The 288,358-nt window shown below is 40.1% G+C and overlaps 2 protein-coding genes across 2 annotated transcripts in view; both read left to right on the top strand.

Annotated features, from left to right (window-relative positions):
* LOC129712662 (uncharacterized) overlaps positions 1–35,885 on the top strand; it is an 83,044-nt gene extending 47,159 nt beyond the window's left edge. Inside the window, exons 5-6 of the mRNA XM_055661268.1 lie at positions 20,119–20,182; positions 32,196–35,885. Of these exons, the coding sequence (XP_055517243.1) occupies positions 20,119–20,182; positions 32,196–32,204 (73 nt within the window). The 3' untranslated portion in view covers positions 32,205–35,885. The remainder of the gene's footprint in view (positions 1–20,118; positions 20,183–32,195) is intronic.
* A 14,758-nt stretch (positions 35,886–50,643) lies between these two features.
* Positions 50,644–271,761, top strand: LOC129712661 (protein unc-13 homolog C-like). The gene is made up of 33 exons (XM_055661267.1): positions 50,644–55,912; positions 63,616–66,949; positions 90,054–90,076; positions 90,415–90,479; positions 114,035–114,113; positions 117,749–117,820; positions 123,009–123,228; positions 124,748–124,975; positions 127,621–127,762; positions 139,168–139,337; positions 148,218–148,333; positions 149,840–150,003; positions 162,155–162,305; positions 166,282–166,350; positions 172,069–172,158; positions 174,874–175,002; positions 182,077–182,210; positions 194,089–194,174; positions 204,343–204,469; positions 205,271–205,367; positions 205,548–205,691; positions 206,207–206,284; positions 210,602–210,679; positions 211,021–211,047; positions 226,194–226,282; positions 230,421–230,570; positions 230,874–230,997; positions 241,092–241,148; positions 242,649–242,729; positions 252,211–252,358; positions 268,574–268,666; positions 268,774–268,933; positions 270,457–271,761. Exons 2-33 carry the CDS (start codon positions 63,871–63,873, stop codon positions 270,740–270,742), a joined length of 6,756 nt encoding a protein of 2,251 aa, XP_055517242.1. The 5' UTR covers positions 50,644–55,912; positions 63,616–63,870; the 3' UTR covers positions 270,743–271,761.
* The last annotated feature ends 16,597 nt before the right edge of the window (positions 271,762–288,358 follow it).

Genomic DNA, 288,358 nt, shown 5'->3' with positions numbered 1-288,358 from the left:
AAATGTTCTTTGAGGAGAAGGATGCTTTTGTCATTACTGACAAAAATAATGTGTATTCTGGGGCAGTTATTATTTATTTTCAAATTCCAGATTTTTTCTGTTGCAGTGGGAAAACAAATGGTATTGAAATGTTATTGAGTGATTTAATTGAATTTCAGCTTGGCAGAATCCATGGGTTTTTATAGTTATAAATGGCTTGTTTATTAAATTTTCACCTAATAAAAGGAATGAGATTCAAAATACAACACAGGAAGAGTTGCACACATTAAATATTCATTATTACACTATTGTTGATATATAAGTGCGCTTTAAAAATAAGTTTAGTGAAGTTTCCGAAGAACGGCATTAAAATTAAGGGCCTGTCCCATTTACGCGACCGTTACAGGCGACTGCTGGCACACGTCATAGGTCGCCGAAATTTTCAACATGTTGAAAATTCAGCGGCAACCAGAAACATGCTACGACTCTTTGGAGACCTCACACGACCATAGGTTGTATGGTCATGAGATGTCTCCTATGGTCGTGAGAGGTCACCCGCAACATGTCGCTAGGGGTCGCCTGTATGGTCGAGAGATCTCCTATGGTCATGTTGCCTGCCCTGGAGGACTTTAGTTATGGGGTCACAAGGGTCTCCAGCAACTTGCAATGTATTGTCACACCTGCCATTTACCAAAGTACCCAAATCCCTGCATATTCACAGTTCTGCCAGTGAAGGGGCTGCACCAGACCTTAACTTAGAAACGAAACTAAACAGGTGGTGGAAGTGTCAATTTGGGAACACTTTGGAAGCAGAGACAATAATTCTTTAAGGTTCTAGTTATTTCTGGAAAATGGTAAGGCTAGTCCTCAACTTAAAGTACTAAATTGGGGGAAGGCTGATCTCAATAACATAGGAAGGACTTAGCAAAAGTAGACTGGGAGCATCTGGCAAGTGGGAGTCTTTTTAAAACAAAAGTTAGCAAGAGTTCAAAGACAGCATATTCTGGTCATGGCAAAAATGGTAAGATTAGAGATGATAAAGGTTATTGAAGATTTGATCAGGAAAGAAAAGGAAGATGAGACTGGTATTGGCAACTACAATCAACTAGGTGCCTTGAGGAATACAGAGGATGGCGGATGGTACTTATGAATTTGGATGCCAAAATGGTGTCCTAAAATATCCTTGACAGCTAAGGAGAATCCCAAGTCATTTCTAAGTATATTAGAAGCAAGTGGGTATGCAAGGAAAGAATGGGAACCCCCCAGGGGCCAAATGAATTATCTATGTGTGGAGCCAAGGATGTGGGAATGGGAGAGGTATGTGAAGGATAGTGAGCACAAGGAGGGATATGTTGATTGACTGGGCCATGCAGGTATTAACAAGGTGGAGGTGTTAGATACCTTGGATCACAAGGATGGATACATTCCCAAGGTTGGGTGAGATCTATCCCAGACATATGGCTTTATGAAGGGGGAACTCATGAATCACAAACTTAATTGCTATGTTGTGGAGATAAAGATCGAGATTGGTGAAAGCAGGGGGTAGCTGTTGTCTCTGGACTTTGATAGTAAGGTATTTGATATGATATCACATGGTTGAGGCAGAAGGTTGTGGTGAAAGATGTTTTTTTCTGTGTCTTGTGAGATACCACAGGGATTGGTGCTGAGACCTTTGCTGTTTGTGATATGTTAGTGATTTCGATGTGAATGCAGGAGGAGTGATCAGTAACTTGATGTGAAAATGTGGTGTTGTGCATAGTGAGAAAGGTTGTCTAAGGCTAAAGCGGGGTATAGATCACTGGAAATCTGGGCGTATTATTAACAGATGAAATTTAATCCAAATAAGTATGAGGTGATGTATTTTGGGAAGTCAAGTACGAGTAGAACATATACAGTAAATGGCACGGTACTAAGAAATGTTGATGAACGGAGACGCCTTGGGGTTCAAGTCTATAGTCGCCTGAAAGTGTTATCAATGGTGGATCGGGAGGTCCATGGCTTGAAGGTGCATGGCTTGCTACCCTTCATAAATTGGGACATAGGATCTAGGAGTTGGAATTTTTATGATACGACTTTGCTAAACACTGGTTAGGTTGCACTGGAATATTGTACACAATTCAGTTGCTATCAATTAGTAATGAGTGGTTGCACCGGATAAAGTGCAGAGAAGATTCACCAGCATGTTGCCTGCACTGGAGGACTTTAGTTATGGGGAGGGATTGGATACGTTGGGATTATTTTTCTTTAAGCAAAGGATACTGAGGGGAGACAATTATGAGAGGTACCAATAATCAAAATATTTTTTGCCATGGTAAGGGTAACAAAAACAAAATGCACATGGTTTTAAGGTGAGAGTTATGAGATTTCAAGGAGATTTTTTTATAGAAAAGTTAATATCTGGAACATGCTGCCAGGGCTGCTGGTGGAGTTGGTTTAAATTATTGTGTTTAAAAGGCATTTAGACAAATACATAAAAAGGCAAGGCATAGAAGGATAAGGTCCTAACTCACTCAAGTGGGGTTAGTGTCAATTGTCAAAAAATCATCACAGACATGGTGGGCTGAATTGCCTTTGTCTGTGTGTACAATTCTATGACTAAGGTGTAAACCTTGGACAGAAAATAGAAATGTCTCAGTGTAAATAATTAGAGTTTCCATTTTGATTCCCGGTGTGTTTTGTATTGATTGAAATTGGCTTTCATAATTGGAGGACTGATACATTTAATCCCAGGTTGCTATATAGGAATATCTGTTGTAGATCTGAATTCATGAGGTCCTTCTGTAAGGGCAAAGGATGACATTGCACCAAGCACTATGTACTTTCAAAGGCTCGAAAGCTTGATGCAGTAATGAGACATTTTGACATCTGTTTGAAAGAAGTGCCTGAAGCCTTAATTAAAAGCGACATATTGGAGCATCCAATGAAATCTTTAATAAGGAAAACCATGTTTTTTTTAAAATGTTCCTGTACAGGACTAAAGGGCGTGATTCATTTACTTTAGTAACTTGTTTTAACATTAGATCAATTTGATGGCATTAAACTATGCAATATATTAGCTAGTGGAAATCAAAAGTAAAGACAAATCACTTAGCAGAAAGGGCTGGAATGGTGAATCATTTCAATGGCATTTAATCACTCTCAGTCTGCAGCATGCCACTGTGCCTCCTTGGTTTGTTCCTGATCCAATATTCCTTGGCTGCTGGTGCTTGATAAATTGCTGTTTGTTTCCAACATCTTGTTTTGATGAAGGTTTGTGTGATAGTTATGTTCCTTCTACTTTGGATGATGTTGGACTAGTTGGATATTTCCAGCACTTTCTGCTTTTATATTCAGATCAAGTAATATTTTTTTTCAGCCAGGGATCCTATGTGAATTGATTTTCTCTGTGACAAAGTAGTAATTTATTAAGTGTGTGCAAGTATCATCAAGTGCTCCTAATCTATGCTGGAAGGGCATACTGTAGTAACTTTGAGAATCCATAATGATGACTGATGGGAAAATTCACAATATAAGGTTCAGTATAATGCCCCTGTCCCACTTGGGAAACCTGAAAGGAAACCTCTGGAGACTTTGCGCCCCACCCAAGGTTTCCGTGCGGTTCCCGGAGGTTCCCGGAGGTTTTTGTCAGTCTCCCTACCTGCTTCCATTACCTGCAACCTCCGGCAACCACCTGCAACCTCCGGGAATTGCACGGAAACCTTGGGTGGGGCGCAAAATCTCCAGAGGTTTCCGTTCAGGTTTCCCAAGTGGGACGGGCATAAGACATTTAGTTGACATAGATAAGATAGCAGTTTGCAGCCCCTCCAACTCCAACAGCACCTAACTTAAATGTATGTATAATTATTCAGCACTAATACATGCCTTTTGGGCCACCATGTCCATCAGGTAGCCGTCTGTCTAATCCTATTTACCAGAACTTGGTCTGTAGTCTTCTATGCTCAGCTCAATCAAGAGTTAGCCTAAATGTTGGCCTGTATTACTTAAATATGTGAGAGTACCTGCCTCCAGCATCCATCCATGCAGTATATTCCAGATTGAAACTATTCTCTGGGTGAAAATTATGCTTCCTCAGATACCTCTTATTCATTATCTTAAATCTATGGCCTCTGGTCTTAAACACCTCTGCCAAAGGGAAAGTTTATTTTGATTGTCTTCAATTTGTACACCTCCAATAGGTGCCCCCCCCCCTCCCCAATCTACTCTGTTCAAAGGAAAATAAACCAGCCTATCCATTCTCTCCTCATAACCAAAATTATCCTTCCCAAGGATAATTCTGAAAATGGATCTCGACCTGAAATGGCACCCATTCCTTCTCTCCAGGGATGCTGCTTGTCCTGCTGAGTTACTTCAGCATTTTATGTCTATCTTCAGTTTAAACCAGCATCTGCAGTTCCTTCCTACACATCCTGGTGTATTTTCTCTGCATCTCTGGTAGAATCACATCTTTCCCATAGTGTGTCAAACAGAACCGCACATTGTTGATCTCCCAAAATACATCACCTCAAGCTTATGGGGATTAAATTCCATCTACCCAACATTCCATTCTGTAGCAAAAGATAACGCTCAATATCCACAGCCCTACTGATTTATGTGCGCTTGGTATTGCTGTAGAGCGAAGATGCGGAAATTTAACTTGTATGTCCAAGGATTTAAAGCAAATTAACAAAACTATTGCTTATAGATTGCAGCTTGGTGTTATGGCTGTAATATGAATTTATGTCACACAACATCATGGCAAACATCAGCAGCATCTGAGGCATGACATACCATACATCCCTGAGCTGCAATGCACCTGACACTGAGCCTGGGTCCAGCAGGTGAATCGGAGAGAGGGCTTATCCTATTTCTGTTATTTCCATAGGCCATTGAAGGAGTCTATTCTGTCTATCGCGTCTCTAGTGGCTTGCAAAAACATTCTTACCTCTCTCTTATGCCAATAAATGTTCTTTGATTATACTGATACTATGACTTTTTTTTAGCCAGCTGACATATCAGCACATCTTTGCTGTAAAATGAATCCAGATGACCAAGGAATGCACATAATTACAGGCAAAAGTTGCAAACTCTATACAGAGAGGAGCAGAGGTCAGGATTGACATTGGTTGTTGGAGATGTTCAGCAGCAGCTCCACCTGCTGCATCATCATGTTGCTCTTTCAAATTATCTGGGGAGTACACAGGACAATTGTTGTTGAGAGGGTTAGGACTGATCGGGAATGGGAATATGGTACTGAAGAACTGAACATTTGACACTGCACTATGAAATATTTGGTAAATGTAAATGGCATATACAGTAAATTACACCAACCTCAGGAGTGTTGATATACAAAGGGATCCTGGGGTGCAACTCCATAGCTCCCTGAAAAGTGTGGTACTTGTGGATTGATTAATGGTTAAAACATGCTGACCATAGGTCCAAGCACTGAGTACAAGAATCGGGATGTCATGTTTGCAACTGTACAAAACACTGGTCAGATCAGATTGAGTAATACTGTTTGCACCAATACTGTTATACCAATATAAATTACACCAATACTGTTATGTCTGGCGGCTTTTTTCTGTTGTCTTTTGTTTCTTTCATTTCTTTCTCGTTTTTGTTTTGTTGTGTTAAACATTGAAAAAAAAAGATCAGATTGAGTATTATGCATATTTCTAGTCATATAGGGAGAGTGCAGAAGAGAATCACTGTTGCGTGGACTGGAAGGCTTGAGTATCAGGAGAGATTTGACAGGCTGGATTTATTCTCAATGGAACATAGTAAGGTGAGGGGAGACCTCAAAGATAAGTAGTAATAATAATAATAATAATAATATAATAATAATAATAACTTTATTTATAAAGCGCTTTTAGACAACATCAGTTACCACAAAGTGCTGTACATGGGAAGTCAACAAAAAGTTATTACAAACTACTAAAACCATTAAGACGACAGGACTATAAAAACAGTAAAAATTAAAAGACATTAAAAGCACTAAAACAGGAACAATGTCTCAGCCAGTGTCGAAAGCCAGTGAATAAAAGTGAGTTTTTAGGGAGGATTTAAAGATGGACAGTGAAGGGGCCTGTCTGATCTGCAGTGGCAAGGTGTTCCAGAGTGCTGGGGCAGCAACAGAAAAGGCTCTAAGTAAAGAGCAGTTTACAACCCAACAGTATGATCATTGAATTCGCCAATTTTAGGAAACTTACCAAAACGTTCCCCACTTCTAATCCCCCCAGGGGCTCTAACATCAAGGTGAGCTGCAGGCCAACTTCTTGAGCGCGGTGGTGGAATAAAGAACTGAGACCCGGGAAGAGATAAGACTTTTGCTCCAGGCACTGTGGACAGGTGTTCGGAGATTCTCGCGGGTCCCTGGTGGTATGGAATTGTTTCGAAGCTCCCGCAACATAAAATTAGGTGCAGGAGTAGGCCATTCGGCCCTTCGTCCCGGAGCACCGCCATTCATTATGATCGTGGCTTAAACATCGGGACTTACCATCGCCCCCCAGGGGCTCAAAGCCTAAATCAGCTTGCAGCAGTTTGACTGCTTGACTGCGGGAGAAGAATAAAGAACAGAGAACAGGGAAGAGATAAGACTTTTGTCTTCCATCACAGTGAGCAGGTGTTTGGAGATTCACTGTGATGGATGTTTGTATGGAATTGTATTAATTGTGTGTCTTGGTATTTTGCTGTTATGACTACAGGAACGTAATTTCGTTTGAACCTTGTCTTTAAATGACAATAAATGGCATTCTGATTCTGAATCTGAAGTTTCTATTTCATGTGTGGTTGGCATTTTCTGTTTTTTTGATTCTTAGTTATGTGATGTACATTACAAAAAATTGCAGATGCTAGAAATTTGTTTAGTGTAGTTTAGATGAACAGCAAGTGGAAACAGGCCCTTTCTTCATAAGACCGACCCATGATCATCCCAGGAGTTCAGTCTGGTACACCGGATCTTTTTGGCAGAAACTGTCCTTCAAACCAGATTTGGGACCAAACCTGGACGCAAACTCCAGGTGCGGTCACACCAAGACCCTGTTCACATTAACGAACCTCCCTGGCTCCTATACTCTAGCTTCAGGTTTGCAATGAAACTAACATCTCCATTCGCTCTCTTGGACCCCTGATGCACCTGCATGCCTACCTTCAATGAAGAAGACTCATTGCGTCTCTTCTTCCTGAGGAGACTGAAGAAGGTCCATCTGTCTCCTCAGATCCTGGTGAACTTCTACCGCTGTCATCGAGAGCATCCTTACAATGCATCACAGTATGGTATGGCAACTGCTCTGTCTCTGAATCTGAAGTTGCTAGGGTGGTGAAAATTGTGTGGTTGGCATTTCCTCGCTTTTTTTGATTCTGTAGCAAGTGCTGTCTGTACAGGGCGCTCAAATTGCAGATGCTCTCACCCAAATTTGTTTAGTGTCCTACCAGGTGAACAGCGTGCTACAGGCCCTCCATTGCCCACCATGTCCGTCGAGGACCCTTTGGCGGCTGTCACTCTACTCAACAACGTACACTAGTTGCCTATCCACACCCCCCCGGACACTGGGGATTATTTTTATTCAGAAACGTTAGCTAACCTCCACAAACTAAAGCATTTCGTTGTCTCTGTACTGTACACTGACAATGACACTCATTGAATCTGAATCACATCAGAATGTCCAAACTCCATACAGACAGCACCCGTAGTCAGGATTGAACCCAGGTCTCTGGCGCTGTAAAGCAACTGCTCTACTGCTGCTCTACTGTGCCACCCTAATGTAAAATCTGAAATAAAAGCAGAAAATGCTATATCACTTGTTTAAAAAAAATTAAAGATAAAATTATTCTTGGCTGCTTTAGCTGCTGTAGTGAATATAAATCATGAATGCATTTGGAGTTTACGAAGATTTTGTATTGTCATTTGTTATTTACAATAATTTGAACGTCTTATCTATGGGCTACATTATAAAATATGAACCCACTGTCATATGTAGAGTAGATGTTTTGATTTTCTACCAAAGCTTTAAAGTAATTACAGACTGAGGACTTTGTACAAATGTGTTCAATTGTTGTTTAATTATGTCACAAAGTTACATCCACATATAAAATGTAATATATTGTTAGGTCTTGTTAATCTGTTGTAAATGAGGAAATTATTATCTAACTTTCAGAGTTCAGTTGAAAAATTTGTTTCTTAAATAAAAGTTAATCACCAGTTCCATTTCTTCCATGGGATTCTTGGATGTCAAAGAAAGAGAAAACCCTTGCATTTATTTTGCATGCTTTATTCTCAGGAGATGCTCAAAATCACTTAATAGTAATTGAATTGCTAACTGAAAGGTAATCTGTACTTTGCCAGAGGAACTATGGTATTCTCTTCATGTAGAATAAGATCCCACAGCAGGAGTTAGACCAGATGGGAAGATATTGCCGCATATGCTGGTAATCTGAAATAAAGCAGAACATGTTAGATTTGCTACTCGGGTCTTGCAGCTAATGTGGAGAGATGAGCAGAGTTAACGCTTGATCTTATCAGTATGGAGTACTATGATAATGAACCGATAAGATCAAGTTTTGTTTAAGAGACAAAACCTGGACAGAATTGCAAAGTACGAAGCACTTTTCTGGCCATTGGAGAGAATGGACGTGACCTCATTTTGACGTCACATTTGAAAGTGAGTCTGGGGGCTCCACAGTAGCTCACTGGAGAAGCAGCACAATGGGGCTAGATCAAAGGGAAGTGTTGGTTTTAGTTTATTCCACTCGAGTCATTTCTGGTCAGATTTTGGTGCTTCTGCCACTTTGATCCATCGCCAAATTCCATGTGGGAAATTTACGTCTTGGTTTCTACATCAGTGAGACCTGGTGTCTACAATAGAAACCCATTTATTTGAACATGGATTCCTGTTCTAAAGATTAGGTGGAAAAAAGGCATTATTTTTTTTATTTAACAAGAAATATATTTTTGCTTTTAAAAATTGTTATCTTTATGTACAGCAATTTCATGGCTTTTAAATTACTTTTTTCTCAGCCTTACCTGTATTTAATGGTTGTGAGGGAGTGATGAGGTGGGTCAACATATTCCCGGATGTAAAGGGCCAGAACAGTGGCTCTCCTGTAGTAGACTGAGGTAAGTGCAGATGGTGGACAAATCTGAAAATTGGACCTAACTCAGCATAGTCCACAATTTTCCGACTCTGTGATAAGAGCTGACTCTTCTGTATCATCCCTCAGAGGACAATTCCACACTGACTAGGACTGATCTAGCTGTATATTTCTTGTGATTGTAGCCACAGAAATTGCACTGGAAAATGTAATCTACAGTTTTACTTGTAGAAAAGAGACTGTTGAAGGTGATCAGCACTTCTCTCTCTGCTTTGGTAAGTCATATTATGGTCTTCCTCAAAGCAAGTAAAGTGCCTGGAGCTGTGATGTCGGATGGAAATACAATGCATGATGGACATTTCTGTTGCAACGTTATATTGGATGTATACACAGAGGAATGTGAAGGCCTATTCAAGTAATTCTTATCTAAGCCGCTGTTAGCACTTTGTCAGTGAAGCCAACAGTGAAATCTTCACAGACGGTCAAGATATCTTCTGTGAAACTTGTGACAGTGTGGCAACCAATCAGTCCTAGTCCCATCATTCACTGGGGATGGGTGGCACTCTGATTTTCAACACCCCCACCCCCCACTCAAAAGAAAACCGCAATTCAGGAGGTCATGCTTTAAAGTTTGAGAATCTCTGAATTAAAAGTTTGAAGGTTTAAGTTTTTTAAAGGGCATAAAACAAAAGGAAATAGGTCCCATGACTCCCAAGACAGGAACTGGCTGTTCCTGTCTTAACACCATGTTTTCTAAACCATTAACACTTTAAGTTTATTTTGAATATATATCTGTCCACCATTATCAGAAAGAATTGTAGTATAATTGTACATTAAACCTCAACTTTGTTTCAACTGATCCCTGTTTATTCAGTGTTACAGTTTTCAGCATTCATTGATGATAACTTCTAAACTTACATTAAGTTGGATATTGTTGTGTATTTGTTACTTGGAATGGTCTTTAAATAATACTCGGACACGGGAGTAAACTAACAAGCTTCTTTATTCTCAATGCCACCTTGAGTCTCTCCTGCGCATGCGTACCATTGCGCCAGGCATCAAATATGTTAATTATATTACACACCTAACACTCCTCCCCCTTTAACTTGAAGGCAGGTAACACCATTTCTATTACATACACAACACTCCTCCCCTTTTAACTCAATTTCATCTTCACGGTATATGCTATTTACCTAACATATAATTGATTAATACACTGTTGCAAAATTGTATTATTAAAGTAATCTCACAATACATCCTCATAACTGTAATAATCATATCTAAACCTAGCACTTAATTCCATCCATCTTCCTTAAACCAAATACATTACCCCTTGCTTTATGTGTTATCATTTTCCGTTCCCTTATGTGTATTGCGCACTCTTTCTAATCGCTCTAGCTATGCCTGTATCTCTGCCTCTTCCTTTTTAAATGTCCTTATCTTAATTTGAAAATTTCCTGTTCCTGATATTCTGCTAAAGTTAGCATTTCATTTTCTGCTTCATATATTCGCTTTGTTTTTCTCTGTTTCTGTTTATTATTTGTAGGTGGCACTTGAAATATTTAAAGTATTGAGTACGTATGTTGCGATGTTAAGTTACAGTTGTACAAGATATTTGTGAGGCTGCATTTGGAGTATTGTGTTCAGTTTTGGTCATTATAGGGAAGATGTTGCTAAGCTGGAAAGTATGTAGAGAAGATTTATGAGGATTTTGCCAGGACTTGAGGGCGTGTGCTAGACCGAAAGGCTGGGCAGTCTAGGACTTTATTCCTTGTTGAAGCACAAGAAGCTGAGGAGTTATCTTATGGTGCATCAGATCATGAGGGGAGTAGATGGGGTAAATGCGTAGGGTCTTTTACCCAGCGTAGGTAAATCAAGAACCAGAAGTCATAGGTAAGGTGAGAGGGGAAATATTTAATAAGAACTTGAGGGACAACATTTTCACAGAGGGTGGTGGGTATACAGAATGAGCTGCCAGAGGAGGTAGTTGAGGCAGGTACTGTACAGTAACAACATTTAAAAGACATTTGGACTGGTACATGGATGGGAAGAGCTTAGAGGAATATATGGGCCAAATGCATGTAGGTAGGACTAACGTAGATGGGGCATTTTGGTCAGTGTGGGCCGAATGGCCTGTTTCTGTGCTGCATGACACTAAATATACTAAATTATATAAAAGTAAATTAGTAACCTTCAGTTTGCTTTATTCAAAAACACTTGTGCAAAAGGCACTCTCTTTTCATGGAAAGTTGATTTAGCCAGATGGTAACTGAAAAAACTACTTGCTTCTGTGTAAAAGGCTGGTGTGCATTCCAAGCATTTACATTGTGGATGAACAACATCACAATAACTATTGTAGAGATCCAACTTTTTTAATAATATGAACTCGGCATTGTTTCAATAAAATATTTCAACAATTTTTGTCCATGCTTTGGAAATCACCTTGTCTTGTTTTCAATGCGGCTACGACCATTGTGGTTGAGGTCTTGCCTGCCCTTGGTTGGAGACCTGTTGCTAACATGCAGATGAGTGTCCGTTGTCAATTGTAGCATGCCAGTGCATTCTTGACACACCAGTAGGGGTTTCTGTTTGTGGAAGGATAGGATATTGTATTGGTTTTTTTTAATGTGTTGATAAATTGGATTATTTTAGGTAAATATTGGGTTGATTGTTTTTCTGTGTATTTTTACAAGCATAACCTTAATGCTGTTCCAATTAATGTTGTGAAGATGGGCAGTTCATGATTTTTTATTAGAATGCTAACCTAAAATTCTTTGCTAGTTGGTTGTACATCTCAGTATCAGGGTATTGTTCCTAGAACAATACCTCTCTCTTTCTGTGATACACACTGTTTAGATTAATATTTACTTGAAGTGTCAATGTGTTTGAAGTCTGTGAAATATATAGTGAATACAAATATTTTTCTGTCCTTTATTGGTTTATCATTGCTTGTATAATCCAAATACGCATTCAATAATTTTGCCATTTGATGTTTATGGTGGTAATTTTGCTTGAGTTCATTTTAAGAGGTCAATATAGGTGCCATGAGATCATTTTAATGTGTGCACTTCATCTCCCAACCACTACCACACTGTCATCCCAGCTATTTTTGAATAATGCTGGCACTCATTGATTATTAATAATCATAGGATCATATATATATTCAAAGAAACTAGCTGGAGTCAGCATAATACGTGAGTAGAATTGATGTCAAACATTTAATATTCTTGTAGCAGTATGCATATGCAGTTCCTTTGGAGGTTGAGCAAGTGTAGATATTTTCTTCTGCTTTCACAGGAGATTTCATGCACTGGAAAATTGTATTGAAGATTGAACATGTAAATTCTTCGGTTGATTATGACATGTTTATGGTTTGCATTCTGCTTCACTCTGTAATGATAAAATCTTGCCAAAGTCTTGGAAAACTCCACACATTTCTGCCATCAGCCCCACAACCTCTTCAGAAAATCAGCTAACCAAGGCAAAATAATTGTAACTTCTGCTGGAATAGGAGAGTGAGATTTACAGAAATCCTCTTTCAATCTGAACCAGTTAGAATCCAGTTTAGTTGATGTGATTCATGGCGCTGAAACTATTGGAAACCTTCTCAGAAAAAATTATTGTCTACCGTATGAAAAAGCATTCACCTTACTGCAATCAGTCTGGTATGGTGTTGATGTTACAACTCTGAAGCTAGGCAAGGGTGCTTGACTAATCTTTAGGAATTTTTTGAGCATGTAACTAGGAAAATGGACAAGGGAGAACCAGTGGATGTAGTGTACCTAGACTTTCAGAAAGCATTTGACAAGATCCCACATAGGAGATTAGTGGGAAAAATTAAGGCACATGGTATTGGGGATAGAGTGCTGACATGGATAGAAAATTGATTGGCAGACAGGAAACAAAGAGTAGGGATAAACGGGTCCCTTTCGGAATGGCAGGCAGAGACTTGTGGGGTACCTCAAGGCTCGGTGCTGAGACCGCAGCTATTTACAATATATATTAATGATTTAGATGAAGGGATTAGGTAACATTAGCAAATTTGCAGATGACACAAAGCTGGGTGGCAGTGTGAACTGTGAGAAGGATGCTATGAGAATGCAGGGTGACTTGGACAGGTTTGGTGAATGGGCAGATGCGTGGCAGATGCAGTTTAATGTGGATAAATGGGAGTTTATCCTCTTTGGTAGCAAAAACAGGAAGGCAGATTATTATCTACATGGTGTCAAGTTGGGAAAAGGGGAAGTACAATGGGATCTGGGGGTCCTTATTCATCAGTCAATGAAAGTAAGCATGCAGGTACAGCAGGCAGTGAAGAAAGCGAATGGTATGTTGGCCTTCATAACAAGAGGAGTTGAGAATAGGAGCAAAGAGGTCCTTCTGCAGTTGTACAGAGCCCTCGTGAGCCCACACCTGGAATATTGTGTGCAGTTTTTGTCTCCGAGTTTGAGGAAGGACATTCTTGCTATTGAGGGAGTGCTGCTTAGCCAATGGGGACAAGGGTAATTCCCAGGATGGCGGGACTGTTAATTGCTGAGAGAATGGAGCGGCTGGACTTGTATACTCGGGAATTTAGAAGGATGAGAGGGCATCTTATTATCTAAATGGTGGCCGATTGGGAAAGGGGGAGATGCAGCGAGACCTGGGTGTCATGGTACACCAGTCATTGAAGGTAGGCATGTAGGTGCAGCAGGCAGTAAAGAAAGCGAATGGTATGTTAGCTTTCATTGCAAAAGGATTTGAGTATAGGAGCAGGGAGGTTCTACTGCAGTTGTACAGGGTCTTGGTGAGACCACACCTGGAGTATTGCGTACAGTTTTGGTCTCCAAATCTGAGGAAGGACATTATTGCCATAGAGGGAGTGCAGAGACGGTTCACCAGACTGATTCCTGGGATGTCAGGACTGTCTTATGAAGAAAGACTGGATAGACTGGGGTTTATACTCTCTAGAATTTAGGAGATTGAGAGGGGATCTTATAGAAACTTACAAAATTCTTAAGGGGTTGGACAGGCTAGATGCAGGAAGATTGTTCCCGATGTTAGGGAAGTCCAGGACAAGGGGTCACAGCTTAAGGATAAGGGGGAAATCCTTTAAAACCGAGATGAGAAGAACTTTTTTCACACAGAGAGTGGTGAATCTCTGGAACTCTCTGCCACAGAGGGTATCGAGGCCAGTTCATTGGCTATATTTAAGAGGGAGTTAGATGTGGCCCTTGTGGCTAAGGGGATCAGGGGGTATGGAGAGAAGGCAGGTACGGGATACTGAGTTGGATGATCAGCCATGATCATATTGAATGGCGGTGCAGGCTCGAAGGGCCGAATGGCCTACTCCTGCACCTAATTTCTATGTTTTCTATGTTTCTATGTTATTGAAACATATAGGATTATTAAGTGTTTGGACACGCTAGAGAGGGGAAACATGTTCCCGATGTTGGGGGAGTCCAGAACCAGGGGCCACAGTTTAAGAATAAGGGGTAAGCCATTTAGAACGGAGACGAGGAAACACTGTTTCACACAGAGAGTTGTGAGTCTGAAATTCTCTGCCTCAGAGGGCGGTGGAGGCCAGTTCTCTGGATACTTTCAAGGGAGAGCTAGATAGGGCTCTTAAGGATAGCGGAGTCAGGGGATATGGGGAGAAGGCAGGACCAGGGTACTGATTGTGGATGATCAGCCATGATTACATTGAATGGTGGTGCTGGCTCAAAGGGCCGCACCTATTGTCTATAAGGGTATGTTCTCAGCCCCTTACTGTACCTTATACACTCATGACTCTCGCCAAACTTTGCAGTAACTTAATTTACAAGTTTGTAGATGTCACCACTGTAGTTGGCCGGATCACGAACAATGACAGGACACTGAATACAGGAAGAAGATAGAGCTCTTAATAACATAGTGTCAAGCCAACAACCTCTCCCTCAGCAAGATGAAGGAGCTTGTTATTAACTTGAGGAATCATGATGGTGTACACAATTCAGTGAACATCAATGGTTCTGAAGTGGGGATGCTTCTAGGCATAAATATCACCAATCATTTGATCTTGATGAAGCACATTGAAGCTACAGAGAACAAAGCACACCAAGGTCTCTATTTCCTCAGTCTCCTGCATGTCCCAAATGATGTTTACCAACCTCTAAAGATACACTGTGCTCCATCGGGATGCATCTGCTCTGCCCAAGAACCTAAGAAAGTACAAAGAGTTGTGGAATTATGGGCAAAAACTTGAAAGCACATGCCACCAGTTCCAGGAAGAGCTTCTTCTATTCTCTCATCAGCCTACTGAATGGACCTTTTACAATCTAAGGGTGTACATCATAACACTATATTTAAGAGGGAGTTAGATGTGGCCCTTGTGGCTAAGGGGATCAGGGGGTATGGAGAGAAGGCAGGTACGGGATACTGAGTTGGATGATCAGCCATGATCATATTGAATGGCGGTGCAGGCTCGAAGGGCCGAATGGCCTACTCCTGCACCTAATTTCTATGTTTCTATGTAACATATTTTGCAGTCTGGTATTTTTCTCTTTGAATTACCTTCTGAATTTGTATGTGGCTGCATTGTACTTGTGTACATACGGTTTGACTGGATCGCATGCACACCAAGATTTCCACTGTATACTGGTACACATGACAAAATAAACCAGAACCAAATAAGTGAACCAGTCAATCATACCATCAACAACATTTGTGAAATTGCACCAATATCATGACATAGGCATTGATCCACACCTTCAGCTCATTCATCTTTCCTGTGAGACCCCTTACATTGTTGTAAATACCATTAAACTGACACTCATGCTTTCCTTCGTGTCTCTGTTTTCTCATTGGCCTGCCTGTAAATTGTTCTACATATAGTCAGCCTGAGAGTCATAAAGTCATGGAGTTGTATATTATAGAAGTGGACAATTTGGTCCAACTTTTAATACTGTCCAAGTTGCCCACTTGAGTTTGTCCCATTTGCCTGCATTTAGCCCATATTCCATAAAACCTTTTCTCTCCCAGTACCTGTCAAAAGGTCTTTGAATTGATGTAATTGTATGCACCACTTCCTTTGGCAGCTTCTGCTTAACCACTATCTTCTATGTGAAAAAACCTAGCCCAAGGTTTCCTTTAAATCCTTGTCCTCTCCTTTTCAACCTATACACCCACATTTCAAGTTCCCCATCCTACTGTGACCATATCTATGACCCTCATAATGAGATCTACTTTATAAACTTACTTTTCAGCCTTCTATTCTCCGGTGGAAAAGTCCTAGCTTATCCAGACTCTTGAAAACTCAAATCCCCGTTTGAATCTTTTGTTCATGTTCTCCAACTTCATGTCATCCTTCTTAAAGCTGGGTGACCAAGCTGCACACGGTACTCATTCATGGTGTTACCAATGCCTTGTACAATTGTAACACAACATCTCACCCCTTATACTCAATGCCCTAACCCATGGAGGTCAGTCTGCCAAGATCCTTATTCTGCACTCTGTGTACCTGTGTCAGCACTGCTAGGGAATTATTTACTTGTACCTCCAGGTTTCTCTGTTCTATAGTACACTGTAGGGGCCTGCATCCACCTGCCCTGGTTTAACTTCCCAAAACGTAATACTTTGCGCTGATCCAAGTTAAAATCTATCTGTCAATCTTTGGGCCACTTTCCCAGTTGATCTGGATCATGTTGTAATCTTAGATGGCCTTCTTTTATTGACCACTATACCATCAATTTTGGTGTCTTGACATTCTGCTCCCCCATCTTATTTGTTTAAACCTTCCTGGGGAGTACCAGCAAACCTTCCTGCAAAGGTATAGGTCCCCCTCTAGTTCAGGTACAACCAGCTATTCTTGTACAGGCCTACCTCAGAAGAGATGCCATCTGACCTATCTTCCTATTTCTATTTCTATAACCTATCTATTACACGTGGCATAAATTTATCCTGAGATAACATCACCACTATATAACTTTTGTCTAACATCCTAAATTCCCTTTGCTGGCCTGCATCTCTGTTCTTACCTATGTTGTTAGGACTAAATGTACTATGACCTCTTGTGGAATGTTTTGTATCAGCTCTCAGATGTTAGGGTCAATAATATTCTTGACCCTGGGACCTAAGAAGCAATACAGCATCTTGGCGTCTCACTCACGGCCACAGATACACCTGTCAGTTCCCTTGTTTATTGAGCCCCTTATCACTGCTGTATTTTGGACTTCGTTCTTCCCTGCTGTACAGCAGAGCCAGTCGTAGGGCCACCTATTGGCTGCAGCTGCTTTCCCCTGAAAGGTTATTCTCACCAACCGTATCCAAAATAATATACCAGGTAGGGAGAGGAACTGCTGCACCTCCTGCCTGCCCTCCTGGTGGTCACCCATCTACTATCCAGATAATACTGCAGTGTAACCCAAGCTCTTATTTATCTGTAACACTTTCTGTCTCCAATGTGCTCCTCAATATGTCCAACTGCTGCTCCAAACAATCTGTGGGATCTGAAAAGAGCTGCAGCTGGACATGGTTGTCGAGGAAACTTTCCCCCACATCTCACAGAAGGAGCATTCCACTGCTGACTGTACTTTGATCTCAGCAAAAACACTTTGATCTCAGAAGCAGCATTCTCAAAAAGACTGCTCAATATGTGGTATTTTTCACCCTAGAAAGGTATTGATTCATTTAAACGGTCATGTCTTTTCAATCATCTAGATAATAATTTGAGTGCTGGGACAGCTATCTCTGTTTACTTGGGCATGCTCCACTTCCTTGAACATCTTTCCATTTTAAGAAAAATAGCCGTAAAAGAAAGAACAAAAATCATGTGCTCTTTAGATACTGAATGGAGAAGTGAAGTGCTTTCTGCAACAGATTCTAATGTCAAGCATGATGCAGTATGTTCCCTAGTTTGTGATTTGTGGTCGTAACAGCCCTTTCAGTCACTGAGCATTCTACCTTTTGGGAGCAGCTACCCGCATTGTTCACAGCCTGATTAGCCTTTGCACCTTTGTTCCAAATAGCTTTCCTGTGGTATCTGTGATGTATTACCTGCATCATTGCGTTCTCATTATATTTTAGTGGCACATTTTCACTGTTGACCAAAGGTGGGAAATGTGTTTTGTTGATAAATAAATAATTGGAGTAGTACTTATTTGATCTGTAATATGTCAATCAATGGTAGGAGAGTACAGACAGTGCCCTGATAAGAAGGGAATAATATACCGGCACTCCCTGACTTATGCAACAGGCAACCTATGTAAACTCGCACTTACATTAGCAATTCTTTAAGCTAACTGCTTTACTTCAGAGTTGCATGTCTCAGTAGCAGTCCGCTACTGCCGTTGCATGTGGCCATTCTCGCAAGCTAGTCAGCTGTTGTGGGAGTTCCTATGTGGTCTCTGCGTCGAATAGTAAATTTACAGGTATGTAGTAGCACTTCCGTTTCTGACTTGCGTAACATCTGATTGATGTGAGGGTCCACGGGATGTGACCCTTATGTAAGTCGGGGAGCATCTGTAATATGGGAGATGTTAGTACCTAATGGTTCTGTTTTTTTATTGGGAAAATAATAATCATGGGTTAATATTACTCATACTTGCCTCGATTTTAACTTGCTCCCAGATGTATATATGCTTTGAACAAAACTCAATTTTATTATTCTGATTTAAACTGCGTAGAAATAGATGAAATTTACAGCATTTCCCATCCAGACAGCATCAATGTTTTCTCTCAGTGCTACAAAGAGTGTAAATCTGATTCTCACAGCTCACACACCCCTTCATCTTTATATTTCCTTCAACAAGCAATCCAATATTGAATGTTGAAGTAATTCCATCCTCTGCCCTTTCTGCTTAAGATTTACAAGCCTCTGTGAAATTATTTCTCCCCTTCTAAATCTCTTCATTTAATTTTGTTTCATTCTGGATCTGGTGACTATCAGACAGAAATTACTGCTACATATCAGTCCCATCATCTTATAGGTTTGGGTATGTAGATCATGCATATCACTTATTCATTCTATCAATTGGAAAGAGTGCAGAGAAGATTTATGAGGATGTTGCCAGGACTCAAGGGATCTATAGGGAAAGGTTGGGCAGGCGAGGAGTTCATGCCTCAATGCAAGAGGCTGAGGAGGGGATTTTAAAGAGGTGTATAAAATCATGAGGGAAACAGATGGGGTGAAAGCACAGTCGTTTTCCTAAGTTTGGTGAATCAAGAACTAGAGGCATAGGTTTAAGGTAAGAGGAGCAAGATTTAATTAGGAACTCATATTTTGGGTATATGGAATCAGCTGCCGGAGGAGGTAGTTGAGGTATGTACTATTACAGCATGTAAAAGACACTTGGACAGGCACATGATAGGAAAGGCATAGAGTGTAATAGGCCAAATGGGCAAATAGGTTGAGCTAAGCTGAGACATATTGGTTGGGGTGCACAAACTGGGCTGACGGGCCTGTTTTCGTCTGTCAGACTCAATTACTTAGTTTTGTACTATTCAGATGGGAGGGAAAAAGTTGATGTATTTGAGCTTCTCAAATTAAAAAAAATATATATATTTTACCATTTTTGAAAGTTTTTAATGTGTTTTTTATAGATGTTTTCAACTTTAGCAATTTTATCACCAGAACATTGCAAGATCTTGTTATTTTATTTTATAACATTAAAGGAATCCATGCAGCCCAACGAACAATTTAGAACAATGCTAACTGTTCAAACAATACCCACAAACCTATCCCAGAAGCCTATTCTCTCACACATTCCCATTTACTCCTTGACTCTCCTTCCACCTACCTATACCTGGGATAATTTACACTACCCAATAAGCCTATAAACCAGGATCCAAGAGGCCTTGGGGGTAATCTATGCTGTCACAGGGAGAACCTGTAAACTCTATACTGACAGCAATGAAGAGCATGTAAGGTGACCTGTGAAGCAGAATCATTACCTGCTGAGTCACCATGTCATCCTTAATAAGGTGATTAATTTGTTTACTAACCCATTTATATATTGAATGCTCATTGTCGGAGTCTTGAATGTCAAAGGTTCAAACATGTTCCTCAAACTCTTGTGAATAATTCTTGTAACAGAAAAACATGTAAATTTCTTTCAGGGATGAAGAGGCAGTTTGTACCAGAAGTATTTCAAGGTCGAGATGGAGAAGAGTCGTTGAAAAAGTAAGACTGAATCTTTTGAAATCTTTTAAATGCAGAATATTTTATATTTTGGGACCTTTGAGCCGTATTAAGTTTATAGTTCACTATAATATTAATAATATACTATAAACATAATATTAATATTATAGTTGACAAACTAAACAATAATCATTGAAAATAAAATTGCAGAGTTTCTTTGATTAAGAGTGGGAATTTTCAGCATGCATTGAGAGGAAAAATTGAGGTTCATTTTTGGTCAAAACATTAAAGCAGTAAGGGAAACTTTAATGGAAAATTAAAACAAAATTGGGGCGCTTTATTAAGTGTTTGGGGTTAGGCTAGGATGGTTTTGAAATGCAAAGTTTAAATTTGCATCAGTTTCAGCAGAATGAAGTTGTGAATATTTTGTCTCAATCAACTGCTGGTCCATTAAACGGGTGATTATGATCACATCATCATTATTGGAGCTGCCCAGGACTTTATATCCATTAAAAAAGAACATTGAGTGGATTCAGTAGCAGGTGCCCAACTGTTAGCATTGATTTTGCATTATGGTAAATTCAAAATTTAATCCGTAATAATCGTAAGTACGAAAGTGCGGTAAAGCAGATGGCAACATTATTAGAAATGAGCAACTGCAGTTTTTTTGGATGTTAAGCATATCATCTTAGTGGACAAACTGGGATTGTTTTCTTTGGGCTATTGGAGGTTCAGGGAAGAATGAAAGTAGTATATAAAATTAGCAGAAGCGTAGATAGGGTTAAAGGTCAGAACCTTTTTCCCAAGGGCGAAATGTCAGAGAGGGAAAGCTTTAACGTTAGAGAAGGAAAGACTAAAGGAAATGTGCGGGGCAACTTTCTTACACAGAGAGTGGTGAGGCCAGGGATAAACCATAAAAGTCTCTTAAACGCCATTATCATATATGATAATGGCATTTGTGTAAGACTTTTATGGTTATGTTTAACCATATGGTTATGACTTTTATGTTTAGGGGGCACATGGTTATGGAAGAATATCAATCACGTGCAGGCAGAGGACATTAGTTTCACCTGGCATCATGTTTGGCACAGATATTGTGGGTTGAAGGGCTGTTGCTGTTGCTGTCCTGCTCTAGGTTCAGCCAGCAGGAATTTTTTGTTGTGAACATTAATCAATGGCTTCACGAATAATGAGGCTAATGGTCAAATCGTTTTCAGATACATTCTGAATCCAAAGATTTTATTACATAAATTGCTATCTGACATATGTTTTGGCAACTATACAGTTAAGTAATAAAAATAGAATGTATTCTTGATTGCCATATTATTTCCTTTCAAGACGTTATGAATGCTTTAGTTGGCCAAATGCTGAAATGGAAGATGTTAAAGCACAGACTTCTCATACGGTGAAATTTGCTGGGTAATGTCTGCAGTATTGTGGTGATATCCTACCATTTAACAATACAATACAATACAAATTTATTGTCATTTGAACCTCAAAAGAAGTTCAAACGAAATTTGGTTTCTGCAGTCATCCAAGAAGAAAAGAACCAAGACACACAAACAATACAATTTACACAAACATCCATCACAGTGAATCTCCTTCTCACTGTGATGGAAGGCAAAGTCTTGTCTCTCCCCTGTGTTGCATTCTTCTCCCTATGTTAAAGCCCACGGCGGGCGATGGCAAGTCCCGCGGTCGTTAAGGCCGCGCGGGGCGATGTAAGGCCCCGCTCTGGGTCTTAATGTTGGAGCCCCCGCCGGGCGATGGCAAGTCCCATGGCCATTAAAGCCGCGCGGGGCAATGCTGTTAACCATGTGAATGCCAACAGATTAGGCACTACTGGCAGATTCCAGCCAGCAAGGATGATGGTACTTTCTGCTAGGGATATAGGATTCACTGGTGGTGGGCAAACCTCTTCAGCATTTGCAGTGGAATATCTGCTCATGGGTCCTGCAGAAGGTTAGATCATTCATTTCAGTGGATGTTTTTGAATTGAGTTTTCAAAACACGATGCCAATCCAAGTCTATATTTATCGAGCTGACTCTTTAAAAACCTTCCTCCTTGCTAAGCTGAGCCTAACATTGTTCAATACCTTCCCTATAACAGAGAAATTACAGGGATGTATCGTTGCTGGAAAATTATTTGGCATACGACATTTGAACTTCAATTCGCTGTGTAAACATACAGCCATCACTTTTTAAAATTTATATTGTCTGATTGAACCACTATGTTTATTTGATCTTTAAAACATTCCAAATGCATGTTCTTGGGGCAATTTGTCCCACTGAAGAGTTCTAAATATGATTGCCTGGTCTTCCATGAGCCCTCTCTCAATGTTAATTTTATGAAAAAATGGTGAAAGTGATCACAGTGAATGGCGGTGCTGGCTCGAAGGGCCGAATAGCCTACTCCTGCACCTATTGTCTATTGAAATTAGACAGCATTATACTCAATATTATGAGTAACTGTTATTTATTTTCTAAATGCACAGTCTGCTTGTCTATAGCATTATTACTTATTGGTTAAATTACATGGTAGTTTGTGAAAAAACATTGAACATTTCTTTTGAACATTATTATTTATGAGAGTAAATGTTTAAAAAAGTGCAGAGATGAAGGTAGTATTTATATTAAAAGAATAATGCAGTTGAGTTTACTGGTAGGGGTTTTAATTATGACATTTGAAAAGTTTATTTGCTTCTCTTGTCTGATGATGAACTCATCTGACTAATTTTACTGAGTCATTTTACTGAAGAAATTAATTTTACCAATCAGCATTAACAATATCCCATTTTTCAGAATACTGCAACACTTGTAAAATTATTTTTGCATGAAAGGTCTTTCTAATTAACAACTCTTGCCTATTAGTGATGATTTATGTTGTGTACAGATACTAAACAGTGTGAAGTACATTGCGAATAGATGTTGCTTGTATTTTTACATAAGTATATTAAACTGGACCAGGCCTCAAGATAAATAACAGGCCTCCCGAGCCCTCCACAGTCGAAGCTGCTGTTGCTGGAGTTCGCAGTCGGTCACCAACCAGGTCAGCTTCCGATGTTATCGTCCAAAGGGCCCACGGCCGAAACTTCGCGTCTGTGCATGCACGCATGCGGCTGCCAAGAAATTGTGTCCCTCCCCCCATGTTTTAATAGCGATTTCCGTGCCTGTTGGATATGAACGTAGGAGATCTGATTGGTTAATTTGTGACCATCACAAGCTCACGCTTAATGTGTATTGATCCCTGTCCTTATGGCTCCTAATGATATTTTAAACGCCATTGCTGGCTCCCTTACACCAGATAGTGCTGAGCTGAGTGTCTGAATTGCATGGTTCGCCCACCGAGCCACCAAAATGGAATTGGGTCATTTGGGTAATTTATAAGGAATATGAAGTTTCCTGGTGTGGTTTATGGGGGGTTTTTGTGTATTGCTGTCCATGATTATGACTTCTTTCTAGTAATATTTGGCTTTAAAACAAATTTTACTGGAGCTCAGAATGAATCAAAATTGTGTAATGTTTTTCTTTGGACTTACCCCAAATTCAGTCCTAGTAATTAAGTATGACATCAGCATAATGATGTTGAATCAAAAACTAAATACTGTAAATGCAGCATATCGGAGTTAAACATAGAAAATGTAGGAAATAATCAACAAGAGAATACTGCAGACATGTTTTCAGGTTCATTAACATGTTGATTTTTCCCATGAATAGGTTTCAAATCAAATAATCTAATCTCACCCACTTAGGTGTGATATGTCCTTTAGAATGGATCTGAATATTTTTTTAAACTTTGATTATGTTTCAATTGAAAATGTTCACCCTGTGTTTACATCAATTTCCCCTTAAAACAGAAGTGAGGTTACAACGATAATTTAGAATTGAAGTTTAACCTGGAAGGAAGCAATATTAACACTTTGAAGGTGGGCTTTTAGGAGCTGACGTGGTCCTTTCAAACCCAAGCACAAAAATTGCACTGAGATTTTGATGACAAGAAAGGTATTGGTCCTGAGGATTCCTGTTCTCATTGCTTGGACAAAGATCTCACTGCTTGTCAGTGATCCTGGGATTTACTTCATATAATCCACCCACATTAATAGTTGGCAATGAATAGTCAAAAATGTAAGTACTTCAGAATAACACATTGCGTTTGAAAAGCTACTGCTTGATTATAATTAAAATATTATAAAATAAGTTAGGAAAACCAATTCTTTATTAAACTTCCTTTAAAGATAAAGCTCTTAGTCAAACAGTCACATTAACTTTCCAGACATCCAGCTGAAACTGCAGGAGTAACTTCAAAGCACAAGCACTATGCAAAATAGACTGCTTTATCTATCTGAGAAAAGAGGTTTACTTGTCCTTTCTCAAGCCTGTAACCACACATGGGACATAATCAAAGTTAGGGATGATCTAATGCCTAACTGTTTGATTATGCAAATGATGGGGAAAATATTCTGTTAGTAACTATAATGACTAATGAGGATAGATCTAGAAATACAGTCACCTTTGGCTTTTCCCTCCAGAGTTAGGCGATTGGAAATTGAATTCAGCAGAAAGTTCAATCTAATAATGACCATTGCTGGGTGGTTCAATATATTTCTGGAAACTTAACTAGGCACTTCACAAAGTATTTTATCCTTTCATGCCTGATACAATTTCCTGCCAGGTGTGGCTGGGTTAACACTGCTGTGTATGGATGTTGCGGGGAAAGGCAATCGGTGAGACTAAGCGAAAGTTGGGCGATCTTTTCGCTGAACACCTCCGCTCGGTCCGCAAGAACCTACCTGACCTCCCGGTGGCTCAGCACTTCAACTCCCCCTCCCACTCATCGCCCGACCTCTCTGTCCTGGGTCTCCTTCACGGCCAGAGTGAGCAACACCGGAAATTGGAGGAAGAGCACCTCATATTCCGCTTGGGGAGTCTGCATCCTGCGGGCATGAACATTGAATTCTCCCAATTTTGTTAGCCCTTGCTGTCTCCTCCCCTTCCTCAGCCCTCGGGCTGTCTCCTCCCATCCCTCAGCCCCCGGGCTCCTTCTCCTTTTTCCTTCATTCTCCCCGCCACCCCCTATCAGTCTGAAGAAGGGTTTCGGCCCGAAACGTTGCCTATTTCCTTTGCTCCATAGATGCTGCTGCACCCGCTGAGTTTCTCCAGCATTTTTGTGTACCATCAGGTTTTCTTTGTTGGTCAGTCCTATCAACCCAAGAATCAAACTAATGAGCCTTTGTTATGCAGAACTGTGCTCAGTTTTCCTAGCGCTATCACACCAAAATCTACATAATTACAGTAAGATTTATTTCATGCTTCAAAACCCTTGTAATGAAACCATAGATACCATTTACCTTGCTAATTGCTTGTTCTATCTGCATTTTAACTTGCTGTGATTTGTGTACATCTAAATTCCTCCTGATTAGCAGCATTTACCACCCTGTCATCATTTAACATTAAGGTTGCTTTTCAATTCTTCCTATCAAATTCCACCTGCCCCTCATCTCCCACCTTCTTTGCAATTATCTATCCTGGCCGTTCTTTGCATAGGACATGTGTGCCCCATATTCCTTTCCTATAAATTCTGCATAAGAAGATATGGAAATACTGCAGATTTCCTCACCAAATCATTGTTACAGATTGTAAACAGTTTAAGCCCAAATTGTCACATTACACTATGCCTCTTTACCTGTTAACCAAAACTCACTTCACGTTGATGTACATAATTCCTTAATTGCCGAATTCCTAATTTTATGCAATAACCTTTTGTACTACATGGAAAGCTTTTTTTTAAATATACTACTTAACTGTCTGGTTACTTGCACTTTCTTAAATAAAAATAGATTGGCAAGCTTGGTTTTCCTTGCATTCATCTAGTTCTGTTTGAATCCATTCTTTCATTTGCTACCTTTTCATTTGTTGGAACAGTTCTTGAAACCAGCAAATTCTATTTCTGTTCCTCCTCTTTTTAAAACTAGCATTTAGGCTATCCGGTCTGTTCAGAGCTTTTAATCTAATTAATATTTCCTACATAAAGTTGTCATAAAGTGCTTCAAGAAACTTGTCATGTCATACATTAACTTCCAGAACCTACCAGAAAGCCTGATCCACTGCGATAACACTAGTTCCACTTCAAATGTAATTTCCCTAGTTCTATACTCATTGCTGGAACATCTGGATAACAAGGACTACCTTTGTTACATTCCTGTTTATTAACTATAGCTCCACCTTCAACACCATAATCTTAACCAAACTCTTGGACCTATGAGTCAGCATCCATATTTGCCACTGAATCATCGACTAGCTGTCCGACAGACCACAAGCAGTGAGGATGGGTTCCAAAATATCTTCCACAACGGTGCATCGCAAGAATGTATTCTCAGATCCGTATTATATTTCCTCTACACTTATGACTGTACAGGCAAATTTATATCTAACTGGCATTTCTAAGTCTGCAGATGGCACCACAGTAGTAGGCCGGATCTCGAACAATGACGAGACAAAGTACAGGAAGGAGATCAAGCTCATAATAACATGGTGTCAATACAACAATCTTTCCCTCAATGTCAGCAAGTTGAAGGAGCTTGTTATTCATAAGTTCTTAAGTCATTTGGCCCACTGAGTCTACTTCACCATTCATTCATGGCTGATCGATATTTCCCTCTCAATCCTATCCTCCTGCCTTTTCCCCATAACCCTTGACACCCTTACCAATCAAGTATCTGTTAATCTCCACCTTAAAAATACGCAATGATTTGGCCTCAACAGCCATCTGTGGCAATGAATCCAACAGATTCACCACCTTCCAACTGAAGAAATTCCTCATCATATCCTTGCTAAAGATTTGTCCTTTTATTCTGAGGTTATGCCTTCTGGTAGTAGTCTCTCCCACTAGTGGAAACATCCTCTCCACATCCATTCTAGTCAGGCCTTTCATTATTTCGGTAAGTTTCAATGAGGTTCCCCCTCATCCTTTTAAACTCCAGCAAATACAGGCTCAGTGCCGTCGAACACTTATCATACACAATCATCCCTTGGACCATTCTTATAATCCACCACTGGAGCCTCTCAAATGCCAGCACATCCTTCCTCACATACATGGCCCAAAATTGCTCATAATATTCTAAATGCAGACCGACCAGTGTCTTATAAACCCTCAGCATTACATCCCTTTTTTGATTTTCTAGTCCTCTTGAAATAAATACTAACATTACATTTGCTTTCCTTGCTTTCGGAAACTTCTCCCAATTTACAAAATAATATATGCCTTTATTCCTACTATTCTCACTGTATCTCGATAAATGTAACAAAAAAAAACAGATTCCAATGGAATCTCTTCGTTTCGGGTCAAAACGCCACCCATTCCTTCTCTCCATAGTTGCTGCAAATCCCACTGAGCATTTTGTGCCTCCCTTTGATTTAAACCAATAGAATTATGATCACTGGTCCTAAAATGCTCCCCAACTAAGACCTCAGTCGGATATATTTTGGTATTTCCTTATTTCCCTGCAATATTTTCTCCGGACTTTCCCAGTTTTCTTTGCAGGTTTGTGGTTTACCCTCCCTCAAATAAAATATGGAATGGGACAGTTATTCAAAAGGTCAGGCAGCATTTATGAATGAAATTTTCAATGAATACTTGATCATCTTTTACTTGTTTTTAAAATCCTCCCATTGGTCCATTTTGCAGGCTTTTATTGAAATACTTTGCTTAATTTCTCTGTCAAAACATTTTTTACAGGGTAGTTTTTATTTGTTGCATCGATTAATTAATTTTCTCATCTAAGCCACTAAGCAAAATCTTAACTACTTGCAAATAAAACTTGCGCATTTGGCTATGCGTGATTTATTCTCTGTACGCTATACCATTCCTGGCTGGCTGAAAATAAGTATTTTACAGAATTAATGATGCAAATATACATTTTTATTTCATCCATTGATCCTTGCAAACGAATGCTTTTTTTTTTTTGGCAAAATGCAAGCTTTTGTTAAAAAAAATCTCAGGGCAAGATTTAAATTCAGTAATGCCTAAAATGATTCCTCTTTTGTTTTCTTCATAAAACAAGTTGTAGATTGGAGTAGATGAGTTATGTTGTCTTGATATGTACAAGAACACCTTTTTTCCCCATTATTTACCAAAGTTTCTGCATTCAGGAACTGTTCCAGTGGATTGGAAGGTTGAAAATGCAACCACACAATTTATGGAGTGGAATAATAGAGGGGAAATATAAACGAGCAGTAAACAAGTAATGGTGTAAATGCACAGCAAACATGGTGCAATACATCAGATGCAAGAATAATGAAGGAATTAGTGTCATAGAGCATGGAAACTGGCCTAAATCCATCCATGCCAACCAAGCTGCTCACCTAAGGGAGTCCCATTGCCCACATTTGGAATGTATAAACCTTTTCTGTACATGTACCCTCACAAATGTCTTTTAAATGTTGTTATTGTATCTGCCTCAACTACTTCCTCTGGCAGCTCGTTCCATAAATCCTCCACATTTGTATGGAAAAGTGTCCCCCCCCCAGGTTCCTATAAAATCTTGCCTTTTCACCTCTAGTTCTTGATTCCCATACCTCAAGGGAAAATATTTTGTGCATTCACCCTTTCACTTTCTCTCATTATTTTATACCTCTCTGTAAAATCATCCTCAGCCTCCTGTGCACAAAGGAATAAGGGCTACCTGCCCAACCTCTCCATGTGGCTCAGACCTCAAGTCATGTATTGCACCACTTTTTGTGGATATTTTAGTTTACACAGTGAAGAGATTTTGGTTTGGTTAAAAAATTATCATAGTTTTTGGGTTCTGCTGAGTACATTTGGGTAACAATTCCATTTATTGAAAACACATTTGTGTGGATAAATATTTAGTATTGTATAATTTATACTTTTGCCTGCAGTTAAATCTTATCCATTGGAAAGGTCAATTGTGCCATTCTTAAAATTATGCTTTCAATGTATGTGCAGCAGAACCTGGTCTTAGTTGCCTTGACTCCCTTGTCACAGGATCAAGACCTTGCCCTGTGAAACTTGTATGAAAGCTGGAATATAACCTCTTCTCCACATTGAAAGAAATGACACATAGGCAACATCTACTCTACAACATGGCAGAGAAAATGTTGCACAGAAGGCTATAACTCCATAAATAGGTGCTAGTACAGCAATTAAAATTATGTTGTTTTATGGGGTGCACTGCCATTGGTAATTATTTGTTATGTTAATAATGTAGTGCGTTTATATACATTGTCATTTTCTGTACTTCCTAGTGCTATGAAATAATCATGTACATGTGTACATTTTTATAAGAGTGGTGTGAATCTCTGGAACTCTCTGCCACAGAGGGTAGTGTTCATTGGCTATATTTAAGAGGGAGTTAGATGTGGCCCTTGTGCTAAGGGGATCATGGGGGTATACATCCCAAGTATAAGGACCTGAGTTATGATCACCATGATCATTGAATGGCTGCCTCCCGAATGGCCACTCCTGCACCTAATTATGTTTCTATAAGGACTTATCTACCTCATGTGCTCCTCCATGTATACAATGCATAACTAGTTTCCCATAAATATGTTTACAGACTTTGTTGTTGAGTTAATTTTCAATGCAAAGTACTATGGATTCCTTTCCTTGAGGAATATAGATCCCATTATCTTGGAAAATACATATGTGTTATCTAAGGGCAATCTATTAATGGAGGTTGTCGCTATTGTTTCAAATAGATGTGAGTTGTCCTGGAAGCAATTTATAAAAAATAGTAGTAAATCTAGACTCTTAGAATTGCACCTGTTTTACAGAGAATGAACAGAACAATCTCATTATACGCAGGACACCGACAGATTTTGGAGATGATTAAGTAATCCAATAAGCCAGCAAAGACAAACTTATTGAAGAGGCAGGATGAGATGTACAATTGAAGTGTTGCTTCGAGCCATCCATTTTATAAGACTTTTGACTAGTTTAGTGCAGAGATTTTCCGTGTCCCATTTCTTGATCCTTTATTTCAGTAATAAGTGGTGGGAGAGATGGCTGGGAGGTGAGTTGCACAGCCCATCAGTTTAAGAGTTAAGACAAGATCTATACTCCCCTATTATAGCTGAACACCATTGTGATGTCTTCGTTTCCAACTGCTTATACTTAGTTCTCTCACTGTTTGATCAGTTTACCAAATGGATTACTTAAGAGTTACTTTGTCAATTTTTAATCAAAGTAAATGGGTTGGAATAAAAATTGCTGAGGTTAATATCATATCCTTAAAACATTTTAAAGAAACAAAACTTTCTTTTCACCAAATTCAAAAGTGCTCTAGACAGGTTATGCTTTTCAAAATATGACTACATGAGATGAATCAAATGTTTAGTTTCACAATACCTGCAAAAGAGTTTTAATGGCTTAATATTTCATCGAACACCATTCTAAAATATAATGTCTAAACCTGAATGCACTTTTATATAAACCTTCACATTTACCAGGGTAATGAAAGCTGGTTTTGTTTCGCTGTGTCAAGTTATACCTCAGCTGTTCAGTCTTGATGACCCCCTCCTTTGTGCTGTCTTTGTGCTTGCCCAAACTCCACTTTTAGATAGATGTTAACCATGTGCAGCTAAACGTTGGAAATGCTGAACAATGTATTTTGACCCTCACTGTAAATTTTCCCTTAAGCTACTGATTCCTATACCAACTCCATTTTTTTCCTTTTCTTGCACCCTTTATTTTCTGCAATGAGCATCTGACACAATGTTCTGTGTAAAGCTGTGACAGATTTTGCAACATCACCAACCTCTTCCCTTACACCCATCAAGTGCTAAAACGTATGCATGATGTGGAGGCTGAGTCATTGGGTATTTTTAAGGCGGAGATGAATAGGTTCTTGATTGGAAATGGTGTCAAAGGTTACCTTGATAAGGCAGGAGAATGCGGTTGAAAGGGAAAAGTAGATCAGCCATAATCTCATGTTGGAGCAGACTCGATGGGTTGAATGCGTAATTCTGTTCCTATGTCTTATGTTTATGATCTGCATTAAACTCCAACACTTTGCACTTATCTGCACTAAGTTTCTCAAACTAAAACAGTAAATACCTGGAAACTCTCGACAGGTCAGGCAATATTGAATATCTGGCAAAGTGTCTTCCACCTAGAACATTAACCCTTTCATCTTCTTTTGATGCCATTTTTTTTACAACAGTGTGAAGGTATGGTATACCCTATCCAGTGATTTTGTGCATTTTCCCACATGGACAAAATCGACTTAAGGACTTCTGTAAAAATTGAATTGTTCGTTACCTGAGGATGGCCTCTAACATAAAGGAATTTGATTGGGAACTGATGCTAGAATCAGATCTGAAAATGTGCATTTTTGCACACTTACTTTTTCCATCCCTCCATTTCCCAAATCACAGCTGAACTATCCCTTCTCCGTGTAGATAAAAGGTATTTCCCTTACTCAGCTCCCCCACTGTGCAATCCCTTATTCCCTTCGCCTTCGCTAAGGCTTTTCTTTCAGCTGCTATGCACCATTCTGAACTTCTTGCCCATCACCTGCCTGCCTTGCCACCTCTGGCCCAAGGCATTCCATTTTTGTTGTCTATCCACCACAGCGAGCTTCATCGATTATTAATCAGGACAATGCATGAACATTTTTTTGGTAAGTTACATACTTTTTCAAAAGGCCAATCTGCAGTTTGGATCGATGGAAAAAGATTTCAGATAGATTTTTTAAATTAAGTTGCTTATTGGATTGCAAACACATGGTTTTTTAAAAAATACTCAGGACATTATGATTGTGCGTATATATTATCGATGTGTAGACATTCTCTAACAATGGTAGTGGCCCAACAGTTTCTTGGATATTTATGCTGCTAACTAGCTTCCCACCGTGGTTCCAGAATGTTAAAAATAAACTCTATTGTGCGGATGCTGGCCACATGTTGATCACACTAGGTAGGGACGGCAGGCTCATTCCCTGAAGAACGTTGATGAACAAGTTAGGTTTTTATGGTTTTGTTATATCCTGACTGCATGTTTCCTGGTTACTTATTTCATGCTTAATCTTGTTTCCAGGTATATTGATGTCACAAGCTGCTGTGGGGATAAGCACCAGTCAAGTGGCCAACTCTGCTTCAGTCTCAGTAACTTCAGTTATTGTTATCTCGAGCAAAACTATGAAACTGTAGGAAACTAGATGGTTAAATACTGGTAGTAAACAAATCCCATACCATAATGCTGGTAGTCTCGCATATTGTGGAATTAAGGCAGGGTGATAAATGAGACAAAGGAGTACTATATTTGAAATGTTCCTGCAGGCACCAGATGGACATAATATTGGCCAATTTATAGTAAAAATAAAGTTCAATTAGTCTTTGGGTCAGAACCGGAGACTATGCAAATCTGCCAAAGATTGCTACCCAGATCCATCTATTCACCGGAGAGCATCTTTTCCTCATAATTCTTAATTTAAACTACACTTTAAACATTGTCTTCCACCTATATAGGAGGAACATGAAGACACCAGTCAGGGGATATCCTGTACAAGTGTTTAATGCTGCAATGCATTGAAATGACTAAACTTACCGGAATTACAGACGGCAAACCTATTTTTTTTGCCATTAATGAAATACTAATACTACATTATATGAAAAGTTTGCTATCATTTTTGATAGGAATATCATTTAAAAATATCTATGAAATGAAACTAAAATCGAAACGCAAAATAAAGCAAGCGCTAATAATTCTCTCGAAGGAGAGAAAAACACCCCTCATTTGCAGAACATCTTTTGCAGAGTATCAGGGACAACGAGTTATGAGATTTGAGGTTTTAAGCTTGTCTCAAAGGAAAACATACCGCTGGAAGTGTCTTTCAGTATTAGCAGTGCTGTATTTCATAGTATTTCATGATCATGTTAAATTGTCGGACAAAATCTCAAAGGAAGTAAAATTCAAATCATCAGGTGGAAATTATCTGCCTATAACATGAATAGGTTTATATAAGTGAAACAAATAAATATGCTTGATGCCAATGTAATTTTCAGGTAAGATCACAACAAAGTAACATATAATGTTAAGGAATGACAGGATTAATTAAAATTATCTTCTGGTATAGGTAATGGTATCCTTCATTGCGAATATGATAGAAACACAAGTCCAGGAGCAGACCTCACATTGTCAGATCCATTCCATCATTAATTCAATTATGGCCCTATCTTAACTCCAACTACCAGGCTTGTTACTTTCATCCAACAAAATCATATTTTCAATTACAATATTTTGTAGCATACTCATAAAATTAATCTTTTGGATCTTTTAGGTAACAGTGTTGCTGATTATTAAGGAGAAAATATATTTAATCTATTGAATAAGATCTGTTTCAAGATCTGAAATCTTCATTTTAGTCATAGTTTCCAAACACTTTTTCAAGCTAGCACCAAAGAACTGGTTAATGTATTAGAGATGGGAAAATTACCTTGTATCACCATCATTTATGCATTGTATATAATAAATTACCAAAATAAAAACATCTTTCTCCCAGTTATATACTCAAGATTTTCTGTGAATTGGAACACTTCATGTTTTGTTGAAATCCCAGAATGTAGGGAGGATTGGGAATTTTGTGCACATTAATGTTGGCTAGAGTTATGAGGGTGTTCGCATTGTCCCATTGGAGTGAGTTATTATGGCAATTGCCTTTAATGAGAGGTCTGAGTGACATCAAGCAGAATCTCACAGTGAACCACATGCAGAAACAGTAACATAGTGACAAAGCGTTTGGTCAAAGACTATATTTCAAGGGACATCTTAGAGTATGGAGAGGGAGCTATAGAGAGGTAGGGAGAGTCAATGAAGGAATTCTAGAATATCAGGGCCAGGGGAAAAAGACTTGAAAAATTGAGATAATTAATTTAGCAATGACTCAGCGACCAGATTAGGTGGAGTACAGTAACCTCAAAGTATTGTAGGGATAGTTGAGATATAGAGAGTGGTATGTAGTGCAGCAGGTGGAGCTGCTGCCTCACAGCACCAGAGACCTGGACTCGATGCTCACCCAAGGGTGCTGTCTCTGTGTGGAGTTTGCACGTTATCCCCTTGACTGCATGGGTTTCCTCTGGGTCTCCAGTTTCTTCCCACGTCCCAAAGACATGCAGGGTTGTAGTTCAATTGCCCTCTATAAATTGCCCTTAGTATATTGGGAGTTGAAAGATGTGAGATAACATAGAAATGGTGTGAGGGGGCAATCTATGGTTGGTGTGTTAATCAAAGGGACTTTATCTGTTAATCAATTCCATCAAAGTGAGGAGATTGCAGATGTTTGAAATCGAGGATGTTAATCTTAAAATCACCGTGTTGCTCCCTGTGAGCCAGTGGTTTAGTTTAGAGATACAGCACAGAAATAGGCCCTTTGGCCCACCGAGTCCGCACTGACCAGCGATCCTGAACATTAACACTATCCTAGACACACTAGGGACAATTTACACTTGTACCAAGTCAATAGCCTACTAACTTGTACATCTTTGGAGTGTGGGAGGAAATCCGAAGATCTCGGAGAAAATCCACGCGGTCACGGGAGAACGTTCAAACTCCATACAGACAAGCACCCGCAGCCAGATTGAACTCGCGTTTCTGTAAGTGCTGTAAGGCAGCAACTCTACTGCTGCACCACCGTGCCACCCATTAGGTTCATTAAGGCTGATGAATGATGAAAATTTGGTACTTCGCAATACAGCGAAGAGTTCTAGAGGTGTTCAACTGTTTGGAGTGTAGACACTGGTAATGGGATTTGTTTATTAGTGTCACGTGCACTGAGATACTGTGAAAATCTTTGTTTAGTGTGCTATACAGGCATATCATTCGATATACAAGTACCTGTACAATCATATTATACATGAGTACGATAGGCAGTGGAAAAGAGAAAGCAACCAGACTGCAGAATATAGTGCACAGCTATAGAGAAAGTCCAAATGAAAAATATGCAAGTGTTGGAATGAGATAGATTGTGAGATCGAGAATTCATCCTTGGCCCATAAGAGGTCTGTTCAAGAGCGTTTTGGGGCGCAAAGGATTGATATCTGTTGGTTACAAGGTCATGGATGAGGGTATCACTTGCAGATTAAACCCTCAACTGTGACCTTGCTACCTATAGACATCAATCTTTACTGAGACATGGAGATGGGAAGGAAGGGGGGTGGCTGAATGATTTAAATATTGGCTGTTTTGAAGATGGAAAGGGTATCGAGTTTGTTCTTGGAATGAGTTGCAGTCTGGTTTGGCAGACTTTGAGAAATACGCTTCATTACATGAGAATTTATGATGGAGATTGGGAATAATGAGCTAGAAATCACACCTGCCATGGAAAGGACACGATGAAATGGGGACTAAGGCCAGCATCCTCTCTGAGGCAACTTGCACCATAAAACAAGCTACGAGCAGTGGCACACAATGCCTTAACCAGGAGCCTGGGTTTGAGAGTTTGATAGCATGGGGATTGGTGTGCAAGTAGAGAGAATGTTTGGGAGAAAGTAGCAAAAGCATTAACGAAAAGACCTGAAATGATTTCCCATTCATTTAATAAGCATTTGGTAAAACTCGTTTAAACAGCACACAAACATTTTGCTGTGCATTTGAATTTTGAGGACGGTAGTTGTTGATGATACTCTGCGTTAATGTTTTGGCAGCAGTTTTTGGCACTGTATCAAATTAAGGGAATCAACATTTTTACTTATTTCCATTTCTATTGTTGTAAATTATTAATAAGTATTTTTGAATTGCGTGCAAACAGCACCAGTAATTTCAACCGAAGCTCTCAATTATATTCAGTCTAATAAGAGAGTTCGGTATTCTGACTGCGCATGCCCAGGTCATAGGTCACTCACTATAAACATTCTCAACAACTGTGGTGCTACATTGTGTGCAGGCTTGCGATTTGTCCATGGTTTATACAGTTATATAGCCAGCTTATACAGCCAGATTTTGTTCGCTTTTTCTTTATAGCGAGTGACCGTTGACAAATCCCATGATTCCTTGCTTTTTTCGGAATACCGAACTCGCTTATTGCAGCCATGCATTCAATGTTACATTTAATTGGAACATTGGACACGGATCTGTGATCCATGTCCAATATTCAGAGCTATTCTAAATACTCTGCATGATTGAGGGCTCCTCCAAGTTTCTGCAAAGTGACAACAATGAAATTAGAAGCAAAAGCCAATTCTTGGAATATTTTGAGGGGAAAATCTATTGCCGAGAATAGGTGAATTCATATCAGCAGGGTAACATTTCATCCTTCCACATGATATACTGACATGCAATTCTTCCAGTAGAAACTTATTCCCAGTAGTTTCTCATATATCTGCTTCATATTTTCCAGGGAGTACAACTCACAATTTGTTCTCAAATCATTTCATGTGCTTTTGAAATGCCTCAAATCAGAAATGACCAAGTCAAGAAGCAAAATAACAATTCTTTATTTTGGGAAGTTAGCTCTTTAATGATTGCAATAGGATTATTGAACAAGAAGATTGAAGATTGGATGACTTCAAGTGATCTGGGCATATTACCAGTTTGGTGTAGAAGGCTGTTTTGACTTACACTTGCTTTGTGCTGAAATATCATTAGCTTGTTTGAATGCTGCACAGTGGTGTTGATTCACTTGTTTCTTCGTGGGATGAGGTTGGCAGAGTTTAGTATTAATTTTTAATGTCAATAATGTTATCTCCTGCTGCCTGCTCAAACAGCAATTATGGTGGTCGTTTCCTTCACACACTGAGGGTTGTGTGGAACATCAGATCGGGAATTCCAACTTGTATTAGTGGGTATGAATTAGCAGCATTGTGTTTCCTATAATTTGGTACAAAGTATCGAATCATTCAATCTTGATCCTTGCCATTTAGGAAAATAATAATGGTGTGGAAAAGTTGGAGAGGGTAAGATTGCAAAGCAATCATTCTACAACAGTAGAGAGTCTTTTCAAGCTTTGGTTCGGGCAAATTATATCTATATTTTGCATATATTTCTTAGCAATAGTGAATATATATCATCTGGACTACATAGCAGTGGCAGGAAACAGAAAGTCACGATAATGGTGTATAATTTCTTCCTAGAACACAACAAAGAATTTGGACAGAAATGTGGTATTGTTACTGGCACATTGCTCATGTTATGTTCTCTCAAAAGATACTAGGGGAGCTCCTCTAGTATCTTTGGTTCTCTCTGCCCCTCACCATGCTTTTTTCACAGGATGTATGCAGATAATTTGTACTTGGATGTTGGTAAAATAATATTGAAATATAATGACAACGCAAGTACAGCAGTATTTGGTATGTAAACAGTGTTCAGAGTGGGCAGACATTAGGATATAATATATATTTTGGTGGTAAACATATTGTGCTCAAAAGGTAGATACTGGCGAGTTTGGATCCTCAGGAATATTGTGTTCCTCATAAGTATAAGCAGATAGAAAAAGAACTGTGACGTTTTGGATTTTACAAATCTTCACAAAAACCAAGAGCTAATAAGAAAGCTTAAAAGAACATTGAAAAGAGTGTAATCTTGGCAACCTGCTCAAGAATGAGTAGGGAAGGCAGGCAGCATTGATTAACCAGGATGATGTCAGAAATGAAAAACATAGTTACATGTGGAAGCTTGAGATTCTCTGTCTATTTTCCCTGGAACAGAGAAGGGTAATGAGAGATTTATAGTGTTTGTTTTAAATTGTGACGGATCTGATGAAGTGAATGGGGAAATGCAATTTCTTGTGGTAGTTGAGTCAGCGCCATGGGATCATCAATTTAAACTTGCGTAAGCAGATATTGTTGGAACCTGCATTCCTTTGTCACAACAAATGTTTCTGGCGTGGGCCATTGGATCTTGCAACAGTGATAACTTGTATGCGAACAATAGTTTTAAGGTCGCAAAGTAATAAATATAGAACTGGAAATCTTTTTTGACAAAAACAAGGCTTTTATCATCACAACCAGCAAGGGGGAGAACAGGAGATCAGTGGAAGTGATAAATCTGGATTTTCAATAAACAGACAGATTGGCATTTATGATGTTACCAGCTGCTATACCAGGCACTGCTGGGGTTATTATGCTGGCTGTCATAATGCTTGCATTTACTTCCATGCAATTGGGTTTTGTAACACTCCTTGTAAATGAAATAAAATCTAACTTGAATATATAATTATTTTATTAATAATATAATTAAGACATTAGAATGTTGTAATTTAATTAAAGTTATCAATAAAACAAAATAAATATATGCACAAAAATCACATATATTTCTCTAAGTAGCTATGTACTGATACACGACGTGCCAATTTATTTGGTTTCAACATTGAAGAGCTTCAGCTTACGGTAAGTATCTTTTGAATCTGGTATAAAACATTTTTTTTAATCTCTAACTTTGGAACATCCAGCATATAGTTGTCCATGGGAAATGTTCATGTTAATCCTCATGGCGAAACAAAGTCGAACAGAGATTTGAAGTCACTTGAATTGAAAAGGTTGATGAGAAAGGAAGAAGACATTTTCCCCAATGGTTTTACCAGTCATTGTTGCACCATCAATTACACGTGGTCATAAATTTTGAACTGATAATCTTGTGCTGTTGCATGGTATTCGTGGAAACAAATTCCACAGTAACATGAATGGAGCTCCTCCTTTTAGTTCAAGATCATATGATGGCACATCAGGGGTGACGAAGAGTTTATATATTCAACAGAAAAGTGTACATCCATCATCATCAATGTCTATCACAATGTCAATAGATTCATATTTTACAGGAAGCTTTCAAAGAAGGTCCTGCTTCACATCTCATGGGTTGCACTGCTTTCTTTTCTGATGTTAAAAATTGCTCTTTGCGGCAACCATTGGTAATTCAAATAGTGTTGGGTGACATTTGGAAAAACAGCTTGAATCAGATAATGAGGTGATGTAACAATTTGAGCCAAATTTTTCATTCAAAGCATTCCTGTTAGGTCTTTGAGTTTTTAATTCTCTATTTCCTAATTTCAGTAACTTTGACGCAAATTTTCGTGCAAACAGATCGTCTGTCAAATGTGCCCGTATGTTAGTTCGCAAGTGAAATGTTTGAGCACTTTCCCAAATGTATAATGCTTTAATACAGACATTTTACTCATCTAAGCACCCCGTGGAATTACATGGAGCATTTAATGAAAATCTCCAGACAGCACTAAATAACAGTTTCCTTTAATTGATTATTGTGTATAAGATCTTCCAATATTCGAGCTAATGTTTCAGTGGCTGTTTTGTGAGTCACATCGGCATTCATCTCAGATGATTAGTTTACAATCTTTTAAAATGTTTTCCTTTGCAATTCCCCAACTAATGTCATATTTTTTAGTCTTCACATTTGTCAAATTTAAAGAGAGTTTAAGAACCAAATGTACATTTTACTCCTTGTCAACAGTGTTGAAGTAATGCTTGATGATGCCATGGTCATATAGCAATCATGTTTTGTCTTTGAACTTCTTCCAAAAGTGGATTAAGAAGGAAAGTTTTTCACATTTCACAGAAGCATCTAAAAAAAAATAATATACAGGTATAAAAGCAAATGGAAAGCAAATAACATGTTCGCCGGTTAAACTACACCATTTTGCAATGGAACAAGGATGTGTATTCAAATTATTTAAAATTTTGCCCGAACCATTTATGAAACAATTTCTGGATTATCATCATACTAATGGAAAAAATACAGTTTGGATAGAAAAAGAAGTTGAGCTGGTGGTAAAGGTGAAGGAGAATGTTTCAGCTTTCAGGGCCTGTCCCACTATACGAGTTCTCCCGAGTTTAAAAAAAAATCAAACTCATGGGAAGTACGTAAACTGTGCGTAGCGGCCACGTCGGAGCTCGGGACGTCTCTTAGCGGCTCGTAACGCTAACGGTAGGTACTCGGGAAACGCGGTAAGCTCATGAAGTTTTTTCAACATGTTGAAAAATGTCCACGAGAGCCCCGAGTACCTACCAGCGGCTATTACCGTAATTCTCCGAGTTTGAATCAGGGGAAACTCGGGGGAACTCTTGAATTACCTCGTACAGTGGGACAGGCCCTTAAGGAATGTTTAACAGAAGTACCTTTGCCTCACACAAATCTGTCAGCAGGCATTACACGTTGGGAGGTTGAATGTAAGGGGATGTGTAGAGTGAATGGTAAGACCTTTAACAGCATTGATGACCTTGGATCCAAGTTTATAGCTCACTGAAAGTGGCAACACCATTAGATAGAGCGGTAAATAAAGCAAATGGTATGCTTGTTTTCATCATTCAGAGCACTGAGTATAAGAGTCAGGAAGTCATGTTGCAGCTTTATAGGAGTTTGGCTAGGCTGCATTTAGCGTATTGTGTGCATACGCCCATTTAGAGGAACAGTGTGGAGGCTTTGGAAAGGGTGCATAAGTGGTTTACCAGAATGCGGCCTGGATTTGAAGGCATCAGTTATAAGGAAAGGTTGGACAAACTTGTACTGTTTTTTTCTGCTATGTAGAGATTAAGGGGAAACCTGATAGAAGTATATAATATTATGAGAGGCAAAGATAGAGTAGCCAATCAGAACCTTGTTCCCAGCGTGGAAATGTCAAAAACATGAGGGCAAAACTTTAAGGTCAGAGGCGCAAAGATTAAAGGAGATGTGCAGGGCAAGTGTTTTACATAGAGAATGGTGGGTGCCAGGAATATGCTGCCAGGGGTGGTGGTAGAGGCAGATAAGGCATTTAACAGGCTTTTAGTTAGGCATATGTATATGCAGGAATATGGATCATGTGTAGATAGAGCAAATTATTTTAATCAGCATCATGTTTAAACAAGGACATGTAGTCTGAAGGGTTCTGTTCCTGTGCTCTACTGTTCTATGTTCTAAGATTGAGACCATAGAGTGTTGAGAGAGTTGGTATAAATATGGAATGTATGTGCAGACCTTTGGAAGCTAAATGACATGATGTAGGTGAAGCATATGGGACTCCTTGGAACAGAAAAAATAGTAATGGCATGCCCTCAAGACAGATCTGCCATTCAATTAATGATCATTATTGGCCTCAGCTCCACCTTTCCGTCTGACCCCAATAATTCTTCATTTACCTTCAACCCAAAATCTATCCTTGAATATATCCAAATGTTCACAATTCTCTGGATCTTTTTCCCATTAGACAGTGCTGTGTAGTTCCTGAATTCTCACCAGAGGAAATCCTTAGTAACTTGCATCTTTATTTTGTAATCTCCCATTCTTTTAATCACCAGAGAAAGTAAGTCCAATCTGTTGGTCCTACTTCATAAACCAATTCCTTAATTCCAGAAATAAATATAGTGCACAGTATCCAAGGCACGAATATCCTTCTTTAAATAAGAGAACAAAACTGTATGTAACATCTTGCAATGTTATGGCCTTTTTGTTTTCGTACTTAATTTCTCTTCAAATTTAGGATGATGATCCATTTGCTTCTGAGGTAATGATGCAGGAAAAGGAAGACGAATGATTGCTGGAAATAATTTGATTACAATTGAATATAAACAAGTGTAACAAAGTGAAGGCAACTAAATATCAAGTTTTGAAGCGAAAATTGGATATATATCAGATGAACATGGAGGGAGTATGACCTCCATTACCTCCAGCATAGAGCTGGCAGAGATATGATGGACTAGGTAATAAGCTGACATGGTTCAAGGTATACTGAGGCCAGGAGCTGCTGCTGGTATTTATCTTCCTAAACCCTTCAACAATTTGAATTATATTGGATTTTCTGATGGGAATATCCCCTAATGAAACCCGCCAGATTTTTTTGAAGATTGCTTTGATCATCAGCTAAACGTTCTTTTTTTCTCTGGTTATATTGTTACTTTTGTTAGTGCATAAAGGTATTTTATGTAGCAGTTCCCCTGGCATTATGCGCAGCCGTTGCTGGAAGCTGTGTCATTCAGTCTATGTTCGAGAGCTAGCCAGAGTTGGTCTTGTACTGATAAAAACTGATTACTCTGACTCATCTATTAATGGTACTTGAACTTATGGAGAATGGAGGAGCCCAGATATGACGCGAATAAGACTAAGGATCCTTGAAACTTGGAGGGTGCTAGGATTGGCGTGAGAGATTAAATTGACTGAATATTTGATCATATCTTTGTAGGTTATTGGGTATTGTAATCAGTGCCTACTCTAGCTAAGTTCTCAAAATAAGGATCTGAGCTGGAAGAAAGTTAGCTGGTCTATAGATTAAAACAGCGATAAATAGTCAAATTTGAGTGCAGATTCCTCTTCAGTTTGGATGTACATCTAAATGTAATCACTTGGGCTGGTAGGATTGTTAAAATTACTTGTGCTTCTGGTTGCCATGGTGTTGAATGTTCAACGAATAAATCAATATACATCATTAAAGAAGTCCTCTGACTATTCGCAGCATTTGAATTGAATGCACTTGAGCCTTCATGGATATAGCCATTTCATTGTAAAAGAGGAAATAATTATTGAGCTATACGGCATAAAATAGGTTCTTCGGCCTAACTCATTGTGCAGGAGGCCACAGACGGAAAGGCCAGAGTGGAGTGAGACAGAATAACTAGAAGTTCAGGGATGTTCCTGCAAACTCATTGCAGGTGCTCCTCAAAGCATTCACCCATTTATGTTTGATTTTTACATGGCTGAGGAGACTACTTCGTGAACACCGAATGCAGACCACTAGATGGGAAGAGATACAAGTGAATGACTGCTTCATCTGGAAAGACTGGGTCCCTGTCTTGTGGGGAAGGAGGAGGTGAAATAATGTGTTTTTCATTCTGTGGCTGTAAATGGGGATGGGTGGTGAGGTTGGTAAAGTAGAGTGCAGAACTATGATGGGAATAGACCAACTAAATACTTTGTGCACTCCTTTTGTAGCTGGTGGAAAATGTGAAGGATGATCTGTTGAATGTAAAGGTTGGTTGAGTGGAAAGTGAGGACCAGAGCAGAAGGGGTGAGAGCAGAGGTGTGGGAAACAGGTAAGAAAGGGCTCTGTCCCGAATGGTACAGCAGAATCCATAGTTCGCGAGGAAGGAAAATTAGCTTGAAGTATCTCAGGAGAAAATCGTATCACTAAAGAAAATGCAATAGAAGCAGAGAAACTAGGAGAATGAAAGTCCCTACATAAGGCAGGGTGGGATGAAGAGTAGTTATGATTGCTGTGAAAGTGATTGATGAGTAGAATGCACTGCATTATTATCTACTTTATTTAAGTGGAGCATTGGGAAGGATGCATGGTAAAGGCTGAGAAAAGCCAGACAACTTCTGCAATATAGGTTTATCATAAGTTCAGCGATGAGGTGGCTGGATATTTGCCCTGGCCCAAAGTAAGCCAGCGTGGGTGGAGAGTGTGTGGACTATATCTTCCAAAACTAATTTAACTTTCTGAAGGGAACAGTGGTGGTTGATGACTGTAACATGATGGTTACTGTTTCAATCTTTAGAAGGAAATTCTAAAAGTTTTCACAAGAGATCGCTTAAATAAAACACACAACCAGAGGTAATTTTGGCATGTGATTTTGGTTATTAGTTCAGTGATTGGAGTTATTCAGCTCCTTCTAATTCCTTCTCTTTCACCACAATCTTGCAAGTTTGTTTTTTTAATCTATATTTATAATCTATTAGTTTCAAAGTTCATGTTGAATGTTATCACCTTGTAGCATTTTAGATTCAGCCATTCTATTTCAGGTAATTTAGAATGTGTGTGTTTGGAATATATCAATGAAACAAAATATCGACACATAGCTGATCGAACAGAAAGAAACGCTGCTCACAATCCAGAATGGCCTGTTGATCTGTGCATTTACAATTGGAAAAGATTTGTCATTCAAACCTTTGATGTGCTGTTCATTTTCAGCTTAATATGGAATATATCAGAACCTTTGTTGTAATATTAGTTCACTCTTGCTCTTACATCTTCCCATCAATCTAGAAAATGCATTTTCCTAAAAAACAAATAATTTATAACTTTCAGCAGCATGTAAATTGGTATATTTGTTATCTTGAACAAGTCTATGAAATTTTGGATAACTTCCAGGAAAGACAAAAAGGACTGGCTGATGTTAGATTTTCCAATTAAGCACTATTACCTTTGAGACCAATCACCATCTGTTTTATGGACAGAGCCGTCAGTTGTCTCTTGAAATTATTTATTAATTTAACACTTTATGGAGGCCTATTTTACTTTTCATGGAATAATAATATATAATTTAGAAGGAAGCTATCCTATTGTATTGGTACTGACTCCATTGAACAGCAACTCAGAGAGCCCCAGTTACTCTTGTCGTTATCATATTCTGCTCTAACTCCATTTTCAAGTTTGCAAATGGCACCACTATAGCGGGCCAGATCTCGAACAATGAGGAGATGCAGTGCAGGAAGAGATAGAGAGCTTGGTAACACGGTGTCAAGACAACAATCTCCCTCAATGTCAGCAGCCAAAGGAGCTTGTTATTGACTTCAGGAAGTGAGGTGGTGTACATGCCCCAGTCAGCATCAATGGAGGTGAATTAGAGATTGTTGCAAGTTTCTGGATGTAAATATCACAAGAAATGTGTCATGGACCAATCACTTTGAAGCTACGGCTGAGAGAACATGTAAACATGCTGTGAATCTGACCAGCTTTTACAGATGCACTATAGAATGCATCCTATGAGGATGCACCACAACTTGGTTTGACAACAGCTCTGCCCAGGCCTACAAGAAATTGCAGGGTTATGGATGTACCCCAGTTCATCAGGGAAACTTACACATTGGGCGAAGATACAAAAGCTTGAAAGCGCAAACCACCAGAATCAACAAACAGCTGTTTTTCCATAGTTATTAAACTATTGAATGAAGCTCTCATAAGCAGGGTGTATCCTGATCTCCAAACATACCTTGTTGCGGCTTTTTGTTGAATGGGCAAGATAAAGAAATTGGATGGCCTCAATATTAATGAGAACAAAATACATGAGATACCGAATGTGCATGGATGGATAAGTTTAAAGAAGACGGAGGAAGCTACCAGTTTGTACCCTAGCACAACAGCTGGGAATGTAAATTCAAGTGATTAATAAATATAGAACAATTAGCTAGTCTCAGTAATGATGACTGAAGCCACTCAATTGCGGTAAAAACCCATTTGATTCTGCAATGTTCTAATGGGTATGAAATCTGCCATTCTTACCTGGCCTAATTCCACACCATGAAAAAAGCTGTCTCTTGTCTACCTTCTGAAATGGACTCTGAAGCCAGTCACTCAAGGGTAGTTATGGAGGGACAATAAATGTCAGCAGTCAATGCCTAACATTATTCTTCAATTTATTAGATTTTACTAGACTAAGTACAGACCCATTGGGTCTGCTCCCCCAATGTAATATTCCACCACTCACCCATTTCCCCAACGCAATCCATTCCCCCAACGCAATATTCCACCACTCAAGCATAGACCCCACCTGCGCAGGCGCAGCTCATTTCCCTTCATCCACTAGCACTTCCTCCCCCTCCTTTTCACCCTCCATCATCTTTTCCCTCAGCTCCTCCCCTCCCAAATCCCTCCCTCACGTTTCCCTCCTCCATTCCCCTACCCTCCATCACCCTCCCTCCCTCCCTCCCTCCCTCCCTCCCTCCCTCCCTCCCTCCCTCCTCCCCTCCCTCCCTCCCTCCATAACTACTACTCCCCTCATTACCCCCTTCCTATCCCTCTATCCCCCCCCCCCCCCACCTCCCCACTCCTCATCTTCCCCTATCCCCCTCACTGTCCATCCTCACCTTCCCCACTGCCCTCCTCTCCCTCTATTCCCCACTCCCAACCTCCCCCTCCTCCCTCTATTCACCCACTCTCCCCCCTCTGCCTCCCAACCCCCTCCTCTCCCTCAATCCCCCCCCCCCCACTCTCCCTCCTTACCTTGCAGGATTTTCCCCCTCTCCTTCTCCCATTCCAATCCCTCCCTAACCCCTCTTTTCTCCTATCCTTAGTCCCCCCTTCCCTCCCTCCATAACTCCTCTCCCTTCCCAACCCCCTCCTATCCCTCTATCCCCCACCTCCCCACTACTCACTCCCTCTAACCCCCCCCCCCCCCCCCCCCCACTATCCCTGCTCACATCCACTTCCCTCCTCTCCCTCTATTTCCCACTTCCTACCTCCCTCAATCCCCCCTCTCTCCCTGTATTCCCCCTCCTCCCCCACCAGACACGAAACAGGAAAAAAAAGAACAGATAGATTTCTCCGTGGATTTTGAAATTCGGCAAGGCCTCACAGCCGCGCTGCCCCATCGTTGCGAGGCCTCACCATTGTTGATGCCTCCTGGATAACCGCATAGAACTGCAGCCGGGGCCTCGTGGGTTGAAGCCTGGGTCGGATGAAGCAGCCTGACGTTGCCCGCGGCTCGACACCATGGAGGTGCCCGCAGACGCAGTTCCAGCCTACTCCGCTCCTTCAGCTTTATATTTTCAGCGCTGGGCAAGAGCGTTAGTGATGCTCACTCCGCTACAGCTTTATATTCTCCTTGCCGGGCCCCGCCTGTGATTAACAGCGGACCTGGCCAATCAGTGCGGCGATGGTACAGGACGGGGCATCGCCGTCCCGGCGACTGACAGGAGAGGAGACCAATCTGCGCGGTGGCGACTGACAGGAGAGACAAATCTGTGCATGAGCATTTTTATAAGATTTTTTAAACTTTAATAACTTTTAAAATATCATCGATCGGAATAAAACTTGTTGCTCTTGTAGCACAGGAGAATGGTGAGTAAGATGGCGAAAAATCGTAGCTATCTCCTACCGTTTTTGCACAAATAGAAAAAACACAAAACCTGAAGAGCACAAGATCAGAGTTTTATTTATGTATAGATAGAAGATAGATAGATCGAAGATTGCTGTGCTTGTCAGTAAGAAAAAAAAAACTGCTGTTATGCTAGATAAAGTAAGATCAACTTCAGTGAGATATGACAGACACTTTCTGATATAACCTGGGAAAATCTGTAAAATGGCAAAAGAGGTAATTTGGAAATGCAATTAATAGCAAAAAAGGCCTTATATCATTATTTAACAATCTTTTTTGACCAGCTTTGAAGGATATTTTTGTATTCGTGTTAGTTTTGTCAGAACCGTGATTTGAAATTATTCAAATTAGATTTGGCAAAGTGTCATAGTGCATATAATTAGGAGAACATTTTCCATTGTACATTGCAGTGATATATTCTTATTGTAAAATCGTTTGCCAAATGTAATGCAGTGTTACAGGAAAATCCACCTGAGAACACTATGCTGCCTTTCTTGAAAGAACAGCTGGGTATTGCTATAAATATATAATTTGTGGAACTTAGATTATAATGAAGAAGAAAATGCAATAGTGATTACTAAAAGTAAGTATTACATTCACAAGTTCAATTTGGTTCTGTATCATTTGATGCATTGGAGTTTCCAAATTTGCCGAAGTCCTTAGTGCTTAAATAGTTAACAATGAAGAACTATGAAAACATGGCCATTGAATCTAATTAGCAGTAACTGTATTCAAAGGTCAGAATTATTTTACAATTAAGTTAAATCACCATGAACAAAGAGGTCAAAGTAATTTTACTAATTTAAAATGTAAAGATATACAACCAAATCCTTCCACAATGAAAACTCGAATTCCATTTGTTAATTAGTACCAATTTAATATGAGTAGTCTATATCAATGTTATTGATCCTTATTAGCTCAAAGGACTTTTATTACATTCTAATTTCTGTTAAGATTACATTAAGAGTACAATGTACATTTTATGGTCACAACTGCATTTCTCTGTGCTCTTTACCATCTTCCAGAATTAAGCTAATTAATAAATTGTTTGCAGCTCATCTTTTGTTTCAAAAAATGGCGTACAACTATAAGTAGACTACAAAGGAAAATTTGTTTTTAAAATAATATACTATCACTATGCAGTTTGATCTTCTCGCCACTGGGGGGACACACCAGCTTTTCCTATGTTATGGTCAACAGTTTTATCGGCAAATAAGTAAATAATTTTCATTATTTGTTCTGGAGAAAGTGTGCCCTTCCATTCTAGCCTGGTTTCATCAACCATTAACTGTTAGACACTCCAGCCCTGCACATTGATCTACAATTGGAGAGCTCATGTGAACTCCCATTATTTCTCTTAGATATATGTGGAAAATTATTAATTTCAATTAAAAAATTTGGAGGATTAATTTAGGATATGCTGGAAATTCTGTCTGTAATGGAGGGTAATTATTGGTTTGGTTTCTTTTGTACAAAATCAAGAATTTTTTTTAAGAATCCATATTGTCTTGTCAAGGGAAGGTTGAAGGAATTGTCAAGTTCAGACTGACACATTACTTTTGATGTGAATAAATTATAAAACATAGGGTTAAGAATTGGCTATATGGCCCTTCTCATCTATTCTGATCTTAGGTGGGTGACCTCTCATTGTGAAACTAGCCTCTTAGTTCTAGATTCACTAGGAAGGAAAATGTCCTCTCAGCATTTGCCTTGCAAAGCCTTCTTTGCATCCTGTAGTTCAATAATATAACTTCTCATTCCTTAAAACTACAATGAGTAATTGTCTGACCTGCTCGACCTTTCCCCATCACAGGATTCAATCTGGTGACCTTTCTCTGAAGTACCCCCAATATAATGATATCTCTCCATAAACAAAGCCAAAGCTGTCCATATAATTCTGGGCTCACCATCAATTGTAATAATCGGGGCCACCTGGCTTCTCCCCATTTATCTAGTGTGTGTACTACTACGAGATTAGTAACAGCTTGAGAAATGACAAAGGTATTACGTTGTAGTTAAGTTAGTGACCAATTATTTTCCAAAGTATTCAAATAAACAGGTTATTAATTAAATGACTGTTCTAGAAATGGTGTACTAAATTCAGGTCATGGTTTAGGCAATAGACCCTATTTTTGACCCTATTTTTAGGTTATTTCTGCAGCAAAGATAATTATTATAAGTCACGAACACCCAACTTATGTACAACCTGTACATATGAACAAGCGTTTGGGAAAACAGCGGGATGGATTGCTGGCTGCTGCGGGGCTGCAAGCAACTTCTGCCCTGTGGGAACTCGCTTTGAATCAATATCTGTGTGGTCAAGTTAAACACTGGTTGGACTATGTTTTTATTTTCAATTATTGCTGGGTCACACATTTCCGATCTGTGAACTGTATCGGTTACCAACACCCCTCAAGAATGAAAATGTGTTGTCACCCCAGGAGGAGCTGGGGTGTTGACTATAACTATCCAACAGGATCTGAGAGAAAATATGCAAAGGTGTCTGATTTGACTACTCATGATATCCATAAAGCCCAATTGTTTAAATTGATATGTATCTTACCAGGAGTCTTCATGTGGAAATCATGGATTTGTTTCACAGCACTTACATTTTTTAAACTCAAAGTTACTAAAGGATAATTATTCATCTATTTGGATAACTGAATAAAGTTAATGCTTGACTGGCTGTGAAAAAAACTCACCTTTCTGTTAAAGTTTATGGCTAAACAGAAGGAATAACAATTCACCAATTTCTACTTCTCTTTTCGGATGCCACACATGCTGAAGCTCTTTAAATAATTCAAAACCAAGCTAAAGCGTTTGGGTCTATAGTGTAGGATAATGCCACGGCTGAAAAAGTGGAGGAGATGAAATAAATTGACATGGCAATGCGCCTGTCTCAATAAGCTAAAATGTGTGGAAGATCAAGAACCAAATGTGGTTCATTGCTTTGTATCTGAGATTTAGAATCAGAAACCATCAGCCTGTTATAAGGATACAAGGGTGAGAAACACCATGCAATATTAGATAGTTGAAAAGAGAAATGGGCTCAGAGGAATATTAATCTTCAACTATCAGTCTAAAGGGAAGTATGGATCAGTCATAGGATAAACTATTTTTCCTGTGTCTGGAGTTGATTGGCATGAACATTATTATCGTTCAGATCAGACGTTTGAGGTTCTTTAGTAAATCATGCTTTTTATTCAATTCCTTTTCCACTTCTAAAATAATATACAAGTTTCTCATTATGATATTCATATTGACAATGTGATTGAAATGTTTCAGTTAAAATACATATTTAATTGTATGCAATTATGGAATATGATATTTTGATCTGGCAGTGGATAGGGGGAATAGCCTTTGTTCTGGTTTCAGATCAGCTTTTTCTTCCTTGGATATTTTGGTTCAAGACGTCTAAATCTAACAAGTGTGTACAAAAGAAATGGCTTGCTGAGAATCTTATCAATGTTGCTTTCCCTGAGTTGCTCCTGCCTTGGATAATCCAGCTCCATGCTTCCTTGAATTCTTCTGTCAGAAGTGAAGTGCTTGTAAAGAATGTGTTTCAGGATAATGTGGAATGCCCTTTGATTTTGAAGATCAGATGCAGTGAGGAATTCTATGTGCACTGTTTCTTATTTGGTACTGAAAAAACAGCAAGGGAGGAAAGGGCAAACGATTATGGATTACTTTACACATGCTTCTACCTGCCTGGGCATGAAACATAGAATTGGTGAAACTCTCCTAACTGGTTATTTTCATCATCAAACCATCCAGAGGTGCTGCTCTTTTGCCTCCACCTCTCTCGCTGCTCCGCCTACTGGCTATCTCCTCTTTACACTCTCAGTCCTGAGGCATGGTTTTGACCTGAAGCATTGGCTGCCCGTTTGCCTTCACTATCCTGCCTGACCTGCTGTGTTTTTACAGCTGCATGTTTTTTGCTTCATATCTCGGCACCCGCAGTCTCTTGTATTTCTATTTTCATCCAGAGATACAGCCTGTCTAGGGTGAGAACCATCTTCAAAATGTACTGCAGAAACTTACCAACCCTTTTGCAACTATGCTACGCAAACCTCCCACATCATGATGTTCATGGGAAGAAAAGGCTAATGTATCCTGATTTACAAGTAAATTGCTATTTGAATAGATCCATTTACTGGAATCATCTGTTCAACAGCATTGTGGCACCATTTTTGCCTTAAAAAAAGGGAGATTCAGGGAGGTTTCTACCCAGCACCCTCTCAAGGGCAATTAGAAATGAGCAATAAAATAATCTCAGTTATGGAAATGGCTTGATAGGCAGATGGGCATAAGTGACAAAGGTTAGAGATGAAAATAATACAGAAGGATGTCAGATTAGGAACGAAGAGGAGGAGTGAAATGTTAAGCCAGAGGGAAGATATGAGTGGAAGGGGATGGAGGGTAGAGGAAAGAAGATGGATAAAAGTGAAATGTGGATTTGGGGATGGTTCATTTGGAGAAAGAGGGAAGGAGAAGGGTGACTGGGGGCATGGGACATGGGAAAAATATGTGTGAGTCTTTATTTTTGAGACATAGGAGACGGAAGGGTGTGCTTACAGAGGTGTATAAAATCATGATGGGCATATATAGGGTAAACACACAATTTTCTCTGATCTAGGGAGTCAAGAACTAGAGGACATATGTTTAAGGTGATAGAGGAAAGATTTAATAGGAACCTGAAGGGGAACATTTTCCCCACAGGGGGTAGTATGTATATGGACTGTGCTGCCAGAGAAATAGTTGAAGGAATTTACAATAACAATATTTAAAAGTCATCGGTATATGGATATGAATGGTTTAGAGGGATATGGTTCAAGAACAGGCAGATGGGGTAGTGTAAATTTGCATCTTGGTCGGCATGAAGGAGTTAGTCTGAAGGGCCTGTTCCTGTACTGTATGGTTCTCGGTAGTATTCCCATGTAGTTTTATACTAAATCCAAACCTTTGCTACATGCGCTGTTCGGATCAAATTCTTCGTTTTACTCAAATTCCTTCATCAGAACATTAATGATGCACAGGAGGAGCTTTACTCAGCTTGTGTCTGTTGTGGTGGCTTTGTGACCAACTGCCAGCATTCCCAAATATATGTACAGCAGTCAGGTGAGACTTTTGCGTCATTAACCTGTAATTTAGCATGATCATAATGTGATCTACATTTGGAATTTGGCTGGTAAACATTAATTCGTGTTGTATTGTTTTCACTTAAGAGATGCTTTTTGGTCGTGTTCAATACACTAGAATACAGGTGTATGTTCACTTGAACACATGCCAGTGAAATCAAGGCCTTTGATCCATTATATTTTAGGTTAGTCATTTAGAGTAAGGTCTTAATAACCCAAGCTCCAAATAGGTTAAAATGGTTCCAAATTCCTTTTATTTAAATTAGTTTGAAAACATGGATCACTATACACCTATTTTCATGTGGGATTTGGTGTCACTGGAAAGGTTTACAATTGTCACTCATCCCTAAATGCCTCAGACAAGGTGTTGGTGAATCATCTATTTTCACCATTGCAGTCCATGCGAAAGTGCAAAAATCTGTGTTGATATTTATAGTATTGAAGGGTCAATAATTGAAATAAAATGAAAAATAGATATTTATTAACACGTGACAAAGGGAAAAATAACATAACAGAGAAATGTAGGAAAAGATTATAAACAGTACACAGTGTGCAATGAATAAAAATATGCAAGAAAATATTTGTCACTGAGGTAGTTGCTCATTTCAGGCAGGCATAAAAAGCCGAGGTACCAAAATGAGGAAACAGAACAATTCCGCACTGAGATTGTTGCTGGTATTGTTTTGAGCAGTTCTAATTTTCTTCATCTTTATCAGTGTTTGACTGATTGTGCTCCTCACCTTGATAAGCAATAAAACCATTATGAAGAGAAGCTGGAACCAGTCTGCAGTCTTCTTGGTAAATCCAACTAAATAGCTTTTTTTTCTTTTTATGGTTGTCCTAGAAATGACGGTGTGCGATTTTGTTACTCAATTACTATGTACTCATTGTATAACATTCAAAATCCAGAACATGCAAAAGCCAGATATTTTGTAGTCCACAGAGAAGCTTATGTTAGAGTTGGCATTACCTCTTGGATTTGGGCTGTGATTATTTAGACAAAGTGCTTATTTTTCACCTTCAGTAATTGATGAGATTTATTCTGAGAGCAGACGTCAAGTTACACCTAAACAGATGTTATGTTGTTTTAGTTTGATAAATATCATCTAATAGTCTATTAACGTGTCCATGTGAGTAAAATAAATGTTTAAGTACACGTGCAGGAAGCATGACCAGGTAATGACTCTTATGGGAGAGCTGACTGTAGTCAATTAGAAGCTCAGTTTAACGTACTTAGTAATAGAAGTAATATAGCATTACAATATACCTGCTAATTTGGTACCTCAGCGGGATGTGTCTTCATTATTTTGGTTGAAGTCCATGGAATCTGATGTATTAACTTGTAACTAGCAGCTATAGTTCTTTCTATTGCAATCCAGAACATTTTAAGAGAGCCATACTTGTCTTGGAGCAAACAACTTCAAGGCAACTGAAGATTCATATCAATGGGCATAATGGAAGTCAATGGACATAAGAACAGATGGAAAAGTGAATTTGAGGTAAGCAATCAGCTCAAATTCTGGAATGGTGAAACAGGTTCAATGGTCTGCATGGCCAACACTTATATTTCTTGTGTTTGTGCAAGAGGTGTAGCCTAAGCAGTACCAAGGACACAGGGGAATGGATAGTATTGGCTAATCCAACACTAAACCTGAGCCTGCACCCAATCTCCCTGGAATGGGATAAATACGAAATTGTAATTCTTCACATCCCATAAAACACAACACACTTTACACTCAATGTTGTACTCTTGAAATGTTTCCAATGCTGAAATATATGCAAAATTAATTGCATTTGAGCATGGCCAGATTCCACAGATTGCAATAAGATAAATAATCTTTTTGTTGACCGTTGATTGTTGGTCAAGGTAAGTCGCTTGTTCTTTGAAAAAAGCCTTGGTTTAATTTGGTATCAAAAGACTGATTCTCCTTTGACGATTTCAACCCAGTTTCTGCAGCTCAGAAGAAGCTTTAACCAGCAACCTTCTGATTCGGATATGAGAATATTGCCACTGATGCTATAGTAGAATGGGAATTCCATGCATGCAGGCTGTGATTTCTCATTTGGAGATTTCTAAATGTAGTGAGGGCTTTCTTTATGTGGCTGGTTGACAAAAAGGAAGGTGGGGTATATGAAAAGAATCCTCTGCAGGGTCTTCTGGGTCCCAACGGTATTTTTCAAACATAGAATTACTTGTTTAGAATGGATAAATTATAGTTGTTTTTGATTTATAGAATCAATTCAAAGGAAGCAATTTTTGAAATGATGTTCCCCAGGTGTATCTGATGTCAAAAATTTAATAAAGCAAGTGTACTTCAAATTTCTTTATTGATTAACAACTTTCTGATATGGACAGTATGTGATTCTCAATACAGCCACAAAAAAAAACTACTGTAGATCATAGAATATTCCATTCCTCAAGAAGTAATGGGACAGTTGACATTGAGGTGAATGCTCTTATGACTGACATTTTTTCAAAATGGCATATTTTAAATTGCTGAGGTTATATCATGACCCAAAGAGTTAAATCTGGAAATTAGGTTTGTAATTAAGAAGTTTTTGTCATCACCAGTTTTGCTTAAAATTGCTTGTTTTCTTGTCACATCATATTAAAAGTATACATGGTAAAACTTCCATTGTTAGAAGATGGATTTTACTGATATTTGCGAAGCAAAATTCTTGATGATTCTTTGGCCACATTCCATGTTGAAACTTTATGGAAGTATACATTTCTCAAAGAAATAATGCATTGGATACTCATTTAAAAAACCCACTAATCTTGTGAACCTAATTATTATATAGTTATGTTCAAATGATTATGCGTAAATGGCTATTTCATTGTACATTTTCATTAATTCTTGTTGAATGGCTAATATCATTGGGGAAAAAATGAAACTATAATCTACTGTCAATTGATAACTTTAAATGTTTGTCTTTGGTGATTAATTAATACAGATACACTGGGAATAGAGTAGTTTTCAATTTAAGTGTTCTGATATTAAAGTAAAAAAAAAATTAAATTATTCAAACATTCATCCAATCCCTAAACTAAATGATAATTATCATAAACATTAGCCCATTATGGAAAATGGTTATGTAGTTGTCACAATAGGTCACGTTGAGCTGATAAATGAAAGGTCAGGTACAGCACAACCCTGACAAACAGATTTCCTTACCGAGCCTGAGGAGAGCTTCACACTGTTATCAGTATTGCAGCTAGCAATGCATCTGCTGTCGGCTGTGGGTCTCCTACAGCATTGCATGTGTAAAATCTGTGTGCGGGGTTTGTTTTTTCTTCTGTGGTGAGCTCATTTCACACCATCTCTAAGCAGGAAGACACGTTACTATAGGAGAGAAAGACTGCTGGCCGTACAATTCAGAATGTGGGCAGAAGAGTGCAAAGCAGTGGCACAAAGCAGGCTGCTATGTGAAGTTAAAGCTGATGCACGCGATGATAGGATTGTCAGTCCGTAGTGATTGTTGAAAGCTGTACCAATTCAATAGTTATCAGGGGCACTGACTTAATCCCATGCTAATGCTTCATCAAAGCAGCATGAAAGGAAGAGAAAAGGATTGTACTTCAGGTGATGCTTTGGAACAGTATCTATGTAGCAAGTTGTAAAGAATGCAGTTAAGAATGCTGCTTAGGGAAACCACTGGAATTTAGAGAAACAGATAACAGTGCAGGGCACCAGTCTGCCTGATTGCACTTGAGTTGAAGCACTGTGGATCGGCTGTGCTGTCTCCTGTAGCATTTCCCCTTTTGATTAAGCATGGGAGATCAAATGTGTGGTTTTTGCTCTGTGTTTCTGCACTGAAGGAAAATTCTCATGTGTCCCTTTGTTTGATGGGTAGTTTCTTTAATTGCAAATCTGGAAAAATACAGGTATGTTCTTGCCAATTTATTATGTCTCTGAAATGTGTAAGATATTTAATTTTGTATTTATTTTTTATAATTCATCTTAAATGCTTTAATTAATTTCCCTGACACTCAAGTTAATTCTATTATAGCTATTGTTTTGTCTTTTTGTTCCGCTTAAATCAACTGTTATGCAGAAATCATGGATTAATAATGTAAGTAAATCCAATTTGATACCTCAGTCTGTAAATTCCATGTATATTACAGTTTCACTGCCTGGGGTTTAAGAATGTAGTTCAATGCGTAGCTGAAGAATCTATTATTTCTTTAGTGCAACCATGTTGTTACATTTTTGCTGTGTAATACAGCAATTTTAAGTCATTTCACAAATAGGAATACAAATGTTTTACTCCATCTGTTTTGTACATCCCCGTATCCTGATTAATCTTTCAGCATGAACAGCTTGCAAAATTGCCACACAACCTGTATAAAATATATACATGTTTTTTCTTTCAGTAGTGCTATCAAGATAGCCAGCAATTGTTTTCACAGTTACTACCTGTTCTTTCAAATTGGTTCTGAAGGCTTCTTGGTTTTATATCTGAAATAATTTTAATTATCATTAACTCTGTCATTCTCAAGCAGTTCATTAAATGAGGTTTAACCAATGCAGTGTAAGCTTCACAGAGGAAATTGAATCATAACCCTTGTGACAACCTCAAATCTTTAGGCTAAATAATATATGCACTTCATATTTAAATATCCTGCTATGGAGTTTAGGAACTAAAACCAGAGTTTACATTTAGACTGTTAAATGTTGATTGCATGTGAAATAGTAAGATAATCTAACTTTTAACAAAATGCTAAATCTATCACATTACATCATTTCACAGGCACTTTTATCTGCTGATCTCAGAGGCTTCCCTCACTTCAGAGACGTTCCATTGTTTAAAGAGGCATTGTCAACTCAGTAAAGAAGTTTTCAGGCAGACACATGCTACTGTCAGACACAGAAAGGTGGAGTAACTCAGTGGGTCAGGCAGCATCTCTAGATAAATGGAATAGGTGACGTTTCGGGTCCAGACCGTCCTTCATACTTGAAATGTCACCTACTCCTTTATTGCTTCCATTGGGATAATGGCCACATATGAAGGAAGCATGGCAAAATGGCTCTTATTCAACCCTTTTAATGGCATTTAGTATATCCCATATGAATAAGAGAGAACTGAGAAAAGACACGATATAAATTAATACATTGGAACACTTGAATTTCAGTGGACCTTGAGATCCTAGCATTGATGCTGTGAATTGCACTGGTCTACTGCGTGTACCTAAAACAAAAACAGAAAATTTTGGAAATACAGCAGGTCCAGCTGAATCTGTGGGAAGAGAAGAAAAGCCAATTCTTCAGATCAGAGGTCCTGACTTGGGAAGGTGACAAAAAAACTCGCTTAGCTGCAGCAAGGGTGAACGAGGTGGATGTCTCTAAAAGCATAATTATTTACAGTAGATCCCCATGTACACAACAGTTTTGCCATTCCAGAGACATTGCCCACTCTCTCATCCTGTAGCCCAAATTGATTCTTTAGTCTCCAGTTCTGACACAGTCTCCGACCTGAAACTTTGACTGTGTTTCTCCTCCCACAGATACGGCCTGACCTGCTGAGTGTTTCCTGCATTTTACATTTTTGTTTTTAATTTACAGCATCTCCATTGAAATTATTTTTTTCATATATTGTGTTAGCCTGTTGCTTTACTTATGCTATGACATCCTGCCATGCTAATGTGCCTCAGAAGAGACAGTTTTTCCAGCTGTAATTTGATAAAGGCAATAATATGGTTGATGATTAAAGTAGGATTTGTTTTTATAAATTACATTACTTGCTAAAATTGTACAGAGCTGGTAACAAATAACATGCACATTTTCAATGGATAATAATAATTAAAAAATTGATAATAATGAAATAATTGGGGCATTGGTGTAGAAGTAGAGCTGCTGCCTCACAGCGCCAGAGACGCAGGTGCGTTCTTGACTACGAGTTCTTGTCTGTGCGGAGTTTGTACTTTCTCACCATGACCTGCATGGGTTTTCTCCCCGAGATTGGTTTCCTCCCACATTCCAAAGACGTACAGGTTTAGGTTAATTGGCTTGGTGTAATTGTAAGATTGTCCCTCGTGTGTGTAGGGTAGTGCTGATGTGTGGGGATCGCAGGTCGGTGCGGACTCAGTGCACCTAAGGGCCTGTTTCCGCGCTGTATAATTAAACTAAACTATACTAAACTAAATAATCAGTTTTTAACTAAACTATGCATGGGATTGAAAGTAAGAATCTTGGGCCATATCTTATAATCAGCACATGAAGATAAAAAAATCTGTAGATGCGAGAAATCTGAAATAAAAACGAAATGTGCTGGAAGATCTCGGCAGATTAGGATGTATCCTGGAAAGATAAACAGTTATTGTTTCAGATCTGGGATCCTTCATCAGAATGGCATAGCGCTTATAACTCATTTTTGTAATTATAAAGTTTAAATTTCCTTAGTGCCAGAAACGTTTATCGCTGGACCTTAAACAAGATTACATTGAGGCAGGTAAATCAAATGACAGCTTCATAACACAGAAGAAGTTTGTTTTTCATTTATATGCATTTATGTGTTTAACTCAATGATGGATTATGGCTTTCAACATCAGCCAAATCTTAGCACATACTAGTTTTGCTATAATATACTTTATAAAGTAGTTTAAATTCATTATATACAAAAACTGTCACAGTTGGTACAGTTTAGTTATTGCAATGGAGGTTATTTTTTTTGTATGCAGCTTTTATAGTGCATTAAAGTAATTGTAAAATGGAATTTACTTATCATAAAAGCAGTTTAATCGAATTGGGACTTTTGTTCAAGGCTCCACAGGTATTTTTAAGAAAGGCTGCAATTATTTAAAAAGTGCACGATATAGACATTTTTATATTAAGACAGTTTTTTTCTTTTGCAATTGTTTCCTGATTTTATTAAGAACAATGTGAACTGTCCAGTGTTGAAAGTTCTTTAAAAAAGTTTCAACTTTAATGGAATTACCTGATATCCAACCTTGAGTTATGTTCCTGGCTTTAGCCTATGCCTGCCTCATCAGTAAGACGCAGCACTATGCAGTAGAAGAATCTGTCGATACTGATTCTGTAGCAAAGATGCAGTCTTTAGCATTGGCTGATCATACAGCAGAATAAACTGCCTTCAAAGAATTCTCCAATTTAGGTATAACTGGCTTCTCGCTGAAGAAATCAGCATTGTTTTGGAAGTTAGAAGTGAGGGGCGTTTTCCTTATGGGTTTAATATAAGCATTTAACGGCACATGACCAATTGAATATTAACATCACAATAACAAATGCAATCATAGAAACATAGAAACATAGAAAATAGGTGCAGGAGTAGGCCATTCGGCCCTTCGAGCCTGCATCGCCATTCAATATGATCATGGAGGATCATCCAACTCAGTATCCTGTTCCTGCCTTCTCTCCATACCCCCTGATCCCTTTAGCCACAAGGGCCACATCTAACTCCCTCTTAAATATAGCCAATGAACTGGCCTCAACTACCTTCTGCGGCAGAGAATTCCAGAGATTCACCACTCTCTGTGTGAAAAAAGATTTCCTCATCTCGGTCCTAAAAGATTTCCCCCTTATCCTTAAACTATGACCCCTTGTTCTGGACTTCCCCAACATCGGGAACAATCTTCCTGCATCTAGCCTGTCCAACCCCTTAAGAATTTTGTAAGTTTCTATAAGATCCCCCCTCAATCTTCTAAATTCTAGCGAGTACAAACCGAGTCTATCCAGTCTTTCTTCATATGAAAGTCCTGACATCCCAGGAATCAGTCTGGTGAACCTTCTCTGTACTCCCTCTATGGCAAGAATGTCTTTCCTCAGATTAGGAGACCAAAACTGTACGCAATACTCCAGGTGCGGTCTCACCAAGACCCTGTACAACTGCAGTAGAACCTCCCTGCTCCTATACTCAAATCCTTTTGCTATGAATGCTAACATATCATTCGCCATCTTCACTGCCTGCTGCACCTGCATGCCTACTTTTAATGACTGGTGTACCATGACACCCAGGTCTCATTGCATCTCCATTTTCAACATGTCGATTGCACCAGGATCAAACAATTGACACATTTCCTAAACATAAGCATCTGACATTCATGTACCTGCACTCAATTGTCAATTGAACAGCTTACTGAAGTGCTACATTTATACAATAAAATCAGCCTATTAGCCTCATTTCCCCCGAATACAATTGCAAATAATGTCATATTCAAGCTCGCACTTTCAATGAAGGAAAATTATTTGTTATCTGTCTTCCAGTTGTTGCTGGTGTTATTATTCACTGTTATAATTAAAGCGCCAATGAACAGGTTCTATCTGTAATGGTTCATGAAGAGGAGCTGAATTATTTGCTAAAGTTGTGAATATTGAGCTTTTGGTTGTGAATTAACAATGGGTGGAGACTACTAGCTCGTCTGTCAAGGCTTTCTGAGGATTCACAATTAATTGTCATTACCATATCTACATTGAATATTTGACATAATTTGAACGGTTTTATAAAGCTAGTGGTAATATTTTGTTAAATATATTGCCACATTTTGCCAAATTCTAAATGTTAATAGGATTTCTGATAAAATACTATTATCAGATGAACACGCTATGCTTTATTTTAAGGGAAGCCATTCTCTTAATTTATCACAGTAAGAGATTCTAGGAACACTTTTTTACTTTTAGTATCAGTCAGTTTACCCTTCCAGTGTAGTGTCTAGCATTAAGAACTGAGGTCATTTAGTTATCGGTGGTGAACATGGTCTCATCTGGAAGTCTAATGTTTGGGTTTATTGGCCAAAACCTGTAACTCAAAGTTATTTATCAGCCACTAATATTCTTTCAGGAAGAATTTAAATCCCCAAAATTCAGATTGAGTGATCGAAAAAAGAAAAAATTAAATAAAATGGATTTCTATATTTTTTGTGGGGATTGTGTCTAGAAATGAGTCGCTGGTCAGTAGTGACTTAAGTGGAATGAAATTCAGAGGCAGAGAGCAACATGCTGATGTTAAAATGAGTTGTTTTTTACGTCACTGACTGGAGTTAAATAACTAGACAATCATGTTAAAAATAAATGTTGACATAAATGAGATAGGAGAAGTGACAATTACAAAATACACTTAATTAAATTATGGAATGTTTAGTTTTGCAATTTAAAATGTTCACCTTTATCATCTTGAACTTGATCATCAAATTGCCTTTTTACTGGGACATTACTGTCATTCAGACAAGGTTTGAATGAAATTTAATTCCTACAAGTCATGACATTACAAAAAAACCAAGACACGCACTTAACACAATTTACACAAACATCCATCACAGTGAACCTCCAACACCTCGTCATTGTGATGGAAGACAAAAGTCTTATCTCTTCCCTTTGTTCTTCTCCCGTGGTCCAGCAGTCCAACTGCAGCATCAAGGCGACTGGGGCTCACGATGTTAAAGCCCCCGGCAGGCGATGGTAAGTCCCGCGGTCGTTTAAGCCGCGCTGGGTGCTGTTAGGCCCCGCTCCGAGTCATTTAAACCCTGCGATTCTGGCTGGAGAAGTTGCCGTTGCAGGAGCTCTGAAAAGCACTCTCCCACCAGGGACAGTGAGCTCCTGATGTTCCTGTCCACCGGGCCTGTGGCCGGAGCCTCCGAAGCTCCGGTCGGGTTGCAGCCGCGCGCCACCACAGCTCTCCCCGCTCCGAAGTCGGCCAGCTCCGCGATGGCGAGTCCGCAGGCTCTGTGACTGGAGCCCTCAGGTTGGTTCTGGTTGGAGGCCGCCGCTGGCTCCAGGATGTTAGGCCCAATGACACTGGAGACCCGACAGGGAGAAAAACGGGTCCCCGTACAGGGAAGAGATTAAATGGTTTTCCCCACCCCACCCCCCCCCCCCCCCCCCACATATACACAGCTAAAAAATAATAAAAATTAGAACCAAAAACATACATCTAACGAGTCAAAAATTTAAAAAAAGACAGACTTACTGCAGTCAAGCCGCTACCGTTAGGCGCCGCCACTTCGCAAGAGTGAAAGAGGAAAACATTGAATTTCCATATGACTGAATACATGGCAATAACTCCACCAGCCAAAACATATTTATAATTTCCCTTCCCCCCCACTCCCACATTGCTGTGATTGTTCGAAACAGGATGCTGAATGACATACTTTTGTTAATAAATCATCACTTTTAAGGCTGACCATAACTTGAATATACTTTCAATCAAATTCAACTCTTTGACATTATATAATCAATATACAATCAATATCACTCATTAAAATGAAAATTATCTTGCATGATGAAGTACGAAAAATATACTCTTCATGCTGACATGAAATATTGACGCTCACTTAAACATAAAATGCAGAAACATACAGTTTCTCCAAATCATTGTTCATTGCATGGTTTGATTTTAATGAAAAGGAACCTTAACTAAATATTGGAGGCTTGCTGTGAATTGGATGAAATCCACAATATTTCTTCCAGTTTAGTAATTTGCTTGCCTGACTAATGCTGGAGGAATCCATATAAGCATTGCAGCATCCAGTGTGGTGCAGTGTGCAACTGGCTGGCAGTTTTATTTTATTTTTATTCACACCTCCAAGAACCTCCAAGTGCAAGGCCTGCTTGGATGTGCTTTAAAGTGGACCTGCATGAGCTGGTCCCACGCAGTTGAATTTTGCACAGCAAAACCATCTACAGTTGACTCCTTTGTCTATCTCTTCTAAGGTTTCCCAGTTCCTGGACAGGTGTTCAATGCTTAATCTGACCTCGCTCCTAACCTTATCTCTCCACCTCTCTACACGCCAGGCCCAATTCCAAACCCCCAAGCATGTTATTCATGCAAAACTCCAGGTTCAGCCCTGACAAGGCCTTGTGTTATGGTGTTGGGCATTAAGGGAAGGGCTTGGCACACACCACCTTGGACTACTAAATTTCCTCGTGCTATTGCCTGCAAACAAAACTATCATTGATTTGCTGTGCAATTGACTACCTGTGATCTCTGAACAGGTACCACGCCATAGAAACTTAAAGCATTTTACTGATTTTATTTTTGAGGAGAATATTGTTGTAACATTTTATGTAAGACTACAGTAATGGAGCGATCAGAGGAAATGCCCCATGTGTTGAAAATATGTAATTCTAAGTTAAAATACACAACTAAAATAATAAAAAACGCTGAATCGCCTTTTGTGTTATGATATAATTTGCAAGTAGCAATGGGAGTAAATAATTATTTTTGAATTTCATGTGAGAACTTAACATAATGAATTCCTAATTTCTGCAACAGTATTCTTACATTCAATGAGCCACAATGTTGGCAATAGTTTTAGTAAGTGCAGCCTGTGCATTTGATCTTATGTGGCAAAGGTGGGGAAGATCAATGAATGAAATACCAGTCTGTTCACAGATGATTTCCTAACGTAGAGAAAATTATTTTTTTGTACAAATTATATTTCACTTATTTCTGCAAGCTTTTGGAGTTTGTTATTGCAAGATATAGCTTGAAAAATTATTTTGTCAATCATATATATATTTATGTATTTGGCTTGTAATACATTGATGGTTTGCTGACATGATATATTGATGCTCACTTTAACAAAACAATTGATCACATGTAGTTCAATTCTAATGTCTTCTTTTTTTGTAACAGAGGCAGACATGGGATATCCAGCTGGTTCAGTGCTATTGCCCATCCCGCAGGACTTATAGATGCAAAAGCATTATGACTTATTTCTGGCAGTTATCTGCTTAAATATTTTATATCCTATAAATATCATCTACTTGCTGGGATATACGACATATGCTGTTCATGCCACGTGCAAAAATGTTATATGCAAATGTGTAATTCGCTTGATCAAAGTTCCACGGAACTGACTGGAATCGATAATACCTGTTGCCCCTCCCTATGGTTGCTTCCCTTTTGAAGAATCTGCTCCAAGCTTACATTGCAAAGTTTTACAAAGGAATGTTTGCTAGGAAACAAGCAAACACAACAAGAAAAAGGGAGAGTAATAGTGACCACAAATTACTAAGGCACTCGGAAGCAAATCAGGCTCAAAATCAAAAATTTTCCACAAATTTGAAGACCACTGTCAAACGATTAGCAAAATGCCAATCTGCTCGTAATTTGTCCGTGGATGAAGAGCAAGGAAGGGCAGAGTATTCGCTTTCTCCCACATTGAGTTACAGGGTGGCCATAGCTAATGGACTGGAAAGAAAACTAAATTCTACCAGTAATGATAAACAGGGTCCAGTGGTCTGGTCAGTTGGTAGTGCTGCCTCTGAATCATTGAATGAAGTCAGTATTTCTCAGAAGGTGAAGGAGCAGAAGTCTCACACTATGCCAGTCAGAAGGAATAGGAAAAGTGTCAGTAGCCTTGCTGCGTCAGATGGAAGCGCGGATACGGATCGTACAATACTACGACTAGGTGCGTTACGTAAACTTCGCAAATGGAAGAAAAGTCAAGAGTGTATTTCCTCAGAGACAGAAATGAGTACTTGGAAAAAGTCTCTTGGTTTCAGGAGCAAATCTTTGGACAGAACTGGGCGCTTGCAGCAGAAGAGTGGACTAGAACCAACATTCAGTTCAACTGGCTGCATCAGTCAGACTCACGATGTAATGGAAATGATCTTTAAGGAACTTCAAGGAATAAGTCAAATAGAAACTGAGCTGTGTGAGCTGCGTGGGCATGTGAATGCTCTGAAACAGTCCATTGATGAAATTTCCACAAGTGTGGAAGTGGTGCAAACCGAAATTGAGCAGTTACGCTCTGGATTTGTACAGTCCAGAAGAGAAACCAGAGATATCCATGACTATATTAGACAAATTAACTATCAAGGAAACTGTGTAAACCTAAGATTTATTAATGTACCAGAAGATGTGCACGAGAATACTGAAAATATAATTTATGCAATTATAGAAGACAAGTTAGGGCTTATGGATGCACGACAAACTGTTCAGATTGAACTTGCCCATAGACTGGGGCAGAGGCGAGACTGTGTCAGTGCTAAGCCCCGCCCTATTCTTGTGTATTTTGACAATCCACAGAATAGAGATTTAATTCTCAAAAAATGTTATAAATTGAAAGGTTCTGGCATTGGAATTTCCACAGAGATCATTCATGAGCCAAATGACAGAAAGGAATTTTCACTTCCACCAAAATCTCAGACCTATGAAAGTATGAATATGAAGTTAACGACGGCTGAAGAGGAGCCGAGAGGCAGTGAGTGGGCATCATCAGCATCCAGTGACAAAGACCTGGAGGAAGCCCTTCACAGCCATAGTTTTGAAGTTAGTTCAAAAGCAGTTTTTGAGAAAGTACTCCTCTCTTCAAAATTAGGTGCAGAATCTCACAATGTTGTTAACGTTGACAGAACTGTTGTTTGTAGCTCATATTCAAATTCAACGCAGTTATGTACTGCTGACAATTTTCATTCACCTCCACTTGAAGACGCCCAGAAACAGACAGAGCCTTACTACAATGAGCTCTCACCCACGTGGCTGCAGAGTGATTGCTGCACAACTAAGCTCAGTCACTCAGAGTCTGATTTTTCGAAGCTCTGTCAGTCAGTATCATACTCTGAAGATTTTTCAGACAATCAGTTCTTTCTCAGAGCAGATGGTGCCTCGGTTGTTTCATCTTCAGAAAAGGATATTTGGTTAAGAGGTAAAGAAGAAGGAGCATCCTCTTGGATTAATACCAGTAATCAACCATATGACTATGAAGACCAACATTACATGCGACAAACAGAAGCGGAAAAGACAGAAACTGCTGATAGTGGCATGAGCAATGGGTTAATATGTGCATCTGGTGAGAGAAGCCATTACAGTGATTCTCAGTTGTCCTTGCAATGTGACCTCTCACCATGGAAAGAATGGCAGCATCTGGAACAAGGCACAGACTCTGGTCTAGGCACTTCACAGCATGTCTTTGCTTCTGAAGTAAATAGCCCATCAGAGCAAAATGTCTTGAGCTACACAACAGATTTTGATGAAAATTACCAGGCTGCTGGCCAAGACTACGAGGAGGAAATATATGAGGCAGCATTTGAAACTTCTGAATGTATTGATTTTGATGGGGAACCTCAAAATCAGTGGGAAAATGCATATAACCCCTATCATGACTCGTATTCTACTGATTATTATCAGTATCAAAACAGATCTCCACTAAGATGTCACAGTCAGAGTGAGCTACCTAATGACAATGACCCAGCAGAGACACCTGCTAAATCCTGGCATAGTCACTTGAGTATTGATCTCTCAGATACTGGATTCAGTTTTCAGAAATTTGGATCATCACTTCAACGTGCTAAATCTGCCTTGGAAGTTGTTTGGAATAAAATGGACTCTAGAAGTACCCAGAGTTTGAGTGAAGAAGAGGTGAGAGGCAATTTTATGGATCGTTTGAGGACCTTTTCTCAATCTACAGCAGGCGAATCAAGCACTACTCTTGATTCTGATGTTTATTATGAGCCTTACTATTATAGAGCTGAGGAAGATGAGTCCAGTGAACAAGCAGGAGAACATGGAATGGATTATGTTGAGGTGATGGAGGAAGTTCTTGCAAAACTGGAAAATAAGACATTTCATAAAGAAAGTAATGAACAGACATTATCACCGGAGCCTTTGGAAGGGTTTACTGTCCCAGATGTAGCTGAAGACAGTGAAGAGGGCTCTTATGATGTCGGCAGTCTTAATGAAGAAAAAGAGCTTATAGCTGAAATCTTAGAAGAGGCAGAAGAGCCTATAGATGAAATCTTAGAAGAGGCAGAAGAGCCTATAGCTGAAATCTTAGAAAAGGCAGAAGAGCCTATAGCTGAAATCTTAGAAGAGGCAGAAAATGATGCTGTTCCAGAAAAATGTTCAGAAAGTCAAGAAAATCAGACTGCTCCAGAGGAACCTCCTCCTGAAGCTGCAAAGAAAGTTAGAATAAAACCTACCTTCAGGCAAGCTGCTTTCAAAGCGTATAGACAACAAGTGGCAGGTACGAACAACATATCTATAGAAATAATGTTCGGGTAATGTTTGCTAAACAATATGAGGAAATATATATAGTATCAGAAACTAAATACAATGTGCATGATATTGGCTATTGAATGTAATTCAGATTTGAACTCTCCTCTTGAGGTCTTAATTCAGGTATACTGTAATTTAACTTTAAGTGGGAATCTGACAATTAGGAGTGAAATCATGCATGTATTTATTGTAGCGTGGATTTGATTACAAACTTTTGCTTTTCCTGTAGGCTTTCTTTTCTTTTTATATTCATTTAGTGAAAGTTTTATGTTATTTCATGTCATTATCTTTGTGAAGGATGTAGGCGATAATTGTCACCCTGACTAAAACCAGCTCTTGGGTATGTTCACTTATGTTTGAGGTGACAGTTTCAAATATTTAATTACTCCAGAATGTTTGTTTTTTTTGCAAAAGGAAGTTCACATAAACAAGTGAAGATTCTTACTCATTTATGCATCTAATACTTAATTGTAATTAGGTTTTGAGCAATCAATGATTTGTGGTTGCGAATATTGTTAGTTTTATATACTATTGGATTTTATTTCAGTTTTGCAAATTAAATCTTAACTGATCAGAAATCCAAAGTAGACTGGATGATACTTGTCATTGTTTGAAAAATATCAAACATGTCATATTTATTTTACTTAGTTGACTCGAATGAAGCAAGTGATCCATTATTTGTCCCCGGACTATGTTATTTCTCTATAATGACAATGTCTCATTAGTTTCTTGTTTTGCTCGCTACCGATTTTCCATTTCCCCCCCACTGATTCCCAATTCTTTCCATGCAAGCTGGTAAAGTGCATCCGCAATTGGCTTTGTAATTGTGGACAGAAGCTGGTGGTGGAGGGATGTTTCTTTGACCAGTGCTGGGATCTATCATGTTTGTGATATGCATTAATAACTCTTATGTCAATCTAAAAGGTATTAATGGTATATCTGAAAATGAGTTGAAAATCTATTGTCATAGATGCTAGAGAGGGTATAGTTACAGTACAGCTAGAAAGCTGGGCGGAGTGATGGCAGACGGAATTGAATTGAATTGAACAGAAGGAGTGTTGACAAATAGAGGGACCTTGGTATAATAGTCCACAAACATTAGAAGTGGCAACACAAGTAGATAGGATTGTGAAGAAGGCATGTGGGATGATTGCCTTCATTAGCTGTGTCATAATACATAAGAGTGGGGGTGTAATCTTACAACTTCATAGAGCATTAATTAGACCACACCTGGAGTATTGTGTGCAGTTCTGCTCATCACACTGGAGAGAGGAGGTGATTGTGCTGGAGAGGATGCAGAAATATGTTTACGATATTGAGAATATTTTACCCATGGTGGAGGTATTGAAAGGAAGGCATAGCTTTACAGTGAGATGTAGGAGGTATAGAGTGGACCAAAGGGGTATTTTATTTCATATAGATTGTGGTTGGAATCTGCAATACACTGTCTAAGGGGTAGTGGAGGCAGACAGAACATACATAGAACAGAACAGGTCCTTCAGCCCACAATATCCATGCCAAATATGATGCCAGGTTAAATGAATCTCCTCTACCTGCATGTGCATCACATTCCTCCATTACCTGCATATATATTTGCCTGTCTAAAAGCCTCTTAAATGCCCCTATCTTACCTCCACCACTACCTCAGGCAGCATGTTCCAGGTACCCACCACTCTCTGTGTAAAAACCCATGACCTGCACATCCCCATTAAATTTAGAGACAGCGGTTGATTGGCCATATTTTCCCCCTCATTTCAAAACCGTACTGTTCCGATATTTCACACTTTTTTAACTTAATAATTGGAACAAATACAATAAAATCGGACTAGTTGGCAGGTATGTAACACCCTCCAATCCAGGGAGCATTCTGGTAAACCACTTCTGCACACTCTCCAAAACCTCCACATCCTTACTGTAATGGGGCAACCAGAACTGCACATAATGCTCCAAATGTGGCTTCATCAAATTCCATAAATCTGCAACATGACTTCCTGACTCTTATACTCAATGTACCAACCAATGAATGCAAGCACACCATATGTCTTCTTTATCATTATATCTACTTATGGTGCCAGTTCAGAGGGCTCTTGACTTAAACCCAAGATCCTTTCGTCCTTTAATGCTGTAAAGGGTTTTTCCATTAACTGTATACTTTCTCCTTACATTCGACCTTCTAAGGTGCAACTCCTCACATCTCACGCCTCATTAAGGTCCCTCTGTTTATCACACTCCTTCGGGTATGACCCTTCTTTGCTCTCTAGATGCATCACCTTGCATTTGTTGGATTTCAATTCCACCTGTCATTGCACCACCCAGCTGATCTATATTTATATGCTCTCAAGAAGCGTCCAGGCAAAGCACTTGAATCACAATGCCAGAGAAGACTTTAAACCTCATCTGGGTAAATGGAATTAGTCTTGAATGGTACAACAGTCATCATGGGCATGGTGATCCATAGGGCCTGTTTCTTTGCTGTAACACCTTATGACTAATTGTTGTCTCTGGTCCACTACTCTTAATGTTCTTTTCCTTTTACTGATCTTTGTTTTCCTGGCCTTATTAAAATTGATTATCATGATCTCACTTTTGCACTCTATGCAATATAACTTTCTTTGCTACTCCCAAAAGGAGTAGGTCATGCCGTTGAAGAGTCTTCAAGAGAGATGGGTTTATCCATTCAGTGTTAAGTTCAGCAGTCACAGGTCCAGCATACCATTGTTTACACCGGTTATTATTCTGATAATAATTATTATTCGTTATAATAATTATTATAACTGGTTTGCTGGTTTCCCATTCAATTAGGTGATGTTGAATTTATATCTTATTTTATTTTTTTTTTAATTTATTTTTTTTTAATTTTATTTTTATTAGAAGTACGGTAAATTACAATCCTACACAACACATATATCTTAATACATTTTTTGTACCGCTTCATTTTTTTTTGAGCTTTAAGAAAAAGGTAGAAGTAAGGAAAGTAAAGAAAGTGCAAGAGAGTCGTGCAGTGCAAGAGTGTTGGGAAAAGAAAGCCCCTTAGGAAAGAAGTTAGAGAAGGAAGTAAAGTGAGAAAATAGACCCTAGAAAAGAAAGAGAGAGAAAATAGAAACAATCGCTCTATTATAACATTAAACTCCGCAGAAAGGGGACTACCAACCAAGTCTGTTTTTGTTATTTTACCTCCCGTTACCAGGTCCTGATACCCTTATGACTGTTTTTTTTTTCTCTGGTACTATTACTCTTAATTGTTTTTCCTTGTAATTACTATTGCACCTCATACTTGTAATAGGTCCAGAAACATAGACTGACGTCTTTTGGAATTGGTTGCTTTACCTGCTAGGAGGAATCTCATCTCTTCCAGATGTAATGTTTCAAACATATTTGATATCCACATTTTTTTTGTTGGTGTCGGCGCATTTTTCCAGAATTTAAGTATAAGCTTTTTTCCCATTATTAGCCCGTAATTAAATAAATTCCTCTGAAACACGTTTAATTCAGGTTATCTTCCGATATTCCGAAGATAATCCATTCTGGTTTTGGTACCAGTTTTATTTTGATCAATTTTGAAAAAATATCAAATATTTCATACCAGAATTTTTTGGATTTTTGTACAAAAAAACAAAAGAGTGCGCTATGGTAGCTTCTTGACACGGGCATTTATCACAGATTTGTGAAACATTAGGGAAGATTTTATTTAATTTAGTTTTTGAATAATATAATCTATGTAATGTTTTAAATTGGATGAGCGTATGTCGTACGTTGATCGAACATTTATGCACCTGTAGTAAATGATTATCCCAGGTCTCTTTTGAGATTTTTATAGCTAATTCTTGTTCCCAATCTTTTCTAATTCCATCTGTTGTGGGTATTTCTATGTTTAAAATGATATTATATAGGTACGATATTAAATTAGCTGATTCCGCCTTGGTCTTCATTGCTTCATCCAATAAGTCGGAAGGCATATCATGATAGTCTTTTGTGTGTTTTTTCAGATAATCACAAATTTGAAGATATTTAAAATATATATGAATTTATATCTTAAACCTGTACTTTATTGTTCATTTTTTGGAATGGAGCTCTCGTGGCCAAGGTCAGCATTCATTGACCATCTCCAAATGCCTAGTGAAAGTGGTGATGAGCTTAATTTGACTGTGAACAACCACTATTGTGATCTTACATTGGAAGCAATGTCATTGATGAAGCAGCTAAATGTTGGTGCCCGAACATGCTCAGGCAGTGTTCCACTGCAGACCGAGTCCCTAAATATCCTGGACCTGGCACAATTGCCATTCAGCAACGTCAACCATCTTCCTCTTATGCGAGGTATGATTCTAACCAATAGTTCCCCTATCCAACCTTCCCCTTGACATATTTGGTCTATTTTCAGAAGACTCCTTGATGCTACACTTGGTGAAATGAACCAATATAAAGAGCAGTCGTTCTTGGCTCTCCAAACAAATTCATCTCTTAGGTCCATGTTTGGACTAATGCTGTGACTAGGTCTAGAAACTAGTGGTCCTGGTGAAACTCAAGATAAGTATCTGTGAGCAACAGCTCATTGAAAGTTCTGTCACTGACATCTTCTGTCATTTTCCTGATGATGAAGAGCAGACTGATTGATCATTAATTAGCTGGATTGGATTTGTCCTTTTTGTGGATGAGACATGCCTGGGTAATTCTCCACATTGTTGGACAGATGCCAGTGTTGTAACTGTGTGGATTGGCTTAGCTAGAGGTCACCTTTGATTACAATCTCTTTTTTTTAATGTCAGTTGTTGCAATATCCAGTGTCTTAGGAGAGACAATTAATAATTTCTTCTATCTTTTAAATGGAAAATGTGTTTTGTGATTTCAATTCAAGGTTATCGACTCAATGTACGATCCTTTTATGTAATCTTTTGGCCACGTTCCTGACTCCACGTTTCTTGGAGTTGGCAAGTTTCCGTACAGAAACTCCTTATTCTTAATGATTAGATGTGATTTTGAACACCACAGTTATCTTGCAAAAATGTTTGGCAATTCTATCATATGGGATGGTCTACTAATCATGATGTTTTAAAGGTGTCCTTTCATGTGAGCTCAAAACAGTCACGGTTCCTACTTACCATTTATGACAGCCAGTAATATTGCAATGTGAAATGGTGCAATTGTATAATGTATTCCGAAAGATGTTGTACACTGAGAGTACACTGTGCTTTCTATCCTCTGGCATAGAGAATACATCAGTTGCCCCATGGGGTGAATATAATCCAAGATAGAATTGTATAGTTTTCCTCATAGAGCAATTAGACATTCTTTTGGAACTTCAAGTAAATAATAATAATAATAATAATAACTTTATTTGTTAAGCACCTTAAAAAACAACCAAAGCTGACCAAAGTGCTGTATAGAAAAAAGAAAACAAGCAAGACATCATAAAACAGGCAGAACAACAGAACATACAACTAACACGAGGCGCATAAATTACATACGAACATCCAAACAATAAATTAAAATACATAAAACACGAGTACGAACCACGCAGCAAAACCAAGCAAATAAAGTTAATAAACAATTCAACACCTCACTGGTCTACAAAGGCCACGGAGAATAGATATGTCTTCAGGAGTGACTTAAAAACAGCTAGAGAAGGGGCCTGTTTAACGTGCAGAGGCAATTCATTCCACAATCTCGGAGCCGACACAGCAAAGGCACGGTTAAATATTAAACCGAAATGAATAAGATACTGAATATCAGTGATTTTAATAAAAATATAACAGTTGATAAGGTTTTGTCACAATACACAGTACAATAGAAGAATAAAAATATCACAAATATAGAGATGGCAATATATGTAAATATGTGTATTGTACAATAAACCCTAATTTCAACAGACCCCTTAATTACAGACGTTGGATATAGCGGACGGACCTGCTGACACATGGGACGGCCCGCACCATCTCTCCGGCTGCTTGGAGCCCCGGCCTTCAACGCCACCCCTGGCTCGCAAGGTGCACCAGCAAGCCCTTCTTCACCCACAGCACAGTCTGTTGACACGGCTGTTGGTGCGGCTCACATTGGTGCCTCTGGGGACAGTGCTTTCTGCGGGCCACAGAGAGGATATGCTCTGTCACTGTGGGACTCCCCCTCCCCCCCACCTGCTGCTGCTTCTTGCTGTCAGCGGTGGCTTTCTCTGTTCCCACTCAACCGTCTCCTCCTCCCGCCACTCTGTCCTCCCCCCCCCCCCCCCCCCCCCCTTACTTCTACCGCTGCCTCCTCCTCCTTCTCCCCCAGAGTCACCGACATAGTCTACCTTGGAAGCGGCAGCATGTGAGAGGGAAGGGAGCCCCATGGTGACCGAGCATGTCTTGCCGTTGGCAGCGGCCTGCAGAAAGCACTGTCCCAGGGGCATACAACGTGAGCCTCAACAGCTGGTGGAGAAGTGTTCGCTGGTGCAGACCAACGCCACCGGTGCCAGGTTTTAAAGTGAAACAACAAAAAGTGCTGAAGTAACTCAGCAGACTGAATCAGTCTGAAGAAGGGTCCCGACGTCACCTATCCATGTTCTCCAGCGATGCTGCAGGACGCCCTGGGTTAATCCAGCACTTTGTGTCCTTTTGTGTATATTAATCATCTTCTGCAGTTCTTTAATTCAAGTACATACAATGATAATATCTTACTTTGTTATAATGGACAATCGACAATAACGGACACCATTGGTCTGCAATAACAATGGTTTACTGGGTATAAATGTACATACTCATTATAATGGACTACATGATAACTTTTGGCAAGGATAATGTCTAATGATTGAAATACAAATAGGGTGATGCGCACTTTTATATGTGGGAATGATTTGGTTGACAATCGGAATCATTTCTGAGGACCATGCGCAAGTCCCGAACCTTCTGGCATGTTCATGCCCACAGTCTTTCTGACCAGCATAGTGGAGTAACTGCCTCAATCGGCATCAGTGGTGCTGATGTGCAAATGGTTGAGAGCTTCAAGTTACTTGGTATTAATATTGCCAATGATCTGTCGTGGACCAGCATCATTGATGTGACAGCCAAGAAGGCACACCACACCTCTGCTTCCTAAGGAGACTGTTCTACAGATGTACCGTAGAAAGCATATTGTCGAGTGGCATCAAGGTTTGGTTTGTGTCTACCCATGACTACAAGAAATTACAGAGAGTTGTAGATGTAGCCCAGCCCATCCCACAGACCATTATACTACTCCATCTATACATCACACTGCCTTGGAAAAGCAGCCAACATAATCAAAGACTTGTCCCAACTCAATAATTCCTCCTCCTCCCTGCTATGGTCCGGCAGGTGGTACAGAAGCTTGAAAGCGTGTACCACCACACTTGGTGCTTCTTTCCCTCCATTATCAAACTTCTGAATGGTTCTTCCATATGCTAGGGCACTGTTCAGTTCACCACAACTCCATTGAGCATATTGAATTTTGTCGAAGCAACTGATGGGATGCAATAACGTCCGACTTAGATTACATTAGATTTAAAGCAGTGTTCTCTTGCAGTTTTACACTTTCAGATTTCAGAAAGTAAAAGTCTGCTTCAGCACTGCTGGTGCCAGAAGCATGCCTCGTGAACCCTTGCTCACTCTATATGGGTCTCCATCCATTGAAATAATTGTGACAGCAGAGAACCACAAATTGTTAATTTTACAAGTGCCTGCTGGTTTTGTATAACTAAAGTGAAGCCAAACTGAATCTCCAAATCTCCAATTGTACATTGCTACTATGTTTAAACAGTGCAGCAAATTCATTATTCTTGCCAGAATCTGAAGAATCAATAGCAGTTCTTCCCTTGTTTGGCAATCTAACAGATGTAAACCGATGCAAAATCTTGATGATGTGAAATATTTGCAGAATTAGAAGTAAGGATTTAGTTTTTCCCCTGTTGGCATCTCCAGCAAGATGCAAGATGGCACAATGGGACAAATGGTGGATGTTTAAAAAATGTTTAGAAATTCAATTGTAATGAAATCATATGCAAACTTCAAAATGACAGTCTGGGCATAACAGTCTTATAGAAACAGGAACAGACCTGTCCACTAAACCCTTGAGTGAATTCTGCCATTCATGTGGTAATCTGTACTAGTCTTGATTTCACAGCCTTAACATTTGGTTTCACAGATAAATTCAAAGGCCTGGAACTTCATCCATCCCAGTAAATGGTTCTTAAAATGTTCCTGATTGAGGAGTGGTGCTGATAATTTGCAAAGCCCACTAGTGGCCAAATTCTGATAGAATAGACCTTACACAAATTTGATCCATCTGTGCTAAAATCAAGCAGACATGATCTAGGAATGGAGCTGAGTTGCAGAGAGGGGATAGGTGAGAAGGCAGGGTCTGGGTTTGGTAAGGCTGACTAAGCAATGGAAATGGAACACATCAGGTTGGGATTATGTGCCTTTGGATGTTGGGGACATAGTAGCAGAAATCTGTTGGCGATGGGCTGGAATTAATTCATAAGATTGGGGGATGGAAGGATCTGGCTCAACTGCTGCTTTGTGAATAGGGCAGATGGTGGCAAATGATTAAGCTGTTGGTGGGTAATTTTCTGCAGGATGCTTTGGTATTCTGTTAGATATCAAAGAGTCAAAGAAGGTGAAGCTTTTATTTGTGTTTCCGGCCAGTATTTCCTGCTTAATTGATTATATTGATCACTTCTGCAAAGTTTGCATTTTCACTGAAACATTACGTCGTTGTAAGTTTATTGTAGACAGTCTGATGAAAAGTATTGGATTTCTAATTTAGGGGAAAAAATAAAGATGCACTCTTCTATTTGTTCTTAGTATAGTGGCCATTTTAGTAAGTGCTTTTATTGCCAATCTCCAAATGTGATTATTTCTACAACATTGTAGCTTGCTTGTCAGAGGGCATTCGGATATAATAATAATAATAATAATAATAATAATAATAATAAAAACCAGGGTCTGGCACTGCACGTGGATCGTTGTATTTCAGGGGTGCATTTTTGGACAATCCAAAAGGTGTATTGATTGTTTTGTTGCAAATTTTCAATTGTCCACATTTATTTAATCATCTTTCACAAGTTTTGATGCTGAGATTTGACTTCATGGTTGATACCATGATGGGTGATGGGTACACATGAACCCCTGTCCCAAACATCAGTGTGTAGAACTGTTCAACACCAATCTACTTGATGAAAATGTGGAGGTGTACTCTGACATTGACTTATTTTTCATTATTTTCCTTCCTTTCTCAAATCTTACACTTGGTATTACATCATCTATTTTGTGCGATTAATGAGGCAAAAGTGTGCCCCTGTTCTGATTGTCGGCATTAGTTTATTATTGTCTTGTGTGGACCGAGATACAGCGAAAAACTTTGTTTGCATGCTATCCAGTCAAATCATACATCATGAGTGCAATCAAACCCAACACGCACAATGAGTAGTGCAAAGAACAAAATATCAGAGTGGAGAGTATAGTGTTATAGCTACAGAGAAAGTGCAGATAGATAAAAACATACCAGGAGGTAAATTGTGAAAGCAGAACTTCACCCTTAGCTTATGGAAGGACCGTTCAGTAGTCTGATAACAGGGAGCTGTTCCTGAATCTGGTGGTGCGTGCTTTCAAGTTGTTGTATGTGTTGCCAAATGGGACAAGGGGGAATGACTGAACTACAAATATGTGTAAATAGATCACATCGTCATCGTCTCAATGTCTTTTATTACTGGGATTGCATTGGAAGAATTTAAGTCTATAATATATCAAAACGTTTTTTTTGAATGTTATTTATGCCAAATCCAATAAGGGAGTTTGAAATGTTCTCTTTAAGAGTCAAGAGTCAAGAGTCAATTTAATTGTCATTTGGACCCCTGGAGGTCCAAATGAAATGCCGTTTCTGCAGCCATACATTACACACAAATAGACCCCAGACACAACATAATTACATTTTACATAAACATCCATCACATAGCTGTGATGGAAGGCCAAATAAACTTATCTCTCCACTGCACTCTCTCCCCCCCGATGTCAGAGTCAAAGTCAAAGCCCCCGGCTGGCGATGGCGATTGTCCCGCGGCCATTGAAGCCACGCCGGGTGGTGCGAGGTCGCACACCGGGTCTTGATGTTAGAGCCCCCGGTGTGCGCTCGCAAAGTCCCGCATTCCAAGCCGCGCGGGGCAGTGATGTAGGCCCCGCTCCAGGAGCTCTTCGACCCGCAACTCGGGCGAGAGAAGTCGCCGTTGCAGGAGCCCCGAAAAGCGGTCTCCCCCCAGGGAGCCGTGGCTCCCGGTGCCGCCGTCCACAGACCCGCAGCAGCCTCCGACTCAGCAGCAGCAGCAGCAGCGGCAGCGGCAACGCTCCTCCACCGCTCCACCCGCTCCGGTCTCGGCCAGCTTTAAGCAGCCCCTTAAAATTAAGGATGACTTGGTTGCACCCCAGGTAACTGATAATAAAACATGGGAATTGCAGACTCTGCCACAGTGGGGCAGGAGGGACTGCATAGTTTTTAGAGTTGTTTTGCTCCTGCTTTGTTCATGAGACTTCCGTGATGCATTACCTTGAGGTTCTCAATACCATTCTAAATTCTCCGATGCCATTTTGAGGAGCCATCAGCCAGAGATTCCCAGGAATGAATGGGGATGTTGCATTTCGTTCAAGGAAGGCTTTGAGCATATCCTTGAAGCTTTCCACTGTTAGCCTGGTAATCTCCCGTGACAGAGTTCAGAACGGTGCATTGGTTTTGAGGGCATGTGAACGATATGGCCTGCACAATGTAGCAGACTGGGTGTTGGCATGGGGAAGCACACTGATGTTGGTTTGCTTGTTCTTCCAGTGAGTTTGGAGGATTCACAGCAAAATAATTTTTTTCTGTGCTGAAATGCTTTACAATCTGATTTAGCAGGCAAATTAATGTTACATTTGCATTTAACATTTGACATTAATACATTACTATATTTTTGTTGGAGCAATGCCAGTTGTTCAGCATAATTTTGTAGATTATATCAGAATAGTGCATTTTGGTGTTCATGCCAGGGATTGACGGAGGGGTAATTTCATCCCTCTGGATTCATGCCCCTTAACATTCAATTAACAAAGTGTACTTCAGATAAAATTTTCTTCAGAACCATTTGAACTAATTGGATGTATTGGTGGATGGGAAAGATTTAAACGGGTATCGGATTTAAACGGGTCAGGTTATTATGGGCTCCGGTCGAACAGGTTTCCTGGCTGGCTTGCAGGTAAGTCCCTCATTCGGTCACTCACGTTATTTAGTGTTTTTTTCCATCTCTCTCTCTCCCCACCAAAGTTGGTTCTTCTGCTTGCCTTTATTTGTTTCAGTCCTCTGGTCCTTGATCCCCCCCGACTCTATGCATCTACCCGATCTATTCCTCTTATGATTTTATACACCTCTATAAGATCACTCCTCATCCTTCTGCGCTCCAAGGAATGGAGTCCCAGCCTACTCAACCTCTCCCTATAGCTCAGACATTCGAGTCCTGGCTACATCCTTGTAACTCGTCTCTGTACCCTTTCCAGCTTGACAACATCTTTCCTATAACATGGTGCCCAAAACTAAACACTATACTCGAAACCTACAGTACTGTATATCTTTTTGTCCTCTATTGGGAGCAGTTCACAGAAGGTTTACATCTGATTTATGGATTGAGCGAGTTGTCTTGTAAGGAAAGATCGATTAGGTGAGCCCTGTACTCATTGCAGTTCAGAAGAATGAGAGGTGAATTGAAACATCAAATTCAGAGCAGGCTTGGCAAGATGGATGTTGAGGGGATGTTTCTCCTTGGGAAGGACTCTAGAGTTAAGGAGCATAGTTTAAAATATGGAGTTACTCATTTACAACCAAGATGATGAGAAGCAGTTAATTTGAGTGCCAATGTTTTTGAAGCATGCTTGCCCAAATGCCATGGAGGCCAAGTTATTGAATATATTCAAGCCCTGCTTGTTTAGATGTCGTGGGGAATTGAGGGTTATGGTGGAGACCAGATGAGCATGATTTTAATGGATGACAGAGCAGGCCTGCGATGCATCATTGCTGATTCCTGCTCCTATTTTTGTGATTTTAACTCTTAAACTCTGCTTTGATCTTGGATTTTAACTAAATCAATTACGACCAGGATTATATTGTTTGTTTATTAATTAAATATGCACTAAAAAACTGTTATTTGTGCAGTTTATCTCAAAGAATCTTCAGTGAAGTTAAACAAATGCCAGGCATGTGGCCATTAACTGAAGAAGTGTTGTATTACTCCAACATGGAGACATGGAAGCTTTGGAGATTCTCTAAGGACAGATTGCACAAACTTGGATTGTTTTCTCAGGAGTGTCGAAATTTGAGGGCAGACCTGATAGCAATATATAAAATAAAGAGAGGTATAGATAGGGTAGACAGTCAAAACTTTTTCCTCAGGGTGGAAATGCCAAAGACTAGAGGTTATAGGTTTATGTCAAAGGGAGAAAATTCAAAGGAGATATTTAGGGCAAGTTTTTTACAGAAAGAGAGTGGTAGGTGCCTGGAACATGCTGCCAGGAGTAGTGGTGGAAATAGATACAATGCTGATGTTTAAGAGGCTTTTGAATAGGCGCATGAATATGCAGGAATGGAGGGATGTGGATGTGCAGGAAAAGATTAGTTTAATTTGGCATCATATTCAACAAAGACATTGTGGGCCGAAGGGCATGCCCGTGTGTTGTACTCTTCTACCTTTATGTTCTATGTCCAAACAAACTGGGGTAGCTCTTTCAGTTGTACATCTGTAGATCCATTTGAAGGACAGTGTATGCTATCTTTCTCTGTCATCCATGTATTAAATATGGTACATTGTGCAACCGACTTTGGCATGACAGAATGACAGTATTATTAAAGACAAGGGTAGCAATATTAATTAAGGGCAGGTGGCTAAACAACATTAGCGAGGTGAGGAAATTTCACTTGAGACCCTTCTTTCCAAAGTGGGCTGCATTAGTTAATCAAAATGGAAATGCCACTCTTGACATTCGGACCAGCAGCAGATTCTCTCCTCGTCCTGCATAATTCTTCCATCAGTTTAGATATTTTTACCCATTCTCTGATGATGAACTTTGGGTTCATAAATAGTAATGGCATTAAGATTCAGCAGGCATGAGGCAGGTAATGGATCATTCTTCATGAATGTTAAATCAATATCTTCTTTATTTTATGCCCTTTATCTGTGTTGCATCAAAATTTATTAAATTATGAGAGGCCTAGCTATGATGAGTAGGAAGGACCTTGAGCAGAGAAATAAACACCAATGTCAAGTTATGGTATTTGGCAGAAAGATTAAAATGATAAAGATATTTAGGTATTGTTTAAGAAGGAACTGCAGATGCTGGAAAATCTAAGGTTGACAAAAATGCTGGAGAAACTCAGCGGGTGCAGCAACATCTCTGGAGCGAACGGTTTCAGCCCGAAACGTTGCCTATTTCCTTCGCTCCATAGATGCTGCTGCACCCGCTGATTTTCTCCAGCATTTTTTGTCTCACTAAGATATATAGGTAACCAATTGGTAAGGGGTTGAATCTTTTTGAAAAGGTGAATCGGGGCAGAAATACTCAGCACATTTTAGAAGTAACCAGAACAATGTGTCACAACCTGTAAAGCTAAGGCCAAGAACTGGGAAGTGGTGTGAGTCTGGATAGTTATTTTTTAGCTAAAGAGGTCTTGGAGTGGATATCTTCCTCTTGTGCCATAAAACTTTGAGTGCCTTCAGTAATCATGACTTGCAAATTCATAGATAGTTATGCAATTAAAAAAAGGACCTTAGGCCTTTTTCTCCACCAGTCTTTCCCCAACCCATTTTAACTTGGCCACATTCCCATTAATAACCCCCCCCTCCAGATTATATCGTCCACCTGCTAGGGGCAACTTGCACCAGCCAAAATTAACCTAGCAACCCGACTGTCGTTAGAATGTGGGAGCAATTAGGAGCACTCGGAAGAAGCCATGTGGTTATGGAGTGTATAAGCAAAATCTGCACAGACAGAACAGAAGGTCAGGACTGAATCTGGACCACTGGAGCTGTGAGGCAGCGGCTCAACAAGCTGTACCACAACGTCCCCACACCTTGAATGGCATCACGCCTTCCCAATTTTAAGATATCTTTACATATATAAAACTTCTACTTGCATTGCATCTTTCACCCAGAGAGTTGTGAATTTGTGGAATTCCCTGCCTCAGAAGGCAGTGGAGGGCGATTCACCTGATGCATTCAAAAGAGAGTTAGATAGAGCTCTTAGGGCTAGCGGGGTCAGGGGATATGGGGAGAAGGCAGGAACGAGGTACTGATTGTGGATGATCAGCCATGATCACATTGAATGATGGTGCTGGCTCGAAGGGCTGAATGGCCTACTCCTGCACCTATTATCGATGTATCTATGTAATCTTGGTAAAATGGTTAGAAGGCAATTCATAGGGGGATTATAGAAAACAAAAGGAGAAATTAAATGTTTGAAGGAATGCCTGACAGAAAGGTGGACAACGGTAAATATTTAGGAAGAAAATTCCAGAGAGTAGGTACTTGATAGCCATGGCTATGACTACCAATAGTTGTAACTTTAGTTACTGCTTCTTTGGGTCTGGAGATAATTGAGGATTTGATGTAGCTTTCAGCATAGGAAATGTGTGACAGGGGAGGAGATGGCAGTGAGCTAGACTAGGGAATTTTCAGTATTGACGTGGGAATGAGATGATCTTTTGTCTGATGTTGCAGGAGAGTGATTACAAATGGGCTCAGAGAAGGACAGGTTCTTTGAAGAACCAGAGGTAATAATGGGAAGAGAAAGCCTTGTAAGTGATTGTCTGGCAATGGCTGGACTAATAAGAATGGAACTGGCAGTGTGTGCAGTCCTCACAACTGGACAGTGATGAAGAGGTGTTTTGGTGTGCAATGTGTTCAAAGGCTGCAGATGAGGATTGATAATGCACATTTATCAGTCATTTAACACATGACGAGGGGAGGTGGAAGAAAACACAAAAGGAAGGTGTGTGTTTCGTGTCAAGGCAGCTGAGATCCTTTTAATCTAACAGGAAGAGCAAGGGAGGAAAGTGCATAGGCATTTGATCTAATGTTATCACCATTAATGACAGAAAGGTCCTTGCATGTGGCATTCCAGTTGAGGAGAGAGAAAGGGGAATTAAATGGTTTGTGGGAGAGAAAAGAAGCCAAGCATCACCTGTAATAGTAGTGGGCAGGCCCTCGTATATGAGCGAGGCCAGGTTTCATGGTTCAAGTTTTCTGTTATTTGTTGATCTTTTCAACACTTGGGTGAAATTGCATGATGAGCACCAGTCATATGTCACTGAGGTCTGTTTGAGTTCATTGGATTCAAATGATTTGATGACGATTTCTGCTGGTACCGAAGCTCTTTGTCCTCATGCACAGCCTATCCTTGGACCTCAAGATGGATAGGATAAATATTGTTTCAGTCACATTTTCATTGCAGTGTGCTTAATTCTACTACATACAGTATACAAATATACAAGTATACAAGTATATGCTATAGTGACAATATCTATCTGCTGGAAAATGTAAGCATGACCTTTCTTCCTAACTCAGGTTGTCATTTATAAGCTGGCTGGGAATGTCATCTGTCGTGCAGTTTTAACATTGTAACACACACATAGAAGAGGCAGAGGCAGAAGACTGACTGATGATTTAAAATTTCAATCTTCTTCCCACCGTCAACAAACTCTAGTTCTACCCCTGAAAGAAACAGTGGCACCATCTTCTGAAATGCTGATTAGCATTTGGACACATACACACTGGGGCATTAGAATAATCATTTCCTTTCTTGAGCTATCCAGACGCAATTGCAGTGTCATACAGAGATCCAATATGTTCAATTAGTTAATCTTCACATCATGAAATGTTGCCTTTGAGTTCCTGTAGCTGCAGTGCAAGTTGCTCGTGGACCTTGAACATTATAATTGCATTTAAGTAGCTCATCTTATTTGTATGCATAAAGTGGGACTTCAAAGTTGTAAATTGCTAATATTTTAAAAGGAGATATTGACTTTTACAAGAGGACCACTCCAAGGAATGCAGTGAAGTTGTAAGAAAATTAGCAAAAGTGGAACCGTTTTGCATTGTATGTCAGAATGTTTTACGGCCGATTTCAATCTCCTATACCCTGCTATCTGCACGGTGGGTGCTCAGTTAGCAGCGCAAGTGAAATATTTACTGTTCTCACTCAGCCCCTGCATCTGGCATTTTAACTCCCATGCTTGGTAAAGTCTGACATAATTGGTGCATTGTTGTTACTGTCATGGTTAGCATTTTGTAAATTGATGAGATTTTAGCTGATGATCGTGCAAGGTTAGACTTGGCGAAACAAAGATAAGTAGAAATTAAATCAGAGAAAGCTGAAGATGATTTTCTTCAGTTCACCTTGGGAGACAGGAATTGACTGGTGACACGGGGTGTCGTTAGTAGAGCCACTGCCTCACAGCACGAGACCTGCGTTCAATCCTGATCTCGGGCATTGTCTGTGTGGAATTTGCACATTCTCTGGGTATTAGAGTTTCCTCCCACATCCCAAAGACATCTGGGTTGGTAGATTAATTAGCCACTGTAAATTACTGCTAATGTTTACATGAGTGATGGCATCAGGAGGGAGTTGATGAAAAATGGGGAGAATGGATGTATGGTCAGGACACACTCAGTGGGTCAAAGAATCACATTCCATGCATCTCTATGACTTTTTGGACCACTTTGACGTCATGGTCTCCTGCAGGTAACTTTGACCATTATGGTCCAGATTCTAAATATGTGTTGGACAGAAGAAGATTGGGCAACATCAAACAATTGGAAAGCAGTACAGATGCTGTTGGACCATTGAGTTCCTCCAGCAGTTTGGTTTCTGTTTGGGATACCAGCATCTACAGTTTCTTGTGCTTCCAACACATTCTTAGCTTTGTTGAATTCATTTTTGTTCCCGTGTAACTGCTTTCTTTATTTACTTTCCATTTTGCTCTCTTCTTTGGCCATGTGCTACTGATCTACATTAGCCTGGAGAATGACAAATGTACAAGCTTTACATTTTTCATTCTTGCTTTCGTACATCTTCATGGCTCCCACTTCCTCCAGCCTTCAAGTCTCTGAAGTCTGAGCATTCTGGCTTTCTCTATTAGTGTGTGCCTTTGATTTTCATCACAGCACTATATGCCATCATGTCTTCAGCTGCCTATAGCTTAAGTTCTGGAATTCTGCCTTGAAACTCCTCTCCTCTTCCCTCTGTCCACTCTCTCTTTCCTTCTAGCTCCTTTGGTTCCATCCTTAACACCTTGGTGTCACGTGTTCCATTAATGCCCGTGAAGTACCATGAACATCTATAACAGTGTCTGCAATACTGTCGTGAATGTGTCTCCATGGTTTTCCAGAATTTTGTAAATAGTTTAGAGAACTTTGAAGCTGGTCAGTGCTGCACATGCAATGAAAACTAGGTTGCCTCTATTGCCTAAATATTGTTAGCATTTACAAAAAATGTCATGCATGTTTAATTTTAGACAAAATTCCATATTTTTGAATACTGGGATTATATTAAAGACCTAGTGATTTTCTACGCAGTTTATCTATTTGTGGAAGTCATCAAAATACAAGTCAATCCTATTTCCTCACTCATTCCTGATAGAATCTGTAGAATGCCATCTGGTCCAGGTGCCCCGTAGCTATTTAATTCCTAAGATTCTTACTGACACATGGTTTCATGACTTCTACATATGTTACAATAAAGTAAGCCAAAAAAAAGGACCTATAATTAGTCCACTTCCTTCATTGGAAATAGCTCAAGATTTCTATTGTTTTTGATGTAAAACCTTGCTTCTTGATGTAACATGCTTTACAATGTTATGTTGATATTTGAGTTGCAGTCATTGTGATGATGAGGGCAGCAAGCTTGCACTTTGTGCATAATAAGATGCCACAGACAGCAGATGGGGTGGATGATGAATTGAGCTGTTTTTCTTGCCATTGGAAGGGTGGAAATATTCAAGCCATCCAACGATTTGCAACGGACAATATTGTCCTTAGTATTGCATCTCTCCTTCCATGCTTCACATATTGCTTTGACTTTTGGACTCTTTTTCATGACACACCTTCTGGCTGTTGACAAAATGACAGCAGGTTTTCCATTCTTTTAACTTTCCATGAACCTTTCTTCCTTCACTTGGTTGCCAAACACTATTTTCTTGCCCTTATTATTGTTAACTTGTGCAGCCTCCTTCTGCTGCCCGATCTATCCTCGACAGCTGTTATATCTTTCTGCAGCAGCTTAGACATGCTTGCTTGTTGCATGAACAGCTTAGTTTGGTATGAAGGATACAATTAAAGAAGCAATTACTGAATGTTTCTACATATGGAATTATCTGGCCAACAGTTTGATTCTGTTCTTATTTACAGCCAGCCTCTTAGCTTATTTTCTATCCTGTAGGTTCCTAATTTAAAGTTTACAACACCACTATCATTCTGAGGCTTGGAGACTGTTTGGAGTAGTTGTATACTCAAACTAATAAATACTATGACAGAAAATGTATGTTGCCACTCGAGCTATATCATTACCTGGGGTGTTCATCTAGACTGGCACTAAGAAATTATCATTTCAGCTATGATCTGTATTGACAGACGAATGGGTCATAAACACTCATAGTTGATTTGAAATAGCTTTTCCTATGCTGAACACTCCAGTTCTGTAACCATAAAGCTATTGCTGCCAGGTTCATTATTTTAGATTTCTGTTTTCTTAGACTGTATGTACTTGATTCTTTGTTTCAGGTGTTGTCATAAGGCTGCAGAATCCTTTACCAGATTATGTTACCAGGCCGATAATACCAGAGGCCTCGATTAATGATCAGATGGGTTGCTGGAGAATTTAAATTGACATATTTCAAAATATAGCCCAGCAAACCACTCAAATACAGCAGGGTAATAATTACGGGACTTGCCAGTAATGCCCACATTTCACGAATGAACAAAAATATAATGACCTCACAGAATCACCCAAATTTATGCCTTTCTTTCAACACCAAATACATTGACTCGAGTGTGGAAGCTGATGGGCTAAAACAAGAGTAATTTATTCAGAAACAGGTTGGCAATCAGTTCAACTTGACAAGCTGTTCCTTTATAAGATTCTGTAATGTTTAAGGATTCTGCTGAACACATGATTTATAACTGGGTCAGCAGTGGTTTGAGGGACAATTGTAAACTTTTGGAGTTTAGGATCAGAATGACCTTGAATATGAGCTGAGATACATTCCGTTCTTCTGACATTGAATTGTGTCTTTAAGCTGTGTTTAATATGTGGCCAAACACCCTCCTCACCATTGTTGGACTAAATAACAGAGTGGCAGGACCATATGTGCAGATATAGGACTGGAATGTTTTGTCATGAAGTCATTAGTTCATAGAGGAATCTCATTCATTTGGAACTGCTTTTCCTGAATATTTGAGTAATAAATAGGGAAAACAGAAGAGAGATTAAAAAGGCACTTTTTATTTGCTGTCAGGGAGATAACAGTATTGATGTCCTCTCAATGAATACAAAGGTTATAAGTATTAACTTGTTGAGTGCACTATGTAAATATGAACGGCGTTTGCCATTGTGAGGATAATTGCTCTGCAATGTGGGTGTCATTGCACCACTTATGTAAAACAAAGGTTACATTAAAATCATTGTAAAATCTAAAGTTTGTTTGGAAGTACAAATGCATGCTTCCTTGTGTAATAAACAGGATATTCAAAGTCCAATTTCCTAGAAAAGACAACGTTAATTGGACTCTAACCTCTCATCCCTGATCCTGCCCATTCCTCCTCCTTCTACAACATCCTTCCATTCACTGCTGTAAATCAAGAGCCCATTACATACTAATATTGTCTGGATTTACTCCTTGCCCATCACAATTAGCTTCACTTTATCTCCTGCAAATTTTATTTTTCTGTAATAAGGGTGATGCCGTGGTTGAACTGGCTGCCTTTAGAGATGCAGGTAGACAAAAATGCTGGTGAAACTCAGCGGGTGAGGCAGCTTCTATGGAGCGAAGGAAATAGGCGACTTTTCGGGTCGAGACACAGTACATCCTTGCAACTTTAGAGAGGGAAACTGAAATAATAACCTTCTGATTGTAAAACTGTTTTTTATGTCATTATATATAATGTTGACACATAAATAAATGAAAATCCTGTGAATATCTCAGAATGCACGCAGTATGCTAATTATATAAAAAAACATCATAAATCGTTTACAGAAGAGTAATATTTCAATGGTTGTGAAGTAACAAGTAATTTGGTTTATTTATTTTCATTACATGTAATGTTATGTTGAATTATTGAAGATTAATTGTGTCTTAATGTGATTTGTCACAAGTCCTGAGAGGTTTTGCAGACATTGTGAATATAAGGATCGAACAATTTAACAAAAATTAAATATTGGGCAACATACAAAGGATTTGAATATTTTTTCTTTGTATAGTTGTCATAAATATTAACATCAAAACTGTTGCATTGGAATATCATCTGCCACATAGAAATGTATAAAGAGATATGAAGTACTCAGTGAAATGATTGCACATATGCACAAATTTACACTTTGATTGCATGAGGTAACAATTGGCCGGGTTCATAATTAGACTCTAAACCTAACCATAAATATCTATGCACATCTTAAGGATTATGTTGTTCAGAAGATTATTTATGAATACCTTGCTTGATCTACTTCATTTCGAATTGGTTTTTGCTACCACAATATATTATAGAATATAAAATGACAAATAAAACCATTTTAAATAGATGCGAGATTAGGCTATTTGATTCCGGCTTTGCCATTTATGGTTGATCTATTACCACAAGTTTATTTTACTGCACTAATCCAATATCCCTCGAAATATTAAATTTACTCAGTCTTGAGTATACACAACAACTGGGCTTCCACAGCCCCATTGGGAAGTGACTTACAAAGATTCAAGAACCTCGTGGGTGAAGAAATGTCTTCTCATCTCAGTCATAAATAGCCAATTCTTTATTCAAAAACAGTGGTTTCTGGTTCGAGACACCACACCCAGGGGGCACATCAACTCCATATCAACCATGTTAAGCTCTAACAATTTTGTATATTTGTGAGAGATCACCTCTCATGCCAAATTGGAAAATTATCATGGATTTATATTCATCATAGGTAGACAAAAGTGCTGGAGAAACTCAGCGGGTGCAACAGCATTTATGGAGCGAAGGAATAGGCAACATTTTGGGCCGAAATTCTTCTTCAGACTTATGGAGGGTGGGGGGGGGAGAAGAAAGGAAAAAGGAGGAGGATGAGCCCGAGGGCTGAGGGCGAGCTAAGAAAGGGAGAAGACAGCAAGGGCTAACAGAATTGGGAGAATTCAATGTTTATACCACTAGGGTGCAGACTGCCCAAGGTGCCCTATGAGGTGCTGTTCCTCCAATTTCCGGTGGTCCCCACTCTGGCCATGGAGGAGGCCCACGGTAGAGAGGTAGGATACGGAATGGGAGGGGGAGTTGAAGAGCTGAGCCACCGGGAGGTCAGGTTGGTTAATGCGGACCGAGCGGAGGTGTTCGGCGAAACGATCGCCAAGCCTACGCTTGGTCTCACCGATGTAGATCAGCTGACATCTAGAGCAGCGGATGCAATAGATGAGGTTGGAGGAGATGCAGGTGAACCTCTGTCGCACCTAGAACGACTGCTTGGGTCCTTGAATGGAGTCGAGGGGGCCTCCCCAGGAACGATAGGATTCTGTTCCTGAGAACTTTTATAATCCCAAGCATGAATTTGTTCCATTTCACTATTTTTGAATCTGGAGTCAAAAATAGTGAAATGGAACAAATTCATTTTTAGCAAAAGGATCTGCTTTATTACATCAGATGTGGCATCTGTTCGTGAGTAGGATTGCACTTGCAACGTTTCTTGGTTTATCTTATAAAAAATTCAGTTTAAGCACCATGGCACATTTCAGTGCATGATCAGTGAAAATGTTCAATTTCTGAATATTTTTACCTTTGTGTCCCAAAGGAAAATCCAAGAGGCGGTTGTGCTGTAAGCTGCTAAATTCCAATTGTAATATAGGGGTACAGTATATAATGATCTCATCTTGCCACTGTTTAAGTTTCAACATGTGTATTGTCTGTTAATGTTCTGTTTTCTAAAGACTCTAATAAGCACATTGAATAAATAAGTTATATATATCAACATCTGGCATTGTACAATTAGTATTTCTAATTGACATTAAAATTGACATTGACTGGAGTAACTCAGCAGATCAGGCAGCATCCCTGGAGAACATGGATGGATAATAAATGGTGCCAGGACAGTCATTCTTTGGATGTTGTGTAGTCTTGAATGTAGACTGAACTACCCTCATATTATAATATATAACATATATCATATATAAGATGTTTATTGGCAGGGCACTGTAGTTCAGGCCACATTCTAAGCAGTGTACATTTGATTGCTGATGGCCATAGTGCGTACTGATGGTAATGCACAGCATAGTCTCTAGATCTTATTAATGCACACATCCAACATGTAGTTTCTGGAGCCTTTCCCTCCCTTGTGTAAAGATCATTTCTGAATGATTTCAATGATTGCACGCTCTCAGACCGAGATGAGTGTACCGAGATACAGATTCGACCCAGAGTTGTATGTCATGGTGACAAATATCGCACGGCTTTGTCATTAATAATGTGACAGAAAGTAACCAACTTCTAGATTTGTACGAAAACCTGGTTTAAATGGTATATTGTAACATGTTTTCTTTTAAATATAAAAAAATTATAATTATGATAGTCATTTCATGCCAATAGCAGCTATTTATGAAAGATATAATAGACGTATATTTTTTTCACCATTTTTAGAATATTTGCAGCTGTTTTCCATTGGTTTAAGTTTGATTAATTTAGCCTCCATTCAAAAAGTTAATAAACTAGGTTCATGATTCTGGTAACTGGGATATTTATTTATTCCATTTATTTTATATGAATGGACAAGCAAATTATATTAATTTAAAATATCTTATGTCTAATATATTATGTCCTCTTTTCCTTGGTTCTTTTTCAGATAACAATTCTGTGGATCAACAGGTTCTAACTTGATGTGTTTCATCTTCCATGAAATATCATTTGAATTTTGTTGCATTTTTATGTGGTTCTGTAGTAAAGATATTCATTTCACATCCTACTGTGTCGCATGGAACCCACCTTTACAAATTCAATTTCTCTTGTCTCCATATGTTCAATATACGATGCATTTGTAAACAGGGCATTTATTGCTGAAATTAAGTTTTCACAAACATATACTTCATTATGTGTTTCATGTTAAAGCAACAGGAAAGGATGTGTAATATCTCCTAAAATTGCTGTAATATTCATTGTTTAGAACATAATCATGCTTATAGTTACTTATTTGTTCTTTATTAAAGGCTCATCTCACAAGCAAAGATGTTTTTGATGCATCTAACCTTTCCAATCTGAAGACTCCAGGAGGGTGAGTAGAAACTACACTCAATGTGTTTGTAACATTGATCTCACATAAGAATCTTTGTTGTTGGTTAACAAAAAGTTATTTGTATCGACATCTTGAATCATTTACTTGGACAATACAATTATTAAACGCACAATAAATTACTGGTAAGATCAGACAACACTGGTGGAGAGTGAAAGCTAAATCTGTAAACAGAATTATATTGGAGGTGTTCTGGAAGTGGGAGTCGGCATCATGAAAAGGTTTCATGTAATTTAGTTCTATATTGATGCAAGTTGTTTTCATATTTTAGTTATCCCAGAATGAAGCATCCTTGCAGAGATTAATTTAATTAAAAAACCTGGACATATGATCCACAATTCTATGGGCTGGCAAGCCTTAAATCAGTAGGAGAAAATCTGTAGGAGAAGATTCTGAGGGGCAGCATTCATGTTCACTTGGAAAGATGGACTGATGAGAAGTCAGTGAGGTTTTTTTGCAGGGGGAGATTACGCCTCACAAAACTAGTTGTTTTTCGAGAAGATCCAGAAAGATCGACATGGTTCACATGGACTTCAGTAAAGCTTTTGACAAGATCCCGCATGGTTGGCTGGTCCTACAGATTAAGACACAGGGGATCCAAAAATGGCTTGGTGATAGGAGGCAGAGGGTAGTGGAGTGTTTTTCTGACTGGAAGTCTATAGCAGGTCGTGATCAGTGCTGGGACCTTTGTTGTTTGTAATATATATAAATGCCCGTGAAGAGACTGTAGGTGGTCTGTTTCACAAGTTTGCAGAAGACAGGAAATTTGTTGGAGGGATGAATAGCTTTGTCTAAAGATACTGTAGGATAGCTGAATATGGGGAAGAGTGGTGATAGATGAAATTTAATCCTGACAAATCTGAGGTAATCTACTTTGGGAAGTTAAATTCTGTTAGGACGTATAGACTGAATGGCAGGAACCCGAAGAGCATTGATGTACAATGAGATCTTGGCGTGCACATTGATAGCTGGCTGGAAATGAAAATGGAGACAGATAGATGGGGGTAGTAAAGAAGGCATTTGGCATACTTGTTTTCCTAGGCTAAACATTAAGGCATTGTCCTGAGTTCTCTTATCATTGGGATTTGTGAGGTCTTGGGACCATGTGGGATTCCTCCAAATGCTCTGGTCCCTCTCACAGCCCAAAGACATACAGGTTGGTACGTGAATTTGCCACTGAAAATTGCCTCCAGTGTAGAGTTGAATGGTAGAATCTTGGGATGTTGAAAAGATTGCAGGGAGAAAAATAGTGGGATTAATGTAAATAGGCACTTGACAGTCAGTGTGGACTCGAGGGCTGAAGGGCCTGTTTATGTACTACATCTCTCTATGACTCGATCTGCTTCAACCCACTCTTACCTAATATACATTGGTTCCCTGACAATCTGACATTTAAATGAATGGATCTTTCTTCTCCACACAAAGTTCCATCCTGATCTTCCCTGCTCCTAACCTCAGGTGAGTGCTGCCTTGAGTCCTCCCTAGCTACCACTAAAGGTTAGCTGCAGGGATTTTCTGTGGACAACTTTCTGAGCCCAGCTCCAAGTGCAGAGTGATGATGGCACATTTTCAAATAATGGGTACTTTTTTTATGCATTAGAGTGCACTGGAATTTCTAGGCATTAATATTTGAGTCCAACAATCCTTTTGGCAGAGTGAACTTAGACCTAGAACTATTCTCTAGAAATAGATCATTCAGAGATTAATTATAAACCTTAAGTGGTGGAATGCATTTGTTCCTTGTAGGCTTTAGGCCAGCTGGACAGGACATTTTTATAGTGTAGATATATTTTGTATATCATTTTCAAATATATAAATGAATTTGTTGATGCCAACTTATGTTAATTTCAAATTTACAATATTGGTTTGAGTTTTCTCTTATTCAAAGCTTCTCAGTCTCAGAGTTGTGATAATAGACTTTCAGGTCAGAAATGTCACCTGTGGGTGTGGTGCGAGGTTGAAAACCCCATTTCATATTGTGGCTGCCTTTGGAGAGTTTCCTGCCTGCAGGTAATCTGACTGACAGCAGAGGCCATTTATCTGGGTATTTCATTAGACAGAAGCCTGCAAGTGGGTGGTTGCATTGCAGAGGTGGCGGAAAGCATTGTTGGGGTAATGGAAGGTTAAAACAGCTGATGACCCCTTTCAGATTAAGGGCTGAATGATGCAATGGCTTTCCTGGTCAACCTTATCCAATGGGAAGGGTGACCAAGTGGTGGATGAAGGTTGTCCATATGGTGCTATAAGTCATGTGTGCCATTGATGGGCGTGAAGCATTTGTCAGCATTAGGCCTGTATCCCTTTATATATTTCCCATTCAAGTATCAATCAGAGCATTTTTTTTTAAAATTTGCTTCTACCACCTCCAGGTAACCATCACCTGTTTGAAAACCTTACCCCTCAGATCTCACAGAACATAGAACAATAAACTACAAGAACAGGCCCTTTGGCCCACTATGTCTGTGCTAAACATGATAATAAATTAAACTAATCTCCACCACCTGCATATGATCCATGTCCTTCCATTCCCTGCATACTCACGTGCTTGTCTAAAAGCCTCTTTAACACCACTATCGTATCTGCTTCCAACATTACCTCGGGAAACCCTTCCCAGGCATCAACCACTCTCTGTGTAAAAAAAATGCCTTTCCTCACACATCTTTAAACCTTCAAGGGGCTGTCCCACTGCGGCGACCTAATCTGTGAGTTCAGAAGAGTTTGCCCTCGACACATACTCGCAGCATGGTCGACACAAGGTCCTAGGAGGTCTTTGTAACTCTTCTTCATGCTCGAGAGTAGTACTCGAGCATGACGGTGTACTCGAGGCCTCAGGCAGGTCGCGGCGTATTTTTCAACATGCTGAGAAATGCCCGCGAGTAGAAAAAGGTCGCCGTGGAAAAAGTCGATTTTTTTTTACTCGTAGGTTTAGTCGAGGTAGGTCGTAATAGGTCGGCATGTTATTTGTAGGTAATCGAGGGTAGTCAAAGGTAATCAAAGGTAGTCGAAGATAGTCATAGATAGTCTTCAACATAGTCGAAGGAGATCAAAGGAGGTCGTCATCACTCTCCACTATTTGGTGTCCAATTTTCCCGAAGCTAGTTGAAGCTAGTCTTCAACATAGTCAAAGGAGGTCTGCAACATGACACTTTTGCAAACTCTCCTAAACTTGCCAATTAGGTTGCCGCGGTGGGACAGCCCCTTCACTCTCTCACCTAAAAGCTATGCCACCCAGACATTTCCACCCTGAGAAATAGGTTCTAACTATTTACCCTATCTCTGCCTCTCATAATTTTTAAAATTTCTATCAGGTCTCTCCTCAATTTCCAATGTTCCAGAGGAAACAATCCAAGTTTATCCAATGGCTAAGACTCTAGTTTTTTTTCCCGATATGTGAGTTTACTTGTCATTGGTATAACCATTAATTTAAATGGTTAGAAAATTAGACCTGGATACATCCAATCTGCTTGAATTTCCTCCATTCCAGCAACATAGGTAATAATTTATATCTGAACACAAAAGAAAAATATATCTGACCCCAGATCTATGCTTCAATCATTAACAATCCAGGTAATTTTTCAAATGTACTGCTTATGTGAATATTATTAACAGTTTTTCATCTTTTTATTTGATAAAAACCCATGTACCTTGTAGATAGGCTCTCAGCATCACTTTGATTTATTCAACATTTCATCCTATAATATGTTCTTCTCTTCCTCAAATTTGAAATCATTTATCTTGGTTTATACTTTGAACTTTCCACTTCCCTGCTTCTTCCCATGCTATTGCATACAGTCACTGCATTGTTTGGATGATTATTGCACTGATAAAATCAATGTCCTGGCCTGATTTGGACCATTTGCTTACCAGCTGGTGTGACACTGGTGAAACAGGTGATGTCAGCAAGTGGTTGGATTCAGCCCAGAATAAGTAAAAATAAAACTACCTGGCTTAGACTAGTGTTGGAGAATTAAATGAGGAATACAAAGCCAGAACAAGGAATAGGAATTTTGCATCAAAATTTATATTTAAATACATTTTCAATATGTTCAACACAGCATCAGTTCAGTACTAACTGTGCTTGTGCAGATGAATAGATAAATCCTGAAAGATTGAAACTACTCATGAGTGGAGGCATAATTGATATTTTGATGAAGATCCTTGATTGTCCATTTTCTTCTACAAATGCCGCCTAACCCAGAGTTCCTATAGCAATTGTTTAACCCACGAGGGACGTAATGATTTAATTCAAACAGTAATTATTTTTATTAATGAATGCTTGAATGCAAGTTTTTTTTTCAGTAGTTAACATTGATAAGAGAATTGTGACAGTATTGCATTAGAGTGTAACCCCAATCTGTAGGGAGCTTCACTTATCTGGTCCTGCGTTAAACATTCAGGTAAATTGAATTGGTTTGGATTATCAATCTCTGTCATACTTTGAATCTTTCTGTGTAAACAATTCAGGTAACAAGGGGTTTAAGAAGGAACTGCAGATGCTGAAAAATCGAAGGTACACAGAAAATGCTGGAGAAACTCAGCGGGTGCAGCAGCATCTATGGAGCGAAGGAAATAGGCAACGTTTCAGGCCAAAACGTTGCCTATTTCCTTCGCTCCATAGATGCTGCTGCACCCGCTGAGTTTTTCCAGCATTTTTGTGTACCGCAGGTAACAAGGGCACTAGAACTGACAACTTGGGAGAACCGGATTAATGATAGCGCAGGCAGAATTACTAATTCAAGTAGTCTGGCATCAATAGTGAACTTCAACTACTCGCTGCTTCAGGCTAATGAACCCGGCTAAAAAGATCCTTTTAATTATCCATAGATTAAGCCACTATTGTTATTGCTCTAAACAGTAAGATCTAATTCTGCTTTGGACAAAGGTGCAATGAAATGCAAAATTAACCTTCAACATTTTTACTATTCCATCCATGAATTTCACAATTATCATTATACAAATCTTCTGCATGTTCAGTGTCTAGCTGTCTTATGAAGAAATATGCTATCAATGTTATGTAATTGAATTTTAATATGCTCTGAGATAGGTTGCGGGTTTGTAATGGTGCTGAGAGATACAAAATACAATTAATCCAAAGATACTATTGTGAATCATACTTATTAATGTTTTAAATTTAATGTCTTCATATAAACATGACATTCAGTTAATGAAAAAACTGGGAGATGAAAATGCTCTTGCTATTTTGAGTAATTCAGTGGTTTCTCTTTTATTTGGTTTCTTAGTTATTTTATTAGGAGAAGTTATTGTTTGCTCATTTTCTATAGTTTCCATTGTTTTGTTTTAATTTTTAGCCAAGCTCTTTGCTCATAATTCAGATGTGTGAAAAGAAAGAGATTAGTTAAAACAAATGTAGGTCCCTTGCAGTCAGAAACAGGTGAGTTGATCATGGGGAACAAGGATATGGCAGACCAATTGAATAACTACTTTGGTTCCGTCTTCACTAAGGAAGACATAAATAATTTGCCGGAAATAGCAGGGGACCGCGGGTCAAAGGAGTTGGAGGAATTGAGTGAAATCCAGGTTAGCCGGGAAGTGGTGTTGGGTAAATTGAATGGATTAAAGGCCGATAAATCCCCAGGGCCAGATAGGCTGCATCCCAGAGTACTTAAGGAAGTAGCTCCAGAAATAGTGGATGCATTAGTAATAATCTTTCAAAACTCTTTAGATTCTGGAGTAGTTGCTGAAGATTGGCGGGTAGCAAACGTAACCCCACTTTTTAAGAAGGGAGGGAGAGAGAAAATGGGGAATTACAGACCAGTTAGTCTAACATCGGTAGTGGGGAAACTGCTAGAGTCAGTTATTAAAGATGGGATAGCAGCACATTTGGAAAGTGGTGAAATCATTGGACAAAGTCAGCATGGATTTACGAAAGGTAAATCATGACTGACGAATCTTATAGAATTTTTCGAGGATGTAACTAGTAGCGTGGATAGGGGAGAACCAGTGGATGTGGTGTATCTGGACTTCCAGAAGGCTTTCGACAAGGTCCCACATAAGAGATTAGTATACACACTTAAAGCACAAGGCATTGGGGGTTCAGTATTGATGTGGATAGAGAACTGGCTGGCAAACAGGAAGCAAAGAGTAGGAGTAAACGGGTCCTTTTCACAATGGCAGGCAGTGACTAGTGGGGTACCCCAAGGCTCAGTACTGGGACCCCAGCTATTTACAATATATATTAATGATCTGGATGAGGGAATTGAAGGCAATATCTCCAAGTTTGCGGATGACACTAAGCTGGGGGGCAGTGTTAGCTGTGAGGAGGATGCTAGGAGACTGCAGGGTGACTTGGATAGGCTGGGTGAGTGGGCAAATGTTTGGCAGATGCAGTATAATGTGGATAAATGTGAGGTTATCCATTTTGGTGGCAAAAACAGGAAAGCAGACTATTATCTAAATGGTGGCCGATTGGGAAAGGGGGAGATGCAGCGAGACCTGGGTGTCATGGTACACTAGTCATTGAAGGTAGGCATGCAGGTGCAGCAGGCAGTAAAGAAAGCGAATGGTATGTTAGCTTTCATTGCAAAAGGATTTGAGTATAGGAGCAGAGAGGTTCTACTGCAGTTGTACAGGGTCTTGGTGAGACCACACCTGGAGTATTGCGTACAGTTTTGGTCTCCAAATCTGAGGAAGGACATTATTGCCATAGAGGGAGTGCAGAGCCGGTTCACCAGACTGATTCCTGGGATGTCAGGACTGTCTTATGAAGAAAGACTGGATAGACTTGGTTTATACTCTCTAGAATTTAGAAGATTGAGAGGGGATCTTATAGAAACTTACAAAATTCTTAAGGGGTTGGACAGGCTAGATGCAGGAAGATTGTTCCCGATGTTAGGGAAGTCCAGGACAAGGGGTCACAGCTTAAGGATAAAGGGGAAATCCTTTAAAACCGAGATGAGAAGAACTTTTTTTTCACACAGAGAGTGGTGAATCTCTGGAACTCTCTGCCACAGAGGGTAGTTGAGGCCAGTTCATTGGCTATATTTAAGAGGGAGTTAGATGTGGCCCTTGTGGCTAAGGGGATCAGGGGGTATGGAGAGAAGGCAGGTACGGGATACTGAGTTGGATGATCAGCCATGATCATATTGAATGGCGGTGCAGGCTCGAAGGGCCGAATGGCCTACTCCTGCACCTAATTTCTATGTTTCTATGTTTCTATGTTCCTCAACCTTGTAGGTCTAAATTAATGCCATTTATTTTTAGATCAACAGGAGTATTTTTGCTGCCTAGTGAAATATCTAGGTTTCATTTTGCTAGGAGCATTCATTTCCAGACCTTGTCACAGCCTTAGAAAAAGGACTAACTACTAGTGGTGAGTTGAGAAGCCTTTCAACTATCTAGAGTCATTCACCATAGAAGCAGGCCCTGGAGTCCACTGTGCCCATGCTGACCGTCAAGCACCCATCCACATAATTCCCGTATATCAGCACTTGGTCTGTAGCCTTTGATGCATTTGCAACTCATGCTTTCCCAGCTCAATTTTAAACATAACGAGATTACTAGCTTCCCCCACCTTCTCAAGCAGTATGTTCCAAATTAAAACCACCCTCTGGATGAAAGAAAATCCTTTAACACTCTTACTCCTCACCTTAAACCAAGGTGCCTCTGGTTTTAGATGTCTCCAGTATCCTCATAATTTTATACACCTCTGTTAGGTTCCTCCCTCAAGGAAAACAGGCCTAGCCAATCTAGTCTCTCCTCGATGAATTAAATGTTCTCTCCAGATAACACTTGACGAATCCCCTCTGCACTCTGTCTGGTACAATCCTCTTAGCTGCTTTGATAATATTTTACAAATTTTGAGGTCCATGTGCCTTTAACAAGAAAGACTTAACATTGAATTTTATTCAGAGAATTTAGAAATAAATAATTAATCTTTTTGTTGAATGAAATAGCATTGCTTTTCACTAAGCATCAGTACCTATAGAGGTCAGAATGGTAGCAGATTCTGCACTGTGCTGAAATAGCTATGCTTATGTTTAGTAATAGCATAACTGGCCTGACATCACTTGGCTAGAAAGTGAACTATTATCCCAACTTCTCACAAATTGTTCCTGTTGCAAAGTTGGAAGGTGAAAAGGGCCAATGGAAGAATCACAAAAGCTAAACACTGCAGATGTTGCAAACCTGAAATAAATCCAGGGCAAGCTGGAAACACTCAGCAGGTTGGGCTGCATCTATGGGGATAGGATCAGAGTTATCCTTTCTGGTTAATGACCTTCCATTAAGTCATTTTCTGATGCCAAATCACTGATCTGTGCCATTAACTCTGTTTTGCTCTCCACCGATGCTGCTTGACCTGCTGAAGGAATCAAGGGATATGGGGAAAAAGCCGGAACGGGTTACTGACTTTGGATGATCAGTCATGATCATATTGAATGGCGGTGCTGGCCCAAAGGGCCAAATGGCCTACTCCTGCACCTGTTTTCTATGTTTCTATGTGTCTATGCTGAGTATTTGCTGCAATTGCTGGGACTTGGTTATCTTCCTTAGAACGCAGGTGTCAGGGGAAGCTGACCTTCTGTTTGCGTGGAAGGCTCTGGCTGCCAGGGGATGAAACTGAACATTCAGCATGCATGAACGTACACCTTGAGCCAACAACAGAATAATAGTCAGAGCAAGAAAAGAGCAAACATATTTCTAGCAGTTCTGTTATCACATAACATTTTCTATTGAAATGAAATGGTACCAGAAAAGAATTTACGTTCACGTTAACAGATTTCCAAATGTGTGGTGCAAACTTTTCTCCAGAAAGGGACTTTGATGCGTGGTTCCTGTTGTGGTATTTGATGCTGATGGCGTTACAATGAGTACTCATCCTTTCAGTTATTTATATACAACATTTTTAAGTATCCACATTAAGACCTATCCATCAAGTGGAGTGAAGCTGAATATTTTACTTGTACAATAATACCAGCGGCCAAGGTACATTATGTACCCTGTTTACCAGATTTATACGGTAAATATTGTTCTCATTCCTGTCAAATGCATATTACCTGTAGGCAGTCTCAGTACTCAAAGTTAAATGAACAGAACATCGAATACAAAAATATTACCATATGTGACATTTGTTACAGATGACATGATTGAACCAGAGAGGCAGAGATCTGTCCCTATAATCTTAAGATGTCACAGTGTGCTCTAGTGACTGCACTTACTTGGATGTTTGTTGATTGACTTCAGAGAAGTGCAATATGCGATAAAAAAAATTACTGCACTTTTTAATAGATTTTGTTTCATGAGTTGTAACAAAACAGTTTAATTCACAGTTTTGTTTTCTGTAGCTGCAACATGTGGTGAAAGAAAGGGATACATTGAGTTCGCACTAACCTACCTGATCTCCCAGTGGCTCAGCACTTCAACTCCCCCTCCCATTCTGAATATGACCTTTCTGTCCTGGGCCTCGTCCATTGTCAGAGTGAGGTTCAGCGCAAATTTGAGGAACAGCACCTCATATTTTGCTTGGGTAGTTTACACCCCAGTGGTATGAACATTGACTTCTCTAATTTCAGATAGTCCTTGCTTTCTCCCTCCTTCCCCTCCCCCTTCCCAGCTCTCTCACATGGCTACTATCTCCGCCTCGTCCTTTCTTTTTCCCGCCCCCTCCCGACACCAGTCTGAACAAGGGTCTCGACTTGAAACGTCGCCTATTCCTTCTTTCCATAGATGCTGCCTCACACTGAGTTTCTCCAGCATTTTTGTCCACCTTCGATTTTTCCAGCATCTGCAGTTCTTTCTTAAACAATACATTTATATAGCTTCCTTCGCCTTCCTTACAAGTAATTTTCAAAGGACTTTATAGCCAATGTTTCATATAATACAATACACTGCTGTGAAACAGATTTAAACTGTACGGTGGGGCTGTTACTATATAGTATTGCATTTTGGAAGTGGAATAGAAACTGCAGCCATTACTGTGCAGCATTTTGTAGCCACTAACTGGATTAATTCAGTCTTGAAATGTAGGAAGAACAGAATGTGGTCAGGAAAGGACTTCTGTGGACCACTGAAATATTATGTTATTTCTGTATGGTGTAGTGTAACTATTCTACTGTAATCTACTTTATTCTAAACTACTCATTTTTCACAATATGACTCCATAACAGGTTATTTCAAGCAGTAGTTCATTTGAGAACCTTCACCTGCTGGAATTCTTTCAGTTTAATTGGGTGAAATTAGATTTCAGTGAAAGCTTTCTTCAATAAATTCCACACCTCAGTATTAAAGTAAACCTTTAAAATTGAGAGTTTTATTAGAAAGACTGCAGTCAGCAGATGATAAAGAACTGATTTAAGTCAGGTTTTTAAGAAACTTCTGTAGGTGATGTTACAAAGGTTAGTTTTGAAACTGGCTGCTCTGCAACTGTTGAACAGGTCTAAATGGAAAATTTAATTAAAAGCTATTTGGTGATTTTAAGATGTCATTAACTTCTCACTAAAATCACTGCAGTCAAGGACATCTAACAGGCACATTATTCAGATGGACTGGTGAATATGTGACTAGCTGCCAGCGAAGGTGACAGAGGCAGATACAATTACAGTGGTTAAACTGCATTGGACAAATACTTCAACAATATCATGAGCATCGGGGGAGAATTAGGTCATTCAGCCCATCGAGTCTGCTCTGCCATTCGATCATGGCTGATCTATTTTTTGCTATTAACCTTATTATCCTGCCTTAACCCCATAACCTTTGACACCCTTACTAATCAAGAACTTATCAATCTTCGCTTTAAAAATACCCAATCACTTGCCCTCCACCGCAATGAATTCCACAGATTCACCACCGTCTGGCTAAAGAAGTTTCATGTCATCTCATCTCTATTATAAAGATACATCCTTTTATTCTGAGGTTGAGCCCTCTAGTCCTAGATTATCCCACTACGGGAAGCATGCTCTCCACATTCACTCTATCTAGGCTTTTCATTATTGGTAGGTTCCAATGAAATCCGCATTCATCCTTCTAAACGTCTTAGCGAGTACAGGCCCAGAGCCATCAAACGCTCCTCATACGTTAATGATTTATCCCTGGGATCATTCTTGTAAACCTCCTCTGGACCCTTTTCAATGACAGCACATCCTTCCTCAGATTTGGGACCCAAACTGCTCACAATATCTAAATGGGAGCTTGCCAGCTCCGTAAAAAGCCTCAGTATTACATATTTTCTTTTATTTTGTAGTCCTCTCAAAATGAATGCTTACATTTTGCATTTGCTTTGTTATGAAAGGTGTAGAGAGAGAGAAGCTGAATATGATCAAATAGGATTAGCATAGTTAGATATCATGGTTAGCATGGACAAGGTGGACCAAAAGCCCATTTCTGTGCTGTATGATTCCATAACTCGAGATGATCAGTAAGACTTTATGTTGTGTAAGCATGGTTCACCAATTCAATTTATGGGTGAAAGCAGCAATTAAAAAGAAAATGGGGGAGCAGTTATTCTCAGTTACTTTATGTGAATATGAACTATAGCAAAAGCAACACTTTGAACCCTACTTTCATTGACTTTGTTCTATAATTCACTTTGATCTGTTCAATTAATTTAATCAATCTTTGTAAAGCACTTTGGTTCAAATACTGGTTTTGTTGAAAAGTGCTATATAAATAAATATTATTATTATTATTATTATTATTATAAATGTGTCCAGAAAAGAAGTTAATTTGGTTCAATTCAGCACCAAAAAGTTGTAATTTCGGAGAAGAATGTTTGTGTTGGTTTGCCAACCAAGATACTGATTTTACGAGTCTGACCAATAGGTTTGTAAGGATATAAATGTAGAGAAGTGCAAACAAATTGGTCCTGGGCAGCAACTTTTCACTGGGCTACGGGAAAGCAAACGACATCAAGCTTGTTTAAATGTCATGCTGTTCTCAATGGTGAGACTCTCACAAAATACTCAACCAAGACATTACATGACATTAAATATGCTATAACATTTCCCTAAAAATGATTATAAAGCAAAGTTAAAGGCTTACTGTGAGGTATGTGAAGCCCAAGAATTCTCTTCCAGATACCCCTTGCATTTGATGTGTTATTGTGGAGAGGTGCATAGATATATACAGTGATATATGATAGGAATGGAATGCTTGACTTGGCAGGTCCTGTGTGATTTTTATCCAAGGTTCTGAGAAGTACGGGCCAATTACGTAGGAGTAAACCTGTCATGTTATTATTATAACACCAACTTCAAGTGGGTCCTCTTTAAATAACTTACTTGTCCCACATGGAAGTGATCCCTCAAGACCCACAACCCTGGCCAGGTGGAAACTCAACACCCTCCACCCCACTCCCTTGAGACTCTGAAACCACTCATTAATCTCAAACCTGTTCTTTCCCACCAACAACCTTTCCCCTCCTCCAGGATTATAGTTACGACGAAGGTTGTCCAAAGAGTCAGCAGGACATAGGTCAGCTAGAAACATGGGCAAAGTGACGGCATATGGAATTTAGTCTGGACTCATTGAGGCGTTGGGACATCATGTTGCAGCTGTACAAAAAATTGGTTCCACCACACTTAGGAATTGTGTACAGTTCTGGTCATCATACCATAGGAAGAAGGTAATGGTAATAGAGAGAGTGTAGAAGAAACACCCCAAAATGTTTAATGGAATGGAGGATTGACATTATAAATTCCCTCAGCCATCATTCTGACCCATCAACTTTGTTGCTAGGTTTATTCTCAGGCACCTGAAAACTGATTTAATAGAGGTTATATAACTATGAGGGAAATTGGAACGAATTATAGTCAGAATCTTTCTTCCACAGCAAGGGAATCTAGAACTAAAGGACCCAGGTTTAAGGTAAGAGGGGAAAAATTTAAAGAATATCTGAGGAGTAGGTTTCTCATACAGAAGGTGGTAGCAGTATGGACGAGTTGTCAGAGGTGGTGGTAGAGGCTGATACAAATACAATGTTTAAACGGCAAATACTTGGATAGGTAAAGCATAGAAGAATACAAGGCTAATGCAGGCAAATGGGATGATGAAGGTAGGTGGGCATCACGATTCATTTGTGCATTGTATATTTCTATGATAATTACAACTTTAGAAGCTTGAAATAATTTAAAATAAACTTAGCATCTCCTTTGCTCATATCCAGAATGGTACTATCTCCACTATCGCCACTACATTCACTGTGATCATGGGTTCTATATTAGATGGCATAACATTAGGAGTGAAGATACACCAGAGTTTACATAAGAATCAGAACTAGAATGAACGCAGTGATGAAACGTGTAATGGCAGCAAAGGCCAACAGTTTCCTAGATCCTTAAGAATTCTACCCCAGGGTTTTTAAGGTTAGTGAACATACTGCTGATGTTTGAGCCATAATCATATAATTTTCTTTCAATTCGTGAACACTTTTATATTGGAAAAGGTCTCGTCTGACAAATAATATTAGACCTTTGTAGAAATGGCTAAAAGTGTCTACAGGCATATGTCAATGCATGTTAAATCTACCTACATCCACAAAGCATTTCATCTAACCCCCCAAATATGACTTTTAATTGAAGGTGAAGGTCACGGACTTCAAGTCAAATTATTGACTTATTTTTGGAAAGATGTTGAGTGGCAAGAGTCAGAGAAAAAGGAAAATGAAAGTTACCTCGATGATACCTCATGGATCTGCAGTTGCACCTAATTTCCATCATTGTAAGCAGCTGGTAGGATAGAAAGCCACCTGGCCAAGTTTACCAATAACACAAAGGAAGATGGCATTGTCAGCAGTGAGGAACACATTAAACACGAGGTGATCGCAGCGTGACAAATGGATGTCAGTGGGCGTCAATGTGACGTTTAAAAATTTTGGATTGAAAAGAAAAAGAAATTTACTTCTAAATAAAGAAAATCTAAAACCAGTAATAAAACATCAAAATTGTCAAATCTAGTTAATAAACTATCCAGCGATGCTGCCCATCTCGCTGAGTTACTCCAACATTTTGTGTTTATCTCTAGTTAATAACATGCTGGCTTTTCTATCCAAAGTGTCTATGATGAAACAAGAATACAAAGCGCTAGATATGCACATACTGTGAATAATTCTAGGGTCTACCTTTTGAGCAATGTTTGTGCTTTGATGACGTTAAAATACATTTACCAGATTGGTTGCTGGACTTCAAACCTTAAATTATTAAAGAAGGATTACATGCACCATAGTTCCATTGTCATAATTTCAAAGACTATGAGGTGATTTTGTAAGCATTCCCCCTGTGGGAACTAATGTAGATGGTGAAGCTGGTGATGTTGTTGAAGAGTCTACTACTTGGAGCTGTGGTTTTAAAATGTAGTCAGGCCTTTTAATATTGGATTTTAGACATGGGTGCTGAGTTTCGAACTCTTTACTGCAAAATCATAACTATTGCGAAGTACATTTTTAATTGTGAAATTGAGTTTGTTAATCTTTTGTTACCCATGGATATCAACGAAAATGGGGCAAAGGCAAATATGCGTAGTTAGATCACATAATGCTTTTATGACTTTGTGAAAAGTTCAATTTACTTTCCTAATCTAGATCATGGAAACAAAAATGTATTGTTCTATACATTCTGGATTGTTCCGTCACCTTGGTCATGAGTTCAAGTCCTATTCCAAAAACATGATCGCAAAATCTCGGCTGACATTACAGTGCATCACAGATATAGTAACACAGATAGATGCTTATTTCAGCATCAAGCTATGGCCTTCTCTGCATTCTTGGTTATGAGGCTGTCCCACTGTACGAGTTAATTCAAGAGTTCTCCCATGTTTCCTCTGGTTCGAACTCGGAGAATTAAGGTAATAGTCGCTCGTAGGTACTCGGGGCTCTCGTGGACATTTTTCAACATGTTGCGTCTATCCTTGGGGTTCATTTTTCAACATGTTGAAAAATCTTTACGAGTCTTCCCAAGCTTACCACGTTTCCCCGAGTACCTGCCGTTAGCGTTATGAGCCGCTAAGAGACGTCCCGAGCTCCGATGTGCCTGCCACGTACATTCTACATGCTTTCACGAGTTTGAATTTTTTTTTAAACTCGGGAGAGCTCTTGCGTGAACTCGTACAGTGGGATGCCCATTAGAATCAAAAGAACCTAAGGCACTATTCCTAGACTAGTGAGTCTTTTTTGTTGTTCTAGATAATGTTTACTCCTATCTACCATGATATAAAGGGAATAGATTATTTCACCAAATTTATTTTGCTGCTTGCAGTGAGTTTTCTGTGAACAATTGGCTGCCATTTCAAAATGTATTCTATTGATTGGTTGTAAAGTACTTTACTGCATACATGATAGCTTTTGCTAATCCAAACAGCACGACTTCAATGTTATTCTTTGTTTTCATTTTTCCTCTTGGAGACAACCAAATTAATAGAGAGATCAAATTTGTCATATTTATTCTTGACGTGTATAATTATCAATTCCTCAATGGTCTGTCTCCCTTTGTCTGTCTGTCTTCTCTATACATGCGTAAGTGAGAAAACATGTTAATCATCCCGACCAATACATCATGCTCTAAGTGGGATATCTGGGATTGTGGTGGCTAAAGAGGTGAGGAATTTCAAGATGTTTAAAAATATGCTGGGGTTCATGTTTGTGTAGGAAGGAACTGTAGATGCTGGTTTACTTGACAAAAACTGCCAGAGTAGTTCAGTGGGTCAGACAGCATCTCTGGAGAAAAGGAATAGGTGACGTTTTGGGTCGAGATCCTATTTCAGACTTGAGTTTACATTTTGTGTCTCTCCTTGGGGTTCATGTTGGTTTGCTGAGTTCCAGCTTTGGTGCTTTCAGTAGCAGTTTCAAAAGACCTGCCAGCTAATTGTGTTAAAACTTGCAGGATCTCTGTTATTGCAATTAATTTTCTGCTGTGGAATCTTGGCCAACTCGGCCTTAACAATAAATGTCATTATGTCACAATTACCATAATGCCGTCATTTTATACGTTTTTTGTGAGATGATGGTCGTATAAAGTGGTCTAGAGTAAATAAATTCCTTGGCACACAGTTAGTATTTATGATCTATGCAAAATCATAAATAGCCCAGTTGACAGTGTTTACTACTTTTCAGATCAATGCATTTGGCTGCAGGACATATGCATTCAAAGAGAGAATTTAGTCTTTGGAATTATTAGAACTGTAAGTGTGTGCAACGTCTAAAATGATTTTTTTTTGGATTTTACAATGTTAATTTTCAGTCTAGGTCATTGAAATAAAATGCAATTTATAGTAAAATTAAATGAATATTGTCATGATGCTGTCATGTTATTTCATTTACTGCAAGTTTGTATAAAGAATTTGGATAGAAAATAAAAGCGTAGGATAGAAATAGGGCGCGGGTGATCGCTGATCAGTGCTTCGGAAGGGCCTGTTTCCACACTCTATTTTTGAAACTAAACTAAAATAATTCTTACAACAGGAGTGGGTGCTTAGATCAGTGGTATTTATTGCCGAACATTTCTACTATGAAATATAATGCAAATATACATAGATTAAAAGTCTCTTCAGAGGCTGTGAAATCATTTTCAATTTTGAAAACTCCAGGGTGATCCTGTAAGGAGGTTAAAGATCAACATTGCCCATGGGGAATGGTATGTTGCAAGGTAAGAGATTTGAGTAAATAATTTGAATTGAAATTATAACATCTGCGTAATGCTGCTAATTTTTGGGCAGTTTTGTCAATAAATGTTTAAACGGACAAACTTGTATTTGTTAGAGTTCAAGAAGGAACTGCAGATGCTGGAAGATCGAAGGTACACAAAAATGCTGGAGAAACTCAGCGGGTGCAGCAGCACCATAGATCCTGCTGCACCCGCTGAGTTTCTCCAGCATTTTTGTGTACCTTTGTTAGAGTTATTTCAGTTGCTTTGAGGAATTAGTTTAATTGCAGCATGATTCCAAATGGCATTAGCTTAAGGGACTGATGCAATGTAGTTGCATTTCTGGAGGGATATGTAATTGAGCGTAAACCATTGCTCAACAGCAGTAAATATTGTGTAAACTCGGCTAGTTACCACTTTGCATGGATCTTAAAACAATTTTGAGCAGTGTCTCTCTGAACCACATTACGTTAGCAATTGTTTCTAAAGCAGTGCTCATAACTTACAGAGTCATGGCATTCAATTTATTTTCTTTCACTTTCAGAGACTGGATGAATGATTTTTTGTTATCATTGCAGTCAATATTTCAAACTGATCATGGAAATTGCTGGTGTTGTTACGATGTTTTCAAAAAGTCTAGAGGCAGTGATGTTCCTATTCTAATTGGTATATAAATGTTTTTCCATTCATATTTGTTCTTGGTGTTCGATTCAAGGGGATTGCACATAGACCTTGACCTGAAATAATGCCGAACATCTTTTGGCTCCATAAATGCCGCTTGACTTGCTGAATTCTTCCAGCGTTCTGTTTTTGTTACTACAAGTAACATATTGATTCTTGTCATCCAAAGAGCTGGAATGCTGATCTCAAGGGAAGAACTAACCAGAGTGGCTGGGAAATATTAGATTTGGTCAATTTATAAACGTATAAAGCTAAAATGAGTAATGGTCACCATGATCATAAAATCTGATCCACTCATGTTATCCAGGGAAGGAAATCTGCCAGCCTTAACCAATCTATATGCATGTGGCTTCAAAGCCACAGCAATGTTGTTAACTCCTCACTGCTCTCTCAAATGGCCCAGCAAGACATTCATGGTCAATTAAGAAATTATAACCTTGCCAGTAAAGTATATGTGCTAAGAATTAAATAAACTGAGTAATCAAAACCCTGAAGAATGTAATTTAACAAGGAAATGTGAGATTATTCAATTTGGATCTGAGAAACATATCATAGGAACATTAACAACATTTAAAATAAATTTGGACTGGTACATGAAAGGAAAAGTTATAGAGATATGGGCAAACTGAGGAAAATGGAAAGGTCTGTTTCTTTGCTATATGACTGTAACTCTAATATTTTCTAAATAGTGGCAAACGAGGAGGTGCAGAGGAACAATTCTGTTTGCGTTAATATCCATAAATATTAACAGCAAATTAATCATAAAATGTTGGCCTTTATTTCAAGGAGGTTGCATTTTTAAATGTCAAGAAGTGTTGGTTAAATTGTACAGAGCAGCGCTCAAACCCCGTTTGAACTGATGCATTCAGGCACAGGATCTCAGGAAAGGTGCATTAGCTATGCAAGGAGTACAACAAGCATTCCACACAATGATGTCTGAGTCTGAAGATGTGAATTATAACAAAAGACTGAATAAACATGTTGCAATCTACATAGTTTAAAGATAATTGTGACCGAATAAAATTGTGCAAATAGATTGAGTAGAAACATATTTGTTTCCATAAAATGTGAAGGAAATTCAAATTCCGCTCCTCTAAAGTGGCATTAGATGGGGATTTGTACAGGTTGATGGGGAGAGGCTGTTTGCAGGTAAAGGGATGTTTGACAAGTGAGTGGATTTTAAAAGTAAGGTAGGGGGAGTTCAGGGACAGCTTAGAGTGAAGGGCAAGGTTGGCAGGATTAGGAAATGCTGGCTGACGAGGACTATTGAGGCTCAGGCCAGGAAAAATAAGCATGTATATGTCGGGTTGAGGCAGCTGGGATCAAGTGTGTCCCTTGAGGAGTATAAGGCATACAGGAGTACACTTAAAATATAGGAGTGCAAAAAAGGGGCCATGCGATACCCCTGACAGATAAGGCATAGGAGAATCCAAAACGACTCTGTAACTATATTAAGAAATGGTAAGAAAAGGATTTGGAGAGAATTGGTCTCCTGAGGGTTTGAGTGATAATCTATGTGTGGAACCACGGGAGATGAGTGGATCCATAAATTAATACTGCTCACCTGTGTTTACTGTGGCAAAGGATGTGTAAACTAGAGAGATCAGGGAAGAGAGCAGCGATCTCCTGAAGCCTAACGACATGCTAAAGAAGAAGATGCTGGAGATCCTGAAACACATAAAGGTGGATTGAAAGTCCAGTGCCTGACCGGGTGTATCCTGGGATTTTGGCTAAAGTGAAATTGCTGGTGTCCTGGCAAGAGATTTTTATATCATTGATTCCCACATTTGAGGTACTGAAGGATGGCTAATTGATAAGGGAAGGATAGCAGATGTTGGCTACATGGACTTTGAAGTTGCTCCGGAAGGTAATGGGCCTGTCAAGAACAGCGCTCCCCCCGCTTGCCCTGTCCCCCGCCTGCATAACGGGTTGGTGAAGGAAGCGATGTGTGTGTGTGTGTGTTCCACTGACAGTCGCCGTTCCAGTTGCCAATTTTTCAGGCGACTGCCGGCAACTTGACAGTCACCAGCAGTCGCCTGAAAAATCGCCCACGCCCATTAGAGTACATGAGATCCAATATGAGATAGCGAATTGGGTACAATATGGTAGGGGTCAAAGCATGGTAATGGGGGGTTGCTTTTCAGATTGCACAACTGTAACCAGTGTGTGCCGCAGGGATCTAAGGTTCCAACAGGACATAGAACAACTGAGAAAATGGACTAGAGAGTGGCAGATGAAATTTAACTTAAATAAGTGGGTTGATGGTAGGGTCTTTGGAGTGTTATTGAATACATGGAGTGCGAGTACACAATTCCCTGAAAATTATGACAGAAGTAAATTGAATGGTGAAGAATATATGTAGCATGTTTGCCTTCATAAGACGAGGAACTGAGTGTAGGAGTTGGGAATTCACGTTACAATTGTATAACTTGTTGGTTAGGTCATACTCGAGTAGTGTATGGTGTTCTAGTCAACACACAATGGGAACAAAGTTATAAGCCCATAGAGGATGTAGAAAGGATTCATGGGAATGCTGCCAGGCCTGGGGCTTAAGTTATTAGGATATTGGATCGGCTCGGACTGTTTCCCTGCAGTGATGGAGGCTGATTGGTGACCATGCAGATGTTACAAAATTATGAATGGCATTGATTGATAAATAGCCACATTCTTTTTCCAAAGATCGGGGAGCCCAAAACTGGAGGGCAGAGTTTTAAAGTATGAGGAAAACGTTTAAAGGGAACCCCAAGGGCAAGTTTTTCAAATGAATGAGTGTGTGGAATGAGTTGCCAGAGCAAGTAGATACATCATAATGTTTAAAAGACATTTGGACAGGTATGTGGATTGGAAAGGTTTTGAGATTTATGGGCCAATTGCAGGCATATGGGACTAGTGTGGATAGGCATTTTGGTTGGCATGGATGAGTTGGGCCAAGGGACCTGTTTCTGTGCTGTATATCTACGAATCTCTGAAAGGTTGGATGGTGCATGTATTAGAATTTCAATATATGTATGCAGTAGATGTTTTTGATTCAGGATGAGGTTCAGGGCACTTGAAGAGCAAAGCTGACAAGCTTTAGTCTAATGCCCTGCTGCTCTGTTCCTCTCCCTCTTTGGTTCTTCAAGGGTTTTAATAATGTGTAGAATTCTACTCAATGGTGTAAAGTAACTTTACATCATTGCTATCATCTCACATTAAGAAACATTAAAATATAAACATTGATTGTTTTTATTACCTTCTGCTGTATCACTCAATACAATGTGCTGGCATCAAGTCATCCAAATACTAGAAATTCTCTCTTAGTTGTCTGATTCCTGACTCTTTTATTTAGATATGAAACGTTTAAAAAAATTCTGAATGGGTTATTTACGTTAACTAGCTGGAGCCGTGAACCTGTCATATATCAAGTGCATTATTTGAATCTAATAATTTCCAACTATTGTGAAATAAAATCGAAGATTTTTTAGCTATCACAAAAATAGTTTGAAGTTCGTATATTTTATAAAATTGATGGATAAGCTGGCCTCTCAAATCTTTGCCTCAATCCCATGGTGAGGACGAGATGCCTTAAGGGCCTGTGCCACGAGCATGCGACCGCATGCGGCAAGCGCGACCTAACGTGGTCGTTTGAGCCGTATGGCATCGCGGGGCCGGTCCCACTTCGATCGCCGGAGCCGTATGGAGTTGTGCGGAGCTGGTCCCGACATTGCGCGGGGCTCCGAAAAACTTCCAAAAATTCCGCTCGGCAACGGCCTGCCGGCCCGCAGCCGCTTTGAGGCCATACGCATTGCCTCGATGGGCATGCGCAGCGTCTCGATGCCGTACGCATCGTCTTGACGCCGTACGCAGAGTCTTGACGCAGTACGTAGCGTCTTGACGCCGTACGCCTTCGCTCGAACTTCACATCAACTCGGACGGGATCATTCGACCACCGCACGTCCCCCGCTTCCGGTTTGGTCGCGCTCGCCGCATGCAGTCGCCTGCTCGTGGGACAGGCCCTTAACTCCCCTCTACCCAGCGCACCCACATACTTCATGATTCTAAGCAAAAAATGTAGAAGGGAAATAAGGGAAGTACATTTTCTGAGAAACTCCACTTCAATTCCCTCATACATTAATGCAGCACAGGAAATCATAAGAGCCACGTATTCTTTATCGGTTAATGAATTTACCCATTATATGATGTAGCAACTGCCCCAATGGTAAACTTAATCCTAAATTGCTAATTGGAATTCTTTATCATTTTCGTAATTCCAATTATCTATAATTGAATGAATGAATACTTTATTGTTGCATGTGACAAGTCACAGTGAAATTCTTTGCTTGCATACATACGCAAGGTATACCCAAAACACAAAAAAACACAAAATGGTTTAAAGAAAATACTGGCCAAAACAGTTACACATGAAATTTAGTAAGCCACAATCTAATTTCAGCAGATGGAAAAGAGGGCGGCATATACATTTAAGATGAAAGGATGCTTGGCAGTTGATTTATTTGAAGACTTAATGTGTAGTTGATTCATCTTGGCATTCAATTGCCACTGGAAAGATACTTAGTCAAAACAGTAGAGTACATGTGAGAAGATGTTTTGATCAAACTATATCTAACAAGAGAGAGTTAGATTTAGCTCTACAGGCTAAAGGAATCAATGGATATGAGGAAAAGCTGGAACGGGGTACGGATTTTGGATGATCAGCCATGATCATATTGAATAGTGGTGCTGGCTCGAAGGGCCGAATGGCCTACTCCTGCATTTATTTTCTATGTGTCAATGTTTCTATCATGCATGTCAGCAACAGCTTGAGTATTTTGTAACATCCAGTGAGAGTTTATTTATTTATTTATTTATTTATTAGAAGTACAGTAAATTGCATCCAGTGAGAGTTAACGAGACGTTGGAGATATCAAACACTGGAAATGATGACAAAGCGTCATGAGGATCATCCACTGTTGGGCCTTGAGTTAGTAGGAAAGATTGGATAGATTTCTGCTTTATAACTGGAAAGGGAATTTTCTCTTGAGGTGACTCTGCAGAGTTGCAAATATTATGAAACACTATAAAGTAGTGTCTTGATCTGAAACATCATCTATCCATGTTCTCCAGAGATGCTACCTGTCTTGCTGAGTTACTCCAGAACATTGTGTCCTTTTGTGAAAATCTAGAAATGGACTTTCTGCCTCTCTCTGTAATTCTGACTTTGCAGTATGACAGTGATCCAATTTAGCTTGTAACTTAGATTCGTCCCACCTGAGGAAACTAATGTCATGTTTGTGGTAAGATCGTCAAGGAAGTTTCAGACTAGTATATTAAACTGTGGGGAAAAAAGTTGGGTGGATGGAATTTAATCCAGAACGAAGCCAATATTATGGCTCGTCAAATACGTGCAGAACATATACAGCAAATGGCAAGGATCTAAGGCGTGTTGAGGTACATAGAAGTATTGGGGTACAAGTTTGTGATTCCCTGAAAATGGTGAAGCAGGTGGATAGGGTAATGTGATAAACATTTGACATGCTTACCTTCTAGGTTGGGCCATTGAGTACAAGAGTTGGTACATCCTATTTATCCAAAGATGCTGCCTGACCCATAAAGTTATTCCAGCACTTTATGTCTATAGTTGGGACATCATGTTGTAGATTTACTCCAATTGTAGTATTGTGTACAAGTCTGTTTGCCACACCAAGGAAGATTGTGGTAACATTAGAAAGAGATTCAGCAGGATGTTACCTCGGATGGTGGGGTTTGGTTACAAGAATGGATAGTCTAGATTGTTCTCTCTTAATTAGGAGACTGAGAAATGACTTTATAAAGGTTTAGAAAATTATGAAGGGCATACATATGGTAGTTAGAGTCTTTCTCAGGGTAAGACATTCTTAAAACTTAAGGGTATAGATTTAACATGAAATGGGTGATCTGAGGAGCAGGTTTTTCACACAGAAGGTGGTGGTGGTATGTAACAAACCTCCAGAGATGGTGGTAGAAGTAGATACAGTTACTGCACTTTAAAGAATAGGTACCTGGGGAGTAAGTAGTAGACAAATGGTATTAGCATAGATAAGCATCACAGTCAATGTAGATGAGGAGAGCCAAAATAACCTGTTTCTGTTCTGTACAATATTAGGACTATTTGTATGAAACACAAATAAGCAACTTTTACAAAATTGTAAAGAGAAAATATAATGGTAGATAAGAATTCCACTTCAATCTTATAAAACATGTTGGCACTGTTATGTAATAATTTGCATTACTAAATCATATTGATTACTTTAGGGCTGGAAGTGTGCTGTACGGCATTGACAGCATGCCAGATCTACGTCGGAAGAAGACTGTGCCCATCGTTCGAGATGTGGTGAGTTAGAATTTGATTTATAGTATGGCAATAATTGAAAAATATATTTTATTCTGGAGATTCCAGGCGTCTGAGATGAAAATATTCCATACTCAAGGAGGACATTATATTTAACATGTAGTTGCATTTCCTGCCTTTAGATTGGGCAGAGATGTTGTTTGGATCAGTTGTGTCTGGTACTGATCGCGGTAAACTGTCTGAGCTCCAGATTATGTCCTGAGCACTTGTTGAGGCTGGTGTAGCTATTTGCACTTTGCTGTATTAGTGAGGGGTTTGGTGTGAGTGCACAATGAATGTCCACCAAATGTATGCAGATAGAGAGATCACAAAGTGAATGAAGATTGCATCCCGACAGTGCCATTTGGGTCATTGTGGAACTCCATAGCTTACAACCCAGCAGGGGATATGAATGTTGAATTCTCAATTTCAAGCAATTTCTACTAACACTTGTCCTCTCCTCCACCCTAGTAATTTAATCAGTTCCACAGTTAGCAACAATGTTTTTGCAGTAAGTAGTGCCTTTTAACATTAAGCCAAAGGACCCAAGCCACCATTTGCAGTAAGTAGTGCCTTTTAACTACTTCAAACAAACCATATTTTCATTTTCAAACCACATTAAGGGGACTCACAGTTGAGTAGTCATGTGTTCAGTGTTATTCAGAGCTCAGAGAGACGTGACCCTTTGGCTTCATCCATCTTGCAGACACTGAGTGAGGCACACCACTTCCTGGTTTTATAGTCCCTCCCACTCCCTCCAGCAGGGGCAGCAGAGAGAATGGTGAATTAAAAAAAAACATTAATATCTCTCTGATTTCATCCATGGGAAAAATTCTCCAGTCCAGGAAGGCGGAGGGGGGCTCTGAGCGAGGTGGCCAAAAATGACGGCCGTAGGTGGCGGCGTTCTCTCGGAAATCGCAGCACAGTGGGCCAAAAGCGGTCAAGATCAGACTTTTAGTAATATAGATTTTGATTATTTAATGACTGACATAGAAATTCATTTAGATAAGAACGTTATTGCAAATTATCTGTGTGGCTGTTACATTTGTTTTAAAAGTTCCTTAAAATATGATTGATTTTTACTTTGCAACTGATAGTAGTGAAACTAACAAGTAAATTATTTTCTTCCCATGCTGCTTGGATAAACAGGCGATGGTATGTGCTTTCAAAATACTTAAATTATGTGAATGCTCTATTTTGTAAAATTCTGCAGGACAAGGATTTACACCAATGAATTAAATAAAAATCACGAGAAACTTGGCTCACTTCAGCATTTGTGAATATTTAACCATTGAAATATGGCAATGTGTAGGAAGGAACTGCTTCCGACATTTGACTTCTTCAGAAGGAGGGTCTCGACCTGAAACATCACCCATTCCTTCTCTCCAGAGATGCTGCCTGTCCCGCAGAGTTACTCCAGCATGTTTTGTCTCTCTTTGGTTTAAACTAGCATCTGCATATATCTTTAAAACATGGCCGTAGTATTGCTGGCACTCCATTGTTAACAATGACTTGGTATTAAAGCAGGCAACTGAAGATGGACAAGGATCGCTCATTCATTAAGTTGAACTATGTGCAATTCACACTTTAGTACACTGGTCTCCCTTTTGGTGAAAATAAGACAAGGTGACTGCTTCATACACATACATGGGTTGTGACTGAATGGTTGGAATTAAAGATGCTTTAAAGGTAGTTATTTATTTCATTGAGGAGAGACTGGTGACTAAATAGAGCAGACATGGCCATTCTGATATTTAATTGCTTAAATACTCACAAAACTATTAGATTATGATTTAATTAGGCAAGTTCCAAATTATCTCAATTCATTAGCATAACTTTGACTATCATCATAGAGTCACTGTGTTGTATAGCATAGAAAGTGGACCAAGCACTGATCCCCTTAACACACACTGGTCACAGGCCTCCAATCTGAAAAAAAACAACCCTCATCCCCTTCCTTACAACAAGCCAATTTTGTATCCAATTTACTAATTCACCCTGGATCCCTTGTGTTCTAATCTTCTGGACCAGCCTACTATGCAGGATCTTGTCAAATGCCTTGCTGTAGTCCATGTGGACTAGAGAAGTAAATAGACTGGAAATAAATGACAAATGAGAGTAGTTGTTTGGTTTCTAAACACAGCCACCTCGTCAATTCAGTGCAATATTTTGTCTGTTCTTTCGACATTTTCTGAATATAACATCTAACTTCATCTTGTGTAACGATCCAGAATCTTCTTAACTGAGCTTCCAGAGCTTATTTTCAGACAAATTATGGCTTGCAATTGCACACAGTAGAATTAGGCTAATTTTGTTCAAAGTTAAATATGATAGGTTTTGACAGGTAATGAAAATATTCAACACTAACTGATTATATGTTTTGCACAAAACGCATCAATTTGGTTTTCCCATTTTGGCATGGTCTCCATTAATATTAAGTTTTATATTCGGATGAAAGCTTCCTGTTTACCATTTTTCCCAGTCCACTTTATTAAAATAAAGTACAGACGTGCCAGATTTGTCAACCACATAGGTAGCTAGAGGATAATATTGTCTTATATAAATCCCTCTAGGGTATTAACTAAAATAATTTCTGAACTGCTCCCCACAATATATGGTACATTAAATTGCTGTGTAAACAACATGCCTTTACATGCTTTGTTGATTGCTATCCAGGAGCATATCTTTGTCAATAAACCTTGCAAATGTCTGAGAATCGAATCCTAATTGTTACAACAACCAAGCAGTGAAAGTGTATATCGTTGGTTTTCTCCGAGGATCACTGTCTATTTCAGCATTTTTTTTTGTGTGCTTACTTAATGACACTTAAGTCTGTGAAAGTCAAAACACAAGGACTGATTTATAATCTAAAATTCTGTAGATCATTGAAATAACCATATTTTTATTTCACATAGAATATTGGTGTCAATCTCAAAACAATTATTTGTTGCCCATTCCTAGAAATGTATAGGTAGGAAAAAACTGCAGATGCTGGTTTAAATCGAAGATAGACATAAAATGCTGGAGTAACTCAGCGGGACAGGCAACATCTCTGGAGTGAATGAATGGATGACTTTCAGGTCGAGACCCTTCTTAAGAAGTATGTATTTTTGGGTACAGAACAGCGTTACTCAGCCTTGAGTTGAGAGTTGCCCTCCTTCTGCAGGATTTTACCGTGGCTGTCTGCAAAGTTAGTTCAAGCAATTCCAGCATCTCACTGCAGGCCAAGTTGAAGCGAAGCACTGTTCTAATAATGACGTTTACCTGTTGTATGGACATTGGAATATTTCTGTAAATTTCTATTGCCTTTCTGTCCTGGAGAGCAACAAATAGTCCTGAACCCAGCTTAATCAATAGTTAAAAGGCACAGAAATAGGCCTGAAATACAGCTTAAAAACTCTAATAATGCACCAGTACCACTTACGAGAAGCACTGGCCAAAAAGAGAATCTGATTCAATTGATAGAATCAACTGATTCCCAATATTTTTCATCAGTATTTGTGGCCCCATCCAATACTACCTACAGGATTGTTTTTAGGAATGACAAAAATGTTAACACATGGATTTCTTATTACAACATTTATGAATATAAATGTCTTCCCTTTGCTTATGGTGAACATTTGAACTCCTCTCAACAGACCCTTGCTGCGAGAAAAGCAGGCATTTCTTTTGCCATGACCACAAGAACCTCGGTAAACAATCAAGAATTGGTAAGTGTGTTTCTTTAACAATTACACATCTGGTAAGCTTTTTCAGTTGATAAATAACTCTTTTGTAGTGAGAATTTTGGGGAGGTCACGAAAAACATGTTTGAACACATTGCTCACTAGAAAGATGCAGTTCTTCCATAGTTACACCCAATCGGTTACATGCAGAAGTTGAAGGTCTGTTTCCATTAAAAATGCCTATTTGTAACAGAAAGAAAAACAGATTCAGATGCTCATGACAAATAGGAGTTTTGAGCTGAAACCTGCATATTGTTTTGCACTCGATGGCAAATTGATTTTTTTTCTTGGTTCAATTTCTTCTAATCTTTCTGCTCATTCAACCAGAGGTTGTATTGTTGAAGCTGTTATCATCAGTTTAACCATTTTCAAATAAATTATCAGTTAAAAGTCATGTTAATAAATATATTCAAACTAATTTTCATCAGGCATTTTCAAAGTCCTGGCCACCAATTTAAAGGTCACCGAGTAATAAAAGAGAATAATCATTTTGAAAAACTGATATTGAGGAGAAATAACATGAAATATAATTTGCCTTTATGAATAGGAAAGATTTAGAGGGCTATGGGCCAAATACAGGCAAATAGGACTAGCCCAATATGCCAAGTTGGTCTGCATTGCAAGCTGGGCCGAATAGCTCTGTGACAACTGGTGAATAAGCCTAGGGTTTGCATTCCTTCAATTGATGATTATATCACAAGAGAACTTAAAATATGTTCTTGAGAAGAAAATAAAATCTGATAGGATGCTGGAGCTGTGGAAAATTATCAGTTTAATTAAATGGTATCAAATATTGAAATCCTGTGAAATTATAAAGTATTTTAATTAACTGAATTTAATGGATTTAATTCAAATGTAAAACTTTGAGAAGTAATTTGGGAAGAACTCTTAAATAAAATGGATATACTTTATTTGATGTCCTCATGTCTCAGATCGTACATTCTGCAATGGGCTTGATTCGGGGTTAAGAAATCACTGAGTATGTATACTCTACTCCAATTTTTCTAATCTACCCAAGTAGATAAAGCCCCTCTTCTCCAGAATTATTCGAATACGTGTGCTATACACTTGCTCTAAAGAGGCGGTGCACTGGTGCAGTGGGTAGTGCTGCTGCCGCCTGACAGCTACTGTGCTGCCCAGGGCTGATCTTGACAAGGCTCGGTGCTGGGACCGTCGCTATTTACAATATACATCAATGATTTGGATGAGGGGATTCAAAGTGACATTAGCAAATTTGCAGATGACACAAAGCTGGGTGGCAGTGTGAACTGTGAGGAGGATGCTATGAGAATGCAGGGTGACTTGGGCAGGTTGGGGGAGTGGGCAGATGCATGGCAGATGAAGTTTAATGTGGATAAATGTGAGGTTATCAACTTTGGTAGCAAAAACCGGAAGGCTGATTACTATCTAAATGGCGTCAAGTTGGGAAAAGGGATCTGGGGTCCTTGTACATCAGTCTATGAAAGTAAGCATGCAGGTATAGCAGGCAATGAAGAAAACAAATGGCATGTTGGCCTTTATAACAAAAGGAATAAAATATAGAAGCAAAAAGGTCCTTCTGCAGTTGTACAGAGCCCTAGTTAGACCACACTTGGAGTATTGTGTACAGTTTCGGTCCCCTAATTTGAGGAAGGACATTCTTGCTGTTGAGGGAGTGCAGCGTAGGTTTACAAGGTTAATTCCCGGGATGGTGGGACTGTCATATGCTGAGAGAATGGAGCAGCTGGGCTGGTACACTCTGGAGTTTAGAAGGATGAGAGGCAATCTCATTGAAACATATAAGATTGTTAAGGGCTTGGACACGCTAGAGGTTGGAAACATGTTCCTGATGTTGTGGGAGTCCAGAACCAGGGACCACAGTTTAAGAATAAGGAGTAAGCCATTTAGAACGGAGACGAGGAAACACTTTTTCTCACAAAGAGTGGTGAGTCTGTGGAATTCTCTGCCTCAGAGGGAGGCAGGTTCTCTGAATGCTTTCAAGAGAGAGCTAGATAGGGCTCTTAAAAATATCGGAATCAGGAGATATGGGGAAAAGGCAGGAACGGGGTACTGATTGGGGATGATCAGCCATGAACACATTGAATGGTGGTGCTGGCTCAAAGGGCTGAATGGCCTACTCCTGCACCTATTGTCAATTGACTTTGGGCACTCTCTGTGCAAAGTTTACACATTCTCCCTGTGACCATGTAAATTTCCCAACGGGTACACTTGAAAACCCTTCATCAGTTCTGAGAAAGAGAAAAAGTATTTCCGCTGTCTGGTTAGCATGCAACAAAAGCTTTTCACTGCACCTCAGTACATGTAACAATAAACGAAACTGAAGTGGAAAAGCAAAAAAATGACACATGTCAGGCAACATCCCTGGAGAAGATGGATAGGTGACGTTTCGGGTTGGGACTCTCATTCAGACGTGAAGCATCACCTATCCATGTTCTCTAGGGATGCTGCCTGACCTGCTGCCTTCCACCTCCAGTTCCTACAAGAGAAAAAGCAAGTTAGTCCAAGTAGCAACAGCGGTAGGGTTGGGCAGACTATGGGAACAGGCCCTTCCGTGTCTCTCCATCCATGTGCTTGTCTAAATCCCTCTTAAACGCTGCTGTTGTATCTACTTCAATCTCCGCATCTCCTCCCCCGACAGCACGTCCAGGCACCCACCACTCTCTGTGTGGGGAAAAAAATGTCTCACTCTTTAACTTTTCCTCTATCACCTTCCACAGTTCCCTCCTTGTGGATCTTTATATATTATAGTACGAAAGGATTTAAATATTTTCTCTCGTTAATCAATTGCAAAAATGGAGGCATACGCGTGCGATTATAATTTGGTTGGAACAGGTCCTTGAGCTCGCAAAGGGATACCTCCCTCAGCATGCGTCGGGATATGGGCACAAACCAAACATCCTAATCATCCTACTCAGATAAGGAAGGTTGTTTTCCTTTCAGCTGTGAGTTCACTGTGTTCTGTGTGAAAGTTGTTAGTTGAATTTCATACTCCAACTACCTTCATCCTGTTTCTCGTAACTATCTAGATGCCTCCCTTCACTCTCATGTTCTCTATGATCCCATATAATGTTAATATATTCATAAGTATTTAATACTACAAAGAAAGTTAATAAAGAATATGTCCACATTTTGACACTTTTTTTATCATCGTCTTATCACTATAACATTTTACGGTTCGTGCGTTTCCTTCTCAAGGGTTCCGTCTGAGTGATGCAGTTTACATCTAGTGGCATGTATCTAATTGGGTTTTTCTTTTACTTTTACTGCCATTCGCATTGTTAGCAGCACCAAATATGGTCTTTTCCACCGAGAAGAGAAAGAATCTTTGTTCATTGCTCGCACTTAAACCTGATCTCCTGGTTTAAATGTGTACATATTTCCTTTTGCCGGAGAGACCTGTGCCTGCTTAACTTTCTCATAGTTTTACTAACTGTTTCACACATGGCTTGAGCATATTTAAGGATTTTTCATCATTCCATATCAGGGCTACCGTCTCAGGAGTCATCGGGAGTTGGGTTCCTGTTGTCATAGGTCGCCCCATCAATATCTCGTGAGGTGTTAGGCCCGTGTTTCTATTTTTCTGATTTCTCAGGGCATATACATCACTACAGGCATGGCGTCTGGCCACAACAACCTATTTTGCTGACCTATACTTTGGCAAAAGTAGCTTTTATTTCCCCATTTACTATTTTTACCATCCTTGAGCATTGTGGTTGATATGGTACGTGTAATTTTACTGGAACCCAAGAGCCTTCGACAAGTTCTGAACTAATTTATTGGTGAAATGAGTGCCTCTGGCACTGTTTATTCCCATGGGTATCCTGGATTTAGGTATTATTTATTTCATTAAAATATTGACTACCGATGGCATGTGCTTCCACCCTTCTGGAGAACATATCAACTATGACCAGAACGTACTTAAAACCCTTTGCTGCGGGCATATGTACAAAATCAATTTGCAAATTCTCAAAAGGCATTTCAGGTTGTGATAGGTGATCACATTTTGCAGGTGTCTTCCCTCTATTATTTTGTTGACACACCAGACATGTTCTTGCAACATTATCAATTATGACTGTTATACCCGGTGCATACCATTGTTGGGACAATGCATGTGCCGTCCCCCCTTTTTCCATGTGAGCCTGTCCATGGGACAAAAATAGGCTCCTGGGACAAACTACCCGACCATCAGGGCGAACCCAGACAATGGGGTCTTGATAACACCCTACTTTGCTCAGGGAATTCTTTTCCTGGAGTGATGCTCGGCTCTGGGCATCCTGTAACTGGGTTACATCAGTGCTAACCGGGAGCTTTCTTTGTGCTGCAGACTTAATTTCAACCGCTTGTAATTGCGGGGTTTGCCTGAGGGCAATTTGTTTGGCTACATAATCAGCTGATCTGTTTCCCTTTGATACATCATCATTTGATATGCCTTCTAATATTTGATATTTCCATCATGGGAATAGGTTCTGACTGTCTATGTCAGACTCTCATAATTTTGTATATCACAAACAATAGAGGTACCACTCTGATCCCTGCAGAACACTACTGATTACAGACTACCAGTCTACCAAAACACTGTGGGTCTTCTGGACCAACCTACCTTTGGAGGAATGAAATGTTCAATTTTGATGTTACACATGACACTTTCAGTTTTGTTACATATAATTAAACAACTGTCCTATTTCTAATTGGGAGAATTAACTTGAAGTAATTTATGGGCCTGTTCCACTTTGGCAATTTTTTGGGCGACTATAGGCGACTGCCACAAAATTTTCAACATGCTGAACAATTTTCAGCGACAGTGGCGACAATTTTTGCTGTGTAGGTTGTCATAAGTGCTGTCATAGGGACATTTTAATTCAATTAAAACTATTCCCTGACAGTTGCCTATAGAGTCGCCTAAGGCCCATTATTGATACATAACACATACAAAGAATGGCTAGGTCACAATTACTGAGGTCCACAGAGAGAATGCCTTAACAATGACCTTGTAGCATTCAATTAATAGCTTGAAGCTCACAATTGGAATTCAGTGTATAATTCACTAATGCAGACCTTCGGAACACAAAGGTAAGACATGCAGTGAATGTCATCAACTTGTAATTGGTTAAGGATTTTAAAACAATGCTTAAGTTTACTAATTCCTGTTATTTCCCAACCATATTTTCAACAGAAGTTACATGTTTACAAGAAAACATTACAGGCCTTAATCTATCCAATATCGTCAACTACACCGCACAATTTTGAGGTGTGGACAGCAACTACTCCAACCTACTGCTATGAATGTGAGGGGCTGCTGTGGGGCATCGCAAGGCAAGGCATGAAATGTACTGAGTGTGGTGTCAAATGCCATGAAAAGTGTCAAGACCTTCTCAATGCTGACTGTTTGCAACGTAAGTATTTTTGCTGACAAAATATTCTGTATTGCATTTGAGAAAGAGAGATCTGTTTACTGGCAGGGATCTTGCAATCAGAATCTATTGACATTTGATGACGACATAGTTATTAGATGAAAATAAAAAAACTGCAGCTGCTAGAAATCTGAAATAAACAGAAAATACTGGAAACACTCAGCAGGTCAGGAAGTGTCTGTGGCCGGGAAACTGAATTAACATGTTAGGTCAGAGCTTTCATCAGAACTGTTCTGATGAAGATTGTGTTAGCAGAAGTAGAAGAGATTGGGCAGACTGTGCACAGTGGCCTCCAGAAGAGACTTTGCAGGAACCAGCAGAAAAATGTTAATTTCAAGATTTAAGCGACCTGACAAGGACCTAGAAATTGGTTGGATACTCTAAATAGTTGATGTGTGGCAGGCTAATCAACAGGTGGTAGGCCCAGGGTCTCAAAGGACCATTCCTTTTCATTGTGGTGCTTGCAAGATAAATTCAGCCATTCTTGGTCAGGTTTAGGGACTTCGGGGAGAACGGCTCAGGGGAAGATTCAGTGCTGATCAGTGATCAGAGTTGTCAGGACAAGAACTGGGGAGGAGGTCAGGATCAGAGATGAAATGGTAGTACTGGTGGTTGGAATGCTAGAAAAAGGTTTGGTAATAAAGTCAAGGTAGAGGTGCGATTGGTAGAAGTTGGAAGTGGCTCCAATTGACAGGAGAGGCAACATCATTGCCATGAGGTGGTTTGAATGAGTGCAAACTCAAATATCCTCTTGGATCCAAACAACCATGTTTCAATGCAACCATACTCTCACAACACAGGATTGTTTCCATGTCCACCCAGGTTCTTAAACCCATCAACATTGAATTCACATTTGTTCCTTGTCAGGTTCTTGCTCCTATTCCTTTATTACATCTTGTCAGTCTCTCCATCTGCAATAAGTTATATCATCCATTTGATTTAAAATAATGCTCAGATATCGAGTGCATCAACAGAAGAACATTTTGATGACTATGAAAGGTTTAGAAAATAGCTGGCAAAATGCTTATGGATCATAAATTTGCTTGGAGAAAATTCTGAGATTGTTTTTGTGATGTTTTTATCAAATTTATTTGAGATGCTATTTTCAAAATATGAGAAAATCTAAACTGAGATTGGCATCTTGACTGGGCCTAATCTGATCATTTACAAAGATGTCAGGAATCAATCTTGTGCAGTAAATGCCTAATATATATTCAACAATCCCAGCAGCTAAAAAGAACTTGGTCTACGCTCAGGTGTAACACTTTCCTTGTGCTAGCGTTTATAACTTCCAAAAAAATAATGTATTCAACGGAGGGTATTTGTTTTTCTCTCAGTGTACAATCTCGGTACATCCAGTTCAGATGCAGAGGAAATAAACTGATTTAACAGTTTGTGCCACCTGTGCATATCTTCATATCCTTCTAATGTTGTTTCACCCTCACAAATCTTGCTCATTTAAAATTCTAAACAACTGCTCGCTTTAACATTTACAATTCAGGAGCAGCCGAGAAAAGCTCAAAGCATGGTGCAGAGGATAAAACACAAAACATCATTGCAGCCATGAAGGAAAGAATGAAAGTCAGAGAGACCAACAAGCCTGAGATTTTTGAGTTGATCCAAGCACAATTTGAAGTGTCCAAAGAAGACTATGCACGGCACTTGAAGGCGGCAAAACAAAGTGTGTTGGAGGGGACGTCCAAGTGGTCAGCAAAGATCAAAATAACAGGTCAGGCCTCCCTGAGCATGTGTTTCCTAAAAGCCCTGTCCCTCTGTACGTGTTCATTCCAAGAGCTCTCCCGAGTTTGCCCTGATTCGAACTTGGAGATTTACGGTAATGGCCAGTTGTCGGTGCTCGGGGCTCTCGTGGACATTTTTCAACATGTTGAAAAATCTTCACGAGTCTTCCCGTGCTTACCTGCTGTTAGCGAGTCTTCCCGAGTACCTGCTGATAGCGCTAAGAGACGTCCCCGAGCTCCGACATACCTGCTACATTCATTCTCCGTGCTTACCACGAGTTTGATTTTTTTTTTAACTCGGGAGAGCTCTTGGAATGAACTCATACCGTGGGACAGGGCTATAACAATTCAAATGCAATATCTGGGTATCTGGGGTTTTGGTTTACTATTAATTTTTATTATAGAAAATGATAAGTAACTGCCAAGGTGTTACTGCCATGACATTGACCATACGCAGTATTGACCTGACACAGAATTGACCAGGCACAGCAACAACCGTGCATAGTATTGAACAGCAATGGCACCAACTAGCCACGATGCTGACCAGGCATGGCACCGACTGGCACATTCCACAGATGATCACGTCACCACATTGACTACCTTCTCAGAATGCGGGTCACTGTTTTAAAATTATATTATAACAATGCCGGTCACTGGTTGTGTGCGCACTTTGAAAGCTTTCTACAACATTGTTAAAGTGAAATTGATGAATATGTAAATTCAATATATTGTTGACATTTATAGTCGCATTAGTGGAAAAAAAGTAATTCCTTCAAGTAGACTTTTGGGTTCAAACTCCTTTCATATTGAATTATTGCTCATTTTTTATCAGTTATCCAGAATATTTGCAGGAATTTTTGTACTTGACGTGTTAAATAAAACACTCCATTGATAATTAAATAACAGCTTTGTAGCAATACTTTCACTAGCACAACTGCAGCAGTTGCGTAGCTGGTAAAGCTGCCGCCTCATTGCGCCAGAGACTCGGGTTCAATCCTGATGTCAGATGCTGTCAGAGTTTGCATATTCTACCTGTGACTGCATGGGTTTCGTTCCTGGTTTATCCTTCAGCCTTCTGGCGTCTCACCTGTGGCTATAGATCATCGATCAAGGACAAAGGACAAAGATCACTGTCTATGCCATATCCATCTCCTTCCTTTGCTCTTTCGATAACCCAGACTAAGATCCCACCTGGCCTTGGGAACTTAACCATCTTAATGTTCTTTAAAATACTCAACACCTTGATATCAACATGCCTGAGAATATCAGCATATCTCTCTTTAATCTCACTATCCTTCTCCCTGATGAAGACAGATGCAATGTACTTCATATAGGATCTTTCCCACTCCTCTCGCTCCAGGCATAAATAATCTCCTTTGGCCTTGAGTGGTCCCACATACCCCCTAACTAGTCTCTTGTTTTTAATGTTTAAAATGCCTTCCCATTTGCCTTACTTGTCAAAAACATTTCATTGCCACTTTTTCCCTCTGATTCCCTATTTAAACAATAGAATAGACAATAGGTGCATGAGCAGGCCATTTGGCCCTTCGAGCCAGCACCGCCATTCAATGTGATCATGGCTGATCATCCCCAATCAGTACCCCGTTCCTGCCTTCTCCCCATAGCCCCTGACTCCGCTATTTTTAAGAGCCCTATCTAGCTCTCTCTTGAAAGAATTTCCTTTGTGTTCCTCAAGAGCCCTGATGATATCAGCTCCCTGAATCGTTTTCTTCTTCCTATTACTTTTTGACAGCACTCTCATCACTCAAGGTTCCTGAACCTTGCCATCCTTGTCTTTCTTCTTCACAGGTCCTGAGTTCTGACTTTAAGTGACTCTATCAGATGTGGACATATCCTATAACAGCCGTTCCCAATCTGCTCACCCTGCTCCTGGACTAATCTTAAAATTCAGCATCTTTTACATTTAACCTCAGTGCTACCTATTTATAGTATTTCTATGAAGGATCTAACATACAATCCATGAGTATTTTGCTTTATCCATTTATAACTGGTTTCTCTTCAGCCTGACCAATTCTCTATATATCCATTTTATTGACCTTTCCATACAATCAATTCAACAAATTCATTCCAGGAGATGTTGTTTAGGCTGAGTAATTTGCTTGGCTATTATTTCCATCTCTTTACCTGGCCAAGAAATGAGTTAACTCCAAGGGCATTGAGAAGGGAAATCAGCACGAAAATAAACTTCACAGCAAAAATAAATATCATGCCTGCTGTTGGATAATGGCTTGCTGCGTTTTCAAAATTCCCAGCTAACCTGTGATTGATGATACTGGTGTAAAACAAAAGTTATGGCTTACCAACCTATACCATAATTCTGAAACTCTAAATCTAGATAGAACAAAGTGTCAGGATGCTATGTGTAGGCACCATTATTTTCCATGGTGATCTTCTCTGATCAAGGAAGGAAGTCGATCCCATTGCAGTAACCTTTTCTCTAATTCATTTTTGAATGGGAGTGCTCGACCAAGGAACATATCCTACCATTCATATAAACTTTGTGCTGGTAATGGCGAGCGGTAAAAAAATGCTGATGTACAATTAGTCATATTTATGTTTTACGTAGCTGATTGAAGATATTCATTAAATATTCCAAACTTTATTTGTGCAACAGTGCTCTGTGCTCAGGGTTTACAAGCAAAAGATAAGACTGGCTCGAGTGACCCTTACGTCACAGTGCAAGTGGGTAAAACCAAAAGGAGGACCAAAACCATTTTTGGGAATCTCAACCCCAGCTGGGATGAAACATTTCACTTGTAAGTACTGGATTATAAATTGGTGTTTGCTGTGCATTATCACATTTTAATGGGTTAACCTCACAGTCTGCTTCTGCGCTGGATTTGCTGAATACTGTATACAACATACTTGATAAAGTTGATATACATATTTTTATCATCAACGAATGTCTTTTTTTTCACAGGTGACGAGTTAAAAAGTAAGAACTGACTAAAGTGAAAGCAGTGTTCACTGTCATGTTATTAAAACAATAATTTTCAAACATTTTCTACATGATAAAAAAAAATTCAAAATGAAAGTAAGGGTATTGATGTAAACAAATTGCAAAACTGCATGTTTTTACTGGGCAGGGATTTGGTCCTTCGCCTGAATTATGCACATAAACAATTGCTCAATGGAGCTCCAGAACTGCAGCTGAGTCCGAAACAATTCTTGTTTCAAAACTGTGAAGTGTGTGTGATATAAACACATATATATATATATATATATATATATATATATATATATATATATATATATATATATATATATATATATACATATACATATAAATAAATGGTGAGCTACCTTCTTCGCACGGAGGTCCCACAGTGCTGGTACAATAGGTGTTTCAAGGATTTGACTCAATAACAGCGCCAGAGACCTAGATTTTATTCTGAATGTGGTTGCTTTCTGCACGTTCTTCCTGTGACCGTTTGAGTTTTCTCCGGGTTTCCTCCCACATTCCAAACACATGCAGGTTTTGTGATAAATTGGCTCCTGTAAATTGCCCTTGTGTGTAGGGTGTGAAATCGGGATAACATCGAACTAGTGAATGGGTGATAACTGGTCGGCACAGACTCGGTGGGCCGAAGTGCCTGTTTCCGCACTGCATGTCTAAATTATAACTATAGGGGAACATAATGTATTTCCAAGCTAGTATACTTCATCAACTGGAGTTGGTGGCATTCCCATTTACTTGTTGCCCTTACCTTTCTTGATGATAGCGACATCAGGTTTGAGATGTTCTTGAAGATACCTGGAGCTATTTGAGTACACTTTGTAATTAGTGCACTCTCCAGCAACAGTGTGCATCAGTGGCGGAGTGACTGCATGCTTGAGGTGGTGGATGGAGTGCCAGTCAAGCAGGCTGCCCACACTTTCTTTCTAGAGTGCAACCTTCTATGCGGCTGCATATAATGCACTGTGGGCTTTCCAATGTGTGGCCAGAGGCCAGTGAGGATGTCCTTGAACCAGCTGGCAAACTCGGAATAGTAGCAAAGGGTAAATTGAGCAGAGAAAGGTTAGCAGACAATTGCAGTCATTTTACAGATGCAGAGGGAGCGGTATTGCACTTTTCAAACCTGTAAATATGTTCCTGCCTTCACACAAAAATGTAACACTTAATTGGGCACCAGTGTTCCTTATAAACATTGTCACCTTGGCCAAATGGAAAGAATGTCCTTACATGTTGTAACCATTTGTATTGAGAAATTGCATAATAATTCTGTGATTGAAACTGCAAGCATCATTTAGGTTACTTATTGCCTGCTCTTTGATGCCAGTGGAACAAGTAAGGTGGAGCTGTCATGTTTCAGTAGCAGATTAACAGTATCATGGCCATTTGTGCTTTTGGAGTACTCAATGCTCTCAATTTCCCCCATTATTCTGTCCATGGCAATTGCCTGGTACCAGACAGGTTGGCTGTCTGGGGTCTGGTGCCATAACATTCAGCTGTCTTTCTTGCCTTTCTCCCTGACCCCATTTGAGGTTTATGACTCAATATCCTCTCCAGCTTCATTGCTTCATCCATCTGAAGCTGTGCTGCTCAAAGCTTCTGTGGTTTGTAATTTGGGAATTCTCGTGCAATCTTGGCCAACCTCCTTAAACATGACCAACTTCAACATGAGGGGGGAAATTTAAAGGCAACGAGGAGGTTACTTTTTTTACAGTAAAAATGACACACTCTGCCAAGGGTAATGGTGGAAGCAGATTATGATAGTGGTGTTTAAGAAGCCTATAGATAATCACGTGCATATGCAGTTAATGAAGGACACAAATCATGTGCAGTTAGAAGGGATTAGTTTACCTTGGCATCAAGTATGGCATAGATATCGTAGGCCAAAGGCCCTGATCCTGCGCTGTGCTGTTCTATGTTCTATAACCAACAACCACAAGGCTGTCTCACTTCTCTTTTGAAGAACTCCTTAAAACACACCTCATGGAAAAACACACCATATGGAAAGTGTCACCTTTTCTTTGCTGAGGTTCCTTGAAATTCTTGCTACTTCAGAGGCACTATGTGATTATCAGGTCAATCAAAAGCAGAAAACGCTGGAAACAGCTGGCAGGTTGGCAGCATCTGTGGAAGGAGAAATGGTTACGTTCATGTCATAGGAGCAGAATTAGTCCATTTGGCCCATCAAGTCTACTCCACCATTCCATCATTGCTGATCTATCACTCCCTATCAACCTCATTCTCCTGCCTTCTGCCCATAACCGCTGCCATCCTTACTAACCAAGAATCTGTCAGTCTCTGCCTTAAAAATATGCATTGACTTGGCCTCCACGGCCATCTGTGGCAATGAATTCTACAGATTCACCACCCTTTGACTAAAGGAATTCCTCCTCGTCTTTCTAAAGGTACATCCTTTTATTCTGAGGCAATGGGCACTGGTCCTAGACTCTCTCACTTGTGGAAACATCCTTTCGACATTCACTCTATCCAGGCCTTTCACTGTTCGTTAACGCACGGAACTCTTCATCAGAAATATCAGCTTGTATATTCATATTGAGCCTGCTTTTCCTTTGTCTGAAAACAGTTGTGCATTGCATTGTTATATTTGGCATTTGATTCTTTTTTTCAACTTTTGTTTAGTGCACCTTCAAAGCTTATTTTGTTCTTGGAAGAATATATACCTTCCTCTGTTTCTCTGACCAAGTATTTATTCACTGCAGATTTATCAAACTGCTCTCTGAACTGAATTGAGTTAAATCCTCAGCTTTTATGGGGTTTTTATATCTATGCCAAAATATTTTACTGAGCAACAAGCTCTGATTACTAAATCTGCCCATTTTCTTGTCTCAGCATGGAAACTCTTATTTTCTATCTGGAAAATTACAGCAATTCCATTTTTAAACCACATGAATATCAACATGTCTAAAGAATCCAATCGCATTACATCAAGATTAGAAATAAAATGTGATGCTTGATTATCATTAGGTCTAAGATGTTACTGCATCATTTGCTATGGAGCTGGTCACTATTAGTTTGAAAATTACTTCAGACACTTAAACAGAGAAATCAAAAGCATTCTTTATAACTTTCTCCTTTATTATCTTGGTCTTTCTAGCTTATCTGAATTCAAACCTTAGAAGTGTCATAATTCCCCAATTCAAAGTAAAATTGGTTCTAATCTTATCTTGCTTGATTCACTTGTACTTATAATGTAAGGCACAATAAAATGGGATTTCTTTCTTACTTGCTGCCATAAATTTGATAATGCCTGTGGTGTGATTGATAGCTATGACAACAATCATTGGACTCAGTATATTTGAAGCTTTTCACATTTGAGATTATTGATGTAGGTCAGTTGAAGATGTTAGTCTGGGATGTGCATATGTTAGTGTATTGGTGGAATCAGTGATTGTAATTCCTCACCTAAATCACTGTTTAGCCGCTGTTCCATGTGTAATCATAAAACAGCTTAAGCACAGCACAGCTAAGTGCAGCTGAAAAACATTGTAACATCACTTTCATCAGATATAGAAATCATATGATTTCTTGTCAACTACAGACCAAAACACAGTGATTTATGTACAAAGGATGAATATAAGAACTCTTTCCTCTTTCTAGAACACAATTTTCCCTAAAATCAATGCACAGAAGCCAGCAAATAAAGAATAAGTTGCTTCAAAGTTCCATGGAGAATAGTGTACTTGTGTTCAATATATTCTTCGCTCTGTTTCTGGTGCCGAGTGTTTATTTTCCGTTGATTAGTACTGCTACAAATGTAGTGTAGTCATGCTGTAGTTCCAAGTGTGCTTCCAGAGTTTGATTCTGTTAACCTCAGCGTGTTCAGATATCAGCTAGAGAAGTGATGGAGCTGGATGGAGCAGAAATGCTGCAGGTCCGAGTAACTGCCATGGGGTCCGGCATCCCCAGGGTCATTATTCGAGAGGGTGAGCTGTCTAGAGGTGTTGTCGGTGACATTGCCGGCAGGGCCGGCCTTAAGCCGATTGGACCAATTGCTCCCAATTGGACCCCGCGCCTAAGGGGGCCCCGCGCCAGAGTAATGTACTCTCGGCTCAGGTAGATCTACCCTGGGTAGAGGAGGGAGCAAGGGGTGGAGAGAGAGTAGAGGGGGTGGAGGGGGAAGAAAGGGATATACGGGGAGGGGGTGTGAGGGGGAGGTGAGTCGTTCCCTCACGGTCCCGGGGCAGCGCTCCCGCCCCTCCAGTCGCTGTGCTTCACACACAGCCCCGGATCCACCCCTCTCTCTCCCCGGGAAGACGCGGTGAACAATCCAGGGAGGGCTGAGCTGGGGGTTGGAGCAACGTTTACAAACCTCGGCCTCAGCTCATACCCGTCCGCCCGGACCCCGGCCACCGGCCCTCTCCCTCCCTTCTCTCCTCCCCTTCTATCCCTCCCTTCCCTCCCTCCCTTCTCTCCTCCCCTTCTATCTCTCCCTTCCCTTCTTCCCTCCCTCCCTTCTCTCCTTCCCTCCCTCCTTCATCTCTCTCTTTTCCCTTCTCTCCTTCCCTCCCTCCTTTCTTCTTTCTCTCCTTCCCCCACCCTTCTTTCTCTACTTCCCTCACTCCCTTCTCTCCCTCCCTCCCACAAAAATAATGCACAGACAACTAACACACACACATCACGCATGGACAACTAACACACGCACATATAAGTTAGGATGTGGTAGAAGCCCAAAGGGTAGGATGGGGCTGAAGCCCAAAATGTAATGTTTTTCACCAATTGGTTTTCCAGGATCTAGTAATTTTTTTTTTTTTTCATTTCACAGTCACTAAAACAAGTGGTATTGTAACTATATACTTTTCAGAGGTGTCTACACATTTTGTTTGAGAAACTCAGCGGGTGCAGCAGCATCTATGGAGCGAAAGAAATAGGTGACGTTTCGGGCCGAAACTCTTCTTCTGTCTGAAGAAGGGTTTCGGCCCGAAATGTCACCTATTTCTTTCACTCCATAGATGCTGCTGCACCCGCTGAGTTTCTCCAGCATTTTTGTGTACCTTCGATCTTCCAGCATCTGCAGTTCCTTCTTTTACACATTTTGTTTTGTTACTTGCAAGCTTACATGTATGCAATTTTATATTAAAATGTAGCTTAGATCTGTTTGGTCCATTAAGTCGCAGGCACATTTTAAGTGCACATTTTGATTGTTTTCCATTCTACCATAGAGACATAAAGTCTATAATAGACTTTATTTGTATTTCTATGATTCTACAGACTTCGGCTGGGAGCCTGGGGCTCACCAAAATTGTTCCCAATTGGGCCCCGCACCTCCTAAGGCCGGCCCTGATCGCAGGAACTTAAAAATGGGACCTGAGAATCCTGAACCTTCCCATTTGGGAGAAGGCTCTGTGTGTGACGATGGGTGCGTCCTAATATGGGCCAGTTCTTGGCTATCAAGCTTCAAGCAGAGGCTCTCAAGGGGGAGATAGAGTTATTTAATACAATTCATGCAACATGGAAAAGTAAGTCGTACAAGTAGGACAAGTAGACCTGTGGTTGGATTAATTGAAGGCAGCATCATAACATTAATGTCTAGAAACTCTGCCCCAAACAGCATCGTTCAACATGCTGACTATTCCATTGGAAGTAGAGCCCAACACTGTGATGCTAATTTATTGTCTTCAGTGCAACTGTGTGAAGATTACATTTTAAGCTGATAGGTTTTTCAGGCAGAGCAGTGGAGGTTTGAAGAAAATGTAAAAAAGGTTTCATGTAAAAAACATACAATGTCCAATGAATTTTTAAGGTCTTTCTGGGCAGGAGGGCCAATTTAGTCTGAATATGTTTCCTGGTTTTGATAGAAGATTTCCCTTTTGGAGAGTGTTCCAATTATACACAGATCAAAGTCCAATTGAGATTTGACATTGTTGATAATAACAGGTTAGCCAACTAAAAATACACAGACAAGGCTGGAAGTAGCTGCCAGGGAATTTATCACTGAAATCTTCTGTCAGCCATCCAGATACATTCCAGAGTGTTGTAATTGGTTGTGCTATGCAAGTGTACATCTCTGGAGAGAGGAGAGAACAGAGCACCATCAATCCTGGCCTGGCAAAACCGAATACCTTTCTGAATTTATTCAAGATATCAACGATTTCTTATTTAGTATTCAGAAAAAAAATCATGCTTTTTCATCTTTGGCAAAGCACGAAATGATACTGATCCACAGTTCGCTATTTACCGTTTTGAAATGGCACTTTACTGAGTTTATAACAAAGGTTAATCTGAGAGGTTGGTTTTATTTTATATATGATTCCCAAAGAGTGCCTTGGTACTTGGTAAAATTGGTAAATTTTTTGTAAAATTGATGAAATTAATGTAAGTGAGACAGCAAGTGCAAGAGCTTGGAATTGTTTAAGTGCGCATATGTGCAATACATTAGGACTTGCTCGGGCCATTGGGGTAAAATTCCAGCTAACAAGATCCAAGCTATCATGACATTTAGCAAATTCAGCATGCTCAAAGGCTAGCCTTGCAGGATAAGTTGAAGATAAGTGGTAAATTTCAGCAGTGGTCAGTGAATGGTTGAAGTGACAGAGTGGAAAATATCCAAGGCAGCAGCAGGGTTGTGTTTAGCTCAGGGGGATTGTCAAGGGCTTGTGCTGGGGTCTGAGGGAGATTTGATGTGCTGGGTATATACAGTGCCCTCCATAATGTTTGGGACAAAGTCCCATCATTTATTTATTTGCCTCTGCACTCCACAATTTGCGATTTGTAATAGAAAAAAATCACGTGTGGTTAAAGTGCACGTCAGATTTTAATAAATGCCATTTTTATACATTTTGGTTTCACCATGTACAAATTACAGCAGTTTTATACACAGTCCCCTCCATTTTAGGGCACCATAATGTTTGGGACACAGCAATGTAAAGTAAGTAAAAGTAGTCATGTTTAGTATATTGTTGCATATCCTTTGCATGCAATGACTGTTTGAAGTCTGCGATTCATGGACATCACCAGTTGCTGGGTGTATTGATGGTTGGTCCACATGATATGTTCCCAGAGTTTGACTCCATCACCTGCATTTCCTCAGGCAGCTCTGTCTTTACTTCTTTAGCAGAGTCTTTGTGTTGTGAAGGCCCACTTTTGCACGTGGTCTGTGCAATCAATATGCTGGTACGTTGAAACTTATTGAAGTAATATTCAGATCCTTATTGCACACCATTAGACTGCACCACTGACATCCAGTCACCGTGATGTTTTAATATGTCAGGCGTATAAGGGATTTGGAAAGAAAATAGTGTCTGTGACCCTGCATCAAATCTCTAATATTTATGCTTTTCCAGGTAATTTCAGTCATATAATAGATGTAATCAATTTTAACCCAGAACAATTTCTCGGCCAAGTTCTTTAGGTTCACACTGTCGATTTGATAAAAGTGTGTTGAAGTGTGAATAGGAAGCGTGCACTTACTGTTCTTCAGTGCTGAAGTTGGCTTAGGCTTTTTATTCTTGAGTTCAATAACAACATGCCCATTATCTGCTAATTTCCTGCCACATGCCGCTTGTTGGATTTCGATCTTCAGGACTTGATTTGCTGGAAATTTCAGATCTTTCTCATACCTGTCTTTTTTCTTTCTCTCTCGTTTTTTTCTCTCTCTCTTTTTCTCCTGTCTGTCTGTCTGTCTGTCTGTCTGCCTGTCTGTCTGTCTGTCTGTCTGTCTGTCTGTCTGTCTGTCTGTCTGTCTGTCTGTCTGTCTGTCTGTCTGTCTGTCTGTGTCTGCCTCCCCCACCAATCCCGCTCTCCTGTCACTCACTTTTACAAAGCTGTTTTGAAATTATTTGTAAAATGAAGTTATTTAGGGAGATGTGTGCAATTTGGAACAGGCTGAGTGCCTGCAACTCGCTGTTTTTTTTGGTGTGAAATTCTGGAATTAGAGGCAATTTGAGACAAAAACGCACAAGAAAAAAGACAGGCCGTGGCGGTGATGCACCAGAAACTGATCCTCTTGTCAGTTCAAAGGCTGTTTGAGAGACAGAAATTTATTGAAATTGGTATTTGCAGATTAGCACATTTAAAAAAGAATTTAGAAGCGATACATTTCCTCGCATAATGTTCTTGAATTAATGGTAAATTATTTGCAAACATTCTTGTGCATAATATTTTATGCTTATATTGTAAAATATTGATTTATCTCATTTTTGAGCTTTGATAGATGTTTTTAAGAAGATTTATTCAGGAAGGGAATGGCAGAGAAGTGGATGAGGAAAGTGTATCCAGTATGATTTTGTTTAATCATGGAGCAGGCTTGAGGGGCTGAATGGCCTGCTTCTGTTCCTATTTCTTTACGACTTAAGATTTAGTGCTGTCTTAACACATACCTTATAGTCTTAGCCATAACTTGGAGATTAGCTCAGTTAAATTATACTGACCATTTAAAAAGCCTGGTGTAGCCTTTAATGGTGCCACTCTTGCACGTGTGTCCAGTGACTGGTATTTTGAGTGTCTAATGCCTGCTGCAGTACGTGCGTCAGCGAGTAAACCTTCCTCAGTCCAAGGAAGGTTTAGCGATTTGGCACTGGATTACAATTGAAATGAGATGGAAGAGAATTAAAATTGAGATAGTGAGCAAGGATTTATTTTATAAGAATTTTGGGACCTCCAGGCAACCACTTAAGCCTCTGCCACCAATCGGTTAAATCATGACTGATCAGTTCAGCTCACTTTCTCTACCTTTGATCCAGAAACCTGGCTTGTCTCATGAAAATGGCTTCTCACTAGCTTCCTCATCAGATCGCCCTCTATAATTTTAAACACTTCCATTAATTCACACCCCCCCCCCCCTTTTCTCCAAGCTCTTGAAATATGACCTAAGTTTATGCACCTTATCATTATTTAACTCGTATCCTCCGAAAACCAATATATTCTCTTGACTTGTGCTGTCCAGAATCAGTCACCATATTCCGTATGGGATCTGATCAATGCCTCATGCAAAAGAAACATCTCCTCACTTTTTGTATTCAACTCCCTTGAGATAAAAGCCCATCAGCCCATCAATTATTTGCAGCCATCATTTGATGCGAATGACTGGATTACCTGGTCCTGCCTCCAACTGTTCCTCTGCCCATTAAATCTCCAACAATAATTTGCCTGTTGTGCGTGCACTTTGCATTTTAACTTAAATTCACTGAAAATATAGAATGAATTTTAGAGGCAGTGTGTCGTGTGCTTTGACTATGCAGTGCATTTAGTGTTTCTGGCCAAGGATGGTTTTTCAGGCAAGCCATTTCTTGGGAAAATGAGAATCTACAAAACCCATAAGGCCAGACAAAATGGCATTAATAAGCTATCAGTTAAAATGTCACTTACTCATCATTGCATTTGTTCTAAATTTCCCGCGACCTTTAGTGGAATGGTGGTTGGTAAGTATCCTCATTACACATGGCCCCAACCTCCACTGTTGATGATCTCCAAGCACGTATCTCTGGCAGCTTCTTTAACTCCGATTTGTTTTCCGGACTTTGGCCCATTATTATCTTCCTATCAATGTTAATGGCGTTATCACAGAAACATGCCCTTGGACATGATTGAAAAAGGCAGCTGGTCCCATTCCTTGGATCTTTTCATAAATATTTTTATAAATATATTATAAACGTGTTCATTCTTTCCTATTAAAAGATATATAGCATCCTGCCTTAAAAGTAAAATGTATTAATTTATATTATGTGTTTTTGAGTAGGTCCCATTACAGTACGTGTTTATCTTTATCATGGTGATAGTTCGAGTCCACAATTTTTGTATAATCTTAGCAAGTCAGTCTAAATTACTTTAACAAATTTGCATTGTTGAATTGGCAAATTTGCAGTGAATCATTTTGAAAAAATGGTGTTGCTGTTGGTTTCAGGGGCACTTTCCAAAGATTACAATGTCTGTTTTGTGTAGTTTATATATGCAAAGTATGCATTTCATTTTGTGAATGGAATTATATGACAGATAATGAATATACCCTACTTCAAATTCAAAATACAGCCAATGCTGGAAATCTAAAATAAGAACTGAAAATGTTGGAAATAATCAGCAGATCAGGCATCGTCTATGGAGAGAAAAGTAAAATGGGGAAACAAAGATATTAACTCTCCGTACAGACATCAGAAGAAAAATAAACGAGCTCATTTAGAAAGCCAATCCAATCATCCAAAGTGTTCAATAATACTCTTGTGCAATGATTTCATCATTTTTTCATTTGAAAAGATTGATAATGAGTTTAAAATTGTAGAGAAACCAATGGTGATTTCATTGAGCCTCAATATTCAATTTCCTACTTGAAAAAGATTACATTTAGTATGAACTGAAAATCTTTTTGCCACAGTCGATAAACCTTGTTTCCCAGCGTTGCATATGAATGCTTAATAGAGGCAATACCATTTTCCAGAGAGTTATGAAAGTGACTATAATAGAATAAAAGTGAAAGTGGCCTCTATAGCTGCATGTTGGAATAATATCAATAAACCTCTTGGTAAGCCAAGTAAACAAGTTGAACTACTTTAATTAGCTTGGGATTTGCTACGACTACTTCTAATTATAAGTCCAATAAAATGTTAAGTGCAACTTTCTTCATGGACTTAACAGCATACTCAATCTTGAGTTGCAAGCTAACTATTAGTCTTCCTTTTTCTGTACAGCCACATCCAGCCTGTTTCTCCGAGTTCATTACTCCTTTTCCAATTCATTAATCCTTTTAATAATAAAACCATTTATTGTGGGAATATGAGAAAGAAGCAGAGTGTGCATGCTTATTTCGACCGAAATCAACTTTATTTATGCCTAATTAGTTTAAAAATTATATCTTCAGCCTCTCCATGGGTCATGATGAGCTAGAACATTAATGAAACAAAATGTATTCTGGTCCTGCAGAACCACAAAGTCAAACAACTTTCTAAGCTTAGTCTCTGCCAGCGGCAACAATTCTCCTGACATCTCATTTGTCTCAGTCTCAAGTAATTGTTAAAGAAAAATTACAATGATGGAAGAACAATGTTTTCCAGGTTGCAGTATGCAGCTAAACACATTATGCAAAAGGTTGTTAATAAAAGTTAATTCCTCTCATATAAATTAAATTCATAATCTGATGAATTATTTCTGAATGGTGCTCAGTCAATAAAACAAAATTCCTAAATTAAATAAGAAAAAATGATTTATTGAATGGTGATCATTGCTGAACTATTTTTTACTATCTTTTTAATTTATGTACAGTGAGTGCCATAATTCCACTGATAGAATAAAGGTTAGAGTCTGGGATGAAGATGATGACATCAAGTCTCGAGTTAAACAGCATTTCAAAAAAGAATCAGACGACTTTCTTGGACAAACAATTATTGAAGTCCGAACACTGAGCAGTGAGATGGATGTCTGGTATAACTTAGGTATGTGGTTATTTATTTGTGGCTATTTCTGGGGCACATCAGTGGCTGGAGTATAATATGTACAAGGTTGTTGAAATTTGTGTCCTCGTCAAATTTTCGTTTTATTCATGTGATCGGGGTTGTGGGAATTCGCTGGCGACACCAGCATCTAATTGTTCTTCACTGAGTGCCTAGGGTATTTCATTGTCAGATAATCGTGATCAGAACTGTATACAGTATTTCAAGTGTGGTATCACCAATGACACTGTACAGCTGCAATGTGATGTCCCAACTTTGTAGTAAATACCCATCCCATTGAAGAGAAGCATGCCAAATGCCTTCTTCACCACCCTGCCTTTCTTCTCTCAAGCCTGAAAATTCTGGGTGAAGAAAAGACAGTGGATAAGAAGGTCCTCTTGGACTAAGCATTGACTTGGCGACTGTTGCAACATACACTTACGCTTATTCTGCCAAGGCCTGTTGGATCTCCTGGATGCTAACTATTTTAACCCATTCCCATTCCCATACTAACCTTTTGTGGCCTGGGCCTCCTCCATTACCTGAATGAGGCACATGCTAACTCGAGGAATAGCATCTCACCGTCCACTTGGGTGGCTTACAACCTAATGGTATGAACATTGAATTTTCCAATTTTAGGTAATTAACTTCCCCATTTATCCCCCTCTCTTCCCAGCGTCCCTTTATCTGGATGTGCACCCATGTTTCCCTCTCTCCTGCCCCTCCTTTCCCCTGACCCTTTCCACCTATGTCCTGACCCCTGGCTTCATATCTTCTCTCCTTATCCCACAGTCTTTAGATTTCCTTTCTTATCTAGCCTTTGTCCCTACGTTTGCTAACAAAAATCATCTCATCTGTATGCAACAATCATTTGCCAGGCTTTGTTCCATCACCAGCTCTGCCAGCTTTCTCTCCCCTACTACAATCACTCTGAAGAAGGGACCCGACACAAATCGTCTCCTACCCATGGTCTTCGAGATGCTGCCTGACCTGCTGAGTTACTCCAGCACTTTGTGTCTTAATGTCTGATGTTAGTATGGATGAGTTGGGCTGAAGGGCCTGTTTCTGTGCTGTACAACTCTATATACAACAACCCATTTTGTTCAGTTTAATGATTTCATGTTCGTGCGTTTGGGCAGATAAGTCCAAGTTAGAATTGACATAGGGAGGTGATTGCACGCTGAAATATTCTTAATCCTTGGGTTTATAATTAGATGTACTTTTCCTCAGGATGCATTTAGAAAAAACCTGACGTTTTTTTCTCCTTGATATCTGGCCATATTGTTTCTGCAGAGCAACCTTAATATATACTCTGGCTCTGATTTTGTTTTTGAAACCAATTATGTATTTTTTTTAAATAATTCAGCCACATTTTTTGTGGTCTTTTCTAGTTATTCCTTCCCTTCGTATCAAGCTCAGTGTGATTTGTCAATCCTGCTCAGTCCTTACAGGGTCCCACATTCTCTGTAAGGACATAATGCCTTAAATTCTACTTATGATTTTTCCTGGCATTACACAACTACACATAATTAATTATTTGAACAAATGTTTATTTTACAAAACAGAAAGAAATAGAGCATCTTCCTACTCACCACGAGGTATTGGCATTGTGTCAAAAGCTGCAATTTTATTTTAGTTCAGATGGATTCATAAACTGTTTTAATCTATTGGTTTTGAATATCTTCTGAACCATCCATCAGATTACAATCTTGTAATTCACTTCCAGAATTGTTTGTTAGGTTTGAATTTTCAATTTAGGTTGGTAATGCAGTCAAAATTTCATTACATCCATATAGATGTTTCAGCATGGCCATGGCAGTACACTATAACTTAATTTGTTTTTACTTGTTCACCCTCAGCATACTTTTTTTTTTATCATCCCACCAGGTAAACCTCTGGAAACATATTGACAATTTGCAGCTGGCAAATGTCTGTCACAATGAAATTAATATTGAACTCCAGGTGACTTACAAATGTTACATGAAAATCAAATTGGAAACTCTTTCAAAACTTTAAACAAAAATTGAAGATGGCTGAAATAAAGTTACTACATTCATCAAATGCAAATTATGGCACATTTCCACATGATCCTATTTCCTTTTTCAAATTTCAAATGTACTGATTATGTTTTCAAATCTCAAAACAATGTTGTTAATGTAAAATAGAATCAGAAAATGTTGGAAATATTCAGCAGGTTAAGTAGTATACAGAGAGAAAGAAGCAGAATATTTATCTCAGGTTGACAATTTCTCACCTGAACTGGAAAATGTTAGAATAGTCAATGTTTTGGGGATGTGGAGAGCCAGTGGTAAAAAGAAAAATATTAAATGATAAAAGTAGGTTGTGAAAGAAATTTCAGGATATATTGAGATAAAATAAAGAAATAAAAATTGGTCTGGGAGTCCGTTACCAATCTGTTGATGATTTGAAGAGCCATATGATCCGCCTGACCCAAATGGGAGTTCCGTAATCAATTTATTCATGAATTTAAGTTGGATTTCCAAAGTGACATGTGACAGAATATTTTTTTTACGTTCAGTGCTAAAACTAAATAATGGACGATAAATTCAGCTAATCTCTGTTTTGCTAAGCAGAATGAAAACGCCCTTAAATTTAAACTGTATTACCAATTTAGTTGCTACATCATCCCAATGTTTCTAATTCCATGCACCTGATACCTGCACATGGATACTGTCTGTGGTGACTGTGAATGAGACCAGGGCTGTAGATGTGAAGGGGTTTAATTTAGCAGACATTCAGGAGTAGACCCGGTGGAAGATTCTCTCCTGGGAGAGGCTCCCAGTAGAGTCTCCCTCAACTTAGAGTACATTGATTTTTTTTGTGCTTTGAAGAACAAAGATAACAGCAGGTAGTTGAATACAATTTCACAAGTCAATTGCGCAGCTTGCTTCAGAATTTTGAGTGCAGACAAAAGGTTCCATTGAATGGGAGCACATCATAATTATCAAGAAACTTCTGAAAGTTCAAGCACCTTTGCAGAGACAAAATGATTCACATGGATGGTTTTAAATCCTCTCGGGACAGAGACCCCAGATGCTCAAAATTAGTGCAGCCACTAGATACACAAAGTACCCCCAACTGTTGAGCAAAAACAACCTGGCAGTGGAACTGAGTGGGTCAGGCAACTTCTGTGGAAGGTAATGAACAGACGATGTTTCATGTTGTGACCATTCTTCAGACTGATGGAGTAGAGGGAGGATAAGGTGAGGACAAGGAGTGGAGCAAGCGCTGTCAAGTGATAAGTTGGCAGAAAACTCAGATGGATAGGAGAAGTAGGATTCTGATAAATCTCCTCTGCGCCTTTTTTAAAGCCTCCACGTCCTTTCTGTAATGGGGGTGACCAAATGTGGCTTAACTAAAGTCCTATAAAGCTGCATCATGACCTCCTGATCCTTATAATGCCTCAGCCAATGAAGGCAAGCATGCAATACCCTTTGTGTGGGAAAGAACTGCAGATGCTGGTTTAAATCAAAGGTAGACACAAAATGCTGGAGTAACTCAGCAGGACAGGCAGCATGCAATATACTTTCTTTACCACTCTTCTTGTATTGCCACTTTCAGGGAATTATGGGCTTGGACCCCAACATCATCAATGCTGTTAAGGGACATGTCATTAATTGTTTATTTTCCCCTTAGCTTCAACCTCCCAAAGTGCAACACCTCACCCTTGCTCAGATTAAATCCAACAGATTAAGCCATTTTCACCAGCCGCTTCTGTGGCCGATTCATCTCCCGTTGTATACTTTGACAGCCATCCTCACAGTTCGCAACCCCAGTATCTTAGTGCCATCTGCAAACTTACTAACAATGTGGTTAATTAGGGCAAAGCCATAGATGTTGCCTATAGACTTCAGCAAGGCATTTGGAGCATGGCAAGATGCTCTGGCAGGTTAGATTGCATGGGATCCAGGAAAGCAACCGTCTGGATAGAGAATTGGCTTCATTGAAGGAAGCAGATGGTGGAAGATTATTTTTAGACTGGAGGCAATTGATTAGTGGTGTACCTCAAGGATCGGATCTGGGCCCATTGCTGTTTGTGGGTTATATCGTTGATTTGGATGAGATTGTAGATGGCATGATTAGTACTTGTGTAGATGGTGCTAGAGTGGGTGAAGATGGTTATCAAAAATTACAGCACGATCTTGATCAGGGGCCAATGGGCTTGAGGAATGGTTGATTAATCTTAATGCAGATAAGTGTGAGGTGTTGTATTTTGGCAAGGTAATCCAGGGCAAGACACACACAGTGAATGGCAGGGCCTTGTGGAGTGTTGTAGAGCAGAGGGATCCAGGAGTGCAGGTATATAAAGCAATGAAAGTGGTATTACAGGAAGTTCGGGTGGTCAAGAAGGCTTTTAGTCTTCAGACTAGTGGGTCTCGAGAAGGGTCTCGACCCGAAACGTCACCCATTCCTTCTGTCTAGAGATGCTGCCTGTCCCGCTGAATCACTTCAGCATTTTGTGTCTATCTCCGGTTTAAGCCAGCATCTGCAGTTCCTTCCTGCACAAATGTAACTTGGATGAAGGTTGGTCCAAGAGAAACTCCCTGTTTGTTTTCCTGAAGGACAAGACAGCCACTAACTCTGGTCAGATATGTTAAAAGGGGCAAATTTTGCTTTTTATAGTTGATTTACATGAAAAGACAGAAGCAATTAGTTCAATTATGGAGGAAAATGTATGAAATCATAATAGTACAATGTGACAATACTGTTTTGTATTGCGGTGGCTAACTAACTTGAATACCAAGTAGTTTTTAGGTTTTAATATTCAGTGGCTGATTGAAATATTAAGCAGTTATCACTATGCAGAGTGAAATGTCATTGCCCGCAATAAATGTTGAAGATCCATCAATTCCCAGCTACGGTTTCGTGTTAAGTAACTTTCGAATTTGAGATAAACAGAATGACAAATCACCCTTTAAAAGTAATTATGATTTCCCTAAGGATCTAACATGTGGTATTACCAATGAGAATGCTAAGTATGTTCCTCACAAGTTTTACGATCAATCAACAAAATTACAAACACATTGATTATTACTGCTAACCTGATCTATCAAAGAGTAGTTCATGTCTTCAATCTTTGCCGTGTCATCGATTGATTCTGTGTTTAATGAGACATATGACTTCAATTCATCCTGTGAATGATAGTTTGGGAACAATAATTGTCACCAATAATTTTACAGAAGGAATTAGCCTCACACAATAGCAGATCTAGACTAGGCCCACATCTCTTTAGATGCATATATTTTTACCTCGTAATATTTGGATTCAGTCAGAAGCAGATTGTGATGAGCATTTCCGATAACTGCACAAACTTTAATTGAGATGTGTTTTTGTGTGTCTTGGTGAGTTTGGGAGAATTTCCCAACTGTATCCCATATTTACCATGTCTTAGTCTTGGGAAGCTGAAGAGTGAAATTGTATTAATTATCTGAGGAGTTAATGTAAAGGACTAACTAAGTTATCCATAGTAGTAAGGAAAAGATCAATAAGTTATTCCAGACTTGTACAGAAGGTCAAATCTTGTGGAACCATCACCTTTTCCATGCGTGCTACCCTTACAAGTTTCCACCCTCCCCCTTCCACCAATATTTATTTCCAGTGAGACCCAAGATAATGCACAATAGAATTGGCTTTGCTTGGAAAATTCCTTATATGGAGGCCATTCCTCTGCTACCTCCTTACTGTGAAGATGTAGCTGTGAGTTGTAGCTAAGTGGAAACCAGGATCTGTCTGGGACATTATGGAGTTTATAGTAAGCTGGGGAGAGATGGAGACTGGCATCACCATTGTGAGTGAAGGAATGTAACTGAGCCAGGGCTCATTGATGGAGAAGACGGAAACTACAACGAATATCTACGTGAGTGAAACCGGAGGAGTGAGGATTAAATGGAAAACAACTGAGATCAGTATTTGTAAGATAAACTTCATAACTGCAGACCAACTAAAGTACTCCACTAAATCACAGAGAAGCAAGCCCCATCAACATGACATGAGTTTGCTTCTGTGTGAGCATCCCACTTAATTCATGGAGCTCAAATTGAGTTTGTGTTAATTAGGTCAAATCATGCATTGTAAACCATTGGAGCCCAGATGCATGTGTGTTTGCCTTATACACAGGGAACTCAGAACAAATTTAATGTTCCACAAGAACTATGCAGTAATGAGATGAAATTCCTCTAGTGTATGCATAAAACTGTTGCGCTGCAGGAAAGAAAATGTTTGCAGCTACAGCAACCACAACTTGTAGTTAGTTACATGATGCCTTAATTATAATGATATGTCCCAATGGGGATTGATGCCATCTGATCACAAGGCGGAATGACTAAAACCATGGATGTGCCCAGGGATCTTGGAGAATTGTAAAGCCATCCTGAACAAGGCCGTTCCAGGATAAGAAATTTAAGACCAAGTCGTAGGGGTTTGAAGGTCAGTGAATGAAGGAGCATGGATGACAGACTTGATGCAAATTAGGGGAAACAAAAGATGGAATGAACTTAAGTTTGTGATGGATGATGAGAGGCCTTAAAATTAGTTTACTGTCACCCGCACGTTTCGTAAATATTATGTTTTTCAATTGTTTAGTTAACATTATCTTCTGCTTTCGAGCAGAATTACCAAGAGGTAAGAATTTGATACTTTGATTCAAACAGGCTGGATAAGATTTCTGAAAAAGAGGAGAAATGAGCGGGAAGCAGAAACTTATTCCAGCTACAACTAATCATCATGCCTGAAATAGAAATATGATTTAATCAAACATTGACATGTTACTGAAGTCAATTATCAACGATATTGTTGGAATAGAGCCATTGATAAAGTGCATTTTGCAGTTAGAAGTGGTGATCAGTCTAGAATTATGGAGACTGAATCGTTGGTGATGTTTAAAGATGAGATATATAATTTTTTAAATCATGGAATTGAGTGCTACGAGGAACTGTCATAGAGGAGGACTTGAGTCTGGGGCAGATCAGCCACAATCGTAAGGAATGGTGGGGCAGGTTTCAGGGGTAGAGAGGCTTACTTATAATCTCTTGTTTTCATTTCTCAAATGTATAAGAACTGGGGTTCAAAATTTGTTACCACTGCACCTGGCATAATTTAATTGAACTGTACCTCTGCAAAATTCAATTGATGGCAACTTTAGCTATGAATAATGCAAGCTGATAATGTGCAGTGAGGAAAACTGGGATCTGAGGGAAAAGGGCAAGCAATTGTGTAACTATTTAACCAATACAAGTGAATGATTGGGAAATAAGCAAGAAAAGGGTTAAGAAGAAAGACAACTTCATTGATTGATAAAGTTGACAACAAAGTGGTACTACAAGTAGACAGAATGGTAAAGAAGGAGTATGGTATGTTTGCTTCCATCAACCTAGGCATGAAGTATAAGAATTAGTAAGTAACGTAGCAGCTTTATGAAACATTGGTGAGACTGTATTTCAAGTAATTGTGTACAGTTCTGTGGGCACCATTAGAAAAGATGTGAAGGCTTTGGAGAGGATGCAGAAGAGACTTACCAGAATGCTGCTTGGATTAGAGGCTATGATCTATAATGAAAGGTTAGACAAACTTGGATGTTTTCTTTGGAGTGTCGGAGACGGAGGAGAAACCTGATAGAATTATATCAATTTCTAAGATGGATAGATAAGGTTGATGGTCAGAACCTTTTTTTCCTGGGTAGAAGTGTTAAAGACTAGAGGGCATAGTTTTAGGTCAGTGGGGGAAAATTTAAAGGATATGTACGGGACAAATATATTACACAGAAAGTGGTGGATGCCTGGAAAGTGTTGCCAGGGTTAGTGGTGGAAGCAGATACATTAGTAGCATTTAAAAAGCAAGTGGATATGCATGGAATGGTGGAATATGGATCACGTGAAGGCAAGAAAGATTAGTTTAACTTGACATCATGCTGGGCATATACATTGTGGGAGGAATAGTCCGCAACAGTGCTGTACAATTCTAAGTTTATGTGCAGAAAGATTGTCCATGAATTGTTAAATAAACTCTTTCCAATCAGTTAGAGTTAACGCAAACTGTCTTGTTAGTAACTTGTAAATGCTGGAATTTAACTTGCTGCAATGCCATCCTAGATATGGAGAAACACAAACTGTGGATCCTGTCTAACAGTAACCTTATCACTATTTTTGTTGGGAATGAATGGTCCAGTGGCACAGCAGACAATGCTCCTGCCTCACTGTTCCAGCGACCCAGGTTTGATCCTGATTTTTGGTGTTGTCTGTGCAAAGTTCTTACATTTTCCATGGAGCTGTGTTGAATTGCACCAATGTCCCAAAGATGTGATAGTTGGTAGGTTTGTTGGCCGCTGTATATTGCCCCCTCCTCTATGTGGGTCGTAGGAGAATCAGAGAGGAGTTAATGGGCATATTGTGAAGAATAGTTTATGGGTCAGTGGTCGGAGAGCCAGAATAATCTCAGTGATCCATGTGCCATTTTTCTGTAAGGAAATATAAAATAAGAAATGTAATTTGCATTTCCAGATTTTCTTTCTCACTTTTTATTTCTATATTATTTCTCTCTGAATTTATTCTCCCTTACCATGTGTTTTTTTTTCACAACTCTTCACACTACATTACAATCTATTATATTTTTAATTTATTTAAATAAATTTCTAGTTTATATAATGAGAATCATGAAACAATGTTTTAGTTTGAAGAGTCAATTTACAGCATTGGCAACGGTGATTATCTGTGATTGGAAGAAGGCTCTGAGCAACCTCTTCCACTTCACTAATTGTACTGAGCCATTACATGTCATTTATAAATCATAACTGTCCAGATAAGCACTCATATATTTAGTTCCATTGTAAAAATAGAAAAAAATTAAGCAACTATATCTTTTCCACAGAGAAGAGAACGGACAAATCTGCTGTTTCTGGAGCAATTAGAATGAAAATCGCTGTTGAAATTAAAGGAGAAGAGAAAGTGGCACCGTATCATGTGCAGTACACATGCTTACATGAGGTGAGGGAACAGAGTAAATATGTGCATTTATATAACATTGCATAAGGCCATCTTGGATATTGACATTGAGTCAGAGAGTGGCCAAGGATGGATGTATGTGAGCAATGCTGTTGAATGGGGATCAAATCTGGAGGTAGGCTGGCTGAAAAGTGCCAGGAGTGATCATGATGATCCATTTTAGACCTCAGTCTTTCGGTCAGGGTTGTGGAGAGGCTGCTTTGGGATGGATTACAGCAAGGATGTGGAGGCATCGCAATGGGTGCAGAAGAGGTTTACCAGAATTCTGTTTGGATTAGAGGCTACTAACTATAAGGAGTGATTGGACAAACTTGGATTGTTTTCTCTGGAGCATAAGAAGCTAATGGGAGACCTGATGGAAGTTTATCAAATTATGGAAGACACAGATAGGATAAACAAACGGATTCTTTTTCCCAGGGTGGAAATGTCAAAGACTAGAGAGCACAGCTTTAAAGTGAGAGGGGGGAAAGTTTAAAGGAGATGTGTGTAGCAAGTTTTTTACACAGAAAGTGGTGATTGCTTGGTACGTCCTCCAAGGATGGTGGTGGAGGCAAATATGATCATGCCATTTAAGAGGCTCCTAGATAGGCATGTGGATAAGCAGGGGATAAAAGGATGTGGAGCATGTGCAGACAAAGATGATTCGTTTAACTTGGTATTATGTTCTGTACAGACATTATGGACTGAAGGACCTGTTGCTGTGCTGTTCTATTATAATTAATGTGTGGGGGTTTGGGGGAAAGAAAAAATAATGGTGAGGATGAAGAAAATGTTCATCTGTGACTATTAAAAAGAACAAATCTCAGAAGGTGAAGTAGGATAGGAGGAAAAAGCATTGCTACCTTCATGGGGTGTGGCTTTGTTCCCAAACATACCCTGCGACATTTGTTTCCTGAACCACTTGGTCCAATTCACCTTGCAATGATCTAGAAGAAGTCTAGAATTGGGAATGGCATTATCCAACACTCAATCAATGCAGAAATCATATTGAGTGTGGATTAGTGAATCACAGCTGGAAATGCCCAGTTGGATTTCTGGAGTGGAGTCTTGAACCAGAAATGGTCTAACTCGTGTTCTTTGCTGGAAATAATCAATCTTCAAAAACATAGCTCTGAAAAGAAAGTCAATATGATACACCTGAATTTCTAGATGAGTAACATAAATTGTATTGAATCTACCATTTATCAAAAATGTTCAATTTTTGAGCTTTTTAACCACTGAATTATTATCCGCCTGCTGTGTTTGAATTTGTGGTTGAGTATGTCACTTGTATTTTGATCCATTTTCTGTAAAACAATTTGACACAAGAGAATTTGTAATACCTTGCATCTTCTTGATGTGGCTTTGTTTCCCTTCAATATTCACATATTAATATTTTCTTTATGCTGCTTTAAAATGGGAATATAATTTGAATAAAATGAACAGTTTTTTATAGACTATCTTCAAAACGGGAATATACAGATTTAACACAACTGTTATTGCCTTCAGAACCTGTTCAATTATTTGACTGAAACAAAATATAGCGGTGTTGTAAAAATCCCACAAGTGAAAGGAGATGAAGCATGGAAAGTGTACTTTGAAGATTACGCTCAAGAAATTGTGGATGAATTTGCAATGCGTTATGGAGTTGAATCAATTTATCAGGCCATGACGTGAGTAACTATTTGTAATTTTTTTCTTCTTGACTTACCCTTTTGGCTATAAAGAACCATTTTGTCAAGCTAGTGTTGCAGTTATATCATTGGATTAATTATCCTGATGAAGAATTCATATCATACAATTTACATTGACAATTTGAATTTGGATTTAAATATCCAGAATGAAATGCTGGTGTCAATGTAAATGACCATGATGTGCTGGATTGTTGCACAGTTATCTGGTGTATCAGTATCCTTTCATGATGAGAGCAACCTATCCTCTGGTTGTGGCTACATGTGGCATCAGTCCCTTCCTATCATGGTTACTTCTCAGTTCCCAAGAGAGGGTGTGTGTGTGCAGGGATGGTAAGTTCAATGGTCGCTGTAAATTGCCCTGAGTGTGCAGGTGGCAGTTAGAATCTGGGGGCAGGTGATGAGAATGTAGAGAGAATAAAACAAAATAATTTTAGAGAAACTTGCATTTACTGCTACAATCCAGACCTCAGCTAAATGAGTTGGACTGTGTGTTAGCTGAGTGGGAGTGTCGCTGGGGGCTGGATGTGGAATCACAATGGAGACAGCGCTGACCAGGCAGTGGTGACAGGACTGGCCGCAGGGCTGAGCAACGTGCTGACACTGCCCCGGGCACGGTAACGACACTGCGCTGGGAACGGTGACACTGCCCCGAGCAAGGTGACGCTATCGTCAGCCACAGCACTGTCTGGTCCTTGACCTGTGATGAGCATCACTGCTGCAGCCAGCCTGTCTCCGTTTGCTGGGCAGCAGGTGAGAAATGCTTGTGAATTGATTTTAAACGTCAATAAATATCCTAAAAGATCAAAAATGCCAGATCAATGATTGTATAGACTTACGTTTAAAATTAATTTCAATGTGAAAGTATCATATAAAATTTCTGTTCCCTTAGGCAATTTAAATGTAAAGGCAAGGTGCTGGTGGAAGTTGTAGCTTCAGCTGTTGTTTTGAATTAGAGAAGTTAATTTAGAATTTTTTGTTGGTTGAGCTTTTTCCTGTCCAGTTTTCTTGTTTTTCTCATTCAAAGTGTTAATATGTTGTCAATGTTACCTCCACTCTAATGTAGATATAAACCGTCTTGTGGGAATATATTTTGAACTAGAAAGCAGGAATGGAAGGGCTGTAAAGAAACATTCCGTGGGAATGTCCCAATCTATTCATTGTTTCCTCATATTCAGCCCCAGTGCTGAAGATTTAGTTTCACCCCTTGAAACCTTCACACCAGTCTATCTACATATGTAGGAACTGGTCATGAAAGGTAGTGTCAGAGGTTGTGAGAGATGAATAATGTAAAGGAATGGGCATGTAAAATTTCAGTGTATCATTGCTGTGTTTAAATAAGCAGTTTGACCCGTTGCATAGGATTTAAGTGGATATAATAATATTTTCTAGCTTCATTAGGAATATTCCAGCACAATGGAACTCTGTTTAATTTTCAGTGTCAGTCCTCTAGAATTCATTCATGGCATGGTGGTGAGGGAGTTGCTAGGGTTACAGCTACCATTTGCCAGCTATTGGAAAGGTTGCACAGCTATTCTGCAGTTGGCTGGTGGAAATGTAGAGAAAGGTGAAAGAAATTGGCCAGGTATTTTTTTAAAGCAATAGTCATTTTAAAACCAGGGGGAGAGAGAGGCAGGTGGAAAACTCTAAAAATGGGAATGACTTTTTTAATTCATTGCACCAGTGAAATTGGACAGTGAGTCATAGAGTGATACAGTGTTGAAACAGGCCCTTCAGCCTAAGTTGCCCACACTGGCCAACAATGTCCCAGCTACACTAGTCCACTTGCCTGCGCTTGGCCCATACCCTCCAAACCTGTCCTATCCATGTACCTGTCTAACTGTCTCTTAAACGCTGGGATAGTCCCAGCCTCAACTATCTCCTCTGGCGGCTTGTTCCATACACCCACCACCCTACGTGTGGAAAAAGTTACCCCTTGGATTCCTAGTAAATCTTTTCCCCTACACCTTGAACCTATGTCCTCTGGTTTTCGATCCCCCTACTCTGGGTAAAAGATTCTGTGAATCTACCTGATCTATTCCTCTCATGATTTTGTACACCTCTATAAGATCTCTTCCCATCCTCCTGCTCTCCATGGATCATCCTCATAATTTTTTTCTGAACCCTTTCAAGTTTGACAATATCTTTCCTATAACACGGTGCCAAGAACTGAACACAATATTCTAAATGTGGTCTCACCAACGTCTTATACAACTGCAAAATGACCTCCCAACTTCTATGCTCAATACTCTGACTGATGAAGGCCAAAATGCCAAAAGCCTTTTTGACCACCTTATCTACCTGCGACTCGACCTTCAAGGAACCATGCACCTGTACTCCAAGATCCCTCTGCTCTACAACACTACCCAGAGGCCTACCATTTACTGTGTAGGTCCTGCCCTTGTTCGACGTCCCAAAATGCAAACCTCACACTTCTCTGCATTAAATTCCATCAACCATTCCTCCGCCCACCTGGCCAATCGATCCAGATCCTGCTGCAATCTTTCACAACCATCTTCACTATCTGCAAAACCACTCACTTTTGTATCATAAACAAACATGCCAATCTTGCCCTGTAAGTTTTTTTCCAAAACATTGATGTAGATGACAAACAGTAATGGGCCCAGCACTGAACCCTGAGGCACACCACTAGCCACAGGCCTCCAGTCCGAGAAGCAACCTTCCACCATCACCCTCTGCTTCCTTCCATGGAGCCAATTTGCTATCCATTCAGCTATCTCTCCTTGGATCCCATGCAATCTAACCTTCCAGAGCAGCCTACCATGCAGAACCTAGTCGAATGCCTTACTAAAGTCCATGTACACAACATCTAGAGCTCTGCCCTCATCGACCTTTTTGGTCTCGTCTTCAAAAAAATCAATCAGATTTGTGAGACACGACCTCCCACGTACAAAACCATGCTAACTAACCCTAATCAGACCTTGCCCATGCAAATGCCTGTATAACTTATCCCTCAGAATACTCGCAAGTAACTTTCCAACTACAGATGTTAAGCTCACTGGCCTATAGTTCACAGCATTTTCCCTACTGCCCTTCTTAAAAGAGGCACAACATTTGCCACCCTCCCGTCTTCCGGCACCTCTCCTGTATTTAAGGATGACTCGTAAATTTAACTAGGGCTCCCGCAATTTTCTATCTAGTTTCCTGCAATGTCCCCAGATATATCTGATCAGGCCCTGGAGATTTGTCTACCTTCACACACGACAGTACCTTCAGTACTTCTTCGACGGTAACATTGACTGCTCTCAAGACACTGCCATTGACTGCGCCAAGTTCCTCCGTCCTACTGCCTTTTCCCTCGGTAAATACAAAGGAGAAATACTCATTGACATAATCCAGGAAGTTTCAATACATTGCCTCAGGCTCTCAACTGCTCTCCTTTCTTGCATTACAAGAATATTATCTATAACTGATGGTTCAAAAAAGTGTATTTAGAGGTAATATTATGTTTGATCCAGTCTGCTCCTGGTTTCTGTCCTGCTGTGCTATTTAAGGGCCTATCCAACCCACATGGTGCCACCAGGGGGCAGGTCGCCAGGGTGTCGCCTGTATGGTCGTGAAAGGTCTCCTAGTCATCCAAAGAGTCGTAGCATCTTTCCGGTCACCGCTGAATTTTAAACATTAAAACATTTTGGTGACCTATCACAGGTGCCAGCAGTCGCCGAAAAAGTCGCGTAAGTGGGACAGGCCCTTTACTCTTTGTAGTCCCAGGGGTCAGGTTGACCACTAGACTGCTGAAGTTGCCTCATGAACAGGACTGGACCCCAAATGGTGACCTGGCTTCAAGCCCGAGGCTCTGCCCCTGTATCAGCCTCTTTGCCTTTTGGGAGCTTGTGCTGAAATAGGCTATTCAAACTGATTTAAGAGTTTTATCATAATTGGAGATATTTAAAAGCTTCAGAAATAGATTAAGATATTTGAAAATGTTAAGGTGAGTGGGGAAAGATTTAATAGGATCCTGAGGTGACAATTTTTCACACAAGTGTGGTGGGTGTATGGAACGAGCTGCCGGTGGAGGTAGTTGAGGCAGGTACTATCCCAATGTCTAAGAACCATTTAGACAGGTACATGGATAGGACAGGTTAAGAAGGTGTGGAGCAAACACTGGCAGGTGGGACTGGTGTTGAGGCATATAGGATAATGTAAGCAAATTGGGCTGTGTCTGTTGGACTCTGACTCTAATTATTAAAATAATAAGAAGGAATTATTTAATACTCCAATTATGGCAACTAATTGAGAACATCAAGATTGAGTAAATTAAGGAATAGAAATGAAGATACCTTTAGTTTAGTTTGAGTTCAGAGATACAGCGCGGAAACAGGCCCTTAGGCCCACTGAGTCCGCACCGACCAGCGATCCCCGCACATTAACACGATCCTACTACTAGGGACACATACACTAAGCCAATTAACCTACACACTTGTACTCCTTTGGAGTGTTTCTGCACTTCTGTCTTTCTGCACTCCCATTTTCATTTCGAGGTGACAAGGATTGCAGAACTGCAGTATCAGCAGTTTCTCCTTCCACAGAGGCTGCCAGACCTACAGAGTATTTTTTAACATTTTCTGTTTTTATTTCAAATGAACAAGCTTGTGTTATTACTGCCAGCCTGAGCTGCCATAAAGGTGAAGGTCCCGATGTGACATGCATCTGGAGCCTCAGCTCAGCACAATGAGGTATCCAGTAATGTAGTCACTACTTCCTCAGGTCAGAGGTCTGACACCTGCTCTTCAGTGCACACCAGGAAGGAGATTGAGAACCTCGTGTCCTGGTGTCGAGACAACAACTTTCTCTCAATGTCAGCAAGACAAAGGAGATAGAGAACGATTTCAGGAAGCGTAGCCCAGTTTGCATTGACGGTGCCAAAGTGGAGATGGTTGAAAACTTCACCACAAATATCACCATAACTTCTTCTGGACCAACCATATTGAAGTAATGGCAAAGAAAGCACACCAATTTCTCTACTCCGTAAGAATGTTCCATCAACCATCGCCAACCTCTACAGATGTGCTGTAGGTAGTATTTTATTGGGGTGCATCATAGCTTGATTTGGAAACAGCTCCATCCAGGACCGCAAGAAATTGCAGCGAATTCTGGACACAGCCCAGACCATCGCACAAACCAACCTCCCTTCCATTAACACCATTTATACCTCATACTGCCTCAGCAAGGTGTCGCACCCTAGCTGCTCCCTGTTCTCCCCTCACCCATCGGGCCAAAGGTATAGAACAGTGAAAATGCTCATCTCCAGATTCAGGGACAGTTTCTTCCCAGGCAACTGAACCATCCTACCACAACCAGAGAGTACTCCTGAACTACTATCTACCTCATTGGGGACCCTCAGACCATCTTTGATCAGACTTTACTGGCTTTACCTTGCACTAAACTTTATTCCATTATAATGTATCTGTACACTGAGAATGTCTCAATTGTAATCATGTATTGTCTTTCCGCTGGCTGGTTAGCAAACAAAAAATATTTTTCACTGCACCTCGGTACACGTGACAATTAACTGAATGAACTGAACTGAATCTGGGTATTGCAAATAGCTCAAGGTTCTCTATGTTACCTCTGGGTAGCAAGCGTGATAATTCATTAAAATCACTAGAATATTTGTTTTAATCTTTAGACTGGGTTGTGCTAACCGACTAAAGATTTTAATAATTATTTTGATTTATCATGATTTTTCTCCATAAAAGTATCATTTTTTGACCTTGAACATAAATAACATTGCCTACGAAATTAGAACAAGTAGGATTGTTCCTGTCAGTGTGAGTTTATTATTGGCTGCTTAAATTGGAATTGGCATTTGTTTATTGATTTATTGTCGCATGCACATTGTTACAATAAAGAACTAAAACTACTCGTACATAATTACAATCAAAATCAAACACAAAGATGTGCAAATAAACCAGAATGCAGAAAAAAGTATTGTAGCTAAAGAGAAAATTCAGTTGAAATATGTGTGATTATTGCAATGAGGTAGATTGGTGAGTTAGGAATACATGAGGTAGATTGGTGGGTTCAGAGGTCTGTTCAGGAGTGTGATAACAGTGAGAAAAAAGCTGTCCTTGAATCTGATGATGCCTTCCCTCAAGCATTTGTGTCTTCTGTCCAAAGAGAGTGCGGGGAAAAAAAAGAAATGATCAGGGTGTGAGTGACCCTTGATTTTATTAGCTGCTTCCCTGAGGCAGTGTGATAACGATAGCCAGTAGAGGCAGGCTGGTTTGCATGTTGTACAGGGCTGTGTCCACAACAATCTGTACTATCTTGTGGTCTTGGGTGGAACATTTGATAAACCAACCGTATAGTAGCTTTCCGAGGAAGTAGAGGATCTGGCGTGCTTTATCGGCTGTAGCATCAATATGTTTGGTCCAAATTGTTGATGATATTTACACCCAGGGACTTGAAGCTCTCGATGCATGTTATGAATAGAAACCATTGTACTCAGCAGATTGGGTAATGTGGCAATGTGTGCATTTACAGGTGGGCTCTCTGGGCAGTTTATGACATCCATCAACTAACTCGACCATACTCACTCCAGGCATTGCCACATGTAAATCACACTAGAAAAACTGCTGTACAACCTGAGCATCTTAAAGGAGTCTTTAATTAGTTTTTTGTTGTGAAAGGAAGTACATTGTTGGTGCGTTCATAAAGTAAATCCTTCTGCCTCAGCATAGAGAGCTTCAGCTGAGTGGGAATGTCTATTGCTGACAAAAATGGGAGATTTGGTGCATGTTTGACTAGGCGAGTCCAAAACAGAGGATGTAGGGGCTCAACCAGGCCTTGATTGGCTGAGATTCTAGGGTTGTCCTGGGCTTGCAAAGCTTCCATTTAAAAATGGGGATTTGTGTGCTTTTGACTAGGACCCCCAGGATGATAGATAGGGGGGAGATTGAGACTGAAGAGTCCAACATGCTAACAAGAGGCCAAATATTCTGAGAGGATGCATGATGTCTTGTGTACTCCAGGGAGGTGTGGACAGTGTGCTGCTGCATCCTTCAAGATTTGGAGACTTGAAACTGCAGAAGCTGATGCTTGGATTAAAGAGTATCACCTTATGAGGAGCGATTGGGCAAACTTGTATTGTTCCTAAGTTAACCAGCTGCCACAAAGTATTCTTAATGTTAAACATTGGTGTGAAATATTTTGCTGCAAAACATAATTATTTTTGAGCAAGGAGCAATGGGATTTTAATGATGCATGAGTCACATTTATAGATATCCCGTGGTTATGATATATCTTAATTGATTAGCTGTGAATGCCTGGTAGGCACAATTATTACAATATAGCATGCTGAAAAATTGGAAACTAAGAAATGTTATTCACATTAACAGTGGTTAGGAATAAAGAAAAGTATCAAGTCAGAGAAATTTGTGTTTTTGAGTAATTGAGATGTTTAGTACAATGTAAATTATGTAATTTAGTACCCTGAAAAAGTATGAGCTTAATTTAAAATAATTTATATGTCCATTTTAAATTGCATTGCAAACAAGGATTATTCATATATCACCTAATGTGTTAAATTTGATGAAGAAATTGCATTTGATAGTTCTTAGAATGTTTTGCTGCTCTTAGTTAAACCCCTGTCCCACTTAGGAAACCTGAACGGAAACCTCTGGAGACTTTGGTTTCCGTGCAGTTCCCGGAAGTTTTTTTATCAGTCTCCCTACCTGCTTCCATTACCTGCAACCTCCGGCAACCACCCTCAACCTCCGGGAACCACACGGAAACCTTGAGTGGGGCGCAAAGTCTCCAGAGGTTTCTGTTCAGGTTTCCTAAGTGGGGACATTAAGCAGCATTTTCTCATACAATCACAAACTGCCAATAACTTGCACAATATTGTGTTAATCCCTCATCACAGTCCACTGAGTGAGTGTGGAGGACTGTGGCTCCCTGACTGGTATGAATCAGCTCAATGGGGGACTGCCAGCTATCAGCTGTTCACTCATTCCAAACATCGGACTTTCCTGTCAAACAAGGAAGTTCAAGACGTACTAAAAATCAGTCACCACCACACCTGATCTCTGCCTCCTCCCCTGGACTCTCCGTTGACCCCTGCAACAGAATCCTGACTCATCAGGAAAGATATTTAGCATCAGCGGCTTCAGCTTTATCCCTGGGCTGCTGACAAACAGCCGAAAAATCGTATCTATTTAAAAGGGGTTGAAAGTGTTTGGAAAATGCTTTAAATTATTTGTTAGTATTTAAAATTTTTAATTACATTTTCAGAGTTTAATTGAAAAAGTATTTACGTTTAATTTTGAAAACCCTTTGTCAGCTGATCTACAAAACTTCACCTGATGCACAAAATGTTGATCTCCGTATACTTAGCTATTCATCCTCAATGAGCTCAATGAACTTTCCATTGTGCCAATATATTGTCATTAGTTTTGCCCATCTAGATATTCTGTTTATGTGGATACCAACAATAAATAATGTGGTGCAGGAGAATATAAAAGTAGTAAAAAAAGGACACACGGTGCTGGAGTAACTCAGTTGATCAGACGGCATCTCTGGAGACCATGGATAGATGACATTTTAGGCTGGGTCCTTCTGCAGATTGAAGAATGGTTCTGACCAGAAATGTCACCTATCCATGTTCTTCAGAGATGCTGTCTGATTTGCTGAGTTATTCCAGTACTTTGTGTATTTTAAACCGCATCTGCAGTTCCTTGTCTCCCCATAAAAGTCATGCTTCAGGTGCATAAAATGTTGGATATAGTATTGTGTGCAGTTCTGGTCACAAGACTCAATGAGGATATGGAGGCTTTGGAGAGGGTGCAGTTGAGGTTTTACCAGGAGGTTGCCTAGATTGGAGAGTTTTAGCAATAAGGAGAAGTTGGACCAACTTGACTTGTTTTCTCTGGAGTATCGGAGGCAACCTGATAGAAATGTATAAAATTAATACTCATAAAATAGGGCATATAGTCAATTGACAAATGCTATAAGGGGCATTACTTAAAGGAGATTTACAAAGTAAGTTATTTGCACAGAGATTAACAGATGCCTGCGAGCTCTGCCAGGGAAGGTGCAGGTATGATCACAATGTTTAAAACAGACACGTGAACAGACAGTGAGCAAGGGATATGGACTATGTGAAGGCAGATGGGATTGTGACTGGCAGAGGCATGGTTGGTGAGTGGTCTGTTATAATGCTGTCCTGTTCTATGTTCTAAGGAGGGATATTCAAATCCCAGTTTGTTTATTCAAGCCACTTGGGTAATGTCTTGCTGAAGTGCAGAACAGGTATGAGTATGGCCATGGCCTTTTAGACCATGTGATATTATAATCTTGCAATTCAATTATGGATTATCAGCAGTGTTTGGTATAATTGATCCACAGACTTCATTTGAATCTCAATGTGACACATGGGACATAAATTCAAGTGATTAAATCAATCAAAATTAATGAAGTTAGACTCAGCACTGGTAACAATGAAAGCAATGGATTTTTTGTAAAAATCCACCTGTCCCGAATATACTTCATTGAATTAAATCAGCCATTCTTATTCTTGCACATTCTGGCCTGTTTTTGAGTTCAGATGCAGCAATATGTGTAACTTGTATCTTTTACTTAATTAATGAACTGTAAAGGTTACACAACCAGTTGTCAGCAACTTCTCCATTCCACAAAGGTGTAAATAAAATTGATGAAGAGAAGATTGAGAACATCTTTGGGCATTTCTGAACCAAATTTTGGATTCCCCAGTTAAACAGAAACAGCTGAGTCAATAAAGTCACCATGATAATAATCAGAAAGAATGTAGTTTCAAGTGCAATACTTGATGATGGTGTTAGTACTACATTATCCCAGCAAGTAGGTCAAGCTTGAGATGGGGGTAAGTGCAACTGGGCGGAAGTCGTTGAGGCTTGCCGCAGTGGAGTGTTTTGGCACTGGCACGATGGAGTTGGTTTTAAGGCAGTGGGGCAAGCTTGGGCACAGTGACAGGTTTGAAGATGTCAGTCCAGACGTCTGAATAAGCAGCACACAAGGGCACAAGTGCACAAACCTTTGCACTGGTGTGGAGAACCAAGAACAAAAATGGTTTAAAACATTAGGTCTTCACTTAGATCAAATACTAGAGATGAACTAAGACTGGAATTTTCAGTTTGCCAACTCACAACCTCAATAAGTTGATGGTTACATTTTTTATAAATTTGTTATGCCTCAGTACATATGTGAAGTTATTACAAAATTGTTTCAGAATAAGCACTGAATGTTACAGATGGAGAGCTGGGAACTAGGAACAACCTAAATGGTCCGTTATTTTGGTGATGTCCCATGCTGTAAATTTTGCTGCATGTGGATGGTTCATCTGTAGACATCTTGCACTAGCAATGTAGCAATTATTGGCCTGAGACATGGTGTATCTTTCATCTTCATCTTTCATCCATGACATTGTGGCAAACAATAATATAGTAATAAGGTATTCTGTTTTAAATTCAATGATAGCACTTTTGCTTCTGAAACAAGAGTTTGACGCTCAAACTGCAACTGTTCTTGAGTATAGAATTCAGACTGACATAATATTTCTGTATTGTCAGAGATGTTCTCTGATGATAGAAGATGTTTTAACATTTGTCCACCTGTAGAAAACCAGAACATTTTGAAAAGCAGCAGAGGAGTGGTCCAGCTCAACTGCCTCGTAATCAACACCACCAAAGCAGTTTGCATGTTTTGCTCTACTATTTACTGTTTTACAACTTGGGCCTGCATGCAACAGTAAAACAGTCTCCCCACAAAACCACAGCCACAAAACTAAAATTATAATTTATTCACTGTACCTTACTTAAGGATTTCCCAAGGATGTAAAAGGTGCTATTTAAACCCCTTGTTCTTTCTTGCAACAATAATGAAATAGAGATATTAAAACCCCATACAAATTGTAAACATGTCTGCGAATGTTAAATATTGGTGATTCCATTTCTTTGGGGCTTCTCTCAATCATCTGTCTGACCTGAGCAGAAAACAGCTGAAATCCTGAAGAAGTGATGAATTGTTTCATTCTGCTAATGAAACAATAGATCATTCTTTGTAGAAGCTTTTAACCTGCAGTCTTGACACAATTGCATCAGTATTAACACTGGCATAACTGAAGCCAGTCACCGGGAGAGGTTCAAACCTGCATAGAACATTATCACATTACAACTTTTTAAATCGTTTGTTTATTAACTGGTGGTCCTCTTATGTCTGTCTAAAAAGTTACATTGACTGTTGTTTTAATCTAATAGATACTGGTTCAAACTAGGTCAACCCGATATTTAATCATTAATCTTAATTGTTCCATAGGCAAAGAATGTGCTCAAGAACTACAATCAGTAGGCCAGACCAATTTCATGGGCCAAGCCAAGTTAAAATCCCAGTGGCCAGCTCCCCACTGCTGTGGCCATTAGAAACATATGTGATAGGCCGTTAAAATAGTATCAGAGCCATTCAGAGCTAAATGGACCAGATATATTAATAAGACATTAGCTTGTGTAAAAAAACAGCAGTTTTCAAATAGCCACGAGACCATGAGTTAAGGCAAATGTGCAGCAGAAAGGATTCAAGTTATCTCTTAAGTCCTATCTTTGGCGTAAAGTAATGTTCTTAGGAGGGACTGGGAAATCAAGAGCTTCCTTCATCTGGATGAACAATTCTTCCTCTCAATTTAGTAATAGATGAACTTTGAGGAAATTCCCAATAATGATGGAGCCCTTGGTCTCATTCGCTCCTGGGCAAACAATTCCAACCTATCCAATCTCTCTCTTAACTGAAGTCCTCTAGTCTGGGTATCATTCTGGTGAATCTCCACTGCACTCTCAGTGTAACCACATACTTACTATAGTGCAGTGACATGAACAGCACACAATATTCCAAGTAGTTTTTAACGAGTATTCTATAAAGTTGCAAAGTAATGCCTTAACTTTTATATTCTGTGCCTTGAGCTAAGAAGGCAAACATGCTATATGCCTTCTTCGCTACCCTGTCTACCTGTTTTTTTTATTTCTGATTTATGTTGGTACGATATAATCACATACCTCAAGTTGACGGGCAAGATATAAATAGGGCCATGAAGAAATATGATCTGTAATCCCTTTTAACTCTAATGTTTTCTTTCTTGTAGGCATTTCTCCTGCCTGTCATCCAAATATATGTGTCCGGGGGTTCCAGCAGTAATGAGCACTTTGTTGGCCAATATTAATGCCTATTTTGCGCACACCACAGCGACGACAAATGTTTCAGCCTCGGATCGATTTGCTGCCTCAAACTTTGGAGTAAGTCCAATGTCGGTCATGATTATGAGCTGAAACCCTTTGGGTGCAGAGAATCCAGCCAATATATCAGGTGTTGCATTGGTGTGAGAAATACTCCAAGGAGACCTGAACTGAGTTGCAATCCATCTATTTCCCCTTTTCATATCCCATTGCTTATTTCCTACAACATAGGAGGAAGTTATTTTTCCCATTGAGTCTCAGTCAATTCTCTGAGAAATCTTGTCAATCCCGCTCTCTAACTACTTTTCCCCACCTGGCCATCAAACCTGCTCCACTTCTCTATGATACACCTGCCACATTCCTTTACTGCAGTGGTTCCCAACCTTTTCCGTGCCGGTTTACCCCAGGCAACTTTAATAGCACATAACAATGTTATTTCACTCATTTATGAACAACTAATGATGAACAGATACTGGTGTACCAGAACCAAACACAGTCAGTCAATGAGAAAAAATGTACAAATCCAGAGTCAACAAATTTACCGCCTGGGTAGGCGAAATTTACCCCCTGGGAGTAAATTTATCCCAGGATGGGAACCCTTGCTTTACTGGGAGTGATTTACATTAGCCATTTATCCTTGCAGCAAACACATCTTTGTGCTATGGGAAGAAACTGGACCACCCAGGGGATAACCCCACAGTCACAGGGAAAGTATGCAAACTCGAGGCACACAGCACCAGAGATCAGCATCGAACCTGGTCCTCAGATCGGTGCAGCAGTAGGTCTGCATGCTGCACCACAATACTGCTCTCTGCCTTGTGTGAAATTTGTTCTTCTGGAAAGTTGTTTGGACAGGTCTGAAATAAAATTATTATCCACAGCAGCGCCAGTTTGCCCCACATTTAGGGTTTGGAATTGCACTTGGAATCACCCCAACATCACTTGCACAGGAAATAGATTCTGGCTATAAACCAGCAACACGAGAGTGGATAAGTCATTTGTCTATTTTTAAAACTTATGATTTATTAACTTCATGGGAACTGACTTTTGGTCTGTTAATTGCCTGCACTGCCTCTTTAAGAATATTTTGCTAACTTGCCACATTTAATATTTAATGTCTCAGTTCGGTTTTAGAGAAACACAAAAATAAAGCCTTGAGTTGTAGCGCTTGGCACACTTGTTTTTTTTAAATTTGGGGAAAGCACAGAGCAGGAAGAGGCCATTTAGCCTCTTCAGTGTGTAATGTTGAGCTCTGAGCTCCATGGAAAGGTAAATACAAGAGCTTCAGCTCAGTGTAAAGGTACATGTTCTTGTGCAAAGAATGTACAAATAAGGGAATTAGGTATTTTCATACATGTCCAATTTCCTAATTTGAAAGTCCTTATTCGTCAAATTTTATAGGAGAAAATGAAAAAGTTAAGATTTATGTGGATTTTTAAAAGCAAGGAATGATCTGAGGTAGTCCACATGGCTTTGTGTGGGGGAAATCCTGCTTCACTAATTTGATTGAGTTTTTTGAGGAGGTAATGAAAAAGATTGATTAAGGCAGGGCAGTGGATGTTGGCTTTAAGACATTTGTCAAGGTCCCACATGTTAGGCTGGTCCAGAAGATTGGGACACTTGGAATTCCAACGTGCAAACTGGATTCAAAATTGTTTTGGTGTTAGGAAGCAGAGGGTTGTGGTGGAGGGTCATTCTTCTGATTGGAAGCCAGAGACCAGTGAAGTACAGTGATCTTTCCTAGGAGCCCTGTTGTTTATGATGTTTGTTAATAAGTTGGATGTGAATGTAGAAGATAGGATTAGTCATTTTGTAGATGCCATGAATGTTGGTAGTGTTGTGGATAGCAGGGAAGATTGCAAGGCTGCAGCAGGATATGGATCAGGTTGAAAATTGGCCAAGCACGGCCAGATGTAATTTAATCCCAACCAGTGCAAGGTGATGCATTTTGAGCGGTTAATAATGGACATATATAGTAAATGGTAGGGTGCGAAAGGGTGTTGATTAACAGAGCGACCTTGGGATTCAAGTCCACAGTTCCCTGAAAGTAGCAACAAATGCGATAGGGCTGAAAAAGGCATATGACTTGCTTGTCTTCATACTCACAAAAATAAAATAGAGGTGAGATAGCACATTAAATATTGTATGCAGTTCTGTTTGCCACAATATAGGAAGAATATTATTGCACAGGAGAGTGTGCATCTATAACATTACATCATAATTATCGCACTCAGATAAAGGAAAACATGCCATGTGTGTTCTTTGCCATCTTATCTATCTGTGTTGCGACTTTCAGGGAATGATGTACATGTGCCCCAAGGTCTCTGTTCAGCAAAGCTTCACAGGGCCCTGCCATTCACTGTGTATAACCTGTCCAGGGTTACATTCCCAAAATACATCACTTTGCATTTGTCTTGGTCAAATTCCATCTGCTATACCCTTGCCCACTTTCCTAGTTAATCTATATCATGTTGTAAACTTGAACTGCCCTCTTCGCTGACCACCATACTACTAATTTTGACAAACTTATTAATCATGCCACCAACATTCTCATCCAACCAATCAATATCCATGCCAAACAACAAAGGACCCAGCACTAATTAATCTGGCAATTCACTGGCTCAAGCCTTAAGTCTAAGAAACATAGTAGAGCATAGAACAATGCAGCATTGGAACAGGTCCTTCGGCTCACAATATCTGTGCCGAATATGATGCCAAGATAATCTAATTTCATTAGCCTGCACTGGATCCATATCCCTCAATTCTCGGCATATCCACGTGCCTTTCTAAATCTCCTTTTACACTACTAACATATATGTCTTCACCACCACCCCAGACAGCAAGTTGCAGGCAGGTCTCCTTTAAAATTTGACACTCTCATCTTAAAGCTATACCCTCTAGTCTTTGACATTTCCACCCTGGGAAAAGGTTCTGACTTTCTTGCTGTGCCTCTCATAACATTATATACCACTATCAAGTCTCACCTCACCTTCAGCGTTCCAGAGAAAACAATCCAAGTCTGTCCAATCTCTCATAGCTAATATGCTGTAATCCAGGCAGCATTCTGGTAAAACTCTTCTGTGCCCTCTCCAAAGCCTCCACATCCTCCTTTTATTGGGGTGACCTGAACTGCATGCAATGCTCCAAATGCAGCCTAACTGAAGTCTTCCAGAGCTGCATCAAGTTGGCTGTCTCATCCTGGATTCCAAGAGTGACATTGATACATGAGTAAGCTGGATATATCAATGTCAACCCCTGCAGCCATTGAATGATGAGGTGACTGCTTCCACAACATAGATCTCCACAGATGGAAATACACCAACAGTTAGTGGAATAATAACACCATTTGCTGGCACGCCAACCAAAACAATTTGAAATATCACCCATCTGTTACAATGCAAAAAGTTACTATTGATTTGCAAGAGATATGCACAATTCCAAGAAAAATGTAATGCAAAAAGAGGTGTTTTTATAACTGCAGATAAGTGACATGCCTCAGTAGGCAGTCAAATCCAACCATTGCCTATTCATCAACTAAATAGAAACTGTAAGAGAAAGCCTAAGAATGATGCGGAAGATGAGTTTTGTTTTTAATATTTGAGAATTGATCGTAAAGTTTAATGGTAAGTTTCTTTGTTATCCAAAGCACATTAAATATATCATTTTTTAAAGTACAGTTCTAAATTGAATTTGGAAATCAATTAATAGTTAAAATAACTATAAATTTGAGTAGAATGTCTCAGCAATAGCATTTGGAGGTTACCTGCAACATCAATCTTTGGTTAGACAGATTTCCTAAATTTCAAAATGAATTCTTATTCCTTGAAGGTAATAACCAGCAGAAAATTGACTAAAGCTGTTGGAACAAGTGGCACCTACTACATACATAATATCACAAGGAAATGGCAGGCCTGCACTTGCTGTCTGTAGAGTCTGTGGATGCACATGATTTCACTCTAAATATTTATAACTGGACAACTGAAAATCACAGTAGTTTATCCTCAGTACAGAAACTTTTGCTTTATTTGTTTTACAGAGAGAAAAGTTTATAAAACTCCTGGATCAGTTGCACAACTCTCTGAGGATTGACCTTTCTAAATATAGGGTAAGTGTGAACAAAATTGCAAAATGATCTGTTCAAAAGCTGGTAAATAATTAACCAATACCAATGTTACTGAATACTGAAAATATTTTTTTTTTCCCTTTAGCTTCAATTTCTTGCCACCAAAGCATTTCTTCTTCCTTTGAGTTTATAGTCAACTTTTGGGTACTGGGGAGGAGCAGTAGGCATACCAACGATACCATTCGATACCAACACTGTATTGATTTTCCGATGCTGGATACTTTCAAGAGAGAGCTAGAAAGGGCTCTTAAAGATAGCAGTCAGGGGATATGGGGGAAGGCAGGAATGGGGTACTGATTGTGGATGATCAGCCATGATCACATTGAATGGCGGCGCTGGCTCGAAGAGGCGAATGGCCTACTCCTGCACCTATTGTCTATTGTCTATTTTCTATTGATCCAGACCATCCAAACATGTTGATTCCATGATTATTTATTTACACCTCATGCTTTAGCGGAAGTTGCCTGCCAGTTCATATTCATTTTAAGGAAAATTGTGTCGTGGAAAAGTTATTACTAAGCATTGTGTCCTACTTGGATTACCATTTGTGAAATTTAGGTAGATATAGGTATGTCTCACCTGGATCCAGGTGAAAGTCACGAGGCATGATTGACAATGTGGGTATGGCCAGAACCAGGGGCCGGAAACAAAGTATAGATTTATTCACTGATTGGCCTCCTTTGCCAAATGAATACAATGAGTCTGAATAGGTTGGTTCCGGCCTGTGTTGTGCAAGAACTGACTGCAAGAGACTTTAAAACATGACATATGTGAAATATTCCATGGCTGACTAGATGGTAACTATTGAGTTGCATGTTGGTATTTGGAACTCTATCAAGTGAATCAGACAACCTGGAATAGGATTAATACTAAACTTGGCAAGTGTTTGAATATTTGTAACCTGAAATGTTCTCCAGAGCTCGGAAGGGGCATAGATTAATGGTTGATGGCAGGAACTTTATTTAACGAGGCGTTCTATTTATTCTCAGGACCTGGGTGTCACAAGCAACAATAGTATTTATTTCCTGAACCAAAATCTGATTGAACAACTGCTGAGTTGTTTGTTTGATATAGGATTGGAGTTACTAATATTGGCAGTTGTTCTCTTATGAATCATTTGATCTTTTATGACAATGTAATTACAGTACAATCACATCTCATGGAACCAATTTTCATATTTTATTTTGCATAAACATGATGTCATGTCAATTTGTGTATCATTAATCAAGGCTTCCAGATTCCCATTGACAACATTTAATTTCTGCTCTGATGTATCTGCAGTAAGATTTATATATTTTGATTGTGGGGAAACAAATTGAGGTGAAGTTGTTGTCTTTTATAATAATTTTATATTTATTTTTATCCTATTTTATTCCCTTTGGTCATGAGTGGAATGTAATTTTATTTGTAATACAAATTATATTAATTATATAAATATAAATTAATTATATGAATATAATTAAAACCTTAATTATATTAATTATATTATATTAATATAGTATATAGTAGTATACCATATGGTAAAATCAAAGTCACCATGTGATAAAATGGCAGCTACCATCAGATTTACAAATTAGAAGGGTAAAGGACATCCCGATTTCCACTTTTAAAAAACCAAGTTTTCAGCCAGTAGCTACGTACCACCAACCACACACCAACCCTCACCAGTTGCTGTCTCTAGCCCAGCGTTTCTCAACCTTTTTACCCTTGAAATAATTTTCATGTTTCAGGGAACCCCTACATAAATATTTATTATATAACTTTATTAATCTCTTTATTTCTCTTTTATAGACTTCTTTCTCTTTCATAGTCCATAAGGCAAACATAATATATAGTTCTGATAACTGGTTTACGCAAAAAATAACTTATGTTTTTCTCAAGTTTATTGACAATGCAAAAAAAAAATGAAATCAAACTGCTTGTTCAAAACTGAAGCAAATAAAGGCAAACAGAAGACCTAACCTTGGAGGGGAGAGAGAGAGAGAGAGAGAGAAAACAACACACATAAACTTTTCATAAACTAACAAAAACATACATCAATATACTTTTGATAACAAACTAACAAAAATAAACATAAACATACTTAATTTTTTTAAATTCATGTAACATCCCTAAATGATGGGTAAAAATGACTAAATAACGTGGGTGAATGAGGGACTGTACCTGCATGCCAGGAAGCCTGTGTTCAACCGCCGGTGCCCTTAATGACCGCCGACCCCAACTTCCGCCGCACCGACCTTCTCGTCGATAACTGCACAGACCTTCTCAACCACGAACGCGGGCTCCATCGATCCAGGCTCCAGCCCCGTGTTCCGTTGATGCAGGCTCCGGCTGCGGCTTCTGCTATCACTGCTACCCGGTTTCTTTGCAGCCACCTGTAAGTCGCCTTACCTAGGAACCTGCATATTCTGTATCTTAGCATCGGAATCAAAAAGGCCTTAAGTTATTCTGGGCGGAATCAGCCCTTTTGGCCCAAAACGTCCAAGCCGACTAAGGTGCCTATTTGTGATCGTCCTATTTGCCTGCATCTGGCCGATACCCATTTAAATGGGATAGACTTGGCTTGTACTCGCTAGAATTTAGAAGATAGAGGGGAATCTTATAGAAACTTACAACATTCTTAAGGGGTTGGACAGGCTAGATGCAGGATGATTGTTCCGATGTTGGAGAAGTCCAAAACAAGGGGTCACAGTTTAAGGATAAGGGGGAAATCTTTTAGGACCGAGATGAGAAAAACATTTTTCACACAGAGAGAGGTGAATCTCTGGAATTCTCTGCCACAGAAGGTAGTTGAGGCCAATTCATTGGCTATATTTAAGTTAGATGAGTTAGATGTGGCCCTTGTGGCTAAAGGTATCAGGGGGTATGGAGAGAAGGCAGGTACAGGATACTGAGTTGGATGATCAGCCATGATCATATTGAATGGTGGTGCAGGCTCGAAGGGCCGTATGGCCTACTCCTGCACCTATTTTCTATGTTTCTAAAGGGCCTGTCCCACTTAGGCGACTTCTTTGGCAAGTGCAGGAGACTCTGCCCTCGCCACAAGATTGCCACATGGTCGCAGGTGGTCTCCTCCATGGTCAGGAGGAGTTCCCGCTTTCTGGGAACTAGTCGCAGCCTCAGTAAGGGCTCCGAAACATTTTCAACATGTAGAAAAATATTCTGCGATCAACAATTGGTCGCGATGGAGAAAATCGATACTTTTGTAGTCGTCGGTCTAGTCGTAGTGGGGTCGTAGGTAATCATAGGTAGTCTTAGGTAGTCTTAGTTAATCACCTTTGCTGACCGGTCATTTTCAGTGGCTCATTGAGAGAGAAAAAAGGTATGTAAACAGCAGCACGTGATGCGCTGTCATTCCAGTGCATGGTCATTGCGCAATTTTGCATTCAGTGGATCAGACGGTGTGAGACATGGCTCAGAGGAGAAGGCTTCAGCGCAGGGGCAGAGCACAACCCTCAACACCACCCACCAGGCTGTTATCAACATTTGAAGGATCTGAAGAAGGATTTTGGCCCAAAACGTCGCCTATTTCCTTCGCTCCATAGATGCTGCTGCACCCGCTGAGTTTCTCCAGCATTTTTGTGTACCCGTTATCAACATTTGTTTGTTTATAAGAATTTTGCATGTGTAATTACCAATATAGGAAATCCCTGACTTTTTAACCTCAAATTGATGTGTGAATATCATTCGTTTTCAGAGTAGTCCCTCATGTCATCACTTATATCTCATATTTTATTTCTCATATATTTAGATCATTGAAACACACACAAACTCAAGGAAGGAATGCACTGTATTTGAAGTTTGACTTTTCACATTTATTTTGATGCAGAAAACAAGCACTTCAAATGCACTGTATTTAATGCATTGTAGATAGTCATAGCTTGTCTTCTACATAGTCGTAGGATGTCTTCTACACATTCACTTTTCGGCGATTCAACAAGACTATGACAGTCACCTGCACTTGCAAAAGAAGTTGCCTAAAGGGGAAAGGCCATTAATGTCTTTCCCATCCACTGATACATCCAAAGTTCAAATGGTAATTGTACCCGCATCAGACAGTTTTAAGAAATTGTATTACATTTTCTAAGTAACTGGGTATGACCAAAGCATTTGTAGCTGCAGCAATCCATACTTTTGATTTGAAAGAGCAGACAAATCAGCAAGAAGTGCTATACTCCCGTTAATTTTATTCAAAGGAACGCGTCAGTAATACTTGAAGGTCAAATTACAATTAAATTTACTGAGGAATGCATATCGATGTATTGGTGACACGTGTATCAACGTAAGCGTTATCAGTGGCAGTTAACAAATTGTTTGTGTCTCGGAGGAATCACGTGATAAACGACTCCAATCGTTGTGCAGTATTCATTAAACCCGAGAGCTTTTTAAAAATGTAAAATTCCAAGGCGGTTTTGCTGTAATCTGTTTTGTGTATTGTATGTGGAATGGATGAGTGCCTTGCTACCATTATTCATTACCAAAGGATGACATAAGCCCCGTTGACATCACGAGATTTCGCTAACACAAAAATGACTTAAAAAGGCATTTGCTTATGATTAGCATACCTATACTACTAGACTAAGTGGGACCCGTTGGGTCCCAGCTTCACACGGGAGGGCTGGTCCCCCAACACAATATTCCACCTCTCCACCAATTCCAAGGTTGCTAGCCAATGTGGGGGTGGGGGAGGGCTTTCTGGAGTGCTAGCATGGGTGTTGTGGGCTGAAGGGACTGGTTTCCAGAGGGCTAGTATGGGCATTGTGGGCTGAATGGATATTTGGGCAGGCAGCTCAGTCACTCGGGCCTGGCAACTCAGTAACTCAAGCCTGGCAGGCTGGCAGCTCAGAAACTGCCAGAAATTCTGCCGAAAACAGGTGAGAGACTGTGAGAGAGGGGGAGGGAGGACAATCAATTTTAGACATTTTCATCTTTTTTACAGTTGCAAAAGGCACACAGTTGCAAAAGGCACACAGTTGCAAAAGGCACAGTTTAAAAAACACATAAAGGGCACTCACAGGTTAGTATTCTCAGTGTTCTGTAAATTTCCACCTCAGACTGAGGGTCATGACCCGCTCCTTCACCCATCTTGCAGAGACTGAGCCACGCTCACACATCCGGGTTTCATAGCTCCTCCCCCCTCCCGCCTGAAGGGGCGTGATTGACAGGAGAGAGAATCTCAACAATTTTTAAACATTAATAAGTCTTTTATTTTTTATCGATGGAAAAAATCCTCTGGCCCTGACAGCTGGAAGGGGACTCTGAGTAAGGTGGCCAAAAATCACAGCCGTAAGTGGTCGGGTTTTTTCTAAAATCAATATACAGTGCAAACAGGAAGTGGTCAAGTTTAGACTTTTAATTATATAGATGACTAAAACTCTTATCATGACCACTTCCTGTCTGCTCGACCCACCTCTAATTATTGTGGCTGGCTCTTGTGTAACAATTGTTCATAAGTCTGGCGATCGTAACCCAGAGAGGGCCTGTGTCCTTTTATGCCCTGGGGATGTCTGTAAGCACTTCACAGCCAATGTGTTTATGAAGCTTCACCCTATTGCACAGTTAACTTGTTCATCTACATGCAAGTTCTGTAATGAAGGCTCATTAATACCGTGTATTTGCACACATTTAAGGTGCATTTTTTAAAAGCATGCAACTTTTGCCTGCATTTCAAAGCTGTAAAGCCAAATATCTTTTTCCTAGGATAATTTCCCAGCAAGTAATCCAGAAAGACTGCAAGACCTGAAGTCTACAGTGGACCTTTTGACCAGCATTACCTTTTTTCGAATGAAGGTAGGCACTTATATTACATGTAGGACTGTTATATGGAATGTGGTTCATTAGTAAAAATGACCTTATTTTTTTTTCAGAGGGGGCAACATTTTTTTATTTTATTCTATCTTATATGGATTTTTCAATACTTATAATTTGACCATGCACAAGTTTTCTGTGGTGGCTTGACCCTGTTTAAAGTGTTGACTACAACAATGGTGAGTGTAATGCACCATATAGTGCCATTTACGGACGGTCATTTTTTCATACAAATCCAATCCTCTTATCTAATCCTCTTATATTTTCTGAAAGACGAGGAAACACTTTTACTCACAGAGAGTTATGAGTGTGGAATTCTCTGTCGCACAGTGTGGTGGGGGTCAGTTCTCTGGATACTTTCAAGAGAGAGCTAGATCGGGCTCTTAAAGATAGTGGAGTCAGGGGATATGGGGAGAAGGCAGGAACGGAGTACTGATTGGGGATGATCAGCCATGATCACATTGAATGGCGGTGCTGGCTCGAAGGGCCGGATGGCCTACTCCTGCACCTATTGTATATTGTCTATTGAAATTAATATGTTGGTGAATTTTAATTGCCGAACATATTTTATTTATACAGAATCTTTGGGTTAATGTTCTGGATCAGTTATAGGCTATCTGAACCTGGATGGCATAAACTAGCTGTCTCAATGCAGTAGTTCATTGCATCACACATGGTAACATGCTAAATGTGGGCAACTTTAATCCCAAAAACAATGGAGAGGAAGGAATGAAGGATTGGGACTGTTGTGAAACTGAGGGTCGAGAAGAAACAAGAACAAAGAAGTGAACTGGAGCAGTTTTTCTTTATCCAACACCGTGGTACTAATAATCTGTCCATTTCCAGGATTAATGGGGGTGAGATATGGACAGGTTTGACCACAGTTATTTCATTTCCACATTAGCAGGCTGAGGGGCTTTATATTGACCTCCCATTTAGTTTAAACCTTGTCCAGTTGGTTCTCCAGGACTTGGGAACCCTGGCCACCAAAGGGGGGATCATTGATATATGAAGTACCTTTCCTGTTATCTACTTGATCCAGTTTTCCTGCCTTGCCTATTCCAGCATCTAGCTCACCCTCCAGTTCCCATTGGTCACTGATCTCCAGGGCATGGGTGAAAGGAGAGGACAGAATGACAAGGAGAAAAATGTGTAATGATTTAATACCTCTTTCGAAAAACTATTTGGAAAGAAAACTGCCTATGGGAATATGTTGGTTTAATGGAATACCTACAGTATGAGAATGAACTGTTATCCTTGTGAGCAGTTATTTAACATTTGGAATGTATTATTCATGCCAGTGGTAATACAACAGCCAGTAAAATGAATATGAAGTAGAGCTCCGGACAAATGAAAGTTCTGCAGTGCTTATCAGAACCAATAAATTTTATTCCTTTCCCTTTTGACTTAGAATTCAACTTGGAAGTTCTTCCTCAGAGTAAAAAAACTGCCCCCCACATTTCCTTCCAACTTTCTCTCTCTAACCTTAAGGGCCTGTCCCACTTGGGCGACCTAATCCGCGAGTTTTGGCGAGCTTGCCCTCGACTCATACTCGCAGCATGGTCGACACAAGGACGTAGGAGGTCTTCGTAACTCTCCTTCATGCTCGAGAGTGGTCTCCGCGTACTCGAGGCCTCAGCTAGGTCGCGCCGTTTTTTTTCAATATGTTAAAAAATGCCCGAGAATAAAATAAGGTTGCCAAGGAAAAAAACAATACTTTTTTTACTCGCAGGTTTAATCGTAGTAGGTCGTAGTAGGTCGCCATGTTAGTCTAGGTAATCGAGGGTAGTCGTAGATAGTCTTCATCATAGTCGAAGGGAGGTCAAAGGAGATCGAAGGAGGTCGTCTTCACTCTCCACTATTCGGTGTCCAATTTTCCCGAAGTTAGTCGTAACTAGTCGAAGGTGGTCTTCAACATGGTCGAAGGAGGTCTTCTACATGTAATTTTTTCAAACTCATCTAAACTCGCCAATTTTGTCACTCAAGTGGGACAGCCCCTTTAATGCTAAGCCTTCTAGTCTTTTGACATTTCCATCCTGGGAAAACGTTTTGAAGCCTATCTAAAATTTTTCATACTTCTATTTTTTTCTACTACCTTTGTCCAAATTGTAGCAATTTTATTTATTTTCATCCCCATCCTGGCCTGTGTTGGCAGCATGTTGGACACCGTGCTATGAGGCATTAGGTGCTACAGTGTGCTTGAATCAAGTTATGTCAAGTTACTATTTATGTTTAAGTCCTGACCTATCAATAATGTATTTATGACTGCAGTATAGTACAGTTCATAACATCTCTGCCTGAACCCAGCGTACACTTCCAGCAGTTTGATCGAGCTGGTCAGGAGCAGAAGCTCTATTTAACATGGCTCTTGCTGGTTCAGGAGCTGCTCCAATTTTTCAATTAACTTAGCAAGATTTGAGGATGAAAGCTGTAGGTCTTCTCATGTTGCAGAATTGTTGTACTGAGCTAAAGGAGAAAATAAGTCTTGAGTGTCATGTGACATATCCCTCGTGACTTAGTTTGAAAGTAAAATGGCATTGGAATTTTGTACTCACAAATCCTTTACTTCACCACAGATTCTGACTTTGTGCATGTGACATTACCACTGTTAATTTTTTTTTTTTGCTTATTTGTATGATCTTTGTGGCAAAATTGTTGCTTAATTTGTTTTATTAATTAATTAATTAACAATTTCAGGTTCAAGAACTGCAAAGCCCCCCCAGAGCGAGTTCGGTCGTGAAAGATTGTGTGAAAGCCTGCCTGGACTCCACCTACAGATACATTTTTGACAATTGCTTTGACTTGTATAACCAGTTGCTGGATCAGGTAATAGATTTTGCTCTTTATATGTAAGTTTCCATGATTAACAATTTACTAGAGTATCCAAGAAATGTGAAGAAAATATTGCATAGTTATAATACAATGCAGTAGTGAAAATTACAGCTGTATTAAATGTGTATTTATTTGCAAAAGTTTAACATCTCATTATTAGGAAACATTTCATCTTGAGCAACATTTTAATGAAGATATTCATTGAATAAATATTTATACATTTATACATTTTTCATCACTTCCAGCTAATGGAAAGATTCACTGATAACTACAAGTTGGCTGCTCATTATAAAATGTTAAATATAGATGACTTTGCTATTGCAGAAAACTAGCATCGAGCTGTTATTTTCCCTCACTTTCACTTCAAAACCAAATGCAAGATAAAATAAAGTATCGGTGATAATTTAGACTCATACAAGAAGAAAAAAGACAGCCACACAGAATTATCATGATAATGTGGCTATGTAATGTACTTGGCAATGCAATTTCCTCTTTTGGTTGTGTTTCATTTTAAAGTTTGTATGTATCGTTTAGATTTAGTTTAGAAGTTAAAGTTGCCAACTTAACTTCCTCAAGTTATGTCGGCAACCATTAATGAAATCTTGCTGAATAGCCACCATGATGAGGCAATCGTATTTGGATAAATAAACCTATCCTGTTAGTAGTGCACAGACAAGGAGTTTAACTTAGTTTATGGTCATGTGTACCGAGGTACAGTGAAAAGCTTTTGTTGCATGCTAACCAGTCAGCGGAAAGACAATACATTGATATGAAACGTGGGATTGTAAAGTACACAGAATTTAAAAATACATCAGTGACTAAAAATCAGCCCAAAAACTTCACAAGCAAACAAGATGGACAAAGGAATAGCAGCTAACATGGGGAGGTGGGATGATAAATAATAATAACACTGGCAAAAATTGCTGTATTTTGAACAAAGATAAGCAAGGGATCGTGTGGAATGGCTGCTAGGTGTTGGGGATTCATTGGAGGAGAAGATAGAGTACCAGATGATCAACAGAGAAGTGGCATTTGTGTGTTAAACAGGTAATGTGAATGTGTCACTATATTTGTGATGAGGAATGGGAGATGGTGATATTGTACCACAAGACAAACAATAGGAGAAAGCTGTTCATCTGGAAGGTCTCAGTCACCTGCTCACCAATAAGCACAAACTCAATTTCCCATTTGTCAAAGGCTGATTCCTCCTTGGATGGTCAGCAGCAGGTTGAAAATGAAAGCCATTGGAAGAAGTCAAATTGAAGCAACAGCTGAATCTTCACAAATTCCATCCAAGTGCTTCTCCTGTCAATACAAATGGCCAGCTTGCCTTGGATCTCAAGACTCTATCCTTTTGGACTAGTCTTTCTTGCGGCACCTTGGCAAGATCATTGCAGGAGTCAAAATCAACTACATCAATCACAAGCGTCTCATCAATATATTTGGATACCTGTTCAAAATAAATTCTTAAATTAGTCAGACAGGATCTCCTATCATAGACATTTCAGAAGGTCCTGCATGGAAAGCTGATCCATAGAAAGGCGAGCTGGCTAATTAGTGCCAAATTTGGCTTGGTGATAGGAGGCAGAGGATGTGGCAGAGGATGCTTTTCTGCTTGGAGTTCTGTGACCAATGGTGTACCGCAGAGATCAGTGGTGAGACCCTTGTTTGTGATAGATATTAATGACTTGGATGTGAATGTAAGAGGTATGATTAGTGAGTTTGCAGATGACATGAAAGTTGATAGTGCTGTTCATAGCAAGGAAGGTTGTGTAAGGCTGCCGCAGGATATGGATCAGATAGAAAGTTGGCCAAACTATTGGCAAATGGAAATTAATCCCATTAAGTGCAAGGTGGCAGATTTTAGGAAGTTAAATAAAGGAAGGACATTGACAGTGGAAGGGCGATAAAGGGGCTGTCCCACTTGGGCGACCTAATTGGTGAGTTTAGAAGAGTTTGAAAAAAATGACATCTTGAAGACCTCCTTCAACTATGTAGAAGACCTCCTTCAACCGCCTTCGACTATGTTAAGGACTAGATAAGACTATCCATGATTAACTTTGGGAAAATTGGACACCGAATAGTGAAGAGTAAAGGGCCTGTCCCACTTAGGAGACATAAACAGCAACCTCTGGTGACTTTGCCCGCCACCCAAAAAAAATCAAGGTCAAGGTGACCTGCAACCTCCTACCACCTCCTACGCATATGTTGAAAACCTTCCTCGACTATGAAGAAAACCTCCTTCGACCTACAGCGACCTCCTTCGACTATCTTGAAAACTGGCTTTGACCTTGCACGTTTTACTCGAGGATGGTCTCTGTTAAATTGGTCCACGATTGAACAACACCCCCTTCGACCTCAAACAACCATATTGAAAACCAACAACGACCAGCGTCGACTGGTTACAGCTCAGATGATCACATGATAAAATGATGTCATGAATGGATATTTTTCTTACAATAAAAGCCTCCCAGGTTTTTTTTAAATCATTCTGAACCATGCGAGCAGGGAAGGAACTAGTTAAATGTGGCAGTGAAGGATGGGGCGGTGGTGGGGACATTGACTACCTCCCCGGTATCCTCTTTCAGGGGTCACTCATGCAGGGCTATCAACTCCTGTGACATGTCCTCCTGCCACTCCTCCTGGGTGTGCAACACATGCATGGCAGGCTTTTTGGAGGGTTGTGCCCTACCCCTGCGAGTCTGCCTTTTGGGAGCCATCACTTATTCAAGTTTCCTCTGCTAAAAGAACTCTCCAACTATGATTGAGGACGCCCAGGAGTGATAGAAGTCCTAATCCTTATGTTTACATTTACCTTTTTTTCAACCAATATTTTTCCACCTCGGAGGTATTACCTTCGACTACCTTCGACCTCCCTTGACTACCTTCGACTAGCATCACAACCGGCTTCGACTAGACCTGCGACTAAAACATTATAGATTTTTAAAACGACAACCTATTTTTAATCGAGGTCATTTTTAATCACGATTAAAAAATAGCAACAACCTAGATGAAGCCTCGACCACGCGGAAACCACTTTCGACCATTAGGGAGAGTGACCAAAACCTCCTGTGACCTCGTGATAATGTTGGGTGGTGGGCAAGGTCACCAGAGGTTGCTGTTTAGGTCTCCTAAGTGGGACAGGCCCTTAAAGATGATCTCCTTCGTCTATGATGATGTTACCTCCCTTCGACTATGAAGACTATCTCGACTACCTTCGACTACCCTCGATTATCTACGACTAACATGATGACCTACTACCACCTACTACGACTATATCTAGGAGTAAAAAAAGTATCGATTTTTTCCATGGCGACCTTTTTTTACTCGCAGGCATTTTTTAACATATTGAAAAAAACGCCGCGACCTAGCTGAGGCCTCGAGTACGCGGAGACCACTCTCGAGCATGAAGGAGAGTTACGAAGACCTCCTACGACCTCGTGTCGACCATGCTGCGAGTATGAGTCGAGGGCAAACTCGCCAGTTTCAAGAGTTTGGCCTGATGATGCTGGAGATCCAGACGATTGTGCTATGTCGTGTTTTGCATGAATCCAGATGTGTTTGTCTGTTTTTTTAGTAAGATTTTGCTAGATTGCAGAGTTCAAATAGAATATCATTACTATATGATCAGCAACAAGCAAGTTCCAGAAAAAATTAAATTCACTTTAATACTAACAATGAAAAATGAGTAGAATTCTAACACTAGCACATAATTTTCAAACTTTATTCTTGAATAGAGGCCAATTAAACTGATTTAAGTATCAGGATAAATCATACCACTAATTTTTGATACATGGCAGCAACCTATCTACCACTTATTTATTGTATTTTTGTGCAAATTACATAGTTTGCATTTCTCTGCTGTGTGTAAACTGTGTGATAATATGCCTTCACATCCCAGGGGACAGTATTTATTCCAATTGAGACTGAACAGTGATGCTATGGAAACCTTCAAATTGATTCAGCAAGAGAGCAACCAGATGGACCAGGATTAGCTCCAGATGAAGGGATCTCAAGGTTGATACTTGGAAGACCAACTGGCAATCATCAGGCTAACTGAAATATGTTAGTGTGAATTAGAAGAGATCAGAGAATGACTGTGCAGCTTGTTTAAGTGTCATGTTTACCCACCAACTGGAAATTGGTGACAGCCCAAAGAAAAGGTCTGAAACAGAGTTCATTTTCCAGATCTAAAGCACATTACAAGATATCCTGAGCTTCGTAGCACATTATATAACACTGTTGTTTAGACTGTTCTCAATTACAATTCAAAATGTTTATCAAGTATTGTCAAAGTACCACCTTTCCTCAGTGGAACCTTGCCATTGACAATATAGTGTATCCACATGGTGGAGCTCCTCCCTGTATCTCAAATAAAGTTAGGCATAGGCGCAGCTCAACACATTGAGTCTGATTGAGCTCACTGGACCTAGTTGTTGCACAATGCCCACAGTCGCCCTTGCAGCTCCAAGCACCTTCCAGCTCTGCCCTGACATCTTTGGACAACCCCTGGGCCTTGCTGTGCGGTGGAGGGCTGCCATTGGTAAATTGGCTACAGAGAGAAAATGCTGATGCCCCATATTCTTCACCACCACCAAAAAAACTCTGGAGTTGCTGTTATAGTCATACAATGCAGAAGCAGGCACTTTGGCCCAACTTGTCCATGCCACCAAGGTGCCGCATCTAAGCTGGTCCCATCTGCATGCGTTTGACCCATATCTCCCGAAACCTTTCCTATCCATGTACCTGTCCAAATGTCTTTGAAATGTTGTTATGGTCCCAGCCTAGGGTTGCCAACTTTCTCACTCCAACATAAGGGACAAAAGGTCAGAATAAGGGACAAATTCCCACAGCAATTCGTTGACCGACTCGGGTGCTGGATTGCACACAAAACCCAGTCGGCAGGCCAGCTGAGGAGTTTTGGCCCGATGTCGCGCGCAAAGTCTGGCACCCCATCCAACTTTATGAACTGATGATCGGCCATGAGAAGGATGGGTGGTGGTGTCAGCGGTAAGCGAAGGGCCGAAGGACGGACAGCTGGTCAGGCCGCAGACTGACAGGGCCATGGGCAAGGCGCTGCTGCTGCACTCCATGGGCTGCACTACGTCAGGACGGGTGAGGCGGGGCCGGGCGTAGTGCTCCGACCCGACAGTCCTCCCGACCCGAGTAGTAGCAGTCACGCATGGGACAAATCAATTTAGCCCAATATACGGGATGTCCCGGATAATACGGGACAGTTGGCAACCGTATCCCTGCCTCAACTCCTTCTGTGGCAGCTCATTCCATATACTTACCACCCTCTGTGCGATGAAGCTGCCCCACAGGTTCCTATTAAATCCTTCCCCTTTCACCTTAAACCTATGTCCGGGTAAAAGACTCTGTGTGTTCATTCTATCTATTCCCCTCATGATTTTATACACCTCTATAGGATCACCCCTCAGCTTCCTGCACTCCAAGGAATAAAGTCCTAGCCCTCCCAACCTCTCCCTATAGCTCAGGCCCTCGACTGACATCATCCTCGTAAATCTTCTGTGCACTCTTTCCAGCTTGATATCCTTCTTATAACAAGGTGACTAAAACTGAACACAATACTCCAAAGGTGGTGGCAACAGTAGTGCAGCGGCAGAGTTGCTGCCTTACAGCGACAGCGACCCAGATTCGATCCTGACCACCAGTGCTGTCTGTATGGACTTTCTCCTTGTGACCACATGGGTTTTCTCTAGGTGCTCTGGTTTTCTCCCACGCTCCCAAAATGCACAGGTTTGTCAGTTAATCGGCTTCTGTAAATTGTCCCCAGTGTATAGGATAGTGTACGGGCTGCTCGCTGGTCGGCATGGACTTAGTGGGCTAAAGGGCCTGTGTCCATGATGTAACGCTAAAGGCTAAAGTAAAGTCTAACGACTTCAGCAACGTGTTGTAGGGCTGTAACGTCATCTCAACTTCAATACTCAATACGCGGACTGATGAAGGCCAATGTAGCATTCTTGACTACCCTGTCAACCTGTGATACCACGTTCAGGGAACCATATACCTGTACTTCTAGATCCTTGAACACAACAACACTTTCCAGGATCCTACGATTCACTGTGAAGGCCCTGCCCTAGTTTGACCTCCCAAAGTGCAACATTCACACTTATCTGTATTAAACTCCATTAGCCATTCCTCAGCCCACCTGCCCAACTGATTAAGATGCTGCTGTAATTTTTGATAACCATCTTCACATTCTACAATACCACCCACTTTAGTGTCATCTGCAAAATTAGTAATCATGCCATGTACATTCTCATGCAAATTGTTAATATAAACTGAAGATAGTTCTAATTATGATTATTGAGAGTCATAGAGTCATATAACTATATAGCACTGAAACAGGTCCTGCAATCCACCTTGTCCATGCCAACCAAGTTTGCATTCTGGGCCACATGTGGGCTAATAGAATTAGTTCACAAGTGGCCAATATATTATGAAATAGAACCATGCTGATGCAAAAGCATCAAGTGTTTACTAACAGTAGCAACTAGATACAAAGATTACTCCTACACAATCTTTTCCCTCCAGCCATTTGTGCTTTCCCCTTGAGCATCAACAGCCAGAGGTGGACTAATGGCACTGGCAATCAGCTGCCATGAATTTGAGGAAATCTCAGCAAGTTTCGACTGACACATTATTTTTATACATATGAAAAGTGTCAATTGACTTGACAACTTAAGATGGAGCCTGAAACATGGCGGCTCTTGGGTATTGACTCCGTGGGGTCTACTGTCTAAAACGCTTGCACTTAGTATGAATGTGCCTAATATATAGTAGGTTATAGTAGCAAAAAAAATTGTTCTTAGGTATCCGTGACAATAAAGTGACATTGAACAATTAATGGTTGCTGCTACTGAATATTTTACTCCACATTTCACCCCTTTTACCCATTGGCCATCTTGACCATTCTGCATTTGGTGTGTTGAAAGTTATGTATATCATTTGAAGATTGCTATTAATAGATAATATTCATGTGATCTGTAATATATTTACATAATATTACACTTTGTTTTTGAACATGAACCTTTGTCTCTACAGAGTAAAAAACAAGACATTCCTCGTGAAGAACAGGGACCCAGCAATAAAAATCTGGAATTCTGGCCTAAGCTCATTACTTTGATGGTTTCTTGTGTAGAAGAGGACAAGGCAGCCTATTCTTCGATCCTCAACCAGTAAGTAGAGTTATACGTTTTAGCTTCAGTTCTGATGTCATCCTAGTGCTAAATGCAAAGATGCTTTTTGAAACATAATTAAACCTTAGAGCTTGCTGTCAATAAAAATAGAGAAACTCCAAGGCAACGGATTACAATCATTTTTTCAATGATAATCTCATATTTTTACTAAACATCTACAGTTGTGTTGCAATAAATGCACAAAACTGGGAAAAAATTAAAACCTTGCTGCTGTGGGAGGAGGGAGGGGGGGGGGTGGTGCAGGAAGGACTTGTTGAACAGAAATATTTGGCATCTTTTTGAAATCATGATTTTACTATATGGAGATCTGTTAAATCTATTAAAGAGATAACATTTTCACTGCTTCTGTCTGACAGAAATTATAGGTGGACATTTTTCATATGTTGACACTTCTGTTTTTGAAGATTCTTCAGTTTGGCTGTACAATCTTTGCGAATGTAGCCTTAGCCAAAAACGAGCGTTAATAATCTGCAAAAGCAGGAAGAGTGAGTACTGATCGGATTGTGACAGGATCCAAAATATCCAACCCACTGTTCCAAAATGAAATTTGCATAATTACACATTACTGTCATAATTCATTAAATAGAGATTTCTGGCCAACAAGCCACAAATTTACTTTGACAGTTAATGTTTATTTATGACCATAAAATGTTGCTGCTGCCAATAAATTTGCAACAATAGTATTTATGTTCTAAATAGGAAATTCATAATCTGTTTGAAGGCAATTCTTGGCACAAAAGCTTGATCCACCATGTGTCAATAAAATTATCCCCCCAGTCTATCTGTGTTAAAGACCATCCATTACATAGGACTCAAATCTTCCAATAGATTAATATTTCACTAAATGCATTAAAATATGCTACCATAAAGTACAGGGGAGTTTCAACATACTGGTGATGTAAAATTCAGATATAAAGTCGTGTGCAATCTAGCCTAGAAATTAGATTGCATATTTAGATTAAATCGCTGTTTATTTAATCAAAAGAGATATTAAAAATGTGACCATATTAAGGTTATTTTGCATTATACAGCTGGGTCTTACATTTCAGTTTTCTATTTAGATATGCATTAATTAGTTGCCCAGGCTCTTAGACCATTTGGAGCAAATTAGACAAGTTATGCTTGGGGTGTCTCTTGTTGGTTATTCCCTGGACAACCGGGTATTTACAGTGTAACATGGACCGGACTCCACACTGCGTCCCATAGCTACCCTTTATCTTTTATTGTCCTTCCCACCACTACAGATCCCAGTTAATACACCTAGCAAACTCCACATTGACCCACACCCAAATGACCGAGGCTCAATCACCCCACCCAACTATTTCCTCACTAACTCTCTGATTGATCTGAGCCTTGATACAGCTTCATCCACCACATGTCCTTGGTGGGCAGTCTCACCCAAGTCCAATCTAGGCCTACAATTGCTATCCCTCTCTTTTCCAGGATGCAGTATTCGCCTGAATACTCTTCATTCCCCAAATTTAGTATTGGCCATAAAATGCCATCCAAATCCTAGAGTGCTGTGAAGTTCACAGAGGTAGGCTCAATGACCTGCTGTTGCTTTCATTATTACCATCTAGAATACCGAGGCAAGTACACTGGTATCTCTAAATACCTGTACTAAAGAACAGGTTTTCCATTCTAAAGAACTGAATAGATCAAGACTCCAAACAAAATACGGTCTGTTTTTGCTAACTACATATCTCTCCAAGTACAGTTCAGATTAAAACAAGTGGGGCAGACAAATTGAGGCAATTAAATTATTTAACCTAGCATTAATATTACATAATATAGTACTAGTGAATGGTGCTTGAAATATTTACATTTCCAATCTCTGCTATTTGAGTGATAGATTAACCTATTGATTTTAACCAAAGTAAATTCTTCCACTAGAGTGGAACTTTCGTCAGACATGTTGAGCATGTTACTACACTATGGTAAAATTGATGTGGCATTTATTATTTGGTGAATCTACGATGTCTGCAGAGTAAAGCTGAGGATGCCTTTCAAGCAACTTTCAGAATTTTTAATTATTCATTGCTGTGTGAAAATGTTACGTCACGATCTTTGCCAGTCTTAGCCCCAGCATGCTCAGCCACTTTGGGCCATCATTTTCTCCAAAACTATTAGTTGTAGTGGTTATCAATCTTGATATTTATTTGAAAACTGTTCAGACCGAAAGGACCGAAATGACAATAAAGGAATCTAATCTAATCTAATCTGTCAACATGGATTTTCTTTCAGGCTGCTCGTTTTCTGACCTTTTAAGTAAAAATATTTAATTGCTTAACTTAAACTTAATAGGACTTGAAAAATGTATTTTCTGTCAGATTAAAGGTGAGATTAAATACTGTCTGCAAATTTCAGCCAATCTAAATAATCTTTACAGTTTTTCTGTGTTTGCCCAGAGTAGAAATATTCATGTTCATCGTGTATCCTGAAGTTCAACTGACTTTTACTGTAATGTAAATGTAAGATCTGAGCTTCTATTGTGCTAGTGAACAAGTTATATATTCACTGAAAGTCCATGCAGTTAAAGTCACCTAACAGGAAAATTGAGGATATTGAGATGACATAGCTCTTATTATTTCCAAACCTGCATGCAGTATTTTGTCGGGTTCTAAGATTCACAAACTACACTGGATTTTCTACATATTTAAATTGTTCACTAGTCGTTCCAACATCTTGGTCACAAAATAGTATTTCAATAAATTACACATTTCTTTGTCCATGCTCTTGCTTTAGACCTTAGTCTCAGTTTATAATCCTCTTAAATTGGAAACATTTCTGCTTTTCTGAAACATTCTTCTGGCAAAGTACAGCTCCATCTTAGGTTCCAAAAAAATGAATAGTTTTAATTAAGGCACAATTTCCAACATGCAGATTTTGTCCATTAAAAAAAAATGATTTGGGCTTCAGAGGATGTGATTAGAGAATCAGCAGCCATCTGTGGCATTACCCCCACCAAAGCACATATGCAGAATTAATATATGTGTAGAGCAACCAGATGCTGCTTCTCAAAATATATGGATGCTTTGAGAGTCTGGGAGAGTGGAAAATTCATTAACTATGTCCATATAGATATAGCCAATACAAACAGGTGTAATAGATTCACTGGCTTCCAGCTACTTCCTTGTGATTCCCTCTTATCAAGTTAAAATAAAGGAGGGTCTTGACCCGAAACGTTACTTTCTCTCCAGAAATGCTGCCTGTCCCGCTGAGTTACTCCAGCATTTTGTGTCTATCGTCGATTTAAACCAGCATCTGCAGTTTTTTCTGACACAGAAAATGAAGAATGATGGATCACTGGAATTGTTGAATGGTGATTACTTCAGAAAGCACACATAAGACAAAATATTATCTTACCAAAAGTGTGAGATTAAATTCTGGAAGATTAATTTATTTTACTAATAAAATCAGTCACATTTCTGAAGAAGATGAGTAAATGCTTTTCCTTTAATCAATTTTTCTTTTTAATCACTCATCAATATCCTGAAACAGATCTCATTTCTATTTCATTAAGAACAAAAGACCATGACATTTTAATTGTCTACTGGCAAATGGAGAAGTTAATTTTTTATGTAATCTTAAATGAAATTTACTTAAAAATGTAACTGTTTAATATCTCACTTGGTGTCCTTTGTCACAAAGGAATTTCACCCAGTAAAGTTTTGAATTAAATTGGTTGACTTTATGTTGCTTTGACATTGCCAGGTCTCCCACAGTAGGTTTGGACTTAAAATGAGAACAATTCAATCACAGCAAAGTAAAATGGAGTGGGAGAAAATATGAGATTACTCAAATCTCTGGGCAGGTTTCATCAGAATTTGAAAAAAGACATAAAATAAGATATGTTTAAGAAGGAACTGCAGATGCTGGAAAATCGAAGGTAGACAAAAATATTGGAGAAACTCAGCTGGTAAGGCAGCATCTATGGAGCGAAGGAAATAGGCAATGTTTCGGGCCAAAACCTTCTTCGGACTGATATAGGGTGGGGCGCGGGAAGAAGAAAGGAAGAGGAGGAGCCATAAGGCTGAGAGAGAGCTGAGAAGGGGAGGAGACAGTAAGGGCTACCTGAAATTGGAGGTCAATGTTCATGCCGCTGGGGTGTAAACTGCGCAAGTGAAATATGGGGTGCTGCTCCTCCAATTTCCGGTGGTCCTCACTCTGGCCATTGAGGAGGCCCAGGACAGAAAGGTTGGATTCCGAAAAGGAGGGGGAGTTGAAGTGCTGAGCCACCGGGAGATCAGGTTGGTTATTGCGGACCGAGCGGAGGTGTCCGGCGAAGCCATCGCCAAGTCTACACTTGGTCTCACCGATGTAGATCAGCTGACATCTAGAGCAGCAGATGCAATAGATGAGGTTGGATGAGGTGCAGGTGAACCTCTGTCGCACCTGGAACGACTGCTTGGGTCCTTGAATGGAGTCAAGGGGGGAGGTAAAACGACAAGTGTAGCATTTCTTGCGGTTGCAAGGGAAAGTGCCCGGGGAGGGGGTGCTACGGGTGGGAAGGGACCAATTGACCAGGGAGTTACGGAGGGAGCGGTCTTTGCGGAAAGCCGACAGGGGAGGAGATGGGAAGATGCGGCGAGTGGTGGGGTCACGTTGGAGGTGACGAAAATGACGGAGGATTATTTGTTGTATGTGACGGCTGGTGGGGTGAAAGGTGAGGACTAGGGGGACTCTGCCCTTGTTACAAGTGGGGGGATGGGGTGGAGAGAGCAGTGTTACGGGGTATGGAAGAAACCCTGGCGAGAGCCTCATCTATAGTAGGGGAGGGGAACCGTCGTCCCTGAAGAATGAGGACATCTCCGGTGCCCTGGTGTGGAACACCTCATCCTTGGAGCAGGTGCGGCTTAGACGGAGGAATTGGTAGTAGGGGATGGAGTCCTTACAGGAAGCATGGTGGGAAGTGTAGTCTAGACGACGAGACCTACCAGGGCCCCATCCCTGACCTCTACCTCCCTCTGCCACCTCCTGCACCCACACACAACTCACTGACTTCATCCATTTCACCACTAACTTCCATTCGGCACTCAAATACACATGGACCATTTCCGACACTTTCCTACCATTTCTTGACCTCACTATCTCCATCGCAGGTGATAGACTTCTGACCGACATCCACTATAAACTCACTGTCTCCCATGGCTATCTAGACTACACTTCTTCCCACCATGCTTCCTGTAAGGACTCCATCCCCTACTCCCCATTCCTCCGTCTACTGCTGGTGAACAATGGAGAATAATGCCAGTGAATGTCAAAGGAACCTGATGAAACTTCCACACTGTACAGATGGTTAATGCCAGGCACAGCAGTGAACTCCACTTAGTCCAAATGATGACAATGGCGACAAATTTATATTTTTGAATTCATTGATTTGAAAATTATATTTATTTAATTTAGTTTAGTTTATAGAAACAATGCAAAGTCTGCGCAGACCAGCAATCCCCATACACGACAAGTTTTTATCAAAGCCAGTTAACCTACAAACGTGTCTGTCTTTGGAGTGTGGGAGTGAACTGGTGCACTGGAGAAAACCCATACGGTCACAGGGTGAATGTACAATCCTGTACTGATAGAACCTGGAGTCAGGATCGAACCCAGATCTCTGGTGCTATAAGGCAGCAAGTCTACCGTTTCGGTAAAACCACCCCCCCCCCCCCCCCCCCCCCCCCCCCCCCCCCCCCCCCCCCCCCCCCCCCCCCCCCCCCCCCCCCCCCCCCCCCCACATCCCCATTTTCATCACTTCCATTTTAAAACAATTTAAAATGGTTGATTTTTACCAGTTAGCATGCTATTTTCTCAAATTCATTTTTCAAACTCATAACATTCAACAACATTGAATACTTTTGACAAGTTTGGAACTGATTAAACCAGAATCCATGGCATCAGATGTTTTGGATATTATGTGGGTTTGTAGGCATCTGCAAAAAAAAAATGTGGATCCACCCGCCACGAGGACCTCATCAGGGATTCAGCCAGCTTGGAAGTACAAATTAATAATGGCAGATCCGTAAAAGAAAGTTGAATCTGTCACCTAGACCCACTGCTGGCCTAAACACATCGCCGCATAACAGTTGGAATTCCAGTGCACGATCTGCTCTCATTCTCATCTACTCGCATTCAAGAACACATGTTATATCTAAAATCACCGTGTATCAAAAGCAAAATACCCTAAAATAGAAAAACAGATAGTGCTGGAAATATCACATCACAGCGGGGACCATCTGTGGAGAGGCAGAAACTACATTCACACTTCAGATGAAAGGTTATCAGACCGAAGTGTTAACTCTGTTTTTCTCTCGCTCTGCAGGCAGTTTTTGACCTTTTTACTCCCGGCATTTCCTGCCTTTTGTTTTATCTCTGATCAGATAGTTGCTGCACTGCAAAGAGCAGCTGATAACTTCTTATTACAAAAGTAGTCGATTACTTTTACAAAGCTAAGCATTCTGCAAATGTTTCACTTGGAGATGGCACAGATCTATGAATCCAGTGTAGTGTAAGATCTGCGCACTTCCTCGTCCTGACTGGTGAACCTGCTTGGTGAATGCAAAGTTTCATCAAACTCATCTCACGTACAGGTTTATACTGATGAAAAGTCATTTTAAAAGTGACAATCCCTTAGAAGACAGTGGGTGATCAGTAATGGCTTGGAGTTCACTCCATTGCTACCTGATCTTGCAGTGGTGAATTTTGTTTGGACATTCTGTAATGAGTAAAGTGCTGTACAAGAAGCAGTCTTACCAATGTCTAGTCTGTTGCATCCTCTGATCCTGTTATTCATCATGAGTAATTCCCATGGTCATTGAATTTCCATCAGTTAATTCACACTGTTCTGGCTAGAAAACATGTTTTAAAGCGTACAGCAGAGAAATGTACCCATTCAGCCCACATCATCCATGGTGCCTGAGATGCTGAGACCCTTTGCATGAATAAGGTCTGTGTCCTTTGCATGAATTAGGCCTTTTCTATCCATATACCTGTTCAAATGCCTTTTAAACATAATTGTATCTGTCCCTTCCACTTCCTCTGACAGCTTATTCCAGATAAACCACCATACTCTGTGTGGATAGGCTAATCCCTCGGGTTGCATTTAACTTTCTCCACTCGCACCTTAAACTCTGCCCTCAAATTCCAGACTCTCCTGCCCACAGACAAAGACTGACTATCTATCCAGTCATAATGGTGGAGTCAAGGGAAGCGTCAGACATATACAGCCTACTAAAAAAATGCACAAGAGAAATTTGATTATGTTTTGTGCAACAAATTTTTGGCTTATTCATTTGGTTTGAAATCTTCATTTATTTTGCATTGGACACATTGTGCTTCGTGACAATGGGAATTGTGGTCAAAAGGAAATTTGTCTTTAGTTACTGGTACTGTATACTGATGATTCCTCATGCACAGCCTAACAGAAATAAAGGGTTGATTTGTTCCATTGTCTACGGCGGTAAAGTTTACAGTTCCCTGCTGCTCATTCATGAGTTGGTTTCACACTGGAATAATCAGCAGGGTCAGCTGTGGATAACACAGCTTCCTATGATTCCCTCTGTGGTTTTCCACACGGGTATCAAATGCTCTTGGCACAACAAACAGCTGAAGATTCAGGATGCCTTGATGGCTGCCAGACTACCGGGCATTTACCTGCACGAGTTTGCTCCCAATGGTCATAAACTAGCTGTGGGGAGTATTTCCTCCTGGCCCTTCATGACGCATTTGATTGGCTTTGTTGACACAAGAGATGATGCAGGAATGCAAGATGCTGAAATCTGGAGCAAAAAGCAATCTGTTGTTGGAACCCAGCGGATTGCGCAGCATCTTGGTGAGAGGGGTGGGGAAGGGAAGGAATACTTGATGTTTTACATTGAGGCCCTGCATGAGTCGCAATTGACTGATTTATCTTCCTGAACTGTAGTAGTCTTGCTTGTTTCCTTGCTGAAATTCTACTGAAACTGTTGTTCTCCAAACCACCCAGGGCAGAAAATGTCTCTCTCTCTCTTCCACTAGCTTCTCAATCTCTTGGTCATGCTTCCATGCTCAATAAACCCATGCCTTGCAGCTATTTGTGCAGAAGCCTCTAAGTTAACAAAAGGTCCTTCAGCACTTGCCTCACAACCCATGTAACGTGAAATATGTGAAACTGGCAGAAAATTTATGGATTCAATGCAATTACCAAATGTATTATTCTCAAAAGTCCTGAGATTCAGTGAAAAAGTGTGCTATCACGGAAAATGTTACCATACGTAATTATAAACTAATCAGACAAAAATACAACAGGTAGAGCAGAAAGGAAACAGAGTGCAGAATATAGTGTTACTGCTACAGAGAAAAATTAGATCCAAAAAAAAGACTAAAGCTCCCAATCTAGAGATCTGGTCAACGTTTGGTGAATTCATGAGAGGTCCATTCAGTGGTCTGATAACATCAGGGAAAAAAAAGCTGTTCCTGGCCAACGGGAGAGAAGAGGGAGTGACCGTGGGGTAAGTGGTCCTTGATTATGTTGGGTGCTTTCCTGCATCATCCATCAAATGAGTTGATCGGGAGTGGGGAGGGTGGGGGAGGGGGAGGGGAAGGCGTCTGGTCTTGTGATGGGCTGGGCTGCATCCATAACTGTCTGCAATTTCTCATGGTCTTGGGCAAAGCAGTTGCAAAACAAGTTGTGTTGCATCCTGATAAGATGCTTTCTGTGGTGTATCTAAAGAAGTTGGTAAAAGTCATTGAACATATATTAAATTTCCTCAGTCTTCAGAGGATACTAGGAACTTGAAGGTGTCGGCCATCTCTACTTCAGCACCTTTGATGTTGCCTGACGCATGTGCTCCAACCCTCCTGAAGCCACTGACCAGCCCCTTTGTCTTGCTGATATTGAGGGATAGGAAGTTGTCTTGACACTTTGGAACCAAGCTCTCAAGATCCAAGTCTTCCTGTATTGCGTCTTGTCATTGTTTGAGATCCGGCCCACTTCTGTGGTGTCATCTGCAAATTTGTAAATGGAGTTTGGAATAGAATTTGGCTGACAGTCATGTGTGTTTAGGGATTTTAGTAGGTGGCTCAGAACACAGCCTTGCGGGGCACCAGCAATGATAATTATCATGGAAGATGTTTTGTCCCCTATCCTTAATCATTACGTTCTGTAAATAGTTTATGAATCTTTTCACATTATTGCTGGTGAGTTGGAGTCCTTCCTCTTGCAGAACATGTGTCCTGCCCCTCACAGTGACATTGAGAGAGGTTATGCTTGCCAGAGCATAGCAAACCAAATTGGCAATGTTGTGGTTACATCTGCATTGCATGCTGAACAACACCATGATATGATCACCCTGCACATTTCCAGCTGCGATCCAATCTGCATGCTAACAGACTCATTAATGTGGCTGCAGTTATCCAGCTGCTTAAGCCTAGATAATTTATGTCCAGATTTTGGAGGCTGGGGATTGAGGGAACCTACCCACTCCACACACACACACACTTCCCTTCCTGTCATACCCAGGTAACACACTAGCGCTGGCAAACGTTAGACATTCTGTGGGTCTGTTTTGTAAGTTTACCTGTAACAGTTCAGAAAGGGTCTCAGCTTTCTGTAGTAGATTTATCCCCAGTAGGTCCCATTATGAATTGAACCGGATCAATCAATCAAAATGTTAGTGGGCTGCAGATCCATGTGGCTGAGGTATCTGGGAGCCTAGCCTTGCTCAGAAGCCAATCCAACCTTGCAATATTTCAGATGATGAGCAAGGCAAATGAGTGGCCTGGGACTGTTACATCCCTGCTTCAGCAGTCTGGCTGCCAAGGTATATGACAAGCCGTACAAATCAAAACTTCATGGCGGGGAGGATGCAGTCTCTGGTGTCCTCCACTAACAGCTAATATTTATTCTGATTTCTCAAATACGATTTGCTTTTAAAGTTGAACACAGTAACTTCTATTAAAGATTGGACACGTCAGCATGAAATTACTTTCCTGCAACCTTCTGGAACAGTTTGAACCAGTCTCTCTCGAAGGGCCGAATAGTCTACTCCTGCACCTATTGTGTATTGTCTATAAATTTATTTACCCATTGTTTTTAAATCTTTAAAATTGTCTGCTCCAGAAGACAGTGAAAACTCGGTTGCGAATTATATTCAAGATCATTATCAACTGAGGTTGAGAGACACGAAGAGAATCAAAGAGTTTGAGAATTGCATGGAAAATTGGAAGAGATAGAGAAGGTGGTTGCTGAAGGACATTTGGACAAGGCTCAGGGACATGACAGCCTACTGATGCCACTTTACCTTCAGCTCATTTCTACATTGTCTTGTCCTGTGAAACATAAATCACAGTTTTAGCAGTTGTTGTTTGCACTTCCAAATTGTGAATGAAGTTTATTTGTACTGCATTAAGCAATATTCTATTAATATGAATAATTAGTTGTAAGTATTTTGTTTACAGTAATTGCTTTGAACCTGAAGCCAAAAGTTGCTGTCATTTTATAATAACTTTTTTAAATGATCTATGCCACAGCCACTGTCCCCCAGATGTGTTGTGCTATGTGATGTCCCCCTCCCTGACTCTTAGTCGGATGAAGGGTCACAACCCAAAACGTCACCTCTCCCTTTTCTCCAGAGATGCTGCCTGACCTGCTGAGTTACTCCAGCATTTTGTGTCTATCTTCAATCAGCATCTGTAGTTCCATCTCACATATGTGTTGTGCTATTGTAATTGTACAATGTTTCTTAGCGAGGTTATATTGCATAATTGTTCACATTTTATCTGAAAGACACATCAGTCAACTTTATACAACCCAATGCATCGTGTTTATAAACTTATGCATGTCAAAGTAAGCAGCCCTTACATGCGAATGAACCTAAAGTGGATAGGTTAGGAAGTGGAAGGAGCATTGAGAAAGTCCATGAAATGAACGGCATGGACCAGTGGTGAGCGTGTGGCCTTTATTGTTTTAGATTTCAATTATAGCTTTCTTGGTTTTGGTTATGAATGAAGTTAGCTTGTACTACAATAAACACATTTCTATTACTAGGAATTGTAAATAAATATTGATACTGCTGGATAAAACAAGCAGAAACACCTGAGGACAAATCAACTATGAAATTCATAATTATTTTCCCTTACAAAATGTGAACAGATCACAGAGTCATAGAGTTGTACAGAACAGAAATGGACCACGTACATGTTGACCGTTACTCCCATAATCCCAGATTAGGACCATAACCCTCCATGCCTTGCCGATTCAAATGTATGCTAAAGGCCTTTCAAATGATTATACATGATAATATTTTTCCTCTGGCTGTGTTTTGCTGATCAGATACTCTGCGTGTTTAAAAAAATACCCCTCTGATCCCCTTTTATCTCCTTCCTCTCGTTTTAAACTTATGCTTTTTTGTTTTTGACCCCCCCACTCCCTAACATGAGAAAAAGATTTTGACTATCTATGCTTCTCATCGTGTATACTTCTGTCAGGTCACCCCTCAGCATCCTTTGCTCTAGGGAAAACAAACCTATAACTAACATCGTCCAATCCAAGCAATATCCTGGTGAATCTCGTCTGCATTCACTGCAGTGCAATTGCATCCTTTCTATAATGTGGTGAGCAGAACTGTTTGTAATACTCCACATGGTCTAATCAGTGTTTTGTAAAGTTGCAATATAACTTCTATATACTAACTCCTAATCTATAAAGGCCATATGCATTTTTCACCGTCCTGTGTTGTCACTTTCAAGGAATCATGGATTTGGACTCTCAGGTCTCTGTTCAACAGTATCCCTTCATGCTAAGTTGATTTTATATTTAATCTATTATTTTAAAAGTATGTTTCATATTTAAGTTGAATGTTTATTTGACTTACCTGAATTTCAGATTCCCCCAAGAACTTCACATGGGAAAACTAAGTGCCGAGGTTATGTGGCAGCTATTTACCCAGGACATGAAGTACGCTCTTGAAGGTAATTAATATAAATGATCATCTTGTCTAAATACTGAAGCACACCCACATTATCATCTACAATTTGAGGTGAATGGAGGCATCACATCAATGAAATGAAAGTATTTTATGGCATTCTTTCGGGGTATAATGTGCAGCATTTATTCAATGACCTTAATAATATCAAATTGAATGATCGGCTAATTGGATCTTTCTGTTCCCAATTATGAATTGCTCTTTTATACCTGAGGAGACATTTGTCTTCTTTATTCCTGCATAATTTCAGTGCCAATGTAGTGGATGGAGACCTGTAGATTTCACAGCACAGTTATTGAAAAGATTTCCTTGATGATGGAGACCTGGTCTCCAAATTGACAGATTAAAAAAATACTGGTATAAATGCTAAGAATATTATAAAATAGCATTTTGTGTCTGAAATCCTCAACATAAAGCTATACTATTTCATTTATTATTCAATCATTTCTGCAGTATTCTTCAAGGTGAATTTATGTCCCAGTTTATATATAGCCAGGAATTTTGAGTTATTGTAGATACTATGTTGGTTCTTCCCTACTCACTCATAAAATAAATGTCCGCCTCTCTGGTGGCTGCCTAGAAGCGTTAAGTATCCCGGTGTTCTATTCTCTGACTTCCTTTGCTATTTAGACCATGACATAGGAACAGAATTAGGCCATTCGGCCCGTCGTGTCTACTCCGCCATACGATCGTGGCCGATCTGTTTTTCCCACTAAACTCCATTCCCCTGCCTTCTCCCCATAACCTTTGACACCCTTACTAATCAATGATTTCTCTCTCTTGCTGTCTGACAAGGCCAAAGGGCTGACTTTAATTCCATATTTCCAGTGGCAATGTGATATCAACATCTTTAAAATAACTAAATGCTCAATGCTCTATCCCATATTTCTGAGCAAGTGACATGTTTTTCCTGAATCCATGCTGGACAGACAGGTTGGATATTCCATACTGCGCACACATCACCAGCCCCTGGGAAAAAGGAGCAGATTTGAAGGAAATAATGTTTTGTTAACTGGCATCAGATGAAACTGCAACATAGGCTCAGGTATTAAACCTTTGCGGGAAGGGTTGCACGTGGTTGTGTGAACTGCCACTGCCTTAGTCCTCACACCTCATGGTTAGTTGTAGCCTCAGATCCACAGGCAACTAATTCAGTACTCAGACTGCCCCAAATTGCACCACTTTAAAACTCAGAGCACACAATCCCCCAGTAGCATGACATTGTCCATTGCCTTATTATACATGCCAGAACAAGGGGTGGCACAGTGGCCCAACGGTAGAGCTGCGGCCTTACAGCACAAGAGGCCAGGGTTCAATCTTGACCACGGATGCTGTCTTTGTGGAGTTTGTATGTTCTCCTTGTGACCGTGCGGGTTTTCTCTGAGTGCTCCAGTTTTCTCCCACATCCCATATTCGTGCAGGTTTGTAGGTGAATTGGCTTCTGTAAATTGCCCTAGTGTGTAGGGAATAGAAGGTGCGATAACATAGAACTAGTGTATGGGTGATCAGTGGTCAGCATAGACTCGGTGGACTGATGGGCCTGTTTCCATGCTGTATCTTTTAATTAAGCAAAACTAAACAGCAGCATCTGAGTCACCCGGCCCTTCAACCCTCCTCTTCCATTCAGTACTGTCATTATTCATCTTCCCCAAGCCACATCTCCCCTTCTGTGCTAGTTCTACACAGCACCCATTTCCATAATTTAATGAGACCTCTCAGGGGAATTGGGACATTCCTGGCATCTTGAAAGGTGGGAGTTGGAGAGCATGGGCATGGTGGTGAGGAAAAGTGGGGTAACTGGAATCTGGACTGAGTGTGCAGGTTGATCAGGGATGTCCCAACACTGGAGAGATATTGCAGGACAGCTAGAGCTCAGCATGCTGCTATTAATGGGTGGCAATTGGCACCAAATGGGTTAATGGAATGAGGAAAAACACAGTTGAATGGAGAGATAAAGAGGGAACAGAGGTTTGGAATCACCTGAAGCGTGAGAACAAAGGCAAAAATATCTTTAAAGACTGGATGCTGCAGCAACATAATAGACAAAGATCTTCCAATTATACCAATTGTTATGGTGTGACCTTCTGGAGGCAGTTTATTCAGTCTTCTATTTATTTTGCCCACAGCAATTCTTAGTGCAGGTCTCTATAACCAGTGCAGTTTATGTTATTTAATTAATGTCACAAACAGTGAAAGATCTGTATATTTGAACATTACTGAACAACTGCAATACAAATTATGATTGATGAATAAATATTAATGAATGCATATTTATTAAACCACCAATTCATTGAGGATAAGTAAAACATTCTGGACAAAAAGATCCTGTGCATGGTTTTGTTTTACCTCCATGCTATGTGAAGGTGAAGCAGTTACTCCTGAAGAAGAATGTGGATGCTATTCTGACTATTTCTTGGTTAAATAGCATGACTCAGGAAATTTGTTTGCACACATCCACTCGTGAAATATATTTGCACCAATGACACAATTTCTGTATGAGACACAAATAGAACAATGTAATTCCTTGGTCATTTCTCAGGAAATTATGTCATATTGGTCTAAATGAGTTGTTGTTGGACAGACTTTGAACAACCATATTTTAATCACATTGTTTCAGTTTGCCATGTAAATCATGGCACATGGCTGATAAACACTCTGCATTATTTAATTGCTCCCTCTCCTTTGGCAAACACTCCCCATTCCTCCCAATTCTAATGTAATCTTCCAAGTTCCCATTTGCCCTACAACTGTATCTCCGCCAATAATTTATCCTCTACTCCTGCAACCCTTCTCCTCCTGCCCCTGCAGGCTTACCTGCTCCTCAAAGATATGTCAGTGCACAAAGGAACACGAGTCAAACACATTCTGTTGCACGTGATGTCTTGTCCCAGGTGCAGCTGAATTTGCAGTAGCAGACTGCTGCCCAAAATAATCATTGATGCACTAATCACTGTGTAATGACCATTGAAAGCTCTCCACTGGCACAAGTGAATTGCTGGTCCCACATATGTTTATACTCAATATAATCTTCCATTTTGAGACTTCACACTGATGGAGGGAATGCTAACACGGTTCTGTTAATTTTTTACCAGAATCATGTACATTCCAAATATTATTAGCTGATGTGTGGTCATGGTGTTGAATACAACCTACTGAGTTGTTCAATCCACATCTGAAAACCAGTACAATGTATGCGAGGGAGAGAGATTAATTTATCAAAATAAAATTGCTCTCGCTAAAGGGGTCTGCAAAATGCATTAGTTACTAAACAATGTCAACCTTTCATCTTTGCATTATAAGATCTACAATGGTTAGCTTTAATTAATGTGCATCCAAAGGTTACCTCTGGTTCAAATATATTGAAAAGGGTAATTGGTTTAGCAGCTATTTATTTAACTCCAGCACTTTCCGAAGGATGAGAAATACTCAAGATTTTATTTTATTAACTTTGTCAAAACCTGACAATGTTTGAAGTAGAACAGAACCGTAATGAGTCGACTCAAACACACATCAAGATACGACACGTTTATTAAATCTACATAGAGCACGGATCCGCAGTCATCACATCCCCGAGCTGCTACTCATTCTAACTAGCATAAGCAGGCTCTTGATAATATGAAGCACATAATAGTCAGTCACTACTAACAAATACCATGTGGATAGTCTGCAATAGCCAATTTCCAAGAACCATCTCAATATCAATATATTGTTCTCAGTGGTCCATAATCAGTTGTTTCTGATCATTATCATAATTCAAAGTCAATTCTTTAAGGTGCTGCCTCCTGCACCCCTCCAGAACTCCAAGGAACAGCCATTGTTGGTTTTAATGGTGGATTGAGAAAGCTGTGAGGTGGATCCTGACATATTTTCCTGCCTTACCAACCTCTGCACCCACAATGCAGGTCCAGGTTCCCAAGGCATAAATATCCAATCTTTCAATAGTCCTAGATCCCAATCCTTCGCCACTTACTTGCTGCCAACAACTTCTCTCCCGCACGTCTCAGCCTCCCCTGTCCATCCCCACCCCTCCACCCACTTGTGTTGCCTGGCGCTCTAACCCAGGCCACATTCCACACCCTACACTCTTTGAAACTCCATCTCTCGCCAATCTCTGATCTTTTCGAAGCAACACATATTCAAAGGTGGAAATGAGCACTGAAACAGGCCCTACAGCCTATGACCAGCCATTAACTGTTGTGAGAGCAACTGCCTCCACTACCATCCAGAGAGCAAAACTTCCTTACAGTAAACTAAAAGCAAAATTCTAATTCAGTTAATGTTGAGGAAGTGAGTTGAGCTGAGATGCTGGAGAATGCCAGTGATGGCACTCTGTTGCACAATGATCCATGTTTAACTTTGCTTCAGGTGCTCTGTATATCATAAGAATTATCAAATCTAAAACTGTGTTGGCTCTTTTGGTCATTGTAAATTTAATCTTAATACAATATCAACTTTGACCCTTTATGATGACTCTTCCTAAATATATGGGTCTCTAGCAAAATAAGTATCAGATAAGGCTTCTCAGGAAAATTAACTGTTAACAATTAATATTCAAAGCAATGTTTCAGACCACCACAATGCTCTTCTGCACCCTCTCCACAGCCCCCATCGATCAGATGGAAGTGTTGTCTATAGTGATACCATTTCCTAAATATTGAGTTTTAAACAATCAAGAAGAAGGTAACCATTGACTAATTTGTTGCAATTCAAGGCATAAATTGTGTTGGAAGTTAAGTGACCTAATTGTGGTCAATAATGTTGTCAAGTAAAACTTAGCAATAAACGGCCCAATTTGAATTCCTCTCAACCAATGTAGCTACACGTTACATTACAAACATAGGCAGAGGAACTGGATTGGAGAGGTGAGTTTGCCTAGAGCCCTGGTAGGACTAACCTGAAGTCACAGCAGACACAAAGACTGACTGTTATGCTGGAGGCCAATCTAGTGAGCCCCCGGACATTGCTGCAGATTTCCTGGGGATGTCCAGCTGTGATACGGATTATTGCAGAATGTTCTACTGCGTTAAATCTTTCAGAGCACTTCCCTTGTCTTCAACTACATTCACTGCCACCCAAGATTAACTTTTCTCTCTTTCTCAGTTTTGATTAAGGACTCTTCACCTGAAACGTTAACTGTTGCTCATTCCACAGATGCTGCCTGACTTGTTTAATGTTTCCAACATTTTCCATGTTCTGTTTTTGTTTCATATCCTGCATGCATAAAGCTAGCCTCAGGGCAAAGCTCGCCGCTTTACCATTAACAATGCCTCACACAGGCATAGAATCTTAAAGTACTGATAATTGTACCCATTAATCCTTTTCAAATCATCCTATCACAGACATTCCCTTTGTCCTCCACATTCCTCTCCCATCTTCTCTCATCTGGAAAACTAACTTTCCCAGTTCTGAGGAAGGATTGCAAGCCTGTAATGTTGTCTGTTTCTCCTTCCACAGATGCTGCCTGACCTACTGAGTTTTTACATTTTTTGGATTTGCTTCTGAGTAGTTAGATTTCAATCAGTTAGCCTTTTAATTTTATAATTTTATTGCAAAATATTTCTATTTACCAAATGAAAAAAAAATTTGAAGATCAGTTTTGAGAGTGAAAATTGTTATCGCCAAATATATAAATACTACACATTAATGGAAATATTGTAATGTCAACTTTTACATTATTGTTGATAGACCAGGTGACACGTGGTATTTAATAGCTCCACAAGGTAAATTGTACAGAATCTCCGCATCTCAATTCGTGGGTTTTCAAGTGCTGTGGGCAGAGTCAAATAAATTCATGCATCACAGTTTGTACTCCAATATTTAAGTTAAATTGAGGGGATAGAGTTACATTAAAATGCTGTGAGCTATTATCTCAGAAAACCTATTGTACTGTAATGTGATGAAAAAAGCATTGGCGCAATGTTATTTCATAAAATTGATCGTATTTATCTAATTTAGAAATTGATTTTGTGGAATATTTTCTACAAGGACTGGAGAGGAAACAGATCTTATTACGTCTTATTGGCAGGGATAAAATTATGCACGAGATACAAGGCACTAAACCCTGAAGCACCCAAATCCCAAGCCTAAAATCATTGCCATAATATGTACTTTAAGTAAATTAATGTCTTCAATAGGATTGTGATAATAGTAGATTTTATTAGTATGTAAAGTTTTGTTGCACTTCGGCTTAACTTACACTTCTAGAATTGCATGAGCAGAAAATGTGTAAGTTATATAATATTTTAGTTGAAATATAACAATAGCACTCAAAAGTAACACACTGACTTATTTAGTCACAGTCATACAGCATGGAAACAAGCCCTTTGACCTAGCCCGAACATGCCGACCAAGATGCCCCATCTAAACTGGTCCCATTTACCCGCATTAGGCCCATATTCCTCTATACCCTTCCTGTCCATGTACCTGTCCAATGCTGTTATAGTATCTGCCTCAACTACCTACGCTGACAACTTGTTCCATATGTCCACCACCTTCTGAGTGAAAAAGTTGTCCCTCAGGTTGGTATTAAACTTTGCCCCTCTCACCTTATGCCTATGTCCTCTGATTTTGTTCATTCCCCTACCCTGGGTAAAAGACTCTGCATTCATTCTTTTTTCTATTCCCCATAGTTCTGATACATTCTTATGAGCGTAGAATTGCAAAATCTAATGCCCCACAGTCTAGATGAAATAGTCAAAATTTACTGGTATACATTCTTTAAAAAAATGGTGTTCCATTCTCTGTTGTTAGAAGACCTGATAATATCATAAGCAGATCATCTGCAATCAGATATGTGCAAATATAAGAAGACATTGGCTTAACACATAAACAATCCATGCCTCTCAAATACAGTAAAATAACAGTTCTTGCAATGGGAGTGGTACATTCTACAGTTGAAGGAAAGCATAAGTATGCGATCTTTTATATCTTTTATTATGAAAATATAAACACTGTACCGGTAACTTGTATGTGTCCTGCATTTAACCTGGAATAGTCAAAATCAATTATGTCCAAGCAGATCCAATCTTTAGTTTTAATCTTTAGGTCAGACACCAGCATTGCCAAAATGCTGTGAAGGAATAGAAGTGGTGGACGCAATAGATACATCAACAGAAATCACAGCAATATTCCCCTGAATTGTGCAGCTATTAAAATTTCAAAAGTGTTAATTGAAGCCTTTTGATAGTGACAGCTGTTTTAGAAAGACATTTTTATTAATGTAATTTCATCTAAATTAATTCTAATTTTAGTTTGAAATAATAATAATAATGAATTTTGTGAAAAATGCTAAATTCTCATTACAGCATACTGAAAATAGCCTGAATCAATTTCTCAGTGTAAGATGGATCTGGAAAATATCAGATTAATTTTACAACTTTAAGAGGTAAGCTGATCTATTTTGGTTAAGTGCATTTGGCAACTATAATGTACCTGATGACCAAGAAAAATATTTTGTCCTTCTACCAAGCAGATCCATAAAGTTCCAACAATAAATCCGAGGCCTGTCTGATGATTTATTTTAGTAAAGGCATAGATTGGAAAAATTCTTGAAGGTTGTAAAGTTCAATCAAACTTATGACAAGATGGCATTTTTCATTTCCTTCAAGATATTTTTATTGGTAATTAATGCTCTAAATGATCTCGATCAAAAGGCTGTGTGGTTACAGATGGCAACCTTGTGCACAGATTTGAGAGATCGGCAAAATGGTTTTGGAAGACTTTCAGCGGGTGCTTGTTGCTCACAGAATGACATTAGCTCGAGGCACAGAATCTTTTCATTAGAGGTGCCTAATTTAAAATTTGATGGGCATGCAGTCAGCTTGAATCACACTAATGATTCCTCCTGAGGGGAAGGAACCTGGGACCAGCCTTATGTCTTCTCCTGCTGCCTGCAGCTGTTTGTGGGGGGTGCACTGTTTGCTGGGAAGTTCATATGAAGTCTTTTGGGGGCAATAGAGTGTGTACAGGGTTCACACAAAATTCCCTGAAGGCTTTGCAAGTAAAGAGAAGAATATCTTATTCCCATCAGAATCCCCAACACACTGCTAGTGCCAGTAGCTGAACATGTCAAAGCAAGATGTTTCATCCCCAGACCATTTTGTTACACTGTATTTTGAGGGTTGTGCTGTATTATAGGAACTTAGCGACCTTATTGAACAAAAGTTTGATTGAATTTTACAACCTTCACGAATTTTTTCAATCTATGCATTCCCCGAAATAAACCATTACACAGGCCTTGGTTTAGTTGCAACATTATTGATCTGCTAGGTAGGACGGAAAATATGTTTCTGCTTGGTCAGGTACATCGTAGATTCCAAATGCACTGAACCAAAATAACAACCTTACTTATTAAACTTGTAAAAATTCATCTGACGTTTTCCCAATCAGACAATCATTACCTTTCAGTAATCTCTCTCCTCCTTACAAACTGTGCCTTTGACTTCGTTCCTGATTGATCATCTCAGAGAGTTGTACAGCATACAAATAGGCCTTTGGTCCACCATGTATATGCCAACATTTTTGCTTTTCTACACAAATCACATTTGCCTGGATTAAGCACACATTCTTTCGTACCTTGCCCATTTAAGTGCCTGTCTATGTGTATTTTCAAGTGATTGCATCTGATTCCTCCACCTGCTCTGGCAGAGTATTCCAGATCTCTGTGCAAAAAAAAAAATTCCCCTCACAACCCCATTAAAATTTATTCCTCTGACTTCAAATCGATGCCCTCATGTTTTGTGATACCTCAGTCATGGGATAGAGATTCTGAATATCTATCCGCATTTTATATACCTCTATCAGTCATCCTCAACTTCCTTCGCTCCAGGGAAAACAAACCCAGCCTAACTAGAAACATAGAAATTACATAGAAATTAGGTGCAGGAGTAGGCCATTCGGCCCTTCGAGCCTGCACCGCCATTCAATATGATCATGGCTGATCATCCAACTCAGTATCCCGTACCTGCCTTCTCTCCATACCCCCTGATCCCCTTAGCCACTAGTCTCTCTCCATAGCTGAATTCCTACAATCCAGGCAACATCCTAATGATATGAGAGACTGGAGACACAGGAATCTGGAACAAAAAGGAAAACTATTGGAGGAACTCAGCAACACAGATGTTTAGGGTTTGAGAATGTAGAGGGGAGACAACCACTGGAAAGAGGTGAGGGGGAGGGATGAGACAGGAAGTGAAATGGAACCAGGTGAGATGGCGGAAGATGGGCAGATGGAGCCAAGTTGGAAGGAGGGGGGAGGGAGTTCTGAGACAGAAGCTGATATTTGGTGGATGGAAGCGGATAAGAACACAAAATGGGCAGATGCGGCCAGACAGAAGGGGGGAGGTAGTGGCCGAGGCTGAAAAGAGATGAATGCAATACTTCTCACTTGTCTGAGTTATATTCCACCTGCCATTCCTTGGCCCACTTTACCAGTTGATCCAGATCTTGTTGTCATCTCAGACATCTTCACTGTCTGGCTGTAGGACCAATTATGGTGTCATCCTCAACTACATTCTCAGGCAACTTGTGTTGCAGCAATAATCCCTGCAGTGCTCCTTCACCACCATCCTGAGACCTAAACAGCTCTTATAGGTGAGACAGAGATACGCCTGAACCTCCTCCACCCATAGTTTCTTGGCCACACACAAGACTTTTATGACTTTTTCTCAGCTATGAGAATACTAGATATTGTTTCCCTGTACCTAACTATGCAGGTACTGTAGCAAAAGGCTGAGAGAGTAGGCATGACATTGCATTAACATGAATAGGGAAAGGCAAATGTGCATTTCATATCCACCGTGGCTATAATTATGACGATAACTCAAAGTTCTTGGTAGTTATAAGTGTCATAATATGTGATCATACTGACATTATTCACCAGATTTTTAATTTTATCACTCTTTACACTCTTAAACTTACTGCACAGGCTATCAATTTCAAAAGTATAATAGTGGGAATTTGCATGGAACAAAAGGGAAATGGTGAGAGTAATCTACTCTATCAATATGTTAATAATTTAGTAGGTTTAATAATGGTTTTGTATCATTCAAAAGAAACATTAGGCTCGACCAATGGTACACTTTAAAATATAAAAATAATTATCCTTTCATGACTGCTGTTCTCATTCAATATAATATTACTGTGCTTTATAACAGAACATGAAAAACATCGATTATGCAAGAGTGCCGACTATATGAATTTGCACTTCAAAGTAAAATGGTTTTATAATGAATATGTGCAAGATCTTCCAGGTTCCAAAGATGCAGTGGCGGAATATTCTTTGTAAGTAATGACATTTATATTCATTTCTATGATGCAGAACATTACCTGAGGGAAAAGTAATCTTAAATAGCCTGATGCATTTAGGTTTTTAAATCTAAATTATTTAAATATTATCTTTAAAACGCAAATTATGGTGCTCATGTGTTTGTATTGTTGGAATTACAATTACATTTAAATAAGCCTCCATTTATTTGACGGGAATAATTCTGGGGAGCAAGGGTGTAACTCGACTCGTGCTTCACCAACCCAATCTGATTTTTGCTTCTGATTCATTATTGTCCATTTTGAGTTGGAGCTCTTACCTCCTGGTGTGCCCAACTTCAATCGGTCTGGTGAATATATAAATATGCTTGTTCTAAATGTGGCTATTTGTGCAAATCTTAAGCCTACATAAATCTAGAGCCTTGGATACATCCAGATTCTCAATCCTGTTTATGCCTTAGGATGTATCTTATTTATACTACTTTCCAATGAAAGTGTTGTGTTATACGAATGCTTCGAAGCTATTGTATAGTGGACCAAAAGGTCTGATTCTATGTTGTTTCACATGTTGCTGTTGGTGCTATGTATTGTGCATTAGCACCATTAACCTATGATACCTGTCCATAATTGATATTACCCATACTTCCCAAGTTCTCCACTACCTTGCACTTAATATAAATGGGTTTCACTCCTCATGAAGAATAATTACATAGATAAAAAAAGTCTGTAATAGCCCTTTTGAAATCATTATAAAATGGCAAATTAGTGTCCTACAGAATTCTTGAAAATGTTTTATTGATTCACTTAATTATTTACTAGGTGGTTTGAACCTTTTGCCATTGATTGGCTGGATGAAAATGAAGATGTTTCAATGGAGTTTCTACATGGAGCCCTCGAAAGAGACAAAAAAGATGGGGCAAGTGTCAACATTCCGTAGATCACCTTACAATAGATTTTCTGCATATTTTATTGTTTCTATATGAGCTACAAAATATCAGTTGAAATAGATTATAAATTAACTTTGATAGAAATGTATTTAGTTTAATGTATTTTAAGAATTGAACCATAATGAACGGTGTCCGCTTTTCTAACCCAGTTCCAGCAAACCTCTGAACATGCTCTGTTCTCCTGCTCTGTTGTGGATGTCTTCACTCAACTGAATCAAAGTTTTGAAATTATCAAAAAGTTAGAATGTCCTAATCCAGAGGCTTTGGCACATTTCTTGAGGAGATTTGCTAAGGTACGTGTGTCCACCACTTCTGGACAGAAAAACCCTGAATGTTAAGAACTGTCAACTGATTTCAATATTGATTACTTGTTTATTTCTGTCAACCGGAAAGTGGAGTTGTTACTCTTTTCCCAGCATCCGCAGTTCCTTCCTACTCTTTTTTATCCTTTGCGGCTTTCACTGTATTGTGAAGTGTCCAAGTGCAATAGCGCAAGGTATTTAACATTGGATTTAATACAATTAAATGCATTTGGACTCTTTGCAATACAGTGAAATCCACAAAGGATTAGAGTTTATTACAAATTTGAGGAAAATTTGTCATTTATTTTCTCTAGCCATAAAATATATCACAAGATTATATCTACACTAATTGCAAAAGTTAGTACAAATTGCAGTCTGAATCATTATAGGAATGTTATTTTTTTGTGCACTAGATTCCATGATGTATTTGATCAATAATCTTGGCAAAAATCTCAGTGACTCGTTGTATGAGCCAGGATGGTTAAACCTTTCCTTCTTTATTGCAGACTATCAATAAAGTTCTCCTCCAATATGCTGCTATTATCGCAAAAGAATTCAGCTCACACTGTTCCAAGGAGAAGCTGGTGGGTAAACATGTCCTGTGAATCCTTTGCTGTGGTTTCAAATGTCGGTGTAGTACTCTGGCTCAATGGCAGCTTGTTCTTATTCTTTAATGTAGTGGAAACTGGACCAAATACAAGCAACATAGTGTGGGAATGTCAAATGACTTGTCTGCAGGAAGAAAGTTTTGGTCAGGCTATTTAGTAACGGACTTATTAGCAACTGCTAATGAGCTTCCTCTGAATGTTTCTAAATGCAGCTCCGAATACGTTTGCTGTTGATGGTGTTCAATACTTGTGACTAGGCTGAGAATCATTCTGGTTCAATTGTAAATTAAGATTATATTTAATGTGTTAATTTTAATGATTCAACCATTTAATGTTGTTTGGCATGACGCTAAATGTCATCCCTGTTTATATTAATCGGATAACTATTATTAGCACGGATGTTATCATTCTATTAAGGCTTTTATTTATAAGAAAATACAGATTGTAAATTTAATTGCCCTTAAAAACACAGAATCCTTAATAAATTAAATCTCTGAGTTCTGCGTTATTATTTGTGACAGTGTGTGCGAAGGAGGTGGTAGAATGTTTATCAGCAGGATAATTGGAAATAAGTAATAGAACTTAAAAAAATATTGGTTGGGATTTTTAAATCATAACATTTTTAGTTATTAATATTTGGACTTATTTGCATAAAGTAAGAGTAGTGCATTATTGAAATCTTAAAGGCTTAGAGTGTTAAATTACAACATCAAGCCCACCTGGGTAGATTACAGAGATCAAATGCAATGTCAACCACATTGAGGTTACCACACGTCTAGGAAATTCTCTCCTACTCTGCAGCATTTAGTGATAGGAAGGCCTTGTTGAAGACTTACGTCATTTACAGTGAACAGCCTTTAGAACTTAAGAACTTTGAGAGTTAGGAATCTTAATGTGCTAGGTTGATTTCAAACATGTACGACGTGCCACATTGTGATCATCAACAGCCGCTGTTCCTTACTCTCTGTTCCCTTTTGTATTCAGATTTCATCACAATTAGTATCAGAACAGATTTTTTTTAAGGATCTTCAAGCAACCTCCTCGTGTAATCTGAATTAATGATGTTAGCAGAATCCCACATAACATATGGCATGTTGTTTCTGAAGTATAGCGTAGTTAGTTACATGTTCTAATTAGGGTATGTAGATAAAGCAACCATTATCAGGGTGATCTTCAGATGAAAATATGTTGCAATTTTCACTTGGAAACTAACATTTGTGCTAAAAATATGCACAACATGTATCCATTTTTATTATCTTGATTCTTCCTCAAACCAAACCTAGATGATCTGAGTTGCATGGTTTGCCCTGACCTCATGCTACCTTCAAGAACTTTAATTAAGATGGTATGCATTTTCCTGTTTCAAAAAACTTCAAATAGTTCCCCAGGAAAGTGCAAATTAAAGCTTTTTTTAAAAATATTACCATAAGGTCTATTACGAGATTCATTTCATGTTAAATTTTAAGTAATAATGGACATTAAACAGAATTTTGATGGACAAAATGCTTCAAGCATTAAAAACACACACAGTAGGGAAAGGTAAGAATGGTGGACCACGGAGTCAGTCTTTGGAGATGTTTGGAGAGGACATTGTAAGGAGAGGAGAAATGAAGGGCTTAATACCAGCTCTGGATGGTAGGACCAGGGGCTGAAGATTATCTCAATGGTGAGGTAAAAATATGAGAGGGATAGACTGAAGACCTGAGTTAGAGGATTGAAGGCTGAAAATGCTTAACATGAGAGGAAATATAATTGTATTCATGTAAAATACATTTGTGACAAAGTGTAGTCCTGTGGCAGTCTGTAATTTTGCTGGGATTCCCACCATGGCATTGGGGAAATTGCCTCTGGGATCTTGCACCAGGTTAAACCAGGTGTGGCATCCCACACTCCAGTGGTTTCTGCAGGGACTTAGGGTAGAATGTTAGAAGGCAAAGAAAAAGGAATTGCCTGTTTTTTTCATTATTTCACACAGTGCTTTAATATCTTCATTTATTTTTGTAATTGTATTTATTCATTGTTAAATAAATGATTTTTAAAGATTGATGCAGAGGGACAATGGGTAGAGCTGCTGTCTGTGTGGAGTTTGCATATTTTCGCTGTGACCATGTGAGTTTCCTCTGGGTCTGGTTTCCTTGCGTACCACAAAAACAAACAATAGGTTAGATTGGTAGGTGGTAGAATCTGTTGATAGGAGGATTGATCAGAATGTGGGGAGTATAACATCAGTGTTAAAAAACTGCAGATGCTGGAAATCAAAAACCGAAAATGCTGGAAATACCCACCAGTTTAGGCAGCATCTGTGGGAAGGGAAATAAGGGTGAACATTTCCAGTCGATGGCACTTTGTTAGGAGGGAATAAATTGGGTTGGGGTAGGATTAGTATCAACAAGGGTGCTTGATGGTTGGTGTAGACACAGTTGGCAAATAACGTGCCCTATGCTGTGTCTCTCTGACGCTATAATTTAAATGTCAGAGGCATTTGAAGACAACTAAAAACTACTTTCATTTTTTACAGCAGGTGAAATTACATCCAGGGTTTGTAAGCTGCCAAAGACCATTGAGATACGCTAGGGTTCAGAACCACTCAATGCACATCTTACCCTTCACTATGATATTACTGGGACTTGCGCCTTGAGCTATATAGAGTTCCCTGAAAGTGGTGTGATGAAGAAGGCATATGGCATATTTTCCTACATCGGACAGGGCATAGGATATAAATTTGGTCACTCTTAGACACAGTGTGATGTCCTAGCTGTAACACTAGAGGAAGAATGTGGAGAAGGGAGTCTGAAGAAGGGTCTCAACCCAAAACATCACCTATCCATGTTCTCCAGCAATACTGCCTGGCCCGCTGAGTTACTCCAGCACTTGTTTCTTTTTGTGTATTATCCAGCATCTGCAGTTGCTTGAACTACATTTTCACCAGGATGTTGTTTGGTTTGGAGAATTTAGTCATGAGGATAGATTGGGTAGAGTGGGCTTGTTTTCCCTGGAGGAAAGAGGTGGAGGGGTGACCTGGTGGAGGTGTATGAATTTATGAGAAATATAGATAGCTGTAATCTTTACCATAGGGTGAGGAAGGTCTAAAACAAGAGGGCATAGGCTCAAAGTGAGAAGAAGGAGGTTTACAGGGGATTAGAGGAGCAATATTTTCACATCAAAAGTGGTTGATATCTGGAACTTGCTTTCAATGATAGTGGTAAAGTCAGGTATGATTACAACAAGAAACATCCAGACAGCATTTGAAAGCATATAATGATACATACCTAATGAAGGGAAATGGGATTAGTATATAATGGTACAGTGATCAGCATGGGCATAGTGGACCGAAGGGACTATGCTCTATGACTGTTCATCATATCTCAGTCTACATACTGAGTGCCAATAAGGGATGGAAAAGAAAACTGCAAAATCTGACTGTCATCAAGCTCTGATTTTTAGTGAATAATAAAGGGCACTGGAATTCTAACTGAAGGTGTTCATGAGGAATAATCAACCTCGTACTGTGTTGGCATTGCAACGATTCAGATCTGAGGCCAGTGGCATGAACTATTTCTCTCACCACAGAGCAGGCTTGACCTGCTGAGCTCTCCAGCATTTTCTGGGGGTTTTTTTCAGATAACTTGGCACAGACTAAATGTCGCATGATTCAGTTTCATGTATTCACCCATTGATTTTTTTTTTTGATTAGCATTTCCCTATCTTGAAAACTTGGTTTGTAAATTTTACTGGTACAGCTGCTGCTTCATAGCGCCAGGGACACAGATTCGATCCTGACCTCGGGTATTGTATGTGCGGAGTCTGTAAGTTATCCCTGCGACTGTAGGTTTCCTTTGGATGTTTCCTCCCACATCCCAAAGGCATGTGGGTTTATAGGCTAACTGGATGGTGTAAATTGCCCCTAGAGTGTAGGCAGTGGATTATTAAGTGGTGATTAACTGGTGATCGATGGTCAGCCAATGAGCCTATTTCCATGCTGTATTGCCAAAACAAAATCAAATTAAGTTTTCTGTTAATGTTAACTTTCTCCAAATCAGGCGCTCATCTGGATTTCAATGCTCAACAGGCACCCTTTAATACTCGTATCAGACTGCCACTGGTCGTGGAAACTGGTTAAACTGTTGTCCTGTATCGGATATTTCTTTCAGTTATATAATTAAATAGAAACAGCAGGCTAATTGTATGGCATTTTCATCTCTCATGCATAATTTGTCTCAATCATTTCTGTGTGGTCTTTGGGTTAACACTGTTAGGCACTTCTAAATGATTTATTGATCAAACTTCTTGCAGCCTTGCATCCTGATGAACAACATCCAACAACTGAGGGTCCAGCTGGAGAAAATGTTTGAGTCGATGGGTGGTAAAGAGGTGAGTGTCTGTGAAAACTCAGGGGCAAGCATGTTAAAATGTGGACAATTGCAGCTAAAGATTTTCCAGCGTTTAATGTTGTGCATTAGTTTATTTCCTTATTACAACTATTAATGTAGCACCTTGCTACATTTGTCCTATGCAGATTATTGCTAAAGCACTACTTATGAATAGCAGAGGTAGCATTTATGTCTTTATGATTAGCTATGTTTGTTATAGTGAAAATAAACTTCTGTAAATGTATTCTGTAAGGCACAGCTAGATAGTTGCATGTTTTGTGCACTCTGTAATTTGTCTTGCCTTTGTCCAATATTTTTATTCTGCATTCAACTGTGCTGCAGGAGGAAAGGGAAAATGCCTTCTGTAAGGTCTGTGTGCACAGGAATTGTCTAATTAATGGATAAAGCAAGACTTACCAAAAGCAAGATTTTTCTTGAACTTATTTAATGAGTCAATGCCAATGTTTTAGACAGACATGTTTTGCAATGAGGTTTACTGCCTGCGGAAAGTAGTGACTGACATGTGTTTAAGCTATAATGATACAGTTTAAAGGTATTCATTATAATTATGGCTCCCAATTACATTGACAATTTGCAACCAATACTTGAGATCCGATGCTTAACAAACTGCTGGAACTGAAAATCATCCTATTCTGATGGGCTCCTCATACTGGGGATAATTTGCTTAGATGTCACTGTAATATGAATGCAACTGCAGAAAAATTGTGTATCTTTCACGAACGAAGGCTATTTTATTATTTATGTTCAATAGGAAAATAGGAATTGCAAATTAGAGGACACCGTGTATTCAAATCTATTTTTGAGCTCCTCCACATTTTATCAGTTTAGCGAAACAGTCATCTTGGTTTGCTTCTATGTAAAGTGACAAACTATGATTCGATTAGTGTCTTACCAGTTTTTTATTTAAAAATGCAAAGAGAAAATATTATGAATCTATTCCCATCCTAATTTTCAGTTTACAGCTTTTAATCAGGGATATTAGAAACACTGAGTCTAATATCACAGGATATTATTACAGGATAAGATGACCTCAAATATTGGCCTTTAGTGGTGCTACATATCATTTTGTACTTAGAACATGACTATTGCCACCTGTTTCAATAACATGGAGTTTCGATACTTTCAAAATCTCTTCACAACTGGCTTATTAGAGATAATCTATTCATAGTTTAGCGGTGTGGTCATTGTCCATGTTAAACATTTCAATTAATTCAGGGAGTTTGCAATCACAAATTTTTCAGCCTTGTGAATCTATTGGGGAAAAATACCACATGAGTCATTTTCCATTGATATCATCCGAATAATTCAGTGTTGGCAAAAGGAACCTGATAGAATAGGAACTCAGTGACATACAAGTTGGGGACTGAGAATGGATGGTTTCTCTGTGGATTTGTCTTGATGTTGGTATTTTAAAAGTGCAGTTTTTTTTAGCTTTTTGAATGTTAAATTGAGCTTTCAAGTATATCCTATTTGTACCATCCCTGCTATCTTAACATTCCTTTTACATATGTAAATCTTATTATAGTTTAGAAAATGCCTTTGCATATCTGACGATTCACCCCGGTCTATCTTTCTATAGTTCTGATCTACATATCCCATCCTCTTTGTCAGTGTGTTGCATTCTGGGATTTTCTAACTTGATCTGTAAAGCTGAGTTTCACTTTCACTCATTGACTCATGTAGACATTAAAGACTACCTAGGTGGTAGGAAGTCTTTAACTGAACTGTTCGTATGGTACAAACAGTATTATTCCCTGTAATAATATAACACAGTCTCTTAAACTAGTGCCAACCCACCAATCCGAAGATGTAGGTAGTCAAACTTGCTGGAGAATCTCAACGGGTACGGCAGCATCTATGGAGCGAAGGAAATAGGCAAAGTTTTGGGCCGAAACCCTTCTCCAGACGGTTGCAGGTTGGGGGGGGGGAGGCGGGGGGGGGGGGGGGGGGGGGAGGGAAGGAAGAAGAAAGGAAGAGGAGGAGCCAGAGGGCTGAGGGAGAGCTGAGAAGGGGAGGAGACAGCAAGGGCTACCGGAAATTGGAGAAGTCAATGTTCAGGCCACCGGGATGCAGACTGCCCAAGCGGAATATGAGGTGCTGCTTCTCCAGTTTCCGGTGGTGCTCACTCTGACAATGGAGGAGCCCCAGGACAGAAAGGTCGGATTCGGAATGGGAGGGGGAGTTGAAGTGCTGAGCCACAGGGAGATCATCCTAAGATGAACATCTCTCCACGCTCAGACCTGATGCAGTGTTTCAACTCGAAACGTCAATATTTCCTTTCCTCCCCATGGATACTACTCTGCCCATTGCGTTCCTTTACTAATTTGTTTGCTCCACCAAACCTACAGTTGTACTTTCCATCACAGCTGATAGATTTATGCCACTAAAACAGACATCTTATTTTGGAAGAATATAATTTAGCCCATCAAACCTGTGAAATGTGAAAGCTTGAGTTGGTATTCTCTACTCATTTGTGGGCCTTTATATGCTCTTTTATGTTCTTTATTCTCAGTACTAGAACATCAAAAAGTTGCTGTTGTATAATTCCTTCAATACAATAAAAGATCCAAAATCTTTCAAGTGGTAGATTAAATCAAAACAAAGGAACCAAGGAGCTATGGTTTGGACAGTAGGATGGGTGGATGTACCTTATCGTAGAAAGGGTAGGTTTGAAAAGGATTTTCAAAGCACAGCATGAGAGTGTACGGAAGTGAATTCTGCAGGGGAAGGCTCAGAGACTGAAGAGACTGAAAGAGGGAGCAAAGGGGATGGAAGTGATGCACAAGGTCAGAATCAGATCAGAGCATGCACTGGGGAATATAATACTTGGAACTACAGCAGAAAAAGTATTTGAAGGAGTTTGAAGGATGGACCAAGAATTTCAAGCTCACAGGCTGGGCGGCAGGAGAGTTTGGTAGGCAGGATACTGGAAGATCTGTGGGAATCTGAGTAAAGGAAACAGGTTTAGTGTAACCTAATGTAGAGTGAGAGGAACTTAAGCAGTGGGAGGAATGCCAGCATTGAAAAATTATAGCCCGTGGAAACACTACCTTAACAGTGAACAACATTTAAAAGTTGGGATGGGTATTGTAAATGCCATGGTAATTATGTAAGCAACTTTAATGAAGAATTTGTAGGATTGCCGCCAGAGATGAGCAGATGGTAACAGAAATTCAGCATCCATCTCATGGTGTGTGAGTGAGTAGGGGGCAAGTTCACGGGCAAGCAACATTAATGCTGGCCACGGTCATCTATTGTGACTTATCTCCATCTTGGTAAGTACTGTGATGGCACTGGAATTGAGAATTGGTGGGAAATATGGTTTATCATATCAGCTTGTTTATGGAGCCTGGTTCTGCTTTTACCTCTCTTCTTTAACTTAAATGCTTCTTCAGTTTATTTCTCTATAACATTGAAGTCAATGTATTTCCTTTACAAATCTACTTTTTGCTGGATTTAAAAAAAAAATCCTGCTGCTGATCTACGACATTATTTTATTAAATTTTTTAATTTAGATTCAATCTGGATCGTAATTAGATAATTTTTAATTCAACAGATGCTCTCAACAATGGCGAACTAACTGGACCGTTATCATTAATTTGTTACTGTTTTCATACTTGGGGCCATTGGATCAAACTCCATAGAAACAGACCATTCAATCTGAGTCAGCCATACTGATCAAAGAGCAGGCATCTGTATTAATCCCATCGACCAGCATTTGGTCCATAGCTTTTAGTCCTTAGCGACTCGTGATCATCTGGACAATTCTTAAAGAAGTGACTTTGCTTTCACCACCCTCTCTGGCAGAGCATTCCAGGTGCTCACCATTCGTTGGGTGAAGAAATTTCACTTCATGTTTCCTCTACATCTCTTACCCTGTACCCTAAATCTATATCTTCCAGGTTTGTATATCTTTGATAAGGAGGAAAGTCCTTTGTAATTTTACATATCTCAATCATGTCCCCTCTTAACCTCCTCTGCTCAGGGGAAAAAATAGTCCTAGCCTCTCTAGTCTCGCTTCATAACTGAACTGTTCCATCTCAAGCAACATTTTGGCGAGTCATCCCTGCACCCTCTCTGGTGCTGAATACACATGTCATGAAGCATGGTAACCTGAACTGTACTACAGCTGAGGTCTGACCAATGTTTTATTATGTTGAAGCACAGCCTCCTGACTTCTGCATTCAGTGCCCTATTTAATGAAGGCCAGTGTGCCTTTCTAACCATGATGTCTATGTGTGTTCCCACTTTCATGGATCTATGGACATGTTACTCCAGGATCTCTCGTATTCAATACTCCCTAGGACCGTACCATTCATGATGAATGTTTTGGCTTAATCAATGCTGCCAAACTGCATAACCTCTCATATGTTTGAATTAAATTTCATCTGCCATTTTGTAAACCAATTTCACCAACAAATCAATATCTCCCTGCAGCATAAGATGGCCTTTTCCCACTGTCAACAACTCTGCCAATCCCATGTCATTTGCCTGTCCCACTTGGGCGTCATTTGCACATCACGCAGATGGCGTGCAAAGATTTTGTACATCCCAAATGCTGGGGAGCAGCGTGTCACTGCCCACGTCACCACACACCATGCGTGCGTGATGCGCACCATGCGCACATCACGTGCGCGTCATGAGGCGTAAATGATGTTGTGTAAATGGCACGCAAATGACGCGGAAGTGGGACAGGCCCTTTACTGATCTTGCCTCCTACATCCCATCTAGATCATTTATGTATATTATAAGCAACTGGTGTCCCAACACTGGTCCTTGTGGGACACCACTAATCACGGGCATCAATGACAATCCTCTACCATCACCCTGTCTCCTATTGCTATGCCAACTTTGGATGCAGTTTTTGTACTTCTCCAGGCTCCCATGGGGCCTAACCTTTTGAATCAGTCAAAGGTTTTAGTAAAATCAATGTTCATCAAATCCACTGCTATGTCTTCATCAATATGTTTTGTTACCTGGCTGTTCTTCCTGCATTTATTCTCAGCATTAGGTTTGGTAAATATATCATCCAATTTATAACATGATTCAGTAGTTTTATCATAAAAGATTCAGCCAATTATTTAATAATGCACCATGCTACACAAAAGTGCTGTTTCAGTCCATCTCAGCAACTGCTTCCAACAAGTAATGTTGTTTAGCTGAACGAGGGAATGGTTAGCTCCAGAGAATCACACTGCAGTTAATTGAAACTGTCTAAGCACAATTTTGTAGCACTGATGGAGACCAAGGAGATAGTTGTCAGAAACTGCATTCCTATTTAATGAAAGCTGCTCTCTAATTTTAATTAGCTACTGCCGTGTAATTAATTTCTAATACCCAAAAGGGGATATCAGCTGAGGCTTGTAAAAGTAAAAGAATGGCATGTAGTTACAAGCTGACCAATGCATCATAGGTGTACTTACTGATGTGAAGTCATCAAAATCAATATTCGGCAGTGTTGCAGTAAACTGATGGGATTGAGGACTTCAAGCTCCCCTCAAACAAAGCCCTCTGTTCATTCAGAATATCATCCAAGTATTCTTCATTTGAGCTCTAAAACTGTTGGTGAATATTGGTGAAACAATTGCTTTTTAGACGATAAGAACATATACATTCAGAATGAACTGGCTGCAATCTTTAAATTATGTAAAGATATTAAGTGCAGTTGGCCATTCTTTGTAGTAATTGATTATTCTCATTGTCCCACTTTAATGGCGAGGTTACTATTTTTTATGCAGCACAAATAGCTTGGTCTGGTGCTATTCTCAATACTGGATGAGCCAACCGGTTAGCTAAAATGAAAACAGTAAATGCTGGAAACACTTAGCAGCCAGGCAGCATCTTGGAAAGAAACCAGTCAGCGTTCCCAGTCCGAGACCCTATATCGGATCTGGGAAAAAGGGAAAGCAAGTTTATTTTTTAATAGCAGAAAAGATGTGGAGGGATAGGTAGAACAAAATTTTTGTTTTTATTTCAGATTTCCTGCACCAGCACTTTTTTTCTATTTCCACTAATTAGTTGGTTTCCATTCAAATGGAAACTCTGTCAGAATGAGAAATCCCAATGCAGTTGGTTGATTTTTGACATTTAACGTCAAATGCATCTAACACTGCAATTTCTATCCTCAGTCTTCATCTAATAATGTCAGTGGGTGTGGTTGGTCTTTGCTGATGACATGCTGTCTGGTATTCTCACTTTTTTTACCTGTCGGCACAATTTGCCACACCTCTGTCTGTTTGACATTGTCCCTTCAAGATGCTCCTGCCCTCTCTGTTATTGGCCTTATCTCTTGCACTGAAGGCACAGGAGTTGATCATTTGATAGTTGTATTCAGTTTCTCGACGTTTGGACCTGCTGAAGTCAATATAATTAGATAGTTGGGGATGAGTAGAATCTGTGAGCATCACTTTTGCACATGTTAAGCACTAATGACCAAAGTCGAATTATTGCCACTTGCATTATATCCTGAAAATCACTAGGTTTCCACATTCTAACACCATGAAGCATTTTGGAATTCATTAGTTCTTTAGACAATGGATGTATCTGGCTTTCAGCATGTTACATTATACGATCGTGAAATCCCAACCCTCCTCCTCTCTGCCTCAAATTGTTCTTCCTTCAGAGTAATGTCATGAATAATCCTATATTTTATCTATAATTTATGATGTACCACGATGCATTGTGCACAAATTAATTTAAGAAAGGTCCTGTAGAAGACTGATGGAAAACAACAGATGGAATGGGAATATAATATCTATTTTTGAAACTGAATAATTTATTGAATCTTCTATACTGTGCACTAAAGACACTTTTAATACCCCAGGCAAATGCTGGAATACCCCAGGTAAATGCTGGAATATTTACTCAGATGCACGGATGAATTTTGAGAACAACTGCAGGAATTTTAGCAAAGTTTAAGGGTCGACACCATACTTGGAATGTTGGATTGTTTAATAATTTACTGAGAGCAGTCGCAGATGTTATAACTTGCTCTGTGAGATATTTGTTATTTATTCCTAAATCTCCATGCATTGACTGTTCAAGAACAAATGTTGCACTTTGATATTTTTGAAAAGAAAAGTAATTAATACAACACGCAGGAAGAAAACCTAAGTCAACAAACTCGTCATGAATTTTGTTTTTGTAATATTATCCTCACTAAATAAAACAAATGCAAATAAATGTACAGCATAATTTGGCCAGAAAACCATCATTTAACTACATTTAATAAATTAATATCTGCTCCACATTCACATTATGATCTCAGCCCTTAACCTCCCAAAAATCATATTATCATGGATACACTAAAGGCTATGGGCTAGATGCAAACAAGCTTCAGTATTGAAAGCTGCACTGTCAGCACTAACTGAATCTATAGCCAAGCTGAGAACAAAGCTATCTACACAAAAATGTAATAGAAAGCAGGACCTGCCCAAACAATGTACAGTAATTGCAGCCATTGGCAAAGTGATGGAATGTGATCTCAACAGTGCTATCAGTCCTTTGTCACAAATGCCCAGTTTGCGTTTTACCGATTCAGCTCCAGACCTCATCATTGTCTTGGTCCAAACATGGACTAAAGAATTGAATTCCAGGGATGGAGTTGTAAGTGGCTGTGCAGTATCAGAGGCAGGATCGGACTAAGTGTGATACCATGGAGCTCTGGTCAAACTGAAAACAATAGGCAATAAGGGGGCAAACACTGGACTTCCCGGATGTGACTGCAGGAGTTCCTCAGTTCAGTGTTCCAGGTCAAACTGGCCGCATCTATTTCATAAGTTAGTTCCCTCTAAAATAAAATTGGATATGGGATGGATGTACAATTTTCAGTTCCATTTGCAACTTCTCAGCAAATCGAACAGTTGATGACTGTATGTTAATGATCTGGACAACAATCCCGGGCTGATAAATGGCGAGTAATATTCACGCTACATACTAACCATCTCCAGCAAGAGATGGTGAATGGTATTACTGACATTGAATACTCCACCATAAGGTGGTTACTGTTGTGCAGAAGCTACATAAATACTGTATCTCCAAACAAGTCAAACATTGGATATCCCATGCACACTCATCTTAAATCACCCAAAGCCTTTCTACCACAAGTCATAAGTGTGCAATGACTACACCCTAAAATATATATATTTAAAATAAAATAGTAAAATAACTTACAAATGTATCACTAAAATTATATTCCATAACTGATGCGTGGAGACTAGTTTCAAAAAAGATTTTAGTGTGGGCAAATTTTCCATATATTTCAATAAAATGTATAATTTATGTTTTATGTGTCTGAGTCAATGTGCCTGTGATGCTGCTTCAAGCAAAATGTTCATTGTACCTGTACCTCTCCGTGCTTGTGCGCATAATAAACTCGACTTGACTTGAAATGACAGGAAATGTCATTTCTCTTTAGCTAACATGAATGACCCACCCTTCATATATTAGATCTCAGCCATTCTTTATTACCCCATGGGAAGACCTGCCTCTCTGCATTTCTATATGGGACCACATTTTCTGATTATTTGTTGTTTTGGTGTCTTCTCCATTTGTTCAGTGCTGTTCATCAACCTTTTATTATTTAATGAGGAATACCAAAGTATTGTGTATGATAAGCTTTCAAAGTAATAATTCTCGAGGTCACGATCTCTTGTTATGCATTTTATTGTTTAAAAATTAACCAGTCTATTGCTGTACATTAACAAAGTCCCTCTTGCAAAGCTGGTGTTGTTTCCCTCGAGGGATGTGACCTGCTTTTCAAAGCTCAGATACAGGGTTCCTTTGGTTTATTGCTTCCAAATGACATTTTTTTTGTTTTCAGCTTCTCTCTCTTTCTCTCGCGCTCCCTCTCTATCTCGCTCTCGCTCTCGCTCTCTCTCTCTCCCTCTCTCTCTCTGTCTCTCTCTCTCTCTCTCTCTCTCAATATATATATATATATATCTCTATCTATCTGTGAAGAACCCAAATGTGCATGTATAGTAAGAAGTCCATCGAGGATCAAGAGGAAATGTTCTTGGATCAGACCTGATTTGGGGGGAAAAGATAATGTGGTTTGGGGTTGTCATGAGGTTGAGAGGCCGGGGGATGATGGGGTGATGTTTCTACCTCAGTGGAACAGTCAGGAAATGGTTAGCTGTGGGGAAGGTGTCAGAAGGGGCAGGGATTAATGTTGGAATGTGTTGTGGGTGATTAATCCCCTTCCACTTCACTCTAACAAGCACATTCATGCCTTAAACGCCCACTGTGACACTTTCGAAAAGAATCCCATTTCTGGACATCCTTTTGCCTGCTAGAGAGATTGCACACTTATGACTTGTGGTAGAAAGGCTTTGGGTGATTTAAGATGAGTGTGCATGGGATATCCTATGTTTGACTTGTTTGGAGATACAGTATTTATGTAGCTTCTGCACAACAGTAACCACCTTATGGTGGAGTATTCAATGTCAGTAATACCATTCACCATCTCTTGCCCAAGGCAATTGATGGAACTGTGGATTAAAGACAGGAGTGGAACTAAATTGAAGTTTCTTTCTAAAGCAACTGGGAAGGTGAGGCCACAAGTTCCCCTGTTTTTATGGTTATTTCAAAGTTAATATGGGAAATTGAATTCAGCAAGTCTTATCTAGAGTAGCCAATGGGCAGTTTCATAACTGGGTTTCATAATTCAAATGAAAAATTATAAAATGCAATTCTTAGATTATTGTAGATAATTGATATTATATCATTATTAATCAGCAATGGATCCAAAAATGGTAATTATACAAAAGGACTTTGATTCAAAAAGAGCCTGAATTGAAAAGAGTTTTCTTTACAGTTTCCCTCATCATCATAACCAAAAACAGTCTGTTTTGGTTATCTTCTTGCAATGTTGTACAGAAGACGACAAAGTCTAACCTTAGGAGTGATTCTGACGTGCAAATACAATATCCTTTTTATAGGAGCTCAAGGATTGGATTTCACATTAAGCTTGTGGGACTTTGAGAGCCACAGCAAATGATTTACACCAATTTAGCACTGATGTTCACCGTTTTTTTAACAAATTTTGGCATCAGCATTGGAAGTTTAAAACCTGATGGTGATTAGACAGAAGACACTGTAAGTTTAGTGTTCAAGAAGGAACTGCAGATGCTGGAAGTTTAGTCATTTGTATCTGCTATCCTTCCTCGGGATCCCCTGCCCCAGCATCAATTGATGAGCATTATGAACATGTAAAAGTCCATTTTTGACTAGAGAGTAAGATAGAGAATCTCCATTTTGATATTACCTTATCTGGTGCCTGAGCAATATCCCAAAGTGCTGCTCATGCAATTAATTATTCTGTTGAACTGCTGTCACAGTTACATTGTTATTAAAATGAAGGTTATTAATTGGGAGTTCAGATTCACAGTCAACTTGAAAAATTATTCTTGGTCATATCCTTGGTATTGAACGATTTTACATGCTACAAAATTTCCAGATATTGCTACAGTGGTTGAAACACTGAAAAGCCAAAGGAGTTATGTGTCATAGACCTCTGGTGTAAAGGTGGCCCCATCATATTGGAGTAGGAGAGAGCCTGGGATGAGAGAGGATTAGTCATCTCAGAATGGCAGGGAAGTGGTGCGTGGGAGGAATAAAGAGAGAGAGAGAAGTGGTGGAGTGAGTTACGATTCAATGGAGAGAGACCGTAACCAGTAGGGCATGTGGATCATGAGTAATTTTTGCCAAAGATAGACACAAAATGCTGGGATACCTCAGTGGGTCAGGCAGCATCTCTGGAGGAAAGGAATAGGTGGTATTTCAGGTCAGAACCCTTCTTCAGACTCGAAATATCACCTTTTCATTTTCTCCAGTCACGTTGCCTGACCCGCTGAGTTACTCCAACATTTTGTGTCTATTTTCGGTATAAACCAGCATCTGTAGTTTCTTCCTACATCTTGGTTCTTCTTCTTGGTTTCTTGGTCTTCCAAAATATTCCAAATGGAATTTAAACTGGAGGTGGTGAAGGGAGGGCTTAAGCCAGAAAGGGTTATTGGGAAGAAAGAGCTACTTTAAATTTAGTTGCATCTGGTTGGGTGACTATAGTTGGGTGGAGATTATTCCATGCTTTAATTGTGCGGGCGAAGAACGAATTGCTGTATACATCTGTCTTTGTAACTGGGATCACAAATTGGATCGAATGCCCTGATCCGCTCCTAATTGGTTTGGGTTTGGTGTAGGTCGTGTAGTCTATGTCGAGCTGACCATTTAACATTTTGTAAAAACAGGTCAAACGGTGAGCTTCACGTCTGTCTTGGAGAGGGTTCCACCCCAGAGAATTCAGAAGTTTGGTGACACTCGCTTCTCTCTCATAGGTGTTAGTAACAAATCGAGCTGCCTGTCTTTGGACACGTTCGATGGAAGAAATGTTTTTATTTGTGTATGTATGGGTCCCATGCTGCAACTGCGTAGTCCAAATGAGGTCTAACGAGGGTGAAGTATAGCTTCTCCTTGACAGAAGTTGAACAATGATGAAAGTTGCACCTCAGAAAGTTTAGGACACCTGTTGCTTTCACCGTTGCATGATGAGTCTGACCATTCCAACGCAGATCATTCTGCAATTTGATGCCAAGATACTTGGTTTGTTTGGATTCTTCAAGGGTGGCACCAAGTATGTTGTAAGATGTTTCGCCTGGATTCCTCTTTCTGGTGACACGCAAAGTTTCACATTTGGAAGGGTTGAACTGCATGCCCCATTGTTGTGACCACTCAACCATAGTATCGAGATCCTTTTGGAGAGCATCTTCATCATCAGGTGACTTAATTGGACGGTACAGCAAACAATCATCAGCGAAAAGTCTGGTCGTACTTGTGACTTTTTCATGGATGTCATTTATGTAAAGCAAAAATAGGTGAGGGCCAAGTACTGTGCCCTGAGGTGTACCACTCAACACTGGGTGCCAATTGGAGCTCTTTCCGTTCACACACACACGCTGAATACGTTTTGTCAGGAAACTGGAAATCCATCGTTTCGTGTTGGAACGAATACCATAAAAGTCAAGCTTCCGAAGCAGTCTCTGGTGTGGATGACATCAAATGCTTTAGAAAAGTCCAGCACAATTAAATCCGTGATGGCGTTACTATGAAGGTGCTTGACCAGGTCATTTGTCGTCAGGATAAGCTGAGACTCGCATGAACTATGCCTCCTAAATGTTCGAATTTGTTGCCAGTTGTCTGTCTATGGTGCTTAAGAGTCAGGTCATTGACTCGTTGGCCTCATCCAATCTTTGGCACTTTGTTTGCCATTTGTTAAAAAGACACTGGTCTAGATATTCTTTCCCACCTCAGCAGGCACATCAAAGCAGTACTGAGCCACCTCCTCCATGCGTCCCAGATTGTCAAACTCTGACATACACAACATGCATGCAGATCTTTGCCCCCATGCATTCCTCTCGGTTGCTCCAGTTTCCACCCACACCCCAAAGACATACAGGTGTGTAGGTTAAGTGGCTTCGATAAGTGTGTAGGATAGAGCTAGTGCACAGGGATTGCTGGTCGGTACGGACTAGGTGGGCTGAAGGGCCTGTTTCCGCGGTGTATCTCTAAACTAAACTAAAGGAGCGTGTTTTCCACCCCAACTTGGGGTACACTGCACCTTTCCTGCCCAGATATAATATTGTAATCACATTTTCTATTTTGCTCAGCCAACATATAGGGATAGTTGTAGACAAATTAATTTCTAGCAATTGCACTTTGAAAGTTCCAAATGGTCGCTGTTTTCATTACTGAACAGGCAATGAGTTCCAGGTCACAACAACTTTCCTGTATACATTATGTTACTCCCTACCAGAGGTCAACCAGAATTCCAAGTCCTAATGAGTAGGAAGTTACTTCAGTCTGCGATTTTGAATCACTTTATCACCTCCCGATTATGGGTGCTATCTGTACAGAGTTTGTACGTTCTCCCTGTGACCTGCATGGGTTTTTTCTGAGATCTACGGTTTCCCCTCACATTCCAAAGATGTACAGATTTGTAGGTTAGTTGGCTTGGTAAATGTAAAAATTGTCCCTAGTTGGTGTAGGATAGTGTTAATGTGCGGGGGTCGCTGGTCGGCGCGGGCCGAAGGGCCTGTTTCCATGCTGTATCTCTAAACTCTAAACTAAGCTAAATTATTGCACTAGAGTTGCAGATATTATGACAATTCATTAATGAGTGCTTTACAAAAAATGATTGCCGAATGGCCTACTCCTGCACCTATTTTCTATGTTTTTATGTTTCTATGAGTGTGAAATTCTCTGCCTCAGAGGGTGGTGGAGGCCGGTTCTCCGGATACTTTCAAGAGAGAGTTTGATAGGGATCTTAAAGATAGCAGAGTCAGGGGATATGGAGAGAAGGCAGGAACGGGGTACTGATTGTGGATGGTCAGCCATGATCACATTGAATGGTGGTGCTGGCTCGAAAGGCCGAATGGCCTACTCCTGCACCTATTGTCTATTGTCTATTGCTGGGCAGCAGTGATTTCAGCCCATCCACCTGCTGCTGTGAGCTGGACCATCCTGGGGATCATTGACCCACAACTGCTCACAGGAGATGGCATTTAGAATCTCAGCTTTCATGCACTGGGAGCACTGGTAGTGGGGAGTGATGCTCCCTACTACCAGCTCCATCAGCTATCTCATACCCTATGTGTGGAAGAGCCTGCAGTTCCCACACTGACCTACCAGCAATCTCAGAACCAACTATACTGGAGTGGAAACAACTCACTCTCGATATGAAAGAACAATCTGAAAGATAAGAAATATAAGCCCCAACAGCAATAAAATGAAATTCATAATATTGCCTACTATATTATGTTGAGTACAAACTTTTGTATCAGATTTATTTTTGCTGTTAATTAGTTTGAAATCAACAGTAATCATGTTACCTTGCTTTTACGTTCCATTTTTTAGTGACAAAAATATTTTAAGTCACAACATGGAAGTCAACTCAAAAATTGAAGTAAAAAAATACATGTGGGGGCGGTGGCAAATGGTTTAATCTAAAGATAATCTTTTTTAAAAATCACAAAGGAGGAAAAGAAGAGGCAGAGATTCAAGGATCAGAATGGTTGATGAATGTGGGTAGATGGTGAAGGAAGGCATTCTCAAAATTGAATTCCCAGGTACTACGTTGCTATGCAATAAGAAATGTACAAAAGTGTCAAAATCAGAGCAATTAGAAGATCCATATATGCATGTAAAATCCATGGTCAAATATCTGCAAATTCATTTTTTCAAGGATATGTTACTAAACTTGTGTTTTTATAATATCTGTCTCAAGTTTATGAGAATCATTCATATACACAGTATATGCCTTCCTGGCACACATGCAGTTTAGCCACAGTCATTTTGCAAAAGTATAATTTACCTCCTAGTTCTTCTGTTTAAAATATCTGATAGTTAGCGTTGGTTATACTGGCATTTAAGAATATTATACCAACCAACAGGCAAATCCCAGAAGTGAAGCTTGATTAAATAAATATAATTATTATGATGGAATGAGGTTATAAAAAGGTTAGCGAGTGATGACATGAAAGGGGCTTCCATTGTAAAGCACCTTAATCTTTCACATGCAAGAAAGGTGTCTGAGCAAGTAAAGATACACGATTTATTTTGAGATTATTTTACAGGGCTGTACTACATATCAAAAATAAAATGAATTGGAGATCTTTTTTGCTCTTTGTGGTTGGGTAAGCCATTGTATAAGATTAAATCCAGGATAGAATGGATTTAAATCTGAGTGGTCTGTTGCACTGCCGACACTCATCTAAAAGCTTCCTGATTGATAATGCATTGAGTAATCGGCTTTGAAAGTGCATGCTGCTTTTGCTTGGCAGGTAAATGAGGTCAGTTTTCAAATAACAAAATCCCTTAAGATTTTGCTCATCTGTATGTAAGTCTAAACAGGAGAATTGAACCATTTGATTTATAATGGTGACCCTGTGTGCATTTCATTGCTTATCCGAGCATTTTCCGAACTCAGTAAATGCAAACAAAGTAATACTGAGCAGACTATGCATTTACACTGCTGATGATTAAAGCCGTCCACATGTATTGCTTGCACACATTACAGCATGTACTATAATTGACACAGGTCTGCTCTCTTTGAAGAGTTGGTTCACTCAGATTTGAATTGACCAATTTTCCATTGACAATCATTATCAGTGTCACTTTCTTTATATTTGTTCAGTTTGGAAAATGCTTGGAAAACTAATGAAATGTGCACAGAGGCACATAGCAGACCATAAGCCAAATGGTTCAATTCACTCGTTTGGACTTACACAGAGAATGCCAGTAAAACATTCAGATTCATCTGAATTATTTTGAAAGCCGACATTATTCCAAGAATGGCAATTAAGATTGGTACTCATCCTTGCATACTCTTCATATTACAACACTTTCAAAGATTGAATGTAAAGCTTTAGTCATTTTGAAATCATCATAATAGCTCATAATAAGATTGATGATTTACAAATAATTATTTTATTTATTTTTAGCTTGATGATGAGGCTAGCAATCTCCTGAAGGAAACGCAGGCCAATCTCAATGGTGTCTTGGATGAACTGAGCTATACCTTTGCCACCAGGTAATGCATTGTTTTAAAAATTATTAATGCAGCTGAACGATGAATGTTTTATGTAAGTGTGTGGCAGATTCTTCTCCAACGCAGTATGGATGTAAGTTTGTACTTTGGGGAATGTTACGTTAAGTATGGGTCTCTCAGGATTCTACTTTGAGGGTGTGTCCATAATGTAAGACGTTTAAATGAATATCATAAAAGTGGAGCCTAATGGGCCAGTCCCACTTACGCGATTTTTCATGCGTTTTATTACGTGCAGGTGCAGGAGGTTCACCTGTACCTCCTCCAACCTCATCTATTGCATCCACTGCTCTAGGTGTCAGCTGCTCTACATCGGTGAGACCAAGCGTAGGCTTGGTGATCGCTTTGCCCAACACACCCGCTGGGTTTGCAATAACCAACCTGATCTCCCAGTGGCTCAGCACTTCAACTCCCCCTCCCATTCCAAATCCGACCTTTCTGTTCTGGGCCTTCTCCAAAGTCAGAGTGAGGCCCACCATAAATTGGAGGAGCAGCACCTCATATTTCGCTTGGGCAGTTTACACCCCAGCAGTATGAACATTGACTTCTACAATTTTAGGTAGTCCCTGTTTTCTCCTCCCCCTTCCCAGCTCTCCCTCAGCCCACTGTCTCCACCTCTTCCTTTCTTCTTTCCGCACCCTCCCCCCCCCAACCCTCACATCAGTCTGAAGAATGGTCTCAACCCGAAACGTTACCTATTTCCTTCGCTCCATAGATGCTACTGCACCCGCTGAGTTTCTCCAGCATTTTTGTCTACCTTCGTTTTTCCAGCATCTGCAGTTCCTTCTTAAACTTTAAAAGGGGATGTGTGGAGTGAGTTTCATTTACATAGTGATGGTGGGTGTCTGGAACACGCTGATGGTGGTGATGTAGAAGTAGGTCCAATAGTAGCATTTAAGAGCTGTTTAGTAGGCACATGGATATTCAGGCTATGGAGGGATATGGATCACAAGCATGCAGAATAGATTAGTTTAACTTGGCATCTATTGAGCAAAGATAACATGGGCTGAAGGGCCTGTTCCAAAGCTGCACTGTCACAGGTGAGATACAATCACCATGGTTTTATGAAGAATAGGTCCGTAATTGTATAATAAAAGAGGAAAATGTTTGAAATACCGAGCAGGCAGTATCTGCACAGAGACAAACGGAGATCATTTCTAGTTGAATTGTTATTTAAAAAAATGGCTGGTAAACCTCCAATCTGACAGTCCACGATTTCATTACCTGAAATTAGGTACATAATTATTGAGAATTATTGCCTCTTCTTTATTGACTTTGGCTAGGTAGATTGTGCATTGAGGATTTGAAGAGGTACATTTATATTTCTGTATTTTTTGCTGCTTTGCCCTGAGCTCTGGCATTCCATCTTTAGTTTAGTTTAGTTTAGAGATACAGCGTGGAAACAGGCCCTTCAGCCCTCCGGATCCGTGCCGACCAGCGATCCCTGCATATTAACACAATCCTACACACACTAGGGACATTTTATTCATTTACCAAGCCAATTAACCTATAAACCTGTACGTCTTTGGAATGTGGGAGGAAACTGAAGATCTCAGAGAAAACCCACGCTTGTCACGGGGAGAATATACAAACTCCATCCAGACAACATTTGTGTTGTGAGGACATAAGAGGACTTTCGTTGTTACATAATGTTATCTCTGGAAGTACATCAAAGGTGATAATGTAATGGAAACGATGGTAAAAGAAAAGCAGGAGGTTAAAAGAATCAATGGTACACATCCTGGAATTTGACGATGATACAAGGAAAAGTGAGACTGACATGGCAAGACTGTGAAAGGGGTGATGAATCTTCTGAAAGTGCCAGTATGTTTAAGGCCAGTCACAGCTGGTTTAAATGTCTCATGAACTGTCCATATCAGAAGAATGAGGAGGCACTAAGTGTGGATGTCGACTGGACATTCTGTCTCCTGTGTGTAACAAAATCGGAAATGCTGGAAGAACTCATCCCTTCAGTGGAAAGAGAAACCAATTAATGTTCCAGGTCAAGGCCCTTTCGCAGAACTGAGGGGAGAGTGGAGGGGTAAAAAGGTGTTATCAAATCAGAGCGGGGTGGGTGGTGGGGGGTTGGGGGGTGAGGAATAGGCACAAGAATAGATGGAGATCGGTTAAAGTAGAGCTGCTGATAAGAGGCATGAGGACTGCCAATTATGGAGCAAGTTTATAGAACAAAAAACAAACTACTGGAGGAGTTCAGCAGGCCACACAGCATCTACAAAGGGAAATGGACAGGAGGCTTTTCAGGTCGAGACCCTTTTTCAGACTGAAGTTTGTTTTTTGCTCAAGATTCCAGTGCATACAAACAAGATGATAAAGGGACATCAGCATGATATTGGGAATTGATAAAAAGTTGGAAAATGAATTGTTTATTTCCGGGTGATTGTAAAGCGCCCAAATAAAAGATAAGATGGTGTTCTCCTAGTTTACATTGGTGCCTGCTATGGCAGCGCAGGAGGTAGCAGACAAAATGGGAGTGGGGCTGAGAATTAAAGTGACATACGACTTACTCTTAGACAAAGTTTCATTATTTGAACAATGCAATTGCCTTTTAAGCATTTTATCACAAGAATCAATATAGTGTATGTTTTGTTGTTTCATTGAGCCATACGTGCTCCACATTGCTCTGTCGAAAACATTAGGGAGATTTATATCGATTTGGCATTTCATCTTCAGCAAGAGAAATGTTGAAGGAAAATTTTTGCAAGCTGTCACCAAGGAAACTGCTTTTGCATAAGTTGTGGATTTCCCAAATTCTCATTGGCAATTGACAATCATGCTGGCTGTTTTGAGGCGCTGCTGTGGTAATAAGTGACGTGCACGAGAGAAAAATGATGGGAAAGCTAAAAAAATATTGAAATGTATTCTGTGCAAAAATGTCATGTAGCAATAAATTATGTAAGGATAAATTGTGAGATGTGGCAGCAATACTCATGTGAAATCTTATTTACCCTAGGGATAATAAACCATCCGATTGTATTTACTTTTTGGACGGTTATATTCTTTATTATCTGTAGCTTTGAGAAAGCTGTGGAATGTTGAATGGGGATGTTTAATAAAGGAAATCTCTGTCTAATTCCCCCTCCTCTTCCACACCCACTCCCCAGTCCACTGCAATCATCACTTTACAATAAATAAGACAACACTTAGATTACTGTTTCTTTCGGATAGCAAGATTATGACATCAAATGAAGTCCAGAACCAGAGCATTTGATCTATCTGGCATTTAGAGTACCAACCAGAGAGTGCTGTTTGTTACACTCAAGACTGTTAAATGCCCCATCACTGAGAATCGTGAAATAACACAGCACAGATGCAGCCTGTTGTTTGCGACGTGCCTCTTTGGTGGAGTTATCTCATTAATCCCGCTTTCCTGTTCTTTCCTCAACCTTGGTTAACAACACATTGCTATTTGTGTATCCTTTTTGCACAAAGAATGGTTATCAACACAAGCCTCGGTGTATGTGATACAGGCTAATGCTCTGCTCAATGGCCTATTGACATTGAGCGAACCAACATTAAAAAAATTCTAAGGTACACAAAAATGCTGGAGAAACTCAGCGGGTGCAGCAGCATCTATGGAGCGAAGGAAATAGGCAACGTTTTGGGCCGAAACCCTTCTTCAGACTGATGGGGGGTGGCGGGGAGAAAACTGTCTCCAGAGAGAGGAGGAGAACTTCTTCAAAGTAGGCATACCTTGAGGAGATTTCGCAGTGGAGTAGACAAATTCTGCCTGCCTTCCTTTTGGCCAGTTATTTATTTCCACTAAGCGTGATATTTGAAGTTCAGGTCTAGCGTTACAATGTGCATTAAAGCTTTTACTTATAAAATGGCATCTCCAACCTGACATCGCAATGCCTCTGTGTACTGGTACTTGGCAACCACATTCCTTGCCATCTTTTGAGCTTCCTATGTTAAAAGCAAATTTCCAGCATTGCCTTTACTTTTTTGTAAAGGACAACAAAAGAAGAATGTCAAATCATGGTTTTAACACTTTGCTGCAAGCATTGTTGCCCATAATATGTCAGTTATTTAAAATGTTTTAATATCTTTTGATTTTTGACATTGCACGCATGGCTATATCATTGATTCTGCTTAATTGTTTCAGCTTCCAGTCCGTAATTGAAGAATGCGTGAAGCAAATGAATCTCGAATTATATCAGATGAGAGGAAATGGGAACTCATCTACCAACAGGAACAGCGCAACCATTGACGCAGAAACCGTCCTTAGGCCTTTAATGGATCTTCTGGATAAAAAGTAAAGTGTCTCTGTCAATAAGCTTCTGCCCAAAGATAACCATTTGACCCAGACTTTCTGAGCTTCACAGTTATCTATCTTGAAATACTCCGTCGCTTGCATTGAAATGTAAATATCATGGGGAATTTGGCATTTAAATTGGAGTTATCAGGAAGCAGCGTTGCCAGCCAGTTTTCTCACTATGATGCTGATAGGATGCTGTTTTATATGTATGGTCTGCTGGCAGATCTCGTGGCGCATAATACAAGTATTTTGATGTCTTAACTGTCTGATGACAGTGGATATTTTTCCTTTTTATTCCAGCCTGACACTGTTTGCTAAAATCTGTGAGAAGACTGTTCTGAAAAGGGTTCTGAAGGAACTTTGGAAAATAATTCTGAACATAATAGAAAGAAAGATTGTTCTGCCTGCGCTAACTGACCAAAGTGTAAGTACTAGTCAACTGTTGCTACAGAAACTACTTTGTACAAATATTTCATGAATAGGCACCACCTCCCTGCCAAATATTTAACTGGAAGCCAGGGATGACACAAATTCTTAATGCGTGCACTGTTTCACAACATAGCTCTAAGATTAAATGTCAGTCTAAAGTTACGATGATGTACATCACTGGGTAATCTGTCATTCATTTAGAATCAAGAATTAGAACAATGATGCAGGTTCAACATGGAATGAAGACACCAATTTGTCTGGTGTAATTTTTTGAAGTGTGTGATTAGTAGTTGTGAACAATGGAGTACATTAGGGTTCAGTGTTGGCTCCACTATTATTTGTTGCCTACACTAACAAGGAACACAAAATCGCAATGAAACGCACTTTCCCAGCACAAAGCCGTACTCTCTATCTCTAATTAATCCTTGTTTATCCAAATGCTGGTAGATCTTGTCCCCAAAAATCCCATCCAACAACTTTCCCAACAACTGATGTCAGGCTCACCAGCTTGACCTTGCAGCCCTTTTCTAAAATAAAAGGACATTAGTCATCTTCCAGTCTTCCTGCACCTCACCCATGGTTAACGATGATGGAGCAAAGTTATTTCTTCCATGGGTTCCATAATGTCCTAGGATACACTTGGTCAGGCCCTGGGGATGTATTCGCCTAGACGTGCATTAAGACTGCCAGTGATTCCTCTTTTCCGATGTGGATATGTTTCAAGACATCATTTTTTTTTTCGCCCCCAAATTCCCAAGCTTCCATGACCTTCTATGCTATGAGGCTGCAGGGTGACTTGAACAGGTTGGGTGAGTGGGCAGATGCATGACAGATGCAGTATAATGTGGAAATATGTGAGGTTATCCACTTTGGTGGTAAGAACAGGAAGGCAGATTATTATCTGAATGGTGTCAGATTAGGAAAAGGGGAGGTGCAACGAGACCTGGGTGTGCTTGTACATCAGTCACTGAAGGTAAGCATGCAGATAGTGCATGCAGTGAAAAAAGCAAATTGCATGCTGGCCTTCATTACGAGAGGATTTGAGTTTAGGAGCAAGGAGATCCTACTGCAGTTGTACAGGGCTCTGGTGAGACCGCACCTGGAGCATTGTGTGCAATTTTGGTCTCCTAATATGAGGAAGGACATTCTTGCTATTGAGGTTAATTCCCGAGATGGCAGGACTGACATATGATGAAAAAATGGGTCGACTTGAGCTTGTATTCGCTGGAATTTAGAAGGATGAGAGCGGATCTTATAGAAGCAGACACAATTCTTAAAGGATTGGACAGGCTAGATGCAGGAAAAATGTTCCCGATGTTGGGGGAGTCCAGAACCAGGGGTCACAGTTTAAGAATAAGGGGTAGGCCATTTAGGACTGAGATGAGGAAAAACCCAGAGAGTTGTGAATGTGTGGAATTCTCTGCCACAGAAGGCAGTGGAGACCAAGTCACTGGATGTTTTCAAGAGAGACTTAGATTTAGCTCTTAGGACTAAAGAAATCAAGGGATATGGGGAAAAAGCAGGAACGGGGTACTGATTTTAGATGATCAGCCATGATCATATTGAATGGTGGTGCTGGCTTGAAGGGTCGAATGGCCTACTCCTCCAACTATTTTTTTGTGTTCCTATGTTTCTCCATCGTAAGAGGAGAAATATTTACCTCCGATTTTGTCCACGTCCAGTGGCTTCACATACAGATACCCAGATGGATCTTTAAGGGATCCTATGCTCTCTCTAGTTCCCCTTTTGCTCTTAATATACTTAATGTATTTGCTAGGATTGTCCTTTCTCTTTATCTGCCAGGGATATCGCATGTGCTCATGGATCAATGCTTCCAGTATTCAATAGAGTATTTTCTGTAGAATTTACCTGCAAACCATGCTGCTTAAATGGAACATTAATCTCCTTTCCCTGGTGCCAGTTAAACAAATTCTTCATGAATTCTCTGTTAATCTGAATGGTACACGGTTCTTTTGAACAATTTAGTCTTGCATGATTGACGTTGATTCGATAATATTATTCATAGATAAGCAACCAATGAAATGAACATTCCAATCAAGGTACAATGGAAATTCTTCTCAGCATGTAATTTTGCTTTACATTCTGAAGGAGGAGATTTCTAGCTCGCCTGTTTGAAGTTGTTAACCTTACTCGTGTGTTAGCTATTTTTGATTACAGAATAGTTTTCAATTCATCAAGTTGTGTTGTTAAATCTCAGGGCATCAGCTCTATCGGCCAGTGAACAATGTGAGGGAGGAAGGATTTATTTACTTGCTTGTGATTTGTATAATGTTGAAGGCAGTTATTTCTTCCTTGGCAAAGGGCAAACTTAAAGTAACCATAAATTATGGGGAGTTTCAGCGGGACACAGGCAATTTCAGGATTTGTACAGAGAAGAGAAGAATTGTGGTATACTGTAAGGAAATGATCAAAAGGTGCTTTCCCTTCCCTTTTTACACTGTTTCCCTGCTGCTCCCCACCATTCCTCAATCCCTCATGCTCCCCCTCCCTACCCATTCCCTGCTCCCTACGTTTCCCACATCGAGATTATGAAATCAATAGAAATGAAATGGAAAATTCTGTGCTTCCAACAATATTGTTTCATTCTCCCTTTCCATTTTCCTGAGTCGCGCAACACTTCGAATCTCTGAACAAAAGGTCAGTTGGACATCAATTCTAAATTCCTGCCAGTGTTGCACTGAAATTAACGGGCACACATGATTGAACACAGAACTGGCGAATTACTACCCTTTTCCATGGCAACAGCTCGCCGTTCAGGAACTGGTCATGTGGACAATTGCATACACAGGCATAGCTCGTGCTGCTTCTGTGGCATTAGGCATAGGTCCAATGCTTCACCTGCCTCACTGTGTCAGAACTTTCAGTCATTGTGAAAATGCGAATAAAGATTTGGAGCAAATTAAACCAATGGGTTTCTCTGCATTAACGGAATACGGAATATTCTCAACAGTCGCACTAAATGTCTGCATTCAAGTGCATCTGGATCTCGTTGATTTGTTTAATTTTGAATCGTCCTCTATTTTCCAAATATGCCATTGTTCTCCTCACGGTGTGAGTGAGAGAATGAGAGAGAGAGGTGGCATTTTAATTCCTTGTTATGGAGCCTTCCAGTTAGCTCCTGATTTATTTCTAGGTATTGCTCGTGGAAGGGATATTCTATTCAAGTCTAATGCCTATAAATTTACATCAAATTCCAGATTGTTGCTGCTGTAAGTAATTAGGGAGTTTGAGTCAGAATTCGGGTAATTTCAGGATTTGTGCTGTGAAGAGTAGCATGAACCTTGTTAAAGTGGCTGATGATGTCCCCTGTTCCCTCTCCACCACAACCTTTCTGTCCCACGTTTACTTGCAACTCCCCCTCCTCTTCTTTATTCCTAAGCCCCCTTCCTTCTCCCTCTCCTGCGCTCCCTCAAGGTTCAATTGCATGACTGTGAGTGTCCACCTGCATGTGCCATGGCACCACTAAAGAGTGTAAATGCTACAGAGCAAGTTCAACAAGTGCAGAGGAAATTGCTAAGGTTTACAAAAAGAGTGGAAAGGTTGCAATTCCAGTTATGGAGGAAGAAACACTGACCACCTGTTTGAATTGGTTGCAGAGTACAGGCAGTCCCCACCGTATCACAAGTGTTTGCAGGACAGAAATGAACAAAAAGGGTGTGTGGGAGTAGATCACAGAAATAGCAGTGATGGGAGGGCGAGCAGCCGCCAGCCGGCCTCACTGGCCCCGTGAGTGTGTGAGTGAGTGAGTCTGCTCAGTGCTCCCAGCGGTGCTCAATGCAGCCTGGCTCTCAAATAGAGCGGCTCGGGATAGAGGGGAGAGAAGCTGTATAGAAGCGCCCTGTTCGGAAGACGTCCACCTATCCTGCTGGTGTCCCAAATACTCACTCACTCCATAAGTCTGGCATTAGCAACCTAAGGAGGTACTTGAAAGAAAGCCGTTGATATAATGGATATTTCAGTGAAGTAATTTTGAGGTCCAAAATCAAAAGTATAAGCAAATAAGGATGTATAAAGAGAAACTAACATGTACAACAATGGGAGAAAATTGAATGTAAAACGAAAATTGGTTATAAAATTGAATTAAATATAATACCAAGTCTGAATTTAACCTGGAAAATATGTCAAAGTATTTATGTGGATCATTTAGTTTCCACAAATAGGAAAAGATGAAGCCATTGTCACTTCTCCCCCACCCTCAACACCAGCTGGCATTGTGTTCTAACATGATCTTTGTTCAAATGCACACACCTCTCCCTCCCACACCCCCACTGAATTGTTCTTTAGACACACTTGCCTTTCACCATTCAACCTTCATCGTCGTCTGTAACCTATTGCTCCTCTGCAACACTCATACTTTCAAGGAACCCATAAAAGACCAACACATTTTCTTTGATAGCCAGCCACTGATCAATATGCTTTTATCCCAGTTGTTCTGTTTTCCCCGGTGTTTGGGACAATGTTTAACCTCATTCACCTTTATACTATCAAGTTGACATTTGTCATATCTCCCCATATACACTGTACCTGCAATATTCTGTGAGTTCTGTCTTTTCCCCCATGTCTTTTCCCCCAATAGAATGCAGTCTGTCCCTGAATTATCGCCTCTCTAAAGGTTGTCCATCATTCTGTTCAATTTATCTTTGCCATTCTTTTTACTTCAATCAGATCCTTCCTACATTTCCTAAAATTAGCCCCCTTCAGTTAAATAATCTAAAGTTTCAAATGCTATGATTGCAGTTCCCATCTATATTAACGTCTTGACTAAATTCAGCAATTCTTCTTCACTGGCTAGAAAGTTTCTCTCTTAACCATCTTTTACACAATTACTCAACAATTTGCTACTATCTCATTCTCTTTCAAAAAGTGCATTGTAACCAGACAACTCCTATGACATTGCAGACATTAAGCAAATAGAATTTGCCTTGCACCCCGGAGATTATTCACTTTATCAAACACTGAACTAATTTCCTCAATCTAAATGCTACACTAAAATGATTTTCTCTCCCTATCTTTCCTGAATATAACATACCCCAGATATATTAAACACCCAGGAACAATACTATCAGGGATGGAGGTTTCAAGCTATAGAACTATTTATCTGTTGACGTTTTAACAATTTCTGTAGATTGAATGCGTTGGTTCAAACTAGGTATATCACTATACACTGCTGATCAATAGGATGACAATATGGAAACACAATGTTCTCAGAGAGAATGGCATAGTCGTGGAGTACAGCAGTCCCCCTTCAACACAGCAGGTCCATGGTGACCATCAGATTCAGATTCAGATTCAATTTTAATTGTCATTGTCAGTGTACAGTACAGAGACAACAAAATGCATTGTTGTCCATCAAGTACCCATTGATACTCATCCCATTTATGAGCACCTGGTCTATAGCCTCTCAGCCTTGGTAATTCAAGGAGTCTTTTTAAATGTTGTGAGATTAAGTGTTACATACATTACACTATTTAGACCCATCAAATTCTCATATTTTCCTAACTCTTTTAAGTGCCGAATCTCAACTCTGAGAAAGGATGGGTTGGATTCTAAGACTCAATTACAAGACAAAATTATTGGCACCAGGAACAGAACCACTCCACTCCCCAGAAGAGGCAAGTGGCCAACCTACTTAAGGATGCTCTCTGCTTTCATTTAACACACATTTTAAACTACAGGCATCCGAGACCACTGGAGACTTGGCAGCTGTAAACACAAAAGCTGGGCTGAGTCCATGAGGTAGATGTCTTCAAAGCACTGTGCTGGCCAAGACAAGCAAGCTGGAGCCTCAGACCCAAAACACAGTCAGTAAATCCACAATGAAACATTATTTCCTGCCTCTCCAACCATCACCTCACCTCATTCTCTTGACCCATGTCACACCACCTTTTCCCCACTCTTTGCACCATACAACTCGAGACGCTTCTAAAATGCTCCCTCTCCGTGATTTTTCTCCAAACAATTTCAACCAAATGCCCTCTACTTTAATTCTCAGGACTTTGGGGAAAACCTTTGCATAGCTTTCACCCAACCTCTTGAGATCCTTCCCACTGCACAAAACTCATCTCCAAGATAAAACCCAGATATAACTGTCTCTCCTGTTTTTTTAAATCTAGATGCCTAATTAATTCTCTGCCAAATTAGTTATATCCCACTCCCTTTTGTATATTATTACTTGTTAGTTAGTACAGAATATTCTTCACGTCGCTTTTTTTCCTTCTGCTCCAAGTCGAAGCTGCATAAGAGAAATTTCCCCACTCTTTTTTTTGCTTCTGTCAAATATTTGAGATTGTTTCTCCCCTGGTTTCTGAACTCGTGCCAGTTTCTCCAGTCCGTCAAAGTCACTGATCATTTTGAGCCCCTCCTTATATCACTTTTTTCCTTGCACTCAATGATATCTCCCAGAGCTTTTGTCTTTCCACAATGCTGAATTTTCTCTCTTTGATATCTGTGCGAGTACCTCAACTCTGCTCGACTTATTTCAAATCGAACCAGTATGGCTCAAGATATACTCTCTTGCTTTTCTGTTCAATGCGCAATTTATAAACACAATAAATATTATTTTAATAATGTTATCAATATCTACATGGAAAGATTTAAATATTTACTTCATAGCCCTGGATTGAAAGCTGGCATTGTATGATAGACAATGATTCCTTAATGCAGTAGCTTGTTCTCAATGGTGTTGGGGTCCTGTAACTGAGCTCTTGACAACCCTGCCTCTGTTAGACATGCAAGTCTGCCACAAAAGTTTCTAATTCTCTGACCAAATTAATGTTCATGTCTGGAACGCAAGCCGCTGTAATTCAACATTCAGCATCAGTCCCAAGGTCTGCACTGAATACTGCTTTTGATCTTGCTTCATCTATGACTATGGAATCTTCCCTCAAACAGCACACTTGCTAAATACAAGGACAACCACAGGGATCAGAATACATGACTAAGATAATTCTGTGCTCTCAGCATAGACAGCACGGCAACATCTGCAGCAGACAGTGTTGACAGTGCTGTTGTATGCCAGTATGAGAGGCAAGAATCTCTTAAAGGAGAACTGCATCACTAAGAATGCCTGCAGCTCTCAAAGGAGATCGAGGGAGTCTATGGCAGATTTCAGTGCAGACGTCTCTGTCACTTCTTCCTCATTGTGCTTCGGGTCAGAGTATTGCTTCCTGAACAACCTGGGGAGATGTGACTTCCTACTGCATGTCCTCCTCCTTGCATCTTGCCTTAATTGGAGCAACCTTTGCCATTCTTCTACTGATGCAGCATGGGGAGGGGAACACAGACTTGAGCACCTAGGTCAGTGTTAACTGGAAACACAAGAGTCTGCAGATGTTGAAATCTAGAACAAAAAACTGAATGCTGGAAAGACTCAGCAAGTCAAGCAGCAACTGTGAAGGCTAACGTTGCACGCCAGCATTGTGGGTTGTTCATAGCAGTACATCCAGGTGAGAAAGATGTTCATGTGCACCTCCCCTAACCTCATCTCCTGCATCGGGTGTTCCAGATTTGGTCTACTGTACCTGGGCGAGACAAGCATAGACTCAGCGGCCGTTTTGCTGGACATTGGCTCGATCCGCCAATGCCTCCTGGATCCCTCAGTTATTAATCATTGTAATTCCCCTTCCCATGTATGAACATTGATCTCTCCAATTTTAGGTAACTAGCATTTCTCTCCTTTTTTATCTCTCCCCTCTCTCCCCTGTTTCCCACCTGGTCTTGCACCTATTTCTCTTCTCCCCTTCCACCTACATTGCTTCCTCTAGCTTCACAATCCACAACCCTTCAATCCTTTTGTATCAAACCTTCTGTCTTTCCATCTCTGGCCTCTGTCCAACCATCTGCCTATCAAAGACCCCCATCACCTGTATCCATCTATTACCCGGCAGGCTTTGTCCTGCTTCTCCTCTCTTCCAGCTTTCGTCCCCTATCCCCTTTTCCTCCATCCCCCCAACACAATCAGTCTGGAGAACGGTCCTGACCCAGAAAGTCTCCAGAGATGCTGCTTGACCCACTGAATTGCTCTAGCAGGTGTATTTTCTTAGGTTGAGACCCTGCTTCAGGATCGAGTGGGAACAGGAAGGATTGCTGGTAGTGAACAGCTGTTACGACCACCTCTTGGGACAAAGTCTCCATAATGGCCACAATCTGAGGTCCATGCATTAATTCGGGCCCTAGGTTCATCCGTTTTACGCAAAATACTTCTTGCATTGACATGCAGTGACTGGCCTAGCTGTCTGAATAAAGGAAATTATATTCACTGCACTCTAATTAACTGAAAAGTGCCACAGTTACTTGTTATCTTAAACTACCAGATCATTGCCACTGCAGCACCCATTCTGTAACTGTTCAACTTTATGCAGTTTGATACTGAAACAAATTCCAATAACAGTCAGACCTTCACTATTGTAATATTAACCTGCTCTACAAAAGCTAGATTCTGTAAAGGTTCCCTGTTATTTGGAGCTCCCAGGACAACATGCTCATAAATCCGTAGTACTAACTTAGAAGGCCTGCAGATAAGTAAAATACTTCCCTCAATTTCTCAAATGCATTGAAGTACTATCAATTTTCAAATATTTAGTTGCAAGGTGGTCATAGACATTGGGGTATACTTTTCAAGATGCTAATCAGGAATAAAATTGGTTATTTTATTCCTGAAACCCATTCAATTTCCATCTCTTCCAACTTAAAGTGTTTGGGAGGGACTTCTGTGCCTTATCTTGGGAAACATTGAAACTCTCATGTGAATCCCAGCTCTTTGTTCCACTTAGTCACCTAATCAGCCAGTTTACTTCATCTGATGGATTTAGACCCATCAAAATATTCTTCGACTATTTCAGACTTCAAACTGGGCAGGTATAAAAAGGACATTGACCTCAAACCTATCCATTAATGGCAAAGACAGCTCTCAATTATCATCGTTAATGGAATTGATCTGAAATTATATACTCTCTCGAGGTCCCATTGCAAATTCACAGTAATTTATCTTACCTTTCAGTTTTTATTTCTGGTGCTATATTTTGAAGTCATGAAAAATGCTCAGTGTTATGACCAATTAATCCTTTGGGAATTTTTTCCAACTTGCCATTTCTCTTCAATCATGCCATATTTTACTCTGATCTCTTGGGTCCATATAATGTTCCTTCTAGCTGACATATAGAAGGCAAAAATACAGTATGCTATTTATTTTTCAAATACTAAACTTTCCCATTGTTGCCCATGTCAGAAATGCTCCATTTAAAGACCGCAACTCTTTCATCTTCTTCTCTGTGCAGCTGCAATGAACTGTTCTCCTGTCAAATTAAACCAGCTGCATTGAGTTTTTGCCATTTTCCCAGATTTAGGCTTTTTTTAGCAGATGCCTTTGTTTTCACCTTTTATACCGGTAATCTGTAGCATATTCTTTGATTTGCTGAAGTTTCCACTTCACTTGAAGCTTTTGTAGAATAAGTAAACAGATATATTTTTGCTTCTAAGTTTTAATTAGAAACAAGCCTACTTGAAAGCAGCAGCATAGCCTTTGAACCAAGTTAAACTGAGCAAAATAAAGCTGTCAGGCATCTTTTCCAAATGTCACAGTGGAAGATGTGTAGTTATATTGCAATATATACTGTGAATTCATCTCTTTGAAAAGTTTTGATGAAAGCAGAGGTAATTTCCCTCTTTGTCAAGTGTGCTCTCAGTGCTACCATTTCAGTTGGTTCGATCCTCTGACAAGCTAGATGCAGGGGAAAAAAAATTCATTGTTGATGTAGGATGGTTTACAGTTTTACCATTCCTCTTTGACAAATACTGATTTTGGGTTGCATAGTTTTTCGTCGATATGCTGTGGATGCTGTGGCAGAATTTTATCTGGGACTTGGCCTGGTAATGCTACGTGTGTCATCAGTTAATATGGTGTCAATTATCTTTGCTTGGTACTCTCAATTTTAGTTTGTTTTTAACTTGAAAAGGTCACAAAGCAGTCTTTAAACTTTGTTTCCCCAAATAAACACTGATATTCAAAGGCTCTTCTTTGATGGCTTTTGTTTTCCACTCACTGCCATATTTTAATCTTGTTCTTTCTAGGGAGCTCAAATGATCTTCAGTGCAGCAAAAGACTTGGGCCAGTTATCAAAGCTAAAGGTAACAGTATGAATGTATTGGCTGTAGTAAAAGTCACTTCTATTTAATCTTGCCCTCCCAAGTGGTTTCCCCTTAAAATCCATATACCAGGCATACATCATAATGATTGAAATTCCTTGCGTGAAGCTAAACGAAATATATTCCAGAAGAAAACGATTCCAGTGATTCTTTACATTGGGCATGGTTTTTCAGTACGACACAAAATGATGTGTGTGGGACTCTGCCAATTATAATTTACATATCCCTGTCAAAATATGCTTCATACTGAATCATAGCAAATAAGCATGTCATTGAAAATAGAAACTGGTTAGTATTTCAAAGATGCATTTCCTGGAAATTCAGGCAGAACATTTAGGTCATCAGAACGTTCTATATTTTTAATTGATGGGGAAGCACTCAAAGGTTAGATTAAAGGCTTTTATCAAAAGCAATTTGCAATTTTTGAATGGTAATGTAAAAGAAAACTGGAAGTAATAATATGCACATTCTGAAACACAGCTGGAGCAAAAATATATGAAAAACTGTTTAATTGTCAATAATATGATTCATTTAACTCAGGCAGAATTACTCTGTTTTAGTCCGTAGAGACATTTAGTATGTTTTAAAGTAAGTCAAAATGTATCGAGTGAAATTCAGTAGTTGAGTATTTCTAGCATCATTGTTATATTGTAAACATTTAAATTGCATTAACTGGATGCTGCATGTTCGTAAATTCAAGATTATGCATGCATTTGCTTTCACTGAACGTGCTGTTACTAGTAAAATGTGTTTAAACTAGTCTGGCAGGGGATTGATACCCAAAGTAGTGGTATAGTAGATGAGAATATTGACACAAATATAGAAGTTGAAGCAAGAAGGAAACAGTAAGCAGACCAGGGAGCAATTCCCAAATTGCATTTATTTTAATGTACAAAGCCTGACAGATAATGCAGAGGAGCTCAGGGCAAGGATTGGTACCTGGGATTGTGATATTTTAGCTAGCACGATAATATGATTGAGGTATTGGCAGGACTGGCAGCTCAATGCTCCTGGGTGCAGATGCTGCAGGTATGATAGAGGTGAAGGTAAGATAGAAGAGGAAAAGTTGCAATATTGACAAGGGAGAACATTATGGCAGTGATTAAATAGAATATTCCTGGGACAATGTCCAGTGTAGTTAAATAGGTGCAATTTAGAGAGATATGGGCCAAACATGATAAAAAATGGAGCTGGCTCAGGAAGTCATCTCTTGGTCATGATCAAATTGGGTGTGCTGTAGAACTCTGTGAGTACGACATTGAACCTCTAGCCCTACTTTGCTCTTGGTGAATACTGTCAAGCTCCTTGAGATATATATATTAATCTAGGTTACTATATATACTAGTTTCTTAAACTATAACGAGTAATGTTAATGTTATGGCTAGTTACTTATTTCTCTGGTAAGCGGAGTAATGTTTTGATCATATCATTTTGCAATATATTCACTAATTAAACATGTTTCGTTTGATAAACCTCAATTAGGAACATGTGATTCGGGAAGAGGTGAAAAGTCTCAGTCCTCGCCAATGTGCAATAATGGAAGTCGTGTTGGCCACCATAAAGGTATTGCCTGGATTCTGTGTGAGCACAGATCCATTCATCAATTAATGTGTTATTGTTCAATGTTGATCACAAATGGGATCTTCTAAAGGAAGAAGTATCTGTTTGTCCACCCTGAATGAATCTGTGTACAAAGATGGAGGTTGCCCTGCAGAGAGAGTGCAGAATCTCCCTATTCCATAAACATGGAGGGCACAATGAAGAGATGGAAATATCACACTAATGTCCACAGGTGATTCACAACGGACAATAATTAATCTACTGCCTGTTTTCTGCCTTAACTATTTTTCTTTCTTTTCAAATCTTTCACTTTATTCCCAAAGCCAGATTTGGTCAGTTATGGATGGCTGGTGCCTGTGATACGTTGCTGCACACACCTGGTACCTTTTCTCCAAAAAGCCAAGTCGCATTTTTATGCAATAATGTTACATTTTGTTGTTATGCCATTGTACATCTAAAGCTATGTCATTGTTAGATGCTAAAATCATTAGCTCTGCATTCACTACCCCCTCATATATAAAGCTGATAAAATATCCCACATCATTCAAATGTGAATCACCTGATAAAATTATAAAAATACATTATCTGTTTCTTCTTTTGCATTAATATTGTTCCTTTTAGATCAACACATAGGCTGGATCATTTTATACTATAATTATTCTCCCAATGCTGTTGATAAATGAAAAGATGAGAAGCAGCAACAGTCTGAAATTGGCTGCCCTAGGCTTCCAGTTGCTTACTGTAATGATTGTTTTTGATGTAAAAATAGTTATTAGTCAGAAACACTAAAACAGAGAGAGTTAATCTCCAGCACACACAGCTGCCCCTCATGCAATCCAGTGACAGCTTTGGTAAACAGATAGATTTAATATATTACTGAATAATTTGCACTATATGGCAAATGTACAGAGAACACAGTGTGTAAAACCCTTCTCCAATTTCAACCAATGACTTTCCAAGGTAGCACTTATCAAAATAACCCTGTTATTTTCTAAATTCAAAGCCTATAATCGCCTTTCTCCTGTGTAGGAAGCAACTGCAGGTGCTGGTTTACACCAAAGATAGATACAAAATGCGGGAGTAACTCAGCGGCCCAGGCAGCATTTCTGGATAGAACCGTTCCTTCTATCCAGAGAGGCTGCCTGTCCTGCTGAGTTACTCCTGCATTTTGTGTTTATCGCCTTTCCCCTTCTGCGTGGTATGTCAACATTGCTGCCTTGGAAAGACTTCCTATTCCTTGCCCGCACTGCCAATTTAAAACCAATATTGGGGATTGTTGATTATTCCTTTCCGGCAAAAAGTGAAGGAATTCTCACATTCTGTTAGCATACTAACAGAACCCTCTGGGATAATATTCCAATGGATTTACTCGTTGAAATGTGAATCAGTACTTCATGTTGGTTTGAATATTTTAGTCTTTGATTTTCATTTTGGGATGTTTCTTTAGTTTTTATATAGTTTGTAAAACAGTTAACAAAATAAATCAAGAAATTTGCTTCAGGCATTGGAGGATTTGCTGGTACCTTTATTCACAGAAGCATGAAGGTCAGCTGTTGTGGCAAGATTCAGTAGATATTAAGTGAAAATTTCACTGGGGTAACTCACTTCTGCAGATGCCTCACTTTAACAAAATGTTTTAAATCTCTCCTTCAGCAAAGGCCCATAGAGTGTACCTTACAATAAACTTAACCGCATTCAGAAAATTTCATTTGGAATACCTTTTCAGCCAACCTGTCTGTCTTTGCAGTGTCAAAATGTCCTCTTTGTTTACCGCCACTGATTGCGGAGATGATTACAGCCAGCAGTTGATACTTAGACACACAGATAGGTCTGGTGATTAAGGATGGATTTCTTTCCATTCACATTCAATGCAGAGAGAAAGGGATTGAAGGGTACGGGATATGTTGAGTTGACCTTGAATACAACATCATGTTGTTCTCTAGCCCAAATATACAAGTCCAACACGTTTCCTGCCATTTGAATTAGTTAGTCACTTGGAAAAACAACATTCATTTAACATCTTTACCTTCTTTCATGGGAATACATTTCATTAAAGAAAAGAGGATATTTAAAACGGTTCTATTTCATAAATTACTTAAATATGACTACTGATTAATGGATGCAATTACATTCTCGTTTTCCAGTTGCATTGGGGCAATAATAATCGGTTCAACTATTGAAGTGTGATCCTAAACTTAATTGAACTTTTGGTTGGAAACAGATAAAGAAAACGAATCTGCTCATTGGGGAATGGAGATGCCTTATCCAGTTTAGCCAGTTCCTCATCAAAGCAGAGCAAATGTGAAGAATAAATCACAAAACAAAATTACCTATATAGAGTGTTGAAGTTGTTGGGAAAAGCAGTAAAGCTGATATCTGCTCCTTTTTAAAAAATATTTATCTGCAATTAAACAACTATGGCAAGGTGGAATATGAAAGATTAACAATATTAATACTTTTTTCTGGATATTTACTGGGTAAAAGAAACAGTAAAACATAAAAACAATGTTCCAGAGAATCTATTCATTATTCCAGCAGCAAACTGTTAATCCCCAGTGAGTATCATGATATTATGATTGATGAAAGCTTGGAAGAAAGTTACAAATAGTGTTTGATCTATTTCTTATCTTATTATATTTTTCTCCATTTCCTGACACAGTGGAACAATTTATTTGACACTGCAAGATGTTAATAGTCAGTGAACTATTCAGGTTTATAGTGTTGAATTCTCTGTTACTTTATATGTATGGAATATCTTCTAAAGTGGAGATGTTTTCCGTCTTGTCATACTGTATCTGAGTAATAGTGAGACAATGGTGAGAATATAGCCAGACACACAGATTTTCCATGAAAGTGATCGTTAAACACTGAATATACCTGTCATGTTGCAGAAGATGATTGACCCTGACATACAAGTCCAACATAATTCCTGTCATTTGCACCGTGATTAATGGCAGCTGGTGAGATTGACATGGCATTTTGATGTTCTGTAATAATAAGGAGTGGGTGGAAGGTACGATGCAGAATAGCCGTGGTGAGGGCCGTCACTTTCAAATGGATTTTTAGATGACTGTGATTGAGAACAAGATTACAAATTTGATTCACACCGTATGGTCAAATTCAGAACCTGCTTAAAAACTCAATAATATCTGCAGCTGCCCCATTCAGGCCCACCTGTGGCTTGTATCATGTAGAAACAGGGAACTGCAGATGCTGGTTTAAAAAGACACAAATGCAGGAGTAAGTTAGCAGGTCCAGCAACATCTCTGGAGAACATGGGCAGATGATGTTTTGAGTTGGGGGCCCTTCTTCAGACTCAAAGAAGACATGGGGGCGCAGTGGTAGAGTTGCTGCCTTATAGCACCAGAGACCCAGGTTCGATCCTGACTATGGGTGCTTGTCTGTACAGAGTTTGTACATTCGCCCCGTGACCTCCATGGATTTTTGCCGGGATCTCCGGTTTCCTCCTACACTCCAAAGACGTATAGGTTTGTAGGTTAATTGTGTTGGTGCAAATGTAAATTGTCTCTAGTGTGTGTAGTATAGTGTGTGTGTGTGTGAGGGGATCGCTGGTCGGAGTGGACTTGGTGGGCCTAAAGGTCTGTTTCCCCGTTGCATCACTAAACTAAACTAAACTAAAAGTGTCATGACCGGCAACGTCACCTATCCATGTTCTCCAGAGATGTTGCCTGACCTACTGAGTCACTCCAGCACTTTGCATTTTTTTTTGTGGCTTGTATCACATCACCTTTTTACCACCCAGCTCTCTCCTGTGAGGCAGACTTCCTGACTGCATCAAACAATTAAAAATATCTCAATTATTTGATCAAGAAAATCTACCTGGATGACCGTCAGGCACCATGGGTGAAGACAAAGCCCCAACACAGTTCTAGTAACTCTATGGTCAAAAGGTTTCTTAAGTAATTTCAGATATTTTGTATCAAGATCTGTCAAAGGATTCTTCCTCCAGCATTGCATGATTCACAGTAAATCTTCACAGATGAAATGTAAAATCGACATGTTCCCATGTGTTAACCGACATAATGGGCTTTATAACATTATAATTAAATTAATAGTTAAATAGAAAAGATTCTCTAACCCAGCTTTTTACCTTGGCGTAGAATAACCTCATAGCCTTTTCCTTTTATGTAAGAATTTACATATTTAAGTTTACACGTAATCTCATAGATGATAAGACAATGAAAAGCTAATTGTGACAACTACAAGATTTCTGAATAGATTAATATAATATAACCATGTTTTTTCAGCTCAAGTCACTGCAATATGTCAATGGGAGGGTTGTTCTGACTGCATCACGAAAAAATAGATAAGCACCTCGGGTAAAAATCATCTCCCATTCATTTTCAGAATTAAAGTCCATTATACAGGTAGATTGCTGAAAAAGCACAATAAATTAATGTTATATTTAGTTACATCAAATTAATAAAAAGAAGCCTCCATCGCATTGTATAAGTAATTCATGGATTCCTATGTTATGTGACCCACTTACCAAAGAAAGCCAAGTTGAGTTTATTTTTATATGCATAAGTACAGTGTGATACAGGAACAATGAAAATTGCAGTGGCATCGCGGGCATATAGACTTGGACTCAGATAGATTGGGACAGACCATTGATAAACATTGATCAAGCAAGATGCAGGATAGTTGCAGCAGGGTTTGGAGAAGGTTGGAGTTTATGGGGGGAAGAAAGGCCTGTAAATAGAGTTAAAATGTAAACCACAGATGGTGGAAATCTGAAATGAAACTAAATGCTGGAATTAAGCAGAGCTCAGGCTGCATCACAGAGATTCATTACGTTTACAGCAGAGAAATTGACCCATCAGCACATCACATCCATGCCAACCTTTTTGCTCAACTACATTAAACCCATTTGCTTGCACCGTGCCTATAACCTTCTATGCCTTGCCTATTCAAGTGTCAGTACCACTCCACCATCTCCTCCTCTGTGTTAAAAAAAAACATCCTTCAGACCCCCTTTACACCTTTATCCATTATCCTTTATCTTTTCCCTGGTTACTCTTTTGTTTATAATGTAGGTATAAAAAGTTCTGTGATTTTCCTGTAATAATACAGAGAAAATCTGACTCACCAGCCATTTTGTGTCTCCATTTCACCCTCTAATTACCCAGTTGAGTTATTTCCTCCTTCCTCTTCTTAGGTCCTCGGAGACATTAATCTCGAACCTGGGATTCAGAGGGATTTACCACTTTCAAGGGCCCCCTCTCCCCCACTCACCCTGATCCTTTCCCATCAACTTGTTCAGTACCACTCCTCCAGACTATGACATTCCCTCCTTTATCCTCCTTTATCTTTTCCCTGGTACTCTTTTTTTGTCTCCATAAAAAGTTCATTTTCCTTAATCCTCTAGCATTTTTTGTCACTATCTCCACCGATCAATTCACTAATCATCACCTGTATCACTGATCCTGGGTATTGCTCCCCACCCCTACATTTCACTCTCTTTTCTGGTAGCTTTTCTCCATTTCACCCTAGCGTCACATCTCCATCACTCAGTCTGTAAGCCTGGGGTACCACCTCTCTTTTCCAGCTTTCTCACCCCCAAAACATCATCTCCACAGAAGCTCCCAGTCCCACTGACTTCCTCCAGCATTTTATTTTTTTCCAGCATCTACGGTCTTTTATAACTTCAGTGGAACATATAACTGAAAAACAAATAATGTAATTTAGGGTCTCTTTGTTAGGAAACAGAATCCTTTGAGATGAAGACAATGTGTTTTTTGACAGAGAATGATGTGTTTTGAAATTATATGGATAACTTATACAAGTGAATTTCAATATTTACTCTGAAGGTCTAAATTTTTTAAGATTCAAGAGACAATAATGCTCTCTTTAACTATGTTTGGTGAGAACAGATACATCAATTTTATTTTACTGCATTAAAACACACACTCATGAATACATACCACTTCTTTCCTGCTGTTTCATTTAAACTCAACCAGGTCATTGAAATGTTTATGAATCAACGAGCATTACTCCAGAGGCCATGGCCATGGATAGCCCAGAGCTGGGAGTTTTGTTATGATGGTTAGGAGCCCATCTAAACGGACGTGTCACTTTTACGCCACTGCTCAAGTACAGCCCTGGGGAAATGAATTAAATGCCTCCACCAAGGATGAAAGGGAAATTATTAAAGATGTTTCTGTGGATTGGGAAATCTTGTGAACCCCTAGGTCCTTTTCTTAGGCTAGAAATCACAATACTACTAGCAAAATGTCAGTTGGCAATACATCCCTTTCTGGCACTTCTAAGCACAAATGAGCAGAGTACAAATAGGTGTCAATCTCAATGCTACATTAGCACAGATTAGCACAAAACAGTGTGACTGATCGTGATCTATAGACGAATATTGCCAATGTAACTGTGAAACTGTAATCACGTTCACTATAATCAATTATAATTTATTATTACAACTAAATAATCATCAATGGCATAAAGAAATTATTACAAAAAGTACTAATAACAAAATAAAAAAATGCAGTCTTCTTGCTTGATGCGTTATATATGTTGAGGTCAGAGATCAGATAATGTGCATAACCACCGGATTGGAGAAGCAAAGCTCCACAATAGTTTTTTTTACTTTAGAGATACAGCACGGAAACAGGCCCTTTGAGGTCCATCGAGTGAACCAATCAGCGATCACCCCATAGACGAACACTATCCTACACACGAGGGATAATTTCCACAAACCTGTACGTCATTGGTGTAGGAGTAAACCAGAGCACCCAGAGAAAACCCACGTGGTCACAGGAAGATGTACAAACTCTGTATAGACGGCACCCATAGTCAGGATCAAACACGAGTCTCTGGCACTGTAAGGCAGCAGCTCTACAGCTAAGCCACTGTACCACCCCATTTTAATTAGACTTTGTTTATGAAAAAGTTTGAAATCAACAATGAATTTAGTCTGAAATGCTTTCTGGTCGAATTATTTTAAGACAATTCTCATGCAAAATTTGTTCTATATCTGAAGTTTAGCAGCTATACTGTTGGAAGGAGCATCTGATTTCATATTTTGATGGTTCGCCATAAATTGTCAATGTACCTCTTTCACTAATTGCATTGATGTTCAGATTTTCTCTTAAACTTACAAAATGCACTGTCAGATGAACTTTTCTAAATCAATAAACCATTGCACAGTTTAAATCCTGTAATCTAAATTTGAATTGTGCTCATTAGAAGGTTAATAATGGAATTAGAAATTCAGTATTTTAAACAACTAAGAAGAATTGGTCTACATTGGGAAAGTTACAACATTTTACTTCAACTTATTTGAAAAGGATCGGTGGAGAAAGAATGTTTAATAGATTTGCCTCGCTGCACAACTGAACCGTGAAGGTTATGACAAAATTAGACCAGTGAATGTGCAGTATAGTGGGATAACTAGGTGTTTTTCAAAGCTTCACCTCAAATTGACTGCTGGATAGAAAGCCTCTGTATTCAGACAGTTGTAACTGTCAGAAGTTAAATGAGTTATTGTGTTTCCGAAGAAGGGTCCTGACCCAAAATGTCGTCTGTCAATTTCTCTCCACAGATACTGCTTGACCCACTGAATTCCTACAGCAGTTTGTTTTTTTGCTGAAGGTTCCAGCACCTACAGTTTCTTGTAGCTCTATTGTGCTGTTTCAGCCTTGTTTCTGGAGATGATTGACCACAGTACAAAATCTCCTGAAAGTTATCAGCAAATGAGATGACCACTTCAATTCCTTCAGTGAGCCACTGTGTGAATGCCAGCACAGGGATAGTTGATTGGGGTTTCTTGGTATTGTATTTTCTTGATAACTTCCTTAAAACTGATGGACACAGGAATCTCATACAAAGCCTTTAACCATTCATGTGCTGGTTTCTGGAGAGGAGAATTTCAAGGCTACAGGAAAGATGTACAAAATAAACTCTTCGATCAGTATAAAAGGAAACTTACATGAATTTTTCCAAAAGAACCATTTAAAAAATTGAAAAACCAAAGTGTGGGACTTGGCCATTTTTTCTCTCGAATGGCGATAGGCTGATGAGATGGGCCGAGTGGTCAGATCCTGCTCTTGAGTTGTATGTTCCTTTGTTTGTATGTCTAGTTCTTTGTTATTTCTGTTTCTGGTAGTTACATTGGGCTCTATGGGCACCACTGCTCGCATTTACCTTGGTGAGATGTTGGATTTCAACCAAGGTGACTCAACTACCCAGGGGCATCTGTAGCTGGGCAGGGTGGGGGGAAGAGGTGTAGCATCACCTCAACCACGGAGAGGACTGAGCCAGTGCCCTCCCTGCTGACAACGTATGGCCTGAGACATTTGTGGAGAAGCCTCACCTTCTGTCAACTTGCTAAAGCTTTTGTAATAGATTTTAAATGTGTTTAACAAAGAGAGAGATTTAAAAGCTGTCAAGATTACTTACCATAATAATTTTAAAAAAGCCGGAAACAAAATCAAAAACATATTTACATACTGATAAATAATTTAAAACGTTAAAGGAAAGTTAATTTAAAATCAAGCTATTTGATTTATCTTTCTCCTCCTAACTTCCAGCCAGAAATTCCCACTCAAGCCTATGGAGCTTCCTGTACTGTGCCCCCTTCAGTTGGTCTAGAGTGCGAGTGGGAGATTCCCTAGCATTGTGTTGGGGAGGAGTTGATGGAGGATTGTTGGTGTACGGGTGTGTGAGGATTGTTAAAGTTGCTCATTATGGTGGCAGGTTGGTGATAGTGTTGGTGTTTGTCGTTTTGGTGTGAGGCTGCTGGGTGGATTGAACTGCTTGGGTTGTAGGTTGGCCCTGTTGGTGCAGGGTTGTTGTTGGTGATGTTGCAGTTGATGCAAAGGGCTGTTGCTTCAGTAGTTGAAGAAAGTTGAGTATCAGAGGGTTGTTATCTGGCAGTAAAAACGTCCTGAACTCTCAGTGGATTTTCACTAATCTTTCAGTGGTAGTAAAAGGTGCACTTTAGCCTATAAAAATTCTTACATTAAAGTTTAAGACACATTTTAGGTGTTGTTGTACTTCTCTGCAGCAAATATGAGCAATCGAATGTGGAGCATTGAATGATGGTAAGGCACTGATAATCTCCCCATCCTTGCAGAGGAACACTCTAAACGAGGTATCCTCCACCCCACCTCATGCCCCATACTAACTGGCACCAAAAACCGTGGGAAGGACAAGTCCATGTGGATGTGCCTGTGGCTTGGTTTTCTGGGATCAAGACTTGATGCTGTGCATCTGAAAATGTCCAGAATTGTCGAGGCCTCATGAGTTCAATCTCAAAGTGTTGTAAATTAGTGGATGGGTTTCTAAACTTTGCTCAGTTAGACAACAGTATGAGCTTTGGAATTTAAATGTTTATTCCTCTTGTTGTTCTCAGCACATCTGATGGTGCCGAGAAAATTGCAATGGCATTGTTCCCACCAGTTTTCTATAATGTTGTTAATTAATGCGTGTTCTTGAATTCTTCTGCCTGTAGCAATATTTCCATGCTGGAGGAAATGGCTTGAAGAAGACATTCCTAGAGAAGAGCCCCGACTTGCTGTCCTTGAAATACGCACTCAGCCTCTACACCCAGACAACAGATGCCCTAATTAAAAAATATATCAACACTCAGTCTTCGCAAGGTAAGATGCAACAAAGTGAATAGTAAACTGCATTGTACAATGATTATGATTAAGTTCATTAGGGCGTTCTGCGTCCACCCTGAGGTGCTGATTGTTTCTTTCTTCAGTTAAAGCTAACATTTCATTTAAATGGCATGAAGAAAATCCCAGTTTAAAAAAGCACTCTCAGAGAATACCTTGAAATGTCATTTACGTTTTGGCTGGGTTAAGTTATATATTGATTACAAAACTTGAATAAATTGTTGAAAAGGTTTGTTGTTTTCTGTGTGGTTGCCACCGAGAGTAAGTGGGCCTTTAAGGGCTGTTCATCTTCACTGCATATCAACAGTAAAGTGAAGGGAGCTGTACTGACTGAGGGAGATGCTGCCAGGAAATGTGCAGGTGACGTTTTATTGCTGTTGTCTGGTTGTAAGACATTCGCACAATCTGTTTCATATTGGACTTTAGCCAAATTCACTAACTTTTGTGAGAGCACAATTTGGCGTTAACATTACACACATATCTCAGCACCACATGAATAGATGCGATTCAACCTCTGGGCAAAAGGTCTTGGTGAATAAGGCCGTGCCAACCAAAAAGAATGAAATAGCAGAAAGCAGTTTTTATTAAAAGTAAACCGAGCAGCTGAAGCAGGTTATAGGATGTGATATATAAAATCACGGCGATACAGGGTAGCGTTTTTTCTAAAATCAATATACAGTGCAGATGGAAAGTGGTCAAGATGAGACTTTTAATTATATAGATGATAAATGTATGAAACGCTAAAACAAATTAAGGTACTAAAACATTCAGTTAAATTCAGGTAAGTACAAAGAATTTAAAGTCATTTAAAAATATAGTGTAACTCCAACAATCCACCCTCCAGTCATTTGGAAATCCGGGTGCTCGGTACCTGGTTATCAGTGATGTTTGCAATGTCCTCTCACCGGGGTCCCAGTGCCCACACTCACCAGCAAACCACTGGGCTGGGTATCCGCACTCACCGTCCACACACCAAGGCCCCACTTCCCACACTCACCATCCATTCAAGGGCCCTTGTTCTGGCATTTCCTAAGCACTTTCCAGAGCCCTGGTTCCTGCCCTTAAAGGTTAAGTTGCAGCTCCGGCCATGAGGCAAGATGGAGATAGCAGACAAGTTGGGGTTAGATTTAAGATGAGCATGGTTGCTTGAGGGTTATGGTAGGCAATACCTGTCTGGTGTCAGGATATAGAATGTCGTCTGCTGACAGCTTGTTCCCTTCATTATCAACAGTGATCCTTGACTATTATTGATGTCGACTATTATTGCCCTGAGATCCATAATTACATACACTTACCACTATTTTTATTTCATTCAAACTATGAGTTTATCTTACATAAAGTCTTGGTGTCACACTCATAATAAAAACATTATCTATTCATTTATAATGTAATAATCAAAGTTATGAATTATACTGGTCACTAATTCAGAATGTACAATCCATCAGTTAAATTCACAAGAGCAACAATTAAGGTGGTCATTAAATAAAGTTGTAAAATGGAATGAGCTCAAGCTGAAATTTAATGAACAAATTAGTTGTAAAATAAATGTATGTGGCATTCGATGAGGTCAAATGAAACTGATATGTGTAAGTACAGATAGGTGTGTTTGATCCTATGGAGCAGCAGCATATAAAAGGAACCAAAAGCAGTGAAAGCTCAATGTCAGTGTCGTAGTCACAGAGCCTGGAAGATAAGAGGAATTGAAGTCAGCTTTCCAACCCTGCATTGTGATTATTGCAAAAATGTGGTGGAATAGAACGCAGAATAAATACGTTAGAGGAAAGAACTCTGCTCTTTAAGCTACCTGCACGTACTGTAGTTTCACAAACTTGCTTCTGTTCTAGATTTCTGTATTCAGAGGTAGCTGGAGAAATCATTGAGAACCAGAGACCACCATGATTGGAGCAGGGAAAGCTTATCGGGGTGGGCAGTGCCTCATCTGGAGAGCAACTAATGTCTTTTACTGGGCTTCCGCATGGAACTGGCAAAGGGGCTCGGTGTGATCCTGAGGACTCCTTCTCCATTTTCAGGGATGAAGAACTACGGGCTCCCAGGAATTAGTGGGAAATTACATATTTTAACGAAGCCATGAGAACTGTTTAGAGGGATATGGGCCAAACCCGTCAGGTGGGACGAGTGCACATGGGGCATCTAGGTCGACATGGGCAAGTTGGGCTGAAGGGCCTGTTTTCTGTGCTGTGTATCTCTATGACTAGAACAAGCTGAATTATTTTCTCTGGGCTCCTGATAAACCTGCCATAATGCAGCTGTGAATGGAGCGGCAATTCGTGAGCCTGGCGTTGGACATGTGAATGACATGACCAGTTGACATTTTCTCCATGTGACCACATGGGCTTCCTCTGGATAACCATATAACCATATAATCATATAACAATTACAGCATGGAAACAGGCCATCTCGGCCCTACAAGTCCGTGCCGAACAAATTTTTTTCCCCCTTAGTCCCACCTGCCTGCACTCATACCATAACCCTCCATTCCCTTCTCATCCATATGCCTATCCAATTTATTTTAAATGATACCAATGAACCTGCCTCCACCACTTCCACTGGAAGCTCATTCCACACCGCTACCACTCTCTGAGTAAAGAAGTTCCCCCTCATATTACCCCTAAACTTCTGTCCCTTAATTCTGAAGTCATGTCCTCTTGTTTGAATCTTCCCTATTCTCAAAGGGAAAAGCTTGTCCACATCAACTCTGTCTATCCCTCTCATCATTTTAAAGACCTCTATCAAGTCCCCCCTTAACCTTCTGCGCTCCAGAGAATAAAGACCTAACTTATTCAACCTATCTCTGTAACTTAGTTGTTGAAACCCAGGCAACATTCTAGTAAATCTCCTCTGTACTCTCTCTCCAGTTACAGTCCAGATACTCCAGTTTCCAGATATATGCAGATATGTAGGCTTCTGTCAAACTGCTCTAAAAGTGTAAAGTGTGAATGAGAAAGTATGTAAACTAGTGTGAACGGGTGATCAATGGCCGGTGTGGACTGAGTGGGCCAAAGGGCCTGTTTCCATGCTATATCTCTAAATTAAACTAAATGTTACATTTTATGTTTCTTAAATTCCAGTTGATTTGCCTGTAAACTCTTTCTGCATTCAAAATTATGTGGGAGACGACAAATTTCTAAAATAAAACTATCTTCCCATAACCAAACGACTAGAGGCTTCAACTACATTATGTGACATTCCACATAGAAAACCTGAACAGCAAATGCTGATTTATCAAATTACAGTAAAACTATAATAATCTGCTATCGCAATGTTGTTGGATCTGCACACTTACTTTCAGCGACTGATGAACAAGGACCCCCAGTTCAAGTCAAGTCAAGTTTATTTGTCACATACACATACGAGATGTGCAGTGAAATGAAAGTGGCAATGCTCGCGGACTTTTGTGCAAAAGACAAACAACCAAACAACCAAACAAACAATAAACACAATCATAACACACATATACCTTTACATAATAAATAATGGAAGGAAAAACATTCAGTAGAGTTAGTCCCTGGTGAGATAGGTGTTTACAGTCCGAATGGCCTCTGAGAAGAAACTCCTTCTCAACCTCTCCATTCTCACCGCATGGCAACGGAGGCATTTGCCTGACCGTAGCAGCTGGAACAGTCCGTTGCAGGGGTGGAAGGGGTCTCTCATGATATTGTTGGCTCTGGAGTTGCACCTCCTGATGTATAGTTCCTGCAGGGGGGCAAGTGAAGATCCCGTTGTACTTCCCCTTTTCCCAACATGACACCATTTAGATAATAATCTGCCTTCCAGTTTTTGCCACCAAAGTGGATAACCTCACATTTAACCACATTAAACTGCATCTGCCATGCATCTGCCCACTCACCCAATCTGTCCAAGTCGCCTTGCATCCTCATAGCATCCTCCTCACAGTTCAACTGCCACCCAGCTTTGTGTCATCTGCAAATTTGCTAATGATACTTTTAATCCCTTCATCTAAATCATTAATATATATTGTAATTAGCTGCAGTTCCAGCACGAGCCTTGCAGTATCCCACTAGTCACTGCCTGCCATTCTGAAAGGGACCCGTTTATCCCTACTCTCTGTTTCCTGTCTGCCAACCAATTTTCTATCCATGTCAGCAACCTACCCCCAATACCATGTGCTCTAATTTTGCCCACTAATCTCCTATGTGGGACCTTATCAAATGCTTTCTGAAAGTCCAGGTACACTACATCCACTGCCTCTCACTTCAAGTTCAAGTTCAAGTGAGTTTATTGTCATGTGCCCCTGTATAGGACAATGAAATTCTTGCTTTGCTTAAACACACAGAAAATAGTAGGCATTTACTACAAAACAGATAAATGTGTCCATATACCATGATATAAATATATACAGACATGAATAAATAAACTGATAAAGTGCAAATAGCAGAAAGTGGTTATTAATAATCAGTTTTGTCCGAGCCAGGTTTAATAGCCTGATGGCTGTGGGGAAGTAGCTATTCCTGAACCTGGTTGATGCAGTCTTCAGGCTCCTGTACCTTCTACCTGAAGGTAGCAGGGAGATGAGTGTGTGGCCAGGATGGTGTGGGTCTTTGATGATACTGCCAGTCTTTTTTAGGCAACGACTGCATAAATCCCCTCGATGGAAGGAAGGTCAGAGCCGATGATGGACTGGGCAGTGTTTACTACTTTTTGTAGTCTTTTCCTCTCCAGGGCGCTCAAATTGCCGAACCAAGCCACGATGCAACCGGTCAGCATGCTCTCTACTGTGCACCTGTAGAAGTTAGAGAGAGTCTTCCTTGACAAACCGACTCTCCGTAATCTTCTCAGGAAGTAGAGGCGCTGATGAGCTTTTTTGATAATTGCGTTAGTGTTCTCGAACCAGGAAAGATCTTCAGAGATGTGCGTGCCCAGGAATTTGAAGTTCTTGACCCTTTCAACCATCGACCTGTTGATATAAATGGGGCTGTGGGTCCCCCTCCTACTTCCAAAGTCCACAATCAGTTCCTTGGTTTTGCTGGTGTTGAGGGTCAGGTTATTGCACTGGCACCATATGGACAGTTGCTCGATCTCCCTTCTATATTCTGACTCATCCCCATCAGTGATATGCCCCACAACAGTGGTGTCGTCAGCGAACTTGATGATGGAGTTCGCACTGTGGTTGGCTACGCAGTCATGGGTATAGAGTGAGTACAGCAGGGGGCTGAGCACGCAGCCTTAAGGTGCTCCCGTGCTGATTGTTATCGAGGCTGACACATTTCCACCAATACGAACAGACTGTGGTCTGTGGATGAGGAAGTCGAGGATCCAGTTGCAGAGGGATGCGCAGAGACCCAGTTCTGCGATCCACTTGTCCATTTTCCTACCTACATCCTACATAGCGGAACATCTAAAACAATGAATTAAAAGAGTTTTAAGATATTAATGGAAACAACACGTGAAAGGAAGTTTGAATTTTACTATAAATTTCTGAAGTTTCAAATAATTGATTCACCCAGGAAAAATGTATAAGATTTGTTCCCTTCAAATTAAAGAGAGAACTAGATAAATGTCTGAACTATCACTGAAGAAGGGTCCTGACCCGAAATATCACCTATCCATGTTCTCCAGAGATGCTGCCTGACCTGCTGTGTCACTCCAGCACTCTGTAAAACGTCACCTATCCATGTTCTCCAGCGATGCTGCCTGACCTGCTGAGTCACTCCAACACATTGCGTCTATCCTGGATAAATGTTTAGATTGACAGAGAAGGTTTTGTCATAATTCTTGAATATTGAGTCCAGTGACAGAAATATATTGTTTCATCGTTTACATTTCTATGTAAAATTGCTTTATTATCTGAAGAGTAGAGAGAAATATTGTTCAATTAATGAGGATATGGAAATGTTACAACAGCACACTTAACAATTGCTCAGAGAAGTCTTATCAGTCGCCAACTATCCATGAAATGTTGTAGTACATAAAGGGACATTTGGCACATCAGATCCTTTCAAGTTATTACCTATTCACCTCTTGCAGTAATACTATTTTCTTCTTCTTACATAAGGTGTGCACAGCCTAAAGTTGTCGGACAACTTGTTCTATTTGATCTTATTTGATTGTGCACGCCGGGTTGATTGCATTTGTCGAAACAGGGCGGACCAGGTGAAGGTTGCAATTTTCCACCCCACTATTGACTTTAGTCAGGTCTACACCTCAATCCTTATACTGTTGCTGTTGTGGTTGCATTAATGTTAACCAGTATTTTCTGTTTGATTTATTTAAAAACTCAGCACGTAGTTTTGTTTAGATTATTTAATCCTAGTATTACACAAGGAAAACATCCAACTTTAAGGACTTTAACACCCCTCATCTTCTACTGGAGTAACATGACAACACTTTGCACTAATTCAAGATGTGCAGTTTCACCACCTGATAAATAATGTGGAATCTCCCTGGTGTTGGTGGAAGGGCTGTTCACAGTAGTTATTCATTCCAACAACCACATCTCCAGAAAGAAAGGTCTTCCATAAAAAAACAGGTTATCAATGAAACTTCTATAGAGATATAGATTTTTCCTACGAATAAGGGTCTCAACCCGAAACATCACCCATTCCTTCTCCCCAGAGATGCTGCTTGTCCTGCTGAGTCATTTTTGTCTACCTTTGATTTTTCCTACATTTTGGGCATTCATGCTGCTATTAACATAAAATGCAATCTTAAATCATCATGGGATTCCCAAATCTTTTAAAACTGTCAAGAGACCAAGAACTCTTGTGCAGATTCAATTTCTTTGGGAAGACTGCAGTGGCATTTCTTCCAGGAATCCACTTTTGTCAAAACACACAGCATTGAATTTCATTATAACATTCTAGTTATGTTGCACACAGACTGTCCATGTGTTATGAACATTCTGCTAATGGACACTGCTGTATACAAATGAGCTCCCATAACATTATTAAATCCAAAAGTACAACATACATAGATACATTGGTTTCTACAAGTGGCAGTACTAGTTTTCTTTATCTCTCCACTTTTAATAAATGTTCTTTCTTGTCAGTCTTATGTGCTTCTGATGCCATTCATTACAACACTGGGGAGATACAGTTACTATATCTAGTGTTTCTTGCATATTTTCCAACATTTTGCATCATCATCTTATGGGTGTCTGTAAAAATGGAAGCCCTTCTTTATCAATGGGTGGCCTGTAAAGTCTGCCTGTAGAGAGAGTCATCATCAGGAAAACTATACTTGACCCTGAGTAAAGTCCATTCCTGAAGTATTTGAATCATTATTATCAAGAAGCACAAGATTGTTGTTTCTTACTCACGGTCAGGTATATCACCTTGGTGCACTTTCAAACAGCATCCTGCTCCAAATTCAGACTACAACCTGAAGATTAATACTTAAGATTGAACCTGAAATTGCTGTCACCCAGGCTGTCGCTACCTGCTCTTGACTCCCACATTTGCCACCCAGGGAAGTATGTATGTGCAACATTGCAAGAAGAGCCCATAGATAAGGGATGTGAAACCTGATTCAACCAGGCAACAAATCACCACAGGTTACACAAAAAAGCTGGAGAAACTCAGCGGGTGCAGCAGCATCTATGGAGCGAAGGAAATAGGCAACGTTTCGGGCCGAAACCCTTCTTCAGACTGAAGTTGCTGTCACCCAGTCTGAAGAAGGGTTTCGGCCCGAAACGTTGCCTATTTCCTTCGCTCCATAGATGCTGCTGCACCCGCTGAGTTTCTCCAGCTTTTTTGTGTAACCTTCGATTCTCCAGCATCTGCAGTTCCCTCTTAAACACCAAATCACCACAGTTAGCTTTAAGTACTGGGAAGTAAACAACAGAGGATCTAAGAAGCTGGTGATATAAAAAGGATTCCTCGCAGAACGAGTAATAAGAGTAGGGAGGAAAGATTGATTCAAATGTAAAAGAAGAACAAGACAGAAGAAATGTTTGATATATTTGAAATGGCCTCAAAGTTCAAAAAGCCTGAAGAAATAATACTATGCTTGTAATATTTAATATTTAATGCAAGAGGTTGAATGGCACTAATTAATGTTTATCCCATTGTTGAGCAAACACTTACTGTATGCTACTAATTAGTAATCCTAACTATCTGCATTGTTTAAATTTGTGCCTGCAGACAAATCCAGAAACTTAATGTTATTAAATGTGAATCAGCAGCGAGGCAGACTGCAGAAAGACATTTCAGCTAACTAAGAGCAGAGCAGTGGAGACGCATGGGTCCACAGATGCAGAGATCTGGAGCACCAAACAATCGGTGGGTCGAGCAGCATCTGTGAAGTGAAAAGGAATTGTCAGCATCATGGGTCAAAACCCTGCATCAGCCCCGAGGCAAGGTCTTGATACGAAATATTGACAATCCCTTTCCCATCACAGATGCTGCTCGAGCCACTGAGTCCCTCCAGCAGATAGATTGCTGTCAGTAGCAGAGCAGTGAGGACTTAGTGCATGCTTCGGTTTAGCCCACCTTGCAGGAGCTTGGTCTACACCTGGCAAATGTTGACTTTGTTTGCAGATGAGAGTTCCTGGAGACAGTATCTCTTTGGACTATTTTGTTCAATTTAAAGGGATTATTTTCTGTGACATCTGTGTTTTTTACAGTTTTGTCCAACAAAACCTGTTGTGGATGGCACCCATTGCAAAATATACAAACCATTGGGTCAGAAAGATGACGGGAAGGGATGCCCCTGTTTATATGTGAATGTCCAATGGCGAGCTTGCCAGTTGTAGCTGGTAATTCCTGCTTAAGACATGGAGACCTACACAGGACAGGGTCAACAAAGAATTGATAGAAAGATGTTCTCTGTACCTATTTTCTGGGAAAGTCAATGGTGTTGGCTTGTGGTGATGGTGAGTGGTGCTGAACACTTAAGCAGATGGAGAGTTGCCCTTGGGGAATTATGCATTAGGTGGGGTGTACAGAGGACTCATGGGGGCAGGATGCAGGGACTGTAATTGGTGGCCAGGGCTATATTAGTGTCCGTAGCTATGATTGCCAGTTGGGGTGTAGCTGAGTCATGGTCAGTGATAGTTGGTAGGGGTAGAAGGATAGTGTTGAGTTGACTGGGAGGGGTTGCAATAGTTGGTCAGGGTGTAGTTGTGTCATGGTGTTGCTGCGGTTCTTTGTTCACTGGTTATTTTCCCAACACTTGGACGACAGAAGCTCTCAGTCCAAGGATGGTTGCCAAAGCTCTAAGCCAGAAATGAAGATGTGTGAGGGGGAGTGATGTGTACTAATATTGGTGGCCACTGGCAGTTGTTCCTATACATGCTCTTTTTAAGAGTCTATCTGCTTGATAGAATATATTGAAACAAAACCTAAAGCAACATCAGCGCAAAACCACTTTCACTGGAGACACCAAGAGAGGACGATTGCATGATTTTACAACTGATAGTGCTGAATATACTTGTTTATATATCTATGCAAAAGCAACCCATAGATTTACTGAGCTATACAGCATGGAAAAAGGCCTTTAGACCCAACTCATCCATGCCATTCAAGCTGTCACCCTCAACTTGTCCCTTTCACCTGAGTATGGGAAATGTTCCATTAAATCTTTCTTATCCCTGTACCTGTCCGAATGTTTTTTTTAAATTGTATCCAGCTCCACTAGTTTCCCTGGTAGCTCATTCCATATACCCGCAATCCTCTGTGGAAAAACAAACCTCTCAGGTCCTCTTTAAATCTTACCCCTCTCACCTTACCCTAAGTCCCCTAGTCGTTGACTCCCCTACTCTGGAGAAAACACTGTCCCAAACCATCTCCCACATGAACCTATAAACCTTTAAGGTTACCCCTCAACCACCTTTGCTCCAGAGAATATAGCCCCAGGCTACCCAGTCTCCTTATAACTCGTCTTTCAGTCCTAGCAATATCCTTGTGAATATTTTGTGCACCCTCTCTACCTAAATCACATTCTTCCTATGATATGGCGACCAGAACGGCACACAATATTCCAGGTGGGAAGATGGCCTGGTCGGTTGGGGGCGCAGCGAGTCAGCTGCCCTGCCAGCAGTGTGTTCGTTATTTCGACTTTTTTTTTTTGAATGTCCAAATGTTTGTTTTATTGTCTCTCGGTATGTCTTATGTGGGGGGTGGTGGGGGAGAAAAGGGGGGAAACCTTTTTTCAGTCACTTCCTCGACGGAGAGGCGACTTTTTCCAGGTCGCTTCTCCGCTTCCCCTCTCGTGGCCTAACATTTGGATTGGAGCGGCCTTTCCCGGAGTCGGGCCCAGAGCTTCAGCAGCGGGCGCAGCGTGGACTTTTCCATCGCGGAGCGGGGTGAACCCTTGCCGGGGTTCGCCAGAAAGGCGTGCTCCCATCACTGGCCTGGTGACTTTGGCATCATGGGACTGTGGTCTGCGGAGCTTCTAGCAGCGGGCATAGCGTGAACTTACCATCTGGAGCCTGGGATCCCTTGCCGGGGATCACCGGAGAAGAGCGCCAACTGCCGGCCTGCGGCCAATAACATCCTGAAGCCGTGGTCTCTGGTAGGAAAGTGGCGGATTCGGGCACTGCAAGCCGCGGAGTGTGTTTGACCGTCCCGACGTTGCAGTTTCGATCATCCTGACGAGAGGGCCTGTGCTTCCGGCCATCCGTAGCAGTGACTATGGAGGGTTCATGGCCCCGACCATGGATGAACAAAGGAGGAGGACTGACTGAACTTTGTTGCCTTCCACCACAGTGAAGAATGCTGTGGTGGATGTTTATGTTAAATTCTATTGTGTATTGTGTGTTAATTTCACTGTACCTTAGGGGGTTTATACCGTGACATTCGGGGTGACGCCTATTTGGTGGTGAGTAGTCGCCCAAAGAGTTGTACCTTTTTCTGGCCGCCGCTGGATTTTCAACATGGTGAATATTTTCGGCAACCTGCTGTGACTATGACGGGTGCCGGCAAGTCATCAAATAAATCGTGTAAGCGAGACAGGCCCTTTAGGCAGCAACTCCACTGCTGCGCCACCATGCCATCCAACTGTAACATGTATATGTAGAAATGTCTAAGAAAGAAGGGTCCTGACCTGAAACATCACCTATCCATGTTCTCCAGAGATGCTGCCTGACCCACTGCATCATTTCAGCACTTTTTTGTCCTATTGTAACGTATATCTATCAAATATGAATAGATTTGCTCCAAATCTAATTCAAAAATGAACATATCTGGGGAATAGAAGACACCAAGGAAACAAAGTTGAAGTAAAGGGCTTGATAAAACAAAGAATGTTGCAGTAATAAATTTGCTCAGTTGATCATCGGTCATCAGTGTTGCCTCCAAAAGCTTTGGGGTTATGAACTCCTCGAACAATACTTGCCAGCACATCTGGGCTAAACTCCCTGCCTGGCCCCTTTGCCAGTGTTTGTATCACTTGTCAGCTGCTTGGAGACTGAGACAACCAACTCCATATAAAATGTTGTCAAGAACTGAAGAGACACCTGAAGTTTCAGCAGAAGATTAAGAATCTGCTTTCAACATAGAACATGACGTTAACTATCCTTCTGTGATTTTCAGCACCTCAAAAGAATCATGGAACTGAGCTTTTTTTTCAATTAGAAGAAATTGAAAGTGTTCGACTTTTGTAGAGCAAGTTTGAATCAGTTGCCTCTTGAGTGTAGCAGCATTAAATTCAACATCCCCTGAGTCTCACAACTCCTGCAGTTACACCTTGGTTGTCAATTCATTCATAAAATCACATCAAGTTTCATTAAATGTTATTGGTTAAAGATTGGTCTTTATCCCTGGGCCCTTGAGCTGCAATCAGAGTATGGAGAGGAATCCACAAACCCTGATTAAAACTTCAGCTGTTAATGCACCATATGGAGTGAAGAATGGACACACAAGGGGTGGAGATCATAAACCTAGATCTCTGGCCACTTTATACATTGCTGGGCTTGGCTTCGATAGGAGCTGGCAAACTGCCTGACTAGGTTAACACATTTGCATCTTTGCAACAAATTCTCCCTACGCCCACCAGTGCCCATCTGTTTCCAACCAAGCAAAACCAGACGGGCCAGGTCAGTAGGCACTGATCTTAAAAGAGACTGCCTTACAACTGCTGAGCACATTTCAAGCCATTTTTAAAAGCTTTCATTTTGCATTGTTAGACTTGCTACTGGATGTTCAGTGGCAACATCAGGTGTACAGGCTGCCACATCCAGAGACTGAGGGAGAATTACTGTGGTGAACACTAATTCATGGGGAAGGCAGCGAATGAACATTACCGCACACTAATGATTTATCTCCAGTCAGACTCATCCACAGATACAGAAATACCTGTGGTGTGAAGGTCACAGCAGCCTTTAAATTCTTTGTGTCTGAAACATTTCAAGTTGCCGTTGGCAACATCAGCTGTATTACTTATCCCAAATGCTCAAGCAAGAGACAGATTGGTTATTTGCTTGAGTGAATAATGTCTGTGTTTCCCTGTAGCTGATGGGCTGCAGCATACTGGGTTGTACAACATGGAACTGTGGCAGCATTCCCACAAGCCCAGGGCCATGCAGTCCCATTTTGCCATTTCACATTTTTTTGCATCGGGCCACAGTTTTCCGCCTGATCCAGGCAGTTTAAAGCAGACAATTGTACAGAGGAGGATCCATAGACTTACAACATTAATAAAATATACGGATTAAATTTAGATCACGTGTTACAGTCCGAAAGTGCAAACAATTTGTTTTTTTCTAGTTTAAAGATACAGCATGGAAACAAGCCCTTCTGCTCACCAAGTCCACGCCGCCTTCGATCACCCATACACTAGTTCAATGCTATCTCACTTTCACTCCTGCACACTAGGGGCAATTTACAGAAGCCAATTAACCTTCAAACCTGCTTGTCTTTGGAATGTGTGAAGAAATTTGAGCAACCAGAGAAATCCATGCGAACACAGGGAAACGGACAAATTCTGCACAGATAGTAGCCGAGATTTGAATCGAACCCGGGTCTCTGGCACTGAGAGGCAGCAGCAGCTCCACTGCACCACAGAAATTCACTGTAGCTAAGCTCTATGCAGTGTTAAGCCCAGGAGTGAGAGGTAAATGTTGAGGGCAGGGCTCAGAGATGGATGGATGGGATTGAGAGGTTGTTGTGAAGAGTTTCTTACCATTGCAATAAGAGGCTAGATCCTCCTTGGGTTTACATTCATTCAGCATTTCTGTGATGTATAATGTGGTTTGCTGCAAAGTAAATGGACAGAATAAAAGCATGAAACATTTTGGTGTATTTTCGGCATCAATAGATTGGTAAGTGTTATAAAAACATTTGGTGTTTGCTTGTAAAATATTGTCTACAATGAATTCAAATGAATGTAAATAAATATTATTAAATATCCTCAGGAAGTGTCTGCACTGGGATGTAGAAGGAAGCTTTACTATAAAGCACTATTTCATAAAGATTGTGTCAGCTGTCAGAGATACTCTCATCTTATCAGGCATTAGCAATACACACAGTGCTCTCCACAATGTCCATCCTGCATGCCTATTCTTCATGAAATTAACTGCAATCTTTTCCCTCAATATTTCAATCCATTTTCTTCATCACCTTGTCTGAACATTTTTTTCGCCTCATTTATAAACTCTTAGAAACATAGAAACATAGAAAATAGGTGCAGGAGTAGGCCATTCGGCCCTTTGAGCCTGCAGCGCCATTCAATATGATCATGGCTGATCATCCAACTCAGTATCCTGTACCTGCTTTCTCTCCATACCCCCTGATCCCTTTAGCCACAAGGGCCACATCTAACTCCCTCTTAAATATAGCCAATGAACTGGCCTCAACTACATTCTGTGGCAGAGAATTCCAGAGATTCACCACTCTCTGTGTAAAAATGTTTTTCTCATCTCAGTCCTAAAAGATTTCCCCTTTATCCTTAAACTGTGACCCTTTGTTCTGGACTTCCCCAACATCGGGAACAATCTTCCTGCATCTAGCCTGTCCAACCCCTTAAGAATTTTGTAAGAACTCTTCTATCCATGACACCATTCAAACACAGGAACAAACTGCTTCTATTTGCCATTTCTTCGTTCTACAATTTATGTTCTCGTGAAAAGGATCCAGCTCCAAGGTTTCTTCAGTTTACTAATCCCTTATACTGAGCAGCTTCCTAATGAATCCATTATGCTTTCTCTAAGGCCTTTCCATCCTGATTATAGTAGAGAGGCTGGGGCTCCACATGAGGCTGTAATGAGTGTGAGATTCGATGTTCTGGACAAGCCGATCACTAACTGATTGATTTTATGCCCCATACGTTGAGGAAAAACTCTGGTTATTGTTAGCTTTCTTCATGATTGCTTGTCCCTAAGAAGCTGCTCCCATTGCTCTGTGAATCTCTCTCAAATCCTTTTATTTTACGGGACCAATTCCACTTCTATTCAACATGTTAATACTAGCATTTCCACAGAAAACACCACCAATATCTATTAGTATTGAATTCAACCTGCCACTTGCAGCCCGCCCCAGCCTATCAATATCCCAAGTGGTCTGGCAGAGGACACTGCCAACTTCTAGCCTGGCTTTCTTTTTCTTCATTCCAATCATTTATCTCCCAATCTACAAATGTCTCAGGTTTCTCCAATGATCTCCCAGATGGTATTTTGTTAAACATTTTCCTGAAGGCTACGTGTTACCTCATCAAATATTTGTACAAGTTTTATCAAAGACAACCATCCCTTTTGAAATTTATTCTGGCCACTTCTGTTTTTCGCCTTATCTTTGTCTTTATTTCACCTTATCCTATGTCTTTATTTCATCCTTAACTAACGTCTTGGAAATTTTGACGAGATGCATTGTAAACTATGATCATCCCGATTAGCTGTGTCTCTGTGTTGAAGACTGAACACTGTTGTATCCAGCCCTCCAGCACACAGACACATACAGCTTGCAACGATAATGACTGCAGTCTTTGCAGTTGTCCTTTTCCTGCCTAATTATGTATTTTCAAACCCTTGTGCTCCACTTCCGTTGCTCAATTGATGTCAATCGATACAGGCACAACAATGACACATTTTCGATGTTAGGCTCAAATCCACAATTGACCTTAAAATCATAAACTGTTGTTCAGACTAAGTGTTAAGCCCCTGTCCCACTTTCACGACCTAATTGGCGACCTCTGCCGAGTGTGCCCTTGACTCATACTCGCAGCATGGTCGCCACTAGGTCGTAGGAGGTCTTCACAACTCTTCCTCATGCTCGTGAGTGGTCTCCGCGTACTCATGGCCTCAAGTAAGTCGCATCGTTTCTTCCAGTCTGATAAAAAATGTCCACGAGTAAAAAAAAAGGTCGGCGTGGAAAAAACTTGACACTTTTTACTCGTAGGTAGGTCGTACTAGGTCATGATGGTAGTCGTATGTCGGTAACTGGCCCCAGAAAAAAATGCAAACGTGACATAATTTTATCATGTGATCATTTTTCACTCATAGCTAGTCGTAGTTGGTCTTAGGTGTGGAAGACTGAGGTCGAGGGGGGTCGTAGGAGGTTGTAGACATAGTCGTAGGAGGCCGTAGACAAAGTCATAGGATGTCGTAGGAGGTCTTTTACTTTGGCGAGTCAACACGACCTTGACATTTTTTTCAACTCGTCTAGGGTCTTCTAAACTCATGGATTAGGTTGTCCAAGTGGGACAGGCCCTTTAGCATTAAACCAAGCTAAATCATGCCATGTACTATTGACTATTCGTAGCTTGTACGGATAGAGTTAGCGATGCAACATGGAACCATGCGCTTTGGCCCACCGAGTCCACACCAGCCATCCATCACCTGTTGTATGTTATCCCATATTTTGCATCTGCTTCCTACACACACGGGGCAATTTACAGCAGCCAATTAACCTACAACGCCACACGTCTTTGAGACGTGAGAGGAAACCTGAACACCCGGAGGAAACCCACGTAGTTACGGGGAAAATGTACAAATTCCACACAGATTGAACCCGGGTCTCTGTTGTTGTGAGGCAGCATCTCTCCCAGCTGTGCCACTCTGCCACATTTTAAAAATGATTTTGCTCCAAAGTAGCCACCATGGACGGCATTAACATTCACAATTGATTCAATTGTTGATTTATAATCTAGATGAATTGATTCTTTATAGTTTGTGATCACAAAAATGAATTGATATCTGAACCTTAGAGACCCTCCTGCCTTGCTATGCATATTGTAGTTGCTTTCCCTAACTTGGTTATTCTTGTTTATTGTATAACATTTCAGCTCAATCTGCAAATGGCTCAGTGGGAGAAGTATCGATTCATGTAGACCTCTTCACTCACCCTGGTACTGGAGAACACAAAGTTACAATTAAAAGTAAGTCTCCCCACCACTCTCCACTGGTGTAACGAGTGACAGACCCTTTGAACCATGCCAGCTATTATGACCATTTGAAGAGCTTTGATCTCTTTTTTTTTTTGCAGTTGTTGCTGTCAACGAGCTGATCTGGCAAACAACGGCCATGTTCCGACCCTTTGTAGAAGTTCATGTGATTGGACCAAACCTCAGCGACAGGAAAAGAAAATTTGCCACGAAAACCAAAAACAATGTTTGGTCACCAAAGTACAACGAGACATTTCACTTGTAAGTGGTCCTGCATCGTTTGTGTATTTATCTCTTAGAGTTACATTTCATTACGTATTCCTCTGCAATTAAGCTGCTGGCATCAAAGTGTATCAGTCTGAAAGATATTGCAGTCTAGTAAATCAAATCAAATCATTATTTGGAGAATAAACAAAGCCCAAAATGATATTATAGAGTCATTGAACTCTACAGCATAGAAACAGTCCCTTTGACCCAAATTGTCCAAGCTAAACACTTCACAAGACTTAATACCAGCATGATCCCAGGGATGGTTGGGTTAGCGTATGAGGAGGGTATGAAGGCTGTACACGATGGAGTTCAGAAGGATGAGGGGGTATCTCATTGAAACCTACTGGATACTGAAAGGCCCAGATAGAATGTGGAAATGGTGGTTCCAGTAATGAGAGAGTGTGGAACCAGAGGGCACAGCATCAGAATAAAGGGATGTTCCTTTACAGTGAAGATAAAGAGGAATTTCTTTAGCCGAGGGCGGTGAATCTGTGGAATACACTGCCACATATGGCTGTGAAAGCAAAGATATTGGGTGTTTTTAAAGCAGAGATTGATACATTCTTGATTAGTCAGGGTGTCAAAGGTTACAGGGAGATAGAAACATAGAAACATAGAAATTATGTGCAGGAGTAGGCCATTCGGCCCTTCGAGCCTGCACCGCCATTCAATATGATCATGGCTGATGGCAAGAGAATGGGGTCGAGAGGGAAGAATAGATCAGCTATGATCGAATGGTGGAGTAAACCTGATGGGCCAAATGATCTAATTCTGCTCCTATGTCTTGTAGCCTTATGCTTTAAATTGAATTCCCTCCGTGTATCAAAATGCCTAATTTGAAAAAAGTAATTGTTACATTGTTTCAATAGTGTTAATATTTGGTTTTGAAGTGGAGCCAAAGCTAATTTATATCTGATTTGCAATATAATCGGTGTGAGAGTGTTTGAGCTCAGTGCTGCTCTGGATCAAGATAATGGTTTGGCAGCAGAATGGGGTTATGCAGGGTGATTGCCAATGAGTGCTGTGGCAGGCACAGACTCTGTGGGAGGACAGGCTTGTTTCTGTGCTGCATGGAGCTCACAAACCTTCTGCTCTCCAGTTCCTGGTCACAAACATACCATACCCTTAGCTTCCTGTGCTCCACAGTGGCACAGTGTGCAAACCTAACTGTGCAAGAGCAATTCCTCGTGCCTCAGGGACTGCTGTATTTTGTTGGGGTGGGCCTGATACTAATGAACTCATTGAGGCACAGCGCAGTGACATCTAAACAGAGCAATATCCTTGGAGGCAGAACATCTCCAGCCCTTTTGTACCTCTGGGCAAAGCGGAAAGAAAGGAAAGAGAGAACCTTGAGGAGCATGATGAGGCTTTCATGGCAACTCTTGATGTCATTGAGAACTGAGACTCGTAGCTGGAGAGAGAATAGCTGCATTGGACACTGAGATGTGAGTCAATGGAAGTAGAAGTTGTAGGTGGGGAGGATATCCAGACTAAATGTTTGTTTATGACCGCAGCCTTCTGAGCAATGAGATCGGCCCCGAGTCCTTCGAGCTTCATGTGACGGTGAAAGATTACTGCTTTGCCAGAGAAGACCGGATTATCGGAATGACCGTCATCCAGCTAAAGGACATTGCGGAGAAAGGGACCTGTGCCTCGTGGTACAGCCTCCTCAAGAACATTAACATGGATGAAACCGGCCTGACCATTCTCAGAATACTCTCCCAGAGGACCAATGATGAAGTGGCCAAAGAATTTGTACGCCTCAAATCCGATACCAGATCCTCGGAAGAAACCACATAAGAAGCAGACGAGAGAGAATGCAGGGAAGCTGAAGTTATCTTTAGTGCATGTCTGTTTTAAATGTGTGGGTACGTTTATCTGAATATGTGCAGGTGTGTGCAGAAAATTATAAAGTACTTCAGCCCACTATTCCAGTGACGAAATGGGAAGGATGTTATCTCAGTCTCTCAGACAGTTGTTCTGATAAAGTGCCAAATCAAGATTATCCAAGGGAATTTTCTCCTGGTATTTTGGGATTTTTTCAATTTGCTATATGATTAAAATCTAACACTGACTTGCTTTTCTGTGGTTTTTAACACTAAGTATTGATCCTTCATTTGTGACAGGCTTTGTCTCTCTACTTCTGCGATGTTGGGCTGTGATTATCCAGAGCATGTTAATGTATCTCAGCTAGGTTACATCCTAAAACTTACTAGTATACTTTACATTTTTGTAAGTTGCATTTTACTTCCCCAGACGAAGACATTTATATTGAGGTAACTGTTGATGACATTTAGACTGCTTATACTTTTCACTCTTAATTCACCAAACTGCAAACTACTGGTCATTATTAAAGGTGCAAGACAATTCATATTAGCTTAGTTCTTTTTCTGACACATCACTGTGAAGATGATACTTAGCTGACATCGTAACCAATTTTCTTAAAGAGAAACAGCTCATGAGCAAACTGGCATTGTTGATTTCCAAAAGTTGCCAAAAGGATCCAAGGTCCATCCAATACTTTTTTATGCCACATTAAGAGGCCACATATGTTTACAAAGCAACCGGGCTGTTTTGGTGATTTGAATAGAAATACTATGTTTCTGATAAATAGTGAAGCTGTTACTATTTTCAACGATGCGATTGTAAATGTTGCTTTATAAAATGGTAATATTGTTCCAGCTGTAATCCTCATTGTTTCAGCATTTTCAACAAATGGTAATTATGCAACATCCTTATGTATTGCACTGATGTTGAAATGAGTGTCATGTAAATATATTTAGTGAACAATTGTACAATAAAGCATTGGAAAAATTCCAGTCCTGCACATTGATGCTTGGTGCTGAACTTGTTCAGCATTCAGTGTTGCAATAGAGAGCGCTGATGTGGCCTCACCTGGAGTAATTGTTTGGTCCTCTGAGCTAAAATAAAAAGATACAGCAGCATTGGGGGCAGTATGAAGGAGATTTACCTGGATAATTCCTGGGATGAGAGGGTTGTCCTTTCAAGAGAGATTAAATAGTTTGCCTCTGTATTCCTCGGTGTTCAGAAGGACGAGGGGGGACCTTATTCAATCCGAAGATCCTGATGGTGCTTCGTAGGATGGATGTGGGAAGTTTTATTCATGGGACAGTCTCGAACAAGTGGACATAACTACAATATGAGGGACTGGTGATTCAAACCAATGTGCCAAGAAATTTCTTTTGACTAGATGATCAATCTCTGGAATTTGTTTCCCCAGTGGGTGGTGGGTGGTAGCTGGATCAATGAAAGTATTTAGAGTGGAGGTGGATAAATATTTGATAGATCTATGACTGGCACACAGGAGGAGTTGAGGCCCGTATGGATCAGCCATCATCAACGGGCAGTCTTCAAGGACCAGTGATCGACCCCAGTTCCAACTGTCTTGTGTTCATTTCCAAATGAACAACTTTTATATTGAGGATCTGGATCCATAATATTGAGATCATTTGTATTTCCACTTCAGAACACAAAGTTTTACAGGCCCATTAAGAATGTTACTGTTCCTTTGCCAGTACATATGATAATTAAACACTCTTGACTCTTGATCAACTGAGGGGTGTGAGGCACCGAGCACTCTAGAAATGTATGACAATGTCCTGTCCCTGGAAGGAAAGTAGTTTGGAAAGAGGGTCTGGTGAGAAGATGATTGGTGATTGTGCCATTGTGAGAGAAGAGTGTGGAAGTAACAATGGAAAGTTAAAGGAAGCCCATATCTGGGGAAGATGGATGTCTCCTTGGTCTAGGTCAGGTGGAGGCCCTCAACCAACACTGAAGCAGGCCTCAGACCTCCAGGTACAACCCATGCAGCATTCTCCCCGGCATAGTAGAAGTTTACGTAAGTGCTCTGTGCAAGATTTGCCTTCATTGCACAGGATCTGTCAGTAGCCTCTATACACCAGTGTGTTCCACTAAATTCTTCCCTATTATTTACTCCACCTGCAAAGCCTGAGGTAGGTATTTCTGCCCCAGCAAGATGTGGTGGCCAATCTCACATGGAGTAGTGGGAGAGTCTAGGACCAGGGGGCGCAGTCTTATGCTAAAAGGATGTAGCTTAGAAAGGAGATGTGGGAATTTCTCTAGTCAGAGGGTGGTGAACTTGTGGAATTCACAGCCACAAACGGCGGTGGGGGCCAAGTCATTTGGGTATTTTTAAAGTGGAGATTGAGTAATAAAGATGTTAATTAGTTCTTGATTAGTAAAGATAATAATAATAATAATCTTATTTATATAGCACATTTTCAGTCAACTTGCATTGACCCCAAAGTGCTTCACATAATTACATTACATTACACACTGGCAAAGGTGGGTGAAGTGTCTTGCCCCAAGAGACAGTATGCACTCCAAGCGGTCGAAATGGAACACTTAGCCCAATGTGAGTCCCAAGATGGAGAGAATGCAGGTCAATGGAGTTGAGAGGGAAAAATAGATCAGCCAAGATCAAATGGCAGTGCAGACTAGATGGGCTGAATGGCCACATTCTGTTCCTTATGGTTTTATGGCTGATGACTCAGTTTGGTTCTTTCAGCATCAGTCACAGAGTGCTCTTCACTTTTGCACCTCTACATAATGGCCTCCAGAACTCAGATGTCCTTCCTAACTCCCATGCCCAGACCCTTCATCGATCAATGATCATCCCACTCCTGCACTCATTTGTTCTGGTCCGGCAATGTTTGGTTTTAAAATCCTATGTTCCCTGACTTCTCACCTTCCTATCAGGTCAAGTCGAGTTTATTGCTTGAGTAGAGTGAGGTACAGCTACAATACAAATCTTTATAAAACACAGTCTGCGATTTGCAAATAAATCTCCACATCCATTTCTGGAGTATTTCCACCATTGGTGACTGTGCCTTCATCTGCAAAAGCCTTAAGCTCATGCTTCAGCTTTTGGAAAGGCACAGTATATTCTATCTAGAAGCAAATATAAATATGCACGGCACAAGCAAATTTTGAACTTTGTTTAATCGGTAGATGTATAGATAACTACACAATACATCCATGTTTTCACTGCGATGATAATCTTGTGGTTCTTGACTCTCCGTCAAGAATGGTTTGAGATCTCAATTGTTGGTAATTAATGATTAATTAAGGACCAGTAAGGATTAATTTCCCTCCAATTTCCCTCTAAATACAAACTACATATGTTAGTTCCATTGCATGTCTCAAAACTACCTTTGCCAACTATTTCCACAGTGAAAACAAGTCATGAGACTTCAAATTTACTCATTCTGTTCTTACAGCATCCAAACCGATTTCAGCTGAACTGTTTCCTGTGTTAGAGCATTCTGAGAGTGAGATGCTTTTAACCCTTTCACTAAGTATTAAGTAAGTAACAATTTAATGAGTACATCAATTCTAGTCCATATGTTTTGTGTATACGCTGCTTGAGGTATCTTATGCTATGTAGTAAATGATGTCTGAACTGGGAAGTTTAAACTAGAATAAAATTTCAATTGGGAATAAAAGTCAGCAGGTAACATTTCCGCCAGGAATGTAACAATATCGTGAAGCCAAAGCTTTTGTTTCCATATAATTGAAGGGAATCTTACTAGGAAATGTTTCTAGGGTCGGATTGTGTCAACCAAACAAAAAGAAAGAACATGCAATTTAGTCAATTTCATAACATAATTTAATTACAGGTAGACAAAAGTGCTGGAGAAACTCAGCGGGTGCAGCAGCATCTATGGAGTGAAGGAAATAGGCAATGTTTCAGCCCGAAACGTTGCCTATTTCCTTCGCTCCATAGATGCTGCTGCACCCGCTGAGTTTCTCCAGAATTTTTGTGTACCTTCGCTTTTCCAGCATCTGCAGTTCCTTCTTAAGCATCTATAATGAGTCCTGTTTGAACAATTATGCAGTGTTTATTGATGTTGAATAGTTCTGAAGTTTTCTTTACAGAAGATTCAATAGATTGTTTAAAAGTATCCTGTAAGAGAAATTGATTCCACTGTAACAATCAGCAAATAATTTTACAAATTTGGAAAAGTTTGCCAAAATATATTACAAAGCAAATCATTCTGTCCCCCTGAGTAATGAAAAAACCCACAGCTCCAGTCTCAGCACTACGTTTCTGAAGACCATTTATTTGTCTAGAATACACATTTACAGTAACCTTCCTTGTTTGATCTCCCAAAATACATTACCTCAACTTGTCAGGATTAAATTTCATCAGCCTAACTTTCCTTCTGATTGATATCTTGCTGCAGCCTTGGACAACTTTCCTCTCAAAACGCCGACTGGAATTTTTACAAGTAACCAGTGGGTCATGTCGTTTTCCGGGGGGGGGGGGGGGGGGAGCATCGAACATTGGGAAAATAATTAAAATAACCATTTTATTCATCTAGGGTTTAATCGTTATTTATCAGGATTATGTTTATTAACAATCTAGAAAAAGAAGAAATGGAATAGAATCACGGATTTTCCGTCTCTCTGGCATCAAAGTAGCGGGACACCAATGTAGACACTTACTGATGAGTCACCTGGTACCAATAATTTTAATTTTACAGTACAGGAAGTTAAAACTGCATCTAACATCAGCTACCTATCAGAATGCACAATGATCTCCCAATTGTGAAATATTGACCATCATTGACCAATATTTCTGACACTATATGTTTAGACTCAGCTATTCAGGCTCAGAGTTTAGTCTTTAGTTTAGTTTTTACTTCCTCACTGTTTATTTCACTTTAATCCTATAATTATTTCAGTGTGTGTGTGTGTGTGTGTGTGTGTGTGTGTGTGTGTGTGTGTGTGTGTGTGTGTGTGTGTGTGTGTGTGTGTGTGTGTGTGTGTGTGTGTGTGTGTGTGTGTGTGTGTGTTCCTGAATTAGCCATTAGAAAAACAAACGATTGGCTCGTATAGCAGGCAATGTTCCTGGCTGGATGAATTCGCAAAGGTACACTAACGTTTCAGAAAGCCTTTATAATATGTGTATGTGCGTGTGCGAGCAAATGCTCAGTTTGATCGAACTAAATGGACGTTTGACAACTCGGGTCATGAGATTGTTCTGCCGGGGAGCAGAGCTGTAATAAAACACAGGTAAATATTGTTCTCTGCCTGCATTTACTTTTGGCAGGTCATCGTGGGTGTCCTCAGCTTGTGAGTGTGAGTTAATCTTCACTGCTTAATGACGTCTGGGTCAGCTTTGTCGCCAGTGTAAGGGCCATGTACAAATACCATTTTTGAAACTATTAGGGAATAATTCAGCCTCAGATTTGAGACCCACTCCTGCTGATAAGGAACCAAGGCCAATTTAAAGAGTGAGTGTCATTACTGTAAACAACCCACTGTGGATTACACATTGTGAGCTCAGAGCTTCCTGCACTCGATATTTGATAATTACCATTCAGGCCATTTCCCCTCACTGCCCCGGGACACTGAGCATTACACTGGAACCCGTCTTTCACATTAAATCAGAATTCGGTGACCGTGGGACATATTGATAGGGCTCCCTGGAGATTGATAGGATTCCAATGGAAAGTGCAAACAGTTCTGGCTCTGGCTGGTGAAGAGTTGATATTGGCCCTTGTATTGATTACTCTTCCTTTCCATTTTGCCACAGATCGAAATGCAAAGCTAGCTCTGACAGTGCAAGGCATTTTGTCCTGAGATTCAATCGAGCTCTGGCAATGTGGCAAGGACAACTTCCACGATGATGCTGTGGTTCCTTAAATATTCTGTAAACTTTTACTAGCCTTAAATAGTATTCACTTCAAGAAGATAAATGGCCATTTCCCACATTGTATGTGCTTCCCAGAGCAATGGGAACTTTTCTAAATGCAGTTGCCTGTTGGTTAGGAAACCATCCACTTAGTTTCCACTCTCATTTAGTTTCAGGGAATTCTGTGTTTTTTAAGGAATCATAAACGTATCCATTTTTACATCTTCAAATTTCTTTGGATTATTTTGTTGGTGAAAAAGAGCAACTCAGGATAGAGTGAAGCACAGAGCACTTTGATGCATAGTGATTGCTGGAACCTTGCAACCAATCTGCACACAGGAAGAGCTCCCACAGACTGCAAAGTGTAGTCGGCATACAGAGGGCAACTCTTGTTCTTCCAAGTACTGACCCGTGATCCCTGAAAGAGCCACAGCTTCTCACATGAAAGGTGCGTTTTTCACGGTACTTTGGGAGCAGCTTCCACCTTCTCCAGCAAAGATAAATTTCAAAGAGAAGCACTGTTGGGATTTTATTATGGGCCCTGCGCTCGGCTCGTAATGAAACAGAATTATTTGATGAGTAAATTGATCGAATGTGTAATAAGAGCAATGACAGATTTAAAATTGTAAAATCTATTAAAAAGACAAGTGCAGAAAGGGATGAGACAAATTTGAATAGAAATACCAGAGGGATTGCTATTTAACTTTGATTTAAGTGCTGGAGTGACCAGGGGCTTTTTAATCATAACATGGCGGACAGAATTGTACATGGAGAGGCAGCTGAGCAAATGCCGCTCTTCCCCACCATCGTCAATTCTTCACGCTGCTTCCTCTGTGTCCAATCTGTCAGTAACGTTTTATGTCTGCAGTCCAAAAATTATGAATGCAGTTACCATGGTGATCCGATTTGCTCCTCTTTTATGCTTAGCTTCAGGAACATTTCTGTTGAGTTCACAGACTTTGATTGCAAGCCTGTGAACTATTAATCAGTGACAAAAATATTTTATTCAAATTTGAAGATGTCAGTAAAGAGGCAATTCTGCAAAATTCTTCCAGAGAAAATAATAATTTACAGAAAGGAGATGGTGAAATGTATTTATTGTGTATCAATCCATTATTCTACGAACCCCAAAGTTAATCTTGTTAGCATTCACTGGCTGGCCATTTGCAGATTCACCCGTTACTCGTGTAGTACAACGAACTCTGAGCTTGTCAGGATAGGCTGATAGGCCACCATTGGACCATGGCAAAGTGTTGCACGTCTAATAACAGCATGCTTGAGATAACACTGCATGTCAGTGCAGCTTACACACTGCACCACACCACTCTCCTCACAGACTCCCAAGTGAGAACCAATGAAACCATTGAAATGTTGTGTAATCATTGGGAGTGCTTCTATTAAACACTTCCAATAGAATAATATTCGGAAGATTCTGATAAGACATTCAGTACAACTCCTATTACAGGGGGTCTCTCAGCCCACACGATTTCTGGGCAATCGCGCTTCCCTGCAACCTGTTCTCCCTCAAATGCCCCTCAACTGCCCTCTGATTCACCTGCCACAGGTGGAGGTGGTGGTCTTCCCATGCTTTTGCTGCATCTGTCCTTGTAGCTGCATAGGTCGTGGGTTTGGAGGATGCTGTAAAACGCTTCTTAGTGAGTTACTGCAGTGCATCCTGCGGATGGTACAACTTGCTGCTACTGTGTGTTAAGTGGAGTGAGTAAATGGTTATGGATGGGTTGCCTTATCATGAGGGCTACTATGTCCTATATGGTGTCGCATTTCATCAATGTTGTTCAAACTGCACTCATTCAACCAAATGGCAAGTATTCCATCACACAGCTGATTCGTGCCTTGTAGATGGTGGATAACATAGAAACATAGAAATTAGGTGCAGGAGTAGGCCATTCGGCCCTTCGAGCCTGCACCGCCATTCAATATGATCATGGCTGATCATCCAACTCAGTATCCCGTACCTGCCTTCTCTCCATACCCTCTGATCCCCTTGGCCACAAGGGCCACATAAGCTTCGGGAAGTTAGGAGGTGAGTTACCCACTGTTGGATTCCTCTGACCTGCTCTTGTAGCTATATTGTGTATATGACTACTTCAGTTCAGCTACTGGTAGCCCACTGAGTCTGCACCGAACAGCGATCCCTGGACACTAACACTATCTTTACCAAAGCCAATTAACCTACAAACCTGTATGTCTTTGGAGAGTCACAGGAAACCTGAGCACCCGGAGAAAACCCACACAGACACCAGATTCAGGTGTGGCAGCTCCCAAGGGTCGGGCCAGTCCACTATCGATCCCCTTGGCACTGGAGTGGACTAGTGTGGGGGCGGCCCTTAGCTACAGGGATAAAGGGCAGGGGTTTAGGCGCGATCGCTCTTGCAGACCCGATTGGATAAGAGAACAGCAACTAATAAAATTCCTCCCGAAATGCCTGGCTCCTCGCCTTCATTTCGGGCTTATCGCCACGCCACACATCGACAGTTTCTTCCCAGCTGTTATTAGGCAACTGAATCATCCTACCACAACCAGAGAGCAATGTTGAACTACTATCTACCTCTTTGATGTCCCTCGGACTATCCATGACTAACTTTGCTGGTTTTACCTTTCATTAAACGTTATTCCTTTATCATATATCCATATACTGTAAATGGATTGATTGTAATCATGTATTGTCCTTCTGCTGACTGGTTAACATGCAACAAAAAGCTTCTCTCTGTACATTAGTACACGTGACAATAAACTAAACTGAAACTGAAACATATAAACATATAAACATACCCCTTCCCAGGCAACCCCCCATACCCCTTCCCAGGGACCTTCTCCTGCAACTGCAGAAGATGCAACACCTGTCCCTATACCTCCAGGGACCCCGACAGTCCTTTCAGATTAGGCAGAGGTTCACTTACTCCTCCTCCAACCTTATCTACGTATCCGTTGTTCAAGATGTGGGCTCTTATACATCGGCGAGACCAAATGTAGACTGGGCGATTGTTTCACTGAACACCTTCGCTCAGTCCACCTGAACCTACCTGATCTACCGGTTGCTAAACACTTTAATTCTCCATCCCATTCCCACACAGACCTTTCTGTCCTAGGTCTCCTCCATTGTCAGGTTGAGGTTAAACGCAAATCGGAGGAACAGCATCTTATATTTCACTTGGGCAGCTTACAGCCCAGTGGTATGAATGTTTATTTCTCTAACTTCAGGTAACCCCGGCATTCCCCCTCTCTCTATCCCTCCCCCACCCAAGTCACACTAGTTTCTCGTTTTCACCCAACAAACAGCAAACAATGGCCTGTTTCCTTTATCATCATCACATTTCTGCATTTCATTAATTGTTCATAATCTCTCTACATTATCGTCTATATCTCTGGTTTCCCTTATCCCTAACCAGTCTGAAGAAGGGTCTCAACTCAAAAACATCACCCATTCCTTCTCTCCAGAGCTCTCCTTCCTCTCTCCTTCCCTCCACTAGCACCCTGAGCACCGGCACACCACAGGGTTGTGTACTAAGCCCCATGCTCTACTCCCACTTCACTCACGACTGTGTTCCTGCATTCGACACCAACACCATCGTGAAGTTTGCAGACGACACAACAGTGATTGGGCTGATCACCAACGGTGATGAAATAAAATACAGGGCGGAGGTGCAGAACCTGGTGGACTGGTGCGCACGTAACAACTTGTCACTAAACACCTCCAAGACCAAGGAGCTGATTATTGACTTCAGGAGGTCCCATAATGGAGAATACGCCCCAATCGCCATTTACGGGGAAAGTGTGGAGAGAGTGTCCAGCTTTAGGTTTCTGGGCACTCACATTTCAGAGGACCTCACATGGTCCACCAACACCGCTGCGCTGGTCAAGAAGGCACAGCTACGACTGTTCTTCCTGAGGACATTAAAAAATACTGGTCTGCCCCAACAGCTGCTGACAACGTTCTACCGCTGCACCACAGAGAGCATATTAACGTATGGCATCTCTGTGTGGTATCTCAGCTGCACGGAGGCGGAGAGGAGAGCTCTTCAGCGCATCGTCCACAGAGCGCAGTGGATCAATGGGACACAGCTACCAGCCTTGGAGGGCATCTACCACACACGGTGCCTCAGGAAGGCCGTCAGCATCCATAAAGACTCATCACATCCCTGTAACGGACTGTTTGAACTACTTCCCTCTGGCAGACATTACAAGGCATTCGACACCCGAACCTCCAGACTCAGAAACAGCTTTATTTCCAGAGCTATAGCGGCTCTGAACCGGCCCTGCTGAGTGCCCCCCACCACCCCTGGACTGTCTCCCTCGGATGGACATGACACAAAGCTTATTTATTTATTTTACTTTTCTTTTTCATCGGTTGGAAGCTGCATACTAAATCTCGTTGCACTGACGTGCAATGACAATAAAAGATATTATTATTATTATTATTATCAGAGATGCTGCCTGTCCCGCTGAGTTACTCCAGCTTTTTGTATCTATCTTCGGTTTAAACCAGCATCTGCAGATCCTTCCAACACATACAAACTCCAAACAGATAGCACCCATACTCAGGATTGAACCTGGTCGCTAGCCATACTCTGGGTCATTGATGCCATACTCACGGCAATGCTGAGGGGAGTACTCACCTTGGGAGTTCAGTTCTTCCGTCTGAACTGGAACAAGACTGTGATGTCAGGGGCTGAGCGACTTTGTTGGAAACCCAAACTGAGCTGATGTGAGCAGGTTGTTGTTTGAAATCACCATCAAATTACCTCTTCCATTTGCTGATGCCCAAGTATACAGATGTAGTTATTGTCTGGATTGGATTTCCCCCGCTCCTTGTGGACAGGGCCTAAATGGGTGATGTTTCTAGTTGTGGGTAGATTCCCGTACTGGAGCAGCTTCACCAAGGGCACCAATCTGATCATCGGGGGCAGGTCATACACTGCACAGAACCTTCCCCGCTGCTACATGTAATAGACAAAGCAAGGATGAGATCACTGGCTTAGTTGACTGTCAAAGCTAACAAAATACTCAACATTTCTATATTATTAACTCAAAGCTACACAAATCACATTAACAATTATAATAGGTTCTAACATATTACAACAATCTAAAACTACTTCGACCTTAGTCCCTCAAGAGTGAATCTCCCTTATTGAACTGCATGTAGAAGTGAAACCTGCATCAGATGTAACCCCGCACATTGGTTACAGCAGCCTGCAGTGACCTAGGCACCTTGTGTGGTGCTGACATAGAGTGTGGGTAGACACAGGTAGTCAACGCAGTCCGCTAGCATCTCTCCTCAGTCACTCTGACTGCAGCAGTTTGATGTGCAATCAACGAATTAAAGACCCCCAATAAATGGTGAAACAAGGAAAGTCATTACATTAGAAAATAAGTTGGGAGCTTTAAAATACTTTGATGGTAGTGATGTGAAGAGAATGCTTGGCGTGCTTCCCACAGCAGGCAATGATTCACAGAAAAGCTGATAAAATCAGAGAAAGCTTGCCATGTGTGACATGTTTAAGGGTCATCATGGAAAATCTAGAAAGATTAAAATGGCTTACAGGCTGCTTTTTCTAAATGGCCATTTCAGCGAAGGCTGATATCTTGTTTGATGACTGAGAGAATGACAGGCTGTGTGTTCACCCTGTTCATTACAGTCACGATTTGTTCAATTATATGAGGAAATGTTACGATTTGCACAACATCAGGATGGTGAATCTGTGGAATTATTTTCCACAGATGGATGTCGAGGTCAAGTCAATGGATAATTTTAAGGCAGAGATAAGTGCCCTCCATAATATTTGGGACAAAGTCCCATCATTTATTTTGTAGACTTTTGTAGACTAATCTCCAAAGCTACAACAGATTCACTAACATTAAATCTTTTCCTTAGCAAGCTGTCACTTGATTTCTCAAGTGAACAAAGCAGTGTTTCGGATCGCAGCATTGTGAATTTTGTAAATACTCTTTGTAAATAGCTTTTTTAAAATGCTTGTTGCTTTTATGGAAGTTCTTCCCATGTGGAGACCTGTCTCTTGAAAATTCAGATTGAAAATTCAACCTGCCTGATTCTTTCTCAGGCATAAATAATTCCCACACTACAAACCTCAGCAACTTGCTGAGGCACTATGTTGTCGTATGCAAACTGGTTTTGGTTCACCCTGGGCTGTTGGGTTATCCAACCTGTAAACTGTAAACACCAGTTGACATAATGCTGCAGTTTTCATTTGCAAAGGGGCAAAAATGGCTTTTTGTAAGCAATAAAATATTTTGATTGGATTAAAAAATTGGCCATTTGATCAAAATCAGACCAAAGCCCATATCTGCCATAGATTATTGACTAAGCAGACCACATAAATTACCATCATATAAATAACCAGGAATTGTTATTTGGAGAAAATAAAGATTTGTTAATTAGTACATAAATAGCATTTTTTGTTCGAAGGCATTAACCATTTTGTATAAAGAAAGCATGATACATCCTTCACTGCAATGACCCAATGACTTACTGGAAGGGAAGGTCCAGCCTCTGTTTAATGGGCAAAGTTATATTGAAGCTCGACTCGGTCTGTGTAGACTATGATGAACATCAGAAACGCTGCTACAAATCAGTCTGAAGAAGGGTCCTGACCGATCTATGTTCTCAGGGATGCTGCCTGACCCACTGAGTTACTCCAGCATTTTGTGTCTTTCCTTGCAGTTCCTTGTTTCTACCATACGACAAGGCCTGCCTTCCCGGGACTTGCAGCATAGAGTCTACAGATAGTCCACAAGTGTAACTCGTCAAAGTGACATTAACAGCTCCTTCTCTGAAATCTGACGATCCGCCATCCAGTTGAAGAACGTGTCGCTGGTTCCACCTCTTGTCGCATCTCTAACTTATGTTGATATTTACAGGAAGTGGGACGTTCCAAGAAGTTGAAATGCACAAGATCATTAACAATTGTTCCCATCATTCTGGAAATACTTCATCAAAATTATGCTAATTAATGTGCAAGATGATGTGAATAAATCATTGTGCCTCGATCGTGAGAGTTGATGAGTTGTAGTTTGCAAACACCGCTGGTGAAGCTCCTTTTGGCATTGAGCTTGAACAGAATCAATCAAATCTGTGGCTGCAGATAGAGTGAACTGAATGTTCCCCGACTGAGAATCTCTGCTCAAGCAAAGCAATTGAATATTAAAAATTGCTTCGTTCTTTACTTAATTGAGCAGAATTTAAAAATATGTCTTATCTGCATAATTAATGGAGAAGAAATCAAGTTCTCACTTTCAAGAGATTTGTAATCATTAAACCGGTGAAGAAATGTGGCCAAAATGTATATTAACCAAATCATAATTATTAGCTGAAGAAGGGTCTCAACCTGAAACGTCACCCGTTCCTTCTCTCCAGAGATGCTGCCTGTCCCGCTGAATTACTCCTGCATTTCGATTTAAACCAGCATCTGCAGTTCTTTCCAACATATTTATTAGCTGTTGCTGTGAAGTTAAATGCTAACTTAAATTAGTTAGCTATAGAAATCTAATGCATTCAGTCTGACTTTTATGAAGATTCATTCATTGCTTCTTTCTGCATTTTTCTAAAGCTGTCCTTCCGTGGAATATCTGGGGACCAATTGAACTTTATGTAGCTCCATCCAAAATTCACTATCTATGGCTTGAGTCATTGAACCAGGTTGTATAAAGGTTTGGAGTTGGTGAGAGAACTCTAGACCCTCGGGCTAGAGCAGCTGAAAGCCTAGTTGCCAGTAGCAGAGTGACTAAAGTTGGGGATGAGCAAGAGGTCAGATGTGGAGGAGCTGGGAGCTCATGGAGAGTTGCTGGCACTGAGCAGATCACAGACAGACAGAGACAGGGAGACAACAGTCCAATCTGCTTTCAGTAATTCAGACCACCTGGGTGCAGGGGTAGGGCCTTGACAGTGTGCAGTCAGCACATCCACCCTGTGACCACATGGGCTTCCTCCGGGTGCTCCGGTTTCCTCCCACATCCCAAATATGTACTGATGGGAAGATTATGGCATTAGATGGGTACCTGTTGTAAACAGCTGGTTGGCGAACATGGACGTGAGGTGGGGAGCATGAATGGACATAAGTAGGAGAGGGATATGGGAAATGGATGGATGGAATTCCTCTGAGAGCCAGCATAGAGTCGATGGGCCAAATGTCCTATTTAGATTTCTAAGGAAAAAAGAGAAATGAAAGAGAAAGTCAATCTATGCCTAGGCCTAACGTACAGTGCCTTCAGAAAGTATTCACACCCCTACACTTTTTTCACATTTTGTTACGTTACAGCATTATTCTAAAATGGATTAAATTCTTTTTTTTTTATCATCAATCTACACACAATACCCCATCATAAAAAAGCAAAACAGATGTTTAGAAATTTTTGCAAAGTGATTAAAAAGAAATTACTGAAATATCACATTTACACGAGTATTCAGACCCTTCACTCAGTACTTTGTTGAGGCACTCCTCCCCCGATTGCTCAGTTTGGCCGGGCGGCCAGCTCTATGAAGAGTCCTGGTGGTTCCAAAGTTCTTCCATTTAAGAATGACGGAGGCCACTGTGCTCTTTGGGACCTGCAATGCTGCCAAAATTGTTTTATACCCTTCCCCAGATCTGTGTCTCAACACAATCCTGTCTCGGAGGCCTACGGACAATTCCTTAGTCTTCATGGCTTGGTTTTTGCTCTGCCATGCACTGTCAACTGTGGGACCTTATATAGACAGGTGTGTGTCTTTCCAAATCATGTCCAGTCAATTTAATTTACCACTGGTGGACTCCAATCAAGTTGTAGAAACATCTCAAGGATAATCAATGGAAACATGATGAACCTAAGCTCAATTTTGAGTGTCATAGCAAAGGGTCTGAATACTTATGTAAATTTGATATTTCAGTTATTTCTTTTAAACTACTTAGCAAAAATTTCTAAACACCTGTTTTTGCTTCTTCACTCTGGGGTTTTGTGTGTAGATTGATGATAAAAAGAAAATAATTTAATCCATTTTAGAATAAGGCTGTAACGTAACAAAATGTGGAAAAAGTGAGGGGGTCTAAATACTTTCTGAATGCACTGTATGTAGATAGAGCAGTTAGACTTACACATACAACCAGGGCAATCACTTTTGTCCACAATCTCCTGATTTGGGGGATGGGGTTGTCTGAGGAGGAGACGGGGAATGGGATCTTCCTCTTATCGAGTCCACACACAAGATTAGAAGTTGTTCAGCCAGAACTGAACACACTTCTCGGCATCTGCGTAATGGTGTCCGTCTTGCTCTTCTTGTGCGTGGTGGTTAAAAGATTGATGGAAACAGGGCTGTGACGTGAACGCTCTTTCCTTGACCTCGGGAAGGGGATGGGGTGGGGAATGTGTGGGAGAAGATGATAGAGGGGTCATCTGTGAAGATGATGAAGTTGGCTGTGATGATCAAGTTGGGGGCTGAGGAGATGAGCGACAAAGGGTTGGGAGGCCAACCCTGACTGTTGGAGACGGGGAGGATCATTACAAATGAAAATTGAACATTAGCTCACCTCAAGGAAGGGTTGAAGCTCGGGCTTCCTGACTGAGGGGACACGTCAGGTCTCCTTTAATTCACCTTAATCCTCCACTTTACTGCTGGATATTTCTTAGTCCTCTACCGAAAGGACCCACAACTGGTTTGATGAGAATGACCAGGAGAACGAGGCACTAATTAACCGCCAGTGTAAAGTGTTCCTGGATCGTGAGCTCCAATTCCAATGGGGAAAAGGAACTGGGGGACGGGCACCTTGAATCAGTGGTTAACTGAAGTACAAATGGAGAGAGTGCAGGAGTGTCAACAACTCATCGACCTCCATCACACATGCTCTGCAAAAGACAACCAACATCCAGGTCCCGCTGAAAGCCAAGAGTGAGGGAACAGGGTCAGAGACGCCGTCAACACCCATGAGAAGGAACATTCCATAGACCTCACCTTGACTCTGACCTGGATGTGAATGCTTTTGGTCCCATCCGCAGAAATACTATCCAGGCCAGTCTCACCTCATCTCCCGATGAACAAGGTGACCATTTCCCAACTTAAAAATATCACGCTTTTGCTATTCCCAGTGAAATCATAATGCCCAGCGGTGAATATCTTCAGTCACGATCCCACAACCTCATCGCATTCACCTGGGAAGTGGCGGATACACTGGGGACTTCCAAAATGCTGAGATCATGACCAAGTCTGACGGTGGTAACTCCTGGCCGACTGTCCCCACCACAGAGTAAGTTATGGGTAAGATCTTCTTCCTCCATCTCCCTCTCGGGGAACCCCCGTATCACCGCGCGGATTCTGCCCAAACCTGAGAAAACTGCTGGGAACACACCAGCCGCTGTACCCAGCTCCCAGCCCCACCACGACCTATGATTATATCAGTCGGGCGGGACCAGGGAGTGTCCTCATCAAGTCTGGCTGCCTGCGGTAACTTGTGGAAGAATTGCGATACTTTAAGCATTTTAGACTCAGAGGATGATGAAGTAGGTATCTCCAGAAATTATAAATGTACATTTGCAATACAGTTAATCCAAGAACCTTACATCTGGAGAGCAAGAATCAGAGTTCAGGTCAACACACACAAATCCCTCCAACAGACGGTTGTCTGCCTTATGATTCTGCAGAGAGAAAACAAGATTCCGTTTGGCAAAAAGCAAATCTGTAAATTATATTCAATAAAATTGAGAGGGTAGATCACCAAGCAGATTCATAAAAATCCATCTTAGAATCAATAAGAGGCATGCATCATATTCATAAAGTTACACAGTATGGAAACAGGCCCTTTGGCCCAACTCTTCCATGTAGACCAAGGTGCCTATCTACACTGATCCCTTTGCATGTGTTTAGCCCATTTCCCTCCAAACTCTACCTATCCATATAGCTGTCCAAATACCTTTTAAAAGTTGTAATTTTACCTCCTCTGCTGATGGCTCGTTCCATTTATCCACCCTCTGCCCATCAGATCCCCCCTCCCTTAAACCTGTGCCTTCTAGTTTTAGACTCCTTTGCCCTGGGTTAAAAAGACTGTGATTATCTACCCTATTTATCAGCCCATCACAATTTTATAAACCTCTATCAGGTCACCCCTCAGCCTTCTACACTCCCGAGAAAGCTGTCCCATCCTATCCAAACTCTTTTTATAACCCAAGTCATTCCAGTGACAGCAACAATCTCTATCATAGCATTCCTATAATGTGATGATACTCTGGGTGTGACCTTAACGTTTTGTATCAATGATTTACAACATGACTTCCCACCTCATATATATGAGTGCCTGAGCCAATGAAGACAAACAGTCCCATGCCTTCCTCTCCACTTTGTTCACCTGTCACATCTCCATTGTAGTCCAAGTTCTTTCTGTTCTACAATGCTCCCCAGGGCTCTGCCATTGAATCTCTATGCCCTGCCCTGATTTACCTTCCCAAAAATGCATCTCTTTGCACTTGTCTGAAACAAAGATGAGGAGTAAACAAGTCTTTCTCAGGATGATGGGCCGTGACTAGTGTGATGTGACAGATCTCAGTGACTGGTCACCAGCTATTCACAATCTGTGTCAACAGTCTGACTGAGGGACCAGATGTCACATTTTCAGGTCTGCAGGTGATGCGAAACTCGGTGGGATTGTGAGCAGGGAGGAGGATGAAAAGGGACAAGCGAAGTGCACAATCAAAAGATTATAAATATAATGTCAAATATCCAAACACAGTGAATGTCT

Source organism: Leucoraja erinacea, chromosome 33, assembly GCF_028641065.1.
Source record: "Leucoraja erinacea ecotype New England chromosome 33, Leri_hhj_1, whole genome shotgun sequence".
Classification (NCBI taxonomy): Eukaryota; Metazoa; Chordata; class Chondrichthyes; order Rajiformes; family Rajidae; genus Leucoraja; species Leucoraja erinaceus.
Note: the sequence above shows the minus strand (reverse complement) of the source record. Positions and strands in the feature narration are given on the sequence as shown.

What these genes read in the sequence shown, in the direction of transcription:
- LOC129712661 (XM_055661267.1), top strand. Translation starts at nt 63,871, where the DNA reads ATGGTTGCTTCCCTTTTGAAGAATCTGCTCCAAGCTTACATTGCAAAG. An exon ending in AATCTGAAGACTCCAGGAGG is followed by an intron (nt 90,480 to 114,034) that starts GTGAGTAGAAAC and finishes TGATTACTTTAG; the next exon opens with GGCTGGAAGTGTGCTGTACG. An exon ending in GCAGTGGCGGAATATTCTTT is followed by an intron (nt 204,470 to 205,270) that starts GTAAGTAATGAC and finishes ATTATTTACTAG; the next exon opens with GTGGTTTGAACCTTTTGCCA.